Below are 283,825 nucleotides of genomic sequence, written 5' to 3' on the forward strand. Positions count from 1 at the left end.
TCGGGAAAAAGTGTGCTCCCATCAAATGAAAGGGACATGGAAGAGGTGGGGGGAAAAAAAGAATGAGGAGAATAGACTGTAAATACAACAGCAGTCGTGCACGGAATGACACTGCATTCCTATCCAGAAGGACGTACTCACATTCCACACAGCGAGAGGTGTACACACATACACAAGCATGCAGGCCTGTTTGCGCACCCGCACAACCTTGGTGTTGTAGAAGGAGGTGGCTGGCCTATGACAAGGGCCTAGATCAGGGGCAGGGAAAGGAAGCTTTTTTGAGTCAGGGGCCGCTGACCCACAGAAAAATCAATGGGGGGCCACACACAAGAGAAAAGCAAAGTGAGAGGTCCTTGATTAAGAAGGAACTAGACACTCCGCACATTCCCCTTGCATGCCAGAGACTGGGGGGGCCCAGGTTAGTCGATTTTGTGTGCTCCCACCCTGTGGGTGGTTGGAGGGGGGCTGGATCATCAGTTTGGGCTCCCCAATGTGCCCAAGGGGCCAGATCCAGGCCCTGGGCCTGCGATTCCCAACCCTTGGCCTAGATGCAAATAATAACTTGGCAAGTTCACAGACACACCTGATATTTGCAAGGCCTCATTGGCAAAGCCCCCAGAACTTGTGTTTCCGGAGGAACTGGGGCACAGAGGGAAGGAAAGACAACTTGCTTCCGTATCGGTCTTGACAGATAAAGCTGTGTGTTGCCCTTGAGAGAAAAAGTGAATGTTCACAATCAAGCAGTTGCAACTGGGGCTTGAGACGTAAATGCCTCAAGCAGTTGGGCTTTAAAGCTTCCTTTGCCAGACTCGCCCCCCAGCCGGTTGGATTTCACTGGCAGGAATTGCTCTGGCTGACACACAACTCAAAATTTTCCCCTTAGTCACTGTCATCCCCTAAAACATGTACCCCTTTGCCATGGTATGAAAAATGGAGTCGACTGAGGTTTGTTGCACCTTCACCACCTGGAGGAGCTGCTTTGCAAACCCAAGGCAGAATAAAGCAACGGGTTTCTTCTCTCCAGCAACATTTCCTATGAAAGGCAGAACGGCCCTACGGAGAAGAAACAGGGCTAGCACGTTCCTCAGATAAAAGCAGCCTCAGAGAGGCACCTCACACGTCTTCTTTGTCGTACCCTATTTCTAGAAACAGCCATCACTGAAGGACGAAACTGAGGCCAATGCAACTCACTGCACTAGTGGATCGATAATCAGGCCAAGAAAGATACCAGGAGTTTGGGGTAGGAGTTCTGAGTGCTCCCCATTGTATAGGATCAGGACTTTTCAGGCAAGCTACCCTGTAGTGGCACTCCCAGCAAGAGGGACCAATGCCTAATTAAGCTGCATAGCCAGCTTTCTACTAACAAACTCACACAGTCAAACAACACCACATTGTTATCAGGTGTCTGCACATTCCTTATAGCTGTTCATCATTCATAGTATTGTCTGTTCAGCATTTATTACCTGCACGGCCTATCACCTGTATTAAAGAACCAGCGTACCTGTATTTAGCAATCAGTGCAGAAAAATGAAGAATACGTTCTCAAGGTGCAACCAAACTGTGCAGCGGGAGAGAGGGGGAAATAAAAAGCTACAAAGAGCATTTGGGTTTTGGACCTTGAGCAAATAGAAAGACAGCATGAGAGGCAGGCGCCAAAGATGCCGCACCACCGTGATTTTCGAACCTTGGAGTTGATCAGATGAGCATCCCATCCCACGCACACCGCTACAACCCCCAGCACTCAGCCAGGCACTTAAAACGCTCCCCGCAGTCCCCTGCAAGTTCAGAGTCCTCCCATCTAGGATCATGCCCCGTGCTAAGAGCGTGACTCACTTGCTCCATTCACATACCTGGGACAGGCACCCAGAGCAAGAGGCAACGTGGGTGTTTTGAAGCACCTTTGCTTTTTGAGCCACATGATCTGGCCCTGCCCACCAGCATCACTGCCCCCCCCCCTACACACACACACACACACACACACACAAACCCCACCACGAGCAACCTCTAAACCCATGTGTCCTGGGAGGCAGAGAATTATACCACTCTCTGGCTTCCTGTCCATGCCGTCAATCAGGGGCGGGACGGGGAGCAGGGGAGGCGGGAATAGAACTAGCTCCACTATGCCAGCTGGGGAGGAGTCTCAAAGGCCCTTTCCACCTTGTGGCGGGGTCACCGGCCCCGGCTCCTCCAATCCCCAAGGCCTGGTCTTTTAAATGCAGGCCCAGTGGCCTAGTCCCTAGAACGCAGGCCCAGCGGCCTAGTCCTTTATGGGATCCCCTCTTCATCCGGGATCTGGGAGGAAGGGGTAGGGGGGCCTGGGCCCTCCCTCTCCACTGGGCCTCAACCCAGGGCCCTATCACTGGCTCAACAGGGAGTTCTCTCCGAAACTCACGGAGCCCGCTGGGTCCTTTCCTGGTCCCCGCCCTGGGTTGCTTCCTACCCCCTTGCCCTGGCCGACAGCGGTCCCACCTGTGGAGCGGGTCTGGCTACAGCAGCAATGTTGGCAGGCGTGGCCTTGGAGACAGCAGTGGCCGGGGCAGCGTCAGCTTCTAGAGGGGGCTGCACAGCGCAGCTGGCGTTGCGGTCTGGCTCGTCCCGGGGACAACAGCGGCCGGGGTATCTGGTCCAGCGCCTCTTGTTCCAGCTGCAACAGCTCTGCCTCCTGTGTGTGGACAGGAGCTCCTTCTCCTCCGGCAGCCAGCCCCAACTGAGCAGCCCTGCCGCCTTTTATACCTGGGCTGCACTGCGAGCATGCCCAGCAGGGCTGGGGGGGAGGGGCGTATTCTACCCAATAGGCAGGCTCTCCGCCCCCTTGTTCAGTGCAGGGCTGGCCAGCCCCATCACACACCTCTTTAAGGCCTTTGTGTGGCCAGAGACCAAAGAGGGGACCTTAGTGTACCTGACAATCAGCTCCTCGGGGAGCATAGTGGGTGAGGTAATACTTTCACAAGTTGGGCCAATAAAAGATATTACCTCACCCACCTCTCTCAGCCAATACATATCTCAATGCCCCTTTTAAACACTCCAAGCCATGGGGCTGCCCCCTCTTCCCTTGGGGAGATCATTCCACAGGCGTCCAGCACCCTAATATCACCCTAATGGGCAGCCTCCCAGGAACCTCCACACAGCTCACCATGCACAGGCTTTCCCAGATACTCCACTCAAGTTCCCCTCTGCCTCACTGCAGCTTATTCTTCCTCCATTTACTCGTTTGTTTCTTAGCATCCCAGTTAGAGAGGGGCAAGAAGCGACTGTCCCAACATTTTTTTTTCTCTTTCCCGAATGAGGACAAACATCAAAAACATGTGAACTGACCACTCAACCACAAAACTGGATTGGGTCAAGCCAAACACATTTTGATCATTTCAAAAGGGCTGGGTTCTGTTTTGAACCTTTATTTACTTCTAAAAAAATAATACAGAACTAAAATCTCAGACCCCTAAAATCATTTGAAATGGAAATATTAAGCTTTTCTTTTTCAAACTGTCGAAAGTGGACGTTTCAAAGTGGTTTAGAGTCAGAACATTTGTCTAAGCTGACCTATTCTTGCTAATTGTTTCAGTTTTGACAAACCCACATTTTCTGGTGGAAAAAGTGTCCCCTTGGAACAGTGTTTCTTAAACTTTTTAAGACCGAGGAAAACCAAATGATATTTTTTTTTTATGGGGAACACCGAGGAGTTTTTTGTTGAGCAAAACAAAACAAAAGGAGGCTTCCCCCTTTAAGGGTGGCCATTCCCTAGAGAAAAGTTGTTGACCAAAAAATAAAGCCCGCAGTTGTTGAGCGGCCATTTTGAATTCTGTTCTCTCCGCGGCACACCTCTGACTGCCTCGTGGCAAAACAGTGTGCTGTGGAACACACTTTAAGAAACGCTGCCTCAGAAAGTTCCCAACCAGGTCTCTCCTGGTATTCAGCGACGGTACAGGGCAGGGCAAGTGGGGCAGCTGCCCCGGGCCCTGCGCTTCAATAGGCCCCGTGCCAGCACCAGGGGCGGACTGGCCCGGCGGGATACCGGGAATTTCCCGGTGGGCCGTCCACCGAAGGGCTGGCCGGCAGCTGCTGGAGGAGGAAGGGGGGGGATTGTGACCACAGCCCCACACTTGAAATTCCCTGGCGCCGGTCAGTACGGGCCACGTGGGGCCGAGGGAGCGCATGCGCGGCGTGCTGAAATGCCACGCAACAGCTGAGAGGGGAGACGCCCGGGCGTGGCATGGCGTGGGGTGACGCCATGGCCTGGGACTTTAAAACCGCGTGGCCCAGCGTTGCACCACACGGTTTGGCATGTGCCTGGAGCCTGGGCCGGGGTCGCAGCCGCCCTGCACACTGGAAGGCAGAAGCTGGATAGCAGAGGAAGGGGCTTGTGCTGAGGTGAGGGGGGCAGGTCAGGAGAAGAAAGGGGAAGGCACCAAGGGACAGCGTGGAGGAGAGACAAATGCCAGGGGGCCAAGTGGAGACAATGAGGAAAAGGGCAGGAGGGGAGGTGTAAGTGGGAGGGGGGACAGGGTGATGCTGGAAAGGAGAGGGTAAAGGTATTGGGGCTAGAGGAGGGATGGGGAGATGCTGGGAGAAGGCTTGAAAGAAGGGGTGGGCGTGAGGAAGTCAGGGATGGAGCAAGGCATGTGTGAGGGCACAGGGGCATGAGGGGAATGTGGGCAGAGGCTGGTGAGGGGATGGACATCAGGGAAAAAAGGGCAAAGGGTGCAGGGGCAGTGAGGGAAGGGGAGGCACCAGGAGGGTGCAGGAGTAAGAGAAGGTGCAGGTGCCAGGGGATTCTGGGGGTGAAGCAGAAGGGCAGACACCTGCAGGGGAGGGACCAGCACCAGAGGAGAGAGGCAGGGCAGGTGAGTAGAGGGAGGTGTTAGGAGAGGGGATGAGGAGGGGTAGCTCACATGATCAGTGTAGGGCTACTGGAGGAGTGGGCACGGGGGGGGACCCCTTTTTTCTGTTTTTTCTTCAAAGGGGGGGCCCCACGATATTGTGCTGCCCTGGGCCCCGCAAAACTCTCATCCGCCCCTGCTGGTATTACTTGGGCTCTTGGCTCTTTGGTGGCAGGGCCATCCTTTATTCTGTGTCCATACAGCTCCTGGGTCCATGACTCTGTCTCCTGGCCACTGTTGCAAATAATCAAGAATATCTAAGCACATTATATCACCTCTGTTATCTGCACTGAGTAGGCCTCAACTGGAGTATTGAGTCCAGTTCTGGGCACCACATTTCAGGAAAGATATGGACAAATTGGAGAAGATGCAAAGAGCAACAAAATGATTAAAGGGCTAGAAAACATGGCCTCTGAGGGAAGACTGAAAGAACTGAGTTTGTTTAATTTGGAAAAGAGAAGACTGAGAGGGGACATGATAGCAGCTTTCAAGGACCTATAAGGGTGTTACAAGCAGGAGGGAGAAAAAATGTTCCCCTTGGCTTCTGAGGATAGGACAAGAAGCAATGGAGTTAAACTGCAGCAAGGGAGGTTTAGGTTGGCCATTAGGAAAAACTCCCTGTCAGGATGGTTAAGCGCTGGAATAAAGGGGGGTGGGGTGGTTGATTTTCTGTTTTGTTTTGTTTCTCAACTAAAGAGAACAGACAGGTCTCGGGGCAGATCTCAGAAGGTTCTGGAATCTCCTCATTGGAGATATTCAAGAGCACATGAGACAAACCTCTGCCCGGGATGGCCTATAGGGCGCTAGATCCTGCCTTAAGGGCAGGGGACTGGACCGGATGACCTCTTGAGGTCCCTTCCAATTCTGTGATTCTATGTTTGAAAGTCTCTTCCTCCCCATTAACATTTTAAGCTACTAGGCTTAAAAGCCAATTTGTGTGACAAATTTAGTGGTTTAAAGGGCCTTTTTTCCCCTCAGGAGGGAAGATGCTTACATGGTTCAAAACCAGTGACATGGTTTGAAAGAAAGAGGCTATTTTGGGTAAGCGATTACTCCAGCTTTTTGGTCTAAACAATAAAGAAACAAGAAAAGCGGAGACACAGTGTTAAGTCTGAAACACCTCCCATTGTGCACTCTTAGCACATTTTTTGATAGTTCTCAGGAGAATGTGTGGCCTAGTTCTGAAATTAGACCCCAAAGACTGAGACTTCATCGTACCCATTCTATTAAAACACCCAGTTCTGCCCATGGTACATATCCGGGAAGCCATTGTCAATCCCAGATAAGCTGTATATTTAGGGGTCCAAGAGGGGTGCTTAATAATAGTGGGGGGGCAACCTCCCCCAGCTGATTCACACCTGCTGAGGATCCGCTCTGAGTCTTTTCTGGTCTCTTCAGTAAAAAAAAAAAAAAAAAAAAAAAAAAACACACCTTCACCCCTTAGCACCAAGCTGGGGAACCTCTTCTGGGCCAGGGGCCACTGACCCACATAAAAAAATTAGTTGGAGGCTACACACAAGTGAAAAGCTAAAAAAAAAAAAAACACCCAAAAAAAACCCCTCCTGACTGAGGAGAAAGATACTCCCCATGTTCCCCTCACACACCAGAGCCTATGGGGGCCCAGTGTATTAGATTTTGTGTGCTCCAGCCCCATGGGCAGATGTAGGGCGGCAGGCTGGAGAGCCAGTGCAGGCTCCTCAAAGCCTCAGGGGCCAGACCCAGACAAGCCAGGGGCCGCATCTGTCCCCCGGGCCTTAGGTTCCCCTCCCTGCCTTGGCCAGTAAAGGGGCCACCGAGCCATCTGCTTAATGCCCTTCTGGACGGCCACCCAGCAATGGGTGCAGAATAACGACTTGCGTATGGCCCGGTCCTGCAAGGTGCCGAGGACTCTGCCCCAATCCAGCTTTCACCTAAGCACCCGGGTGGGTGCGTTCTTGCAAGATGAAGCCCTCACATCAGTAGGACTGTGCAGGCCACGGAGACTCATCCAAAGAGTTTGCATGGGCTGAAGCAGATCAGCAGGAAACTGTGCAGGGCAGAGCCCCCTGCTAGCCCCAAGCAGCCCCGGTTCTGTGAGCATCGAGCCTCCAGGGCTGTCAGCCCAGCGCCTTCCCCCAGCACTAAGTGCACCCCAAGCCCCAGAGCTATGAAGTGCTTCAGCAGCCAGCAGGGGGTGCACAGCCAAGGGTGCAGGTAACCATCTGCAGACCAGCTCCATCCTTAGCTCACAGGCGCCCTTGAGGGTACTGGGGACCGCCCTGCCTCTGAGCTGCTGGGCTTGTCCGGCAGCCCCCCTCCATGCCCAGCACAGTCCTAGAGCTGCAGGATTTTGCTGGGAAATCTTGACATCTTCACCAAAGCCTCAGGCAGTCGCTATGTTGAGAGAACTGCTGAAGATGCCAGGGAGTGCCAGGTCGGCTCTCTGGGAATCAGCCTGGGATGAACGCGGGGTGCAGCCTGGATGAGAGGAAAAAGGGTCCCGTGTGGATATTTGTTCCCACCCAACGCAGTCTCTGGGCATAACCTTTCCCCTGCCCTTTGCAAATGGGCAGAGACAAGTCAAGTCTCTGACCGAAGGACAAGCAAACACCAAAGCTTTAGGCAGACGGAGCAATCCACATGTTAGCAGGCAAAACCCTGCAGTAGATTGAGGAACTCGGAGGGTGAAATTCACCTGCAGCAAAAGGGCACCAACCAGCAGCATCTGGCCTTCAGATCACAAGCTCCTTCAGGGTACAGAGGCTTCACAGCCCAAGCGAATATACAGCACAATAAGGCCCAGATCCCTGATTAAAGCCCTGCAGAAACCCGTGCACTGCTTAAAACAGGACTTGAGTGACTTTCAGCCACAGCATGCACCATGAATAAGGCTCTCTTTGTGGGATGCCTGAACTGGTGAAACCCACTGGCCCATCTCTCACCCTCCCAACACTATGTACGCCCTAGAGGAGAGGATTCGTTCATGACAAACAAAATAATTTAAAACAAACAAAAGGAAGTTTTTTTTCCACTCAGTGCACAGTCAACCTGTGGAACTCCTTGCCAGGGGATGTGGTGAAGGCTAGGACTTTAACAGGGTTCAAAAAAGAACTAGATAGCTTTGTCCATCAATGGCTAGTATCCAGGATGGGTAGGAATGGTGTATTTAGCCTCTGTTTGTCCGGAAATGGGTGACAGGGGAGGGATCACATGAGGATTACCTGTTGTGTTCCCTCCCTCTGGGGCATCTGGCACTGGCCACTGCCAGCAGACAGGATACTGGCCTGGATGGACTGTTGGTCTGATCCAGTCTGGCCGTTCTTATGATTTCCAAACGACACTACACAGGGAAGAGTAGATCACTCTGCGTTTGCGCGTACACCCCTCAACGAGCAAACATGGAGGAGGAGGGAGCCTCATAAGGAATTTGCGGGAAAGGGGGATTCTATTAGCTCTTGTCGTTGTCTCTCTCCAACACTAATGAACAGAGGCCGTGGGATCGGAGGAGATTATGTTAAAACTTACACTAATTAACCTTCACAGCGACAGAGCGCTGGAGGAGGGGGAGCGTGTCTCTACAGCACTGCGCTCAGCTGGAAAGCACACTCAGCAATTAGAACAATTCCCAACTTTGCTGCTGATTACTCAGCCACGTTCCAACGAGGGCAGACGAGTCTCAGCCCAGAGTCACGCGGGCGGCTTTGCAAATATTTTAGGAAGGGTCATGTGTGCCCTTTACATGGGCTGGCATGGGGGGGGGAATCGGATCACCCCCTTGTTCACCAAGGCTTCTGTGCTGGCATCAGGTGTGTGAGCGACAGCCCTGGGGAGTGCAGCTGTCTGTGCTTCCCCATGTTTCCCTGCCAACATGCCTGAGCCCCGACACAGCAGGACTCTGTCAGACACAGGGCTTCAGACTCTATGCTCCATTGAGTCTCTGACTGTGGGAGCCAAGTCACTGGGACCAGAATACAATGGGGCCCCTCACCTCCAAGCCCTGGGATGACACATGCACACTCCAGGAACAGCCTTTAGTCACTCCTGAGCTGGGATCTGAACCACTGACCTAGAAATGAAAGGCTCAGCAGACTGCGACAGAACCCTGGGGCTAAGCAGACCCGTCTGCTAGCCGCTTAAGATGGGAGCATTCACCCTACGCCTCCTCACATCAGCATTCACAGCAGGGACCCAGTGACGTCTTCCCCCATCGCAGACCCCGGCAGGAGACACACACCTCGCCGGAGGCGCAAGTGTGGGGGTGAAAGGTTACCGGAGGATGCATGGAAGCCAGCAGTCCCTTGCAAATCAGCAGCTAACTGGAGACCAGGACCCCAGTGTGCTAGGCGCTGCACACGGCAAGCAACTGGAAGTGCCTGTGATGCGGACAGACCCACCAGACTAGGAAGCCTTCTCCGAGTAACAGATGGGAGCGGATTCTCCGGGAAAACTAAATGGCTCGCCCAAGGTCGCACAGGAAACGGAATTATTTTAAAAATGAAATAATCAGATGCTGAGTTCGGGAACGACTCTGTTCTCTCCTTTTGGCTGGGAGCTGGAGCAGCAGCCATGCTGTTACAGTAATAATGGGAAGCCAATGAGTATTACGCCCTGGAGGGTTTCCTTCCAGTGCCCAAGTTACGGAGCTGACTAATAAGCACAGAACGCCGGCCATGCTAATATCATTAGAGCTGCCATTTGTTTTAGGCTAAATATTGCGCAAAGCAAAACCCATTTTCATCTCAATTTTAAAGCACAATGACCAGGGGGCTTTTATTCCCCGCTTGGGTTTTTTTAAGTCCTCTGCTGGGCATGACGGCTGCAGACGCCCCAGATGGAGCTCACAACTCAAGCCTTATGATTTCAAGGGGCTGCCACGCGCCAGGCACCGCCCAGCCCAGGACATGCAGAACTACGGGAGGCTCGACAAATGCACAAGAGTGGCAGCTCCGTGTTCAGGGGTGAAATTCACTCACGCCCCTGGAATTGCACCAGAGATCAGACTGGCCTGTAAGAGTGTAATCTACCTTCCCGGCCTGATAGAACTGGGTACAATTCCACTGATTTCAAGGGAGCTTGGCTTCCCTGCACCAAGCCTGAGTTTAGCCCAGTCACTGTGTCCGTTCCTGGCCTTGCAGATTGCTTCTATGCACAGCTTTCTTGGTAATCTGTATTACAGCCCAAATGCCGGCCTCGCTGTCTCAGACGTAGAGCGCCGAGAAGACCACCGGGGACCCCGTGTCAAGAAGCAATGTGTCACGAGCCGTTACAGTAGCAGTAAAGCTCTCCTGGTTGTGAGCATGACTCAGGGCTAGCTCCTTCCGCACCCAAAGGGTCCGTCTCCACCAGAGCTGCTGAAAACTCCGTTAGCTATTGAAAAAAAGGAATGGGCTTTTGTAGCCCCAGGGGACAGCCACTGGGGGATGACCTGATTACACATGACAGGCAATGGCAGTGCACTAGGAGCACATCTCAGGCATCCCCTCCACAGTTGCCACTGGAAATTTTGTTTCCAGCTCATCAGGCCCAATAGAAATCATGTTACGTTTTCCCCTCAGCTGTAGGAGGGAGCGTGGCCACAATCAAAGACAGATGGACTTTCTTTTCTTCACTCAGCATACTGTCAACCTGTGGAACTCCTTGCCAAAGGATGTGGTGAAGACTAGGAATTTAAAAGGGTTCAAAAAAGAGCTAGTTAGATTTATGTAGGTTAGGTGCGTCAATGGTTAGTAGAAAGGATGAGTAGGAATGGTGTCCCTAGCCTCTCTTTATCTGGAAATGGGTGACAGGGGAGGGATCACATGAGGATTACCTGTTGTGTTCACTCCCTCTGGGGCACCTGGCATTGTCCACTGTCAGCAGACAGGATACTGGGCTAGATGGATCTTTGGTCTGACCCAGTATGGCCATTTGTATGTAAAACAGGGAGTGAGACTCAGGGAACTGAATTCCACTCCTGGGTGTGCCATAGATTGACCATGATGAAGCCACAGCATCACAGCGTGCCTCAGTTTCCCCATCTGTAAAATGGAGCTAATGATTATCCTTTTGTTCAGACTGTAATCTTTTCAGGGTGTGGATTCATGTGCCTGAATAGATGTGAGCAAATATAGGAGCCCCAGGCACATAATACGGTCATACATCATAAAACAATTGGCAAGGGAATGGATTCTCTTGGGTGGGTTGGAAGCGGGAGGCATGGAAGACCCACAAGAAGAAAGCTCCCTCTTTAAATGGATGTCTCCTGTGGGTACTGTCCTGCTGCCCAGGGCCAGCTCAAGCCATTCCTACACACCGGGCAGTGGGCGCACAATGCATGCGCGGCTCTGCCCCCAGGCGCATGGCGCATGCATGGCCCCACCCCCCGGCACACTGCGCACCTTACAGCTGCGATCGGGTGTGTGGCACCTGATGGCAGCTCTAAGGGGTGCCGCACAGCCGGGCACGTGGCGCCCCTTACAGCTGCCATCAGGCGCTCCCCGTAGGTTGGTGCCCTGGGCAGCTGCCTGGCTAGCCCGCCCCTTAATCCCCTTAATCTGCACTGAGTTGGGTCTCTCTTTTAAAGCAAACAGGCTTCCCCTACTCCAGCTGATGTGCAACCCTCCATAAACACGTGCGTGTCCTCGAACTCCATCCCGGAAGGTTTGCAGAGAGAGAACAGACGTCGTTAGGGTTTCCATTCGGGGGGGGAGAGGCTGTTTCCATCCTCAGCAATCATTTGGAAGCCACAAAGAAAAACGAAACGCAGCAGCCGCTGCCGCCGCAGTGTTTGGTAGTAAAATTAACTGAGACGGCCAGACAGCACACACTCCCTCTGCTCCCGACAGGATGATTAGAGGAAAATCTTTACACATTAGCAAAAGCAAAAGGTGTGGGGCGAGGAGGGGGGGCTGTTAATCACTAAAACTGCTGCACCTGGCCAGTCTAGCTTACAGAGGAAGTAGGTATAGGGGTGGGCTACTAGCCTTCCAACTGCAAAAGCATAGGTGCAATTCCTTGCCCTATCAGACTGCCTACATGCCCTCAGGCAAGTCACTTAGTCCTGTCTTTCACAGGGAAAAGACTGTGTGTTTTAACCAGAGTTCTCTGTAAGCTGTGCACTTGTGCGACCACTCCGGAGAGATTCAAATGCCACCCAGCTGATTAGCAGAGTGCCCACAGCTAGGTTTTATATTTCTAATGGTGGTGCACATTCGCACATGCCTCAGTGCACTTCAAAAATTTATTCCGCACGTGGATGGAAAAGACTAGAGGGAACATTGTTTTTAAACTCTCTCATTAAAACATGGACGCCACCCTGAGGTAAACATTCTAGCAATATCCAGGCATCATGTCTCCCCAGGCATTAGGGCTAAGTGTGGGATTTCATCTCCATCTTGTTCTTTAACGGGGCCTGCTAACTTGTCCCCACTGACTCAGCTCCCCAGCCTGCCTTGTCTTCACCGGGCTCATGCCTCGTGTGCCAACCCCGAGTCAGAACCCAGCCTTTTCCCTAGTGAAGATCACTCAGTCAATGGGAATAACAGCCCTACTCGGCATCCCAGTGTGTTGTGAGAATAAATAAAGGTGCTCAGATATTCTTGTGGTGAGGCCCACAAGAAGCCATGGCTTTACTCTGCAGCCAGGGTGATTTAGGTTAGATAGCCGGGGGTGGGTGAAGCCCGGGAGCTAGCCAGAATCCGTGATACCCAAAGTTTTGAAAATAGGTTGGACAAACACCTCTCAGGGGTGATCTCAGTGCATTAAGTCCTACCTCAGCACCGGAGGCTGAATGTGATGCCCTTTTGAGGTCCCTTCTAGACCTACATGTCTATGGCGGATTTTATATTCAACAGGTTAGGACACTATGGACTCATTACCAAAGCCGTGCTTTGGAGTCAGAGCCGCCTGATAATCTACTGTATATTTGAGAGAGAGTTTGAGTCTGGCTGCAGGTCCGTCCATCTGTGAGTGAGTCTGTTCAAGAACTCCTCCTCCTAAAGGACCACCAAATTTGCCATGCAGCTTCCTCTCCTCATAAGATAACACAAGGGCAGGGTTTGGTTGTGCCAGGACAATGGGATGTACCTGGAATGGGATTGTTTCTCAGCAAACAGAAATGAAGGGGTGTGACAGGCATTGTTACAGGCTGGGGACCGAATGGCTCAGTAGCAGTTCAGCAGAAAAGGACCTGGGGGTTACAGTGGATGAGAAGCTGGATATGAGTCAACAGTGTGTCCTTGTAGCCAAGAAGGCTAATGGCATATTAGGGTGCATTAGGAGGAGCATTGCCAGCAGATCCAGAGATGTGATGATTCCCCTTTATTTGGCTCTGATGAGGCCACATCTGGAGTATTGTGTCCAGTTCTGGGGCCCCCTCTATAGAAAGGATGTGGACGCATTGGAGAGGGTCCAGCGGAGGGCGACTGAAATGATTAGGAGGCTGGAGTGCATGACCTATGAGGAGTGACTGAGGGATTTGGGTTTATTTAGTCTGCAGAAGAGAAGAGTGAGGGGGGATTTGGTAGCAGCCTTCAACTTCCTGAAGGGAGGTTCCAGAGAGGATGGAGAGAGGCTGTTCACAGTAGTGACAGACGGCAGAACAAGGAGCAATGGGCTCAAGTTACAGTGGGGGAGGTCTAGGTTGGACATTAGGAAAAACTATTTCCCTAGGCGGGTGGGAAGCACTGGGATGGGTTCCCTAGGGAGGTGGTGGAATCTCCATCCCTAGAGGTGTTTGTCTCGGCTTGACAATTTAGTTGGGGGTTGGTCCTACCTTGGGTAGGGGGCTGGACTTGATGACTCCTGAGGTCTCTTCCAGCTCTAGGATTCTATGATAGCAGGGACAGCAGTGTGGTCCCCACCCCCCACCCCGGGGAGAAGCTGGTGGGGTGCTAGGCAGGGCAGAAGTTGGCAGTGGGCCACACATGCTGCCCTCCACCCCAGGCCAGTCCCAGGGAGAAGCCCCCTCCATCCTGGGCCAGCCCTGGAAAGAAGCCAGCAGGTGGGCCGCACGGGCCTTTCCAGCCTGGGGAGAAACCGGAGGCAGCATCTCCTCCCCAGGCCAGCCCCGGGGAGAAGCCGGTGGGCAGGCTGCCCCCCACCTCGCAACGCTATAGCTAAGCCAACCTAACCCTGGCTATAGACACAGGTAGGTCCACAGCACAAAGCTTCCAGTGATGTAGCTGCCGGTGCTCAGGGAAGGGAGTTCTTTCAGTGACAGGAGAAAACCCCTCAGTCACTGCAGACTGCGTCTATGCCAGGTACTGTCTAGAGCGTAGGCAAGCTTGGAATGAATCATTCCACATCACTTACAGAGAGCCAGGAAACAAACCCAGGTCTCTCCAGTTCCAAGTCCAGTGCAATAAGCCGCCCTCGGATCCCCACCAGCGCTCCTGAAAGGCACCAGTGATGAGAGAGAGGAGACAGCCCTGGCAGAAATAATGGCTTGTGTTCTTTTTGGAGTTTTTTCATAATTCATACAATCATCTCCCAAAAGAAAAAAAATCCTCTTGGGCATAAAATATTCATGTCCTAATACTTTGTAATAAAGCATGGTTCTCCGCCGGACACGCCCTTCCCCTCAAGGCCAGCATGGAGTTTCCTGTGTTGGAGTAATTACGGTTCTTATTGATTCGGGGTTACGATGGAACAGCCGCACTTTGGGAAGTAAAAACAGCCCAGCCCCTCTCTCACACCTTCCTGAGCACTCCAGGGCCGCTTGCCCAAAATCTGTCTCATTCTTCCGTCTACTAACTTTACTACTGGGGCTCCACTGTGTTGTCAACCCCAAACATTAAAAGAAAAAGAAAAAAAATACTCTTGATCTCACAAGCCATGAGATTAGCTTAAAAGCTATACAATATTTTTAAATATTCTGCTTTTTTCCCCCCTTGGTCTTCTGGTTTCTGAGTGATCAGGGAACACATGAGTCATGTCTCCAAGCATCTTTCTGCAACCACAAGGGCTAGAAACTCCCAGCTTTAGTAAATGAAGGCTGAGAGTCTCATAACCTCACGGGACTCCTGAAGCTGGGGCTTTAACACACGCAAGATCTGTTAACACCATGCAGGAGAGGCCCGAGGTGGGCTGCAGCAGCTGGCGCCCCAGGCGGAACGCGCGATTGGCGCCCCCGCCTGCACAGCCGTCAATGGAGTGACGTCATTGACGTCATCACCGTTGAAGGCGGCGCCCTAGGCGACAGCCGAGTCGGCCTATAGTCACGGGCCACCCCGACACCATGTTAACGAACAGAACCCCACATGGCCACCTCGTGTTGATTATTTTCTTGCCTTCCACGTTCACGCTGGAGCAGCCGTGGGCAGCCCATCGTGGTGCTGTGCGTGGTCCACGAGACATTTTGTTTGCTATTGCCCATGGGCAGGGTTGCCAGATCCTGCTAGTTTCCATCTGGGTTTTTTTCCTCCTGGGGCTGCTAAAGTGACATGCCTGGGCGGTGCGGGCAGATGGCACACAGCACTGACGGGGAGAGCCAGGCGCTGCCTCTGCAGCCAATCACGGCTGGGGAAGGGTGGCCCCACTCCTGGGGCCCCATAACCAGGAGCAGCCCGAGGCCGGCTGCGGCAGCTGGCGCCCCAGGCGGACAGTGCGATCAGCGCCCCCATCTGCACAGCCATCAATGGCCATGATGTCATCATCGGGCGCCTGGGCCGGCGGCACCCTAGGCGACTGCCTAGCCTCACGGGCCACCCCTGCCCATAACCCGCTCAGACCTACCTCAAGCAGCCTCAGTCCTGCACTACTGGCCCTTGGCAGGGTTGTGGCTCCAGTCTCTCAGCCTGGCAAAGTTGTGCTGTGGTGGTTGTTTCTGCTCTGCTCCCCCCCTTCCTGCCCAGAGGGCATCCTTTCAACCGGCTCCATGGCAGCCTCAAGAGAGATCAGCTGGCTCTGCTTAATTTGCAGCGGCCGATCTCCTTTGCCCCTAATTGCTCAGGGCTGTTGCTGACTTTCTCTCGCTCTGCTGTAGTCCTCCAGCCTGACTGTCACACCACGCTGCTACGGTTCAATCAGCACCCCTCCCCCTTCCCTTACTTCCCCTTCCAACCCCCCACCCCGCAAATTTTAAGTACACAAGCCCAGTGAGCAAAACTGCCCTATTCCAGGAGAGCATCCTGTGGCCCACTGAGATGAAGGAGGCCGCTCCTGCGCCCACTCGCTAGCCTAGTTGCCCATCGCTGCCCTGGAGAGAGACACTCTCATTCCCACTTTGGATCCAGCCAGGGGGGATCCCTCTTCTTCCCAGGAATGGAGGCAAAGACAGGGGCCATTCACTAGTAAATAAGGGGAATCCCCCCCTACCCCCCCCCCTCAGTCATTCCCCTGCCCGCTGCTAAGGACAGAATCTCTTTTCCAGCCTGAGACTGTCCTTCCCCCAATCATCCAGCCAAGCCCATTTCGCTCAGGACAGACCAGTGCTTGGCTCTCCATTCCAGTCCCCCCACCCCGCCCAAATGCTGAGATCCTAAAGGGTCTCCTGTTAACATGCACCTCCCTTCCCCCTCCATCTGCTCGCATGGAGCGTCCCGGCCCCAGAAGGGTTAACACAACCTCGGCAAGAAGAGCTAATGCCTAGGAGGCTAAGAAGCTGCTGGCTTTTGTGCTTTGTACTTGGCACAATGTCGGGCCATCAATTTCTCTCCCATAAGCAGCTCCACCACGGCTAGGCCAGTGTGGGCTCTGCCCCGCACCTCTTACCCCCCACACCGGGTCCCCGAGATGCAGGGCCACACTGACACCAGCCAGCCAGGGAAGTGGCTAAGGTGCTGGCAGAGGGGAAGGGGGACAGCTCCTGCCTCGGAGTCTGAGACCACCGCGGAAAGGGGTCCAGCCACACCTCACGCCCTTTCGGTATTTGGCCGATTCCCTCATGGGGGAAGAAAAGTAGCAGCTGAAAGCTCCCTGAGGCCACCTCATCTTCAAAGGAGTTAAAGAGGTAAAGGGGGCACGAGACAGCCCCTCCCACAAAGATGCCTCCCCACCCCCACAGTTCGCCTTCCCTACCCCTCTTCAGACCACCCCATCTGCACCCCTCTACCAATCAGCAGCCATGACTCAACTGAGCTACCAGGCACTCGGGCGATGGGCATCTGCGCAAGATCTCCCCAAACTGCTCACCCAAATCCGAGAGATCACAGTACCCTCCTGCCCGGAGTCTGCCCCCCTCCCGTTAGCTGCACCCCTGCAATCAGCTCCATCTCCATCCCCTTGCCTCGCTCTCCGGCTCCCACAGCTGCCATCCGTCTTCCAAATGAGCCACTGGGCATTATTGATATGACTCTCAGGGACTGAAATGCTGCCAAGGCAACATTCATCCCCTGCAAAGGCAAAACCTCCCTCCAACCGCTCCCAGCTCTGCAGCCGTGCTGTCCGCAAGGGCCCTGCCCCTTCCACACCCATCCCCACCCTCCTCGCCGTGGCATCTTGTTCCCAGCTGATCCCCTCCCTTGCCAGTTCCAGGCCCATCTCTCCTTCCCCCCATGCCACCTTGGGTCAGAGTTTTCCAAAAGGCTCAGCTCCCCAAGCAAAGGCCGGGTTTCAGAACTGGGCACAGCTCTGGCTGCTGAGCCTGGCTGATTATTTGGCCGTGGCAGGGGGTCTGAGCACACACCAGTCCAGCCTTTAACCTCACACATGAGTGGAGACCAGAGCTCCTGTCTGCTCCATGTCCCAGGTAGAAGGTATTTGGTTAGGGAATGGGGAAAGCAGGCAGACGGGAGGATTCAGGGGGGTAGCTGCACCCCAGCCCCTCCTCGCCAACAGCCCTAGAGTCAGTCCCGCACAAGCAGAGCCATGAAAAGAGCACAACGATTGCAAAGACAAATGCTCCGAAGTCAGGCAATGCTCCCATTCTGGTGGGCTGGCGACGGAGGAGATCTATTAAGGCAGGTGTGGACGGTCTACCCATGTAGGGTGTTTCCTTAAGGAGCCTCACCTTCCTTTCCTTGCCTGGAGAGAAGCCAGCGCTCCGGACGCCGAATGCTCCCCCAGAGCGGCAGTGCAGCAGCTGCTGAAGGAGCCAGGAAGGTTTTCGTCGCTTCCCCAGCCCTGGGAAGAAAGAAGCAGCAAGGTTGTTGGGCTAGGGCTAGGACCATGCCCGGGAAAGCGGGGCCTACAGTGTAGCCTAGACTGCCTGCGTGAGGCCTTGGGGAGGCGGATGTCCATTTGTGCAGGTCAAGGGAGAGGAGAATAGACTTAATGCAACAATGAGGGTGCCGTGCCTTTAAGGCCTGCCGGGGGGGGCAGCCTGCCTCCTCCTTCCCAGCCCACCAGTTCTCCAACGGGCTGGACCACCACCCCACTCCCCGCATCTCCTCCCAAAGGGCTAGTGCCAAGAGCCCATATGGAACTTGCATTCGGGGAGCACAGTGACCATGATGGCCGACTACCTCAGCACCAGGGTGAGGGGAAGGGTCCTCTGACCTCTTCTTCACACAGGGCCACCGTTTCCACTCTCCCACCGCCCTCATTTGGAATTAAAAGCCAATTCACTGCAAGCCACTGGCTTGGAACAGGCTGCAGGTTTGGGGTATATAAAGCTGCAGAGGGACCTGTGAAGATTTGTGCCGTTGACTAGCTGGCTGCCTGGGAGGACAGGCGGGGAAGGCTCCAGGGAGAGGCTCCAGCCGCTGTCCTTCGGCTCCCTCGTCACCGCCCCACGGAGGAAGGGAGATTGTTTGCGCTCCCCACGGCTGTGCCGAACTGCCACAGACAGCTTTCCCAAGGGGGTAAGTGAGAAGTAACACCGCCATGCAGTTACACCACAGTGAAAAGCTGGATTCTGCCCGAGATGACAACACAGCAGTTTACAGTCAGTTCATGTTTTCAAATTGAGCTTTGTGAGGAGGACTAGAAACAGACACACGCCCCCCCTGGGTTTGTCTAAGGAGTTTTTACTGCTTCAACCGTATCAATTTAAGACCAATCTAGCTGAAGTGACAACCCCCAAGTGTGGATGCAATAATATTGCTGTAACGCTGCTTTGCACGGCGATAGCTTATTCCAGTAGTGTCAGGAAACAATCCCAGCGTAAGACACCTTGATAGCAATAAAACAGCATCTGCACGGGGGTTGTACTCATTTAGCTATTTTGCTTGAAGCCACTTTGCTAAGGAACACAGTGAAAGGAGCACCTAGATCAGGCCGAAATGAAATGGATTCGGAAGCCCTGCAGCACAATCCACTGCTCCTAGCTCACTCAGATGGATTAAATCCCCATTGTTTCCCACGCTGCAGTTCCATCCCGGGTCCAGGCAAAGCACAGAGATGCCAGCAAAGAGAGGAAAGGGATATCCCTGACTTTGCTGTATTGCTACAGCTTAAGAGTAAGCCCTCTTTGAACAGAGCAGAGTGAAAATGACAGCATTTAGTTTAATTACTCTCATCGTGTTCCGCGTGATATGAACCTTAATAAAACATGGCCCAGATTTCACGGTTTTTCACACTATAAGCCAATTAAAAACTGCCTCTGACAACAGGTCTGCTTTAATTAATCAAAGCCGTGCATTCGGAGAATCAGAGAAATAGAGAGAGAGAGAGAGAGAGAGTGTGTGTGCGTACACGCACCCCTACAGATACACCCGGTCTGCTTTAATTAATCAAAACTGTGCATTTGGAGAATCTGTGTGTGTGTGTGTGTGTGTGTGTGTGTGTGTGTGCGCGCGCGCGCGCGCGCCCCTACAAATACACCCTGCCAGTCAACACTTTCCCCCATGATAGAAGTCCTTTGGATTCCATGCTGAAGGACAGAAATGTCTTCCAGTGGGCTGATTTCTAGCACCAGCAACTTTAACAAGCCCAGGTAAAGAGACCTCCTGTGCACAAGAAACAGAAAGAATAAGTCGGGTACATCGCATGGTGAAAAGACTCCTTCCCGAGGCCCAGCAGTCAAGCAATAGAAGAGGGAGAGATCTCTGCACGATCACACGAGACAGCAGCATAAAACCAGACAAAGAGCCGCAGGAGACAGGTTATGAAGAAGCCAGCTTGATGGATTAGTTTGCCCCGAACGATGAAAGACGATCTGGAGAACTGATACGCAATGTGATCCAGGATAAAGAGTCAGCTTTTGACAGTGCTTAAAATGGGTTCACATGGCTTCTGCTCTAGTTCTGCCAGGCTCTGGGTTGTCCAGACTCACTGTGCAGGGAAAGAGAAGCCAAAGTAGAGCCCAAGGCAAGCACATGCTAGAAATGTCAAAGCTCCAGGATGCTTGGTTCCAGGATTCTGGTGCAGCCTATTTAAAAGGGAGGGACCAATTACAAATTGCAGAGCCACACCCTAGGGGGAGAAGGATAACCCCTACATTAGGGCACAGGGCTGGGAGGCAGGAGAATTGAATTCTGGCTCTGCTACTGAGTCCCTGTTTGCCCTTGGTCAGTCACTTCACCACTATGTCTCAACTCCCCTATCCTTACTCCTATCAGCCTGGTCTATTGAAACTGGAAATGTCACACTGTTCCCCTATATTTTTATGGAAATATGTTGTTGAATATGAATACTCATACTACAAATATGCATTATGCAAAATGGGGTAAGTAACTGGTCATTCAAGAGCTTGTAATCCCCTGAATGTGTGTATTCTATTTATGAGCATGTATCTTTCTTATATGTGACATTAGAAATGTGAAGTGTAAATCTGTTTATTAATCTAGGTCTTCTAGTGAAAGCCATTAGTAGTACTTACGGAACGTAATGGCCCAGTGCTCAAGACAATGATCTGTGAATGGTTTTTCCTGAAAGCCTGGATTATGATTTGTCCTCTAAAGACAGGCAACTGTGCCACCTAGTACTGGAATCCATCTTGAATTTTATACTTTTCCATCAGGAGGGGATAGGTGGGGGGAAGGGAACTGAACAAAGTTCCTGCCTTGGGGAAATTCTATTTAAGGGATAAGAAGCAAACAATGATGGTTTTCAGCTGGCTTCACAGACTGCTCCCCACCACAAAAGGACATAGGCAGAGACCTGGAAACAAAACTAACAAACAGGGATGAGGAAAGCAGTTGGGCCCAGATCGGAAGCGATCAACTCTGGCCTGAAGAACTTTACCTGAAACAAAGACAAGTGTAAGAAACGATGACTTGCAACAATTTCTTAGTGTATTAAGCTGAGCTGGCGTGTGTTGTGCATTTTTGCTTAGTAACTTACTTTGATCTGTCACTACCTGAAACTACTTAAATCCCACTTTTCATGTGTAATGAAATCACTTCTATTTATTATTAATTACGAGTGTAAATAATTGTTACCTGAGGGGGAACACAGCTGTGCACCTCTCTTTCATGAATAAAGGGAGCAAACTTGTGCACTTTCTGTGTAAAACTCACAGAGTAAGATGGATTTAGTTGAGGTTTTGGTCCTTATTTGGGGCTGGACTCTTGGGTGCTGTAAAGTCCTTGTAAGTGAACCCTCCCAGAGCTGAGCTGTTATCAGCATCTGTGTTGCTCTGCTGGGGGGTTATTACCCCAACTGTGCCATTGCTGGGGAAAACCCCTCTACAGGACACCCCAGAGGGCAGGTAGGTGGGCTCAGTGGTATGATCAGGTGACAGTCTAAAGGGGATCTCTGTGACCCAACCCATCACAGGAAGCTTGAGGTCAGCCACTGTCTTTCTCTACCTACAGCATCCCAGGGCTTGGATGTTGGTTAGGACTTACACTGCAACACAGCCTAGGGTTCCAAATCAATGTGAAATTCCCCAGGGTTTGGATCTGGGGTTCTATCTAGAACAGGTGGCTTCTAGAAAGACATTCTCTCGCCCCTCCCTCCCTCCCTCCCCCCCCCCCACACACACTGCATGAAACATCTGGAGGAGAGAGATCCCTTTGTTTTAAAGAGGAAAATTCAGCACTGCCGTAGAGAGTTGGCGCCAGAGCGATGTTACTTTTCACAGCATCAGGGAAGGGAGAACACCATCGGCTTTGAAGGCTGCATTTGGTTAAACATCAAGAAGCACAGTGGGTGCAAGATAGCTTATGCAAACTCTCCATGCCTTGGGGATCAGACCAGGAATCTCACATGGCTTTTGGGAGGTTTCCGATTCTTCCTAGTTCCTGTCAAGCCAGAATTAACTCAAGAGGAGCTTGGCACATCTGGATGGAGGCTCAGGATCCTCCCCCTGCCAGGTTCTGCCCACAGTACGACAGTCCCTGCCGCAAAGAGCTTCCAACTCCCATCTGGGACCTGAGCTGGAAATACCTCACTGAGCCTCCTTGCAAATCCAGCTCGTTTGCAAAGCGTAGAAGTCAAAACAATGACATTGCTGGCGGGCTAGGTGTGAAGCTATGCCCAGCCTCTCTGCAGCTATCACATCCATTGGTAGCCTTTTGATCTTTAGGCAAGGCTTACATACAAATCAAGACAATTTAGAAAAAAAGAAAAAAAAAGGAGGATTTTTCTGACAGAACTGGCAGATGCAGCTGGGTCTCTCTGCTTCTCAATTCATCCCCAAATACGGGTGCTGGCCTTGGAACAGGGCTGCCAATGAGGCAGCAGAACAGACACGCCTGTTGGCTCTCCTGTAGCAGGTTCTCATGCAAGCCAAGCCTTGTTTGTGTCAGTCAAGTCAGTCAATCAGAAATGATTAAGGGCATGGAACAGCCGCCATATGAGGAGAGATTAATAAAACTGGAACTTTTCAGCTTGAAAAGAGATGACTAAGGGAGGATAGGAGAGAGGTGTATAAAATCATGACCAGTGTGGAGAAACTGAAGAAAGAATTATCTACTCCCTCCCATAACACAAGAACTAGGCTTCAGATGAAATAAGGAGCAGGTTTAAAACAAACAACATTTCTCCACAAACACTGCACAGTCTACCTGTGGAACTCCTTGCTGGAGGATTTATGAAGTCCAAGACTATAACAAGGTTCAAAAAAGAGCCAGATAAATTAATGGAAGAAAAAAATCATAGACTCCTAGGGCTGGAAGAGACCTTAACAGGTCATTGAGTCCAGCCCCTGCCCAAAGCAGGACCAACCCCAACTAAATCATCCCAGCCAGGACTTTGTCAAGCCAGGACTGAAAAACCTCTAGGGATAGAGATTCCACCCCCTCCCTAAGGAACCCATTCCAGTGCTTCCCCACCCTCCTAGGGAAATAGTTTTTCCTAATATCGAACCTAGGCCTTCTCTAGTGCAACTTGAGACCATTGCTCCTTGTTCTGCCATCTGTCACTACTAAGAACAGCCTCTCTCCATCTTCTCTGGAACCTCCCTTCAGGAAGTTTAAGGCTGCTACCAAATCTCTCCCTCACTCTTCTCTTTTGCAGACTAAACAAACCCAAATCCCTCAGTCTCACCTCATAGGTCATGTGCTCCAGCCCCCTCATCATTTTGGTTGCCCTCCGTTGGACCCTCTCCAATGCGTCCACATCCTTTTCTATATGAGGGGGGCTCAGAACTGGATGCAATACTCCAGATGTGGCCTCACCAGTGCTGAATAAAGGGGAATAATCACTTCTCTAGATCTGTTGGCAATGCTCCTCCTAATGCAACCTAATATGCCATTAGCCTTCTTGGCTATAAGGGCCGTTCTTATGTAGTTGGGGCCTGGTACAGAAAGAAGCAAAGTATCTGGAATCGTATAGGAAGCATGCGTCCTGCAAGCCGCATTCTTGTGTCATGCCACAAGCCAGAACAGACCACACTATATTGCCGGGGGATATAACATCTGGCCCCACCAACCCGTATGTCAATGTGTCCATTCACCTGGAACGCAGACAGGGGCTAGACAGGCATTTTTCACTCCTGGGTCTGATCCCGATTCTGGCACGAAGGGGCTAATCCGAAGCCCAGTGCGGCCAATGGAGAGACTGTGCTTAGAATCAGGCTCAGTTAGAGGCAGGCTCATGAGTTTTAACAGAACTACTGCAGGCTAGGCTCAATGCAGGGCCAGATTAAGGGAGGCAGGGCTAGCTGGGCAGCTGCATGGGGCACCAGCCTATGAGGGGTGCCTGATGGCAGCTGTAAGGGGTGCCGCGTGCCCGATTGCAGCTGTAAGGTGCGTAGCGCGCTGGGGGCGAGGCCACACATGTGCCCTGTGCCCAGGGGTAGAGCTGCACGTGCATCGTACGCCCGCTGCCCAGGGTGCAGGAATGGCTCGAACCGTCCCTGGATCATTGTACAACGGGCCAACACCTCCAAAATTAAAGCCAACAGGAGGGGACGCTGGTAGTCCAGCAACCCCTCCTGCCCCCCATAGTCGCTACCTGCTGCCCCTTTGGGGGTACCGCATGCAGGAGGAAGGGGTGCCACACTCCAGGCAGAAAGGGGAAGTGATGCACAGGGACCAGAGCAGAGTACAAGCAGGGAGAAGGGAACTGACATGTACACATAACAAAGACACAACTCAGCTAGCAGCAGGCAGGGATCGCACAGGGGGAGGCCTCAGGCAGGATGAGAGCAGAGGAGTCAGGCATTAGAGTCGCTCCAGGAACTTAGCGAGGGTGGGCGGGGGAAGGAAGCTCATTTGGGTTTGAAAATTAAGAAAAGCTGCAGGCACGGCTCCCATTCAGATACTCCTCACCCGGCCCCTGCACACCGTCACCCACCGCGCAGTGTAATTGGAGGCAGCGCTGGTCGGTGCACAGCCCCCCGGCCGCACGCATGACTCAGCCTGCAATCACTGGCGCAGGACGGCGCGTGCCGGGGGTGCGCTGCGCTTCGTTAGTTTCATTGTATTTGCTTGGCAGGTGAGCGGGCATGGAATGAGCAGGACTCGAGTCCCCCCCCTGCAGGCCACGCCGCCGGGGCCGCGGTGCAGGGACAGGCACGGAAGGGAAGGCCGGCTCGGACTGGAGATGAGATCTGCGTTCAGCCCCCAGCGCTGCAGCCGTTTCTCTGTGCCTGGCTCCTCTGCTGCTCTCTCGTTTGCAATGGCAGCGGGGCAGGGCGGGTGAGTTGGGGGCCTTTGTGTCTGTGCTGGGCACTCTACAGAGGGGTGCTGATTTTGGGGAGGCACCTCTTGGCTCTTCTTCAGCTGGGTGGGCGTGGGCTGCAGCACAAGCTCCCCTGCGGTCTGAGCCCCATGAGCCTGTAGCAGGTAATCCGGGCCAGGCGTGGCGGTGCCGCAGGTCCCATTGCCCTGTAGAGGTCCCTGCTGTGGCCAGCCTGTTGGCTGCCTCCCCCAGGCAGGAGGCTCCGAAGGTAGAAAGAGAACGAGTGAGCCATTCGCTTCCCGGTTCGGTAGGGACTGAAAATCTTCCATGTTTGTGGCCCATATAGGTGCCATGGTCAGGCCTCCGTCTCAGTTCTAGCACGCAGGAGCCCCCATCTCTAAGCTACTGGCAGCGGTTCAGTGGCCTAGTTGCAGGGGTGGGGAACCTAAGGCCTGGCGGCCATATGTGGCCCCCAGCTTGCCTGGATCCAGGTCTCCCCAGCATTGGGGAGCCCACACTGGCACTCCAAACCCCCTTCCCCCACACACACACCCTTCTGTGGGGCTGGAGCGCACAAAATCTACTAGGCTGGGTCCCCTTAGGCTCTAGTGTGTGCGGGAATGTGGGGAGTGTCTCTCCTCAGCTGGGGGCCACTTTGTTATTTTAGGGGTTGGGTTTGGGGTTTTTTTTTTTGCACTTCTCACCTGTGTGCGGCTCCCCCTCCTTTGTCGACTGATTTTTCTGTGGGGCAGCGGCCCCCGACCCCAAAAAGGTTCCCCAGCCCTGTTAGAGGCTCCATGTTAGGGCGGTGTGGAGGAGAGTGCAGAGGGTGCTGGGTTGCTTGTAGTGAGTACAAGGAGCTCTCCCCTCTCCACCACCTAATGCCTTTGCATTCGCTCCCTCTGCCAACCGTTTCCTCTGCAAATAGCAACGTTGAAAACAAGATGTAGGTTCCACTGGGAGCAGATTCCACTTAAGAGCAAATGCAAAGAGAAATGGCTCCGGCCGCTCCTTTCACTGGAGCCTAGGTGAGGTGGGGAATTCAAGGAGAACTAGGGGAAGGAGCCCAGCGCAGTAACGTGTCCAGCCCGGCTGAGCTCAGGGGCTGTGGGAACAAGGCCCTGCCTAGGACAACAGCCCCCACAGCCAGAGAGGCTAGGAGCTGCCAAGACAGGTCAGACAGGTTTTGCGGTGGGAGGAGGCTGCAGGAAAGCCGAGGCTGCATTGGTGATGCCAGAGAATGGAGAGGCCAACCTAGCAAGAATTCCTCTGGGGTGGGCCACTGAGGAACAGGGCAGGGCCTGCTGCTTCCTAGTACTATGCCGCGATACGGTCAGATGAGGGACCAGTCGTTGCAGGACCCCAGTAGGGTTGCCAGATGGTTGAAACAAAAATACCGAACACTCCCTCCCCAAAAAACCAAAACCACCGGGAAAAAATTCTGTTGAAGAAAAAAAGGGGGGGAGACCAAAGTTGTTGAGAAAAAAAAAAAAAAAAAAAGGACTCCAAGACTTAAGCAAAACAAAAAAAATTAAAATAAAACAGCATTAAAACAGCATGTCCCCTTTAAGAGTGAGTGCAAGGATAGGAACAAGGGCGTGGTTCAGCACTAAGACCCAGAGGAGTCATTGCTTTCCCTTGGTCTTTTTGCAGGCAGCCATTGTGTGCCAGCAGCCTTGCGGAACCAGGGTCGGGGGGGGGCTGGGGATTTTAGGGGCCAGGGGGAATTTGCAGGGGGGGGGGGGAGACCAGGCACTGAGTGTTTGTAGGGTTGCCAGGTGCCCGGCATTTTTGCCTCCTGGCTGGGGAAAAAAAAAAAAAAATCAGAAAATACCGGACTTCTTAGGTGTCCATTATTTTCTGAATTTTTTTCCCAGACAGGAGGTGAAAATACCAGACTGTCCGGGTGAATACCAGACACCTGGCAACCCTAAACTCCAGTGGGGAGTCGGCATCTGTCCCTGGTGATATGGCCCAAGCCGTGCCATGGGGACTGAGAGGGAAGTTAGATGGGGGATGTAGCAGTAGCTGGGGGTAAGCAAACTCTGGAATTGCTCCAGTTCACTCCATAGGAGCCAGCGACGCTTTTAGAAGGAGACCTGAGAGTGCAATAAGATACGTGGGGGCAGGGGGGAACCAGGCTGTGAGCAAATCTGAGGGCAGAGGCAGGTGCCAGAGAGGATGGGGGCCAGAGAGGCCAGCTGGAAACCAATGGGTGAGAGAACAGGACAGGCACGTGTACCAGGAGGGATGGGGCAGAGCTCTGAGGCTGCTCCTCTCCCAGGCTCTCGCCATGGTGCTGGGGTGTCAGCTACACGGCACTCCAGGGACTCTGCTCTGTGGGGACCCTGCGCTCCCAAGGCTAGCTGATGAATAGGGAGCCCCTGACAGCCCAGCTCCAGGCCTGCTGAACAGGGACAGGCCAGATTTATCACCGGGCTGGGAGCCCCACAAGAAACATTCAAGAGGCTGCGACAAGCGGTGGTGCAGGCTCTGAGCAAGTGGCTCTCCCCGCTGGAGTCACAACAGGCTCCATGCCCCAGCCTGGCAAGGGATCAGAGCAGCCTTTCCCAAAACGCAAGATCCCAAATGCTTGATTCCTTATGGACCCCTTGGTGCGCATGGCCACAATTAAGGGTATTAACCCTGCTCCTGGCCAAATTCCAACTTGGGCACTTGGGTCCATTGGAAACCACCAGGGGAATGGAGCCAATTGCGCCTCACTTGTCATCTGCAGCTGTAGCATGGCCTTGCTGTGAGCTGTTTTATAGCGGCTGCGCTCCACCCCAGAGGTGGCTGCCCTTCAGCAGCATCGCCTACCCTTTACCTAATCCGTGATGCATTTGTGAGTCACTGAAAGGCACTTGGTAAATGTAAACTATTACTACAGCATGGATTGGTCTAAAACCGTACACACGAGCTCAGGATGAGGCACAACCCTGAGCCTCGGTCAAAAGGGAGGCTGGTCTGATGGTGGTGAACTGGCAGGGTTAGGAAACCAGGCTTCAATTCCCAGCTGACTGCCTGTGCGACCTTGGGGAAGGCACTCGGTCTCTCTGACCCTCCGAGAACGTGCGTTTGTTCTGCATCACCTACTTAGAGCAAGCTCTGGAGGCAGCGACTGTCTCTCCAAGTGCAGGGACAGCTCCCAGAACTGCAATGCCAAGGTTTACACCTGGGGCGTTTGACGCCTGGACTTTGGTTTAGCCCGTTGTCAAGACAGGACAGCTCCAGCCTGCAGCAAACTGGGGCAGGCGGCGTTTGGATCCGGAGTGGCGGGAAGGCTCATGCAGGGGAGGTGGCGCCAAAGATTCACAGAGCTCGCCTTTGAAGCGGCACACAAGGCTGGTCCTTGAGGCCTGGGCTCAGATCTATTTTAAGGACAATCGGACACCAAGCAGCCTCAGGCTGCCCTGGGTCCGTGCCTGCGGCTCTCGCTCCCGCACTTGGAGAGGCTCTAGCCTTCCTCTGCCCGCTGGGCTGTGTGCAGAGGTGAACGGCACACGGAGCTTTGTGCTTCGTGCCGCGCACGGGAGCTGCAATCCTGGCTCGTGAGACGGGTCCATGTGGCTGGGCCAATAACCAGCAAAGACACAGGGCAGTAGAAATGGGAGACCCAGACGGGCCTGAGACTCAGAGCTGCTGGATCTGCAACTTTACCTTCTCTCCAGATTGCAGGGATTATCTCAGTCTGAGAAGGGCTTCGGTGATGGATTCCTAAGAACAGAGACCTCAGTGGCCATGTTTGGCTCCAGACTTCAAACACCCCCAAAATTCAGAGATGCTCAGACCCAGGGCTCTGCTCTGCTCCATCCTAGTGACTAGGGGACAGCAGCAGAACTCCAGCCCAGGTGCTGCCTGCAAACACGCAGTCCGAGGCTGCTTTGGGATGCCAATTCAGGGCCACTGCTCCTTGCTAGAGGATTGATCTTCCTCCACTGACATCAGTGGAAGCAGGAAGGCTGGGCCAGCGGTTAGGACACTGCCCTGGGAGTAGGGACACCATGCGCCATTCCCAGCTCTGCCACAGACTTCGAGTGATCTTTGGCATGTCCCTTTGCCTCGGCACCCCAGTTGGCCAGACACACAATGGGACTCACAGCACTGCCCTGCCTCCCAGGGGCGTCAAGAGGTGCCCAGATAGTACAGCGAGGGAGCCTGGCAATAGGTAGAACTCACTGAACCCTTTGGATTTTATTGTGCCTCATTTCTAGTGGTTCATTCCAATCCTCGTCTCAGCCCCAATGGACCCACTATACTCCCGGCAGTCCCCTCTCTCTTCACGGGAAGGGCTGTGCAGATCAGGCATCTTTGAAACAGAACCAGAGTCACTTTGGACTCTTTAAATCCCCACCCGCCCTGGACTGCAGCCTTCCATCTCCTTGCAGCCCAAAGCCGACGGCAATGGGGAACCTCTGTGGAGAGACCCACTTACACATCCGCGATGCCTCAGAAAGATCAGCCACCCCCCACCCATTGCTGCACTAGCTGCTCCCACCCGGCCTATTCCAGCACTGGCCGCAGCTCCCAGGCTGCGTTGACAGCCCAGGCCTAATCCAGAGAGGCGGCTACGACAACAGCTGATGAGCTTGCACATAAAACTAACCAGCGTCTGAATACTACCCCATCAGAGCCTCTGCAGAGAGAAACAGGGCTTGCCTGCCCATGCACCCTGAAAGGAAGGACCGCCCTGGTGGAAAGGCCTGGACTAGAATTCCCACATCTGCTACAGACTCCCAACTTGGCCTTTGGCACATCACTTCCTCGTTTAGCTCCCCACCCTGCAGTTGTGGGGCTGCCTGTGCCGTGCCTAACCCAATGGGACCCCTTTGGGCTACCACAGCACAGATGATCAATCCAAAATAAGCCAAATAAAAGAAATCAATACCCTCCCCTCATGCCGCATGGCACGGCCGAGTTGAGGCTTAACTGCTCATCTCACCCATGGATGACTGCACTTGAAAAAAGCTGGATGTGAGTCAGTGAGCCCTTGCCAAGCGGGCTAACGGCATATTGGGCTGCACTAGTAAGAGCATCGCCAGCAGATCAAGGGACGTGATTATTCCATTTTATTCAGCTCGGGTGAGGCCACATCCTGAGTTTTGCATCCAGCTTTGGGGCCTTCCACTACAGAAACGATGTGGACCCATTGGAGAGAATCCAGCGGAGGGGAATCAAAATGATGAGGGGGCTGGAGCACATGATCTGTGAGGAGAGGCTGAGGGATTTGGGCTTGTTTACTCTGCAGAAGAGAAGAGTGAAGGGGATTTGGTAGCAGCCTTCAACTTCCTAGAGGGAGGTTCCAAAGAGGATGGAGAGAGGCTGTTCTCAGTAGTGACGGATGACAGAACAAGGAGCAATGGTCTCAAGTTACAGTGGTGGAGGTCCAGGTTGGATATTAGGAAAAACTATTTCCCTAGGAGAGTGATGAAGCACTGGGATGGGTTCACTGGGGAGGGGGTGGAATTTCCATCCCTGGAGGTTTAAGGCCAAGCTTGACAAAGCCCTGGCTGGGATGATTTAGTTGGGGTTGGTCCTGCTTTGGGCAGGGGACTGGATTAGATACCTCCTGAGGTCTCTTCCAGCCCTAGGATCTTATGAAATCCAATGGTGTCATTTAAGGCCGGTCTACATCCAGGAGCGGCCTGAGGCCAGCTGCGGCAGCTGACGCCCTAGGCGGAAGGCGCGATTGGCACCCTCGCCTGCATGGCCATCAATGGCCGTGACGTAATCACAGGGCATCCCGTGATGTCATCATCAGGCGCCCAGGTCTGCGGCTCCCTAGGCAACTGCCTAGTTTGCCTAGGTCCACGGGCCGCCCCTGTCTACATCCACGGAGGTGTAACCCTTCCCTTCCGAAGGAGAACGCACTCTTGGATTCTCAGCCTTATTCATCAGCAAGCAAGGCCCAGGCTTGTTTTTAAAACCTCTCCTCTACGCCTCCTGCCCTCGCTCGGACGGGCGGAAAGAGCGAGCGTCCCGTGCGAAGCCAGCCGCGCACATTCCCCTTCTGCTCCTCTTCTGGCTCCCCCCGCAACATACAAATGAGCAGTTGCTAAGCAAGTAATTAATCAGTCCGAGAGCCATTCACGAAGGGAAATTACAGCCTTGTAAACTCCCACTGAGCTGCTTGCGTGATGGATGGTGGGAGCCTGGAGTAGGCCAATACACTTTCGCTTACGCAACCAGCCTGAGAGCACAGAGACAGAGCGGCCCGTTGGCTGGCAGAGTCTACGTGGGCATCTGTTCTTCCCAGGGTCCCGTGCCACATGTCTGCACCAGACCCCACTGCGACAGATCTGCATCTGACATGGTTATTAGCTACCTCACCCAAAGCCACCTGCCCTGACCAGACGAGAATCTGGCCCTTCCTTTCCGACACAAGCCCCGGTCTGGAGATCTCCTTAGTGAACCCTCATACCCGTGAAGCACACACGTCCCCATCTCCGGCTTCACCCTATCCCTGCAGCAGCTTTATCCCAGCAGATGGTGCATTCCTTGGCTGCCCCCCATAAGGACACCACTCTGGGTTCCCCTTCCTGCTCTTATAACGAATCGCTAGAGGATAGCCAGGTTCCAACTGGGACAGAGATGCTCTCCCCATCCCAATGGGCTGGACTGCAAATGAGCAAGGTGATGGCGAGGCAGGGAGGAGAGTATGCAGAGGGACCACGCTCATTGACAGGATGGGGAGGGAGGAGAGCCTTCACCTGAGACCCTGACCCTGAGACATGACTTCACCTAAGATCCTGAGAAAGCCCTAGCCCAGGGCAGGTTCCATGTGGCCAAGACTTCAGTATGCACCAGAGCATCAAATCGAGCATGGTGCTCACTAGAGTATCAGAGCGCCATTAATTCAAGGCACTGCACATGCCCTGGCAAGCCACAGGAATGGTTTCCATCGAGACAAAAGGAATCCCAGTCCGGCATAAACAGCAGGGGCTAGTTATCCCAAACAGCCTCGACTCCTGACAAACAGGCTGGTCTTCCATACAGCGTGAGCTCTGGCTTTGCAGTGTTTCTTTTCTTTTTTTAAAAATCAAGCTGTCTGGACATTTATGCAGACCAGAGAGACATCTAGCGGCTGAATCATACAACTATGTATCAATACACTTTCCCTGCTCAAATCCCATGGAAACCCATCCTGGGCTAAAATTTGGCCTCCACCAATCTCTTTTATCAATGAAGCATCTTGCCCAAGCCACTAGTCATTTGCATTTTGCTCCTTTTTACAGGGTTTTGTATTTAAGTATCAACTGGACTTCAGCACCACCCCGCCCCTCAAAGACGGAGGTAAAGATTACCTGGTGCATCCCTGATCCTCAAGAGAGACCCAGGTAACTAACCCTGGCTCAGAATGCATTCTCCGAGTCATAGAATCATAGAAGATTGGGGTTGGAAAAAACTCTCCAGTCCAAACCCCTTTCCTCTCCCCCCCCCCAAAAGCACAATCAACCCCAACTCAATCATCCCAGCCAGAGCTTTGTCAAGCCGGGACATAAAAACCTCCAGGGATGGAGATTCCACCCCAATCCTCCTTCCCCTTTCTGAAGACAGGCACCACATTTGCCTTTTTTCCAATCCTCTGGGACCTCCCCTGCTCAGAGTTTTCAATCATGGCCAAGAGCTCTGCAGTCACAGCCAACTCTCCCAGCACTGTTGGATGCATTCAATCCGCCCCCTGGACGTGGCATGTCCAGCTTCCTAAACAGTCCTTAACCTGTTTTCTCACCACGGGCTGCTCACCTGCTCCACATACTGGGCTGCCTATTGCGGCAATCTGAGAGCTGAAGACCCAAGCAAAACAAACACAGAGTACTTCAGCATTTTCCATATCGGCCCTAGGTTCCCTCTCTTATTCAGTAAGGGTGTGTCTCAACTACATGGCTCCATCGATGGAGCCATGTAGATTAGGCTGATCAGCAGAGGAAATGAAGCCGCGATTTAAATAATCGCGGCTTCATTTAAATTTAAATGGCTGCCACGCTGAGCCGACAAACAGCTGATCAGCTGTTTGTCGGCTCAGCACGCTAGTCTGGACGCTCCCACGCCGACCTGAAAGCCCTTTATCGACCTCCCCGTTATGCCCTGTAGGATGAGGTTTACTGGGGAGGTTGATAAAGGGCTTTCATGTTGACAGGGGAGCATCCAGACTGCCCCGATCTGCTGACAAACAGCTGATCGGCAGAGCGGGGCAGCCATTTATATTTAAATGAAGCCACGATTATTTAAATCGCGGCTTCATTTCCCTTTGCCGAACAAACAAATCTACATGGCTCCATCGACAGAGCCATGTAGTCTAGACGTACCATTGGGGTCCCACATTTCCCCTGACCACTTTCTTGTTGCTAACATACCTGTACAAACCTTTCTTCTTACCCTTCACATCCATCACTATCTGCATCTCCAACTGCACTTTGGCCTTCCTGACAACACCCCTGCAGGCTTAAGCAATGTATTTAGACGCTTCCCTAAAGTCCAAGTTTCCACTTCTTGTGAGCTTCTTTTTTGTGTTTAAGCTCACCCAAGATTTCACTGCAAAGCCAAGCTGGTCATCTGCCATATTTGCTTTTCTTTCTGCACATTGGTATGGCTTGTTCCTGTGTCCTCAATAAGGCTTCTTTAAAACACAGCCAGCTCTCCTGGGGTATGGCTAGACTACATGGCTCTGTCGACGGAGCCATGTAGATGAGTTTACTAGACACAGGAAAATGAAGCGGCGATTTAAATAATCGCCGCTTCGTTTACATCAAAATGGCCACCGCACTGTGCCGATCAGCTGTTTGGCGGCACAGCGGGGCAGTCTGGACGCTCCGCAGTCGACAACGGAAGCCTTTGTCGACCGCTCCATTATACCTCGTGAAATGAGGTTTACCGGGGAGGTCGACAAAGGCTTCCGTTGTCAACCACGGAGTGGGCTTCCGTTGTCAACCACGGAGTGGCCTCACTGCCCCATTGTGCAGCCAAACAGCTGATTGGCACAGTGCGGTGGCCATTTTGATGTAAATGAAGCGGCGATTATTTAAATCCCCACTTCATTTTCCTATGTCTAGTAAATTCATCTACATGGTTCCGTCGACGGAGCCATGTAGTCTAGACATACCCCTGGACTCCTTCCCCCCATCCTCCTTGCCACAAGGTCCCCACTCCAGCTTAATAATTTCTTTCCTTTGGCATCATCACATGACACCTTGAATGCTACTTCACTGTTTCCTTGTGTTCACCATTTGTCTGCCCTTGTTTTACACACAGGCTATGTCTACACTTCCAAGTAAAAAAACTTCACTTACGTCCACACTGCAATTGCGTTCTTTCAAAAAAAAAAAAAAAAAAAAAAAAATAACAAAAACAAAGGGGTTTTGCCAACATTGGTAAACCTCTTTCTAGGAGGAGGAAGCCTTTTTGCGAAAGCGCTCTTTCAGAAAAAGGTGTGTGCGGACGGGGAAGAGGGCGTTCTTTTGAAAGAAGAGGAAAGAGGAAAAAGCACAGGTACCCTGGTGGCCACTCCATCCATAGCAATCACAGCTGAAATGCGAGATAGCGTCCATTCAGTGTGGACGCTATCTTCCAAAAAAGCAGATCGCGTTTTCAATGCACTTTGGCAGTGTGGACGCTCTCTTTCGGAAGAAGGTTTTTCAGAAGATCTCTTCCGGAAAAGCTTCTTCTGAAAGAAGCCTGAAGTCTAGACATAGCCTTAGATTGTAAGAGCTTTAGAGGTGGTCTTTGGTCAGTGTTTGCCCCGCACTTAGCACAATGGGACCCTGATCCACCGACAGAGGCATGTAGTCTAGACATACCCTGGGAGTAGGATATGAAGCACTTCCATGGGTCCGGCTAGGTTGCTACAAACATGAAGGACTATTCAGGAACCCATCTCTTATGGGACTTTGGGCTTAACTGTGTAAGCAGAATCTCAGACCCAAAACTGCTTACACTGCAGGAAGGGAAAACCTCTCTGCTCATCTCTTGCTGGCCCTCAGAGAGCAGACAAGCCCGTACGCAGTACAAAAGCAAGCCCTGCAAATGGGGGTCTGTATAACTGTCTCTCTCAGGAAACGAAGCCCACTGGGCAAAGAGAGTCAGCTCTCAGGCCAGCTGTGGCTGGAACTCTTCATTTGGGCGTGAGCTAGCCACTGACTAGTGTTAACACAAGGGCCTAAGCGCAAGTTTTGTTTTAGCACGGCTGGTTTGGTTAGGAATGTGATTTCCTACAGAGTTATTCATTCAATACCTTGTGCAGTGATGGGCAACTGCCCGTCTGGGTTCTCTGAGTGGCTTGCAAGACATTTAGGGTTGCCAGATCACGCTGCTTTCCATACGGTTCGGTTTTTTCCTACCAGTATTAATCAAGTGACACTCCCATAAAGCCAGGGCATATGAGGTGCTTTCTGATCACACACAACACTGACTGCGAGAGCCATGCGCTCCCTCTGCGTCCAATCGGCACCCCGCACAAATTCTAGCTACGCCAGCACAGTGAGCAACACGGCCCTGTCCCGGGAAATCGTCTTGGTCACGACAATCTGCAGTCCACTGAGATACGGGAGGCCACTCACTAGCCTTGGTTGCCCATGGCTGACTGTTTATGCCATTAAACTGACATAGCTGCCTTTCTGTACATAGCTGAGCAAGTGAAACAGGTGAGCGTCCAGTGGTTAGCACACTAGCCTAGGCCATAGGAAATTCTGGGTTCAATTTTTACTCTGCCACAAACATCCTGGATGACCTTAGGCAAGTCACTTAGGCCCAGAACCTGAAAGCTATTTAAGTTCCTAATGTCCACTGAAATCAATGCCCCTTAGGAGCCTAAATACCATTGAGGAGCTGAGTCTCTCTGTGCCTCAGTTTATAATATAATATCATAGAATCATAGAACCATAGAGCTGGAAGAGACCTTAGAAGGTCATCAAGTTCAGCCCCCTGCTCTAGGCAGGACCAATCCCAACTCAATCAACCCGGCCAAGGCCTTGTTGCAGCTGGCCTGCCTCACAAAGGTGTTGTAAGGATAAATACATTAAAGATTGTGGAGGGCTCTAATATTACAGTGACAAGGGCTCTATAAAGAGTAAGATGTCTAGACAGGTATGGATATTAACTGCCCCCTCTCTATAGGTATGTCTACACTGCATGGCTATTTCGAAATAAGATATTCCGGACTAGTTATTCTGAAACAGCTTATTTCGAAATGGCACGTCTACACTGCAGGGAAACCCCAAAATTAGCCCGAGGCAGGCTTCCCTAATGCAGACGGGCTATCTCGATTTAGAGCCCTAGGAGGGGAGGAATAACCAAGCAGGAGTGGGAAGCGCACTGCCAGATCAGAATTCACTCTGTGTTCACTGTGCACGGGTGGGAATGATTCCACCAGGGGCCAGGCCGGGGGGAAACAGCCCAGCGGGGCCAGCTCCTGCTTCGAGTGAATGTTGCAAAGTTTAAGGAGCACATAAAACGGATGGGCAAGAGCCAGGGGCAGCCTGTGCCCAGAAGAGCAGCTGAGACCCAGCTGACTCCTATGAGCTGAAGCAGAGCTCTTCCCAAGGGAACAGAGAGCACTGATCCAGCAGGGGAATGTAACCTTATCCGCCTGCATTCATGGCATTCCACAAGCCAACCCCCTGCATCCTCCCAGACAGCTAGAGTTGCTGTGCCCCGTTTGCGCATTAGATGGCAGCAGGAAACCACAGTCAGGTGGCTGAACCCATATGGCTCATATTTTGTGAATGTGATTGTGTTAGAGGAACCCCTAACAGATCGCTGTGTCCCATTGTGCTAGGACCTGTAATAGACACGCGGTGAGCGACAGCCCCTATCCCAAGGTGCTTACCGACAAAATAGACAAGACAAAGAGTGGAAGGAGGAACAGAGTCAGAAAGCGGGGATGTAGGGCCCCAAGTAATGCAGCAAGTCACACTTAGAACAGACCCCAATCCATTGGACTATGTTTAAAAAAAGACTTAAGAACATAAGAAAGGCCATAATGGGTCAGACCAAGGCTGTGTCTAGACTACATGGCTCCGTCGACAGAGCCATGTAGATTAGGGTTGTAGGCATAGGGAAAGGAAGCGGCGATTTAAATAATCGCCGCTTCATTGAAATTTAAATGGCTGCCACGCAGAGCCGACAAACAGCTGATCAGCGCGCTAGTCTGGACGCTCCGCGGTCAACATCAAAGCCCTTTGTTGACCTCCCCGTTATTCCTCGTGGGATGAGGTTTACCGGGGCGGTCGATAAAGGGCTTTGATGTCGACCGCGGAGCATCCAGGCTAGCACACTGAGCCGACAAACAGCTGATCGTCGGCTCAGCGCGGCAGCCATTTAAATTTAAATGAAGCGGCGATTATTTAAATTGCCGCTTCATTTACCTATGCCCAGTAAACAAATTTACATGGCTCCGTCGAGGGAGCCATGTAGTGTAGACATACCCCATCTAGCCCAGCATCCTGTCTGCAGACAGTGGCCAGTACCAGAGGCTCCAGAGGGAGGGCTTACAACAGATAATCCCCATATGATACCTTCCCAGTCACCCACTTCCAGACAAACAGAGGCTAGGGACACCATTCCTACCTGTCCTGGCTAATAGCCATTGATGGACCTAACCTTCATAACTATCTAGCTCTTTTTAGAACCCTGTTAAAGTTCTAGTCTTCACTGCATCCTCTGGCAAGGAGTTCCACAGGTTGACTGTGCTGAGTGAAGAAAAACTTCCTTTTGTTTGTTTTAAACCTGCTGCCTATTAATTTCATTTGGGGACACCTAGTTCTTATATTGTGGGAATAAGTAAATAACTTTTCTTTATTCACTTTTTCCATACCAGCCGTGATTTTATAGACCTCTATCATATCCCTTCCCCCTAATTTTGCCTTTTAATAGAGCATATGTCAATGGAGGCTCACATTAACAAGTTAAGCTTCACAGCTCCTCTGGATGCAGTGTGGTGTCATTACCCACATTTTGCAGGTAGGGAAACTGAGGCATGGAGCAGGGCAATAACTTTCTGAAGGTCTCATCCTGCCGCAAGTCCATGGCACAACTGGATCAGGTAAAGTTAAAACCACAAAGTTCAGAACCCTCTGAATCTAAACTCAACTTGGTCATTATTGGTGATTCGCTGCATGCTGAGAGCATGCATAGCACCCTACAGAACATAGAAACACCGAGATTGCAGAACTTAGAAACACCTGGAGCAGTCCAGGGGTCCTTCTGGAGCAGTATCCCATCTCCAACAGGAGCCAGCAGCAGCCGCTTTAATGGAAGGAGTATGAAGCCTGATCCAGAGGACGTTACCTCTTCACTCCCAACAGTTGGAGATTGGTTTGTGATCTGGGTAGTCTTGTTGCCCATATGAAAATATCCAAACCCCTTCTGAACTCTGCTAATCTCTTGCCATCAATGATCTCATGCAGCAATGAGTTCCACAGGCTAACTGTGCTGCATGAAAAAAGTAGAGAGAGGCAGGGCCAGAGGAAGAATGAGCAACATAGAAAACGAGAATCAGCTCTTTGCAAGCCTGTGTGTGCCCTAGTCCTGTGGTTTTGGTGCCAGAGCCTGCACTGCCAAAGGCCTCCATTACTGCCCAGCGGGGCTAGGTTCTGTGGAGACATTGCTCCAAAAAAGAACTTTCAATGTGGATTTAGTGCAGGGGGGGAGTGGAGTCTGCATGTGAGTTAGGGCAATGTTGGTATTCCCCTTTTGCTGAGTGGAAGGAGGGAAAGATACCGAGGGGACAAGGTAACAGAGTGAGTCAGTCACAGATCTGGCATGGAACTTGAGGGTTCTTCCGATTCACATTCCTCCAGACCACACTGCCCTTAACCTTCTGTGCAAAGGCTTTTGACAAATTCATACTCACTCTCTCTGGCTACATCTAGACTGCAGGCTTCTGTCAGAAGAAGCTTTCTTTGGACAAGAGCTTCCAAAAAAAAAACTTCTTCTGAAAGAGAGTGCCCACACTGCAAAAGCACATCGAAAAAGAGATCTGCTTTTTCGAAAGAGAGAGTCCAGACTGAATGGACACTCTCTCGCATGTAAGCTGTGATCGCTATGGACAGAATGGCCACCAGGGCACCTGTGCGTTTTCCTCTTTCCTCTTCTTCCGAAAGAACGCCCTCTTCCCCATCCACATGCTTTTTTGCAAGAGAGCTCTTTCGCAGAAAGGCTTCTTCCTAGTAAAATGAGGGTTACCAATGCCAGGAAAACCCCTCTGTTCTTTTGATTTTCTTGCGGAAGAATGCAATTGCAGTGAGGATGTTCCTCAAGTTTTGTCGGAAAAAAACATCGTTATTCTGATAAAACTCTGTAGTGTAGACATACCCTCTGTGTCTACACCGAGATATAAAGTCACATTTATGAAGACTGATTTTCTAGCATATGATTTTGTAAAGGCGAAGGTGCATGTTCCCACTCTGCAAGAGCCTGACGCAGGGCGACCCCAGTAAGGTGGCTACTTTCGACTTCGACAGCAATGCAGTATGGGCAGCTATCCCACACTTCCTGCCGCCCAGTGCCTGATCGGAGCAAAACAGTGCAGCAGGTGGTTCTGGGTACATGTCGTCAGTGTCCCATAATGCACTCATCTCCTCCAACCCCCATACCTCCCACCCCCGCTTGAAAGAAATGGCAAACAATCTTTTCACCCCTTTTCCCCTGGTGATGCTGTAGACCCCATAGCAGGGTAAGCATGGAACCCAGCATGGAACTCGCTCAGCAACAAAGCGCAATGGCAATCATATTAACCCTCTTGCGCCTTACGCTGCAGAGCCTCTCCCCAGCCCAGCGTCACGAGGAAGGATCTCGGGAGGCTGTGAAGGTCCGCTTCCATGAAGCGCTTGAGACGAGTGATTGGCAGACGATGGCGGCAGCCGATCCTATTAACATAGTGAAACACTGGTTCTGGTGCAACACTGGAGACAAGCACAGACTAGGGGTGCAGCTATGGGGCGATCAGCAGTGCTTGCAAGACTTACACAGGTGCAAGGCCACTTGCATGGAAGCTTGCAGATCGCTATCCCCCGCCCTGGAGCGCAGCGATATCAGAATGAGACCTGCTCTGACAGCTGAGAAGCGAGTGGCAATTGTCCTGTGGAGCAGTCAGCCGAGAAACAATTCGGAGCAGGTAAATCTACATTTCCCCAGTCTAGGCAAGCCCTAAACTCAGTTAGTTCAGTGCTTATTGTAACTTCCTGGTTCTCTCAGCCCCTGCATCCCCCAGTCTTTCCGCCTGTCTCACTTTCCCTTTTGTTCCCACTTCTCTCTCCCTCCCAGGTCTCTCCTCCCCACCAGCCCTTCCTGGCTCCCGGGTGTTAGTCAGTGGTGCCCTGTGGGATGGGGTCTAGCTCCTTTTCTTTGTTCTTCAGGGGGTAGCGAGGAGGAATGCTCTGTGCGTGTAAATGGGCCTAGCCACTCCACTGACATGGGTGGAGTTTATCCATTTACGCCGGCGGAGAATTCGGCTCCTTCGGGCTCTTTTAATCCGCTTTGCTCATGCTCTTGCCCTGGCATTATTTATTGCCATCTTCTTTCTGCCTGCTGCCTGGCCTCTATAATACTCTCCCCTCGCATTCCCCTGCCACCTCCCTTCTCCCCTCTCCTCACCCTCCTCCCCGCTTTCCTGCAGGAGTCCCCACTCCCCGCACAGCACAGCACAGCACACAACGGCTGCCCAAGTGCTGAGTCACCAGGCATGACCAGCGGGTGACTCACGGAAGGGAAGTCCCTCCAACTCCCTGCTTTTCAAACCGGAGCTGAGTAAAAGGGAAAGTGTTAAGGAATTTGGCCTGGACCAATGTTTTCTTGGAGCTGGGACAAGCTCTCTGTTTGCCTGAGTTATTCCCCTTTGCCATAGTGAACTTGTGTGACTAGCGGAGTCCAGAAGCCCAGAGAGGGGGACTGAAGGGGATTGACCCCAAAATAGAGCAGCTGCAGGAATCTAGCTAGAAGCTGAAAATGCTTCACCGAAACACAAGCAGCTGTGCAAATATGTCACAAGCCTTTGCTAGTGCTATGGCCAATCTGATCCCACACTGCTTTGCACCCTGGCAAAATTTACGCCTGGGCAAAGGAGTACAAACCAGTCCCACCAGCTTGGGCGGAGAATGCTCTTTACACCTAGGTATAAACGCATAGGTATAAACCACTCCCCGACACATAGCAGGGGGGAATCAGACCAGGAAGTGCCATCATCTGATCTTTTGATTGCAAGCTCTTTCTAGAAGAGACTTTGTTTATTGGTTTCTCAGAAGCACTAACTCATGTTGCACAGCTCGCTGAAAACAGCAAAATCGAATTGCATACTTTAAAGTGATGACTGATCGTACAATCATAGAATCATAGAGCTGGAAGAGATCTCAGGAGGTCGAGTCCAGCCCCTGCCCAAGGCAGGACCAATCCCAACTAAATCAACCCAGCCAGGGCTTTGTCAAGCCGAGACTTAAACACCTCTAGGGATGGAGACTCCACTACTTCCCTAGGTAACCCATTCCAGTGCTTCACTACCCTCCTAGTCAGGAGCAGCCTGAGGTCAGCTGCAGCAGCCCCCTGCACAGTGCAGGCCACAGAATCTCACCCACACCCTCCTAGAATAATCCTCTCACCTATATCTCAGATATTGAAGCCTTCAAAGAGTTTGAAGACCCCAAGATGCAGAGAATCCTCCAGCTGTGATCTGTGCCCCATGCTACAGAGGAAGGCAAAAAACCTCCAGGGCCTCTGCCAATCTACCCCGGAGGAAAATTGTCTAAGTCACTCTGGACTCTATCCCTGACCTCCAGCTTAGTCTACCACTCCCCTTAGCTTAGTGTTATCCGCAAACTTGCTGAGGGTGCAATCCATCCCCTCATCCAGGTCATTAATAAAGACGTTGAACAAAACCAGTCCCAGACCCGAACCTTGGGGCACTCCGCTGATAATGAGCTGGCTAGCATGTGCTTGCATGACTGTCTGTCTGTGTGTACACATGTCTTGTCCTCTACTAGATAGAGTCAGAGCTTTCTCAGCTATGTATCATAGTCCCTATACTACTAATCCCTAAGGGAGATTCTCTGCCAGCATAACGGGTTTGGGCCTGCATTCTGAGCAGGACCATCTGTGCAGTCTCCCTGCTGCTGCTGAAACAAAGTTCCCTGCAGCGTGGCAGCGGCACAGTGAGAGCCACGATGTAGGCGGGCATGGAATTGCCACAAAATTTTTTCTGCAGCTTAGTTTTGGTGCTCCGTTTGCAAGAGGAGACTTACGGGCCCGGAATGAAACCTCCATTAATTGTCCCTTTGCAGTCCTCCCGCCGTTCCCCTACTTAATCATTTACAGCATTTCCTCTCTGGCCTTTCCACAGCTCTTTGTAAGTCTCAATTCTGCCAGCTGGAGGGGGCTGGGGAAGGATTTGTTGCGTAGGAGGAAGCTGGCAGGTACACTCCTGTGTACAAGCTCCAAGGTCTGCCCTCCTCCTAGGGATGTGAATGTTCAACCAGCAAGCCTCAGCCTCACTAAGGTTAACCTGCCGGGCCTGCTGAGGGTGGGGGTGCTCCAGCCTGGCCAGAGCAGCCCATCTGTGAGGGGAAGGTGCTCCTACACAGCCGTGGGGAACAGGGGGCCACTCCAGCCCAGTCGGTCTGGAGCACCCCTCCTTCGCCCCATTTCATTGGTTAACCAGTTAACCAATTTGACATCCCAACCTCCCACCCCATCCCCCTGCGGAAGCACTTTGCTCCCCAGAGCAGATTCCACGTCCCCCAGGCTGCCTGCGTGACTTGCGCTCCCGCTGTTATTACCCGCAGTAGGGGCAAAGGGCTCAGGCTGGCAGACCCATCTCACTAGCAGGCCTGGGTTCCAAGCTCCTGGGATAGGAGGCCACATAACAGCTTCTCAGCTCCTTAGCCTCCTAGTGTAACACCTGCAGAACTAAACCTGGGACCACTGGGGCTCAGTGCGTGAGCCTCTAGCCTGAGCTAAAAGCCAGCTGGCTCCCAGCTAAGGCTGTAGAGCAACCTCATCATTGCTGGGAGTGGTCTCAGTGCCACGAGATGGGACAGCACAGCACGCCCAGGAGGTGTGCGGGTTACACTACCACATGACAGCAGCACTGTTCCCTCTAACCTTTTCCATCCATGTGCAGAATCATTTTTATGTGCAGCACGGTATATGTGAACGTGTCCCTCCGATAGAAACACAAAACCTAGCGGTGCGCGCTCGGCTAAGCAGCCGGGTGGCGCTGGAATTTCTCCTGAACATCCGCACAAGCGCACAGCTCACTCGGCAGCAGTCTCACATACAGACACCAAAGGGAACACCCCTACAGGCATGCATCTGCCCCCCACATCCATGGGCACACACATCGTGCCTCCACGTACACCAGGGGACATTTCAGCCTTTGGGGAAGTTCAGAATCTGCTCCGGCTCCATCGTTTGCATTGACAACGCGGAGCGGCAGGTTCATCTCTCCCAAGGCCCTGTGCTTTGTGCTCAAGCAGGCTGCCCAAGAAAGGGTTCCCGTTAGCAGGAGACCAGGGGGAGTGCGTCGTAGGGCAGGCAGAGCAGGGTTGGGAATATAAAGGTCATTCCATTCGAGGGCGGAGCTTACTATTTCAAAACTGGGTTTCATTCCAATTTGGAAGAAACCCCCCAAAATGCCAAATGTCTCCACAAGTGGGGATGGGGGTCCGGCTCTTGGGCAGTGCCTTCAGCAGGCTACGCAGAGCCATGGATTTGGAAGGCCTGGTGCCCCTTGCCCCCGGGCACTCTGAATGCCATGGCTGACCAAGAGGTCTACCTCTGGAAGCCCTGGCATCTTTAGCAGGCAGGCTGCCCTGGAGATGTGCAGGAGCCCCAGGGTGGTGTTTCAAAAGAGCAGGGGGACGGCAGCTGTGCACACCGGGACGCGGTTTGCTCTTCTTCCTGGTCCCCTGACCTGGGGCAGATATAGGGAAGGGCGAGCGGGGCAGCCGCTCTGGGCCCCGCGCTTCAAGAAGCCCCACACATGCACCGTGTCAAAGGGGGGGCCCCGCAAAATTGTGCTGCCCTGGGCCCCACAAAATCATCATCTGCCCCTGCCCCTGCCGATAAGGGAGTGAGGGGAAAGTACTTGGATTCCGTGATTTACACCTCTGCCCCAACCCAGCCAGGAGTGAGAGGCACATGTGGAATCCAAGTACTTTCCCCTCGCTCCCTTATTGTCAGGAGAACGGGAAGAAAAGCGAGCCGTGTCCTGGTGCACATGGCTACTGCCCCGCCCCCCCCCGCCCCCCCACTCTCTCGAAACTCTGCCCTTGGCAAGCAGGCAGGTTTCCGTCAGAAAGTCGTCAAATTGAACTGTCTCTGCAAACGGTTTCCATTCGAACAAACTGGCAAATTCCAGTGGAACACGGTTTGTACACATTTTTCCAGTCAGCTAAAGTTCTTGTGCTTTCTCCACCTGCCCCGTTCCCGATTGTGTAACATAATAGAATAATGTAGTTCTGCCAGCCCGAGGCATTCAAAGACCACAACTCAAGTGGTCACGAAGCCACCAAACAGGCATTTGCCAAGCTCAGGTATATACTGTCGGTTTCTCAATTTATGGTGTTAGTCAACAGTTTAAAATTTTGCATTAGTGTGTTACTGAAGATTATAACATTATTATCCCACCTGGAGCTGCCATTGGGCATAGAGGCGCCAGTGTAATAGTACTGCGTAGGACCTCATAAGGACATCCCTGGTCAAAGGTCACCTTTCTTTCTTTCTTTTCTACAACTGCATGAAGGGTATGTCTAGACTGCATCCCTCTGTCGGGAGAGGGATGCAGATTAGGCAGGTCGACATTGCAAATGAAGCAGGGTTTTAAATATCCCATGCTTAATTTCCATTAAAATGGCAGTCTAGAGGGGGATCTGTTGAGAAAGGAAGCCTTTTTTGACAGATCCTATAACCCTCCTTGTAGAAAAGAAAAAAGAAAAAGAAAAGGAGTTTTTTTTCAAGTAATCCAATGACTCCGTGAGTTTGAATTTTACAAAAACACCAGCTGTTGCGAGCACGGGTAACACTGGAATACCAGATGAGCAGCTGTTTTTAATGGAATTTTGCAGCTGGAAGCAAAGGGGAAGGGCCAGCGCCTAGTGACCAGTCATCTCTCTGCAGACCACCATGGATCATGGTTTGAGAAATACTGGCGCCAAGGAGCAAGGGGACAGCACCCTGAGGTAGCATTTCTGCAGCTCAGCTATTATGAGATTCCCCTCTTTCTCTTATTACCAAAGCTAACAACAGGCTGGATGGAAACTACTTCTTAAAACAATATGTAAAAATCAGACTTTTTTTAATTTCAATGAAATTTCTTTTTAAAAACACACCTTTTTGAAATTAAGTATGAAATTATGACAACTAATAGGAAGACCCACATATATGGCATTCGGTTTACAATCATTTCCATAAATAAAAAACATGCTGCCTCAATGAACTCACTTCAATGTGTAACACATTTTTTAAATTATATACAGAATTGGAAGGGAAGCATCCTTAAATGTGGGGTCAACTTGAACTTTATGAATGCTCTAGTGTCATGGGGTGTTTGGGGTGCTCAGGGAGGGGTAGCACCTCTGGTGTGAGGACTTGTCGTGTCTCTTCAGGGGCAGTTCGTGCATCTTTGGTCCCCACCTGGCACTCAGCTCTCACCTGCGACTCCAAGTAGCCGTAGCATGCGCAGCAGCCACACCCTGATAAACCGCTTCAACAGGTGGGCTAAACCAAGTGAGCGTAGCTGACAAGTCTGAAACCTTCGGGGAGATAGGGACTTGCCTACCCCAGCATGCGAAGTCAGTTCCGGCAGACTGTGCGGAGGAAATCAACAGTGAGATCCAACGACCAGGAAGGCGGTTCTGCCACACTCTGTGGAGAGCGAAGGACAGGACAATGCATCGAAGATGCCATGGCCATCCACTGCAGCCTAGGAAGTCTCCAGCCGTGACGACTTTTCGTACCACTGGAACCAGGCTTCTTAGGCCAAGAGACTGGAACTGCCCCCGTGCAATGGCTTTTTCTCTTTGAACTCTTTCCCGCACAGGTTCTTTGCACGTTCTCATCTCTTTCAGTTTACAAAAAATTACTTCAAGACCTGCGGCGATGGGGGAGGGTCGACGCGACAGGTGGAGGTGACCACCGGGAGTCGTAGTCCCAAACCTGCACATAGGCAGCCTGTGGACTTTGGTCATAGAATCATATAATCATAGAGCTGGAAAAGACCTCAGAAGGTCATCAAGTCCAGCCCCCTGCTCTAGGCAGGACCAACCCCAACTCTGGTCACTCGACTCTGATCCCGGGACAACAGAGGAGTTTGGCAACACCCCAGGCAACAGAGCAGGCCTTTCTAGGAGTAGCACTGCTCGCCCTCAAATGAGGGAGGGGACTAGAAAAGGTGTCCCAAAAATTGCTTGTCCCAAACAAACTGGCCAGCATGCCGCAGCTGGCAGTTTTACCCTCACAGTGGTCAAAAAACAGTGAAAAGAAAGACGCTATTTGGAGCATGGAACATTCGCACCCTCTTGGACAGGAAGAATACTATGAAGTCTGAATGGCCCTCATAGCAAGAGAACTGGCACGCTATAATATTGACATAGCTGCCTTGAGCGAGACCAGACTTGCAGAGGAAGGATCCATCTGTGAACCGAAAGGAGGTTACACCTTCTTCTGGAAAGGCAGGCCAGAAAAGGGAGACAGAATCCACGGAGTGAGACTTGCCATTAAGACATCACTTCTGTGCCAGCTTCCTGACCTACCAACTTGCATCAGTGAGCGTCTGATCAAGTTCTGCTTCCCCCTCAACCCCTTTCATCACATCACAGTCATCAGCGCTTACGCCCCCACTCTGACCAGCAGCGATGAAGCAAAAGAGAGTTTCTATGAGGACCTTGATCGTCTTGCGAAAGCTGCTTCCTACAGACAAGCTTCTCCTGTTGGGTGCCTTCAACACCAGTGTTGGCAAGGACTGTAGGAACTGGAAAGGAGTGCTGAGGCATCATGGCGTTGGTAACATGAATGCCAATGGCCTTCTTCTGCTGAGCTTGTGTGCAGAAAATGACCTGACAACTATCAACACTCTCTTCAGGCAGGCGGATAAATACAAGACCACATGGATGCACCCGAGATCAAAACAATGGCACCTGATTGACGATGTCATCAGTTGCAGGCAGGACGTGCATGATGTTAAGATCACTAGGGCCATGCGGGGAGCTGAGTGCTGGACTGATCACAGACTGGTCAGATCTGTCCTTATGCTGCACATCACACCACTGTACCGCAAGAAGCCCAAGGTTGTCAGACCTTCCTTCAACATCGGGAAGCTGCAGCATATTGGTCATCATGAGCAATTCGCAGCCTGCCTTGACGATGTGCTGACGTCCCATGGACCCTTGACAGGAGACCTAACACAAAAGTGGGGCCAGTTCAAAACCCTGGTGACGGAGTCAGCTAAGTCGACACTAGGACTAAAAAAGAGAGTTCACCAAGACTGGTCTGATGAAAATGACGAGACCATCATGAAGATTTTAGAGGAAAAACAGAACGCATTTTTGGTAGGGCAAAACGACCAGTCCTCAATCTCCAAACTTGACCGTTTCAAGCACCCTCAGAGTCTGGCGCAGACTGCACTTTGCAAAATGCAGGATGAGTGGCGGGAGAGAAAAGCGGATGAAGTCCAACATTACGCCGATACCAAGAACTCCAAGATGTTCTTCAGTGCTATCAAAGCTTTATATGGACCTTCAAAGCCAAGTACTGCACCTCTCCTGCCTGCAGATGGCATGACCCTCCGGAGGGAGAAGAGCAGCATCAATGACAGGTGGAGAGAGCACTTCAACATCCTTCTCAATAGGCCATCCATTGCTGACCCTGCGGCCCTAGATCAGATCCCCCAGAAACCCACCATAGACAGTCTTGACCTGCTCCCTACAATGGATGAGGTCAAAAAGGCAATCAGCCAGACTAGCTCTGGCAAAGCCTCTGGGATGGATGGTAGACTGCTGAAACTTTCAAGGCAGCAGGACCAGTGTCACTCAGAGCCTTTCACAGCATTTTGACCAGCATCTGGGAAGAAGAAGACGACATGCCCAAAGACTTTAGGGATGCCACAGGGCAATAACGCTGTGGAAATTACCGGGGCATCTCTCTTCTCTCTACTGTAAGATTTTGGCTCGAGTCATCCTTAACCATCTGGTCACCAGCATCTCGGAGGAGAACCTACCAGAGGCACAGTGTGGTTTCTGTTCAGGCCACAGCACCATTGTTATGATCTTTGCTGTTCGTCAGGTCCAGGAAAAGTGCATAGAGCAGAACTTGGATCTATACGCTGTCTTTATAGCCCTGACCAAGGCGTCTGACACCATCAACAGAGAAGCCCTGTGGATTATCCTGTTAAAATTCAGCTGCCCAAGAAGATTTATCAACCTCATGCTCCTGTTCCATGATGACATAACTGGCTTCATTCTTTCAAATGGCAAGTTTTCAGATCCATTTGAGATATTCAATGGTGTGAAGCAAGGGTGCATGCTGGCCCCAGTGCTATTCAACCTCTTTTTTACGTGCGTCCTCAGCCACGCAGTCAGGGACCTGGACCATGGAGTCTATATAAAGTACAGGTTTGATGGGTCACTTTTCAACCTTCGTCATTTGAATGCTAGAACCAAGATGCTTGAGAGGCTCCTTCTTGAAGTCCTTTTTGCTGACGACTGTGCACTTACGGCACACGAGGAATCTGATCTCCAGCTGATTGTCAACAAGTTTGAGGAAGCCACTCGCCTCTTTGGTTTGACCATCAGCCTAGGAAAGTCCGAGGTACTGTTTCAGCCTGCTCCACGATCTGCTGCTCTCCCCACTTCCATCTCTATTGAAGGAACAGTTAAAAACAGTGGACGAGTTTAAGTACCTCAGCAGTGTGATAGCCAATGATGGCTCCCTTGACAAAGAAATCAATGCCAGGATCTGCAAAGCCAATCAGGCATTAGGAAGCCTAGAGCACGAGTGTTGAATCAGCACAATATTCAACAGTCCACTAAACTGATTACAAGGCTGTAATCTTGGCCAACCTCCTGTATGGATGTGAAGCCTGGACCTAGTACAGAAAGCATGTGAAACTACTGGAGCGCTTCCACACACGCAGCCTGAGGTCATTACTGCACATTCGGAACCACAGGCATTGAAGCCATGATTCTGAAAGTCCAGTTTTGTTGGACAGGCCACGTCATTCGAATGGAGGAATCAAGAATTCCTAAGCAACTCCTCTATGGTGAGGAGCACCAGGGCAAAAGGAAACAAGGTAGGTATAAAGAGGTATAAAGACTGCATAAAGGCCAACATTGCTCATTGTGGCAGCTCAGTTTGGTCTGGAGCCCCTACCCATGAGTTCGGGCAGGGTCCCGTGTGACCGGCTGCCTTAAAGTCACCCCAAACTCCCGTGAGTTCGCCGTTCCCCGTAGGGCTGAATTTCAATAGTCTGATATGGTAGGTTGGTTGTTGCCTGAACACGTAGGGCAAGTGCACTCCCTCCACTTGGAAGGGGTAAGCGGGACCCAGGCCCTCCCTCTCCACCAAGTCCCAGCCTGGGGCCCTAAGGCGTAGGGACAGATAGCTCCCTACCCAGCTGACAGGATGCTCCCCCGAAACTCATCAGCCCACAGGCGCCAATGTTGCCCTGCCCCAGGCTGCTTCCTTCCCCCTTCACTGTCTTTCTCTTTCCACTCCCCGATCACAGTTCCTACCAGAGTCTCTGAGGCTTCCTCCCTCTCGTTGCTGCTGCGGTCCTCTCGGGGTGTCTCCTTGTCGACTCCCTCTGGGAGGTCCGCGGTTCTACCGCCTCCCCCTCGCTCCCCTGGCCCTTTTGAATGGGCCCACTGTTTGCTGTACCAGACACGTTGCCCTCTCCCCGGGTCAGCCTGCCTCCTCCCGTAGCCCGCGTATACAGGCATTGGGGCCTCTGTTGGCGGTGCGGTGTCTCCTCCCCAGCGCGGTCTCCCCTGCCCTCCGGAAAAGCGGTGGAGGCTTTGCTGGCTCTAGTGTGGGGCCTGGCGGATCCGTCACACTCGTGCTGGATTAAAGCCAAAGCAGCTAGAGCAGCATGCAGGAGACGGAACAGGATGGCATGCTCTCGTACGACACATGTATGACAACTTCGAAGAGCAGCGACGCATACGCCTGATTGATGTTCGTGAGAGGAGAAAAGCAACAGTAGCAGCCACACCAACAGAGACAAGACAATTCCTTTGCCCCTTCTGTGAACGCCCATGCCGTTCAAAGCTTGGAATCCTCAACCACATGCGAGTCCACAACCGATGAGCCTCTGCAAGCTCAAGACGTCATCTTCGGACACGACGGACTACCAAGGAAGGAGTGTCATGTACTGTGTTAACTATCTCTATGATGTTTAGTCTTCTCAATGGAAACAATGCCGGCATTTCCCTTTATCCAAATATAGGTACTTTCAGTTTCTGGTGGGCTGAACAGCTTTTGCCTTAATTATTCTAGCTTGCAGTTTAACTAGTGGATACAGAAAGAAAAGCTTTTTTCATTTTGACTAGTTGAATGGAAAAAGCAGGAAAGCTTGTTTTCCTTTTCCAGACAATGAATAAAACACAGGTGGGAGAAGATGAGATCTTTTCAAAGGACTTTAAGCATCTAAAACTATGGAGACACTCCTAAAGCAATTTTCAGAAGCACATAAGTTAGATTTCAATAGAGTTAGGTACCTAACCTGGTTAGCCACTTCTGAAAATTGCACTGGGCATCTATCTGCATCTTTAAGCATCTAAATACCTTTGATATTCTAGCCCATAGTGGCCAGACACAATCCAGCTCTCCCTGCAGTTAATACTTCCTTTGTTTAATAAATGAGTTTTAAATGTAAAACATAATTTCTTATTTTTTCCCCTCACATATCCAGTACATGAGGTAGTTTTATCTACTTAATTAAAAACGATATTACACAGAATTCTCATTTCCATCCAAATACTGCTTGACATAAATCCCAAGTAAAAAATCATCATAAAAAATGCATCATTCACCATTTTCTAACATCATAAAAGATCTGTACACACACGTGTTAAACTACATACATGTTTAAATAAATGTGCATAGAATGTTTGCTCCTGCTTAGCAAAAAGAATGACAGAATTTAGCGTAGAGATGATAGCTCATTGCAAATCAACATATATCTAGGTGTAGTTGGTTCTGACCCAGTACACGGGATTGGACTAGATCAGTGTTTCCAGGGCCGGCCCGAGGTATTCTGGTGCCCCGGGCACAGGCGCATGGCACCGCCCCCGGGCACACGGTGCATGTGCAGGCCCACCCGTGGGGAGCAGGCCCGCCCCCCTAGGGTGCACAGGCCCGCCCCCGGAGCACACGGTGCATGCGCAGCCCAGCTACAGCCACGGGCGTGCAGCCCAGGCTCACCCCCGGGGCACACGGTGCATGCGCAGCCCAGTTCAACCCAGCTGTTGCTGCTGGCGCACATGCCGGGCCGTGTAGGGCCCCGCGACCGTGGGGGAAAGGGTGTTGCTGGCCAGCGCCACAAGGATGCAGGCGGGCCGGCGCTGCGGGAGTCAGGCGAGTGGCGCCTGATGGCAACTGTAAGGGACGCCACGCACCCCTTATAATTGCCATCAGGCGCCCCTATCAGTTGGCGCTCTGGGCAGCTGCCTGTCTCGCCCATGCTTCCATCCGGCCCTGAGTGTTTCTCAACCTTTTTTTATAAAGTACCCCTTTAAAAAAAAATTATAAGTACCCCCAGTACCTATAGTTTTCAGACACATAACATTTTTTTCTACCATTGCAACACATTTGTTTAAACAACTTAATCATAGCTGAGTGGGCGATTAAGTTTTTGGGTATAAAAAGTACAACAATAATAAAATGCTGTAAAACTTAAAACAAAATTTCAGTTTTCTCCAAATTTCAGTTGTGTTGACGTATCCCCCAGACTTCTCTTGAGTACCCCTAAGGGTACACGTACCACTGGTTGAGAAACACTGGACTAGATGACCTTGCAAGTTTCTTTTCAGGCATACATTCCTATGATTCTTTGTTTTAGTGATCATATCGATCAATCAGAATGAATATTTCTCGAGGAAAATAAAAGGTATAATGTAAAATGAGACTGAAATCAATTATTTAAATCAAGAGTTTCTGCTCGCTGAGTTAAATCATGATTTAAATCAATCCACCCTGACTAACAATGAGATTTAGGGAGCATTTTCATCTGATTCTCATAATGCTTCATGCATTAGACATGCAGAAATCACTTAATATCTGAAATGCAGCCACCTCTTGGATGGGAAATAAAGCCTAGAAGCAACTAAGTGGGAGATTGGGCAGTAGGGTGTGTGTGTGTGTGTGTGTGTGTGTGTGTGTGTGTGTGTGTGTGTGTGTGTGTGTGTGTGTGTGTGTGTGTGTGTGTGTGTGTGTGTGTGTGTGTGTGTGTGTGTGTGTGTGTGTGTGTGTGTGTGTGTGTGTGTGTGTGTGTGAGATAACTGAAGGTTCCCAAATTCCACAGTTTTCGCCGTTGTCCTCACAAGCTACCTAAATACAACTTCCTCTGGAGCGACACACAGCAGCTCTCTAAGGGTGCATCAACACTGCACCTTAGGTTGAAATAAGATGTACGCAATTTGAGCTATGCAAATTGTGCATCTTATTTTGATGTTATTTCGAAATAGTGTCTACACAGCACTTGTTTCAAAATAAATCACTATTCCGAAACGTCCCTTACTCCCCGTGGAACGAGGTTTACAGGGATACTGGGTTAGCAAGCCTGTTACATTTTGAAATAACGGGAGCACTCAAAAGACGTGGAATAACTATTTCAGGATACCTCCGTTAACCCAAAATAGCACTGCAGTGTAGACCTAGCCTAACAGCAAAAAGCCACAGTCTACAACAATTCAGTGTAGAGAGGGAATGAAGGAGAATACTGGATCCAGAAACTGCAGAGGAGAATTACCCAGGTTATCACACCTAACTCCTGCAGAACATGCCAAAGGGTCTGTACTGGCCAGAGTTGGATAGAAAATTTCACCCCACGTTTGGACGAGAAACAAAGGGAATTTTGTGAAAATGTTTCGGAATTTTGTTTCCCAGCCAGTTCCGCGTTTTAACAGCTACAGCCAAGAAGCAACAGAGCAGAACTATGGCCAAGAAGCAATGCAGCAGTCCCTCGCTCCTTCGCAGGGCACTGACTCAGAGGGAATATCCAAGAAGGGAACTAGCCAAACCTTGCGGAGTTTGGAAGACTTACCAGGACTGCAGCCTGAGCTAGTACGGCTCTGTCTGCCCGATTCAGCTCGACTCTCCGATTATTGCTTCATTGGCTTGGTTCTCCTTTTCCAGATAGTGACTGATCAAACATCTCTCGGTCACCTCCAAACCAAGCAGAAATGGAATTCTACAGAATTGGCCTGAAACAACAGTTCCATGCAGGCTTCCATCCCTTGTGGGGGGAGGACTTCCCTCCAGCTCGTTAGCTCTTCACTGAATGCATCCAGTTTGGGGATCTTCATTCTCCACACCAAACTGCGAGGCAAGAGTCTTAGCTCTTCGCTGTCCAACAGCATCAGCTTTTCTTGTCGGTTTCTTTCATTTTTAATCAGCAATTAATTCCTCCTGATAGCAAAGCTCAAAGCATTTCCTTAGCCGCGTTAAGCATGGTCTGACGTGCCTGTTGGCTCCTCATGGGATGACAGCAGGGCCGGCCAAAGAGGTCTGGGGAAATAAATAATATAACTCAGCTTCAAACATGGCAATGCTGCCCTGTTTGACAAGTACAATATTTGGTACTTTCATCTATAAGAGATGATATATTAATATTTTTTTAATTGAGAAAAAAATCACTTCTGTCTAATTTGGCACCCCTCAAAACCCAGCACCATAAGCGACCGCCTAGTTCACCTATATGGTCAGGCTGGCTCTAGGCGGCAGCAGTGGGATAGCTACACTGTATTAAGTGTTATTCTTCAGGTGCTTCCTATTTGATCCACCCCATCATTTTATGCAATTCCCTAGACACCGTCTCATGACCATCCCCTCTCACATAGCCTGGTGTAAACAAGCCACAAATCTTCCAAAGAAACCTACAAATGTCTTCCTTTGTAGATATTCAGGAATTATTCCATAGCTAGGGGACAAGTGTGTCTAACAGTTAGCACAGTGAAAAATTAGTCCTGAGGTTGGGTTCTTGGTTCTGTCAGTGACATGTAGTTAAGGCCATGCATCACGAGTCAAGAAATTTGTCTTCAGTTATGCACCCCTCCCCATCACCACTCCCTTGACATGGGCAAGTCACCGAGGCTTTGTCTACACTGCAGGGTTTTTGCGAAAGAAGGTTTTTGAAGAAGAGATCTCCCGCAAAAACTTCTTTCCTCCCAGCTCAGACATTTAATCGTTCTAACCAGTCCTCTACGTGTAAAAGCCAATTGGGTCTCAAAGCCAGTGCAATAGGGGCAGAGTTTTAGCATGGACGAGTTTAGTCTCTGGCAAACTACAGTGGATGTTGCCTTGAGACATACAGCCGCTCCTTGAGTTGCGAATGGTCGAGTTATGACCGTTCGCACTTACGACCAAAGCGCCCATGGAGCGGTTGTAAAGGCGGCCTCCGAGTTATGAATGCGACCCGCACTTACGAACAGCGCAGTCGTGTATAACTCAATGGATTCAGAGTTACGAACAGTTCGAGTTACGGACCAAGTGTTGGTCCGTAACTTGTTCGTAACTCGGAGAGCGGCTGTACTAGGCAAAGCTGATGTGGCACCTGGCCTTTTAATCTGCGCTAGAAGGAAGGGCAAATGTCGCTCATTATTCTGTATTCACTCCAGAATAGTCCTCTTCTCTCAGCCAGAAACTGGGCTTTTTGCTCGGCTTTCAGAAAAAGGCTCTGGGCTGGTGCTCTAGAAATACAGATTCAGATTGTAGCTCTGTCAGAGATTCCTTGCATGACCTCTGGCTCATCTATTGTTCTAGTACCAAGGATCGGGGCCCCGTTGTGCTAGGTACTATACACACACATAATGAAAAGAGGTTCTCGGCCTGCAAGAGCTCAGTCCAGTCTCTCTATACCCCAGGGCTGCGTCTAGACTGGCATGATTTTGAGGAAATGCTTTGAACTGAAAAGTTTTTCCGTTAAAAGTATTTCCGCAAAAGCGCGTCTAGATTGGCACGGGTGCCTTGGAGCAAAAAGTGCTTTTGCACAAAAGCATCCGTGGCCAGTCTAGACACGATTTTGCGCAAAAAAGCTCCGATCGCCATTTTCGCCATCGGGGCTTTTTTGCACAAAACAGTTCTTCCCTGTCTACACTGGCCTTCCTGTGCAAAAACATTTGCGCAAGAGGGCTTTTTCCTGAGCGGGAGCATCAGTGTATTTGCGTAAGAACACTGACAATCTTACATTAGATTGTCAGTGTTCTTGCGCAAATTCAAGCAGCCAATGTAGACAGCTGGCAAGTTTTTGTGCAAAATTTTGCCAGTCTAGATGCACCCCAGCTGTTAAATGAGGCTACTGCCACTGCCACTGATTGCCTGGGTGACCAGTGGGAAAAAACTCCTAGCTTCTGAAAGCCAAATTCTGTTCAGTCACCCCAAAGCATTCCCATGGCAGCCATATGAATGACTCCAGATTCAAGAACAGAATTTCCCCTTGTATATTTTTAAATCCTCAATTCCAATGCCAAAAAAAGGCAGAAACAAAAACCAAAACCCAGCTGCTATTTTGTAGGACCCACTGAAAAACAAAATTCTGTGCTTGCTCCCCCCACTTTCATTGGCTGTGCAGCAGAAATGTCTTCACAGGCGAGCTGAGCCAATTATTTAGTCTGTTTTCCACCTCATTCTGCAGCCATAAAGTGAGAATTCTAACCCTTCCTACATCAATCTTGCCTATCGTCATTATAAGCTCTGTAGAGCAGCGACCCTCTTTTCCCATGGCCGTGCACATTGCTCAGCACAACGGGGCCCGGATCTCAGTTAGTGCCTCTGGATGCTGCAATACAAATAATCAATTAATCATAACGTCTGTAAGAGCTCCCTCCACATTTGTGGTGACTGATGAGGCACATGAACCAGAGTGCTTTGGCATGATGAGTCACAGAGTCGTCTTAAGTTATTTCTAAAAGAATCCCATTCGAATGTCACCTCCCTGATATCATCAGTGACTCAATCGGGTTAAAAATATTACTTAAAAGTCCATTCCTTACCTGCACTAGTAGGAGTACCTAGAAATTATTAAAATGAGGGAGGATTTTTTTTAAAAAATGCCTTTAATAATGTATGCTCTTCAGTTACTTTCTGTATTTCACTCAGCCAGGACTGTGGGAAAGTGGGTCACTTTCATTTTTGTTTCTAGGCAGCCTCACTGTCTGGTTTTGCACTTGTCCAGGGCTGCTATTTAAGGGCTAGAACAGGCCTGGGCAAAATAGGGCCAGCCATCCGGATCTGGCCTGCTAAGCCACCAGATCTAACCCACAAACGTAGGTGAGAGCCTCAGGCAGGCTCCCTGCTTACCCCACCCCCACGTCGCTCAGAAAAATTATTGTTGCGCATCATTTGTCTTGGAACAGCTGTTAGGGGGTAAAGGCTTAAAATCAGGAATAAGGGATCTTTCGGAAAAGGCTTTATTTTCCGAAAGATCCCCGTCTAGACTGGCACTTTTTGCCGGCAAAGCCCCGAGCCGAAAAAAAGCGGCAGCCATGTTCATGCAAATGAAGCGGGGAAGATTTAAATCCCCGCTTCATTTGCAATTGCACTTTGTCTAATCTGCATCCCTTTTCCGCAAAAGGGGTGCAGTCTAGACACAGCCGAAAGGTTTCTACAGGCATGTTAGCAATAAGAGGGTGATCGGAGAGAGTGTGGGGCCCTTATTGGATGAGGGAGGTAATCTAGTGACCAATGATATGGGAAAAGCTGAAGTACTCAATGCTTTCTTTGCCTCTGTCTTCACAGACAAGGTCAGCTCCCAGACTACTGAATTAGGCAACACAGTATAGGAAGGTGGGCAGTCCTCGGTGGAGAAAAAACAGGTTAAGAACCCTTTAAAAAAAGTTAGACGCGCACAAATTCACAGGGCCGGATTTAATGCATCCGAGGGTACTGAGGGAGTTGGCAAATATCATTGCAGAGTCTTTGGTCGCTATCTTTGAAAATGCATGGAGATCAGGAGAGATCCCGGAAGTTTGGAAAAAAGCAAATGTAGTGCCCATCTTTAAAAAAAAGGAAGAAGGACAATCCAGGGAACTACAGATCAGTCAGCCTCACCTCAGTACCTGGAAAAATCACGGAGGGAATCCTCAAGGAACCTATTTTGAAGCACCTGGAAGAGGGGAAGTGATTAGGAATAGTCAACTTGGATTCACCAAGGGCAAGTTGTGTCTGACCAACCTGATTAGCTTCTATGATGAGGTAGCTGGCTCCAGGGACATGAGGAAGACAGTGGATGTGATATGCCTTGACTTTAGCAAAGCTTTTGATACAGTCTCCCACAATATACTTGCCAGCAAATTAAGGAAGTATGGATTGGATAAATGGACTGTAAGGTGGATAAAAAGCTGGTTAGCTTGTCGGGCCCAATGGGTAGCGATCAACAGCTTGATGTCTGGTTGGTGGTTGATTTCAAGTGGAATGCCCCAAGGATCGATTCTAGGGCCAGTTTTGTTCAACATCTTTCTTAATGACCTGGATGAGGGGATGGATTGCACCCTCAGCAAGTTTACGGATGACACTAAGTTAGGGGGAGAGATAGTTGGAGGGCAGGGATAGGGTCTAGAGTGACCTAGACCAATTGGAAGATTGGGCCACAAGAAATCTAATGAGGTTCAACAAGGCCAAGTGCAGAGTCCTCCACTTGGGTTGGAAGAATCCCAAGCATTGTTACAGGCTGGGGACCGACAAGCAGCAGGAAAGGACCTGGGGATTACAGTGGATGAGAAGCTGGATATGCGTCAACAGTGTGCCCTTGTAGCCAAGAAGGCTAATGGCATATTAGGGTGCATTAGGAGGAGCATTGCCAGCAGATCTAGAGAAGTGATTATTCCCCTTTATTCAGCACTGGTGAAGCCACATCTGGAGTATTGCGTCTAGTATAGATAGGCCCCCCCAATATAGAAAGGATGTGGACGCATTGGAGAGGGTCCAGTGGGGGGTGACCAAAATGATTAGGGGGCTGGAGCATATGACCCATGAAGAGAGGCTGAGGGCTTATTTAGTCTGCAGAAGAGAAGAGTGAAGAGGGATTTGATAGCAGCCTTCAGCTACCTGAAAGGAGGTTCCAAAGAGAACGGAAAGAGGCTGTTCTCAGTAGTGACGGATGACAGAACAAGGAGCAATGGTCTCACGTTGCAGTGGGGGAGGTCTAGGTTGGATATTAGGAAAACCTATTTCCCTATTAGGGTGGGGAAGCACTGGAATGGGTTCCCTAGGGAGGGGGTGGAATCTCCATCCTTAGAGGTTTTTAAGACCCGGCTTGTCAAAGCCCTGGCTGGGATGATTGAGTTGGGGTTGGTCCTGCTTTGGGCAGGAGAAGGGGCTGGACTCGACCTCCTGAGGTCTCTTCCAACCCTGGGATTCTATGATTCTAATAAGGAACCAAATTTTGAAGGCAGCCTTGAAATATAGGGCAAAATCTCTCAGCAAAGGAACTAGACATATGAAAGGAAAACTCCATGAAATGTGACAGAGTTTATTCTCCATTGTCTTACACCTTGCTGGGGTCATTTTGTTTAGGCAATGTGGGTGTCAATCACTGTCCAGCCAAAATGCCAGCATTTTAAAATCACTTAGAATCATAGAGCTGGAAGAGGCCTAAGGAGGTCACCAAGTTGGCACAGGTGGAAATAACACAAGGCAATGAAGATTTAGACCTGTGATTTTATTATTTACTGTTAACTTTTATTTAAAACAAAAAAATAATATGCATCTACCTGTGTTACTAAAACTTTATATTGTAAAAAAGTAGGTTTAAAACAAAAACACATCAGCATGGTTGGTTTGCATCTCACCTCACTTGCACTGCTGTCAACTGAGATGAATCAAGCCCCGATCATGGTGTTTTTCTCTCACACCAGCGTTAATGAGGAATTACTTCACTGAATTCAGTGGCATTACCCACTATAAAACTAGTCTAAGAATTTTTACTTTTTTTTCCATTTATGCCATTTGTGTATTTTTCTATACATTAAAAACAGACTGGTCAGTTTCCCTTTCATTTTTAGTCTGTTTCAAACTTTGCAGCTGCCAGGAATAACAATGTGTGCTTAAATTAAGAACTCACAGGAGAATTTGCAACCACTTTTTCAAAAAGGGACTAATGAAAAAGAAACTTTACTGACTGGGATTTGTGATGGGAATTGTCAAACAAGTCAGAAAGTTAGGCACTCAACTCCCACTGAATAATGAGAGTTCAGTACCTAACTCCTTTAGGTTTCTTCTCAGTGTTCTATGTTCCTAAAGGGTTTATGTACTTTTCAAAATACTATTATATTTTGTATTGCATTCATTCGTAGGAGCTGAAGATATGGACCAATGTTCCACTGTGCTAAGCACTGGGCAAAAATCTTATCCCTCCTATAAAATGGCCTGATTTTCAAAGATACTGAAAATCTCAGCCCTCATCTAGAGCCATAGCTTTGATCCTGCATAAAATTGGCATTGGTGAATCTTTGTGGCCATGCTGAGCTTACTGCAGACCAAGAGCTTGCAAAAGCTGCAGCTACTCCGCAGGTCTGAAAAACCAGCTACTTTGATTTAGGTTCCTAAATCTTAAGTTAGGAATCTAACTTTAGGCACCCAGATTTTAAAACTTTGGCTCCCTGGATGAGTCTTCAGTTTCAGAAGAAAATGACAATGAAACTACTTTTAACTGCAGAGTTTGAAGCCCAAAGTCAGAGGAAGAACTTGGATGGGAAAATGATCCTCAGCAAAAGAGAAACGTTCATTTCCTCATCCAGGTGGGGAGAAATGTAAAACATACACAAAAGGCCATAATGGGGGACAAGTGAATTGGAGTTTAAAAATCCTTTCACTTTTAATAGACTTTGATCTTAGAATAACTTAGGTTAAAAAAAATGGGGGCTGGTGGTTTGTAGCTGACCATGTGGGGCTCGTTTTTCCTGATTACCAGCAGCTAAATCATGTTAAAATAATCTAAAGATACATTAAATAATACATTCCTAATGTCACTTTTCCATGTAAGCAATTACCATAGCTACTACACAGATACTATGCAATGGAGAACATGGGTCAGAGGTGGGCTAGAACAATCACAAATAGGAGGGGAGGTGACAAGACAATCTATTGATATTCAGCCCAGGCTGTGGAAAAGTTCCCTACATTACAGTACAGTGTCCTGATCTTTCATTCACCCACCACTGGTGTAAACCAGGACTTACATAGTCATAGAACAGCACAAGCAGGTCCCAAAAACAGGTCCCACCCTTGCTCACAATCAAAATGACTTCATGCATGTAAAAAGGGGGATTTTTGTAAAAAATTGAGGGTCTAAAGCTGCCTGCAAGCATCGCTCTCAAAAATAATAAATAGCTTCATATCTCAGCCCTTTGCCTGCTACCTATCCCACAGGAACCATACAGAAATCATTTCTCCTTTAAACCAAAGAACAATTGAGGGGCTTTCTTTTACCCTCTTTAAATATTTATGTGTCTAAATGACAACTCTGAAAAACAATTCTCTTCCCCTCTCCTTCATCTTACCAGATTTGTTTTGTTAAAAGGGGGAAGGAGACAGTGGTCCTGGCTGCTCCTGCTGGTTTTTGCTAGTGATGGTTCTTTCTTAGCCATTTTCCACCCACCTTCCAACATTGGCTTTAACCAAGCAGCACTTTTAAATCACCCTTCCCCTCCCCTTCTTTGCATGTTCCCCACCCACTGGTGATGACGTAGCGTCTGCTGAGCTCCACCCTTCCTCAACTAGAAGGGCTTAACACTCCCCTAAGCTTAGCCAGCCTGCCCTTATTTAATTTAGAGTGTGATTTTGCTATTTTTAGTAGCTGGATAGTCCCTCCTGTAAGGCTTGGAGGTTTTTTTTGTTTTTGGTCCCCTTCCTATTTCCCCCTCCCCCCCTCCCCCGTGCAAATGATTTTGACCCAGCTTCCTTCCTCTTGGAACAATTTTTTTTATTTATATAAATAAGAGAGCCCTGGCTGGTCTGTATATGTATGTGAGTGAGTCCCTGCCTTCTTGTTTCAGATCCGCATTTGCAATCAGCAGCAACCAGAAGGGGGGTTGGGGTTTAATTTGATCACAACACAGACTCACAAGGAAAAAAAAACACAACACCACACAGAGCCGAGACCGAGAGCAATTGTGAGTGTCTGGCCTTTTTTTTTTTTTTTTTTTTTTTCGTTTTGATTTGGGTGGAGGAGGTGTGGGGGGGGGGAGTTGATGTTTCTTTTCGTTTTTTTTACCATTTTTTAGTCGAATGTGCAGCTTGGGGGGGGGGCTAAAAAATCATTTTCCAATTGCAAAAAAAAAAAAGTAATTCTGAAGCCTGCTTGTTTGTTTTTAAGAATTTGCAGAGGAAAACAAGCCAGGCATGCGGAATCGATGTGCCCTTTTGCTTTGCTTCGCATCGTGCATTGCAGTATGCCAGGTGGGGGGGGGGGGCTTGCACGGGGCTGGAGGGGGGGGCAGAAACTGCAATGCTGCCTCTCCACCCTGCTTTATTTTTATCCTTAAAGCACCTGCTTTGGGAGCGGGGGGCCTTTCCTCAGCAGGTCTCCGAGCTGATGGATGGAAGCCCCTCCGGAGACCACCCCACCTGGGCGCTGGGGTGGAGCAGCAGTGGCTGGGGGGGGGGACACTAGCTTGCAATCGGCTCCGGGCGGCTGGCGGAGTGTGGCCGCTGCAGGGCTCGGGGGAGGGTGGGTGGCTTTGGCTGAGCTCTCGGTGCTCCTGATCCCCCCCCCCCCCTTCCAGCATTTGCGAGCTTTGCAAATACGCACACTCCGAGCCGGTTTCATTTTCAAATCGCGCGACAGCGCTTTCCTGCCCCTTCGCCGTGTCTTGTGCGCTGCGGCTCTGCCAATAGCGGCCGGAGCCGGCGGGCTGCCTTGTGCCTTGTGCAGCGGGCAGGTAGCGCGCTGGGACGCCCCCTCTCCTGCCCCTTTAAAGGGGCCGGGCCCGAGGCCATGTCTCTTTCCAGCCGCGACCAGACGGGGGTAAAGCCGCTGCGGGGGGGCGTGCGCGGGGGGAGGGCTCCATTTGCCCCTCCGGCTTGTTCCCATTGGGGACCAGAGAGGTGGATGCTAAGGTCGGTGTGTGCCCATGGAGATGGGGTGGTTTTTAGGGGGGGGTGCATGGCTCTCCCCCCCCCCCCCCCGGGAGGAGGGGGCTGGCACACTCTGCAGCGCCGGGGTGCTGAGAGCGATCGAGCTGCGCTGCCAATCTTGTGTGTGGTGGGAAGTACCAGCACCTGGGATCTCCCACGCTTGCCTCCCAGCTGGGGGCCAGGCCGGGTTTCCTGGGGGCTCCAGATAGCCCCCCAGGAAGAGCTCCGCTTCCGCCCCCTCTGGAGGCTGGGGCTGGCCTCAGTGGCAGTCCAAAAGTGGGGAGGGGGGGAACAGACCGTGGCCTGCCCCCGCTGTAAACTTTACCAGGTTTCTTTCCACTCCCGCTCCTTCCTCTTGAGGAGGGGGCCAGCCCTTTCTCCTGGAATCAAGCCCTTCTCCAAATGGGTGGCTTTTATTCTACCCTCCAGGGCTTCTGGTGGTGTCTCTTCCTGTGACCTCTCTCTCCCTCCCCCTTCTCACTTCCTTTTATTGTGCTCATTTAAAAGGATTGGGCTGCTCTCGTACAGCATTGGAATGTTCCTAAAGTTAATAGGGATGGAGTTGCATGCACATCCTGTCCGGTCCTTCCCCCTCCAGCCCTCCTCTATTCCTCAATCAAACAGGTTTTTATTTATGCTATTCCCTTGCTGCTGGCACCACCCTGCTTTGATGGTGTCCCTGCGCGGCTGCTCTGCCTTCTTGCACACGATGAGACTGAGATGTACGCAGGAGATGGGTCTCCACTGGGTCTCCCTTTTTGTGTGTGTGGTTCATCTGGGAGGTGGTGACTGGGCCTTGGATCGGCAGGGCTGGTTGCTTGGAATGGTGCTGTGAAACTGGGCTAGGGTGTGGAGACACGCCGGAGGCTTGTGCGTCCGAAAGAACAGCCGGAGTATCAGGTCCCTTCCTCAGGTGTCAGCCAGCCAGCTGCGTGTGTCTGCTGTGCTTTCGCTTCCTGCCCGCGGGGTTCAGGGCACAGCAAGACAGCCATGTGACCTGACTAGCTCCTCCTGCACCACTGACTGCTTCTCTTCGTAAGCCAGAGGCCTGGTCTACACCTAAAGCTTAGGTCGACCTGTGTCCCTGGGGGGCTGTGAAAAACTTCATGCCCTGAGCACTGTGTGTGGTTAGGTGAACCTAACCCCGGGTGTGGAGGTGGACAATGACAGAAGGACTCATCCCTCCACCTAGCTATTGTGGATTAATTAAGATGATGCCACAAAAATCTTCCATCTACGCCACGGCACTACAGTGGCATGGCTATTGTGTAGACCTGGCCTAGACAGGGAAGAGACCTATGACATCCCTGCACAGATATCCGCAGTTTCCCAGTGCCCCATAATGCTGCACTGAGGTTGCCTATCAGAGCTGCTGCAAAAACTGGAAGGGGTTTAGCCCAGAGAAGCTGCAAATCTATTCATGCAGCTTCCTGGATGCTGGGTAGGACCATCTACAAAAGGATTTGTGTTTCTAGCCTACTTCCTGGCTCTCTTTTCCTGCAGGGTAACACAGCTCTGCCAAAAACCTCGCTACTGGCTCAAAATGGGGAGATGGGACCCTGAATTAGCACAGTGGGGTGAGTCCTGCCCCATGCAGCTGCTGGAGAGGGGTTTCTCTGTGGGGCAGAGGGAAGTATGTTGTGAGTCCAAAGCTCTGCATGGCCAGATTTTCAGAGACAGATGCTCAAAGGATGTATCACCTCTGAGAAGCATCCTGGCTTGGAAGGTACCCAAGTGACCATGAATTTAACTTTTAAAAACAAACCAAAACATTAGGGCTGAGCGAGAGAATCCTTGAATAGCTTTTGGCTGTAGTGAGTAATGCATAGGGGTGTTTACATGAGGCTGCGGCTTCTGAGGTTTACTAACTCGTGAGTCACTTCCACAACTGAACATGAGCCCATATGCACTTTTTTTAAAAAACCTAGAAGGCCTGTGCATTCAGGATGCGTGTGTGGTTTCCTTGGGCTTTGATCCCACTATGCAACTTGTTTAGGAATCTGAACTTCCCATTTTGGGCTGTAGCAGTGAAGCCCTGGCGAGGAAGGCTGCATGGATGTCACGACGGGGTGAATTGTGCTGGTGTGAATTGGAGCAAAACTACCCATTGCTGAGGGTAGCCCTCTGTAAAGGGGACCCTGTGTGGTTGCTACAGCTGAGAGAGTAAATGGAACTGAAGCATCTTCAAAACCATTGTGTCTTGTTAGCGCTGCAAAGGCATTGCTAGAGATTTAATCTCTCTGCACAACCGCTTTCAGTGCTAATTAAATGGGCTCCCTGTTTTCCTGGGGGGTTGCGATCAGGTTCCAGGGGGAGGTTGCAAACCTCCTCTTTCTTTATAGCTAGGAGGAAGGTCCTGAAACACTTCTACTGCTGTAAGTTGATGGAATGGGGTCAGATCAGTTTGGAGAAGGTAGAAAACCACTGCCCAAGTACAATGGTCCAGAAGACACACACATGTGATACTTACAGTATATCTGTGCTGCAATTCCAGGACACGACTGCAGCTTATGTTGATGTACCAGAGCTACTTTTAATCTGCTTTTAGCACGTGGATTTGGCGCCGTGAAGTCGCAGTACCACAGGCTGACCACCTCAAGTAATTGATCTGGGTTCTAGGCAGCCTCATATAGCCCATGCCCCTGCTGCTTGGATTAAAGCTAGCTGAAGTATGTATAGGTGAGCTGCATTAGCACCCTGGGACTCACTGAACTACAGGAGGCCTTGCAGAACTGGGACCAAACCAAGAAACGTTGCACCCAAATCTTTAGGAGAAAAAATTGGGAGCAAATTGTGAAGACCTCTATTAAAAAATGCCAGGGTGGTGGTGCCCATTTGGTCAGATCTCAGCTAAGGATGGAAGCGACTAGTCGACTACCCGATAAGCAAATGCTTAGCGGGTAGTCGAGTAGGAACACAACTAGTTGGTTCCCCTCCTCTCCACCTTGCTGCCTCTATCAGAGAGAGGCAGCAAGGGGGGAGCACAGGCTGGTGCTGGGGGGAGTCAGCTTAAAAGCCAGTTTCCCCGCCTCCCCAGCACCATCTCCGCGGGGGGCAGTGAAGGCAGCGGGGAAATGGTGCGAGCGGGGATTGAAATGCCCCACTTGTGCTGGTCCCACTGCTGCTCGTCTCCCTTTGGAATGTACAAGACTCTTGTACATTTCAAAGGAAGAGGCACAGCGGGGAACCCTAGCCAGCTGCTTTGTTCCCCACTGGTGTGGGTTTCTGCTGCCTCTCTCCCTTTGAAATGTACAGGAGCTGCCCCGGCTCTTGTGCATTTCAGAGGGAGAGAGGCAGAGGGTGCCTCTTGTACATTTCAGAGGGAGAGGCTCAGTGGGATAGTGAGCATCCCCCTTATCAACTAGGCAATGGAATTTCCATCGACTACTCGATTAGCTGATTAATTGAAATTTAACATCCCTAATCTCAGCCCGCTCCCTCCTCCAGCAAGGAGAGCATAGGCATGGTGTATACCTAGAGGTTCCATCTACACTGGAGACTTCTTGCGCAAGAACTCTTTTGCGGAAGAGTTCTTGTGCAAAAAATCTTCCACAAGAGAGCGTCTACACTGCCATGTCCTTTTGCACAAGAGCTGTGCTTTTGCGCAAGAGCGTCTATGGCAGGTGTGGACGCTCTCTTGCACAAGAAAGCTCTGATGGCCATTTTAGCCATAGGGGTTTCTTGCACAAGAAATTCATGTTGCCTGTCTACACTGCCCTCTTGTGGAAGAGCTCTTGTGCAAGAGGGCTTATTCCTCATGGGGAGAGGAATAACTCTTCTGGAAGAAGCCCTGTTTTACAACGCTGTACAGTAAATTTACTTGCGCAAGAACATGCAGTGTAGACAGACGGCAAGTTTTTGCGCAAGAACAGCTGTTGTTGCGCAAGAAGCTGCCAGTGTAGACATAGCCAGAGAGAATGAAATTGCCATAAGGCCACTACTATTGTCTTTAAATATGCAGGGGACCGAACAGACAGACAGACAGACTGCTCTGAATTTGGTTGTTCCAAGACTGGTCCTGTAGCTGTTACCACAAAGGGGCGTGGCTGTATATCCCGATTAACCAAGGTTTTAAAAAAAACATTAAAAACCATGAATAGTCCTGCAGCACCTTAGAGTTGAACAAAAAATGTGGATGGTATCATGAGCTTTTGAGGGCACAACCCACTTCTTCATATGAATGGAGTTAAGGTTGTGCCCACAAAAGTTCATGGTACCAACTACATTTGTTGTTCATCTCTAAGATGCTGCAGGACTGGCTGGTGGTGGTTGGTTTTGTGACTTTTTTTTTTTTTTTTTTTTTTTTAAATCAGTTAGACTCTCACACCTCTGAAACTTTACCAAGGTGCTGGATGGAAATCCATTAGCCCTAGGTGGTCTAGGCACCATAAGGGCTTCCCTTGTGACCGGCTGAGGGGGAATTTGCTGACTGCTCTGGGGCAGATTTAGATGCTGGCGTTGCTTGTTTTCGTGAGCTCAGGGGTTTGTTTCCTGACTGCTGATGCTCCTTTTGGAATTGGACCCCTTCTAGTTGCTGCTGACGAGGAGGTGGCATTGTTCTGAGCACTGGTGGCTAGCGGCTTAGCCACTGGGAAACGGACTGACTTTGTTGAGCAGGGATGGAGGCACACAGAGAATTCGGAGGGAGGAGAGGGGTTGCCGGGGGTCTCCAGGTGCCTGCAGTAAATGCAGGGGGCACTGCACAGACGGGGGAAGGGATAACGGGAGCAGCAGCTGTGGAGGACAGGGTGCAGGAGAACCCCACCCCCACCAGTGATAGCAGCAGCTGGAGACAAGAAGCATGACAACTGAGGCGCCTAGGCCTCCACGGGGAGTCGGGGGGGAGAGGCTGCCTTCTGCCAGGTTTGAACAACTGCCCCAAGGTGACCTTTGCATCAGCCCCCTCCTGCAGAGGAGACAGTTTTGGCTCCAGTGCTGCAGAGGGGTTACTCAGACTAGATATTTGGGAGCAGGCGCTGTCTCTGGCACTGCGTCTGTACAGCACCTAGCAACCTGTCAGGCTAGAACTTCTGCCACTCGTCCGGTTCCTGATTCCTGGCTGGATGTGAGAGTGGCTAGTGCAGGATGCTCTGTCGGTTTCAAGGAGCAGCCTGTGACTTTTCGAGGGACAGTACGGAGATGTGGGAGAGCATCAGGCTGTCTGGACCAGAGGAGTCAGGCACTCTGACTAGGTCAAGGAGCAGGTCCTGTGTCTGTCTAGAGGTGGGGTATTATTGGGATCATCGTGAGACCCAGCAGAGTTAAAGGAGGGCCTGCCGGACAAGGCGCTGGTCTGGGATTTAGAAGATGTGAGCTCCATTTGTGACAGCCACAGACTGAGTGTGTAACCCAGGGCAGGTTTCTTCATCTCTCCACGCCTCCATTGTCCATCTGCACAGCAGGGTTAAATAACCCGTCCTCTGTTGGAGGCTGAAGCAATTAGCCCGGGGGCTGTCTTGCTTTTGCGCATGTAACAGCACCTCCGGCTCTGCAGTACAAACAGAAGCATCAATGCTCTCTGGAGTATTCTCCCCTGAAGCCTTAGGGAAGCGTTGCCGCCACGTTGCACAGGAGGAGGATCGCTGGAATGATAGAATTGGGAGCTACCGAGACCATCTCCCTACCCAGGCAGGATTATTCCCTGGGGTCCTATCTCTGCAGCGTACTTTTCCGTGCTGTAAGTCATAGGGCTCCCCCCACTTTGAGTGGGGAGTAGGGATGCAAAATCCCATTTAAAATGTGAACCAGTTAACTGACCTGTGGCATGCCAGGGTGGTTAGCTGGTTACCCGGTAAGCATGCTGGTAAGGCAGAGCTTACCAGATAACTGGTTACCCCTCCATATCCTGAGGGTGGAGTCTCCCATTAGTCTTCCTGCCTCTTGCTCTCGAGGCTATTTACGATAGTACTGTCTGTGCGTGTTGACGCTCCTCTAAGTAACTAGCGAGTGCATGCAGGGAAGGTTTGCAGGTCGGCACGGGGCGCAGCAGGGGGAGACGATATGTCATTCGCTCCCTCCTTCGCTGACACAGCAGGGCGGCGTGTGGACAACCAGCTGCAATGGACAGGGCTCAGACTTCCCCACGGGGGCTCTGATTTGGGGTGCTTGCAGAGGGGTGGGCAAACGGCGAGGCCCAGACAGCTTTGTGTTCGGAAGGAAACCCCACCTCTTCTCGCGCTGCCGTTCCCCGAGAAAGGTATTGCCGACGGATCCCTCGCCGCTTGTTGGTCTGCCGTCATCGTGGGGGGAGAACCGGCAAGGGGGAGACAAGGGTCTCACGGGACACGGCAGAGGACCAGTGGACTCCAGTTTGTGATTCCGACTGCATGGCTTTCCCATGGGCCGTGCCTGGGACCTTTCCCATGGGCCGTGCCTGGGACCCTTCCCCCCCTCTGTGCCCCCATCACTATGGTGGGGATGCTCATGTCACCAACGTAGAGACCAGCATTGCGCACTTACCCTCTCTCCTTCTCTTGTCCTTTCAAAGAAAGACGATGAGTGAATCTAGTGCAAAATCCAGCCAGCCCTTGGCTTCCAAACAGGAGGAGGACGTGTCTGAGAAGAGAGGACGGGGGCGACCCAGGAAGAAGCCTCAGGTATGGAGAACTGCTTTCTTCCTTGTTCCCAGAGAGGAGATCCATGGGGAAGAAAGGGAAGAACAAGGCCCCTTCCTTACAGACTTTGCAGCCTGGGAGGCCCCGCCTGCCAAGCTCAGTCTGGTTAGTGAAGGACTGGGATCCTGGGTTCTCTCCTCAGCTCTGCCGCTGCCTTGCAGCCACCTTGGGCAAGTTACTTAACAATATGGAGCTGCTTCCAACATCAGCGAGGACGGCTGGATCAATTCTTACTGAGCTTTCATCCCCAGACCGAGCACGGGGCAAAAAAAATAGCCTCTATTGCTGGGTAAGATTAAAGTCTGGCTTCTGAGCGAGGGCCATTTGGCCCTCTCCAGCAGGACCTGAGGCCAAGGCAAGGAGAAGAGGCAGCAATAAAGCACAGACAGAAGGGACTTTAAGGGAAAAGTAACATTCACCCTAGGGATGAACAGAACAAAATAACCGGGGTTCCACAGAATATATTCACTGGCATTGGGAATCATGCCATGGGAGCTAACACATGCACACCTTGTCTTCCTGCTACAAACGTAGAAACCCTGGCTCTCTTTATTACATGTGGCTAGCAGGGACCTCCAGGAACTTCTTACAGAGTAAGGGGACGGAAAGATACCTCCTTTCCCAATGCCTTCCCTCTCTCAGCTTCTCTTCTCTGCTGCAGTTGTGGCTGCATTTCTGTAGGCGTATGGTTTTTGAGTGACTTGGAATTGTGTAAACATAACATTCTGCTCCTGGCTGTGCCCACGGTCCTCGGGAAACTCCAACTAAGCACCAGCTGTCCGAACAAAATGACCACAAAGGTTTTAGGTCCAATAGGGAAACCTGCTGGGATTCCTTTGCAGTTCTACCTCTAGTTCAGCTGAATTGATGGGAGCCACCCTATAGATAAGACTTGTGCAGCTGGCCCCATTTTTATGATCCTGACAACAAAACTTGCTTTTCAGCACGTTTCGTTCCCTAACACTGACTAAAAACACAAACGCTGTCTCCTCTGCACTAGGGCTCCCGTGAGTCCGGTTGAACCACTGGGAATTTCATTGTATAAGTTTCTCTTGTGTCCGGCCCAGCTGCTAACTCTCTGATTTCTCTGCCGTGCCGCCAACTCTCTGATTTCTCTGCCGTGCCGCCAACACAATTAGTTCGCAAACCATGTATAACTTCTTACGGCAGAACCTGAAACAGGATTGGCTAAACCTGCACAGAAGGGAAAAGTCCCCTATTCACCACCTGGAACTGCAGCCACTAACTAGCAACCAGTAGTCTGCTCAAACTGGGGAACTTTAGGACCAGCTGGGTTCAGCTGACGATGGTGTAGTGCCTATGTAGATGAGGCCCTCAAAGCATTGTGCTAAGCAGACATGTTACAGGTGCACCGAAAGAGCACGCAGCAAGTTGGTGGCAAAACAAGGAAGGGAACTCAGGTGTTGCAAATTTCCCTCTTCTTTTGGGTTTCTTGGGGTCAAAGTGCAGCGTCTGCAGGATTCCCATGTAGCATTCTAATTTCTGGAGCATATCATTCCTTTGGCCCTTTTATTGCTGCAATATTAGCTCCAGCATAGACCCAGGGAGCTGGGGAAGCACAGGAAATCTCGAGCACGTCTCCTTCAAAAGCGCAGCACTTACATCTGAGCTCAGCCAGGGCCGTTTCTCCACATGGACACCAGCCTAACTAAGAGCAGCAACTGCCCTGAGCCAGCTGCTCCTTCCTCTTCCGGCTGGTGGAATATCTGCCGAGCCGGGCCGGGATTCGGGAGGTGGGGGCAGGGCGGCCGGTGTTGGATTACTGGCTTGCTAATAGCTGCAGCTATAAACAGAAAGCGCTTGGGTATTAGACACTGTGGCTGTGACATCAGTATCTCCTGGTGGAATGCATAATTCACAAGATTGGGATTTTTATCAGTCTCTCGGCATTGAAATGTCAGGGGGCTCCTCCCTGGGCGATGGACTCTTGGGTTAAGTTTTTTAAAGGGAGATACCCTGGTACCTGCTCCAGAAATCAGTCCTGTGCTGTTCTCTCTTCGGTCTCCAAATTGGGGAGGAAAAGCAGCCTCTTCTGGGAAGGGTCAGGCCTCCTCCCTCACCCCTCCAGCCACCAATGGGCCGTTCCGCCAGAAGTCCAGTCGGCTTTGTCCCACGTCCCTCCTGTTTGCGGCGCGACAGGTGCATTCTCTCCGCAGCAGCATCCCTTGAAAGCAGAGCTGGTCTAAGTGCAGGCCTGCTGTGGCCATCCATTCCTTTGGAAACTACAGGTCCCAGCATGCATTGCTCCCTCTTGAGCTGCCTCTGCCGCCGTGAAAATCCTACCCAGGTGTATTGGTTGGTAGCTGCGCCCCTCCTCTCCCCCCACGTCCCCACACACCCTCTTGTGTTGTATCCCACCCCCCCGCCAAATATTAAGATCGAAGGGGACTGGTGGAGTGCCAGGCTGTGAGCGTTTCCGTAACCGAGGCTCCTATGTCTCCTCCTGCGCCGGGACTCAGATCCCCTTTGTTTTGCTGGGATTCCTTCCTTTCCACGGCTCCTGGCCTTGTTGCAGTGGGATTCCCCATGGCTGGGCACGTGGGTTTGGTCCAGCCCTGCCTCTTCAGATCTGGGTGTCTGCTAACAGCCCTGTCCTTTGTCTCCAGCAGGAACCCAGCGAGGCGCCAACCCCCAAGAGACCACGTGGCAGACCAAAGGGGAGCAAAAACAAGGCCAGTTCTAAAGGCAGGGTAGGTACAGGAGAGAAACCCTCCCCAGCCGCGGCGAAGGACCAGTTGGGTTCAGCCGATGATGGTCCAGTGCCGGTGTAGATGAGCCTTTCCAAGCACCGTGCTAAGCTGGCATGTTACAAGGGCATGCAGCAAAGCTAGGAAGGGAACGCGGACGTCACAAGGTGTCCCTGTCCCTTGGCTTTTTGGGGGGGCCAGACTTCTGCAGGGAGGAACCGCCTGCCCCTTTGGAGAGCCCCTACGTGACTTTCCGCCCCTTCTCCGCCATCACTAAGAGCCTGGGAACGCCTCGTTCCAGGAGGTCACTGGTGCTTGTGTGGGGAGCTGGCAGGCGGAAGAACACGAGGGTCCCTCGGTCTCGTCACGTGAAGCCATTTGCTTCCAAATGGGAAAGCAGATGGGATTGGTTTGTCGGTGGGAGCATGGGCTCCGTGTGCAGCATTTGGGCCACTGGGGCTTGCATGGCCACAGCGGGGCAGGGAAGAAAGGGGGCCCCATAAAGCAGGGAAACCCGGCCCTTCTGCAGGGACGTCGGAGGTGAGACAAGAGGAAATTCTTACCCCAGACTCTGGGCTGCAATACGATGGACAAGGGGAGAGCTCACATCCGATCTTCAGTTTAACTGCAGCCTTGAGCATCTCACCAAACCCAGTTTCCGCAGCCTCCACTAGTCGCAGGTTTGCTCCCAGCTACTGCTAGGCACGCACTCCCTGGGTCTCTTCCCCAGGCCTGTGAAAGGCATTCAAGAAGGGAGCAGCTCTGGAGGGATATTTGTCTCCTGATAAATGGGAAGGTTACATTGGAAGGGGGAGGCAAGCATTAGAACACCTGTGTTCCATTCCTGCTGCAGGGGTCCTTGGACAAGTCACTTTCTCCTGTGCCTCGGTTTGCCCACCTGTGAGATGGGAATAATGATACCCAGCACTGAGAAATGTGCTTTCAGATCCTCACTTCGTAGAAGGACAAAGTGTGATCGTGCGGGGGGGGGGTGCCTAGGGAGGAATCGGTGGCAGCAGTGACCCAGGCATGTCGTGCTGCTTTGCCCGAGGTCGTGTGTGTGTGAGGAAGGAGGATGAGGTTACCAGCTCCCTTTCCCCCCTCCCGCAGGAAGTCTGTGAGGACAGGCTATATAAACGACTGGGAGGATGAGACATCATTGTGCTTATACGTGGGGGAAGGCAGGGGAGAGACACGGAAGGTTCGGGGAATGTGGTTTGTGTATGTGTTTGTCTTACAAGCTGTTTTGAAAACATGCGACTCATATCCTGCAAAGTTCTCTGAGTCATGGGGCCGGGACCCGGCCCTCAAATGCTGGAAAATAACTTGAAGGATGGGGGGAAGTAGGTGGGGCAGCAGCTGCAGGGCAGCCTGGGAACTGCCACATGTGTGATGAGTTTGGCAAGTCGTTGTGGCAGGGAGGGGGGGGAGAGAAAGGATCGACCATTGTGCCACCTGAACTAGAAAAGGACCGAAATCAGCATCACGAAGATTTCCAAGGGTGGCGGTGAGGGGGAGTTTCTTCCATCCCCTCTCGGAACTTAAACATTCTTTTTGTGTTTAGAAAGCTGCAGTAACACCTGGGAGGAAACCTCGAGGCCGGCCCAAAAAATCAGTAAGTGGCTCTTCCTTTCCTCCTTGTTCCCCTCCGAGGCCGGATTCTGCAAGGTGCTAAGCCCCGCTCTGCTCCCGGTGAATTGAGAGGGTGCGCTGCCCCACAGAATCAGGCCTTTGCTCAGATGCAAGATGGGAAAAGAGGGCTGCTTCTTGCACAGAGGAAGCCGGTCTGGAGGGGAGAGCGCGCATCCCTGCGCAGAATAAATTTTATTATGTGCACTGAGGCATGTGCAGATGTGCACCACCAATAGAAACACACTGCTGGCTGTGGGCGCTCTGCTAATCAACGGGGCGGCCTTTGACTGTCTCCTGGGTGGCCAGTGGAGCTCACTGCTTGCAGGGAACACTGCTGCCTGGTGTCTCATGCTGCAGGTGGATGGCTTTGCCTCTCTGCTGCACTGAGAGCTGGCCTTTGTCCTTGAGGATTTGCAGGTGGCTAACACACATCCTGATGCTGGCTACTTTGTATGGGCACCAGTGCTGGCAATTTGCTGCGTTTCGTGTCATAGCCCCTGTATTGCTGATGGCAATTCTCCTTGGGCACCAGAAGTTGCAGGAGGATCTGAGGTCTGCCATTGTGAATTGCGGTGAGAACCACGCAGTTCTCGGCAGCCCCGCACTCCACTACTTCGCAGCCCTGGCAGCACAACAGAGTAGAAGGGGCAGGGGTGCAAGGCCCTGCGTCTCTGGGCTGGACATCAGCCACCAGGGCTGTGCCCTCACTACGCAGAAGGCATACAGTTGTGTCCTGGTGCTAGCAGCTCCTGGGGACCTGTGTGGTCCTGTACCGGGGAGATGCAATGAAATCTCTGGGCGGGAAGTTCTTTGGCTGCAGCACAGAACTAGCAGCAAGCTAGCATGGGTGCCAGATGTCCTTGGAGGCAGGCTAGGGTATACCTTAGGGTGTGGTGCAATGTACTGTGGCGAGGACAGTCACATCCTGGTGCCGGATGATGCTCAACAGAACACAGCATGCGGGGGAGGGACGGTGTTGTCTCTGGGCCAGAGGGCTCCTGGGGGCTAAACTGGAATAGCCTAGGTACTAATCCACCTCTCTGTGGTCCAGCAGAACCCGACCCGGCTGCAATTAGCTCCGTGTTCTTCCCCTGTTCCCGGCGTGACTAACAGGAAGTGGCTTGTTCCCTTCAGCTAGCTGGCACAGGCCTGCCCGAAGCTTAGTGGTGTGTTACCAGGGTGACATTCCTGCTGCGTGAGTGTGCAGCAAATTCCCCTCTGCCCCCCTCCACCGCTCCTCTTTCCCTTTCCCAGCCGCTGTGACGCTCCGGCTGTAACGCAGACCCTCCCGCCGGGCCCTGGCAGGCCCCGCTTCCCCCAGCCGCGATAAGCTACTGCAGCAGCCCCACCCTTCCCCTCCCGCAGGCTATCTGCTGCCCTCAGGAGCACTCTGCTGGCTCTGCTAGCGCTGCAGGAGGCTGGTTTTCTCGCTTCTCTCCGGGTTATGGCAGCCAGATCGCCTTGCACAGCCAGCTCTGATAGCCTGGCCATGGGGGGCACCCCGCCAGCAGTACTTGGATCTCTCCCACCTGCCCCTCGTTGCCTCATGGCTTCCTCTGCATCCTGCCAGCCCCCTGGGGGTTCCACTACGGGCTGTCTCCTGCCACCACCTCCAGTTGGTCCTTTCTTCGTACGCCCTGCAAATTCCTCTGGCCAAACTAAGCGTGGCTCCGCTGTGGGGGCCATACTGCACAGCAGACCCGTCACACTCGCCCCTCCCTCAGCCCCGGCTCAGCATGTTGCAACGTCACCCCAGGCAGGAGCATCCTTGCAGAATGGGCCGTGCTTACCTGCTGCTGGCTGGCTGGAGTGTCCTCCCAGCCCGTGAGCAGCGAGGAGGGGAAGGAGCCGGTGCTGTTGCTTACCCCTAGATTGGGAAGGCTCACCGGAACGCAGCTGTGAAGGGAGTTTGTCTGGAAGCTCAGAGCAGGGATAACAGCAAAGCTGGTGCGCGTGGTCGCTCGCTCTTCCAGACGTAGGTTCAGATCCCAGCCTGGAAAGCAGGGGGGGGGGGGTTTGTTCGAGGCTGGTCAATGAGGAAAATGCCTACCTTGCCAAATGCTGGGCCCTTCCCATGCTCAGTCAGGCCTGAGGGTGCGCTTAAGACAGTCGTAGGCAGCCAGCAGTCCATCGGGGTTCTGTGTGCGGCCCGTGAGAGATTTTGTTTACCGTTGCCCACGTGCAGGGTTGCCAGATTCTGCTGGGTTCTGTCCATGCATTTTTTCCTACCCGTGTTACTAAAGTGATACGTGCAAAGCCAGAGCGTGCAAAGTGAGGGGCGTGCTGATTGCACCCAACACTGAGGCTATGTCTACACTGCAGGCTGCTTGCACAAGAGTTCTTGTGCAAAAGGTCTTCCACAAGAGCGTGTCCACACTGCCATGTGCTTTTGCACAAGAGATGTGCTTTTGCGCAAGAGCGTCCATGGCAGTGTGGACTCTCTTGTGCAAGAAAGTTCTGATGGCCATTTTAGCCATAGGGCTTTCTTGTGCAAGAAATTCATGTTGCCTGTCTACACTGCCTTCTTGCGGAAGAGCTCTTGCACAAGAGGGCTTATTCCTCGTAGGGAGAGGAATAACTCTTCCGGAAGAAGCCCTCTTTTCCGACACTGCACTGTAAATTTACTTGCGCAAGAACACGCATGCAGTTTAGACGCTCTGCAAGTTTTTGTGCAAGAACTGTTCTTGCGCAAAAAGCCTGCGGAGTATAGGTAGCCAATCTGTAAAAGGCCTGCGCTCCCTCTGCGTCTAATCAAAGTGCTGCTACAGTCCAGTATAGGGATGTAAGTGACTAGTTGACTATCCAATAAGCAAAAGCTTATTGGATAGTCGACTTAAAAGCCGTTTCTCCCCAGCGCGGTCTTCTGCTGGCTCTTTAAAAATTAGAAGCAGTGGGGGGACCCAGCTGATTCCTGGCTCGGGCCGGGTCTCCCCGCTGTGCTTCAGCCTTTTAAATGTATTAAGAACCTGCCATTTAAAAGGCAGAGCTGCAGTGGGGTTAGCTCCCAGGCCCAGAAGCTCACCCAGCTTGTAGCTCCTCCAATTATCGACTAATTGACCAGATGATGGAAAATTCATCAGCAAGTTGATTAAACTAAATTTAAGTTCCCTAGTGCAGTCAGCACCCCCTGCAAATTCTAGGCGCAGTTAGAAAACCTACCCTATCGTGGGAGGGGGTCTTGGTTACAGTCTAGTGGCCCGCTCCCTAGCCTAGGTTGCCCATTGCTGGCTTTAGATCTAGTAGCGAGATAAAGCCACAAGGGACTGTTATGCAGGAGGCCGGACTAGGTCATAACACGGGCTGTCCAGCTGTCCCTAGCATTCCGGTGTGGTAAAGGGTAGGGGTGTTCAGAAGCAGTTAACCAGGTAATGGTGTAACCCGCTGAACTCTTAGCAATGCCACGCAGCCAGCTCTGCAGTAGGAAGACTGGGCTGCAGGGCTGGCAGCCTGCGTGCGCCAGGAGCTGGCTCGCACCTGCTGACCTCGTTCCTAAGGCGCTGCGGCCTCTGCAGTGTAAGCTTTATTCTGCAGAGCCCACAGGGCAGCAGCCAGCTTCCAATGCCCACGGGCTCCCACCTGCAGCCCCGCACTGTGGGCCTGGGAGCGGGGCCAGGAGCTGGCGTGTAACCGATAAGCCTGTGCGTATTGCTTTACCGTTTAAACGGTTCTACTGTTACGTCCCTAGTAAAGGGACAGAGCCGAGGGGGGCTGCCGTAGCAATAGCAGCAGTGGGGCTGGACTGGAACGGCATCAGGTCTAACACAAAGTTCACTGCCTCCCTGAAACTTGGACAATCCCTAGCCGGACTGGTCCCCCTAGCCTGGCAACTGGTCTTCGGACAGCGGCCAGTACCGGGTGCTTGAGAGGGAATGAACTGAGCAGGCCCTCGTCCCCTGAATGCCATATTATTTCAGCAGAGTCTTTGGCTTGGAAACCTGCAAATTCCCTTGCAGGCTCCCCGGGGGGGCTGTTTCCTACCCCCCAGAAACTCTCCAACCGAAACCGCTGTCTGAATGGCCAACGATTCGGCCTGCAAGCAGGGCCTTGGCTTTGTCCAGCCGCAGGATCTTCTAGTCAGTTTCCTCGCTCTCCAGGTGGGGCTGCCAGCCCCCTTTTCCATTCTGGGTTGCCCTGGTTTTGCTGGTTAACCACAGTGGGCTGCCCAGGGGCACAGAAGGGTTAATCCTGGGCCCATCAGTCACTTCCTTCCTTCCTTCGCTAAGTGAGATGCTCTGTGTCACTGGAACACTCTGTATGGAATTGGCAGCTGCTTTCCATACCGGCTTCCGCGGGCCGGAGTGTTTGTTTTATGAATGAAACGCGAGGAAGTGGAGGCTGCTGACTCACTCTCACACTCAGCCCTGACTCAGACTGTTTTGAGTGTTGCTTTAAAGAGAGCCGGGCGGAGGAGTGTGTTTCAAGGAATGCTGCTGCTCCGCCTCACGCCATGATTGTGGCACTGGGCCCAGGGCTCCTCCAGCAGTGCCGGCGAGGGCTCCTTGCCCGTTGGCAGGAGGGGGTGGGCCAGGGACAGCGTGCGCCCTCTGAGCGGGCGAACAGAGGTGCTTGCGAAAGGGGAGGAAGAGCACAAAGGGGTTGTAAAAGGGCCAGTAGCTTTCCAGCTGCTGCTGGGGCCCCTCTTGTGGCCTCCGGGCAGCATTACATCTAGCAGCTGGAGATGGTTTTTTGTTGGACTGTTCCATGTCCGTGCCAGTTACTAGTATTTCGTGGTTTTGCTATAGCAGAGGCCAGACAACTACTTGGGAGCAGGGCCCTGCGGTGCACTGCACCACATGAATACCTGAGACTGGCCCTGCCCACCTCTCCCGGCACAGCTCTCCTCCCCTGCCCCCGCCTTCCGTCCCCAGGCTGTACCAGGAATCCATTCCCGGGGCTGTTGGAAGCACAGAAACTGGGGGGGTTTCTTGGCAGAGGCGCTATTGCTGAATACACCAAGGCTACGTCTACACCGCAGGCTTTTTGCGCAAGAACGGCTGTCCTTGCACAAACTTGCAGAGCGTCTACACTGGACACATGTTCTTGCGCAAGTAAATTTACAGTACAGTGTCAGAAAAGAGGGCTCCTTGCGCAAGAGTTATTCCTCTCCCCATAAGGAATAAGCCCTCTTGCGCAAGAGCTCTTCCACAAGAAGACAGTGTAGACAGGCAACATGAATTTCTTGTGCAAGAAACCCCTATGGCTAAAATGGCCATCAGAGCTTTCTTGTGCAAGAGAGTGTCCACACTACCATGGGCGCTCTTGCGCAAAAGCACTAGGCAGTGTGGATGCGCTCTTGTGGAAGACCATTTGCACAAGAACTCTTGTGCCAAAACAGTTTGTGCGCAAGAAGCCTGCAGTGTAGACATAGCCCAAGAGTCATGTTCTGTTGCAGTCACCAGTGAGAATGATTTGGGGGCTGGAGCGTGTGACCCACAAGGAGAGGCTGAGGGATTTGGGCTTATTAGTCTACAGAAGAGAAGAGCAAGGGGGGATTTGATAGCAGCCTTCCACTGAAGGGGGGAGAAGTGTCTAAAGTAGGGTTGTTTAAAAACTAGTTGACTATCCAATAAACATTTGCTTTGACCAGTCGGTTTAACTAGTTGATTTCCCCCATCATCTTGCTGCCTCTGAGATAGAGGCAGCAAAGGGTGGAATGGGGTACTTCAAAGTGGCAGTGCCGCACAGCTGTTGGCGCTGCCACTTTGAAACCCCAAGGCAGCATTTAAAAGGGGCAGTTGCTACACAGCTGATCTGTGGATCAGTTGTGCGGCGGCTGCCCCTTTAAAACTCCACTTCTGATGTTTCAAAGGGGCAGCTGCTGTGGAGCCTGGGGTCAGCTGGGAATCCCCAGCTGATCCCAGTCTCTGTGTAGCACTTCCCTAGAACCTGGGGAACACGGCACTTCCTCAGCTCACGCCAGGCTCCTAGCACCAGGCAATGTAGCATGGAGCCCAGGGTCGGCGGGGAACTCTGAGTCCCCTGCTGACCCCGGGCTCCATGGCTTTGAAATGCACAGGAGCCCCTGCTGGAAACACTTGTGCATTTCAAAGCAGGCACCCGCGTGCATCCTGGAGTCAAAGGGACTTCCTGCTGGCCTCTGGCTGTACGCGGAGTTCCACGTTCCTCCTTTGAAATGTATAGGAGCCCCAGCGGGGGCTCTTGTACAAAGGAGGAATGTGGAAGTGTCTATCGACTACTCAATGGAAATTCCAACTAGTAGACTAGTCAATTAACCGCATTTTAACATCCTTAGTCCAAAGAGGATGGAGAAAGGCTGGTCTCAGTGGGGGCAGATGGCAGAGCAAGGAGCAATGGTCTCAAGTTGAGGCGGCAGAGGTCTAGGTTGGATATTAGGAACAGCTATGTCCCTAGGAGGGTGGGGAAGCACTGGGATGGGTTCCCTAGGGATGGGGTGGAATCTCCATCCCTAGAGGTTTTTAAGTCCCAGCTTGACAAAGCCCTGGCTGGGTTGATTTAGTTGGGGTTGGTCCTGCTTTGGGCAGGGGGTTGGACTCGATGCTTCCTGAGGTTTCTTCCCACCCTAGGATTCTATGATGCTGATTAGGGCGTGACCTTGGTCCAATGAGTCTGTCTCTAGCTCATTGATAGCTATCGAAGCGCTTTCCAAAGACAGGTGGGGAAACCTGGGCAAAGAGGCGGAATGACTCCCCCAAAGCCAATGGCATCGCGAGGATGAGAACCCAGGCTTCCTAGCTCACATCTGTGCCCTGGAGGGGCTTGGGAGCTTGAGTTGACATTGAGGCTCTTTAGGCTTCACGTGGCGACCTTGGAGTGTGAGCATCTGAAACATTCAGAGGTGGCAAAGGGCATGTCTAAAAAGGGCTGTGTGTAAGCTGATACAGCAGTAGATACGACATCCTAAGGAATGCTCCTAGGCCAGCCATGGGCAAGCGAATGGGCTATATGAGGAGCCCTCCATTTCAGTGGGCTGCAAGATTTTTGTAACCAAGATGGCCTCGTGGGATAGGGCAGTGTTACGAACTGTGCTCGTGTACCTGAAATTTGCGGGGGGTGGTGCCGACAGAACCATAGGAAACCAGCAGAATCTGGCAAAGGCCCACGTGGGCAAGGGTAACAGAATGTCTCGTGGGCCATTCACAGAACCCCGATGGGCCACGTGCAGCCTGCCGGCCACAGGTTGCCCACCGCTGCCCTACGCTGACCTGGAGACAGACGGCTCAGGGGCTTCCTCACTCCTCCTTCTCTTTCAGCAAAAGGACGAGGAGGAGGTGAACGTATCCCAGGAGTCGTCCGAAGAGGAGCAGTGAAAACGCTTGAGCCCGGCACTACCTCATCAATCAACTTACCAATTTCTCGTCACGTACTTGGACTGAGGAAGGAACAAAACAAAACAAAAATCCTAGGTGGGATTTTTTGTTTTTTTTTTCCCTCCGCAACTTTCTCACACTCAAAACAGCAGCAGCACTGGAGTACAGATCAAACCGACGGAGCAGCCGTCGCGCCGGCCGCCGTTAACGTGAAGGGAGAGAACGGTCTGTTTCACTTCCTTATTGGACAGGGTTAAACTTTAGCCGACTGATTTTACGTAGTTTCTTTTGCTCCTGGTGAAATTCACTGAGGGAAGGTTCCTTTAGCCCTTGTGACTTTGTCCCAACACGCTTCTTGGCAGGGAAAGGAGAGCAGGGGACCGGTTAGAGTTGGCTGTATAGTTTAGTTTTCTTTTTCTGTTTTAAACTAGTTGGAGACAGGTCTGTCGCACATGCCCCCAGTCTTCTTTCTGCACCCCTTGTCTCTGTTGCAGAGGTGGTCGACTTCCCAACCCAATGCTGCTGGTTCAGGAGTGGGAGGATGGTACGGTAGGTTTGGTATAAATGGCCTTCTCTCGGATGAATGCATGTGAATTCCTCCCCTCCCGCCAGTAGAGGCCAGGGGAGCAGTACGCTTTTGCCCTCTGCAGCTCATTTGAAGCGGTGCCCCACCTTTCAAGCTTCAGCCAACCCCCCTTGTAGAGGGGAGACCCTAAAGCTGCTGCTAGCATGCAGTAGAGATGAGCAGCAAATGCAGGGAGGAAGATGGGCTGGCTGAGAACAGCTCCCCCCTGAGTATTTCAAACTCCCTTGTTGCTCACGGCCGCAGAAGTGGCTGGCGTTTCCCTGGCTTGCCTCTATTTCCCTCCACTGCAATGGGCCGGCCCGCCCTCCTCCACAGCTGGCCCAGAGGGGAAGATTTGAAGGCGGAGAGTTGAGAGAGCTTGAAGGAATCCCCCTCTCCTGAGTCCAACTCCAGCTGTGCTCCCCAAAGCCCTGTGCTAGCCTAGAATTCAGCAGAACCTTCATGCTGGTAGGTTTCCCCTTTGGGAAGCAGGGCTGAGCGTTCAGATCACGGTGGGGGGAAGCGAACGATAGTGACTCCCTGGCAGGGTGCAGGAGAGGCTCTGAGCCATGGCTGCGTGCTAATTGTTTCGGGTCAGCCAAGGCATGTTCTCTTAGGATGGGCATGTGACTGTGCCCAGCTCTGGGTCTAGGACAGAAGATAATGGCTGTAGAGCAATGGCCAGGGATTCAGAACTGGGGCCTCCTCTGCCTCTGGCTGACCTGCACCAAGTCACTGTGCCTGTGTGCCTCAGTTTCCCCATCTGTAAGATGAGGATAATGATCCCAATTGCCTTTGTAAAGTGCTGGGAGAGCTGCAGCTGAACAGCTCCAGGCAGGAGCTAGCAGGTACAGTGTTACCGTCGCTTGCCTACGGAGCAGCCCGGGGCTGATAGAACTATCTCCTCTGTGCAGTCCGGAGAGTACCGCTGTGGCTTGATGCTGGAGCACGGAGCAGACCTGGTGCAGGTCCCAGCTGGCCATGGAACCTACCCAAGACACAATCGCAAGCCTGGAAGCAGGGCGCTGCCAGCTTTGTTTGCATTACTCTCGGGCAGAGCTTAAAACTGCCCTGTTGCCATCTTGGGAAAACCTTCAAGGCTCAGTGCTCGAAACAAAAGGGTAATTGTTCTTCAGTTCCAGAGCCCACCCATCCCTGGTGGTCCTGGTAGCGGAGCACTAATGCTGTTCATATCCCTCCTTCCTGCTTACAGAAGCAGGCTTCCCTCTCAACAAAAGACAGGGGGCCTGGCCGCGCACCGTAGAGTTAACATTGCTGCCTTTTCGCTTCAAATTTCCCCCATCCCCTGCCTACAGGCAGTCTGCACCAGGACCAGCCTCGGAGTTTCTGCCACATAGAGGGGAACGCCTGCCAGGGGCGTTTTAGTTACACTTGTACTCTCTGTCCAGGTTTCAGTGGATTTCTTTTTTAAAGGTTTTTTTGTTTATTTGTTTTTTCCTCTCCTTCATTCACAACTACCTCTGGATAATTTAAGTTCCATTCTCTTAACCATAGATATGCTGCTGCTGTTACTGCTGCTCTACTGGTTACAACAGTGATATTAGTCCAACATGGTCTTTCTGGTTTATATTCCCTACACACGCACACACACACTTCCCTTCTCTGGCAACCATTTGGTTACAGGAGGGAGCCAAAGTCAGCTGGACAGGGTCTTTTTTTTTAATTATTTTAAAGCGCTAGGCTGCTCTAGTATGAAAAGGGACACAGCCTTTCATGAGGCGGGGTGAAGGGTTCCTGGCAGCCTTCTCCCCAGGCTTTCCCGCCAACGCTAGCGAAACATGGCAAAGCAGCAGGACTTCACCTGTTCCCCACCAGCCGTTAGTGCTTGCAGGTGGGGAAACTGCCTCCCTCCCCCCATCTCTCTGCCCCCGTGGGATTATCTCTCCACAGCCATGGCCTGAAAACTTTCCCCGGCTGCTCCACAACACTGAATGGGCGATGTTGCTGTTGAGAGAGAGGAGCAACCCAGGTCAGGTGTCCCACTGGGCCTGACGAGCAGAGGAGCCAGTCCCTGCCTCCTTTTCCCCACCTGCCACTGGCCAATGGGGGGGGGGGGGGAGCATACAGTGTTTGAGGGGTGCGTCAGCAAGGCGAGCACCATAGCCGGAGGGAAGGGCGTCAGCACAACAGTGCTGCTTTCAGCAGGCGAAGGATGGGCAGGGGTGCTGTTCTTTGCTCATTAAGTCATACCAGGACGTTTACACTTCTCATGCGCCAGGCCTCACGGCTGGGGGATTAGACTAAGCCGGGAAGCACTTGAGTGTCTGCCTGCAATGCTCTCGGGCGGCCTCTGAGATCCCTTCGCTACACTCCATCCCTTTAGACACGACCAACTGCAACAGAGCTGGAGGTTATTGCTAGGAGGAAGCCCCGAGGAGTGAAACCAGTGAAAAGCACCTGTTCAGCGGGTGGGGGTTGGGGCACCCATCCATGTGGACGCAGCGGCTGGAGAAAGCAGGCAGGCAGTAGGAAGTGGGGGTTTTTTGGTCCATTGTTAAAGACCTTTTGGTTTCCTATTTGCAGTTACTTGAATAAAACATTTTATGGATGTTTCCAGCCTCCCTGTCTGTCCTAGTTGGTGGGTTGGTTTAAGAGCAGCACCGAGCCCCTGCCACAGATCAGCCGGCTTTCTACCTGGTAGGGAGGCCCTGCTTTTCCATTTACATACAGAGACGCTACCTCTACACTGGCACCCTTTTCCGGAAATGCTTAAAATGGAACAGTTTTCCGTTATAAGTATTTCCGGAAAAAGCGCATCTACATTGGCAGGATGCTTTTCCGCAAAAGCACTTTTTCCGGAAAAGCATCCGTGTCAATGTAGACACTTTTTGCGGAAAAGAAATCTGGGCTGTCTACACTGGCCCTTTTCCGGAACAGTTTTCTGGAAAAGGACTTTTGCCCGAACAGGAGCAGCATAGTTTTTCTGGAAAAGCACTGATGATTTTACAGTAGATCGTCAGTGCTTTTCCAGAAATTCAAGGGGCCAGTGTAGACAGCTGGCAAGTTATTCTGGAAAAGCGGCTGATTTTCTGGAATAAGTGGCCAGTGTAGAGACAGCCACACAGCGCAGAGCAAATGGCTGCTAGCCACTCACCTTCCCACGGCTTCAGGCAACTAGGTGAGTGCAACAGCACTGGACACATGGCCCTTCGAGCAAAGAGCCACAAGGAGGGCAGGAGCATGAACGTGGGCGGCAGCTGGTAGCAGCAGGACTCTAGGCAACAAGTCACTTCTGAGCACTCTTGGCCATATCCCCAGCAGCAAGGGATGTTCCTTCTGCATCTGACTCCCAGGTCTGTCAGCTGAGGCAACAGTGGTGCAAGCAGACTGGGATTTCTGGCAGCAAAAGGCTTCTCTTTCTCAGGCTGCAGAACATGTACAGTTCCACACAAGGCCCACTCTGTGCACTCTCCTTGGGAGTCCACAAACGCAGCAGCTGGGACCAGTGGGAACTTCGAGTCCCAGTCACTTGGAAGCTAGTAGATATACTCGACAGGTATCGCTGACACAAAGTTGCAAGGCCCACTTTGTACGATACCTATTGTCAAACAAAAGAAAATGGCGAGGAGACAGCTAAACGGTCAGCATTAAGGTGGGCCACGCACCCTAATTGAGGAGTGTGACCCTAACATTGCATTTCCTGGGTTTCTAACATTTGGGGGGTTCGCTAATGTTAATGTGCATTTGAATTACTAATGTAGGTCTGCAATTTGAGCAGGACTGTATCCCAAGATTGGTTTGAGTGGCTAAGGGCTGTGCAGTGTTGATCTCTATATATTTTTCAAGCTCCCTGCCACCCCGTTTGAAGGACAAACAGAAAGGGCCTTTTTACTCCAGGATCACCCAGCTGGGGAGGGGAGAGATCTGGCACTGAGTCTCAGCCACATGCAACCGGCAGGCATGAAGCACTCAGTATCAGCACCCCTCTCCATGGCAGTAAGGGCAGGGGCAGTGGAGTGCGAGGAGCATACTGGGCATAAGGGATTCAGCAGACAGGGCCAAGCCCAGGACTAGCCCCTCACCAGTGGCCCTGACTTTGAGGCAGATGGTGGCAGAGGGTTCTGCTCGGAGGACACAGTCCCTTTCCAGTCAGGACCTCCCAGTCCAGCTCTGCAGCTGACAAAGGGTTAACATCACACAAGCTGCCCTCCTTGCTTTAAGTGGCAAGACAAGCACTGCCCACGGAGTTCTTGCCAGACACACACACGCTCACAGTGCCTTTTTATTTACAAAACAAAGAGAGGCGCTACCGGTGAATACAAAACTCCACAGCATAGAAAGAGCCCCCTTGCTGAACCCCTACGGAGTTGGGTTCTTTTACGATCCAATAGCTTTCGTGCTAGGATGAGGTCTCCTCCTTGGTCAATACATAAGGCCTCTTGGCTGAATGCAAAGACAGTTTTGCCCTGTTAAACACACCCTGTTTTCACTGCATAGCCAAACTGGACCCTCCCTGCCCTTAGGTGACTGCTTCGAAGGCACCCATGTGAACGGCCACTTGCAGGGCTGCAGGGAACATCCTCACTGTCAGCTAGTTCAAGATCACAGCAAAGACGCCATTAAATTAAGTATTCGAGTCCCCAGCTGCACAATTCAACAGCAGTCCCCAAACAGACGCACAATAATCAGGTTAGTGCCTGGGACTGACCCACCCCCCCACTGTAGCAAGCTAACACCCCCAGTACGTGCATAGATATACAGGCAGCATGGAGGTTTAGTCTCTGTGCAGTCTGCAGATATGCAACACCAGAGCCAGGTTAGTTTTAAATGGCTTATACTGAAGGGGAGGCTGAGAAACTGGGTTTATTGGGGTTGAGTCTTTAGCCACCCAGCAATGAAGTTTCACCAACACACACTCAGGATCTACAGTCTCTTCGGTGCCTGTGTGGAAAGGCTCAGAGGGTTTTATATCCAGAACCAGGAGGAAGAAAGACCCTGTTCCTGGTCAAAGCGCGCAAACCCCAAACTTGGCCTATACCTTCAGTGCTTCGCCAGCAGGAACACTCAGGGGCTGCAGCGCGGGTCTGGCAGTGCTGAGGCGGCAGGGTTAACGCCCACCTGCCATGCCTGGTAATGGAAAAGGAGCAGAAAACGGGGAGAGCGACGAGGAGGGCGGAGCTTTACCAGTGAACCCCACGTGAGAGGATGCGAGGTTAACACAAACGGATGAAGGGTGGAGCTGGTGAGTACATCGCCCGGCCTCTGGTCTCCACGTGGCGTTACGCTTTCATGTCCATGAGCAGAGTCCGTTGGGGCTGGTATCCACCCCAGCCCTGCATCACCTGCAACAAACAGCACGCTGTTTATGTGCCTTCAGAGTACCCGCTCCTGCCAACCAGACACAAAAGCACGGTGGGGTTAACCTGTCGATCAGGCAACCAAGGCAGAGATTAAGCAGCCTGCCAGAGCTGTGGAAGGCACTGCCATCACAGCTGGGGGTGGGACTCAGGAATTCCCAACGTCCCTCCGCTGAGGCAGTGAAAAAACCCACATTGCCTGTATTACTGGGTGGGGGCTGATTCTCCTTCCCCACACCATGTGCCATGACCTGAAAACGAGCTGATGCACTGGCCATCGGTCCACAGCCGGAGGAGACACTCTGGATGCTGTCTGGCTAGCAAGGAGATAGTGGCAATCGGCATATCCCAATTGCAGGGAACAAGAGAGGCCAGATCAGCTGGAGTGGTCAGTTTCTCTCACGGAACATGCCTTAAAGTTCAGCAGAAGCCCAGGATCACAGGCCACGTTTCCTGCCCAAACAAGTTATTTTCAATGAATTTTTTTCCCCCACCCTGTAAAACCAGCACAGCCCAGCAGACCCAAGCCGTCTGTCTGTGCACAGAACAGGCAGATTGTGGGCCACTGCTGGGAAAACGTCACCAGCTTCTTCCGCTGGTCAAGGGATTCAGTCTCTCTGACCCAGTCCAATTACAGCCTCTGCTGAGTTTGCCAACAGAAGGTGCTCCAAATTAGCTTTGTGCAGCAGGTACATTTGCCTGCATGGAACAGGACTGATTCTACACCTCTATTTCACCAGGCGGGATCTGAACAAAAGCAATGCTACACAAAAGTAGCTTTTGCTACACAAAAGTAGCTTAGCAGTGCTACACAAAAGCAATGTAACTCAGAAAGGTGCTGTGGGCCGGTTTACAAGTTAGGTCAATCTAGTTACATCCCTCAGGAGTATGAACATAGTTAAGCTGACAGAATCGCCAACGTAGAATGCTGGGAGATAGATTGATTTAACCACGTCACCCCAGGCGTGGATTTGTCAACAACTTTTTGGGATAGTCCTGAACTTACTAAGACAACAGAGTAGGAAGAGGCAAGACTCGAACCCTTTTGATCTAAATTTCCCTCTAGTTTTGATCCGGTGCATCAGACTCGTGCCTAGGACAGCTGGCCTGAACAAGATCACGCAGCTTTGCTGGTGATCACTTCAGCGCTAACACGTCCCCAGCAATCAGCCACTCCACAAACATTCACTCTGAGTCACTGACCTAATTTCCAAAGGGCTGATGTTGTTTATCTACAACACTTGGCCTCTTCTCAACTCTCATCCATCGCCCCCTTTAAACTGGAGCTTGAGGCCTCACATTAGGTTTTGTGAAAACCGGGTGGTTTTGTTTTGTTTTTTTAAATCAACATAATTAAGTGAAAATTTCCCCTGCTGAATTTGCAACCCTAGCACTGCAGCCTTGGGCTACCACGTGAAAAACAACAGTGGGAAATTGACCTGTTTTTGTCATCCAAGTAGAGTGAAATGCAAGCAACATAAATGGTGGAAAGTCAGATCTGATCTCTATTTGTAATCTACAGGAGTATTAATTAATTTCTTTTACGATGCCATTTTTAACAGTTTAGGGCCAGGTTACATTGAATAGTTACGGATTCAAAATGTTCTACGCATTTCAAGTGCAGAACAACAACAATACAGTAAACTTCCGATAATCCGGCACCTTTGGGACCCAAGGGGTGCCGGATTATTGGATATGCCGGAGTACCAGAAGGGGGGCTATGAGGGGTCGGGGGGGTCAGCGAGGAACGGTGCAGCGTGGGCAGCACACCAGCTGCTCTGCCCCCAGCTTCCCCAAGTCCGCTGCTGCTTGAAACTGACCAGCAGCGGACTTGGGAAAGCGGGGGGCAGAGCAGCTCCAATTGTCCAGCTGGCCAGAGCACTTCCGGGTTCCAGCTGGTGCCGGACTATCGGGAGTGCCAGACCACTGGATGACGAACAACTGGAGTTTTACTGTAAATGCTAAATTATTACACAGGGCTTTTAAACCGTAGCTCTCAAAGCTCATTACAAAAGCCAGATGATATCCCCATTTCACAGATGGGGAAAACAGAGACTACCCAGGCAGGTCAGTTACAGAGCTAAGCACAGAACTCCACTTTTCTGACCCACAATTAAGTGCCTTATTCCCTGAGCTGTGCAGCCTCCTTTCACCCAGTGGTTACTTTCCCTACAGGAGTACTTTAAAACACAAGATGATCAATATGAGGAAGGGGGAAATCTTGAACAGTCACTGAAGTATTATGGATCAAAGCTCTAGTTACAGCAGACCGAGTTTTCCAAGCCCCATTTCTGAGAAACAAGTGGGCATTTCTTAGTATTGTTTTCCTGAAGCCAGATTAAAAAAAAAAAAGCAGCTTCATTTCTAGTCAATGACTTGTGTTGTGCATCAGCAGTGATATGTAAAGAAACATGGTCAAACTGGTTTGGTTTGGTTTTTTGTTTTTTTTAAATGGACCAAGTGCAAAAAAGTTCCTGTTTCTGACAGAGCCCCTTAAAGAGAATCTCTTGTTAAAATACTTTAAAAAGCAAATGGCCAAGTTTTTCTGCTCCCTTGTTAAACGTTTAGGGCTCTTTTCAGCAGAGGAAAGACCAATGCTGCAAACATAAAGGTAATTTGATAAACCCAACGAGTTACATGATAAAATGTTTGCAAGATTGGGGCCTAATTGACTATACAGAGGAAAACCTCCTTGGAAGTGACCATACATAAAAAGCTGACAGAGAAAAGGCAATTTGTTTCAAATAGCCATAGGTTCTGATGCATGAAGAGACCCCTGTGTTTATCACGTCCATATGACTTCCTCCAAATAATTCCTAGAGGAGACCTTCTAGAAAGACATCCAGTCTTCACTGAAGAAAAGTTATCCGTGCTGGAGAATGCCCCACAACCCTTGGTAAACTGTTCCGATGGTTAATTACTCGCACTGTTAAAAATGTACATCTTCTTTCCAGCCTGGATTTGTTTCGCTTCAATTTCCAGTCCTTGGATCCTGCTAGATGGAAGAGCGCCTGTCGATACCTTATGGACTGTCCTTAAGCCAGTCATTCCTTAACCTTCTCTTTGTCAAGCAAAGTAGATTGAGCTTCAGGAGTCTATGACTATACGACCCTTGGAGCTCTCTCATGTCTGGACCCTTTCTAATGTATCAACATCCTTCTTGAATTATGGGCACCAGAGCAGCACCTAGCATTGCAGCAGAATGCAACACTGCAGCAGGTGTTTAAGTCTCAGCTTGACAAAGCCCTGGCTGGGTTGATTTAGTTGGGATTGGTCCTGCCTTGGGCAGGGGGCTGGACTTGACCTTCTGAGGTCTCTTCCAGCTCTAGGATTCAGAAGTCGCACTGGTGTCAAAAGCAAAGGTAACAGAACCTCTCTGCTCCTCCTGGGAATGCCCTGGTGTCTGCATCCCAGGATCACATTAATAGAGCCCTGCAAATCTGCAGATATCTGCTTTATATCCACAGATGCAGACACCTGCAGATGTCAATGCAGGTATCCACAGCTCGTTTTGGCAGGTCTGGATACGGATACAATTTTTTTGTATCTAGAACCCTGCACGTTTGCAGCTATCCGCTTTATATCCACAGGCATCTACAACCGTGGGGGTCAATGAGAGTATCTGGGGTTCATTTTTGCAGATGTGAATGCAAATTTTGTATCCATGCAGGACTCTTCCTATTAGCCCTTTTGGCCACCGCAGGTCACACCGGGAACTCATATCAAGCAGATTCTGGACCGCAATCCCCAACTTTGCTGCTAACATTTTAGTGATAGTGATCTCCGGTGTTAGCTGTAATAATACCAGATACTAAGTTTCAGGCAAAAAAATATGGTTTGCCAAGTTGAGGGTGACCCTTTTAAACTTCTCATTTGCAAACAGCCCTCTAGGACTTATCCACTAGCAGCAAGCAGCATGATTAATCCTGTGTTTACAGACCAACTCTGGCACTGAAAGGTTGTTACTCATCCACATAAGTCACTCAAGCATTCACCCTGCCCTGTGCTCAGACCCCAGCCATCACGTCTCTTGCACCAGACAGCAGAATGCACAGAGCTCTCTTGGGCAGATTGTTTCAGCGGGTGATTTAGGGTGAGGAACATCAGCAGGAGCAACCGGGGTGGTCCGTAAAGTGCCTCCCCACATCTCTCCGTCAACCCACCTGCCTCAAAGCGCGTTACCGACGACGGAGACTGGCTGCAAGTGGCATTGCGCCCACTCACACCACCTACCCACAGCCTCCCCCGTGCGGGGCCCTGGACCCACGTGGCTCACCTTGGTGTCATCTGGATCCCCCAGCAGTTCTTGTTCAACCTCATGCAGGTCCTCCGCGGGGTCATAGCTGTACATCGGTAGCAGGTGGTGACGTAGCCTGTCAAACCTGATACGCGCAGAGACAGGAGACTGTGAGGCTGGTCTGGGAACCCGCAGCCCCGCACCGGACCAAAGGGTGACACTGACCATAGACCCACATGGTCAGCAGAGGGGAGGGCTGAAATTCCCAGAACCACCTAAGAGATCTAGACATTTGTTTGAAAATCTCATCACAGGTCTAATCCCAGGGGCAAAGCTAGCGCTCCTTCCTCATTCAAAGCTACCATCTGGCTGTTGCCTTGTGCTTTCCCCCACGTCTGTGTTCGATTCACCCCGTCTACTCTTACACAGGGTCGAAAGCTCCTTGGGCAACTGGAGCACCTAGGACAGCGGGACAGAGCACGAGGATAAATGGAAGGGCTAACTATTGTTATAGTGAAGTCAATGGGAGTTTGGCTAGGGAAATAGTGCAACATTTAAGTCCGTCTCTACTCCCACCAGAGGTCCCAGCCACACTCAAAGGATCGGGCATCACAGAGCCCAGGATCCAAGTTAGGTGAAAGATATTCATTAGGACAAGATGCAATGGGCTTAAACTGCAGCAAGGGAGGTTTAGGTTGGACATTGGGAAAAACTTCCTAACTAGCAGGGTGGTTAAACACTGGAATAAATTGCCTAGGAAGGTTGTGGAATCTCCATCACTGGAGATATTTAAGAGCAGATTAGAGACATCTGTCAGGGATGGTCCAGATGGTGCTTGGTCCTGCCGTGAGGGCAGGGGACTGGACTCAATGACCTCTCGAGGTTCCTTCCAGTTCTAGTGTGCTATGAGTCTATGATTGCCCCAGAAGGTGGACAGAGAACATGTGTGGGGGGGGGGGGGAGGAGACAGACACACAAGGTCCCTTTTGTTTCCCTGTGGAAAGGGCCGATGAGGGGCAATGAGTGCAGGTGAATCAGGAAAACCAAGGGGACGGAGGTTCAATCTCACTGCACCCCCGGGCATGTCCACACCAACGCTCAGCTTGTGGCAAGCTGGGGAGTAAACGGAGCCTGGCAGGTTTGGAATCGGGGCAATGCCGGACTTTCAGCGGACGGCAGCAAGGCCAAGAGGCCCTCGCTCTGCTAGAGCTGGGGAAAGAGGCAAGTTTCCGAATGCTTGCGCAAGCAGAGGCCGACCTAGCTATGCCAGCCCGATGCCTCGGGCAGCTGCTGGGGAAGGAGGCTCTGCCATGAGGCATAGGGGAAGAGAGAGGCAGAGCGGCCAGCTGGGATCAGCATCGCAGCGTCTGGACAGAGGGCATGGCTGCAGGCAGCCAGTGGCCCTCAGAGGCACCAGGAGGCAGAGGCAGAAGCGGGCGACAATGGCCTGATTTCGCCCTCCCCACATCTGAGCTTTGCATCAGTCTGGCCCTGCTGACATTGCGCATGAGAAAGACACTCACGGCTGCACCAGGCCTGGTTTAAATCCCTTCTAAGCACACACCCCCCTTCCTTTCGCCCGCACAACCACCAGTCCGGATGAGGGGAAAGGCCCAGAACATAAAGGGACTGCAGCCAGTGAGTTCTTCCCTGGCCACTCAAAGGCCTGTGCATGCCTGTCTCTGCTTTGCGACCGTCAGCACTGCAGACGCTGAAGGACCAGTGCTTTTTTTGTAAGAAAAAAGGTGCCGGTACTCTGGGGCAAACTTGTTGAGGAGAAAAAAAAAAACAACACCCCACACAAACTGTGCTGGGGGCCAAAAAGTGGTCATAGCCCCTGTAACAGCCACAGCGCCACTCTGGAAGCCAGAAAACAACAACAAAAACACACATTCTGTGCGTCCCAAGCAGGCTTCTGTCAGTAGCTGAGCTGCCCCAGGAAAACAGGTGCCGGTACGTGCAGGGGGCAATCCCATTCCTTTTCTGTGGGCTGGTGAAATAGGTGACGGTACGCAGTTCCGGGCAGTACCATCACAAAAAAGCACAGTGTAGGACCATCGCCCTGTTCTCCAGTTAAAGCAAACCCAGACGTCCCCGCCCCCTCTTACCTCCTCTTCTTCTGAATGTACATCATCTGCAAAGGGGGAAAAAGCACTCCGTGAGCAGGAACACAGCCCAGTCACATGTAAAGTGAGACGCGTGCTAAGGAGAGGGGCTGGCCCCCATTCACAGAGCCGGATGGTGGCAGCGCTGGCTTTCCCACACAACACAACATCCCCTGTCAATGGGCCACAGCCTCTGGCCTGAGGTCGCCAGGCACCTGCAGCCAGATTTTCAGGACATGCTGGAGGCAGAGCTCTTAGGAGACGCTGGCACCAGATGTTAGCAGGGAGCTGGCCACCTGGGAAAAGCCTGTTGCAATGAAGCTCAGCCCATTCCTGCCATCAATGTCCTGGCAGGGCAGGGCGAGGCTTCGCGCTGCTCGCAAAGTGGTGGCATAGCGGAGAAGGCTTCACGCACTCCCCCGCCCGCAGGCCCTAATCGGCCTGGGGACAGCAGAGCAGCAGGGCCTCCACGGGCCGGATCCGGCTCTTGGGGGCCCTTTGGCCCACTCCGCTCGAGCCACAGCATAGGCAGCAGCAACTCAAGCTCACCACACACTAGTGTAGGTCAGCCCCAACCTGGAGAGGCCACATCCAAGGGCAAGAGGGGCCTATGGTCATTACTGGAGCCCCCAACAAGAGGCCATCACTTCCGTAGTGTGAGCCACACTGGGACAGCGGCCACAGAGGCAGGCCTCCATTTTGATCAATGCCCAGACTTGAACGAGCAACCTAGAAGCGAGAAAAGGCTTGATCCCCACACACAGAACCGAGCTGTCCAATCCCCACTCCTCTCCGGGATGGCATCTATACACTCTAGGGGCCGGCTGAACTCCCCAAACAAAAGCAACTCTCTTACCACGGCCACGACGATGCCGACGACGGTGATGAGGAAGAAGGGCACCAGGACATACCCGACCAAGGAGTCGCTGGAGGTCCTGGCGGAGCTGGGAGTGGTCGTGTTACTCATTGCATAGGAAGCAACTGGTCGAGGGGAGACAGGCGGGCGGCTCGGATCTTCATCGAGAAGAGAACCTCTCGGCCGACCCTCTCAGCTGTAAACAGAACAAGAGCTTGGATTTTAAGCTCCCCGTTCCAGATGCAAATCGGTTTCTCCCATTCAGTTGCCAAATTCCAGGCAGGAGGGGAAGGGACGCCCCACACCGGCACCACAGGGTGTGATGTGAGTCCGTCACAGACTGACCACGACATCGGGTTCCACAGCAGGCCAGCAAAGGACACAAATTCAGGGCTTTGGTATGTAGCCTAGCAGGTTGCGTGGGCCCCACCCAATGCCCATTAGGGACAAGGGGAGGAGTAACAGGTGATGGCTCCTTCCTGTTTAAACCTACAAATGGGCAAGGGGGCTACTTACAAATGCTCCCTAGGCTACACAGGGAAACAGCCCATTGAAAAACAGGCCTGCGCCATCTATTAGGCCAGGGTTTCCCAACCGACGGGTCACGACCCCTCTATGGGTCGCCATTACATTTCAAAAGGGTCGCCAAGGGTCTCCCCAGGTGGCTCTGTCCTCCCTCCTCCCCCCATTTTTGAATTGCCTTGGGTCACCAAGTCTTCCTGGATTGTCAGAGTCGGTCCCCATCTGGGAAAGGTTGGGAACCGCTGTATTAGGCAATTGCTGCGCTCCGAGAGCACGGCCCAGCCACAGACCTCACTAACTGCTGGTAAACAGGGAAAACCAGAGGCAGAAAAACCAAGGGGGAGGAAGTAATCTGCCCACATCTGAGTGATAGCCTGGGGCAAATTTGGGCCAATCACCTCTCCGTTTCCCTCCCAGTTAAAATGGGGGTGATGTGCCTCCCTTCACGCCAGACATCCTGGAAACACCTGCGAGGCGCTGAGACAAAAGGAGCTAGAGAAGGACACAGCATCCTGCAGGGCTAGGTAGGGATGTGAAAGGTTAACCGGTGAGCATCACCCTTACTCTGGAGCTGCTCCAGCGGGGACCGGCAACTGGGAGCCAGCAGCAGCCCCAGCCCTCACATGGGGGCTTGGAGCCAGCAGCCAGCCCCAGTGCGAGGCTGGGAGCGGGAGCCCTGCAGGCTGCTCCAGCCGGGCTGAAGCGGCCCCCCACCCAGATCCTGCTCAATGGGTTAGGTTAACCTATCATTTAACCCGTTAACTCAGTGGTTCCCAACCACCAAGCGAACCCCTGTCTGCTGGGCCGTGGCACATTGCCAGGCTGCGCCCCCATCTTTTATTTAGCTCCGCCCACTGGGGTTCCCAGGAAATTCCCTTCCATCCACTTCCCCATGCAGCAGCAGGGTGAGTGCGGCAGCTGGCAGTGCTGTGGCAGGAGCCGGGACTGCAGTGAGGCTCCTGCCACATTATCAAGATAGCTTTCCCAATTATCACCTCTAATACCATTAACTCACAAACATCCCACTCTCCCCACCTCTAATATCGTCAATTCACAGACACTTACCTTCCTTCCTCCCCCCCCCCCCCCCCGCATCCCCCTCCTGTTCTGAAATGTGATTTGTCCTTTTCATGTGTGTTCATTTTTTTTAATTGTATCCTTTGGTATATATGGTTGTGACTATTTTCTTCCACTATTTGATCTGAGGAAGTGGGTCTGGCCCACGAAAGCTCATCATCTAATAAACCATCTTGTTAGTCTTTAAAGTGCTACATTGTCCTGCATTTTGCTTCAGCTACCCCAGACGAACACGGCTACATTTCTATCACTATTGAGTTCCCTATACTGCTACTGACTCCTGCATGACCTTGGGCAAGTCACCTTCTTAGTGCCTCAGTTTCTCACCTGTAAGATGGGGATGATAATGCTTTGTTTCTCCTCCCTTCATCTGTCTCCTCCATTTACACTGTAAGCACCATTCCTCACTATGTGCATGTACAGCTCCTAGCGCACCAGCGCCCTGATCTCAACTGGAACTCTAGGCATTAGCCTGACACCAATAACTATGCAAGGCTCAAGAAAATGCCAATGCATCTTCATGGCCTCACTGCTCTCACAGAAACACCCACAAGGGGGCACCATTGCAGAGAGGGCTTACAGCCCCTAGCACTGTGAACCCTAGATGCAGTAGCCATACAAATAATTCATACTAATAATGCATCAGTTGGGGGGGATGTAAAAAACTGCAGCTTTGTCTCAAATCCCTCTTCTGTGACGCTGGTGCAGAGACCTCCCCAGACTACTTAATCCACGAAAGAAACTCTGCCATCTCCGAGCACGAGTTTGCAATATGCAGCACATACAAAGACGCCCTTGAGATGAATAAAGACACACACTGGAATTGACAGCAGAGGCCAGATCTTGGCTCGGGAGCAGATCCCTGAGCCCTCTGCAGTCAGGAAATGCCTGGAGGCCCTTAAGCACCGGACAGCCATGCGGATACATCTCAGAAGAGCACAATGGGCCTTTATCCACTACAGGGAATTACCCAATGGCCAGCAGGAGCAGGCCTCATTCCAGGCCCCATCACTGTTTATCATTTGTATTACTGCAGCACCTCGTGATGGCCATGCTCCCCTCTATGTAAGGTGCCATACAAAAAACATGGTGCCTGACCCAAAGAGCTTCCAATCCACCATCTGATCTCTCCACCCTTGAAGGGATGCCGACAGTCAGTCGAGAGCCAGATTCGGGGGAAGGGAGCAGAACAGTCCTAAAAAATATTGTTGTGCTTGGATGCAAACATTCCTCTCCAGCAGCTCAAACCCTACAGTGCTAATCTAGGGCAGTAGCGCGCAACCTTTTTTCATTCGCGACCCCTGCACTGCGGGGGTCACCAACGGCTGGGCCCAGCTCCTAGCTAGCCAGATCAAAGTGCCACATGCAGCCGGGCCCAGCCCCTGGCCAGCTGGATCAAAGTGCCACGACCCGCCAGGAAAACAGCTGCAACCCCCTCGGGGGTCATGACCCACGGGTTGGGCACCACTGATCTACGGCATGGTATCCTGGTATACACGATTTATTTATCCCTGCTCATAGACTCATAGACTTTAAGGTCAGAAGGGACCATTATGATCATCTAGTCTGACCCCCTGCACAGTGCAGGCCACAGAATCTCGCCCACCCCTCTTAGAATAATCCTCTCACCTAGGTCTCAGATATTGAAGCCTTCAAATACTTTGAAGGCCCCAACATGCAGAGAGTCCTTCAGCTGTGATCTGTGCCCAATGCTACAGAGGAAGGCAAAAAACCTCCAGGGCCTCTGCCAATCAACCCTGGAGGAAAATTCCTTCCTGACCCCAAATATGGCAATCAGCTAAACCCTGAGCATGTGGGCAAGACTCACCAGCCAGACACCCAGAAAGTTCCCAATAGCAACTCCTATCATCCCTCCATTGACCTATTTCCAACTGATAATGAATGGTCAATTAGTTACCAAGATCATGTTATTTCATCCAACCATCCCCTTATCATAGAATCATAGAACTGGAAGAGACCTCAGAAGGTCGTCAAGTCCAGCCCCCCGCTCTAAGCAGGACCAATCCCATCTAAATCAACCCGGCCAGGGCTTTGTCAAGCCGAGACTTAAACACCTCTAGGGATGGAGACTCCACTACTTCCCTAGGTAACCCATTCCAATGCTTCACTACCCTCCTAGTAAAATAGTTTTTCCTAATATCCAATCTGGACCTCTCCCACCACAACTTGAGACCATTGCTCCTTGTTCTGCCATCTGTCACTACTGAGAACAGCCTCTCTCCATCCTCTTTGGAACCTCCCTTCAGGAAGTTGAAGGCTGCTATCAAATCTCCCCTCACTCTTCTCTTCTGCAGACTAAACAGACCCAAGTCCCTCAGCCTCTCCTCATAGGTCATATGCTCCAGACCCCTAATCATTTTGGTTGCCCTCCGCTGGACCCTCTCCAATGCTTCCGCATCCTTTTTGTAGTGGGGGGCCCAGAACTGGACACAATACTCCAGATGTGGCCTCACCAAAGCCGAATAAAGGGGAATAATGACATCTCTGGATCTGCTGGCAATGCTCCTCTTAATGCACCCCAATATGCCATTAGCCTTCTTGGCTACAAGGGCACACTGTTGACTCATATCCAGCTTCTCATCCACTGCAGTCCCCAGGTCCTTTTCTGCAGAACTACTACTTAACCGGTTGGTCCCCAGTCTGTAACTATGCTTGGGATTCTTCCGTCCCAAGTGCAGGACTCTACACTTGTCTTTGTTGAATCTCATGAGATTTCTAGTGGCCCAATCCTCCAATTTGTCTAAGTCACTCTGGACCCTATCTCTGCCCTGAAGCGTATCTACCTCTCCCCCTAGCTTAGTGTCATCTGCAAACTTGCTGAGGGTGCAATCTATCCCCTCATCCAGGTCATTAATAAAGATATTGAACAAAACCGGTCCTAGAACCGAACCTTGGGGCACTCTACTAGAAACCGACCGCCATCCTGACATCGAACCCTATGCTGCAGCATAGGGGGATGGAACACGTTCTTCCATCCCTACAGTTCTGTGGTTCTGTATTACCCACACAGAGCACAAATGGCTTACAAACCTGGAAGGCTTATTTCAGATTTGGGGGAGAGGGGGAGGAGAAGCCCATCAAAGAAAGAACAAATATAAAGTCTGCATGAGGGGCAGCATTCAGTCTAGGGATGTTAAAGAGCTATTCATTAGGCAACCATGTAACCACTGAAAATCTTAGTGGTTACACTAAGCTACAAACTCTACGGTATAAAGCTTATACTGCAGTATAAAGTCAGTTCCCCAGAAGTAAGGCTGGCAGCCAGTATGCACCAGGAGCCAGCTCCCACCTGCCACCCCACTCTTAGGGAGCCAGCTGCTGCCTCTGATACAATAGGCCAACGGAAACAAGCACTATAGTGGATAGGCATGGAGTCTCCCTGTATTCAAAGGCAACAAAAAGGTAAAACGGTAACATAGGAGGTGGCCTGCATTATCCAAGCATAAAACAATGCAATGAATAACGCTCTAAAAGCATTGCAACAAGCTCAGCACAGGAGTGGGCCTATTGACCCCCAATAGCAGAGATCTGCTGGCATGGTGGTGTGGATTGCAGGATCAGGGCCTGCACACACAGTGAGGAATCAATTAGATGTTTAGCACAGTAGTTACCTGTGGAGTTACTGGGGACTTTATAATGTAACCAGCAGTGGCTCCCCCAGTTTACCAGTAGTGCTCTCCACCCCTGTACACATCACACAGCACCCCCTCCCAGGTCCCCGCATTGGTAGCGCATGGCTCACCACCACAAATTCCACAGTGCTTGGGCAGTGGGTGTAACAGTGGCTGCTGACAAGGAGTCACTCCCGAGATGCTTTCATCACCTCGTGGGAAGCCCTAGAGCTAGGTCCTGAGGAAGGAAAGGCACCGGTTCAAACTCAAGCCCTGCAAGAACACTCTGCCAGCTCACGTGCAATTCCTGCCCTTTGCTGCGCTTCACTTGCTATGCTTTCCCTAGCCCACCCCCCTGCAGTACTGCTACCGGCCCCAGAGGGAATCTGGGGTTCCCCAGGTCTGACCACCCTCTCCACTTCTTACCCCCTGCACCGCCCTGCCCCCTCTCCCTGCCACAGTCCCCCTGACCCTCCCTCCACCCTGCTCCCTCTCCCTTTGCAACCACCCCAGACCCCTCCCTTTGCCCTGCCGGCTCCCACCCTGCTCCCTCTCCCTTTGCAACCACCACAGACCCCTCCCTTTGCCCTGCCGGCTCCCACCCTGCTCCCTCTCCCTTTGCAACCACCCCAGACCCTCCCTTTGCCCTGCCGGCTCCCACCCTGCTCCCTCTCCCTTTGCAACCACCCCAGACCTTCCCTTTGCCCTGCCGGCTCCCACCCTGCTCCCTCTCCCTTTGCAACCACCCCAGACCCTCCCTTTGCCCTGCCGGCTCCCACCCTGCTCCCTCTCCCTTTGCAACCACCCCAGACCCTCCCTTTGCCCTGCCGGCTCCCACCCTGCTCCCTCTCCCTTTGCAACCACCCCAGACCCCTCCCTTTGCCCTGCCGGCTCCCACCCTGCTCCCTCTCCCTTTGCAACCACCCCAGACCCTCCCTTTGCCCTGCCGGCTCCCACCCTGCTCCCTCTCCCTTTGCAACCACCCCAGGCCCCTCCCTTTGCCCTGCCGGCTCCCACCCTGCTCCCTCTCCCTTTGCAACCACCCCAGACCCCTCCCCTTGCCCTGCCGGCTCCCACCCTGCTCCCTCTCCCTTTGCAACCACCCCAGACCCCTCCCTTTGCCCTGCCGGCTCCCACCCTGCTCCCTCTCCCTTTGCAACCACCCCAGACCCCTCCCTTTGCCCTGCCGGCTCCCACCCTGCTCCCTCTCCCTTTGCAACCACCCCAGACCCCTCCCTTTGCCCTGCCGGCTCCCACCCTGCTCCCTCTCCCTTTGCAACCACCCCAGACCCCTCCCTTTGCCCTGCCGGCTCCCACCCTGCTCCCTCTCCCTTTGCAACCACCCCAGACCCTCCCTTTGCCCTGCCGGCTCCCACCCTGCTCCCTCTCCCTTTGCAACCACCCCAGACCCTCTCCCTTGGCAGCCACCCCCAGCCCGCTTCATATGCCCTGCCAAATCCTTCCCGCCCCGCCGTGCTGCATCCCCCCGGCCCGGCTTTGCTGCTGGCTGCATCCCCGGCCGCGCGCCCCCACCTCTGTGCGCCACGCGCCCCGGGCAGCGCCGGCCCCTTACCTGCCGCACGACCCCGCGCGCCCCTCCCATCCGGAAGGCCCAAAGGCGCGTGACTGACAGCCGGCCGCGGCGGGGCGGGGCGGGGCCTCAGCCCATGCCGGGCAGGGGGAGGAGCCGCGCCCGGCAGGCGGGGAGGCTGCAGGGACGCCAGGGAGCCGGCAGGGGGCAGCAGCGTCTCGCGGCCCCGACTAGCCAGCTGGTGGAGGGAGAGCGGAGCTAGGCAGGGATGGGGGCCAGGGCAGGGAGGAGGAGGACGGGATGAAGGCCGGGGGAGAGGGGGGCTGGTTGGCTCTGTTGCCCCAGTAGCCTGCTATGGGGGGGTTCCAATGGGGAGGTGCCATCAGGTTCATGCCATCTGCCAGGGCGCTGCCCTCCCCCCCCAACCGGCCACATCTTTGGGGGTGCCAGGGGAGGAGCGGGCAGCCTGTGCCGATAGCGGGGAACAGGTTTGTCCAGGGCCCGGGCAGCAGCCAGCTGGCTCCAGCCAGGCAGGGGGCACTAGGAGGGGTGCTTGCTCCCAGGCACCGTGCCATGCGTTTCTCAGAGGCACGGCCGCTTGTTACACCAGGGCTGGGGGTGCCAAGCCCAGGCAGTCCCATCCACCACATGATGAACTTGGCACCATGAGGGGTATGATCCCCCCAGCAGGCTCTGAGGCCCCGTCCTGTGTCCTAACAACCGATCTCCAAGGCCCAGTGCCACATAAGGCCCAATAGTCCATAAGGCTCCATATCATGTCTCCTAAGCTCCGGAGCACATATCACCTCACTGCTCTGTGCCACACCCCTGAGCCTCCTTGCACAGAAACTCATAGCGCATCCTCAGGTCCAGCTGCAACGCCGCTGCATCCAGCACACTTAACCCAGCAGCAGCCACAGTCCCAAAATGGTGAACTTTGCTAATACCTTGTTCCATCCTTTCTGCACCCTGCTTTAACCACAACAGCCGACTATCGTGTTATCACCAGATCCAGTAACATGGGAGATGTTCACAGGACAGCCAGAAGCCTGCAATGGCCCAGAGCTAAGTCTGCCTGGGGGGCAAAGCTGTCCAAGGCTGATTTGGGCCCATTTTCCAAGAAGCTGCATGCCCCTGACTCTCGCTGAAGTTAATGCAGGTAGAGGGCTCCACACCCCTTTCCAAATCAGGCCAGTGCAGAGTTCGTGACAGCAAAGCCCTGGGGGGGGGTGTCTCACACTAGTCTGTATGATACTTCATTGCTGTGCCTCAGTTTCCCTGTGGTAAACAGGGATAATACCCCCCCATCCAAGGTTGTGTTATAGTTTGAGAGCCTGTCTCAGTTGTATTTATGCTGCAGAGCAACCAAGATGAATCGAAGATGAAGTCTTCAAATTTGGGTGTTTAAAATTGTGCACCTAAAGCCTTCTCTGTACAGAAGTGAGCTGATTTCCAGAGGGGCTAATCACCACCGAGCCCCATGACTGCCATCAAGTGCGGAGTGTTGGAAATCAGGCCACTTGTTTGTGTGCCCTGGTAGGGATCTGGGGACCTCACTTCAGACTCCTGCTTCTCCTGCCACCATGTTGTTATGCTTCTCTTTGGCTCCCACACTGAATGCAATTCTCGCTCTGACGTCAGACCAGAGCGGGTTACAGCTCCCGTGGGAGATGGAAGTCTCTCTGGATGATAACAGCATTCCCAGATCCAGGCTGCGGGGGGAAGGAGGCCACCTACCTCCAGCAGCCACCTGGGCTTGCCAAGTTTGTCCAGTTGAAATCCCAGGATGTGCCAGTCTATCATTCCCTATGTGAGCGAGCCCTGCAACCGCCGAGGAAAGGGGAGCTCCTCCAGTGCCCCCCAGCACATTACCAGCTTTACCCCCCAGAGAGATGTCTCCACCCTTTTGCTATAGCACTCATTGGCTCATGGTCAGATACTTCCAAACCTACAAGTGCATAAGGCAGAGCGCCAGCCACAAGGAGCCTGTATTCAAGGCATTAGCACTGGCAAGCGTAGGCAGGACAGGAAAAGCAACTGGAGAAAGGGCAGCAGCATAGTCTCAAGGTTAATGAACAGGAGAAGTGGGTTAGCTAACCACAGCTCCAGCTCTGCCAGTGTGATACCTCACTGCTGTGCCTCAGTTTCCCTGTGGTAAACAGGGATAATACCCCCCTGTCCACGGTCATGTCATGGTTTGAGAGCCTGTCTCAATTCTACCTATTCTTCAGAGCAACCAAGTTTATCCACCTGGAAGGACTATTGTGTTATAGATGCTAGAGATTACAGTGTAGACAGGACTGTGCCACTTGGTTATTCTGACCTTAATGTGCATGTCAAGAAGGCAAACACAGCACTAGCAGGTGAGAATGGAAATGCCATGTGTCTTCTTGAGCAGGTATGTGAGCTTATTACACACACACACACACACACACACACACACACACACACACACACACACACACACACACACACACACAGAGTGGATGGGACAATAACTGATATTTCAAGCTATGCCTGATCCCAAATTTAGTGTCAAATTTAAGATGGGAAAGTGGAAAATACTGACAGAGGAGGAAGTCTTAAGATTAAAAGCAGGGAATTACTGTTATACATGAAAACAGCAGCAGCTCAGAACCCCATCCTAGGTGGCTTGGCAGAATTCAATTTTTGTTTTCTCATGATTTTGACAGATACGATGGATGTTTATTTTTAAGCATTTACTTATCGATTTACATTTTCACAGTTGCATGAAATTCTGGCCATGAGACAGTAATTATTTAATCACAGGAGGCACTGCGATTCAAGGTTAAAATCCATTAAAGCACAAATTATCAACCTCTCATGATAAAATATACCAAATACTTATCCTCAAATCAATCCCTAGTAAGTTTCCAAGCAGCATCTTCCTTACTTAGCCAAGCTTTGTGATGATGATAGCTGGAAATACTGTTTTGGCAGTGTGCGGCTGGACAGCAACATCGACCTTTACCAACATTTATCCATAAAAATCTAATCTTTCCAAGTTTATGTGTAACTATTTCAGACCCCACATCATTAGCCTGGGGAACTCACTGCTGCAGGGTATGAGAGGGGCAAATGATTTAAGAGAATGCAAAAAAAAAAAAAAAGAGGGAGCCTGATTCTCTGTCTTCTCCATAGCCCTGCCACTTATGTAACTTGTTACCGGTCAGATGCCTTTCGGTCCCTTCTCACTAGCGTGAATGAAGAGCATCAGAATAGCAACAGCATCTGCAGGCACCATGGCCAAGATGACCAGACTTTCCATTCTCATGCTTCAAGGCAAAAGCTGCTCTCCAGCTGGAGTCAGGGTTCTCTTTGGGAATTCATGGTATATTGGGCCACTGGTCTGGTACCTTGTGTTTATTCCCTCCCGCCCACTGTCCTTTGAAATACCTGCAATATGCTGCTGCTAGAGACACAAGAGCAGCCTGGCTGAACCATTGGGCTGCTCTGAACATTGGCCTCTACTGGAAACTGAGCCAGCAACAGTCTGATGCACACAATTCACCCTGCCTCTCTCCAGCTGTATGTTGCAGGGGCTGGTTGCTTCCACTAGCGGTGGCCAAGTTTGCATGGTTCTTGCAAACTGTTACTTCCCTTATCACGTGCACATCTCTGCAACCTCCCCCCAGCTTCTGCAGGGTCACAGGAATGAAAGAGAAAGTTGACCAGACTATCTGGGAAGATCTCAGCTAGTTCTACCAAGTTCGAACTGCTGGGCCAGGGCTGCTGATGCCCTCCGGGTGCTGCATGAGGTGCTGCTGGCAATTCGACAAGTTGCACAATTCATCCCATCAGCATCTGACAGCAAGTAATTCACAATGAATGATTTAATCAAGAACTTTGGCAGGCTGCGCTGCCCCATTGTCCATGAAATTCTCAAATTCATTAGCTAACCTTCCTGATTTGCAAACGGCTGCAGGGAATCAGACTTGGCCTATGGCTCGCGGCTGCTTTGCTAGCGGTGATCATTTGCACGGCCCTGGCGAGTGATCGTAATGACATGGGGTATTGTTCCCATTCCTTGGTTGGACAATTTATGTAACTAGCCAAACATCACATAAATGGCAAATGTTACCAGTGCCTTTGGCAAATATTCAAGCTTCGTAGCTCTCTTTTGTGAGCAATTTACAATTATTCACTGTGTATTACTATAATCCGGCTGAGATTGTGCTGTACAAATACATGCTAAGAGAGAATCTCTGCCCCCAAAGCAACCTAAATGACCAAGGGGGAAGAAAGAAAGTATTGCCCCTATTAGACATGGAGACATCAAGTGACTTGCCCAAGGTCACCCAGGAAGCCTGTGGCGGTATCAAGAATCAAACCCAGATCTCCTGACTTTAGTGCCTTAAACATGCATCCAGATGTGTCTTCTCCTTGTACACATGTGAGTGAAACATGTGCCCTGAAGTGACAGAGGAACGGACACGAAAAAAATGTCAAAGGCAGATAAATGACAGTGGAATTCAAAGAGAAATGTGCTGAGAATATTTTCCCCCAATTCATGCTGCTTTAGCACATCTCCTGGGTCTCACAGTGCATCATTAGGAAGCACCACGCCACATTTTCACGTGAGACATAAATCCAAATTCCTGCTCTTCTGGAACCACTAACCATGCAGTCGCACTGTTTGCAAGAGCCGAAGCAAGCTGACCAAACACCTCTTCTGCCTTCTTGAAGTCACTGGCTCTGCCACACCCCACTTCCTGTCCTGTCCTGTTCTGTTGCTATGCCCTGACGAACAGCCACTGCCTTCCACACTAGTGGCTGTGTGTAAGTAGTGAATAAAGCTATCTGTTGGGAGGAAATGTTGTCTAGTGGGGGAGGGTGACGGGACTGGCTTGTTTTCCAGGCTCAGCCACTCATTCCATTACCTGGGGCAGGGCACTGAAAACAAATCCACCTCTCCGTGCCTCAGTTTCCCCCATAACACAGAGCTAATGGGCATCTCCTCTCTCCCTGGGAGGAAGGAGCAAGCTTAGATAATGAACAGAGAGCAACGTGCACAGGGTTGTTCCTGTAGCAGCCTGGAGTAGCCTGGTCAGCCCTCTGCACTGCATGGAGAGATACACTAACATGCCAGCAGTTATCTTCCATGCCTCACATGGAGCTGGGGAGTCCATGCCTGGAGCCTCCCCACAGCACCCAGCCCCCACCTCGGCTTAGCCAGGAGAGGAAGGCAAGCCCCTCTGCACCAGTTCCCTTCCCCCGCTGGCTGCTGCGTAATCCTCTTTGCGTACATGGAGGGAGGCACCAGATGGCACCACTAACTGGGTCAAACGAGAAATGGATCCATAAAACAAAAGGCGAGTGGGCGGCGGCGGCTGTTGCAGCCGGTGGGAGGCGGGGGGAGGAGGAGAACTGGCAAGTCTCTAAGCATCCTAAGCCACCAGGCATGCTGGGAGCTGTACAGGCTGCTTTCGAGGGACAAAATGATGGGGACTAATTTAGCTATATCCACTCAAGAGAGGGATCTTGGAGTCCTTGTGGACAGTTCTCTGAAAACACCTACGCAGTGTGCAGCGACAGTCAAAAAAGCAAACAATGTTAGGAATCATTAAAAAAGGGATAGAGAATAAGACAGAGAACATCTTATTGCCTCTGTATAAAACCATGCTATGCCCACATCTCGAATACTGCGTACAGATGTGGTAGTCTCATCTCAAAAAAGACATATTGGCATTAGAAAAGGTTCAGAAAAGGGTAACAAAAATGATTAGGGGTTTAGAACGGGTCCCATATGAAGAGAGATTAAAAAGACGGGGACTTTTCATCTTAGAAAATGAACAGAGACTAAGGGGAGATATGAGAGAGGTCTATAAAATCATGACGGGTGTGGAGAAAGTGAATAAGAAAAAGTTATTTACTTGTTCCCATAACATAAGAACTAGGGGGTCACCAAATGAAATGAATAGGTAGCAGGTTTAAAATGAACAAAAGGGAGTTTTTCTTCACACAGCGCACAGTCAACCTGTGGAACTCCTTGCCAGAGGAAGTTGTGAAGACGAGGACTTTAAAAGAGTTAAAAAAAGAACTAGATAAATTCATGGAGGTTAGGTTCATCAATACTTTAGTAGCCAGAATGGCTAAGCCAAGGTGGGGGCTGGGTGCAGCAGGGAGGCTCCAGGAACGGTGTCCCTGACCTCTGTTTGTCAGGGGCTTGAAATGGATAACAGGAGAGAGATATTTGATGATTACCTAGTCTATTCACTCCTTCTGGGGCATCTGGCACTGGACATTGCAGGATGACAGGATAGTGGGCTTTGATCTGACCTAGTATGGCCGTTCTTGCATTCTTATGAGAACAGGAGGCAGAGAGAACCCAGCCCTCCTAAGAGCACCACCACGTGTCAAATAGGCAGGCACTAGCGAGACCAGACAAGTGCCCCAGCCATGCAGTGAGGAATAACTGAGCTGGATTGGTGGAGAATTGCTAGCACCCTGTGATGAGGTGTTCCAGGCCAGCAAGCTCATGGTTGCAGGTGGCAGGGGGTATGGTTGGATGCGGGGGCGGGAGCAATTAATGAGCAATGACAGTCCAGGAATTTAACTACTAAAATGCATCTCAACAGAAGACCATTCTATTGACTCGCGGTTGTGGAGCGTGTTCCCAGTGGAGGCCATGGTCAAAGGATCCTACCCATGGGCCGCATGTTGAGCCTGCGTAAACCCAAACCGCACCACGGGCCACAGGCCGTGGGCCACGTGTTGAGTAGCCCTGGGTTAAGGTATACCTGAAAATATTACTATATACCAGAGGTCAGCATCCTTTTCAAACCCAAGAGCCGAACTACATCAAAATTCAGAACCTGTGGTCAACAAAGAGCCGTCTAAAATGCCCATTTGCAAGACTGAAAATATACAACTTAATAACATTGATAATTGACATGATGATTAATAACAGCATCAATGCAACATTGTACTCCCAGACTTTATTTAATGGGACTTCTGCTGCTGCCGGGGGGGCAGTTTGTGGATGTGAGGGGGAAGGAATCAGGGTTGGGGTGTTTGAGAAGCTCAGGGCAGGGATGTATGGGAGGTGCAGGAGGCAGGGCAGGGCGCTGGGGGTGGGAAATACGGAATGTGGAGGGGGACCCCGGGGCCGGATTACCTTACCTCACTGGGGATGGGCTGCTGTACCCGGGCAGCTGTGACCGGACGAGGCGCTGGGCTGGGATCGCCACAGCCTCATATCCTTCCCCTCCTACCTGTGCCACAGCAGGAGAGGGGCTGTCCCCACCAGCCCTTTCTGTGACCATATGGGGCTGGGCTGCAGGGCCCGCCCTAGGGATGTTAAATAGTGGTTAATTGAATAGTCGATTAATCTCATGAATTTTCATTGGTTAGTCGACTATTCTGAAGTCCCCGGGGACGAGGCCGGCAGCCGGCTTTTAGCTCAAGCTCTTAGCTGCTCATGCACTAAGCTCCAGAGGCCCTGGGTTTGGTTCCAGCTGTCGATAGCCTGAGGCCTTAGGGACCAGCTCTGCCCCACCTGGGCCCCTCCCATGCTGCACAGCAGCCTGAACTCCTGGCTCCAAGTTGACGGGGTCGCCTTTTATTGGAAACCGTCCCCAGCTTGGCGATTGCACAGTTAAAAGCAGACACGCTGGCAGCAAATTAACCGCAGAGCCGGCCCCTCTCCCCCAGCTGCCAGCTCACCCCCAACTTGGGTTTCTGGCTGGAAACCTGTGGGGTGAGCCTGGGGATCATGCCAGGTTCAGCCCGTTTCTCTGCCTGTGTCACACAGGGAGCCCTGGCTGGGGGTTTCTATGCAGCCCCACCGAGGACACTAGACACAACCTCCCCTCCCCTTCTTCTGTCCTGGGGAGAAACTGGCTGGAACTCAGTCCCTGCATGAAAGCGGAGGGGAGAGCTGTTGTGGCAGAGCTGGAAACGGAGCCCAATTCTTGGGGCTCCAGCCCCTGCCCTACCCCACACTACCTAGCGCACAGGCTTGGTGGATAATGTTTCCTCGGAATTTCCATGGTTATTTATACCACGTTTGCACCTAGAAGTTCCGGTCACAGATCAGAATCCCATTGCACTAGGTGCTGTACAAACAGACCCAAGCGACCATCCCCTGCCCCACAGCTGCTGTGGCACTGACATAAGACAAAGAATAAACCACCTGCCTCTCTCCCCGACAGCATGGTGGCCACAGGGCAGCCCCTCCTTCAAGTCTTTCGGCTGCTCCACAGGAGCCAAACCCAGAATCTTTTGAGCTCCAAGATAATCAATACAGAAGACCCCCAGGCAGAGCCGGCTGCTCCGGAAATGCAGGGATTGCAAACCTGTAGCAGGTAGTTCCAAAAGGCATCGCATCCTCCCTCTGCAGGTGGAGCTGAGACGCAGCAGCTTCCAAGAAATGTGCTGGGCTCCTGTATTTGCTCTCCCCTTCCCTCGCAGGCGGAATGGTAAGATGGGCATGTTAGCCTGCTTCCCTAGAAAGGCCGGAGAGAGGCTCTCACCCTCCTGCGGAGGCAGCAAGTTTGCAAGGGGCTGGCTATTAAAAGCCATGTGGGCTATGCTGGAATACACACACACACACACACACACACACACACAGGATGTTAAAATACAGTTAACTAAGTAACGGTGTAACCATTAAAAATTCTTAGTGGCTACACACTGCTGCCCCTGATACATACGGAGAGGCTACGTCTACACGACGAGTTTTCTCAGCAAAAAATATGCTAACGAGGGACTCATTTGCGTGAGTTGCAATCTCATTTGCATATTTTCTGCTGCTCCATTTTTTTCGCTGGGGTTTTTGCGCAAAAACAAGCGGTGTGAATGTTTTCTTTTGTGCCAAAAACCCTTTTTCCGCAAGATCCTTATGCCCCAAAAAAGGAGGTTTACCGATCTTGTGGGAAAGGGAGGTTTTGTGCAAAAAGAAAACATCTACACTGCTTGTTTTTGTGCAAAAACCCCAGCACAAAACAGATCAGCAGAAAATATGCCAATGAGATAAATCATGCAAATGAGTCCCTCATTAGCATATGTTTTGCTGAGAAAACTCATCGTGTAGACGTAGCCAGAGAGTATACTTGAGGGTTTACAGTAGGCAGCAGCGCGAGGTGGCAGCTGGCTCCCCAGGAACCGGTGCGCACTGGGAATTGGCTTTTAAGCTAGCTCCCGGCATGTACCGGCTCCCAAGCCTGCTCCCTTGTTCCCACACCCTGCTCCCCAGGAGTGGGGCCGGGAGCTGGTGTGTAACCATTATGGTAACCAACAAGCTCATGTTTATCAGTTAACTGGTTACACTATTACATCCCTAACGCACACACCTCCCCCCCCCAGGCTGTGAATCCATGTTAAAGTTTAAGGGGAAACAGGAGAATGTCTGTTGTTTTATGGACACTTGTTCCTAGCCCTAGTTGGGGGACGCAGCAGGGGCTGAGTTAGGGAGAGACGCACTAGAACTACACAGATGCCAAAATGCATGGTGAGTGAAGGAATTACACCCTCACGTCTGGGCCTAGAGGCTAACCTGGAAGTCCAACCCCAGGCAGCGTGCGCATGGGCACATGCCGGGAGCACGTAAGCCTTCGTGCTGGCAGAATTTCATCTGCCTTCGTACCAGGGGAGTAATGCATTGCCCACCCTGCCAGTCCCACGTAAACAGGAATCCGGCCTCCGTTGTGTTCCTAAACAGGGCTGCAAAACTGCCAGGGCTTGTGCAGCCCAGCAGGGGCTGATGGGGTCTGTGGAACGGGGTGACCCCATCCTCCCCCCTCCCAGGGATGTTGCACCATGTGCAGGGAGAAGCAATCGCTGGGGAATATAGAGCATCGCAGAGCTGAGCTTCGGTGTGTTTTAGCCCCCGGCTGCTTCCACCATAGAGATGCCTGGAGATCTAGTCCTCCCTGTGGAAACCCAGGTCAGGATTTCCCCGCAGTGATTCTGGGGGCCTGGCTGGGGATGCTGATTTCTAGGCAGTGGCGAGCATCCACCCTCTGACTATCAAGCCCCTTTATGGACTCAGTTTGGGCGTTGAAAAATCATCTGCCACTTCTGGAAAAGAAATCTCAGCCCTCGCCGTGCACCAGGCCATATTCAACCATCCAACCCTACCAAAACAGCCCGCCTCTCCCCCTGACAGCCAGGAGGGAAGCCCTGGCCAAGCAGAAGCCGGCGCCAGACTAGCAATGGGAGAAGAACCAACAATAGGACGGTTCATTTTTATTAGCAGCCGTGGTTGGGGACTGCAGGCCCCGAGAGTGGGAAAACACCGTCTGCCCCCCGAGCCCCAGGGATCCCTGCCTTTCGCTCCGCCTCTCGCACTTGCATCCGCCCCGCTGCCGTGTGCTGCAGCACCCCAGCTGAACGGCACCAGGGGCCTTCGGAGTCCACCAACGATGGTGCCCGAGCAGGGGGAGCTGCTGGGAGAGCCCCACGTGTTGCACGGGGAGGTGAGGCGAGCAAGGGGGGGGGCGTGTCTCAGAGCACGTAGGGGTACCTCAGCAGATAGTCCTTGAGCCTCAGAGGCAAAGGCAGGGCCGCCACCTGCGGGGCGCGCCGGTTGATAGCGAGCCGGCACAGGTGCTGCAGGGCCGGCACGGACACATACAGGGGCTTGATCAGTTTCAGGTGGATGGCCGGATCCTCGGACGCGACATCCTCCCCCGCCGGCTCCAGCCGCTCAGCTCGCTTCCGCGAGGCCTGGGAATAGAACTGGACCAAGTCCATAGCGTCCCGGAAGCTCTGGAGCTTGGGCTTGGCCAGGAGGGACGCGTCGAGGCCGAAGCGGCCGGCGCAGTAGCAGATCCGGATGTGGGTGGGCCCGGCAGAGGTTTGGACGGACAGGGTGAGCAGGTTGTCCGGGCTGGAACTGTCACGCATCAAGAAGGAGCCTTCCAAAGCTGGGCAGAGCACGCGCCTGGCCTCTGCTGCCGAGAGGGCACCCCAGTACCAACCTGCCCAAGGAAGAAAGCACCATCACAGGCCGGTCAGCCCGAGCGCGTCGCCCGACAAGGCTGAAACAGGGAGGGGAAGGGGCCTGCTGGCTGCCCCATGTAAGAGACTCCCAAGAGAGCTCTGGGCCACAGGAATAGAAGGGGCAGAGGAATAAGGCCAGTGGGCGGGCAGCTGGTGGGCTGTGACCAATCTTTTCCTGCTGACCAGTATAAGTCACCCCACTGGTTCCCCATGTTCCCCCCAGCTGTTTGCGTTCTCCACCAATTGTCTTTGAGCTCTTCAGGGCAGGGACTGCCTGGCCTGAATGCAACAGGGACCGGGCCTCTAGGGCCAGAGCTACCCCAGTTCAAATAGTCCTCGGGTGCAGATTACTCAAGGGGTCTGTCAATTCACACTGGCAGGGACCAATCGGGATTAAGGACAATAGTGAGATGCCAGATTGACCGTGGGCCTGTTTGAGGGTGAGGCCATGCTGCCCCGCCCACGTTTTGACCCGTTGAAAAGCGACTAAGGGTGTGAGGAGAATTCAGGTCTCTGTGACCCAGCCAGTCAGTGGCCTGTCTGCTGAGGCTACTGACAAGCCAGGCGGGCACAGTTCTCGGAGCACGACTAAGTTACAGAACTCCTGAACTGCTATGGCTGGGAACTGGGTACATCTCCCGTCCCTGAGCGCTGTTTGGCTGGAAAGCAAATGGACAGAAATAAGGGAAGCTGCTGCCGGGGACGTCTAAGACTTGGACTAGACAGAGGCCTGGAGAACAGTCTCTAGGGAACAGCCTTGGGCGGGGGAAGGACGAGGCTAGATGACCTAGCAGCTTTGTGCTGGTCCAGTATCTATGGCTACAGCTAGACTACATGGCTCCGTCGACGGAGCCATGTAAAATAGTTTATTCGGCATAGTCAAAGAAGTGGGGATTTAAATCCCCGCTTCATTAAAATGAAAATGGCCGCCACGCTGTGCCGACGATCAGCTGATCCGGCACAGCGCGGCAGTCTAGACGCGGTGCAGTCGACAAGGGAAGCCTTTGTCGACCACTCCGGTAAACCTCGTTTCACGTTGTCAACTGTGCCACGTCTAGACTGCCGCGCTGTGCCGGATCAGCTGATCGTCGGCACAGCGTGGCGGCCATTTTTATTTTAATGAAGCGGGGATTTAAATCCCCACTTCTTTGACTATGCCGAATAAACTATTTTACATGGCTCTGTCGACAGAGCCAAGTAGTCTAGACGTAGCCTGTGAGAACAGGTTTCAGCATCTAGGACCAACATCCATTGCCCCTTACCAGCTTGCTCCAGGTGGCTTATGGTGCAGCTGATCTGGGCTGAGTTCATGTCCCCATCCCTGGCATCTTCCCAGCCATCCCTTTCAGACCCATAAGGGTAAACGGACAGAGGAGGCTTCTCCCTGCAGATCACAGCACTGGGGGACTTCATGGTCCAGTGTTCCCTTGGCCAGAGGGTCTCTCAGAATGTGATCAAGGGGAGGTCGGTGCTGCCACCATCACTAGGGGCATCTCATTTGGCTCGTCAACACCTAGAAGGCAACACAGAAGGGCAGAGAAAGGAGAAAACCACGCAAGGACGTCCAACTGCTGCAAAGCCATTCGCCCAGGAGCATGGCCAGAGACCATCATTGCCAGCTGCTGCCGGGATTCCTTATGAGACTGCTGCGCTGGAGGCACCAAATCCAACAGCAGCAAAGAGCAAGAGGCAGGAGCAGACACGCTGACGGCTGCAGCTTTGTAAGAGAACAGGGCAAAGCTGCTCCAAAGGAGCCAACTTCCAACCAAGGGTTTTTTGGGTCAACATTACAATTTTCTACCCAAACTAAACTGTGGATTTTTTTCTTCCAGGGCTCTGACCAGCTCTAGATTAGGGAGCAGAGGGGGAGAGAATTTTGACTTTGGGAGAGGAAAAAAGAAAGGGATGGGCATGTGGTCTAGTGGTTAGAGCAGTGGGCTGGGAGCCAGGGCTCTGGAGTTTTCTCCCCAGCTCTGGGATGGGAAAGTGTCTCGGGGAAGGAAAGCTCAGTGGTTTGAGCATGACCTGCTGAAACTCAGGATTATGAGTTCAATCCTCTAGGGTCCCATTTAGGGATCTGGGGTAAATCTGTCAGGGATGGTACTTGGTCCTGCCATGAGGGCAGGGGACCAGACTCAATGACCTCTCAAGGTCCCCTCCAGCTCTACAAGATAGGTATATCTCCATATATTTCAAGACCATGATTTTTTTTCTGTCCCATTCTATACCTTTGAGTTATACAGAGAAGAATCCATAACATGGAGCCATCTCTTCAGGGGAACATTATGGCACGGACGGAGCCCTGGAAAACAGATCACAGCCATGGAAACTGGCAGGTCTTTGTCTCCTGGCAGTACAGATGAGAGCAGCTTAAGAATTAGATGGACAGGATGAAAGTCCCCCATGCGCTTTGCCCTGTTTGAATGGAAGGTGATGACGAGACGTACCAAAACCTGCCACCCTCCCTGAGCTGTTAGGTAACAAACCACATTTCCCTAGGGGCCAGCAGATGCAGCAACCTCTGCCGTTAGTATTTTGGTGCTGAAAGTTGCAGTGAGTTAAGCACCTGCCTTGGGAGGTTCACAGGGCTGTTTTGTTAACAGCATTTAGAGATCCCTTGAGCGTGGGAGGAGGGAAGCTCCGATGAGGGGCTTGAATGAGAGAAGCCCCCTGGGGTGGTATCCCATCTAGTCGTCAGGGGAGCAAGGTGCCCTGATATCTCCCCACCTTTCCACAGACAGAGTGAGTTGCCCAAGGTCACGCGGCAAGTCTCTGTGGAAGGCGGGTTTAGAATCCAAGAGCCCTGCTCTAACCTCTAGGCCATACTATCTGAAGTGCCAACCAAAGCCACATGGGCAAACAGCAGAGGCTGACAGATGGCCCCACGCTGGCGAACAGCAGGCCGAGGAGAGAGGGGCTCGGTTTGAAGGCACAGCAAACGCCACAGTCTGCACCTGCGAAACGCTCAGCCAGCCCCGCCAGCAGTCGAAGGGGCAAGTCTTGGTGTTTCAAACCGGACGACCTTTCGGGGCCTGAATTCAAGCCCTACAAGTACCCCTGCAATGGCCCTCTCCTGGCGGAGGGGACTGAGTGCAATCCAGCACCCAGTGCTTGGTAAGAGCGTGATCAAGCACGTCCCACCAGCTCCTGGTCTCTCTAGGGGAGACTTTTTCAGAAGGCCCAAAGGGCAGCTCAGAGAATGTGAGACGGAGGGGGGCAGCACTCATTGGCCAGGGCATGGGAGAAAGCTCCCACCGGTGGCAGAATCTCAGTCCTTGCCTTCAGGGAAGAGTTTATTTCTCGGAACAAAAACAATCCCATACACGTTATTAGGCAGATCATCAGCTCCTGCTGCCTGGCCGCTTTCCAGATGAGCTGCAGGCTCTCACCTGACTCCTCCCAGCCCCTGGCCCATCACCAAAGAGGCAGATAATTACTCACCTCCCTTCCCAGGTATTCCCCCGCCCCTCACAACAGAGCCCAACTCCCATGGGAAACCAGTAGGAATTTAGTGCTTAACTCCCAGCTGTGCACGCCTGCAAAAGTCGTCCCCTGCTCAGAGAGAACTGGGAAGCACCGACAAGGAGGAAAGATGCAGAACAAGGGCACAGGGGACCCGGGCATGGGTGCAGGGGAAGGGCTTGTATACAAGAGGAGGTGAACAAGACAGATGATGCTGGTGGATTTAGGCAGCCCGGCCCCAGAGCAACCTGCAACAGTTCTCTCCACGTCTCAAGCTGCTGCAGGGACTCTACCGTGCACAGGTCACACAGGGCAGCCGGTTTCAGTGCTGGAGCATACGACACACACACAGTCTGGCTAGTTCAATCCGCTTGCCCCCGCTCCTTGGCATCAGCCTCCATCCAACTGCTGCATTCCACTCTTACCTAGGATAACCCTCCAACAAGGCAGGCTTCCGGGACGCTCCTGGCCACGCTGATTAAAGCCTTCGCTTCCCCTCTGTCTGCCAGTGAACTAATTCCCGTCTAACCCGGGGATGGGTCGGGCTCAAGCGTGAGGCGAGGCAAGCGCATTTCAGGGGCAGACGGCTGCAAGGAGGGAGCGCTGCTCTGGCATCCTAATGAGGTGGATTTATACCCACCCACATGGAGAGGGATTTGCTGTCTGGGGAACGAACTGAGATGACCGGGTCGGAGATCTGGCCCTGGGAAGGCAGGCAGGAGGGCGGGGGGCAGACCGGAGACTCATGCTGAGATCCAGGGTCAGTTCTGGCTCTCTTCTCCACAGTGGGGTTTGGACTGAAACTTTCAAACCTGGAGTGTCAGAAATGAGCTTCCTAAATTCACGCGCAGGCACCTCGCTCCTTGTGGCCTGGTGAGCAGAAGTGCCTGAGCACCTCCGAATTCCACTGACGGCAATCGGGGCTGCGGGGACTCCGCACCTCGGCAGCCCAGTGCACTTCCTCTCTCCTAGGCGGCTTTGCCTATTTGGACATGAAGCCCTCTGGAGCAGAGACTGTCTCTTGTTTGTACAGCACCTAGCGCCGCAGGGCCCGTGGGTACGACTGGAATCCAAACATTGGTCGTTTCTATTTAGGAGCCTCATGAGGTGTTGAACAGCTTTGCTTTAGGACCAAAATCTTCACCTCTCTTCTTATCCAGGTTATTTCCAACATCTGAACGCAGAGGTCTCTTCAGAGGGCAAACATCTACAAATATCGCATGAGTAAACATTTAGCCCAGCTCTAACACTCCCCTACCGCACACACCCCGTCTTCAACGACCTGTCCCCACGTCCATTCTTGTGTCTACACAACGTCGCCAAGGAGAAACTGAGGCACAGAACAGGTCACGGTCACACGGAGTTGGTCAGAAAGCTGGAGGGAAGAGAAGAGTCAAGAACTCCGTGGCTGTGAGGTTTCTGTCCCTCCTCCCCAGCCCCAGCATAGGCAGAACATTAGCGATAATAAGGTTAGAAGGCTTTTATGTCACAGCATGCTCCCTCTCGGATGGGCTTTTTGAGCATGGCTCTTTCAGGCTCTGGGTAAAGAATGGAATGGTGGTGCCCACCATGGACAAGTAGGTGCTGACCAAGAGGGTTTTCCCCCCGGGCTTCGCTAAAATACCACTCCCACACTGCTGCACGAACGCTCTGATCCTGCTGGTAAAAGCATCGTCCTTTAGCTTGCCATTGACTTCACTCCTAATCGTCTGGACACCGGGCTGGAAAAATAACCCCGGCACTGGATCCAGAGGCTTGGGCACTTCTCTCCAAATGCCACCCAAATTTGGAACAGCCCAGATCTAAACTCTGTGCCTTGAGCTCATCTCTGGGTTTTAGCCCCCGTGGCTGAGATCTGACCTTCAGACTGACATGGTCCTGAAGTGATTATTTCTTAACTGCACCATTCCCGTTCTGATCCCCACCCGGGTCTTCGGTCTCTCTTATGCAGGAGCCATTTTTGGCTTGAACTACTCTTTAAAACACCAGTGTTTCAGCCCCTGACTATAGTTTAAAGAGCAGTTTAAAAATAAAACGAGACACTGCTAAATAGAACAGGAGAGTGTACATAACAGCTGTCTAACTAGCCCATTGCATGTCTTAGACTCCATACTGTTAACAGTCAGCGAGATTCCCCAATAGCTCATGGACCTCATGCCTCTGAGCACAAAGACCTGCGGTCCATCCCTGCTGGTCCCACGATTTTGTATCACCGTGGGCATAGTGACAGCTGTGTGAAGTCCTTGGAGGCCCAGAGTTACACTGTTTTCAAAGACAACAAGCAGGATGCAAGGCAACACATACTGTATTGTTCTGCAGCCTTTACTAGCTAGAGTGGAAAACAACATCTGCTTGGAGAACGGCAGCTCATCCCACATGCCAGGGCTTGAAGGAATGGAATGTAAACACTGAAAATTCACCTTCTCTGGAGTCTCTCCAAAGGCTGCAAAAACCACCAAGTCATCCAGGGAAAAAGAAAGACAAAAAGAGTAGGAAGGCAGAAGAATGTGTTGGAAAGTCAGATTCTTCCCTCTCTAGCTGGCAGAAGCAATCTCTTCTGGACAATGGTATCATGGAACAATAACAGAGCCCATTGCTTCGTGACACTGACATGCCTGCCTCCTAAAGGGAGCACCGGCTGTCCCTGAAAACCTGCCAGGAAAATACATTGCAACATACTCGACAATCATCGTCAAACATTAACAGAGCGCTACCAGCCCCATCCCCAGCCAAATCCGGCCCCTTTCCCTGCGTTTGCAAATGGCAACGATATTCCACGCCCTGCAGAGGGAAGAGTGCTCCAGCGACCATGCCTTCTGGGCTGATTTCTTTCTTCGCAATCACATCCACTGGTTTTCATCACCCCCGCATCAGAGAAGTCGCTGTGTTTGGTCCACACTGGGATTAGCCCTCAGGAGGTCACACACAACTTAGCACAAGCCAAAGGGCATCATGCTTGACAGAGTCCACGGGCCATGGTGAACCGGGACCACACGTCCTCTTTCATGCTGAGCAGTTACCCCCATATGTCCTGACACTCTTAGTGGGGCCCAGCTCGTAAGTGGGTGAAAGCAGGATTGACGTCCGCAGAGCTTCACAGGCTGGCACCGAGTCTGAATGGGTCCTTGTGACTCAGTTTCCTGCCTCACTAGTCATGTGGGCACAGAATGGGCAGTGGCCCACAAGCAGAGACATGAGAGGGCTTTGGAAGGAGATTCCTCTTGGTTTTGATGTAACTCTTGGGGCAGGCTTGGTACATTTCCCCCAATATTTGTCTCCCTCCTTGGTTAGAGTCCGTTTTAAGGAGCTCCTGGTCATTTCTGCCTATGAACCCTCATCCCTAGCTTATGGTTTAAAGCTCTCCACCTCTGCAGCCTCCTCAACTCTAAGCCCCCTCTATTTCCAGGTTCCCTGTTACCAGTTCTCCATTGCTCCCCAAACCTAAGCCTTTCTGCCAGGCAGTTTTACAACCATTGGTAAGACCTGTGATTATTTCCAGTAGGAGTATTGGAGTATTGTGTCCAGTTCTGGGCACCGCATTTCAAGAAAGATGTGGAGAAATTGGAGAAGGTTCAGAGAAGAGCAACAAGAATGATGAAAGGTCTAGAGAACATGACCTATGAAGGAAGACTGAAAGAATTGGGCTTATTTAGTTTGGAAAATAGAAGATTGAAAGGGGACATGAGAGCAGTTTTCAGGTATCTAAAAGGGTGTCACAAGGAGGGAGAAAACTTGTTCTTCCTGGCTTCTGAGGATAGAACAAGAAGCAATGAGCTTAAACTGCAGCAAGGGAGGTTTAGATTGGCCATTAGGAAAAAGTTCATAACTGTCAGGGTGGTTAAAAACTTGGGGTATGTCTAGACTACATGGCTCCATCGACAAAGCCATGTAAACTAGTTTACCTGGCACAGGAAAAGAAGCAGGGATTTAAATAATCCCCGCTTCATTGAAATAAACATGGCCGCCACGCTGTGCTGACGATCAGCTGATCCGGCACAGCGCGGCAATCTAGACACGGATCTGTCGGCTGGGGAAGCCTTTGCCGACCGATCCCCTTATGCCTCGTGAAACTTATCCCTTTGTCTATGCCAGGTAAACTAATTGACATAGCTCCATTGACGGAGCCATGTAGTCTAGACATACTCTTGAATAAATTGCTCAGGGAAGTTGTGGAATCTCCATCTCTGGAGATATTTCAGAGTAGGTTAGATAAATGTCTATCAGGGATGGTCTAGACAGTGCTGGGTCCTGCTATGGGGGCAGGGGACTGGACTCAACCTCTCGAGGTCCCTTCCAGTCCTAGTATTCTATGATTCTATAAAGGGGATAAGCCGATTGCTTGAGGGAGGTCAGGAACGCTTCTGACACTTACACTGCATGGAGCAACTGGCTATGCCCATCTTTTGCCTTCATGTGAAGCATCAAACACGGGATTGACAGTCCGGACCCGGCATGGCAGGCCAGCGGCCAAGGAGCATGGGGAAAGGGGAGAGCACGATGCCTGTCAATCAACCAGATTGGAGATATCTGCAGTTAGATGTGTCACATTTCCCTATTGGCGAGCATCAGAGAGATCCGGCACAGGAAGGAACAGAGATGGGGAAGGTTACTGACCACAGCCCAGGCACCACTGCACCCGGGCGGGTTTCTTTTGTCTCGCTGGAGAAAACAACTTGCAAGGGAGAGGTATAGGAGAAAAGACTCTTGTATGTGATGGACCCTCCACTGGACTCAGGACCTTTGCCTCATCTTCTATGATCTTGCTGGTGGAAGAGAACATACAGGCCAACAGAACCAGCCAACATGCCCGGACTCAGCAGTAGGCAAAGGAACCAACACCTCCCTCCCCCATGCCACCTCTCAGCTTTCCCACAGGTGCTTTGTGCTCAGGTCAAAGGAAGGCCCATGCACCCCCCACTGCACGCGGCCCGAAACAGCCTGTTCTTGAGGACCGACTCACTCCCTTAGTTTGCAGAGCACCCGTGGGTAGGGCATTGGAGCCAGTGACGCACACGCTAATCCCACCGCTTCCAGGCTGGGGGTGCGGCAGCCCCCCTCGCTCCTGCCCCTCTGCCCAGCATCCAGGGGGAAATGGAATAACAGCTGCACTTTCCGAGGCAGCTGCAGTCCGCTAGGCTCACAGCAGCCTTGGAAAGACTCTCTGCTGCTGACAGCCACTCCTCTGATGGGCTAATCCAGCTCCATGCTCTCCAGTCCAGCCCCCCACGTCTCCCCACACACAGTGCTGCTGATAGGTATTTGTTAAGGGAAGGGGGCAGCTAAGCGGCTGGCTGTGGGGGAAGGGGGGTTGGTAATAAATGATCAATAATTCAGTGCCCCTTCTCTGGGCAAGGCAGGACTGTGGATTAAAGGGGGGGCGGCTCTGGCCGCAGCACAAAAGAAGCGTTGCAAAAGGGGGGGTCTTCCCGGAGGGCCCAACTGCTACTCTTTGCTGATCACAGATACAACCTCCCCCCCCTCCGCCCCCGCCTAGTCTCTGCAAAAAATCATCCCAAGGGAGACAAGACCCATTGGGGGAGGGGGGCTCCCCCTGCTGCTCCCCCCCCCCGCAGTGTCCTTTGTGCAAACCCTGACCCGTCCGCCCCCCCCGCCCCCCCACGCCGGGCTCAGCGCACCTGGGCAGGGCTCGGAGCAGCGGTACCTGTCTCAAGGTCGCCGGCAGGTCAGCGCGCCCAGGTGGGCCGATCCCATGCGGGGCCGCTGGGGGAGACAGGGGGGATCTGCCGGCGCCGCTCCGGACACGGCCTGGCAGCGAAGGGGGCTCCTCCCTGGGGAGCGGGGGCGGAGTTTCGTGCAGCCGCAGCCCGCCCGGGTGGGGATGGGAGCCGGGGGGGGGGGGGGGGGGGTCGTGCGGCAGAATGGCCCGCGGCAGCCAGATCGCTGCAGCTCCGCTGGGGGCGCCGCGCGCCAAAGGGGGTGGGGGTCAAACCCCACCTAGGTACGGGGGGGTACATGGCTAGGGACAAGGGGGGGTCAAACCCCACCCAGGTACAGGGGGGTACATGGCTAGGGACAAGGGGGGGTCAAACCCCACCCAGGTACGGGGGGTACATGGCTAGGGACAAGGGGGGGTCAAACCCCACCCAGGTACGGGGGGTACATGGCTGGGGACAAGGGGGGGTGTCAAACCCCACCCAGGTACGAGGGGTACATGGCTAGGGACAAGGTGGGTCAAACCCCACCCAGGTACGGGGGGTACATGGCTAGGGACAAGGGGGGTCAAACCCCACCCAGGTACAGGGGGGTACATGGCTAGGGACAAGGGGGGGTCAAACCCCACCCAGGTACGGGGGGGTACATGGCTAGGGACAAGGGGGGGGTCAAACCCCACCCAGGTACGGGGGGGTACATGGCTAGGGACAAGGGGAGGATCAAACCCCACCCAGGTACAGGGGGGTACATGGCTGGGGACAAGGGGGGGTGTCAAACCCCACCCAGGTACAGGGGGTACATGGCTGGGGACAAGGGGGGGTGTCAAACCCCACCCAGGTACAGGGGGTACATGGCTAGGGACAAGGGGGGGGTGTCAAATCCCACCCAGGTAGGGGGTTTCATGGCTGGGGACAAGGGGGGGCACGAGATCACAAATGAGTAAGGCTGCCTGATAAGCACTTGGAGGGAGGGATGGGCAGAGAGAGCGTGACCTGGACCTACCCTAGGGTTCCCTGGTGTTGATTAGAGCCAAGAGCCCGCCAGCACCTCCCACTGCACCTAGCTGGGTACCCTGCAGCAAGGCCTATTTTAAGGGTGTCTGAAAGCCGCCCTTAGCTCATTCTCTAAAGCAGAGTCTGGGCTCTCACCTCCTGCCTCTCTCCCCATCTCATCCTTCCATCCAAGTGAATGAAGAGTTCACACGGCCGCAGTCCTGCCAAGGGGAGCCGGCCGGTGAGAGGAGCTGGGCTTGGAGCTGAAAACAAGTGCTGCACAGATGGCAAGTCCTTTGCCTTGCTTCTTCCCCCGCAGCCCTGGCCCAGACACACTTTGGTGAGAAGAACATGAGAATGGCCACACTGGGTCAGACCAAAGGTCCATCCAGCCCAGTGTCCCGTCTGCCGACAGTGGCCAGTGCCAGGTGCCCCAGAGGGAGTGAATCCAACAGGCAATGATCAAGCGATCTCTCTCCTGCCAGCCATCTCCACCCTCTGACAAACAGAGCTAGGGCCACCATTCCTTACCCATCCTGGCTAATCGATGCTTTGGCCCTCCCCAGCCCCTGGCATGGGAGGCTCTCACAGCTGGTTACACACATTCATTTACCTAAGGGGGCTAAGGAACAGGTATTTTCCTACTCGTGTCGTCGATACAATTTGTATCGACGACACAATTAGTCGATAAGGGGAGGCTCACCCCGGGACCACTGCGCCTTGCACTTTAAATGGAGTAAGAGCCCAGCAGTCCCAGCCCGGTTCGCAGCTCACACCGGAGCTGTAGCTACGCAGCCTAATTTCCTTGTTTTGCCATTTGGGCCTCACTGAGGAGGAGAACTCCCCCGGAGTTCTGGCCTGAGAAGAGAGGAGACCTGTCAGGTTCCACTGTCCCATTGCAGATGATGGGGCAGAGAGGAGCGCCTGCCCCCCCCCCTCCAGAAATAAAGCAATGGACCAGGTTTCAGGCTGGGTGTTGTCTGACCTAGGATCTGTATTTCACCACCAGTACAAGCAATGCTGTAGAAAGGGGTTGGCTGTTTTTACTGCCTTACTGCCACACCCTACAGAAACTGCTCCTATCCCCCTGCCAGTCTCTGGAAGTCAGGCACTTCACTCCATTACAGCTTGGAAAATCCCAGGCTAAATCCAGCCCAGCCTGGCTCGGGCATTAGCTGAACACTGCGGAGATGGAATATAGATACACAAAATGACCTTTCGTGGTGCAGGCCACTGCTTCTGCTTGAGACAGGCTGGGGAGAAGAGAGGAGGAGGAGGTAGGTAGCTCCTCTCCTCCCCCCTTCACACATCTCCCTGTCGCAGTTAAAAATAAACCATGAATTTCTAGGAAATTTCCTTGGAGAGAAACATGCAGAGTGGGCGCCCTCTGGAGGTGAAGAGGCGTCTTACACTCACCTAAAAGAAATTAGGTCATGCTGGCTTGTTATACCCCATGAAAGAAACCTTTGAGCTTTCCCAGGAAGCTGTTACTATAAAGCAGCAGTGTTCAAGGCAGATTGAAAGCTGGGTTGAAACAAGTTTCAGGTTGGGTGTTGTCTGACCTAGGATCTGTATTTCACCACCAGTACAAGCAATGCTGTAGAAAGGGCTTGGCTGTTTTTACTGCCTTACTGCCACACCTTACAGAAACTTCTGCCTTAGGGTCTATTGCTATTATTTTCAACAAAGTAATAGAACTAACTGCCCTTTGCCTGGCACGAGAATAAAAGTCCCCTCACAAGCCCCACATGCATCAAGGTGGCTTCGTCTGGGGTGGAGGGCAGCCCCATTCAAGCACATGATGAGGGCAGAAACCACTTCCTTTTAAAGTGCTCACAGAAGCCTTATGGTCTGCACAGTTAAGGGCGCCTTTCCCCAGGTGTTAACTCAATGCAACTCAGTTTATCCATCACAGAAGGATGAAGGGCTGAGGAAGCCCTGCTGGGGTTGAAAGTTGGGGGACCAGGAGGACTGAGCTTTGCCAGCCCTGAGCCGTCGTACCGCTGGGATCAATAGATCGGGTAGTTTTGCATGGGAAGATATGTTCTTTCACTGTCCCTGCATTTGGGAGTGAAAACTGAGCTCTGACCTTTGGAACAGTCTACTCCTGTAGCCCTTTGTAGCCAATTGCAACAGGCCAAACCCCATGGATAGCTAATATAACTGAGCGCTCAGGTGCTTAACCCCTCACGAGAGTTGGGGCCCATTCAAGAGTCACTTACTTTCACCAGCACCCACATTCAGCAGCTTACTCACTCCAGCAAGCTGCAGCAGCTGCCCTAGGGGTTAGGGCACTGATCTGGGGAACCTTGGGGTAGTGGATTTAAGCCTTGCCCACCCAGGGACCATCAGCTCCCAGTAAACAACCAGGGCTTGCAGTATGTCCTGAAACATGCCAGACCCTGACATTGGTGACCCCACAGGGTTGACCTCCTTCGGATATCACAGGGCTCTAGACTCACCCCAGTTTGATTTTCTATAGCTAAGGCTCAGCAGCCCAAGAGAGGTGGTGGGAGATTACACCCTCCCTCCAGTTGATTCTGTGGGTGCACACACACCCTAACTGGGGCGAGCAGCACACAAGGATCCAAGGGAGTCACAGGTTTCTCCTCTCCTCCAGCAGCAGCCCAACTCAATGCTTCCAGATGAGTCTGTAACAATCGCTCTGAAGCAATGGTTCAGCACCAGGCCCTCCTTTCCCCCTCGGGAGCCCAGACTGGCTGTGGTTGCAGGAGCAGCTCTCAACTTCCAGAAGGATTTCTGCAGGAGCAGAGATCCATTCCCCTCCTGGGTCTGCCAACATCTCAGCTACACTTCTCCCTCTTTCAGAACCCTTCTCCCCACAGGGCAAAGGTGGTTGGGTGGGGCCGGGCTCCCTGAGCCCAGAGCAGCTCTTTGGACCTTGCCTGGCTGGCAAGGGGATTGGACACCCATCACAGTGTGCAAGTTCCATAGTAAGAGGGGGTTAGCTTCACCCAAGGAAGCCTCGTCTCTGGCCATCCACTCCCAGGCAACTGCAGAAAGGTAAGAGAATTCAAAAAAGAATAGAGGATGTATACAGAGGGCAGGACTCAATGGCTAGTAGCTAAGGTGGTCAGTGGTGCAACTCCATAATCTGGGTACCCCTAAACCACCGACTGATAGAAGCTGGGATGAGGCAACAGGGATAGATCCCTTGAAATTGTCACTTTCTGTTCATTCCCTCTGATGTATCAGGCACTGGCCATTGTCAGAGACAAGGTACTGAGTGATATGGACTTTTGGTCTGACTCCGTATGGCTGATCTTATGCTTGGAGCGGTCTCAATTCTTGCCTGCAGGGGAACCCTCTGGAAAGCAAAAATGAAGCAGCTAAAGACGTGAAGTTCTCGTGTAAGTTAAGCACATTAACCAAACTTTCATTCCAAAGCGAAAGGGCCTTAGTTATTAGCTAGTGGGCTTTACTCCTGAATAAGAGCACTTCAACGTCACTGCTTTGTCGGAACTTCCCTAAGCCTCCTGTAAACGTGCCCTCAGATAACCAGCTTCCAGCCATTCAGGTGCTGAAATGTTACAGAAAAGTGGGGCTGTGTAAGAGCCTACTCGGGAATTTTGAGGCTATTTAAAATTAAGTGTGCCCAGCCTAGCATTCCCTGAAAAGATGTGAAGAACTAGTCCATCCACTGCACTCTCCTAGAAGGGTGCTAGTGTATCTGTAGTAGCCCAGCGGATGCAGACGGCCACGTAAGACCAGCTACTAACTTTACAGAAGGGCAAGAGATTGCATTCCCCACCGCTCCTGGCTACCACCTGCAAGAGAGATTACTGTAAATGCTCCTGTGAACTTCATCAGCACCTCCTCCCCTAGGCTGTAGCCAAGCATCAAAGATAGGAAGTTTATTTTGGCTACGGGGGTGAAATGTAAGTATTAATTCCTGTTCTAACACAGGGCACACAGGCCTGGAAGACAGACAAGCTCAACCACACAAACCCTGGGGCCTGAACCTTGTATCAGTAAATGATAAGAGTACAGTGGCATTCCAGGTGAGATAAGTTGGGGACCCACAGATGGTAGCAGTGATGATGAAAAGAGAGAATGAGTATCACTCCAGTGTGCACCAGGCACAGCTATGCACAATGCCCGTCATGGGGCTCACCACTTTGCACTGTCGGCTATTGTAGCTCAATGTTCATGGGGTTGTTTGTGCACTTAGTGGGTGTGCTAAACAAAGGCACGTGATAAATCACATTTTTTTTCTCATGGGCTTCGGGAGTCTTATTCTAACGCTACCGATAATATTCATCATACTGTAGCCCACAGTAGATCAAACCTTTATTGCCCACAACAGGCTAAGAGATTAATCAGTATGAATTAATCACCAATTCATTAATAAAGCTATACAATCCCTGTTTTCATGGGAGGCAGATCCACCCTCCTACAAAACCTCCCCCATTAGAACCCTTCTACATTAATTGTACTATTCCGGGCACTTTTCCCAGAAGTCTAAAATCTCCTTGACAGAAGTGGATAGTGTAACATGCCTGCAGATGATACTCAAGTTTCTGTCAACTTACATCACAGAGATCAGGTCAGTAGCCACAGCCTGCCCCTGGAGCCAAAAATGCGACTGAGAAAATGGGCTGCCAGCAGATCCTTGTTTCAACAGAGCTCATATCTCATTGCACATGCACATTTCAGACACTTGCTACTTTCCTAGACTAGTTTTTAATAATAATATGTCCCATATAATTCCCCGTTGTTGGTTAGGGAAGATCAGAACCAATGTTCCCACTACGCTTTTCCATCCATATGCAGCATACATTTTGTGTGTGCAACAAGACACGTGCCCATGTGCACCACCCGTAGAAACAAAACCTCGCTGTGGGCACTCTGCTCATCAGCTGAGCAGCATTTGAATCTCTCCTGAGTGGCTGCACAAGCACACAGCTTACAGGGAACAACTGATCAGAACCATAGTTTGGGCCCCAGGCGTGGGCAAAGAATCCTAAAAGAGTTTGAAAAATCCTGGTTTTGTAGAGGGCTCTCTAGAGAAGACTCTGCTTGAATGACCCACATTTTGGACCCCCGACACTAACTTGCACCCCATGGAGTCACAGCAAATGTCAAGACCTGAGCACACATGCAGATTTAAGAGCACAAAGAAGAGTCCATCTTTAAACAAAGCACCGACCAAGCATTGCTATATATAATGTATTTTACACACACACACACACACACACACACACACACACACACACACGTGCATAATCCCTTGGTTACTGATAGCTGGTATCTGGAAGGCATGGTGAGAGATACTGCAACTCTAAGCAGTATCTTTGAGAGCCACATTGTTGAGCCTATATGAGTGATTACTGTATCTCTGTGGGCCAAGAACTGCATGTAGCACCAGGGGCACAGATACCACAACTGAGCTAGCAGCACAGTGGAAAGTGACTCTCAGGCTGTAACCCCCTCCAGACAGGTACTGCCCCTGGAGGCAGCTTCCACATACGGCTTGAAATTGGCTGGTCCAGAGACTAAGACAAAGAAAAGGCTTAAGACCTGACTGACCACTCCAAGGGGCCTGAAGTGGGGACACAGGCACAATTACCTAAAATTGTGACAACTTGTGGAGAGCCTCCCTGGAAAGGCCTTATATAACTACATAAGTGCAGTGCTAGATTCCAACTTTGTACTGTCGTGCCATCCTGCTGTTAGTGGCTGGACTGTTAGGTCAGCAGGTAGAACGGGGCTTCTTTTAATTGCTCCCCTGGGACAGCTACAATCTGAGAGGGGGAACCCAGCACTAAATGTGGAAAGCAGGGCTACTCAGAGGCAGCTGTCGTACTCCTCTCAACCTCCCATGCCTAGCATTAAAAGGATTCAGTTACAGGGGAAGCATTCAGTCACATTTACACTCGTGATCGTCTTTACGCTAATTCTCCTTCAAGCCTTGCCTTTCATTCCCCCCCCCCCCCCCCACACACACACTTTCTACTCAGGATCATTTCCATAAAGCTTTTTGCTAGCCTCTTGCTTGTTGCAGCAGCAAATGGGACAGAGATTAAAACAATCAATGCAATAGCTCAGGATAAATGTAACCAGCTTTGCCAGGCATGAAATACTACTAGAAGTGATGCAATGGTTATTTTTACCAAGCCACATACAGTACTCAGTACAAGTCAGTGAAATAGATCTCTGCTGTAACATGTACAACCCACCAGTAAGGCTGTTTTGTCTGTTCAGATAGGGTTCCTTTCCCCTCCCTTCTCCTGCCCCTGTAAGATTGCTTTGAAATCAGCCCTGAACTTTTGGATTGAGCTCTAAGTTCTATTAACTCCTAGCTTTGGTGAAGTCTCTGGGTAAGATGCTGTAACATCACTAGTGAGAGAAGGCAAAGGATTAGCCACACTCCCAACACTGCATTAGTGTGAGAGTAGAAAAATGTCTGGTAACACTGACATCTCTAATATGGAGTATTTAAGCCAGATTTCTATTTTAGAGGAAGATGGCACCGGGGATTTGGCTCAAGCATGCAGCTTCTTTTCTGTAAGAGGCGATTTGTTTCTTTACAGAGGGGCATGAAGCAAGGTGGTCTCAGGCTTCAGTACAGACAATAGAAGGAGAAATCTTCAGTGATAGCACAGGAGAGTGCAAAGATCTGCACAAATAATTCAGACCCCCAATGGCACAGCATGGTTTTGTTAGTAGGCTTTGGTTTGCTGAGTTCCTATATTTCAGAGGAGATCTAAATAAAATTGAGGTCTTAGGCACTGGAGATGGTCCTCAATCAAATATTACCACACCAACCTTGTCACTATTCTAGATTGTGGCATTGTTAAAAACAACAGGGGGGTGGGAAGTTTGGCCCCAATGTCCCAAGTCTGTTTCAATTTGAGTAATGTATTCCGTGTAACTAAGTCTTAGCAGCTCGGATTGCTTATTCTTCACTTCCTGACACACTGTAGGGTTGCTTTTCCTATTGAACAGCCACATGCACAATGAGAGGAGACTGCAATTCTGCAGTAGGTGAAGTCAAACCACAACTGGAGAGCACTGACTGCTTCTTTTCACAGGACTCCTTCACCTCAGCCTGATTTGGTGATGCTTGGAAGAAAAGGTCCAGGTAGAAGAAAAAAGAGGTGAGTGTAAAGAGTCTTGCAGGCATTACAATGTAGTTTTGCTTTATAAAATGGAGTGGACAGACATGTGACTTGTCACACTAACAGACATCACCATCAACTTAAACCACACCTTCCTCTGACCATTCTGTTACTTGACAAAAAACACAACAGCAGAAAAAAAAGAGATGAAACAGTTTTCAAGTTTACTTTATGCATTGATTAGCAAGTTACTTGTCTATTTTGCTGATGGTTGATGGCATCTCATGTGCCAATCTAGAAGCTTGTTTCTATACTCTTCCCACCCAGTCACAAAAATAGTTGCAAGAGGAGGTTTTGCACCATGCTTTGCGCAGTGGGATTCTGGTCCATGCCGGGGATTGGAGGGTCGGGAGAGTTAGGGGCTGCTGCAATGCAAACAGACCATAACCAGCAAATCTGAACCCAAAGAGACAAGAGTGAAAGCATCTGTACGAAAGGAAGAGGGTAGTGCTGCGCTCTTGATCCTAAACATAAGCAGACGAGGAGGAGGACACTTCAATTTTAGGATATACCATTCAGAAAAGGACTTAGTTAAGAGCTTGTCTACACAGGGAAGCTAACTGCAACAGCTTCTTCCATTATAGCAGTGCCTTTTCCAGTTTAGCATACTCCAATTCCAATGTCTGGGTTAAACTACATCACAAAAAACCCTACAGTGCTACTGGAATAAGAGCCATTCTGCAATAGATATCGCGCTTTAAATTCATACCATACCTTGTTGTTCCAGAATATTTTCTCCATGTAGACAAGTCTTTAGTTAACATGAGGGTTTCAGGATTGTATTGTCCCTTAAACTTGGCATCCTCCTGACCGTCAACTTACCTGGCAGATTCACAGCAGGAACTTGCTCCTTCAAGAACATTTTTCTTGTTCCTCTTCTTGTAGCCCGTTTAAAAGTCAGAATTGGGGAGCAAGGTTAGGAAGAAGAAATACCACAATAAGCATAGCTGTGTGTGAAATATCGATGCGTTTATTGGGTGGCACTAGATTACAACCTACACTCATCAAAACCCTCCCCCTCGCACACAACTCAAAATGAGAGAGATCTTTTAAAGAGAAAGGAACTGCACTCTCCAGCGCAAGAGGCCAGATCATCAGCGTTTCTCCCTGTATTTCAGTGAAGTTGTACGGCTTTACATCAGTTGAGGATACGGCTCATCCCATACATGGATTTCAGTTTAGCACAACTGACCATAGAACAAACCCCAGTTGTGCCTCGTCTCTGGAAACTGAAGGATGAAAGCTCAAAATTATCTAGCTGTCTACTGAACCTGCCCAGCCCAGAGCAAACAAAAAAGTGTGCGTCTGAATTATTCACAGACTTAAAGATCTGCCCTCAAAGAAAAACATGGTTTTCTATTCAATGAATTATACCTACAACAAGAACAAGAAGTCACAAATGAGAGACTCCAACACAAGCAGCGACAAACATGGACCTCTGCTGAAATGCTACACTTCTGAAGTGTCCTCACAATTCTTATTCTTAAGAACTATTTTAAGATCAAAGAAGATTACAAGAAAGTGTCAGGGTTACCCAAAGATCAAACACAAAGGAGGTTAGGAGCACACTGTGTAGGAAAAAAGCTTAAGGGAGTTAGTTCCCAGATCTCATTGAAATTCACTCAACTGGGTGTTTTAACTCCCTTCAGCGCCCTTGAAAATGCCAGCCTTAATTTTAATTCTGACTTGTTTGGAGTAGGAAAAACTGATGAAACAATCTAATCCAGAGGTGGGCAATAATTTTTAAGGGGGGGGGGGGGGGAAGAGGACACTCCAAGATTTTGGTAAGTCATCAAGGGCCACATTCTATGCAGGGGGCATGGAGTCCTGGGACAGTGGGTGGGGTGTGGAAGGGAGCCTGGGATAGAGGACTGGGGAGCAGAAGGAGGTGTGGGGTCCGAGAGGGAGTTTGGGTGGAGAGGGTTATAATCGGGGCAAGGGTTGAAGTTCAGGGTCCAGGAGGGGGTGTGGGTGCAGGAGAGGATTCTGGCCTGGGAGAGGGATTATAGGAGGAAGTGCAAGGTCTGGGAGGGAGTTGTGACCTGGACGAGGTGTGGAGAGGGGATACACAGGGTTTGGGTGGTGGTCTGGGTCAGGAGGGAGTGGTGGCCTTGGTCAGGAAGTTGAAGGGAGGGAGGGGTTAGGGTGCCAGAGGCAGGTTCTTGCTGGGAGGCGCTTACCTAGGCAGTTCCCAGCCAGCAGTGCTGCAGGAGCCTGAGACACACTCCATGCCTGTCTGCTGGGCTGGCTGCTCCATGCGGCACTGTTGTAGCACAGAGGGGAAAGTGAGGAAGCTTTGCTTGCTGACTCTGCCTCCAGGAAAATTTCTCAGCTCCTATTGGCTGGAAACTGGTCAATGGGAGCTGAAAGATTTTCCTAGGGGACAGGGACAGCACAAAAGGCTTCTCCATCCCTCTCCAGTGTGCAGAGAAATTAGCAGCCACTGCTATGTAGTAAGGATGCTGGCGAAGTGGCCATGGGCTAGATACGGCACACTAGCCGCCTTTTGTCTACTCCTGATCTAATCTGACAATGCCACTTGAAAACTGAATTACTGGTCAGCAGTAGCACCACAGCCAACACTTTTTCCAGTCAAGAACATCCACTGCCAGCATTAGCAGGAAAACATGGGGGCTTACATAGGGCATTGCCAATCTCACAAATAATTACAAGTTCTTCCCAGTTCTCTAGTCAGGATGGGTAGGAATGGTGTCCCTAATCTCTGTTTCTCTGGAAGTGGGTGACAGAGGAGGGATAACGTGAGGATTACCTGTTCTGATCCCTCCCCTCTGGGGCATCTGGTATTGGCAACTGTCGGCAGACAGGATACTGGGGTAGATGGACTCGGGTAGGTCTGACCCAGTATGGCCGTTCTTATTTCAGGTGACTATGTTCAGCTTCTCTCTGTGGTTTCCATTTGTTTTGCCAATTGCAGAAATAACCAGAAGAAGAGGTGAAGTGTCAAATCAGTACCTGGATTGACCTCACCACATCCTATCCTTGGTCAGAAAGATCAGTTCAAATGTACCATCTCAAGTAGGGCCCCACGCACAAAAAATGAATAAATACAACTAATGTTTGTAGAGTCAGAGTGAGCCAAAGGGGTTTGGTCTTGGAGATATATGGATAAGGTAAGGAATGACAGCAAAGTGCTCAGACTTACTCAAATCACTTGTGCTCAGACTTACTCAAACCAGACTTGTGCTGTTTTACTATAATAGATCCCTAGCTATTGTGTTTTATACCTATTCAGAGAGAATTTTGATCAGGTCTGGGATTCAGTCCTCCATGCTAATGTCCACATTTTAGATTTTGCTGATACTATGGGTTTTGTGACAAGATCAGACAAAAAATTCAAAGCTTACAGCTTTTTGACTTTTTACCAGAGTGAATATACTGTGCCATATAGGAAGCTTAGTAAATGCAGGTGGAATTCGAGAGCAGAGGAAATGCCACCACATTTAAAGCACACATCCAAATTTCTTTCCCAGGACACTATCAGCTAGTCACAAAAAGGTCTTTACAGACATGTGAAAAAGAAGCTAATAAATGCCATTTAAATCCAGTTGGTGCTCCCTCCCAGCCCATCTGCTCCTCTTCCTTGATTACATAAAGGCATTCCACAATAGCCAACACAGCAGGGTACACCTTCTATCAGAGGATCTGGAAGCTCTCTATAAACACAGATGAGTTTTAAAGCCCATTGTGCAGGTAGGGAAATGGGGACACATGGAGGCAAAATGAGTTGTGTCAAGTCAGCCTTTGGCAAACAATAGAAGCGAGGTCTCTGGAATCTCAAATCCTCTGTTGTAACTACTAGTTGAGCTGGGAGGGGAAAAACTTTTATTTCTATTATCTGCAGTAGCAGCCAGAGGATTAGAGAAAATTGTTAATGAGCCTCACAGCTTGGTCAACTGATTGAGACTTGGGTTAAGGGGCTGTACATCTCAGTGTCGACATTCCAGCTCAGATGTAGCTTGGGCTTTGACAAGCAGTGAGCAGGTAAGATCACAGAGCCAGAGCTCCAGCCCCAGCTGAAACATCAACACTGCAATTTTTAGCCCCACCGCCCAAGCCAGCAAAGCCAAGTCAACTAATCCATGCTCAGACTCGGGGGGCTGTGTGGGGTTTTCTTTGCAGTTCAAACATCTGATGACAAAAGACAGTACATAAGAACTAGAGGAACAGGTTGGCAATAATGTGACAAAGAAAGGACTCTATTCTAACTTCCTCTTTAATTGACACAAATTGTGTGCAAGGGGCTGCAACTTGCTCAGCACTTCAGTTCTAAAATAGCTCTCCAGCTCCTGAAATGCAACATTTACTTCCTCTTCTAATCCAGATAAAGATGCCCTGCAGAAAGGCGCATTTCCATCTTCTTCAAAGTACATGCTCGGTATGAACACTTGGTTTGGGATTTCAAAGTCACTGATGACAGCAATCACTGAGGTTCATCTCACCTGTATGGAAAGTAAACCTAAACAGATCCATCTCACGCAAATAACTACCATTCCTTAAGCCCTATTTGTATGAGGAAATTGATTCGGGGATCTCATTAAATCCATGCTGAAAACATTTACCTACTATTGTTCCTTTCAGCAGTAACAGACAACTTAACTGAGACAAGGGAAAAGGGGCCAATCATGCTTTTCCTAATGACCACAGAAACAGGTAAACCCTGTGCGCATTAGTTTATGTATGTGGTTTTCAGCACCAGTTCAGGACAACAAGCTGCTATCAGTTTTAAGCAACAGGTCAGTTTCGTGGCCTAGACGGGCCAGAGAGACCAGACCCAACCAATCATCTCTTCTGCTACAGCACTGTTTTAATTACAAAACATGACTTCCGCTCAAGTAAAACATACCAAAAATAGCAATTTCAAAACTAAAGATCATCCACTTCCTTCTGAGCCAGAGATGGTTGTTGCAGACATAAGACCAAAGCATTTAGAACTGCTGTTTTAAAAGAAGAACTATGAACAAATGTGTATGTTAGTGCAAGAGATGGGATACGGTCATGTTCTTTGATAATTAAGGACGCTAAAAGCATTGCTGTTTAAGCTTTGTCCAGCACGTATCAAAACCTATCTGGCGCTGCACTTCTATAGCAAACTCAAAGCATTTTGCAACAAGTGAGTCAATAGCCTTGTATTTTTCAAAAGGGGAAACGCATGCAGAGAGTGGTTAAATGAATTGCCCAAAGTCACAATGAGCCAGTAATAGAGAGGTAGCTGTGTTAGTTTTTCCTTTAGCAAGATCAGACTATGTAGCACTTTAAAGACTAAAAAGATGATTTAATAGGTGATGAGCTTTCGTGGGCCAGACCCACTTCCTCAGATCATATTCTGGAAGAGAATTGGCATGACCATATATACCAAAGGAATACAATGAAAAATGTGAATACCTTATCCATTGTCAGTTTAATAATTTATTCACTTTTTTCACTGTATTCCTTTGGCAACCACATGCCAATTCTCTTCCAGAATACGATCTGAGGAAGTGGGTCTGGCCCACGAAAGCTCATCACTTATTAAACCATCTTGTTAGTTTTTAAGAGCCACTGGCAGAGACAGGAATAGAGCCAGGCCTCCTGGCACGCCTGGCCCACCTTTAATGACCAATCACTACCTTGCACACAGCACAATTTAAAAGATGACACTGTGATAAATGGGAATTCCAACAGCTTTGGCTCCCTCTTAGGTGAAGTTTAGTTTATAGTATAAGTGTCTGCCTAGGAGAAATTGTAGTAAGATAACTTATCATTCCTCCATCAGCAACTGAAGCTGACAAGTTCTCACTAATATTTCTTTCCCTAGCCCAGTGATCCCATCGCAACAGTTCTCCTCACTGAAGGCTGGTCACAATGGAGCAGATTCCCACACGAACCTCTGCTGACCTGGTAGCAAAATATCTTGAACTTCAATCCCACCACGGCAGTGGATTGTACTACTCCAGCATTAGCCGAGCATAGCAGTTTCATCTTGCGTCACAGCAGGAACAGGTATACGCAAACTCAGCATCTGCCTTTCCAGCACCCATGTTGCAATTACAGTCACAATCCGCTTTCAGAGGAACCAATTCCTCCTTGTAAAAAGGAAAGCAAATCCCAAAGTACTCATTTTGACTAAAGTGAAAGAGTGCAGTGGATGCAAACACAAAGTTTCCATCTGGCTATGACATGTACCACCTTCATACTGCAAAGAGAATTATATGGACCTCATTCAGGACTTTCCTCAAATACAAAAAACACAGATCCATTTATACAATAATTTCACATACTTAAAACATTCCCAGACCAAACTCTCTAGACAAGTAGCATATTAGCAATATTTTCAATCAAGAACTTATGTATGGCCTCCCAACGTTTTGTTTCTCAGATCTTCATCTAAGTTAGAGATACAAAAAAAAGTAAACTCCCAAACTCCCACAATTGAGGTTTTACTTTTTCATTCACTCCAAACAGTGCTAAACGAGTGTGTTGAGTCACCAATATCTCCTCACAAGATCAAACATTTCTATCTCCTCTCATTAGATTTAAATTAATTGGTTAAAAATTTACCACTAAGATGAACCCGTTACTTCATTGCTGTCTAGTGGTATAGATCTTCAACAGCTCCAGATATACCTTCCTTTTACAGGAGATAATCACAAACTCATGCCAACCAAAAGGTCTAATTTAAAGAAAAACATCTTCTATAGTTTCATGCAGGATTTCAGTTGTGAAGTTGTGTTGAGGTTGAGTATTTTAGCTAAATTAAGAATCCAGTCTAATGTATGGGAGCATAGTCCCATTACTGCAGCTCATGAATAAGACTTGGCAGAAGGCGTGGGGGAGGACAGAACAGGCTCTCAGCAGTCAGATTCCTCTCTAATGTGCATGGCACAAATATGTTTCAGGATCCCAACCCCTACACATACATGAATTGTCACTATCAGTCCCAGTCTTAATTTAATCCAATTAAGGTGTTTTTGAAACTACTCTTTCAAGTTTTACACTCCAGTTTTGACTTTACAAAGTAGATTTTAATAAAATCAATGTTTTGTCACACATTATACTTAGAAATGCACCTCCTATACACAATTCATTTCCTAAGCAGGTCTTGCAACACTGAAGAAAACAAGGGCACTGTGGTCTCGGAGGCAGTATTTTGGGCATTAGTTGAGAGATACTATGTAACGTGATCAGTACAGGAATAAAACAGTTTTTCCAGTGATGACAGGAAGTTGTTCCTTTGTATATAGCTGCCATAGAGCAAGATGAAAAAAGCATCAACTCAGTCCCCTCCCCCTCACACATCTGCCTGCTATGTACAATACTAGTTTTTGCATATCTCCAATAAGTCATGGTCCAAAACCAAAAATACATCTTTATTCTCGGCAACACCGTGGCTCCCAGTTTGTAGGATCCTCCTCAGATCTACAGTGAATTCAAGAAAAATTTACTACTTGCTAGGGCTTAAGAATGTTAAGATTTCCAGTTTCATTGTAACTGGTCTTCCAAGGGTACTTAGAAAACCATTAATCTACACTACAGGCCCCAGTGAGTACACGTTTAGTCTGACAAGTAGATGACCTTTCCCCTCCATGTTTTAATCTTTAGAAGAGCTAATGTGTTGGGTAACTGATTTGCCAGCAGCACAACCATTTTTATTCTATTATCCTGATGCACAAAAACCTGCTGGATTCAAGCAAGCAATCACAGCAGCCAAATCTAACTGAAGCTTGCACCTGGGAAAAAACTGCCATAAGGAAAGCATCAGTATTCTGCCTCCTGGAATGTGAACGTAAACGGCTTTCAGCTAAAACTTCAGTTCTGAGCATTGCCTTTCCAGCATGACTTTCTTGGCCTGGTGGGGATGCAGAAGTCCCCATGCCTGTGAGAGGTTTCAGATGGACAGAGAGCTTCTTAGGGGTAAGATGTTCAAATGTCAGAGTATGACTATCTATATCCTTCCCTCAAAGATATTTTCCACGCCCCTCCCCCTGTCACACAGGAGACCCACATATGGACATGCTTGCACCTCAAGTGAGTGACATTGCATGGACAGTGCCCAAACTATGAAGCTCTCACAGGCCATCTGAAACCTTTCACCAGCATGGGGACTTCAGCATCCCCATCAAGCCAAGAAAGTCATGCTGGAAAGGCAAGACGCCGAACTGAAGTCTTAGCTGAAAACCCTTTACGGTCAGATTCCAGGAGGCAAGACATCCTAATAAAGTCTGCCCTGATGAGATGAAGGAAATCATTCACAAAGATATTTTATTTCAGAAAGGTCTGAGCAGAGTACTACTCCTCCCGTGGAGAGCTGGTCTATAGCTTACTACATGCTTTTCCTCTGACTGAAGAACAGCATGGCTTAGGGACAGTTAAGTCAGACAGATGGCCAAAACCAAGTGAGCAGTGAAAGTGCAGCTGAATGTTTCTTTCTAAAAGCAGTTACCCACAGTAAAACATCAGCAGTAGCTCCGTTGTCATTGCCACACATTTCCTTGAGTTTTGACTGATGTAGGAACGCTAACATTTCATGTGATTCAGTGGCAGATTGTCAAGCGGTTTTTAAAATAAGCTAAGTGACAGATGTGGGATCCATTTACTTTTAACTCTGATTAAGAAAACAAAAAGCACATAAGTAATTATTTTCTCTAGAGATCACATTCTAAATCTGCTGCGTGTCAGGTTTGAAATAACTAGGAGCACTATTGAGATGACATACTGCGTGGTACTCATCATAATGGGTGACAAATTTCAGAAATAAACTTGGCCAAGGGCAATTCACTTTGAGCAATGGTGATGAGGGAAGACAATATGAGAAACAGCTAGCCATAGTGGCAAATAAATTAATGGGTGAAAAAATTATGGCTAAGAGTGTAAGCAGCTTAAATATATGGAGAGTATATGGGGAGAACAACAAGACTGCCCTGTCTTTAAAACAAAAAATGAAGAGGGGCAGAAAATCAGGGATGATGCAGTTCAGTTGACTTTTTAAAAAGAAAGTCTTTTAAAAGCCCTAATGTGAGTTAATTAACTCAAGGTTAAAGCCAAAAAAGACTTACAGTAACTAGTTCCAAAGACTCCAATGTATTTATTTTACTCACGTAGACTTTCGGAATGGTGATATTAAAGCACAAAAATAATGCCACAGAAATCACTGTTCCAATGTACCAAAACAGAGTTTGAGAAATAATTCCAAGAACTTGATGCATACTTCCTCCTTTAAAAGGGTCTATTCTTTACTGAAGCCTCTTCTACACTATTTCTAACACTACTTCAGCTCTGACAGGGTTACCTGTGTTTGGCACCATGATGCAGAGGACTCTCTGGCTGCCACTAAATTTTAATCATCCTGTCAGCTGTAACTGCTCTAAGCCATGTTAAGTGGCATGGAGCCAGATTTTCAAAAGGCATTTAGGTGCCTCAAGATGGAGACAGGCACACAGTATGATTTTTGACAATGTGGCCTATATTCTTAAAATGTAGGTGGGCGGCCTACAACCCATTTGACGCAAGGTTTCAACTCTGCTAACTTTGGTGGAGCTGAATCAGCATGTGTGACAGTGGGAAACGTTTGACAAGTTTCCCTAATATAGACAAGCCCATCATCATGCCTATTTGCCCTCATGTTAATCTCTAACCCTAAGCCCTACAGTAGGGTGCACAATACAAATCATTTCAGAATCTCCAATACCCAGCAATTTCTCCTACTCCTCTCCTGTAAGCAGTCCTGTCTCTCAATGACTATCCTCCTGCCTCTCGTATATGCAGGGAATGAAGGTGCAGCTAGCAAGATACTGGGGGAAATAATCAGGTGTGTGAATTTACTCTATCACCAAGCTCAGCACTGAATTTCAGGACTCCAATTCTCTTAAAACCCTGTGTTAAGAGATGATGAAGAAAACCTAATATTAATAACTCACAGCTGGGCTCTATACACAATCATGAACCTCTGGTGTTAATGAGAAGTGGCAAGTTCTGCTCCAAAGCACCAACACAAATATAACAAAACCTTCACAGTTGTGGCTAGAGGGTGTAGCTATATATTTCCCAGACTGCTACAACCTCAAGAGATTTCTTAAACCAAATCTAGAAATCTCTCTCCTATTCTAGTTGAAGGGCAGCCAAGATTGTATTGGCTAATATCCAGGGCCAATCAAGGAGGAATTACACTGCAGTACCTGTCTGCCCATGACAGTTAAATCAGTACCTGCACTGGCTAAGTGAAGATCTGAGACATATCCTAGCTCTAAATTTAGGGTGAGTCAATACCCAATACTTTTTGGGAAGTAATGATTTCCACCTTTGTTAATATATTCAGAAGCACCTAACCTAGCAATGCTGGAAATACTAACCTAGTTCAAAAGTCATTTTCTGCACTGGGTCAGCCAGACTTGCTACAGAGAGATTGAAGTTATTTCATGCTGACAACAGCTGAGAGAAATCTTGATGTGTTTACATATAAAAGTGAGCTCAACTATCAGTCTCAAATCAATTTAGTGTCATTTTGGATAATATGACTCACATCAACATACCACATAGCTACATCCAGAAGAGCTTCGCACACTGAGATGATGTGAACTCTAAGTGGTGGAAAGGGGGAAACGATTTATGTAGTCAGGAACAAGGTTTGTTTTAAATATACAGCTACTGAATAAAGGCTACTTCCACCAGAGGACTTCAATCTTCTATTTCCAGTTATTAAGGCAAAGCACCAACCACTCAATATAACTGCATTAACAGCATCAATTCATGCCACATTAAAATACTTTCTTGGCACAATTTATTTTTCTGACCCAAACAAAGCCACTAGCAAGTCATTAACAATATGCTACCCTAAAGTGTCAGTTTAACAGCCCTCTAAAAACATTTTTAGACTTAAGGAAACAAAAAAGTGTGCATGCTATTGATATTAAAACTGCAGTTACTCTTTTACAAGTACCAGCTGCTTTCTTGCAAAGCATTTGTAATGTATTAATCTATACAATGAAGAAAAAGCACTCAACTGAAGGCAGCAAAAAGCTGTGTTGGTAGGCACTGCTTACAGGTTGGAAAGAGTGGATTCCTTTACTTTCTTGTCCATTTCTGGATAGACTATTCAAGCCCTTTTTAGAGTTATGCTCAGGCTAATCAACAAAGACTAAGAAGGGCCTGTATATTTGCTTTTAAGTTGAAGGGAACAGAACTGGTGAAATTTAGGCTCAATTCCAGATACTCATTTTCAAACTACTACTTGAATAATGCCTCTCAGCCTTTTCTTGTGTGTCTTTTCATCTCAGTGATCACTGGCATCGCTTTGGCCTTGTTGCCACATACTGATGAAAGTAGGGAGAACAAGTAAAGAAATAGAAAGGGATCTCAAATTAAACAGCTACTTGCCAAAATAACGAAGATACCAACTCCCATTATCCCAGCTCCATGGATACTTCTATCAGATTTGTATATGGTAAGTGCTCACTGGGAAGAAAGAATGCTCGTGAAAGGTATGATTATTTATTAGAATAATTTCCATTAAATATAAGGAAAAAGAGTACTGCAGATTTAATTTCACATCTTGGCTATGTGCTGACAAAGGAGAAGTTACCAATTGCAGCAACTAGCTCCTGTCCCAAGCCAGGGATTAACTAATGCCCCTCCCAAACCTTTCCCTACCCTCCGACCCCCAACCCCAACCCTTTTTCCATTTTATTTTCCAACTAGACAACACTGTTGGCAAATCAAGACAGCATGAAACTTACATCAGTAAAAAATAAACAAAAAAAATCATGAAGTGTGCCAATGCATCAGGTTAACTATCCTATTAGATGCATACTTCTCCACACTAGCATTTCTGCATGGAAGCCAGCTGTACCTTTGTCTCAGAAGATGAGAGTTTAAACATTTTGGGCATGCTCTGTGGTGCAATGGTAAGTGCTGCAGAGCCACATACAAGAGATTTCAAACCTGAACTCCCCTCCCAAAAAAGACTTATTTTCAGGGATATGCCAGGGACATCCCCACAAGTTTGTGCAATGACACTCAATAAGTACAATCTGATCCTGTAGCACAAATTACAATACTCAGTTCAGCATATTGTAAGGCATGTGGACAAGAAGAGACATTAACAATATGCAGCAAGATGGGAAATAATTCCAAAACAGCAGGACAGCTCGGCTAGATTTTAACCTCATTTTGAATCCCCTGATGTCTACCATTGAGGCCAAAATCCAGTTTCTATCAGTGGTTTTCTGAGACTGTTTGCTTTTGGCTGGGTGGTAAAAACCAATTCCTTGTGTTTCATTTTAATATAAAAGCAGAAACATTGGCTGAAACTGTAGGAGAAAATACTAAGCATCAGAGATGCTTGCAGCGATCAAAATTCTGCTGACTTTAAAATGTCATCGGCGCTAAGTTTGAAGGGGGCTTATGGAAGAGTAAACTGGCCCAACCACTAGCATGGTCACAAACAGTTTTGTATTTAAAAAAACAAGGCAAACCGATTATGAAACCCTCTTTTCACAAGTAGTCCAGGTTTTAAAAAAATCCTGCAAAATTAAAAAGTTAGATTCCTCCATTAAAAAAAAAGTTTATACATATGGGCTGAAAGTGACCACCACAGGTCTGAACAGCACCTTACAGTACAGACTAAGACTTAAAGAATTGATCTCACATTTGCAGTCTTTAATTTAAAAAAGAAAAATATCTGGCTATGGCCGGGATGACACATACGGGAACACTTCAGAACACAAGGCAGAGGCAAAACAAGCAGCGTCACTCTCCAGGCCATGGTAGCGGTGTAAAAGGAAAGGGGCACCTCATGCACAAAATGTATTTTACAAAATACATATCCAGAAAAAGCAAAAAACCCCACCTTGCACTAAACTGCAACATTCTTAACACTTGCTTTGCCACAGGCTGCTGCCCATGCCTTGTTCAGAGGAGGCATGTGAAAGGGGGTAGGAGAAAGAAGAGGGAAATCCACATTTCAGTCTATATTCCAAAAATCTCTCTTTTATAGGGACGTCTTCAGTCATCTGATGTCAGACACAGAGCTCTCATTAGAGTCAGAGTATGAAGCGGTCATGACAGGAGTGCCGTTATTTGCCAAACAGCCTTGTCTCAAGGTTTGAAAGTATGAGGCCTGCACTGGTTTGTGGTACTGCAGAACTTTTACAGCGTCTTCTATCTTAAACCATTCCCTTTTCCTTCCTGTGGGTAGAGGAATAAATTAATAAATGCAGTATAAGAACTATAGATAGGCATTTATCCCTTCTGTGAAGTTTTTGCAGTTGACTAGCATTCTGTCCACATCAACTGTGATTAACATTCAACAATGAAGTGATCTTGCAGCCCAATGCCAATTCAAAAATCCCAAGAGATTTCTCTCACTAGTCTTCTGTTCTCATAGCCACAGAAGGGTCACCCTACCCAAGTGTATGACAGATGCCTTCAAGCTTCCACAAAAGATGCATCATTAGGGTATTAAATTCACAATCCAATTGATGGTGGTTTGGGACTCCTGAGTTTTGGTGGGGTTTTTAAAAATGTTATTTCCATGAGTTCTGAGTAGGATAGAAAAAACAATATAAATTTAGAACTCAACCTATGATCTAAATATTTTCTTTTTTGAATGACTTGCTCCTGAGGAGGAAATTATGTCACTCTCTGGAACCTGGTTTAGAATGAGGAAGTGCTTTTCCCCCCATATCATCTCAATCTTCACATACAGCATTTGCCTCTTTGTACTGAGACCTCTTCTGGGGAAAGCCAACAAGATGAGCCCAATTATATGTGGGGTTTTAAGAGTGCTGGCAAACATCCTGCAGGAATTATTCTGAAACTCAGTTCATTTAGGGATTTGATAATTCAAATGCACAGCTTTCAGGACTAGGCCAAACACAAGTCCTCAAACACTCAGAGCCAACTCAAGGATCAGAGAGGAAAGAAGGAATCCAAAACACGATCACATTTTTGCGTTGAAAAGAAGAAGCCAATAGAGTTCAATTATTTTAACAATCACTTATTGTAGGGGTGGGGGAGTTGGCATGTTTCTGCATGGAAGGAAGTATTACCAAGCATGAAGGTCTTACCAATATTGACAGAGTCCTCCCAGTCTTCTAACACTTCTGTGACGATGAGTACATAAACATACGTTCTGTGTTTCCTGTCCTGATTCTGAAAGGCAAAATGGACAGGCTTGCCATAATCCTGTTAAGAACATAGCACTTAAATAAAATCCTAAACCCTTCTTTTTGGTGGGAGGGGGAAATCTTAAAGCAGCTTTCAGAAGATGGGATAGTGCAAGTCTTCATTTAAATACTGGCTATTTAGTATACAGTCGTTTTCCATTTCAAGATCAAGACATTTGTTCAGAAAGGATTAGTGTGTATAAACTAAGGATGAAGTACCATACAATGGTCCACACACAGTAAGCCCAACACCATTCCATGAATCTTGCTATTGGTGAATGGCATTATTTAATAAAAGATGTGATTTTGATTGCTGCTGATCACCAGTCTTCCTAACTGAAACTGAGCACTCAGAACCTTTGAAAAAAAAGTCAGGGCACACTTTTAAAAAAGTGCTCTCTCCAAACCTGGTTGTCTAGTTTGGCCAACACACATACAGCTGCAAGCTTAGACAGAAGTTTCACTAAAATGACATTTTTGCAGCAAGATCTTACAACCTAAATAGAGATATTAATAAACTTACCTCAAAAATTCCTACTAATCTTCCTAACGTCCCTTTCACTCCAGCCTACAGAAGGTACAAACAGAAGAATAAGGTTTAATGTTTTAACTACAGCTCAGCTCATTTTCTATTTCCAGTTTGACTGCAATATTTGTAAAAGCAGGAAGCAAATGTTGCAAGCAGTCAATTCACATACAATAGCGTAATCATGAGAGGGATGGTGAAACTGCAGCACAAGCCCCAAAAACTTTGAATCCATCTTAGAGGAAAATCAATTTGATACCTGCATACTGAGATACCCTCAATGATCCAATAGCTTCTATACAGGACCCTAAATACAACAAGCAGCATATCAAGTCTGAACTTAGATAAAACTTGCTTAGTGGCTTAGCAACTGTTTTGTTGAGAACACTATTAAAAAAAAATCAACATCTCAAAAAAAAAATAGGCACAGCTCTTACTCCTGGACATACAGTTGCTGAGGTAAAAAACATTGGATACTTCTGAAACAGTCTCAGCCACCTGTAAACTTGTTTGTAAGCAGTAAAATAAAATTTTAAAGCGCATAACACAAGTTTTTATCAGTTCCCTGATACATCCTGTTCTTGAGGTTTTCATAAACAATCATATCATTAGGTATCTTCCACTCAACTGTATGTTATTAGTCATGGCGAATCAAGTGATAGGACCCAATGCACACAATGCTTTATTTTAAAATAGCAGTGTTTTCAGAACTTCCATTACATTGCGCCAAATAGTTTCTTGTTCAGTCCAAACGTTAAAAGTATTAACTTTGCATGATTTTGGAAAACTTTAGGCATTTTGCATTACTTGACAACAATTTTTTAACTTCTATAAAGTTATCTGCAGTGGCAGGACAGGCATTCAGGACAAAATGAGTCTTGGTTAATACTGTATTTCAAGACTCCTGGGGGAAGAAAAGGGGGCTGTTAATTGTTTACAACTCACCTTTCAAGAGACCATGATCCTGGAAGTTCCTTTCCTGTTACAGCCAGTCTAGTTTGAGAGTAGACCAGTGCTCTAGCATTTCCATACAACAGCATTTCTAATGCATTTAATTGCTCCACCTTCTCCTCTCTGCTATTTCTACAGTCTGGAGTTACAGTTTTATGCAGTTATATAAAGTCAATTTCCTCAACTTAAGTGGACTTGCTTCTCTCATTACTGATGTTTCCAATTTAAAGAATCTGCTCCGATCTAGAAATGTTGCAGTCTTTCCCATTAGCTGCTTTATTCTGCCTGAGACAGAAACAGTAAATGCTTACTCCGTCCTTTCAGCAGGAAGAGAGAAGACTGCACAAATGACTGCTCAGAATATTTCTTAAATAACCAATTACAAGTTTGAAAACAGCTTTCTGATTTAACAAAACGAGCTGTGAATACAGTAGTGGATTTGGGAACAGTTACACCTGCTCTCTTTGCCATTTTATCTACGTGCGATGGCGTAATTCCAGAGAACACAGTAACAGCTCACTCCATATTTCACAAGTGCAGAAGATCTGTGTCTATAAGTTAGAGCATAAATACATAAATATGCTGCAAAGAATGTTATTCAATCACTTTGATCTCTAAGGTAAGGAAATACCTGCTGCTCTGAAATGAAGCTTTCCCTTTTCATTCACCTCCTTATTACACCATGTGGGGACTGTTTCTAGTGGACTGTGGCCACAAATAACTGTTATTGTTCTAAGGTCACTCTTAGCCAAATATCAGTAACTCATCACACATGTAGCAAAAATTTTCTATGTGATCAATATTGATTAGCTTTTTTTAATAAAAGGAAAATCTGTAGCAACACCACCTGTTCTGCAAACAGCTTCTATTCTCTTGCATCTTAGCTGAAGAAAGCGTGAGTTGGAATTTCAGTTTTACTTTGTTCTACTTGGGTTTAAAGGCTGAGTCTACATTAGTAAACTTTAAGTTGAGAAACCTCAAGTAAAATCAATTTAATCCTATTTACAATATAACTTCCATCACAAACACCGGTGGTGAATTATAAAACAAGATGTTTGTTACTTTAGACAAGGGCAAAATGATTTACTGTTTCCTTTACCCACACTTTTGGCGATGTAAGTCTGTAGACTTAATTCTCTGCTGTCTTATAACTAGCAGAGTGATGTGGATAATCAAATTTTTAAATAAAAAAAGTCAGACCTGTATTTAAATTGGAATTTTTAATTTAAATTATGTAAATTTTTAAGTACATTTAAAATGTCAGCCTACCACCTAATTTTACCATAGTCCATTACACTAAATTTAAATTTAAGTCAATTAAAAATAATTGTAATTAATCATGAGATTAAAATAGTTGTGATTAATCACCATTTTAATTGTATTGTTGAATAGAATACCCATTTCAATTTACTATAAATATTTTTGAATGTTTTTCTACAGTTTCAAATGTAAATAAGTACTGTAGTACAATCCCATCATGGAAGTGCAACTTCATGTAGAATTCTTATTTATGTTTTATTTTTCAACACAGTTACAAGAAAAAAAAAAGTAAAACCTTTAGAGCCCATAAGTCAAACCATAAAGACGCATATGAAAGTTTATGCGCCAGATGTGCTAAATACCTTGCAACCCCAGCTTTAATACATACTGGATTAGTTAGGGTAGTTTAAAATTTAGGGTTCCCCATTACTGTTTCTAGTCTTCCTACACTAAGCTTGATTAGCAATTAATTTTGCTAGCAAATGGAAGGTTACAGCAGATGAAAAAGTATATCTTAAATTACCATTCATGTTTGTAACCTGAAGATGAATAAGGCATTTAGATAGCACAATGCCAACTGTGCTAATTATAATTCAAAGTTAATTGTACTACAATGGAACTGGAGACATGCGAAATTTCAAGGAATCTGTACAGACAGCAGATTATTTTCTAATTCTCCTTATTTATTATTCTTACAAATAAAATTGGTAGTAGAAGTCACAAATATTTTATTAACTGATAGGCTGTTTTATCATGTATCACAAACCAATCAATTCATATTTCTGAAAAAGTTTTCATTTTGGAAATGAACAATAAGTCTGAAAAGCGGATTTTCCTATGCAATGGAAAAAACAAATTTAATTTCAGGATACCTGAAATGGAACTTTTCCAACTTTTCTAGCCAATTCTCTTTTACCCTAAGACAGAGGTTCCCAAGCTGCTGCTGCCTTTTTTTTTTTTTTTTAAAAAAACACCGGGGACTGGTAAACCCAGTCGCAAACTTTTGGCGGACCAGTAACTTTCTATTTGCATATCTGCATATTCATGATTTTGTATATTCATTATATATAATAGAATGTTACCAGTCCACCAAATGTCCTGGCCCCCAGAATCCCCCAGTGCCAGCCCTAACTTCTAGAGTCCCCCACCCCTCCACTACCCCCCAGCACCAGCTAATGATCTGAGTGTCCTGCACCCAAACCCCAGTGCCAGCCCCCATCCCAAACATCTCAGTGCCAGCCCCCCGCTCCTTAGAGCCCCCCACCACCAGAACCCTCAGTGACAGCCTGCTATTTCCAGAGACCCACTGCACCCAACCCCACCCCGAGTCCTCCGCACAGCCAGCCCAGTTCCCAATATTATCCCCGTCCTCAGTATCACCCAATGTCAGCTCCCCACCTCTTAAGAGCCCCCCACTACTTAGACCTCCCTCTGCCCCCAGAACCTCCAGAGCCTGCTCCACACCCCCTCACCTAGCCCTGCACTATCTCCCTGCCGCTAGCTGAGCGTAGCTACCTGGGTCGCGGTTGCTCTAAGGTTGACATGCCAGGCTCTGTGCGGCCCTCCCACCGCAGTGTGAACCACTCCTCCATGTAGAGGAAGAGACTCTACCCCTGCCCTGGTTGGCTGAGAGGCGGGGCAGGACATGTTTCTCCCAAAAGCTGTCTCAGGAGCAATGTATTCCCTAGAGCCGCCGTGGCCTGGCAGCAGGCCACAGCCCAGCAGTTGGGAACCACTGCCCTAAGGAGTCAGCCCATCAGGTGGGCAGCACAGAGAGCTGGATAACCAGCCACTGGGGAAGACTGAAAGCCAGGAAAGCAGCCCAAGGAACTAGCTGGAGAGAGAGTCAGCAGCAGCCCTGGAATCCTGGGGAACCTGTTAGGCAAGTTCCAAATTCCCTGGAGGTCCAAGGAGCCATGAATTTGCTATAGCCCATGATGCAGGCTACAAGAGAGCCAGCAAGGTCTAGGTGTCCAACATGCTAGTCACTAGCCACATGTGACTATTTGGCTGCTTGAGTGTGGCTAGTTCACTAGGACGACAAGGAGCTCTGTGGCACCTTACAGACTAACAGATGTATTGGAGCATAAGCTTTCGTGGGCAAAGACCCACTTCATCAGATGCACGTGGTGGAAATTTCCAGAGACAGCTATAAATATGCAGGCCAGAATAAAGCTAGAAATAATTAGGTTAATTCAGTCAGGGAGGGTGAGGCCCACTTCTAGCAGCTGATCTGGAGGTGTGAACACCAAGAGAGGAGAAACTGCTTTTGTAGTTGGCTAGCCATTCACAGTCTTTGTTTAATCCTAAACTGATGGTGTCAAACTTGCAGATGAACTGTAGTTCAGTAGCTTCTCTTTGAAGTCTGGTCTTGAAGGTTTTTTTGCTGTAGGATGGCTACCCTTAAATCTGCTACTGTGTGTCCAGGGAGTCGGAAGTGCTCTCCTACAGGTTTCAGTATACAGCAATTCCTCATTTAACACGTGCCCGCTTAACACGTTTTTGTGATAGCACAATTTTTTTTTTTTTTTAGGGAACTTTTTTTAATTACACGACCGTCCTTGGAATAACATGATTTTCCTAGCCAGCCCATTGCCAGTGGCTGCGCGGGGCTTCCCCAGTCTCCCTGCAAAGAGGCGGAGGGTTCACCGCTCGCCACACCATTCCTCGCTGACACCCCCTTGCCAGACGCCATGCCCCCTCTCCTCTACCCCTTCTTGCAGGCCAGCAGCTGGGTTTCCCAGTAGATCCATCACAGGGGCATACTCCCAATCCAATGCCCCTCCCTTCACCTCCCCTTCCCTTTCCCAGAGCCAAACATCTCCCCCTCCCTGCTATAACCCAGTACCCTTTCAAATCGTTCTTCTGACGTTCATTTCGAGAGGAGTCTTCATCGTGACAGCATCTGATAGATTGAGGGCAGAACTGGAATCTGAAATCCCTGGAGATATGTTTGTGTGCTGCAGCGATCAGCTGTTTCTGTAACCCTGCTTCTCCTGGCATTTTTAATGTTTATTGTTTGTTGAACAGCATTCAAGCAGGCAGGTACTTTACTCAAAGCAACTCAACCCTGCTAGGCTGCCACAGTTTGAAATACAGTCTCATTATGCAGTAATACATGTGAGCAAGCAAACACCAGCTGAGCAACAGGGGATTATCTCAGCCAGCCCAAACCAGTTTCTTCACTGCAAATGTAGTCCATGCCAAGGCTTCCTTTCCATGACAGCTCAGTGGTTGAAAGAGCAGCTTTTCCAAGGCTCTCAGCTGCCAGAGAAAGGAAGGGTCAATGCAGATTTATTTTTGGATTTGAAAGGTGAAGCCACCGCTCTGCTCAATGAACCTTTGACTTCGATATCAAATAGCTTAATTATTATTAATAGTGATTTTGTTTGTAAAGCAGGGCTGTGTCCATAAGTAGAACATTTTTCACTAGTGTGATTAAACTTAATATCATTTGTCCTTTGACGCTTGCCAGCACAATATTTTGCTATATTCTTAGATTATTAGAAGCTCAAGTTCAGTGTACCATGTTACAGCTTGGAAACAAGAAAATTGAGCAGTTTCTCCTCACTTTCAAAGAGATGAGCTATTGGAAAACGTGACCTTCGTAGGAACACCCCCCACTCCCACCAAAAATAGCCTTCAGAAGAACTTTGGGAAGAGGGGCTCTTTTTCAATCTTCGCCATTTTATTTTATCCAGGGTATACAAGAAAATGAATAGCTGGGAGAGAGAGATGGGTGCTGCCAAGTATTTTCACAAGCACAATTAACCCCACCTGCATTTGAAACTGAATGACATGGTTTAATTATACAACGGAGGTGAACCAAGTACAAAGTTCAATAACCTGCTCCACAATCCTCCTAACACAACTGGGGGAAGAAGACAATCTCAGCTCTGACCTTATTTGATTTTCAGCACAAAGCATAATATGTGGGGAAACAAAAGTGGAACATTTTGAACACACACTAAAGCATGCAATGTTTTAGTTGGTTTCTAAATATGATTTTTAAATTTTAAGATGTGCATGAACCTATTTCTTTTATAGCAATAAAATACAGTACCAATTGTGCTGTAAATAAAAAATGGCAGTTTCATGAAAATCTGTTATTAGACGTGGGTTAAATAGGAAAGATATTTTGCTATTAAGAGGCTGCCTTGGAATGTATACAGAAGGCAGTATAGATAAGGATTTTGAAATCTGATATGAAGATTGAGGACATCTGAATATATACACAGAATACAGGAATTGTTGTATTAGACCAGACCTAGAGACCATCTAGTCCAGTACTGTGTGTGTCAGCAGTCATTTCCAGATCAGTGTCTCCTAGAGCTGGAGGGAACTAGGGATGTCAATGTGTTGTCAACTAGATGGTTAACTGATAAGGACTACTACTTATTAACTACACACACTCCCCATCACCGCTTGGGTTGGGGGGGGGAGAAGGAGGAAGGAGCTGCCTCCCCCCAGTCTTCCACAAAGGCAGCAGTGGGGGGAGTGGGAGCCCCCTACGCCCTCCATGATGTGGTTGGAAAAGCACAGAATTGCCCTGGCCCTGGCTCTGACCCTTCAAGGGCGGCCCAGGGCCACTTTAGAAATTTCTGAAGGGGCTCCCCATCAAAAAGTTATTGCCCACAGGAGTTCTATACCAACTGTTGGACCATTCTGTAAGGACATGTCTTGTATGAAGCTATTTTTTAAGAAACTGAATTTTACAGACAATACAATGTAAAATTCATCCCAATACAGGGCTCAAAAATTATTCTAGCTTCATTTTAACTTTTCAACAAAAGGTCTCAGACAAAAGCCTGTTGAACATGAGTTCATTTCCTCCCATCTCGATTACTACAAGTTTTCCCGGTTCCTTACCACTGCCAACTATAAACACATACAAAATGCTTCTGTCTTCTCACAACTCCACTGAACCCCTATTGATTTTAATATCAAATTCAAAACTGTCCTCAGTTTAAAAAACCTTGGAAACTTGCTCAACCAAGCACATGAACATCACTCTCCAATTCCTGAACACTGTCTGCTCTCTTCCAATAATCTTGGTACTAATACAAGAACCTTCACTTCTCCAGCTACTGTCATTTTAACAGTCTTCATGTAGTTTCCAATCTTCTATGCATTTTTATTCCCGAATGTATAGTCTTTTCTTTTAAAATCATAACTATTTAACTTGAAAATTCATTTTGGAATTTGGAAGTAGGAAACAGTAAGAAAAATACTCTGAAGTGCTGAAAAATGGTGACTCACCATACATACTCTTCTCATTCTATATCAGTTTTGTAGGTTATAAAATAATTTTTCACCCCTACATTAGTCAATGTACCTTTCCAAAAGAGTAGATAGATCCTGAATTCGAGAAAAACTGACTGTGTTGACTGATAATCCTGATCTTTTAATGTTTTTGTGGGGATTTTGCACAAGACTGTTGGTATCAAGCGTTCCATGTTATTAGCACTAACAAAACTTTAGTTTCTTTCCTTAAAAAACAGGATACCTATATTATATTTGTACAGAAGAAGCATCACCAGCCATTCAAAAACACATTTTAAATTCTAGTAACAGCAGTCAGGAGCTTGTATCCATCTATTAGATACAAATCAAACAGGACCCAAAAGACTACTTAAAGTAAAAGCTGTACAGAGAATGGAAAAGGCTGCCTCTTCACAGCAAGACATTGAATGGGACAGCCAAACTTAAATCACTGTATAGCTATGTTGGGACCTTTAAGACATAAAATGCACATATTACTGAAAAGAATTTATGTAATGTCACAGTTAAAGGAAGGGAAAAGAATACTATTAGGTATATATTTATAAGTTTCTTAAATAGATACAAAATCTCTTGTAAGAATGAAAGTATTCTGTTTTATGCTCCACATAAATCCTGTTCAATTTAGAAGTTACACACAGAGCCCTGCGTGGATACAAAATGGTGCATCTGCATCCATGTCAGTATCTGCAAAAAATGAGCCACAGATACCTGCAAATCTGCAGTGTTTTAGATACAAAATTTGTATTTTTGTCCACATGCATATCCACAAAAGAGCACCGCGCATATCCATGTTCACAGATACCCACAGATATCATCAGATTTGCAGGGTTCTCGTTATGCACTTATGGAACCTGTAGTCAGTCCTCTATTACACATGAACTTTGCAGTTGACTTTAAATAATTTTTACTAGGGCTGTCAGTTGACCTGCATTAACGTCTGCGATTAACGCAGTAATGCTGCACTGCCCCTTTGAAGTGCCATTTTGGTGCTTCAAAGGGGCTTCAGCAGAGCCAGGGATCAGCTGGAGTCCCCAGCTGGTACCAAGCTTCTAATGCGCTGCAGCACTTCCAAGGGACAACACTTGCATGGAGCCCGGGCTCAGCCACAGCACTTCAGAGGGGAGGCACATGCAATTAATCGCAATTATATTTTTTAATCGCTTGACAGCCCTAATTTTTACCCTTAAGGATATGCAGATAGAGACATAAGTATAGTAACAGACATTGTCACTGATAATGCAAGCACTATTTAGTACCTGTAATAAATTGCGGGAATACTGAAAAATGAACCAACACAGAAAAGATTTCTCACAACACGCAAATATTTTGGCAGCAGGGGAACGGAAGGAACAGAGATGAATAAGGAAACAGCCAACTACCGACCATAGAGTGTTGCTAAGTGTTTTGTTCTTGTAGGGTACTTACCTCTTCACAGACTTCCCGCACAGCAGCCACACTGGGTTCCTCCTCAGGTTCCATACCCCCGCCTGGGACAATCCATCTATCTGGATGGCGACTACTGCTCACCAATAGCACCTGCCAATGAAAAGGGTTACATTTCAAAGCAAAACAGAGTACTACTGATATATGTACTCATAGTAGCATGCTTTTGCAGGACTTGGTTTAAAAACACAAGTTCTCATGTAAAGACCCCCTCAGACTGGTCAAACTGGGGTCTGAAAAATATTCTGTATCTTCCTTCTGAGGCTCAGCCTTCCCTAACCCTAACAACTGCATATACTCTATTCAGTAAGCTACTCAAAGTTTTCCCAAACTATTCTAACCACTACTACTCTGGAAACAGAGGTACTCAATCTTGAAAAGAGAACAAATGGAGGATGGTCACCACAAAATTAGGGTTAGCAATCTGACATGACATCCCAAAGTCGCATTAAAGTCAATGTCATCACCTACTGTTTAAACTTCAAGACATCACAATACAATATCAGACAGTCAAGACACTATACCACTACTTTGCACCTAACCACACCTACATTACAAGGAACGGGAGGGAGGGGGTTTAAGTTGTTTAGACACAGAAGTAAGGTAACTTGCCCTTATAAATTGCTACTTTTGGTAGTATAATGGAAAGATTTTCAAGTTGGGTGCCTAACTTCCTTTTTCCCTTTGAAGAGTTCGACCCCCCCCCCCCCCAACTAGGGATGTTATAACGTAGTTGTTCACATGGTTAACAGATAAGCCTGGGTTTAATCAGTTAATCCTAACTACATTCACCCTCCCCCATGCTGCCTCTTTATGAGAGGCAGCAAGGGATTGGGGGGGCGGGGGGGGAGGAAGGAAGCAGTGCCTGCCGTGAGCCAGTATTTAAGACAGCTCCTGTGAAGCCACCTGCTGCCGCCTCCAGGTGCAGAGGCACAGAGAGGCAGGTAGAAGCCAGTTCTTGTTGGGTGCTGGCTTAAAAGCTGGCTCCCCATGGAGCCACCCCCCCACTACTCCTCTGATAGAGAAGCAGCCATGTGGAGGATGAGGGGGGCAGGAGAGAGCCGGTACACACGGGGAGGTAGCTTGAGAGCTGGCTCCCTGCACATACTGGCTCCCATAGAGCTCCTCCCCTGATAGAGGCAGCAGCATGGTGGGAGGAAACAGGGGAGGCAGATGGAAGCCGACACACGTGGGAAGCTGGCTCTTCAAGTGTGCCAGCTCCCATAGAGTCACCTGCCTTCCCACCATGCTGCCTCTCAGGGGGCAGGGAAGGGGGAGGTCACCTGCCCCACGCTGCTGCCTCTGATAGACAGGCAGCAATGCAGAGGGCTGAGGAGGAAGTGGTATACACGGAAACCCAGCTTTCAAACCAGCTCCCTGCGCATGCCAGCTCCGTACAACCCACTCCTTCCCCCGGCAGCTGCTGCCTCTGTATCAGAGGTGACAGAGGGGAGGCAGGAGCTGGTGCTTGCGAGGAGCTGGCTTAAACGGTGGCTCGCCATGAGCCCCAACTCCCGCCTGCCCCCCACCCACATGTAAACATATAACATTTACATGTTGACAAAAATAAAGAATTGCTATCATTCCTACCCAAAACCTACATTCTATTCAGTAGCACACTAAGAGAATAAACATGTGATGCAAATAATTATACACCTTTCATTTGTATCCCAACTGTTGTACCCCTTTCTGGCTGTTGAAAAGAAAAATATATTTCTCATCCATCACACTTCTTCTGACCCTTGGAACTGACAGCAAGGGATCCTAGCTAATCCTATTCATTCACTCTGCATTCTCTCCCCTGCCTTGTCTCTCAGGCACCATGGAAAACAGCCCTGTGACCAGCGCTCAATTTTCTCTGCCTCTGATAAGGTGGAAAGCAGAATCTCAATGCATGTCTGAGTTCCATCAGCCTAGAAAGAATAAAAAGAAATACATATTCTCATTTCAATAGAACTCAGTTTGTGAACCAACAAAACAGGTTTGAACTAAGAATGTAGAGACTAGTTGAGTAGTTTACTACCCGATAAGGCTAGGCTAGTGGAGTCACTACTTGACTACTCGCTTCTCCCACTTGCTGCCTCTGTATCAGAGGCAGCAAGGGGAAGGAGCAGGAGCCTGTGCTGGGGGGGAGCCAGCTTTGGTTCTCCGCAGGGAGGGGCAGAGGAGGTAGAAGCGCACTGGGAGATCCAAACACTGAGGATCTGCCTTGTAAAGGTAATAAGAGCTGCCTGATTCTTAGTACATTCTTAGCAAGCCAGATCCCTGCCCACTGTGCCTCTGCCTTTAAATGTTGTAAAAGCCGCCCGGGGGATATGCAGAGATACCAAGCAGCTCTTACTATATTCAAAAGCCAGAGGGGCAGCGACTGGGGACCCGGCATGAGCTGGGACTGCTCAGTATCTGCTCGCACTGCCCTTGGGAGCTAACGCCACTGCTGCTCTGCAGTTTAAATGTAGTAGGAGCCAGGCTGCCTGTACACCCAGCTCTTACTACACGTAAACTACAGAGCCTCAGCCAGAGTAGCGAGTGCCCTCCCTTAACTAATTGAGTAGTCAATGGAAATTCCATCGACTACTCAATTACCTAGTTAAATGGTACTTAACATTCACAGTTTGAATGTATCTGAATTGGAGCAATTCAAGATTTCCCCATAGTATACATATTTTTGGAGCACCTTTTATTCTAGCATTCAGCTGTACAATATTATGTGATTGTATTTGTTTGCTTAACCTCTCCCATAAACAAATGGCAACTGTTAATCCCAGCTGGATGAAAGTTTCCCCAAAGAATACCTGGACATTGTGTTTACTGTATCTGGCTGTGACTCATCCACAAGGAGAAACGCAAGCAAAATCAAATCCAGTGGTATTTTGTCAAGTTTCTAAATGATGTTTATTCATTCACTCCATACACAGCTGTGATGTCACATCTATTTCATCTCTCTATTTTCACATCTCTCTATTTTAAGAGCCAAGCAATGCCTGGTAAATCTTCTAGTCAAAAATATAAAGTGAGCAGTATACACTTGGTATTCTGTTTTGTAATTGAAATTAACATTCAAAACTGTAGAGAACATGCAAATATTTAAATAAATGGTATTATATTATTGTTTAAAAGCATAATTGCATTATCACAATTTTGAAATCACAATGATTTTTAATCACTTGACAGCTTTAGTTTCTAGTCATTATAGTATGAGGATAAGTTTCAAAACATGTACTGCATTTATTTAATTTACTAGAGTAAACAGGGCCAAAATGTGAAGATGAGAAGTTTTTCACATGAAAGATTTGTGTGCCGCAATGGAGATTCTATCCTTTCCCTCCCTTCGTATGATTTTAAAATATACAAACTTGTGCAAAGCTCTAAAGGGAATATTCATACTTTAAAACTGCTGTCTCAAAACAAAGGCTTCACAAATGTATTAGTACACATCTCTTCCCCATCCTAAACTGCAGCACTGAAAAGCCTCTGACACAGGCCTACGCAAAATACGGCCCGCGGGCCAGATCTGGCCCACCAAGCCATTGGATCCAGCCCACGGAGACAGTGGGGAGCCCCAGGCAGGCCTCCCTGCTTGCCCCACAGCTCTGCACACTGCTCAGAAACACAGATGTCAGGCCCTGTTTCTATTTCAAAACTGGAGAAGAGGGGGAAAAAGCTTCACAAGCTGCCCCTGCTCCAAGCATAATCCCACTGGCCCATTTCTGGCCAGAAACTGGCCAAATGGGAGCTGCCTGTTTGAATAACAGGCTGCCAAGAAGAACCCCCCCCCCCCCTTGGCTCAGTTATTCACACAAGCACATGGCCAGGCAGGCAGGAAAACATTTTAAGTCTTGGTTCTGAAGGCAGGCAGGCTGGTTTGGCTGCTGGCTGGTGAGTCTCCTGTCCAGAGCCTGCCTCTGGCACCCCAGCCCCTCCCTTCCCCAACCTTCTGCCCCCCCAATCAACATCCCCCAAACCCTGTGCAGCCCTCTTGCACCCATACCCCCTCCCAGATCTGGCAACCCAATCTCCTGCCCCAGATCACAACCTCCTCCTACCCTAGGTCACATCCCAAACCCCTGCACTCCAGTTCCCTGCCCTAGGTCACAACCGCCTCTTTGACCCAAACTCCCTCCCAGATTCCATTCTCCCTCCTGCACCCCAATCCCTTACCCCAAGCTCTCTTCTGCACTCAATCTCCATTCCAGACCCCACATCTCCATTAACATCATGGAAGAGTGCAGTCCTCAACTACTTTCCAAAATTTTGCAGTGGTCCTCTGTCAAAAATTATTGCCCACCCCGCTCTAACACCACCCCAGAACTCAATATTGTATTTTCATGTTAACTCTCTTTTACTATTGCTTTCTCTACAAACCAAGAAACTTCTCAACATTATATCTGTACTACAGAAGTTTCTGCAATTTTCCATCTACCATCCTATACTCATTTTTGGTTTGGTGTGGCCTTCATTCTTTACCTCTAAGGCCAAAGTTAAGAAATTTAACTCCTGGTCTTTCTGCCACTGGTCAAAAATGCAACTCAAGTCCAATGAATATTTCAAGTAACAAGAGTTTTACAGCATTTCTTCATCCCCAAAAACAAAAACAAATAAATGTTCCTCATAGTTCATTGCACTGCCAAGAGGTCAACAATCATCATCCATGTCTTTCACAACACACTTATGCTTGTGATTGTAAAAGTTATAACCACAGTTTTACAGTGAAGTTAACAAGGGGGTAAGTAGGCTTATAGATTAGAACCACAGAACAGCTAGCTAGCACTTCTTTTCTATTGCCCAGACAACACTGCAGGGAAGGGGGCCTCACGTGGCTGTACCAATAGCCTGGCTGGCTTTCCATTCACTGTTAAAAAGCAGTTGCAATTAAAACAAAATCCCTTCTGTCTCCCCTCCCCATTCTCTAAAAGTCCTTTAAAAACATTTCAAGTGGAGTTACTAAATATCAAGATTTGCCATCAAACATCTATATTACAAGAAACAAATGCAGAATTCTATACAGAACTAAGGCTACTCTCAGCCTGATTTATCAAAACCAATAGGGAATTACAAAGAAAATGCCTGGCACTTCTATCCCAACAATCCTTCCTCCCCCAACCCGCACCCTCACTTCCTGGCAGTTATTTCTTTTCTGCAGTGAGATCATGGGGGTGGGGAACAGTACTTCTTGCAAGCAATCTGGCTAAACAGTAGGGTTGCTGAAGAAAGGTCTTTCCACTATATAGCACAAGACCCATATATAGCACAAGACTTACAAACCAAAATTAAGATCTTTATCCTTATAGAACCAGAGAAAAGAAAACCACAGCAGAATTAACCGAGTAGCAATGGCAACATGGTATGGAAGATGTAACTTTGCTGGCAACAAAGGAGTGAAAAAAAGAAATCATCAAGCTTAACTGATCTCATGACAAGTCAAAATGGCTCCATTAGTAGATGTGTATGCACTTGCACTACCTTAAATACTGCTTAAAATTCTGAAATTTGTATTGCTCAGAAAAACAGCACAAGTGTTATTTTTAATTTTCCCCTCTTCCCAAAAATTTGAAATTAAGAGTTCTATCCCTACCAATTTTTACTTTCTAATTTTACCACAGTTTCTAGTGCATTCAAAATTAATTTTGAAACAAACTGTTACATTAACACAGTTCTGGGAATAAGACTGGTTAGTACAGCGGTTCCCAGCTGTCTGGCCGTGGAGCTCTGGCTCCCAAGCCGCAGCAGCTCTGGGGGCCGGGGTTGGGGTACACCACCCAGCGCCACCCTTCCCGCCATGGCTGTTGGGAGAGGCATGTCCTTCCCCACCTCTCAGCCAACCAACACTGGGCAGGGGCAGCATCTCCTCCCAGCCACAGAAAAGTGCTTCCCTGAATGGCTCCACATGGCCCTCCCACCATGCAGGAAAGCGCTCTTCCACGGCCAGGAGACCCTGCCCCTGCCCGGCGCTTGGCTGAGAGGCAGGGCAGGACATAACTTTCCCAACAGCTGCAGGGGAAGGGAAGGCACTGGGCAGTGTACCCCAGCCCTTGCCCCCAGAGCCACCACAACACAGGCAGCAGTGCAGGGCTAGCTAGGTAAGGAGGGATGGGGCAGGCACTGGGGGCTCCAGGGGCAGAGCTAGTGCTGGGGGGTTCTGGAGGATGAGCTAGTAGTGGGCGGGAGGGGAGGTTCTGGGGACAGGGCTAATATCGGGGGCTGGCACTGGGGGGGTTTGGGTGCAGTGGGGCTCTGGAAACAGGAGGCTGGTACTGGGGAGTTCTATTCAGGGGCTGGCACAAGCATTTGGGATGGGGGGCCTGGCACTAAAGGGGGTTGGGTACAGGGGGCTCTGGGGTCAGTGGCTGGTGGGGCAGTGGAGGGTGGGGGGCTCTAGGAGTTAGGGCTGGCACTGGGGACTAGGCTTTTGACAGACTGGTAATGTTTTATTTGCATATTCATCATTTGCATAATGAATATGCAAATAGAATATTACCAGCCCACTAAAGGTTTGGGAATGGGTTTGCCAATCCCCGGAATAAAAAAAAGGTTTGGAACTACTGGGTTAAGAACTGCTGCTCCAGAGGCAAGAAAGAATGCAGGAACACAAACATATTATCAAATTGCACTCAAAAAATAAAAAATAAATCCACCCCAATGGCTACATTTTTTTCCTTTAATTTTTCATGAAACAGGCAGATATGGAGATTCATACAAGAATCAACAGGTGAGTAAGGAAATGGTTAAATAGGAGGCTACAACTGGTCATACTAAAAGGAAGTTATTACAGGATGAACCTCTCTAGTCCAGCTCTCTGGTCCAGCATGATTTTAGTTAGCTGGAGCTCCATTTATCATGGGTGTAGCCAGTGCTTTTTTTGTTAAAAAAAGGTGCCAGTACTCCAGGGGAAAAGTTGTTGAGCTCCAACTGGAGGTGCTGGTACTGAGTCTGGAGGTGCCAGTACTGTGTACCAGGCAGTACCATCACAAAAAAAGCACAGGGTGTAGCCAAGTTTCCTGCAGTTCAATAAAGTTTGTTTAAAGCTATCAATCCTGGCTCTCAATGTCCTGTGCTGTTATTTAGCTCCAATTTACCCCTAAATGTCTTCTAAGAGCCCAGTAAGCGGTGGAAGTAATGTTGGTAATGCTGTTAGACAAAGTTGATCTCCCATGGTTCATCAAATTCTCTGGTTTAGCATCAGTCAGGTCACAAGGATGGCGGACCAGAGAGGTTCAACCTCTAGTGGAGTTCCTCGGGAACCAGTCTAGGGATCAATCTTAGTCAAACATTTTCATTAACTACTTTGGCACAAAAAGTGGAAGGGCACTAACAAAATTTGCAGATGTCAAAAAGTTGAGAAGTACTGCCAATATCATGGAGGACTGGAATATTATACAAGAAGATTTGGATGACAACTAGACTACCAAAAATGGGATGAAATGTAATAGTTCCAAGTACAAGGTCATGCATTTATGAACTGACAAAAAGCATTTTTGCTATGAGCTGGGGATGGATCAGTTAGAAGCAATAGAAAAGGAGAAAGGGCATGAAGCTTCAGCCAAGCACAGCATAACTATGAGCCACTGACAAGATATAGCCTTCAAAAAGGCTAATGCAATCCTAGGATGCATCAAGCAAGATACAGTAAAACTCCAATTGTCCAGCATCCAGTGGTCTGGTACTCCTGATAGCCCGGCACCAAATGGAACCTGGAAATACTCCGGCCAGCCAGACAATTGGAGCTGCTCCGCGCCGCTTCCCCAAGTCCACTGCTGCTGAAACTGACCAGTGGCGGACTTGGGGAAGAGGCACAGAGCAGAGCAGCCGGGGTGCTGCCCTGTTGGTCCAGCAGCGCTGCCCCTCACCTCCCTGCTCGGCACGGGGCAGCACCCCAGCTGCTCTGCTCCACACTGCTGCTGAAACTGACGAGCAGCAGACTTGGGGAAGCTGCGGAGCAGAGCAGCTGGCGTGCTGCTGGGCACCGAGCAGGGGGGCTGAAGGGTGGCGCTGCAGGACCAACCGGGCAGCACCCCAGCTGCTCTGCCCCATGGCTTCCCTAAGTCGGCCGTTGCTGAAACTGACGAGCAGCGGACTTGGGGAAATGGTGGGCAGAGAAGCTGGGGTGCTGCCAGGTTGGTCCCGCAGCACCGCTCAGGGGCAGCACTGTGGGACCAACCCGGCAGCACCCCAGCTGTTCTGCCCCACCCCTTCCCCAAGTCGCCACTGCCACTTGCAGCCCCAGCTGGCCTATCGCCAGCAGCTGCACGGGGCTTCCCTCACCTCCCTGCATAACGGCTGAGGGTTCACCCCATGCCACAGCGTTCCCCGCCTACTCCCCCCTAGACACCTCACAACCCCCTTCCGGAGTACCTCCTGATACTCTGGCATATCCGATAATTCAGCACCCCCTGGGTCTCAAAGGTGCCGGATTATCAGAAGTTTATTGTATTTCCAGTAGAGATGGAGAAACTACCTTATGAGAGAAACCCAGCTTGTTTAGCCTAACAAAACGAAGGCTGAGGGGAGATAGGATTGCTCTCTATAAATATATAAGAGTGATAAACACCAGGGAAGGAGAAGAGTTATTTAAGTTAAGGTCAAGGTTGGCACAAGAACAAATGGATATAAACTGGCCCTCCACATGTTTAAGCTTGAAATTAAATAAAGGTCTCTAATCATCAAAGAAGTGAAGTTCTGGATCAGCTTTCCAAGGGAAATAGTGGGGGCAAAAACCCGGCTGCAAGACTGAACTCGATAAACGTATGGACAAAATGGTATGAGATTACTTACAAACATAACTGCTATTAGCCAATCTTTCAAATGGCCTACAGATAGGTCTTTCCCAGGTGGCCAACAGGTGGGTCTTTCCACATGCTTGGGATCTAAATAATTGCCGTATTTGGGGTGAAAAGGAATCCCTGCCCCGGTCAGACTGCTAGAGTCCGGGGAGGAGGGAACTGACATTTCTCAGAAGCATGGGGTACAAGTCACTTTCTGTTTTGAACTAGGGATGTAAAGAGTAATTTTAAAACGTAACCATGTAGCAGTTACACAGTTACCCTATTACATGATTTTTAACATCCATTTTGAACTAGGGTAAAGGGTGAATTCTTTATAACTTGAAAACTTTAAATCACCATTTTAGAATTTCAGCATTTTAACCAGAGGTTATGGGGCTATTACAGGAATGGGCAAATAAAGTTCAGTGGCCTGAAGCGTGCAAGAGGTTAGACTATATGATCATGATGGTCCTTACAGATGGTCTACAGATTATAACATCTCTCAAAACAAAAGGAATCCTCTCTTTCCAACACCAAAAAAGGCAGGCCAAATGTTTGATCTAAATTACTTGACAAATTCTTAATAGACTTAATCATTACTTTCCTTGTTTCTAATTTTCTGAACAGTTTAAATTTAAAGTCCCCTTTTCTTTATATTTTCAACCTACATTAGAAAAAAATCAGACCTTCACAAGAATTCTTCTATTCTGCTCATGAGAATTATCATGTCTGCTATGTATCTAGAATGTTCCTAAAGTGCTTTACAAAACGTAACGTTAACATCATATAATACACACATGAACAGTCATTTTGCCCATCGGACAAGCATAGCCATCTCTGGTCAAATGGTTAACCCAGTGCACAATAACGTAGTACAAGTCAACATAACATCCATTTGCAACTATAGTATAGTACACGAAAACAGGAAGAATTATCAAAGTTTGCATTTAGTCAGGCTACTGCAGCTAATGCCTTCACCTGCCAAGCTTGGAACTCAGTAATATTCTATCACTAAATGCCTTATTCTACTCTTATTACACTGATAGTTTCAATCATTCAGAAAAAAAAAATCCCGTGAGAAAGTATTATATTTATGTTACATAAGAAAACAGAGGCATAGTGGTGAAGTGAGCTCCGTAATACAGAGCAACCCAATGGCAGATATGGAAGCAGAACCTAGGAGTCCCAACTTCCCAGATTCTTACTCTAGTCACAGCAAATTGTAAAAGCAGCGATCATGAAATACTAGCATCAGACAAAAGTACCTTTTGGAAACATATTAAAATTCATCAAGCTAACTTCTAGCAGTGTGAGCAAAATGTATTCCCATTGTTGCATTATATTTAAAAAACAAATCTATTTGAAATTTACAAAATGAAGAAAGTTTATTTCAAAAAAGTATTTAATATCTATGAAGGCATCTTACAGTTCATTAGTGTTTCTGCAAGAGACTAGGTGAGATTTTCAGCAACTTCAGCTAAAAATAGAATGCTTAAAAAACAAACAAACAAACAAAAAAACCACTGAGCCTCTGAAATACGCCTGAAAGCAGTGACCAAGCCCGGACACTGTTTCTCAGAAATACAGCGAAAATTCAAGAGAAGATGAATTGTTCATTTCTTTCAATTGCAGTATTGTCTCTATGTATGTGTCTGTATAGGGACTTATGCAATGTGCCTTCTATGTTGCCTAGAGGCCTCCAGGGCTGAAACAAGAGCAATCTAAAATAATTTCTTTCCTCCATGAACCCCAGCATTTCTTCCTGTTGCTCTATCTCTCTCACCTATTTCAATGACCCCGGGGTTCCCTCACTGGTAAAACATTTCAATGGTTACTTACAGGGTGCCTTTAAAAGAGAACCCCTTCCGCAGCCAAGCATTTTGTGTTAGGCTTAAGCACTGAGGAAGGATTAATATCCACACTACTCTTGCCAGCAAGGCATTTGTAAGGAGATGGCCATCTACTAACAGCTTCTTGGGGGGCATGTTCTGGAGACAGTCCTTATGGCTCCTTTTGGAGAAGACTTTGTCATGACTGTGATGAGTGCAAACTGCCCTTCTCTGAAGCATAAAAAGGTACTTACCATATATAAATCAAAAGAAAGGAAAGTAGCAAGGCAATCATCTTAGGCAAGGTCCATGGCAACTTAAAGCCAGTAAAAATTCAACCAAACAAATGAAATCTACAACATTAAACTAAAATTAAAGCACATACCATACTCAAGATACAATTATTTAAGTATAAGGCTACATTTTAGGCACAGATATTTTTAGTAGAAGTCATGGACAGGTCACAGGGCAGTAAACAAAAATTCACAGTCTGTGACCTGTCCATGACTTGTCCTATACCCCTAACAAACTTAGTCTAAGGACCCCTACTAGAGCTGGGAGGGGGGGGTAAAAGAGGGAGTTGGCAGGCCCCCTACCCAGCTCCCCAGAAGAATTCGGCATAGGACAATTTGTATGGGGGAGGTGGCTCAGGGTTGGGATGCAGGGCAGAGCTTACCGCAGTAGGGCTACCCAGAAGTCAACAGCGTGTCCCTGCAAACTCCTAGGGGAAGAAAAGGTTAGGGAGGCTACTCCACGCACTGCCCCAGCCACAAGCTTTGGCTCCGCATCTTCCAGTGGCCAGGAAACATTGCAGAAGTCCCAAAGGTCATGAGATCTGTGACTTCTGTGATCTACATGACAAACATGGCCTTATGTACTACTTACAATATTCCTATGCAAATCTAACACGTTTGGAAAGGAGAGACTGGTTCCTTGACTACTTTGGCAGCCAAAAAACAGGAATTGAGAGATGTTCGAAAAGTGAAGGATCAATCCTCAGTTTATACACGGCAGCTATCAAGGAAATGCCAGGCTCCTCAACTACAGAAGGGAAAAAAAAAACCACACATCACACACACCACTGTTCACTGCTTAGTCACAGCTAAGCATATGACTTCTACTGTGTGGCTTCATGGATGCAATTTTACGAAGGATTACAGAATTATAAGAATGGATATAAAGCTAGATGATTATCTACTCACACAAAATATTTTAGCAATGCACTTTCCGGACATTCAAGAAAAGCCCTGAGTAATTCACAGTCTTAAGGACAGTCAAGTAAACATACTTGATGAGACATGACAGAGGGAAGGCTGACAAGATATCAAGTAGCAGTATTTATCATCATAACCAAACTCATAAAACTGCATGCAAAACTAATCCAGGTCCACTCCACATTGGCTACCTCAGATATATCTATTAGAACTTGCCACAAGATGGAAAGTGTCAAGATCAGTTCAGCGTTTCTTAATGATCAGTCCCTGAGATCTCCCTTACACAGTTTAGGAAGGAAGGCCCACAGACCCTGAAATTAAAAAATCTGAGAAACAGTGAGTTCTATGAATAGTTGTCAACTGAACTCAACCATTTCAGTGATAAAATCTAAAATGATCTATTTATCAATACATAGATTTAAGGAACAACTATGCTTTCTATAGTCACAGGATGGATCTATTCAAATCAAAATGATTTGCCAATTTCAACTGATTTAAATTGGCATGTAGGAGCTTTTCTTTTAAATTACCAACTTTAATCTTGTTTTATGTTTGTACTTTTTAATTTCTTAAAGGAAATTCTCGTTTGATAACCATTGAAACATGTTAATTTGTAACTAAACAATGCTTTTACCAAAAATAAACACCAAATTTAGTGTAACAGAAGAATACACCATACCTACACATTTAAACAATTACATAATTTAATTTACATTTATTCATAATCTTAATTTGTACATATTGGATTATGTTATAAAATGGTGAATGTGTTTCCTAGATAACAAATATTTTACATGTGATTTTTGTTACTTTCTAGCCAGATGGAAATTCAAATTCAATTAAAAACAGACGTTTTGTGTTTTAAAATTAGTTAAATAAAGGTGTCTTACATGTGCTAAATACATAAGAACATTTATCAAAACATTCTGTATTTAAAACTGTTGCACGAAGAAAATATAGTATCTGTAGTCAGTGAATTGAACTGTTTCTGGTCACTATATCCTTCAAGATTTTAGAACTAGTAGATCTCATCCTCTCAAAGCTAGTTTTTATTTACAGATAGGAAGTAGGGATGTAAAAAAATAATTTAAAATGGTAACCAGGTAACTGATACAATTCCTATCAGTTATACGGTTAAGCATTTCTTTTACCCGGGGATGGGATAGCTGCTGCGAGCTCTGCATTAGGAGCCAGCAGGCTCCATCCTGCCACACGCCAGGTCCCAGCAGCTGGCTGGGAGTTCTAATGCAGAGCCTGCAGCAGAGGTAGTCAGTTCCCTGGGAAGGCGGCCAGCAGCCAGGACTCGGCATGTGCTGGGATGGAGCATGCCAGCTCCTACTACAGAGCCCACAGCAGGGGCAGCCAGTTTTCTGGGAGTGGAACCAGTGCCCCAGAGTGGGGCTGCAAGAACCCTAGGGCATGTGGGGGGCAGCTGGCTCCCCTGGATCAAGGCTAGCTGGTGGGAACCAGCCCACATCAGGATCCTGCTGGCTTCCAAGTTAACTACAGAGTCTGCAGCCAACTCCCCAGGTGGGAAGAGTTTACCCAATAAGCAACAACTTACTGGTTATACTCCCTAATTGGAAGAGGAAACTAGCTTCTGTTTTTCCAGTGCCCACTAGTTTAACTCATAATATACTCATATTTGAAAAAAAAAATTTGTCAAATCCACACTGAACAAAGATATGTGCCTATATGTTCAAAAAGAAACATGAGTCAAGTCATTAGGAATCAGAAAATACACCAAGGGCCTGTAATTTCCCCATCCCCCGAACTATACCCATGTAGGAGTCTCTTATTTCACGGAGTTCTGCAACTTCACATAATATTTTCAAAACAGGTTCATAGTGCATTATTCTCTATAATTCAGAAATTTAAAAGGGCCAAACAATATTATACATACAGAATTTTAAAAGTTCACCAGACACTAGGGATGTCAATGGTTAACAGGTGGCTCAGCTGGGCTGGAGCAGCCCCCCACCCGCAGCAGGGATGTAATAGTTGATTAAAAGATAAGCCAGAGCTTATTGGTTAATGCTATCTGCTACACACAACTCTCTCCTCCACCCCCCCACTGTGCCTTTGCAAGTAAATTTTTTAGAAGGCTGACCAAACACTTGGCTCAGTCCCAGCTCGTGCCAGGTCCTGGCAACAACCCTTGCTGCAGCTCTGCATTAGAAACAATTTAAGAGCCAGCACATGGGCAGGCAAGTGGCTCAGTCCCTGCTCGAGCCAAGTCCCAGCAACTAACCCGCTGTGGCTTCGCATTATTAGGGGACTGAGCCAGCCTGCCTGTGTGCTGGCTTCCCAGAACGCTAACAACGCGGAACCACAGCAGGAGTAGTAGCCGGGACCTAGCACAAGGCAGGACTAAGTCCTTACAGTGCTAATCCTGGTCAACTACAGTACATGATTAATTGATAACATTTTTGTTGACTACATGATTAGCAAATTACATGCTTCTTAACATTCTTAGTAGAGTTGCTAGGTGTCAGGTATTGAACCAGACAGTTTGATATTTTCACCTCCTGTCCGGTAAAAAAAAATTCAGAAAATACCGGACACCTAAAATGTCCGGTACGTTCTCATTTTTTCCCAGCCAGGAGGTGAAAATCTCATCCTGTCCAGCTCAATATGGAGGCAGCCTGGCAACCCTAGTGCTTACCTGGTTCCACAGGGGAACTGTCCGGCCCCACGCAGGGAGGCAAGATGGTGGGCGGCTGCTGGCAGCCTGTCAGGGCCAAAAAGCCTCAACACACGTTTTTTAAAGGGGTCACGCTGTTGGGGTTTTTTTTTTGCTTAACTCTCAGGGTCCTTTTTTTTTTGGTATTTTTTCTGAAGCCATCTGGCACCTAGCCTACAGTGGGCACCCAGTCGAGCCAGAGCAGCCCCTTGGCAGAAGCAGTTCTCTACCTGTAGCAGGCCCCGTCTGGCTGGAGCAGTCCGCCCCACTGTGGGCAGGGAACACCCAGCCCAGCTGGGCTGGAGAGGGGCCCTTCACCCATCCTGTTTAAACGGTTAACCAATTACACATAACATTTAGCCATAAACCTTAGAGCAATGATTTTCAGACTTTGGTCTGTGGAAAGCTGGCTGATCACATGATGCAGTACTTCCTTATTTCCAGCTACTGAATCACATTAAAAATAGCTAAATATACATTAAATACTGTATAATATCATCTTTTCATGTCAACAACCAATCTAAGGATACAACAGGGATGTTACCTGATTATCAGTGAGCAGTCAGATGGTCGTAACTATCTCTTAAAACACAGCACACATGAAACAAGTTAGAGATCCTCTCAGAGTGCTTATCTGGCACACTTCAGGAAAGCTCTGTAGACTCGGCATATTTTCATAGCTTTCCCTCATTCACTTTTATTCCTCACTTTATAGTAGACTGGAGAGCAGTAATGCCCTGCTACTCTTTGTGAAACAATTATTTCCTCAAAAATTCCTTCAAGGTATTAAGTTGTTAATAAGCAACCTATCTATTAGATAAGTCAAGCATGTCTATAGCTGTAGCCACTCCAACACCCAGGCTTTAAAAAACACAGTAGAACTGAACATTTATACTGTGTATCTTATTAAAATATAGCACAAAGTTCCAGTAAGTGGATTTCCATTCTGTCTGTACCTGTAAGTGAATCTGTGAAATTTTTTGGACCCCTGCCTCAAATACTTATTGGAAAAAATCAGTATACAAAACTGTTTTGTTTTGTCAATACAACCTGCAGTAAAATTTTAAAAACTTACATGACATCACAGGTGCTAAAAAGCTGTACTTCAAAGTTCTAGATTGGATTACACACAAAATTCAGGATTATGCTGCTTCCTATAAACAGTTATTTAAATTTCTAAACTATTCCCTTCTCTCACACACAGGCAGCAATTAGCACAAGAATTTACTGCCCCTAGTTTTTTCATCCTTTTCATCCTTTGTTTAAGCTAACTATTGCAAGGCTCTCTGAAAGCCGTTCAAAATCTCTTCGAAATAGCCATGTTGCTTTTTTTTTTTTTTTTTGCAGACATTTCCTTTTAAGGGGAATTTATTGTTTCACAAAGAACTGGAGTACAATAAAAGGTTTTCTAGCAGAGCCAATTTAAATTTATTCTTCACTTGTATTTTAAGTTTTATTATGTTAATTATTTCTTCACCAATTTTAGAGGAATCTTTGCAGCATTAAATTGGTTTTTATGTAAACTTTGGGTATGAAAATCTCTGGAGAAAGAATGTATTCAATTTCTAGGACAACCTCATTTAAATATTGTGTCCTAACACTGACTTTTCAATCATAGATCTTTTTAAAAAAAATACCCAGTCTGTAGACGATATATTGAAAAATGGTTTGTTTCAAAATTGACCACTTAAAGTAGTATATCATCTATCCATTAGGCCTGGGTTCTCCACCTTTATAAAAAACCTTAGGGGGTGTTTTTCTACTATTGCACACCTCCCATAAACACTTGGAGCCTGTTTCCACCCCTTACAATAGCAAGGATCCTGCCTTGAGCATGGAATTACAAAGCCACTCAAATTTGGACCATCTGTCCCTCCATCACAACTGGGATGTAAACAGTTACCTGGGAGTCAGCAGCCATGTGGGGGGGAGGAAAGGATAAGGGGCGGAAGCTGCAGCAGGCAGAGGGAGGAGCAGCCCATGCTCCCAGCACCAATGGCTTCAATACAGAGGATTGGAACGGCCCCCCTTTCACCCAGCCCCATTTAATCAGTTAACTGGTTAAACTTAATGTTTAACCAGATAACTAATTAAATGGGATTTTACATCCTAATCATAGCAGACGAGTATGTAGAGATACAAACACATTGCTTCGAGTGTAATTGAATAGATGTCAAGTTGGCAGCAAACTGATGGCAGCCCCTTCAAAGGGGGCTGAATAGCCAATTCCACTCCTCCAAACCCCAGGGAGGCGTGCAAAGGGGCAAGCCCTAGAAATATCCTCAGCTCAGAGATTCCTCTAGGCCATATGGAGGGCTGGCACTGCCAGGGCTCCTCTGGCCCATCCGACAACTCCAAATCATGCAGCAAGGCAGCCAACGAAAGCAAAGTCCTCAGGTAGTGCAGAAGCTATTCCACGGGCTTGATCTGCACTTTCTAGAGGTGCAACTGCATCCGGGCAGAGTGCAAGACCAGCACCAGCAGGACTAAGTACATGCAGCGCCAGCTGGCATGGAGCCAGTGCAGTGAATTGGATGAAACCACCTCCCCAAAAGTCCTGCCCTGACCCAGATAGTTCCTCAGTAGGCATGTTAAATTTACATTATTTCAGAAATTGAGTAGTCAAAAATTCTATCAACTACCCAATAGGAGAAAGTAGCCCCACTCAGTCCCAGTTCATGCCAGGACCAAACCCCACTGTTTCACAGCTCCTACTGCATTTTAAATTGCAGAGCTACAGTGGAGTTTGGTCCCTGATCCAGCGCGAGCATGGACTGGGCGGGGCTGCCTGCCCGCCTGGCTCCTAAATTTAGTAGAAGCCGGGCAGGCAGTCCAGCTCATTCCCTGCTCATGCCAGATCGGGGACCAAAACTGCAGATCTGCAATTTAGAACACAGTAGGAGCCGCCCCGGGGGGAGGAAAGAGGGAGGGGCAGGATAGAAGAGGGGAGAAGGGGGAAGAAGGAAGAGAGGAGGGCAAGCTGCCCAGATCCTACTGCCTTTTAAATTGCAGAGCCGCAGTGGGGTTTGGCCCCAGCACAAGCCAGGACAGAGCTGGGCTACCTGCTCAGCTAGACAGGAACTGTTACCACAGAGTCCCAGTGGGAAGTTGGGACCCCCGTGGCCAGGAGCTGCTGCCAGAGCAGCCTCCCCTGCCCCCTTCCCCCTGCTGCCTCTAACAGAGGTGGGGCGGGGGAGCAGAGACAGTGCTGGGGGTGGGGGGACCGGCTTTTAAGACAGCTCCTGCTCCCTGCACCCAGCTGCCTCCGATATAAAGGCGGGGGGAGGAGGGGAAGAGAATGTGAGCAGTCTAGACTACTCTCTTACATCCCTAGTCCTCAGCCCTGTTGTCCACCTCATCCATTTCCACCATCACTCCCTCCCACCCTTAGAAGCCTGGCAGGTATGGCTATCAGATATCGTGTAATAATAGTTGTGTAACTAATAATATTTGATGCATGTACATGACTATTTGATAGTCTTTGGGGTAGGGCCGGCAGCCAATGTGCTCCCAGCCTGCTACCCCGCGCTGCTGACATTCTATCAGAGTTTAAAAACCAGCTCCCCGTGCAGACCAGCTCCGCCTGCCACTTCGCAGCAGCCTCCCGTCTCCCTTCCACCCTCCCACCAAGCCAGCTCCCCCACACTGCCTCTGTAGGAGGCAGTGGGCAGGTCCACAGAGCCTGGACGCACGGAGACTCACTTAAAAGCTGGCTCCTCGCATGTATCAGCTCCCGCCTGCCCCGTCATCCTCCATGCTTCTGTCTTTCTATCAGAGGCAGCAGTGCGGGGTGGGAGTGGTGCAGGTGGATCTGGTGCTTGTGAAGAGCCAGTTTAAATCTGGCCCTTCACAGGCACCAGTTCCCGCCTCCCCCTACCCTTACTGCCTCCAATACAGAGGCGGGGAGGGGGGGGGGGGGGAGAGAATGTGTGTAATCAACAAGATTAACCAATAAGCCCAGGGCTACTGATTAATTGTATAGCTTCTACATTTTGACATCCCTACAGGCAGGGAGCCAACCACTTTACATTTGAATGGTGTTACAACTCCACATGCCTGGTTGCAATTCCATTTGTTCAGATTTGCCCTGGTTGTCCCACTGTTGGTGATGAGGTGGAAGGGACGGGCCAAATGTCAGTGAATGGCATTACTGAAATTTTGTTGTGTCTCCCCTCACAGCCTCAGTTCAGAAATTTCAAGCATATTTAGTTATATTACAATCCAGACACGACAATGAAAATGTACCTAAATACACCTTTCTAGAAATGTGTATAAGAAGTTACCATATATATCTAATCAACTGTATAAAGCTACTTCAGTAAGTGTAATTTTCTTAATTAGGCCCAGCATCATTGCCCCACAAAGCAACCTCTGAAACCACAAGGCTATATTTTTTCCTTATACTTATTTAAAATTGCAAAATAGTTTCATAGAAATTGGTAAGAAAGGCAGTTCTTTTTGTCTAGGCAAGTTTTTACAAGCATTCAGACCATTTTTAACTGAAATGCTGACATTCTTCACCATGAGAGTACAACTATAAAAAAGGCTTCTTCACCATATTAAATAATAACCAAATGGTATGCTAATTAACTTTCCAGTGATTCCCTTCAGATCTCCTGTATCTACAACTATGATAATGAGGAGAACAAAGACTTTGATACAGCCACCCAGAAACTAGTAAATCAGATCAAGTCAAGAGGATTCCATTACATTCATGTAAGAGTATCTCTTGATTTGTTTTAAATATTGTATCACAAATAAGAAGCTTTTCTCTTTAAAAAGGGTTAGAAAAATCATATTTCTAAGTGCAAATTCCATCCCTTTAGCATTACAGACATAAGTATCCTCTATGATATAATTGTTTTCAGGCCAACCAGTTTACATTTAATTCCCACTTCCTCTCAAGCCTTTCTGGCCATTAGTTTCTGGCAATGCATGAGTCCCTTTTATCCCAGTTTCTTTTTATAAATCCAGAGTCATGTTTCCTTTCCCATCTCATGTGATGTGGTAGAGTGAAGCTCTGCCACTGTGGTTAAAGTGCAATCCACTGCCAAATCCCATGCCACGCCATACGAGAGCACTTCACCCTTCAGTGTTTTAAACCTTCAGTTCAGTAATTTTCATCTGCAATCATGTTCACACCATCACTCAACACTGTATCTTACATTTCCTTAAATATGTTTTACAAAAAGTGTTACATTCAATTCACCAAATGTAATATAAACACCTTCAGAAGTCTAGGTTTTGTACGAGGAAAAAAATAACGATTTGCAATGGTTTTATCTTTTTCAGTTGCCCTTAGACTCAGACTCCTGCATCTACTTTATCTACCAAAATCTGTTGTACCTTCCCACACCTCCGGTATGTAAGATAGCAGAAGAGAGAGCTGTCTAGCTCATTAGCAAAATTAAAGCCCCATACACTTCTTGAGCTATAGAACCAAGCGTTTACTCTCTCGAGTCAACCATGGCAAGGACCTTAAATATCTTAGCTCCTGTGAGCCTTCACTCTCTGGGAACACCAGGTTCTTACCTTCCAAGCCTCCCCCCAAAGGTCTCACTCACAATTCCTGCCAGCCCACCCTCCTGAGCGCCTGTCACTTCTAAAAGTGTCTCCGCCTCTACGTTTCCCCAGGCTTAACATTCAGCATTCCCTGCTCATCCTGGTAACAGCACCCCACCAGCTTCCCCCCCCCCACTGCCTTTTCTTCCCCCTGCTGAGCCACTCAGAAGGCATCGTCCTTTTAGCTCCCTCATTCTCTTGCCAGGCCTCCCACCCACTCTACTCCCAAGCGCCCACACCCGGCCCCAGTCCACTACGGCCCCCTCCTTCCAATCCCCCTAGGCTGCCCCCAGGCCAACCCCTCCCCGATTCTACTGTCTCCCCCTCCCCCACCGAGCCCCCCATTCTACTGTCTCCCCCTCCCCCACCGAGCCCCCCATTCTACTGTCTCCCCCTCCCCCCCGAGCCCCCCATTCTACTGTCTCCCCCTCCCCCCCGAGCCCCCCATTCTACTGTCTCCCCCTCCCCCCCGAGCCCCCCATTCTACTGTCTCCCCCTCCCCCACCGAGCCCCCAGCCCCTCCCCCATTCTACTGTCTCCCCCCTCCCCACCGAGCCCCCAGCCCCGCTCACCTCCTCCTCGCTCTCGCTGCGGAAGCAGAGACAGGCCGCCCGCTTCTTGTACCCGTCCCCGTCGTAGGTGCGAGTCTGGTTGGACTTGAGCTTCATCATCCTCCGCCGTGAGGAAGGGCGGGCGGGGCGGGGGGGCAGAAGCGGGGCTCGGCTCCGGGGCGCTGAGAGGAGGAAGGGGCTCGGCGCCGGGGGGAGCGCACCGAGGCTGGGGCCTGGGCTCCGGGCGGGGAAGGGGGCCTGAGGGGGTGGGACCCGCCGGTCTCCGGCAGCGGGGAGTGAGGGGACCCGCCTCCCAGGGGAGCCTCTCTCACGCCGGGAGCCTCCGCTACACGCTACGGACGCTGCCGCCTTTCGCCCGCCTCGTCCCCCGCGTCAGCTCCGCGAGCTCGGCCGCCGCCAGCTCTCCGGCCGCCGCCAACGACGACCGCGACGCCATCTTGGGGCACGCTACGCCAACAGCGTAAAGGCACCGGGGCGGCCGCAACGCCCCGCGCGTGAAGCCTCACTCCCCTTCCGGGCCCAGCACGCGCTCTACGCTAGGCACGAGGGTAGACCGGCGCCAGGAATAGGGAGGGCCTTACGCCGTTTGCGGCCCGCGGCGCGGGAGGGGGTGGGGTCGGAAGGCGGACGTTTACGCAAATGGCGCAGGAAGGAACGGCAGACAAACGGTGGCTTTACGCAATGCACCTGGCTTACCCAGCCAGCGTACCTGTCTGGTGGCGAGAGTGCTACGCTACTAGCGCAGCACTGGAGCGCTGCGATTGTTCCATTGTAACAGTACCCGGGAAGGGGGAGACGCGTGAGCTGATGGGGGGGGGGGCGATAAAAGTGACTCGAGCCAGCTCAGCACGGGGGGGGGGAGGTGATTCTTCTGGGGAACCCCCTCCAGCCTGCTAGACAGCTACAATGCTAGCCCCCTGGATCCCTAATTAGGAATATTCCTGCCCCCCTCCCCGCCTCCCACCGCACAGACTAAAAAAAGACAGAACTATGTTTCAGCTACACCAGACTAACACGGCTGCATCTTTGTCTCTAGACTAAAAAAGAGGCTCCCTTTGAGTCAGGATTGCTTAGTCTGCTCCTGCCTAGCACTGGCTCCGAGGCTAAGTGTCTCCTGTTTGCTTGGGAAATTAAAAGGAAGGAGTCGTCTGCTGACAAGCCGCTGGAGTTCGTGGGAATAAGGGGAGAAAGAACCTGATGTCCGGGAGGGGGGAAGAACTGGCCCTGACTGGTAGAAGAAAGGTGCCTAAAGCCAGAACTCAAGAGCCGCCGTATTCTTCGCACACCCATTGCTGCTTTCCACCGGAGGAGCTCGAAGCACTGCACCCAGACCGTAATGAATTACACCCGAAGCACAGGCGAGCCACTAGGCTGTGGGGCTAGTTGCATATGTAGTTAGGTATTTATAGCACACCAATCACCACTGAAACACGTGCCTCCTACCTGCAGCTCCCACACAGGCTTGGCAGGCAAATGTAATTTAAAAAAAGGGAGTGGTTTTCACTTATTACAAGTTAAGTCATATGTGCTGTGGCTAATTTATAGTGGAAAAATGCCTCCTCTTCATCAGAAGCCCAATTCTGATTCTGCTATCCTCTGGGACCAAACAGATCATAAAGCCCAGGATAAAGCTGGGGGGAGACAAAGTATTCCAACTGAAAGAGAGCTCCAGCACCAACAGAACAAACTTCTGGCTGTTAGGAGAATCCAATGTCTAGTCACTTTCTTCCAAAACTGAAAAACAGCCCGGGGGTTTCCATTATGAACATGACACTCAGTAATAGGTTGGTGAGGCAATATCTTCACTCACTTTGTCTCTCCAGTCATGGGACATAAAGCCTACCATTATGCTGCTTAACTGAGAGCAGTGATAGAAATGCAGCCGTGTTAGTCTGGGGTAGCTGAAGCAAAATGCAGGACAATGTAGCACTTTAAAGATTAACAAGATGGTTTATTAGATGATGAGCTTTCGTGGGCCAGACCTGAGGAAGTGGGTCTGGCCCACGAAAGCTCATCATCTAATAAACCATCTTGTTAGTCGTTAAAGTGCTACATTGTCCTGCATTTTGCTTTAACTGAGAGCACTGATAGCAAATTAACCCCCATTTGCTAAACCAGTGAGGGAGGGGGGAAGAAAGGAAGAAATTAATGACATCTGAAAAGCTCTAGTCTAGAGACTCCATGAAGTCAACTAAGGATCTTGATTTTACTTGGAAAACAGCTAGCTACTGTGGTGATGGGTGGCAGCATAAATCCCTAAAATACACCATGGACAGAGGATGCATCTAAATATGGTTAAAACAAGGACAAACACATTTCAGTAACATTGGTTAAAACTCAAGAGGCAATTTTCCTCCCATAAAGAACATTTCTGACACTGGTTTAGTAATATCTGTTCTTAACTGAAAGAAAAGGGGCTTAAGCTAGCAGGGCCCCCCATTTTACACAAGTGGGTTCTAATAGCAAGATAATTTCAGCAAAAAGTCCTCTTTGGTATGGGATGCTTTTGCTCTACCCCCCACAGCAGAGCAGGAGATTGACGACTTTCAGGACAGACTACAAGACTCATCTATTCATGGAAAGACGGGAGGGAGTAGGAGAACAGCAATAGTAGAACTAGCTCTTTTAAGGAAGAATTATTAACATTACTAAAATATTTCGGTATGTAGTTTTGTAATATTTTTTTCCAAGGCCAAAAGCACAAGCTAGGTTTAATAGAAAACAGAAAGAGTGCTTTATGCTTGAATAGATGATCTCCCATCTACTTTATTTGTAGGTCCTTTGACTATAAAACTAATTGGTGCCATTTACTGGTGTCTTTGTGCCTGGTGTGTCTTGTCACTATTCTGGCATTTGTTTTACAAACATAAGTCAAAAGTACAAAGGTGTTAATTTTTATAACAGGATGGTGTTCTCATTAGCTTTTTTACTGAGGCAACAGAATGCTAGAGCAAAGTTAGAATTTCCTACTGTTTATACACCCTCATGTATTGCATTCCTGTAGTCTAGACAGAAAGCAACAAACGTGTGCATAAGTGAGGGCAGGTCATGGTCTGCAAGGAGATAATTAAGTCTCACAGCTAACTGGAAATGATAGGAAGTGTTACTTGTGCCACTTGAGAGATTAGGGACACTGAGAAACCTAGACACCTTGTACAATCCCAACGATTTAATTGACTGATTGTAGGTATTTGCCTGCAACTGCAGGTTTGTCATAATCTAGGAAAAAGTCAGATATACTAATTTCCACATTGGTCTGAGATTTCCTGAGGAAAGTTCTTGGTGGATTGCTAGTGCAGGGGAGATTTGGGGAATAGGGTGGAGAACAAACTACAGTAACTCATTTCTGCATGCGTGGCCACTGGAAACTGCTGCATAGGAACACAAATCAAAACACACACACCCACGCCTAGAGTGGAGGCGGCTGGCAGAGGGCTGTAACAATTCCAAGAGCCACCCACTCATCTCCCCGCTCTTGCTCAGATGCAGCTCCAGCCAGTTTGTAGCTCTCGTAAACCTCATCCAAACACGAGCTAGATATCTTAATTCCCAAGATCAAAGTTTATGACCACCACTAGCAGGAGGAAGACTGGATTACTGACTACAAGAGGTGACAGCACTGTACCAGGAAGTTCATTTTTAATGGTCAGCATTTCATTACTTTTTTCTAATACTGTACTTCAAGGTGAGCCATCTTTGGTGCATTGTGCTACTTACTGGTATTTAGCATCGAGACATTCACTCACTGGGATTTGTAAATAAGGAAGCAGCAAAGTGACACTGCTTACATTAAAACAATGCTTCTCACACTGTGGGTCATAAGTCTGACCCTGTTATAACAGGGTTGCTAGGGCCAGCATCAGACATTCTAGTACCTGAGACTGAAGCTAGGGCCTGAGCTTTGCCCTGCTGAGCTGAAGACCTCAGGCTCCGGCTTCAGCCCCACTCAAGGTCACGTAGCAATTTTTCTTGTGTTAGGAGGGAGCTGCAATGAAATTTGAGAACCACTGGATTAGAATTCCTCCAAATGAGTTCACATGCAATTAAGTGTCACAGGCAGCTAATGAAACAGACAAAAAGCTAGTGCTGAAAAGACCAAAGATGCATCTCTGATGGAGTATTTATCTAGAAAGTACTTATTCCATATATCAGCATCTCCTGTTAGTGCAAGTAGTATGTGTGTAGATGAAGCAAAACATTATGTTAACAGGCAAAAAATATGGAAATTGACAAGTCAGTTAAATAAGCACATGCACCTATCCAGCAAGTCTACAGATAATGAGATTATGATGCCTCCGTCTATGTAGAGCATAGCAGAAAGTTGATAAGAGCCAGCAGCAAGTGAATGTATCTATTGCTATGTGTTACCCTGGGAAGTGGAGTCTTGCATGACAAAAAAAGGTAGACAATAACTATGCCTGTTACCTACTTAGAGGGAAAAAAAAACAGGAATCACAGCAGTTACATAGCATCAAGTAAACAGTCCAGAAATACTAACCCACATAATTCATTGTGCAACAGTGATTAGCTAGAAACAAGGAAAGATCAAATGCAACTATAATGACTGGAAATGTTTGCTTGCGTGGCAGGTATCTAGGCTATAAAGTGTACCATTAGATCCAGTGGTTAGGAAATCCATACTTAAACTGTAATTTAATTGTGGTAATTCGGCTACATTATAATCTACAGACTTCAGTTAAACTGGAATTCTTGATGTAAAAAAGATGAAAATTAGAGATGGCTGCATTAGAATTAAACTTCCCCAAGTAAAGATGACCACCTAACACACCAATACTCTGTAGTTTTAAAAAAAAAAACAAAAAAAAAAAACCTTCCTTTCATTTTACTCTCCCATCTCTAAAAATAATGAATTACCTTCATCACTGGGGTGTTTATTGGGATTAATGTGTGTCTACTTTTGCAGTGTAACCATTCAGGTTAGCTGAAACAAAAGACAGAACTTTAAAGACTAACAAGATGGTTTATTAGGTGATGAGCTTTCGTGGGCCAGACCCACTTCCTCAGATCCTTTTGTTTCAGCTACACCAGACTAACATCGCTGCATCTCTGTCACCATTCAGGTTAGCATTCTCGTAAGTATCATATAATTTGCATTAGGATGACATCTACTGGTGTGATCACATATTGCAAACAGGCCCATCCAAGCCAACAATGGAGAGTCAAACCACCAGATCCATCAAATCTAAAAGAGCAAATGAGAGTTTCCTTTGAAAAGGCTTTCAAGTGTTCTTGGGCTGAGACAGGTAAGCACCGCTTTTAAAAAAAAACAACACACCTACAAAACCAAAACATACACACAGGAAGTCAGCTTTCTTCCCCGCTCCCCACTGTTCAGGCAGCTTCACTTCTTTACAAGTGTTTGATTCACCTGCAAGTAGGAGTTCATGACTGTTGATGGCTCCAGTTGGTTGATCATAAGTTCCCCCCCCAAAAAAAACTTGCCTTTCATAATGGTTGTTTGCAACACAAAGTTATACAGCATGCTGCAAGTTCATTTTTTTACTGTTCCAATATTCTGAACACAAGAAATAATGTAGTGATTGTGGGTCATGCATATGTTTTAATAAAAGCCTCTATCTAAGGAATTTTTCAGTTTGCAGCACAGGACTGTCACAGAACCCACACCTTTTGCTACAGAATCTGATTATACTCGACAGAGTACACATCTATAGCAAGGCAGCCAATTCAGATTGCTTAATTACTTCATGTCCGTTTTTAGTTACAAACAGATCATGTGTGCATAAACAACACTACATTGGAGAAATGGTTGTTTGTCATCCTGCCCCCATATCAAAAGGAAGACAGCTCTATTTTCCCCTATGTTTTGCTAAACATCAGAGACCATAGACTATACTGTTTTACAGTAAATGATTACCTACAGACAGTAAAGAATACATTGATCTTATGAGAACTTTGTACTTTAAGATATGGAAGATCAATAGCTGCTCCCTATTGTCTTGCAGGAGAATTTCCTGAAAGATTTGGCTTGCAATACAAGCTGATGCAGAGTTCTTGCCACAGAAGCAAAAGATGTGTCAGTTGTTATGAAGGGCTGGGTCCTCTAACCCAGCGGTTCTCCAATATTTTGGGCTCTGGAGCCCTTTACATGCATAAAAATTTATGCGGCGCCCTAGCAGTCCACTGATTGTGTGTTGTACCTATCGACGTTTCCAGTTTGTCAACCTCACGGAGCCCCTTGTGACGTCTCAGGCTCCGTGGAGCAGTTTGAGAAACACTGCTCTAACCTTTGTAAGGCGATGGGGTGTGGTCAAATTACTTCAGTGTCACACCACAGGAATCTTTCAGGACTCAGTATACTTCAGCTGCTTCAACTTCACATTACCCATAATCAGGGCTCAACAAATCCACTTATCTACTTGCCTGTGGCAAGTAGATTTCAGCTGGTCGCCCCATTCACTGGCAGTTCGCGCATGCACAGTACGGGACTGGCGAGTGGTTTTTGCCACGATCGAGCCCTGCCCATAATACAAGATTAAGCTCTAAAGAGGACTCAAACCTCCATACTGCCTTATTATAAGAGAGGCCCCATAATATTTACCAGAAATCTACTGTGGACACCCTCTTACTGGAAGCACAGAGGGTACCAGCAGTCCTTACAAGCCACCAGAGAACCCAAAACCCCATGTTCTCCTCCGAAAAGATCCATCAACCTCACTACCAAAATCCTGCAGCAGTAATCTCCTCTCCTATCACTGCTGCGAAGTCAGACTGATTTCCTAGGATTTTGTTTACTCTCCAGAACCCACTTTGTAATCTGGATTATTTTCAACCCTGTCATACCAGAAGGCTTAATAGTATGAGAGGCTGCTCTGCCTTTCTCCAATATTAGCTTCCACACATTGAAATGATACACAGAAGATTTTCACCTATTTTATTATACACAAAAACATGACCAGAGAATTCTACTGAGGAGGCTGACCACGTCCACGACCAAATCCACCTCTCTGTTAAAAAAAAAAAAAAAGAAAAAAAAAAAAGACAGCATTAGAAGTTTGGTCATATCAGCAATTGAAAGTAGCACATCACTTTCAAACCAAATATTAAGTACATTCCAAATACACTGCATCATTTCTTCCCATGATGTGGAATTGTATGCTTTAATCATAAGGAGATCCATTCATTTTGCATGCTACTACTGATCAAGTTCAGCAAACAAAGACTTAAAGATTCATTTCTGAAGTTAATTACCGTATGCACTGAGAGCAAGGTGGAACTCGCACTTGTCAAAAGCACAGCTCTTGGCCTCACCATACTGATCCAAAACATGACTAAGCTAGGAATTCAATCCTGCCCTCCCCTCCTCCCCCCGCCCTTTTCCCCCTCTTCTTTCACACCTATTTATTTTGGGTCTGCACATTCTAAACTCAAAACTCCTGTCATCTGAAGAAGTGGGCTATGCCCACGAAAGCTCATGATGCCATCTATATGCTTTGTTAGTCTATACAGTGCTACCAGACCAGTTTTTGTTTTTTAAATTTATCACTTCTCCACTGTTAGCCTAATGCAGTGGTTCTCAATCTGCGGCCCACTAGAAACCCAATTAGCACATAGCTGCAGTCCATATGAAATCCTCAGGGCCATACAGTGTATATATGGTGTGGGTGCAGCCCACAATGGTAAATAGTTGAGGATCACACTGATGTATCACCTCCAAGCTAGTCTACTCAAAACTAATACTCTATAGACGTGTGAAGCAACCCTTTCATCAGAAATCCCACATACCTTAACAAATATTAAGCCTCCATCTCTCTTTTGACATGAGGTAAGGGATATAGAGACATTGATTTGCTTAAGAAATTTAACACCTCAAATGAGAGGCATTAAGCGTTACATACAGTAACACATTTAAGACAGATGGGAAAGATAACATATCAAGTTGAAAACAGAAAGAAAATTTAGCTTGACAGAACCCAATTGCAACTTGAATTATGTGACCACATCACTGAGGTTACGATTTTTCCAAAAGGCTGCCAAAGAATTAAATTACAGATGATCATGGTTTTTGTAGTTTGCTTTCACTTGAAAGATTAGGTACACTGGGGGCTCCCTACCCAGTACCAATCCAAAAATTAGTATCACCTCAGAAGGTCTTCTAAGAACACACAAGCGCTGGTCAGTCAATTATCTCAACCAATGCTATTTAACACGTGAAGTTTTATATGACAGTAGGCCAGGTGGTGTAACTACAGGCTCAAAAGGAACTCCATCTACAGGGAGCACCTTATACTGTTCCAACAGGTGGTGAATGAATGATGTGAAAAAAATACCATCTCTTCCAGGAACTGCTTGAGTAAAAGCTTTCCTAAAGCATTAACATAAGGAACTAAAAAACACAAACAAACCACCCCACTACACATTGCTCAAATACAGACACTTACAAATTGGAATTCAGTAGCTGCTCCAGCCCCAGCCTCAGCTTTTTTGTCAGAACCAGCTGGAAAGAAGAAAAGGCTTTTTTAGAAAATCAGAAAGCAGAGAGAATCCACTGCCTGGTGTGGATGACAAATTCTTATTCAGGACATACCATCTTTAGCAGTGTCAAATGTTTAATACCTTGTGATGTGCACACCATAGGCACTTTTGCAGTGACCTTTTTTTTTTTAAACCCAGACAATTGCAAACATTATGCCACGTGGGAGCGTGACATGTAAGCGTAACTGCAGTGTAGCAGGAACGACTTGATCAACAGACCCTAGAATCGCCAGGGAAATGGAGGCTTGAGGCCACAGACATTCATCACAAAAGTCACCACGTTACACATCTAAACACTGAAGAAATGTCTCGAAAAGAGATTTAAACGGCACAAATGACAAGTTCAGCCTGGTTAACTCATTCTTGCACTAGACAGGATACTTACGTGGAGCGGTACTGCGCCTGTAGGTATCTCTGTCAGCCTCTCCCCGAGTAAGACGAGCAGGGCGTTCACCTTCCAGACCTGCAAGTTAGAACAACATTTTCAATCCAAGGAATCGGATCTAAAGAAGCCTCAATTATGCTACACGTCACAGTACAATTATGCTTCAATACAGGATTAAAGAGACATGTTATTTGCCTGAACAAATCTGTGACCTCTTTGGGCCACAAATGCAGGCAGCTAAGTTATAAATACAGTTCTCTATCAGATACACTACTAGACATTCTTACAGACCAGCATGACTCCCCTTTCTTGACTACCATATTATTTTCTAGGGATGTAAAAGATGTTAAGGGTGAGGCTTACCAGTTCACCAGTAGGGGCTGAAGCAGGTTACATGCTGGCTGCTGACCCCACTCCCAGCTTTGCTGGGACTCTGCAGTATAAAGCTTATTTAAGCTTTATATTGTAGAGCCCACAGCATGTGTAATCTCTATAATTCTTAGTGGTCACTTGGTTGCATTTTTAATCCTGTCTTTACATCCCTAAGCCTTTCAGACCCTGATCTGTCTTGAATAACCCAAGTTTCACCTCAAATGCTTACCAAAAAAAACCACAAAAACAAAAAAAATCCACCAACCTTCAGATAAACACTCTCATTGTTACCATAACTAGAAGTCAACGAAAATATAATTTTTTTGCTTACATTTCAGTTTATCATAGAGGGAGCAGTATGAACAAGTAATTGTCTGTATGAATTGGGGATGTTAATGGGTCCTGTGTTAAGCAGTTACCAGTAAGCACCACCCTTAATGGGTGATGTTTACCAGGTACAGTGACTCACTACTTGGGAGCAGCCCACACCTACCCACAATTTGCGTAGCTTATTTCAAGCTACGCGAGACTGTGCAGAGGTACCCTTGATAAGCTGGTTTACCCCTTGAAAGACCTTTGCATACCCCTACTTGAGAGCCACTGTTAAAGACCACATCAATAGTGTTTGAACTAGGACTGCCAACCAAGTAGCTGCTAGCTAGTTAGCAGTTGCTTATCGGTACTGGTTAACTTTAACAACCCTCCTCCCCATGGCTCTGCATTTAAAACTTAGATCAGCAGGCTGGCTCAGCTCCAGTCTGAGTTTAATGAAAAGCACGTAGGGGAGCTGCCTGCCACACCACACTGCTGCCTCTGTATCTGATACAGAGGCAGCAGCATGAGGCGGCAGGCGGGATCAGGTCCATGTGGGCAACTGATTTAAAATTCTGGCTCTTGCCTGCTGCCCTGCTGTCTGATGAGGCAGCAGCATGGAGTTCCAGGGGGCTCCCCTGGAGTAGGGCTGGGAGCACACTGGATGTCGGCTCACACCAGTGGGAGAACAGGGGCACCGAGTAATTGTATAACCCAGAGGTGGAGAACCTAAGGCCCAAGGGCCAGACGCAGCCACCGGCTTGCCTGGATCTGGCTCCCAAAGCTCTTGGCTTCCTTCCCAGCATTGAGGAACCTGTGCTGGTGATCCAGGCCCCTGCCCTTTTCGTGGGGCCAGAGCACACAAAATCTACTAGTCTGAGTCCCACTTCTCACTTGTGTGTGGGCCCCAAATGATTTTTTTCTGTGGATCAGCAACCCCTACCCCATGTGTAACCACTAACAATTTTAGTGGTTATGCAATTATTGAAATAAACTATTTCTAACATCCCTAGTTTGAACAATACAAATCTAAACAGAAATCTGATCTAACAGATCCCTTCTACAATTACAAAAGTCATAACTATTTGCCTGCCAAGTCAGACCAATGCAAATACAGCTAAGTTATGTTACCAATTCTGAATTTACAACATACTTTCAACCACACTGGGCTGGACTAAAGTTGAAGGTTAAGATATAAATAACACATCAATATTGTGATTATAATGCCAGACAAATGCACATTTTTACCCAAAATCCCAGATGTACAGAATTCTCTCAGCCCCAAATATTTACCTTTGAGCAAAAAAAACCATCTTATATCTTTAAAACTGCATACATTAGTAAGCCTAAGAAAAGATGGTCTATTAACATTACAAGAAATTAAGCTCAATTCAAATTAAAGGTGAGCAGATGCTTCCAGGGAAGAGGCAGAGCTCAAATTGAAGCCTGGTTAACTTGCTAGTAGGAATGTAAAAGGTTCCCATTATGGTTACAAACCATCTCTCCGCTTCTGGGGAGCAGGCTATCACCCTGTGCTCTGGGCTCGGCGCTATAAGAGTGATAGTGCAGAGCCTGCAGCATGTGTAAGCACTAGGATTTTTAGGGGTTACACAATTTTTTTACATCCCTATTTGCCAGTCTTTGAAACTCTGGGAAAACCCTACTGTCAGTCCTGAAAGATGAATATCTATGCCAGTGACACACAATCCTTCCACACTGTTGTACCCCTTTCTAAAACAATTTGTCTTCTGTACCCGCAAATGTCATCTCACTTCAAAATTTCTTACTTGCTCATTTTTAGCCATATAAATCTATTGGAACATAAGAACGGCCGTACTGGGTCAGACCAAAGGTTCATCTAGCCCAGTATCCTGTCTACCGACAGTGGCTAGCACCAGGTGTCCCAGAGAGGGTGGACCGAAGACAATGATCACGCGATTTGTCTCCTGCCATCCCTCTCCAGCCTCTGACAAACAGAGGCCAAGGACACCATTTTATCCCCTGGCGAATGGCCTTTTATGGACCTAACCTCCATGAATTTATCCAGCTTCTCTTTAAACTCTATTATAGTCCTAGCCTTCACTGCCTCCTCTGGCAAGGAGTTCCACAGGTGGACAACACGCTGTGTGAAGAAGAACTTCCTTTTATTAGTTTTAAACCTTCTACCCATTAATTTCATTTGGTGTCCTCTAGTTCTTCTATTATGGGAACTAATAAATAACTTTATCAGCCCTCTCCACACCACTCATGATTTTATAGACCTCTATATCCCCCCCTCAGTCTCCTCTTTTCTAAACTGAAAAGTCCCAGTCTCTTTAGCCTCTCCTCATACGGGACCCGTTCCAAACCCCTAATCATTTTAGTTGCCCTTTTCTGAACCCTTTCCAAGGCCAAAATATCTTTTTTGAGGTGAGGAGACCACATCTGTACACAGTATTCAAGATGTGGGCGTACCATAGTTTTATACAGGGGCAGTAACATGTTCTGCGTCTTATTTTCTATCCCTTTCCTAATAATTCCTAGCATCCTATTTGCCTTTTTGACCGCCGCTGCACTCTGTGTGGAAGTTTTCAGAGAACTGTCCACAGTAATTCCAAGATCTCTTTCCTGATTTGTCATAGCCAAATTAGCCATTTTGTTGCCCAATCACTCAGTTTGGTGAGATCTTCTTGGAGTCCCTCACAGTCTGCTTCTGTCTTGACTATCCTAAACAGTTTGGTATCATCTGCAAACTTTACTACCTCACTGCTTACCCCTTTCTCCAGATCATTTATGAATAAGTTGAAAAGGATTGGTCCCAGGACTGACCCTTGGGGTACACCACTAGTTACCCCTCTCCAATCTGAAAATTTACCATTTATTCCTACCCTTTGTTTCCTGTCTTTTAACCAGTTCTCAATCCAAGAAAGGACCTTCCCTCTTATCCCATGGCCATGTAATTTACACAAGAGCCTTTGGTGAGGGACCTTGTCAAAGGCTTTCTGAAAATCCAAGTATACTATATCTACTGGATCCCCCTTGTCGGCATGTTTGTTAACCCCTTCAAAGAACTCTAATAGATTAGTAAGACAGGATTTCCCTTTACAGAAACCATGTTGACTTTTGTCCAACAAATTAATATTGTGAAGCATGTAGAAGAACATATTCTTTACTATTGTTTCGACTAATTTGCCCGGAATATGAATACTGCATTTAAATTTCAGTGTATAGTATATAGAGCAGTATAAACAAGCCACTGTATAAAACTTTAGTTTGTACTGATTTCACAGGTGTTTTTTTATGTAGCTTGTTGTAAAACTAGACATATCTAGATGGGTTGATGTACTCCCTAGAACAGTGGTCTCCAACCTTTACACCCAAGATCACTTTTTAAATGACAGAACAAGCCAAGATCTACCGCCCCGCCCCTTCTTTGAAGACCTGCCCTCTCTGTTCTCCTTCTCGCCATGCTGCTTCCCCCCCCCCCCAATTCTTCTGTAGGAAGAAGTTTTTCCAACATTTGGCCTGTCTAGTCTTGACCAAATGTCAGAAAAAACCCTTCTTTTGGAAGCCCCCTTATTCCTCGTGGAAAGAGGAATATAGGGGTGACCAAAAGATCATGCTTGCTCTTCCACTAAAAGAAGTGGAAGAACAAATGCATCCCTGGATGCAGAAGCGTTTTTCTGGGGTATCTCCGGAATCCTGAAAAACTCCTGCAGTCTAGATGTACCCTCGCTGGGTTGAGACAGGATGTGTAGGCTCCGGGGTAGGAATGAGGGATTTGGGTGTGGGAAGGGATGCAAGGTGCAAGCTCCGGGAGGAAATCTGGATGCAGGAGGAAGTGGATAAGGGAACGCTGGCTTGGGGAGGGAGTTCCAGGCCGGGCAGTGTTGGGGTCAGATGTAGAGTTAGGGTACTAAGTAAGCCACAGACTTCTGGATGTGAGGGTTTAGGAATTTGGGTTGGGGTATGTGCGGAGCTCAGGGCAGGGGGGTTCCAGTGTATGATAGGCTGAGATCTAGGGTCTGGGGAAAGGGGAGTGCAGGAGTGTCATGATGCTGTGGCCAGATGGGGGCGTGGCCCCCATTGGGGGTTTGTTGGCCAGGCTTCCTTTTCAAATAAAATACTACGTCAAACAAAAAATTTCTGCATTATCTTTATTTCTGAGAAGGGCAGGGAACCTGTTTGGACAGGGTGCCAGTGGGGACAGGTTTCTGAGGCCGGGGAGTGGGGAGATGGAACAGGAGGCTGGGGAGAGGGGACAGATGCGAGTGGGGGCAGAGAGTCCCCTGCTAGTGCCTCCTCCCAGGATTCTCCACCCCCCCCCCCGAGGGATGTCGGCACATGCCTCCCACAGCGCAGCCAAACCTCCGCAGGCGCCTGCCCTGGGGCCAAACCCCCTTTCCCATGGCAGGGCCAAACCCCCACGGGCCCCTCTCCTGTGGCGGGGCCAAAGCCCCTCTCCCGCGGACCCCTACCCCAGGGCCAAATCCCCCCTCGCGTAGCGCAGCGAAACCCCCATGGATGCCTGACCTGGGCCAAACCCCGGGGCTGACCCCCGCTCCCGCGACACAGGGAAACCCCTGCGCTCAGCTCACCCCTCTGGCGCCGGCGGCGCAGGGACCTCCTCTAGGGCTGACGCCCCCTCCCTCAGCACGCAACAGAGCTGTGGGAAAGGAGCAGCTCACGCACTTCCAAAACCCCCGGAAGTGACGCGGGCTTCAGACAGGACTTCTGTCCACCCTGCAGGAAGCCGGCACTACACTGGAGGTAGATAGTGGGGCTTCTCGGGGGTGGGGGAAAAAAATGGGAGGATGGGGGTGCCCAAACACCTCGTGATCGACCAGTTGATCACAATTGACGGGTGGGTGACCACGACCCTAGAAGGACTGTTTATTCCCCAGGGTACATGTACCACTGGTTGAGGGTCACTGTCCTACACCTAGGGATGTTAAATTTAGCGTAATCAACTAGTCAATGGAATTTCCATTTACTCTTAATATATTTAAAAGGCTGAAGTGCAGTGGGGGTACCCAGTGCGAGCCGGGACAGTTGATTCCCAGCTTGCGCCTGGTCCCTGCTACCTCCTACAGAGATGGTGCTGGGGAGAAAACCAGCTTTTAAGCCAGTTCCCCCCAGCACTAGCTCCTGCTCACTCCATTTGCTGTGGGGTGAGAGGTCAGAGTTTTCAAAATGCTTTTGCCATAGGATACTTTCCTATGATTTTATTTTTATATGGAGATATACCTCTCATATAGAACTGGAAGGGACCTTGAGAGGTCATCAAGTCCAGTCCCCTGCCCTCATGGCAGGACTAAGTACCATCCCTGACAGATTTGCCCCAGATTCCTAAATGACCCCTCTCAAGGACTGAACTCACAACCCTGGGTTTAGCAGGCCAATGTGCAAACCACTGAGCTACCCCTCCCCCCAAATGATAAATCTATGGGACACAGTTGTTGAACCAGAGTTCAGCTACACCCACTTCCTCTCATTCCCCTGAGCAAAGAGAGCTGTCTGTTGGGTAGTTCTGGTCTTGACAAAGCTCTGGGCACTAAGAAATGCAGTGCCGGTCTACCCTGAAGCTTGCAGTCAAACATTATTACATGCCTAATAAGCTTACAAAAACTTGAAATGCCATAATATACACAACAGTACTAGGGATGTAAAATCCTGTTTCATTGGTTAAACAGGTAAACACACTGCTAATACTACATTTATCCAATTATATGGGTTCCTCCAGCCTAGTTGTTCCTCCCCACACCCCTGCCAGGCTATGGGCAGGGGAAGGCATTGTCTTCCCAAGCCACTAACCTGGCACCATCCACACTCCACCCCCAGAATGCTTAATGTAGATAGGTCCAGGGAGGCTGGGGCTGCACCCATGCACTCTCCTCCCCTCAGTTAGGGTGGCGGTCGGGGGTCACATGCGCACATGGCTTGCTTCCCTGCAAGGGTGGGTGTAGGGAAGTAGCTTGGCTATGGTGGGGACGGGGTGGGGCCGTTGCAGAAGGGACGGGTTCACCCCTTCACTAACCAACCATGGACAGGGGGGCTGCTTCTGGTTACTGGGTAACCATTTAACTGACTACCCGTAAACAGTACTTGAGAATATAATTCACACACTTTAAAATATCATTTGCCTTGAACAAAAAAAAAGTCAATCACATTAGTTATTGCAACTGGACAATAGGTCTAGCTCTATCAGTGTCTTAGTTAACATCATTTAAGCTAAACTTAAAAAAATATATAGTCTGGTAGCACTTTAAAGACTAACAAAACATTTAGATGGTGGTATAAGCTTTTTTGGGCACAGCCCACTTCTTCAGATGACCATCTACATGTTTTGTTAGTCTTTAAAGTGCTACCAGACTGTGTCATTTTTTTAAGTTTATCCTGTACAAACTTAACTCTGCTACCCCCTGAAGCATCATTGGAGCTGTACAGTGGATAGGGTTTAAGACTTCTGTGCTATACACACTGAGATAAATAAGGCAATAGCTATCAGCAGAGAAGCTTCAAAGAAAATTTTAGCCTGCTAATTTCTCACACTTACAAGCTCTTCTGTATAGTCCGGCACCTCACAGGAAGGACAAAGACAAACTGGGGACCTTACAGACCCAGCATCAAGTGGCATTAAATACATTCAAACCTCGCAATACTGGTGAAGGTATTTTCCTGGAAATGGAAATTAAACCATTTGCTCAAAGTAGGGGTGTGAAAGGTTAACCGGTAAGCATCTCCCGTTGAGGTGATGCTTACCGGTTCTGGTTAACTGCTGGAGCAGCTCTCTGCCTGGTGCAAACAGGGGCTGCTTTGTCCTTCCTGAGCAGCCCATGTCCATAGTAGAAATAGGCTTGTTAAAGGGCAGGGGCTGCTCCAGCTGGGCTGGAGTGCCCCACTCCTCTTTAATCTGTTACCCAATTACAAGATTTTACAACCCTAGCTCAAAAGGTGCTACTGTCTCTCTGGATAACATAGAAAGGTTACAGGTACAAACCCTCACACATTTTGTGTTGAGCACAAGGTTAGGAAGCAAATAAGCAACAATAAAACAACTTATTCACCTTCAGTTTTCATAGTCTTTAGTGTTACAAACAAAACCTAAAAGCTATTTTCGGGAGCATAAACTTTTTCTACAGAGACACAATAGCATCTGTTCACACCCAAATAAATTTGCAAGACATTCATACTGTTCCAATTAAACACTAATACCTAAGAAAATGAGGTGGCAGGCCATCAGCTAGCATACAGCACAGTACATAATAGGGATGTGAAAGTAACCCATGAGCCTTGGCTCATCAGTTAATGTTCACAGTTACACACAGGCTCCCAGTACACAAGGGAAGCCGTCTTAACAGCCGGCTCCTGGGGAGTTTGCCCCCCCTGCGCCCACACTGCTGCCTCTGTAGCTTTAAAGCTATATCTTTATTTCCTTGATACTTTCATTAGTTCTCATTCTCATGGTGACTCTCAAATTTTTCAACTTCCTTTTTGATCTGCAGACACCTGAAACGGAGAACCTTCCTACTCACCAAAGATCGCATTTGCCCTTTTGGTCAACACATGGCACTAGGAGCTCATGTTAAGCTGATTATCCACCATAACTGTGCAATCCAGCAACCTCAACTTTAATTTACACCATTCTTCCCTCCTTCCCATATCACCCATCCAAGAGTCCCCTGGAAGTTACTTCTATTAACCAGTGCTTACCTTTGGGCCGCGGTCTGCCAGTCTCAGGGCGGCTACGGCGCAGTGTGGCAGGCACAATCTCAGGGGGTAGATGAAGATAATCGCGCAAATATTGGATACCCTCATTAGTCAGATACCAATAAAAGTGCCTCCAAGCAAACTGTTCCTTAACGTAGCCACGGGATTTCAGTGACTATGGAGAGAAATTGTGGTTAACCTTTTTGCAGTTCCTTAAAGTGGATTATTTCTTCAAACATGATCACTCAGATCTCTGTAGTAGTTTATTGGGGGCGGGGGGGGGGGGGCGGGGGATAGGGTGAAGCACTGACAACTACACATTCATACTCCATGAGACCAATTCAAGAGTCACTATGCAAAACTGAACTATAATGATGCTAAAATCATAGTTCAGAGAGGACTGTGACTCTTGTGCAACACAATATAAAAACTTTCTACAGTTTGTGTAGGATTTATGAAATTAATATGCAAAAACAATTATTCTGCAAGAAAAAGCGAAGTCCACTGGAGTTGCTGTTTTCTCTCTCCTTAAAGAGAAGTACATGATGAACCTATATAATCCAGGATTCTCTGGTCCAGCAATATCCATGGTTATTGCTGGACCAGAGAGCCCCAGCTGGCCAGGTTAAGGGGTTCAAATGGTGGTGGAAAGCGCAGCCCTAGCAGGAGCAAGGTTGGTGCAATGGGAGAACACAGCTCTGCCTGGGCTAGAGGCAGCTGGGCTGGCACCTGGGAGCACAGCCCTGGCTGGTGGGGATTGACACAGTGGGGAGCAAAGGCATGGACAGCATAGCAGAAGGCACAGCTGGGGACTAACACAGTGGGAAGCGCAGCACTGGCACAGTGGGGAGCACGGACTGGAGCGTGGTCCCGGCCCCAGGAGGGGAGTACAGCCTCAGCAGGGCCAAGGGCAGCAAGGCTAACAGCCAGGAGCGAGCCTTGACATCCCTTGGTCTGGCAAACCCTGTGGTTTGGGACAGCTCAGGTCCCGGACCAGGAAGGAACCATCTGTAAGGCCATCATTACTTAGATGATGCTCAAACCAATAAGGCCCCAAAACAGAAATTAAAGCTGCTTTTACAGCTCCATGTACACCCACAAATTAATACTTCACACCTGCATGGCTTTCATTACATGGAGGTTGGGTACATTCTTGTCTGCCAGCTCTGGGTGTTTAGGCATGTGAACATCTTTCTTGGCCACCATCACTCCCTCCTTAAAAAGGAGTTCGTAGATGGCAATTCGGTTCTTCTTGGGCATCAACATCTAGAATGAGAAACAAGTAGTAAACTTGTAGTATACATTAGCGTGTTACTAGATCTAATAACTGGATGTATTTTATTTTACATCACTTGAGTCCACTGGACCTTCAGTAATTCACTGAGCAAAGCACTATCTTTAACCAAGCCGGAAATTATGAACATCCTTGCTGCATATGAACTGGCAAGATGTATGGAAGTTTGCTACAAGATGTAAGATTACATAGATTAGTTGCTCAGAAGCCTGTGTTATGCTGCACTAGGAAGAGCAAGCAAAGTAGCCTTTTTGATGACAGATATATTTGTAAACAGAATCTAAAAGAGAATAATTGCAAACATGCATTCAGTTGTCTCCAGACTTACTTTCTACTGATTTTAATTCACTCTCCCTGCCAATAAAAGCTACATGTACTTAATGAGTGCTTTAAGCAAAGTCCCTGATACTTAAGTGCTTCAAATGTACAAAACTAGTGCAGCATAATGAACAGCATCAACAAGCTATTAGAGGGTCTACTGAAATAAAAAGCTACTTAGAAAATTGTAAATGTATATTCATATGGTAGTCTCACAGTTAAGAGGGTCCATAAAAACAATAACTGCCCATCACTACAGTGACAAAAAGGATGTTTTGGCTTTGGGTCACTTCTTTCTAATTAACATTTGTACAGCACCTAACTGCAAAAATCATGTTCACGGGCCATCCAGAGAAAAAAAAAGAACATGACCAACATGCATGGGAGCCATGGAGAACCCATCACTAAGCAACAGGAAAATAACTTTTCAGCACTTTGGTGCAGTTCATGCACAACTTGCCACCCAGTCTCAATGACTCTGGGCTGGGCAGGATGGACTTGATGAGCACCTGAGGTCTCTCCCAGCTCTGATTCTATGAAGACTTTTCCATCACACCTGCCCGCAGTACAGGGAAAGCCGGACCCTCTTCCATACCAGCAGGGCTGGAGATTTACAAGGGCTGCAGGTTTACACTGCCTCAGTTTACAAGGTAGACAGCAGAAATCGGATTTCCCAGTTTAGCCTACCCAACCCATCCCCTCGACCCTATCAAGAGCACTGCGTGGCTTCTCCCACCCACCCAATACACAAGCAGCTTTCCAGGCACTAATTTCTCCCCCATACCCCGGTGGCCCAGCATAACATCCAGCCCTAGGCCGCAAGCGCCCCCGCCCCACTTGGGGCCTAGCTCCCTCTAGTCCCCGAGGGCCCTCCCGGGAAATATCCCCATAGACATGTGGCGCAGGGTGCCCACCCACCGCCGAGAGCCAAGCCGGGGTCCCAGGCCGCAGGATGGCGGCGATGGGAGAGAGATGAAGCGGCTGGAGCGCGGACGTACCGTGGCGGTAAGAGTAAGCCCAAGAGCTGGAAAGGAAAGAGCATGCGCAGGGCGGTCTCTTCCGGCCTGCCGCGAAGGACCCCACGCAACAGCGGCGCAAGCGACTAATCGAGTGCCGGGGGGAAATCGCGTTAGGACCCCTCTCCTTGAGCAGAACACATGGGTAGCTGTACCATTGCCTGAATGGGAAATGCCACCTGCATTTAATTGCAGGTTGGGAGGGAAGTGGAAATGGAAGTTAAGTGGCTTCTGATGTTGGGTGCTTCATTTTTTTTAACGTGTCTAATTTAAAATAACAAGGTCCTGATTTCTAGAGCTCCATTGAGTCTAGTGATATCAACCTCTCTGACAATTTAGCCAAGTCTGTTATCTAAAGCTGGGCACCCAAACCCAGAGAGACCTGTTCTGTTCAGGCCATATTGAATGAATAGTGACATTGGCTCCCCCTGCAACATGACCCGCCAGGCTACTTTCAAATCCCTGCAGATTACTGTCATCTGGTGCACTGGAGCCAGAGAAGTCATCTCCTGTCCCCAGTCCTGCACCCACAAAGCCCCATTTGAAATCTGTGGGACTCCACGCAGACACAGGGTGATGCGGCTTATCCATTTGCAGGATCATGGTCAGTGTTAATACACTGTGTTGTCAGTTCTCTTCATAACCAGCCTAAGTAAAACTCGTCTTTGATCCTCTGGTCTAGTCAACAGAAATTCCTCAGATTTTAGGGTACAGTAGCATATCTGTGTTGCTGTAGCTATGCTGGCACAATACAGTAGATGCAGCCTATGCCAAAGGAAAGGGCTTTTCTAGTTTATGAATGCCATCTCCCCAAGCATCAGTAGCTAGGTCAATGAAAGCAGTCTTCTGCTGACCTAGCTGCATCTACACTTAAATTGACACTATTTTGGACAGAGGTGTGGATTGACAGATATTGCTATGTTGACTTAAATTTTAAGCATAGACCAGGTCACAGAATTCTAGTGAAATTCTAGTCTACTACAGCAGCATAGCTACTGCACTGCAGTTGTACTGCTCTCTGCTCTAGCACCATAGCATAGATGCTGCCTACATTGACAAAAGGGTTTTTTCCACCTGTCTAAGAGATGATAGCTAGATTGCTGGCAGAATTCTTTCATTGGGCCAGCTGCATCTGCGCACTAGGGATGCAAAATCCTATATAATTATTTAACTGGTTAAACTTATTTAACTGGTCAGCCAATTAGACGGGGAATGCATGGGGGCATTTCTGAATATGAACCTTGTAAAGTAGCCCATGGTGATAGGTGCTCTATGAATGCTCATAAACAAGTTCTGCAATTATACAGATTAAACTCATAGTGACCATGTGCCATATTTTAAAGGAGACCTCTTAGCTGAGAAGTGCTGAATGTCACCTCAGAAGTACTGAACAGTTGACAATCAGAACCACAGCAGATCTTGCTTTTGGCACTCAAAACATCCCACCTACTCTAACATACTTTGCCTTGTATTTTACTGGAACTTCATACTCTTTGTACAAATGTATGGTTTTGTGCCATGGATAGAACAATAGAGGTACTGACCCTTAAAAAGAAATGCTGTCCTGTATTCTTCTTACTGATGTCCTTTCGTTCCTTGGAATGTAGATGGATGCCCTAATTTAAATTCAGATTAGACAGGCATTTGCAAAAATCTAAGCAAATTCAACAATCAGTCAAATATTAAATAAAGTATATGGGTCTTGTATCATGGCCTCCACTGGCTGCTAGACCCTGGATCATATGAGCTGCTAAGGGAAATTAATTCTAATGAACACACAAACAACTATTGAAGCATTCCACTGTAAAAGCCCTAAACAACATTGCTAATGGAGTGATTACTGTATAGCAAATCACTATTGTACTTTGGAGCCTTTGGTCCTTAGCTATCCAATATTGCAGTTTGTATCTATATCTATATATTTTAAAAATGTGCATCTCTGTGCTTGTCCATCTGTGAGTCTGTTTGTGAGTCTTCCCTGGGAGAAAGCTCCCCCTGCCCTGGGAAGGGTCGGGGGGAGGGAGAGAGCCCCTGGGCCCTCACCCCCACCCCAAGAGGGGCCAAAGGGTAAGAAGAAAGCCCCTGGCAGCCCCTCCTGAAAGAAGTCTGGGGGGAAGGAGGAAGCCCCTGGTGCACGCGTGCGCGCGCACACACACACCAGAAGGGGCCAGAGGAGAGGGAGAGATCCCCCAGTTGCCCCTCCTGCAATCCCACACCCTGGCCTTCTCCCCAAAAACCCCCAAATTCCCCAGGCCTTGCCCTGACTCTGGCACCCCCTACACACCACCAGCCCCTTGCCTTGAAGTCTTCTAGTACATTTATATATGAGAAAAACAGGGACCCACCATCATTGAGAAAGCGGGACAAATTAAATACCTATGGAACAAGGAGAGGCAGGACATCTTTTTATTATATTATTTTTGCATTTGTATGTAATAACATGGCTATATTAATTTAATTATTCTGCTCCCACCAGAGGGCAGGAGGTTCCTCATCCAGTTTGCATTACCACACAGAAATCTTAAAGAGCTTCCATCAAAGAACATATTTATTTAGCAGTCCACAGGTCTGTGCAAAGAGAATGTTGTCTTTGTTGTGGTAATAAACAATATAAGGCCCACACCACATACAAACATTTTGGTCCTCTCTGGTGACTGAATCTGTGATTTGGAATCAAAACCTGAGGATTAATCCAAAATGCCATTTCCTCCCATTTACAGAGAGCCATTCCTATGCATTATTGTCCTGCATTAAAGTCTGTTTGCAGAGTACAGTCTCTGATCTTGATCCTGCAGTGAGCTCTATGTGGGTTGCTTGTTTGGAGCTCCTGGCAAGCCTGCGTGGTGAATGGTTATACAATGCTCAGGATGTAAAAATTTTCACAGCCTGGAGGGATGGAGCAATGTTGATCTAAATAACTTGGTGCAAAAATACATAAATGTACAGCCGCCTCCTACTAAATTAATGTTGAGGTTTCACAGGTACACTGGTTTCAAGATGGAGCCTTGCACAGCAGGGCTTGTAGATAGAGGCCAGCATGGATACAAAATTGGTATCCACATCTGCATCTGCAAAAATGCTCCATGGATATTGGTGGTTTTGCAGGGCTGTACTTATAGTCTCCATAGGCTGCATCACCACATGGACAGATGCGATCAGAGTCTTTTCTGGCTTCTTAAGTCTGTCAGTTTGTCTCTCGTGGGCTCCCGCCCTGTTACTTCACTGCAGTCCCTCGCTTGGCAGAAATTGGGAGCTGCTACTGAAATGGAATCATGAGATGGACGGGAAAAAATATATATATAAAGCCATCAAACTGACCTTGCATTTCCTCAGCACATCAAAGCAGCTGCTGCCTCCCAAAGAGGCTGCCCTTTCCAGCTGACTGGCCATGCTGAGAGAGACTTTGCTCTCTGCAACACAATAAAGGTCACATAGTCTTTAATACAGCAAGGCTGGGGTGAATGTAGCTCATGTTCCCATGTGAAAGAGAATGCAGCACATTATCTGAGACATGGAGCCCCGGGGAACTTATCCTTCTCTTTACAGCCTCAAAATCACCTCAGGCACAGCGAGAATCGGCCTTGTGGTGGGAGAAGGCGTAGGCAGCTATCACATAGGAGCAGTGGAAGAGCCAGCTGCAGCCATGATATGGATTGACTGATTCCACCAGCAATCCCAAAGTGACTGTGAATATTATACCAGACCATTTTCTCCCTAAAATCCTCCCCTCACATGGTGTGTGTGTGTCAGGTATTTATGTAACTGTTAATACTTGGCCAAATTCACCTTGCAACGATCATAGGATCCTCCCTGCAGACATTGAAATAGTGACAGAGTTGGCTTGGCCTGCCATTCCCATTTAAATTATCAACCTTTGGGATACTTTTCTTTATATACCATCCACTGCTCCGCAGCACTCAGGGTTTTACACCGGAAATACAGCAATTCCAATTATGCATAATTAGCCCATGTCCAAATAGGATTGCCAGGTGTCTGTTTTTTGCCAGGACAGTCCGTTATTTCTGGCCCCTGTCCGGTAAAAAAAACAGAAAATAACGGACATGTAAAATGTCTGGTATTGTCTGTTTCTCTCGGACGGAAGGCCGGTGGGGACATTCTTCCCCAGCTGCATCTGGCGAGGGCGGGGGGAGCGAGAAGCGTGGGGATTTTTTTTGCTCAACTGATTTTTTTTCCTGCCATGTTTGGGATTTTTTTGTATCTGGCAACCCTATATCCAAGGTGTTGTCTAGGCAGATACATTAAACGTGGTCTCTACCCTGAAGAGCTCGCAACCCACGGCACTGGCCTTGAGGGCTGTTCTACAAAAGCAAACCCATAGCCCAAAGGGAAGCCCTTGCTAAAATCAACGTGGCTCCGTGGGGATGCAGGGACCTGTGCACATGGAGCAGCTGGGCTATTCCTGAATGTAATGTAACAAGAGGGAGATGAAGGGAGAGATGTCACGCGCATACACACACACCCTTTTCTCCCCCCCCCCCCCACACACATTTTTCCCCCATTCCATGTGGACTTCTAATAATGATCCTGTTTTAAACCCACTATTACTTGTTTGGGTACGCTGCGTTTAATCCACCCTTCCCACCTCTAACTGGAACCCGCCCAGCCCAATGGCATAGCCAGAAGTGCCTACTTGGGTGGGCCCCAACTTTGGATAAGTGGGCAGGAATGTAGGGCAGAGCGGGACAGGAGGGATGGGCGGTAAACCCTGACCCCGCTCCCTGGACAGGGTGTCAGGGCAGAATGGGGTAAGCCCCGACCCCGCTTCCCGGAAAGCGAGATAAGCCCTGGCCCCCACACCCTGGCTGGAGCAGAGTGAGTGGGATACGCCCAGCTCCTTTCCCCCACTGGCTCGCTGGAGTGGGGTGAACAGGGTAAACCCCAGCGCCCGGGCCCCTTTCCCCGGGTGGCTTGTCCCTGTGCTCAGATCCCACTCCCCGGCTGGTAAGCTGGGTGGGCTGGCACTGGCAGGAGATGGGCCTAGAATAGATGCAAAGTGGGTGGGCCACGGCCCACTCAGGCCTATCCGTGGCTACACCCCTGCCACAGCCTCTCTTCCACTCCCTTCCCTCTGCACGCATGCCATCCATTAATAGCTAGCAATCTGTGCAGACGTGCAGTGTCCCCCTTCTGAAAGCTTTCTCCAGCAAAGGTTCTGCCCAGGCCATCGCGCTAGAGGGCACTGCAGTTATCAGCATGAAGGGCTGTGCTCATCACATGCTTCTGAATAAGGAGGATTCTTCACAAGCACAGAGATCATTCATTCCGCTCCCCACAATTTGCAAAAACAGTTGCTTTCAGTCGGCTCAGCCCAGCAGTCAGCCGCCTTCCCTAACCAGATGATCCCTCCTGGGTTTTTTTTTTGCATCCATGCTATTTTACAGACCCTCCTGGATGAGCAAGAAGAAGGGCAGGACCGTGTTGTTTACCTGTGGTGCCTCCGCATCTCAAGCACAAGCATGACAAATGCAAACTTGCATGTTTCCGGTCCCCCACCCCCACCCTGGCACTCTAGTCTCAGTAATGCAAAGACAGGCAGTTTTCACGGGTCCAGGCAGATCCCAATGCCATCCTTACATGCGGAATCTCCTGTTCCTTCCCCTCTAGCACATTGGTGCATCTTCACGGAGGTAGAGAACTACCTCTTGAATATAATGGAAGGGAGGACTAGCTCCCATTGGCTGCTCTTTGCACAACAGGGATGCTACAAAGAGTGGATGTTCATTTGCTTGTAATGAGCTTTTCCCTGGGAACCAGGACTTCAGATTTCCCCTCTTAGCATTCCCTGACATACATTCAGGCCTCACTTAACTTAGTTACAGCACAACATGGATCAGCCTTAGCATTTATCAATTATTAACTGCTGTTATCGTCATCCTCTCTAATGGACTGCCATCCAGCTCTGATGTCTCTGTTATCATGCATCCCAGTGGTTTCTGTTCTGTCGTGCCCCTTGGGACAGCAGCTGGGTTCAATTCTGCATCCCTGCTCACCAGAGAAGAAGCAGTGCATGTTCCATGCTGTTTTGGGGCAGGAGGCCATAAGAACATAGGAACATAAGAAGGGCCGTACTGGGTCAGACCAAAGGTCCATCTAGCCCAGTAGCCTGTCTGCCGACAGTGGCCAGCACCAGGTGCCCCAGAGGGAGTGGACCGAAGACAACGATCAAGCAATTTTTCTCCTGCCATCTTTCTCCAGCCTCTGACAAACAGAGGCCAGGGACACCATTTCTATCCCCTGGCTAATAGCCTTTTATGGACCTAACCTCCATGAAATTATCTAGCTTCTCTTTAAACTCTGTTATAGTCCTAGCCTTCACAGCCTCCTCTGGCAAGGAGTTCCACAGGTTGACTACGCGCTATGTGAAGAAGAAGTTTCTTTTATTAGTTTTAAACCTGCTACCCATTAACTTCATTTGGTGTCCTCTAGTTCTTCTATTATGGGAATTAATAAATAACTTTTCTTTATCCGCCCTCTCCACACCACTCATGATTTTATAGACCTCTATCATATCCCTCCTCAGTCTCCTCTTTTCTAAACTGAAAAGTCCCAGTCACTTTAACCTCTCTTCATATGGGACCCATTCCAAACCCCTAATCATTTTAGTTGCCCTTTTCTGAACCCTTTCTAAGGGCAAAATATCTTTTTTGAGGTGAGAAGACCACATCTGTACACAGTATTCAAGGACCTTTCATGATTCAACATCTTCAGTATGGCAGAGATTGCTGGAGTACCAAGGGATGGATCCAAAGTCTAGTGAAGGCAGAGACTTTTCCTATTGACTTTGGTGGGTTGGATCAGGCTGTACATTGGATTTTAATCTATCCTTGGTTGGCAGGATTGTATCTATGGTTCAGGGCCTTTAGTTGACAAGCATGGCCAATAGTATTTTTTAAAATGATTTACATTTTTGTTGTGCCTCACCAAAAGGCAATTCCGTATGCCCCACTGTGCTGGAATAGTGAGAGTAAAGATAGCTAATCCTGCTGGGATCAGGCAACATAACAATTTACAAAAGAAGGTCCTACATAGAAGTCAGACACTGAGGTTTTTGTTCATTAATTCCATTAAATGTGTAATGAACTGTGCATATGACTGCCCTCTAAAGTTTGGAATGAGAACTGCTCAACTGTGTGTCATAGGACCAATACTGTTCGCTACTAGGGGAGAGTCTCCTCTAGCATAAGCGGCAGGAGCCTGTGCTGTTGTGTTGTTTTTTGAGCAAGAGGATCAGATTTATGTCTGTGTGACGTTCTGAGTGGCCATGAAGCATATCCTAGGGATGAACGATATTCCCACTGTAGATGGCTATGTCGCACACACCATAGGGTCGATCATGTATTCCTTATCCTTCATTTTACTTTGCCATTGTGTCTGATTCCATCCTGTTAATGAAACAGATGGAGCCAGTATAGTTCTATAAATTATACATAGATCATGGGCCCACTTTACAATAGATTAAATGTGCTAATTCTGGGAGAGAGGCTGGCATGTGGTTATGCTGGCTGAATACAAGAAAAGCTGGGGTCTGTTCCCAGCTCTATGATAGACTTGGTGGCAATCTTGGTTGCTTAGATCACAGTCCTGACCAGTGTTCCTTCTAATTGTTCTCATCCATGTGTGGAATACATTTTGTTATGTGCACCAGGGCATGTGAGGATGTGCACAACCAGTGGAAATACAGGCTGCCGGCTGTGGGCACTCTGCTAATCCACTGGAAGGCACTTGAATCTCTCCTGGGTGGCTGCCCAAGCACTCAGCTCACAGGGAACACTGGTCCTGACTTTTTTGAGTAAATACTCTGCAAACTTTTCCTCGTTTCATAGAGACATTTTTTCAAAGCTGGGCTGGCTAGTGGCTAGAGCCCTAGACTCGCTTTCTAGAATCCAGAATTTTACTCCCAGTCTGCTACTAAGCTTGGGCAAGTCACTTTCCTGCTCCTTGACTCACTTTTCCCATCTGTTAAATGGGGTTAATGACAAGGCCCTCCTTTGTGAAGCACTTTGAGCTCTACAGATGATAAGAGTTAGGTTTTATTCTTATTATCCTGCCGGGCATGCAGACAAGTGAAAGAGGAGCAGGGATTTAGCCCACATTCTTCCTCACAGCCCTGATGCCCCAAATGAAACCTGAATCTGAAATAGACCAATTCAGGCTACGTCTAGACTGCAAGCCTCTTTCGAAAGAGACTTTTTCAAAAGATACTTTCGAAAAAGCCTCTTTCGAAAAAGAGTGTCTAGACTGCAAGCAGTACTTTCGAAAAAGCAAGCCGCTTTTTCGAAAGAGAGCATCCAGGCAGTCTGGATGCTCTCTTTCAAAAAAGCCCTGTTTGCATTCAAGAACGCCTTTTTTCGAAAGAGCACTTTCGAAAAAAGGCGTTCTTCCTCGTGAAATGAGGAGTACCACCATCGAAAGAAAAGCCACGTTCTTTCGATTTAATTTCGAAAGAACGCAGCTGTAGTCTAGATGCAGGTGAAGTTTTTTCGAAAAAACCCTGCAATCTAGACACAGCCTCAGAGACAAAAGCTATGCTGGATGCAGCAAATGTGAAATGTTAAGATGCCTCTTTACCCAATATCCCAGGGACAGTGATCAGTGCAGAGAGAACAACCCTGCCTGCTTGTCCACTCCCTCCCTCCACCCAGCAAAATGAAATGGGACTTCATCTGATGGAGCTTTTAAATATTTCATAACGAGAGTAAGGAAATCCAGGCAGTCCCATGGGGCTTCTTCTAGGTCCTCTTGCCAGACAACTACTTTTTAACTGGATAGTTAATGTGTTCACACAGGTAGCCAACTGACAGACATTTAGATAGGTAGCATTTTCCGCCCAGCAAGATTGAAGTACTTGATAAATTATGAGCCAAATCCCTGACATTTTTCTTCTCATGAGAGCAGTCTGTCTACAACAACAGACAGTGTTACTGCACAGGGGCTGCATCCTGCAAAAGGGCAAACCCTTTGGTCTCGAGCCAGCAAAGCGCTTCACTTCAAACACATGAATAGCCCTACTCACATGCTTGCTGCACCCAGGCCCTTGCAGGATTGAAAGTTAAATCTCTCAAAAGTGGAGGCCTACGGGCAATGTTCCCACTAATCTTTCCTATCCATGTGTGGATTTTTTTCACCAATGTGCAGAATAAATAGTTATGAGCACTGAGGCAAGCGCCAATGTGCACCACCAGTGACACAAAACCTAGCTGTAGGCGCTCTGCTAATCATGGAATCATAGAATACTAAAACTGGAAGGGACATCGAGAGATCATCAAGTCCAGTCCCCTGCCCTCATGGCAGGACCAAGCACCATCTAGATCATCCCTAATAGCTGTCTATCTAACCTGCTCTTAACTATCCCCAGAGATGGAGATTCCACAACCCCCGTAGGCAATTTATTCCAGCGTTTAACCACCCTGACTGTTAGGAAGTTTTTCCTACTGTCCTCCCTTGCTGCAGTTTAAGCCCATTGCTTCTTGTCCTATCATCAGAGGCCAAGGAGAACAATTTTCCCCCCTCTTTCCTGTGACACCTTTTTAGATACCTGAAAACTATCATGTCCCTTCTCAGTCTTCTTTTTCCAAACTAAACAAGCCCAATTCCTTCAGCCTTGCCTCATAGCTCATGTTCTCTAGACCTTTAATCATTTTTGTTGCTCTTCTCCGGACCGTCTCCAATTTCTCAACATCTTTCTTGAAATGTGGTACCCAGAACTGGACACGATACTACAACTAAGGCCTTACCAGTGCGGAGTAGAGCAGAAGAATGACTTCTCCCGTCTTGCTCACAACACTCCTATTAATGCATCTCAGAATCATGGGTTTTTTTCTTGCAACAGTGTCACACCGCTGACTCATATTTAGCTTGTGGTCCACTATAACCCCTAGATCCCTTTCTGCCGTACTCCTTCCTAGACAGTCGCTTCCCATTTGGTATGTGTGAAACTGATTGTTTCTTCCAAAGTGGAGCACTTTGCATTTGTCCATATTAAAGTTCATCCTATTTACCTCAGACCATTTCTCCAGTTTGTTGTCCAGATCATTTTGGATTTTGACCCTATCCTCCAAAGCACTTGCAACCCCTCCCAGCTTGGTATCATCTGCAAACTTAACAAGCTTCCTCTCTATGCCAACATCTAAATGGTTGATGAAGATATTGAACAGAACCCATCCCAAAACAGACCCTTGTGCAACCCTATTTGTTATGCCCTTCCAGCATGACTGTGAACCATTAGTAACTACTCTCTGAGAATGGTTATCCAGACAGTTATGCACCCACCTTATAGTAGCCCCATCTAAGTTGTATTTGCCTAGTTTATTGATAAGAAGGTCATGCAAGACCATATCAAATGCCTCACTAAAGTCTAGGTATACCACATCCACCGCTTCTCCCTTATCCATATGATTTGTTATCCTATCAAAGAAAGCTATCAGATTGGCTTGACATGATTTGTTCTTTACAAATTCATTTCTGGCTGTTACCTATCACCTTATTTTCTTCCATATGAATTCCTTAATTCAGTGTTTCCCAAATTCCGGGGAACCCTGGGGTTCTGCGAAGTGAAAATAAGGGTTCCGCAAGAAAATTCCATTACAATAACATGTTGTTATTAAAATAATAAAATAAAATAAAATAATAATAAATATTAAGCATTTATGAATTTTATTTAAACCAGTTTTCATTTGTGTTGATCTCATGACCTTGATTAGCATTTGTTTATTATTATCCTTACTTATTTGTGGTCTACTTTTTCAGTGCCATATATAAGACTGCTATTAGGGGTTCCACAAAATTCTTTTGAGTTTAAAAGGATTCTGTGGCCAAATACAATTGGGAAATACTGCCTTCATTACTTGCTCCATTATCTTCCCTGGCACAAAAGTTAAACTGACTGTTTCCTGGGTTGCTCTTATTTCTCTTTTTATAGATGGGCACCAGATTTGCCCTTTTCCAGTCTTCTGGAATCTCTCCCAACTTCCATGACTTGTCAAAGGTGATCGCTAAAGGCTCAGATACCTCCTCTATTAGCTCCTTGAGCAGCACTGGAATATGAGAGGCAGGGTGTCCTTCCCACACCATGTGAGGTGCCCATAGCAGAGGAAGGTTTGTGCCTCAGTCAGCTGGGCAGCGTTGGAATGTCTCCTGCACAGCTGCACAAGCACACAGCTTACGGGGAACACTGCCCATGGGCTAAAACCCACCTAGCTTACCTCTATTGGTTATTGTCACAAGCTAGATTTCCCTAATGTAGGCCTTGATCTACAATCACACAGTTCTCTGAGCCTACATGGAGCTGCATTGACTTCATGTGGGTAAGTCCTTAGGCTATTCTAGTCAGAGAGACTCCACACAGGCCCAGGGTGTCTATTTGCATGGATAAAATTACAGGATTGGGGGGCTTAAATTGTAAATCCTTCTGAGCAGGGACTGGACTTATTTTAATCTCTAGAGAGAGTGAGCCACACATAGCGATGGCGCTAGGATCATGAGCAACTACCATTAATGAACAAGATATTAAATACCGTAAAAATCTATAGCTGTCGTGGCATACTGGGGATTTGAACCTGTTGTCCAAGGGAGGCACTTGCCCTCCAAACCCAGGATAAAGCTAACCACTGGAAGTGAGATAAGAGTAGGTGATGGCTTGCCCCCAAACACGATAGATTCAGTCAAAAGCAGACCCAGATTTCGGTGCTATGATAAAAACGGAATGCAGTGTAGACTCAGCAGGGGATTAGATTAAAATGGTTTGTCAAAACCCTCCAAACGACTTTTTAAATCAGGTCAGTGTCAAATGAGGGGCCTCGAAGGATTTATTGTTTGGAGCTGCATGTTTATAGGCTTTCTGGGCAGGCGATCTCCTTGGATCCCCATTCTGTTGGCTAAAAAAAAAAGGGTTTTGCAGCTGTGCAAGCTACACCCGTGTTTATGCCTGCAGTTCTTTGCCCGTCTCAGCGGCAGCAGCACACATTACAGGCACACAAGCCCTCCTCTGCTAGGGGCGCCTCGCATGGTGTGGGCTAGACACCCTGCCTCTCACATGCTGTCTCTGTGTGTATGTGTACAACTCAAATGCTTTTCTCACTGTGGCGGGCAGATTTTCTGGGTACCCTCATAGGGTATGTCTACACTGCATCCCTCTGTCGGCAGAGGGATGCAAATTAGGCAGGCTGACATTGCAAATGAGGCAGGGATTTAAATATCGCATGCCTAATTTGAATAAAAATGGCTACCACATTTTAAAAATCAGGAATAAGGGATCTTTCGGAAAAGGCTTTATTTTCTGAAAGATCCCTGTCTAGACTGGCGCTTTTTTCCGGCAAAGCTCCGAGCCGGAAGAAAGCGGCTGCCATGTTTATGCAAATGAAACGAGGGGGATTTAAATCCCCGCTTCATTTGCAATTGCGATGTGTCTAATTTGCATCCCTTTTACGGAAAAGGGATGCAGTCTCGACACAGCCAATTAGGGTACATATGAAACAGGTGCTCAGTTTTTTTTTACTGGGCATGATTGAATTTTCTTTTTCCTCCTGCATATTAACACAGCTCAACGCAAAGTCAGACACCCGGGAACAAGGAATGGAGGGTGCACGTACACAAGGGGTGACTGAAGGGGACCTTGGAACGCAGCACCTCTGAAAAGAAACTAGGGGTCACAGTGGACAAGTAACTGAACGTGCACTCCCCATGCAGTGCTGGGGCAGAACGGGCTAAGACGATCCTGACATGTATACAGAGGGGAATAAGCACGTAGGAGAAGGGAGTTGGTTTTATCTCTGCATACAGCAGTGGCAAGACCAGTACTGGATACTGGGTCCAGTCCTGGTGCCCATCTTTCTCAAAGGATGTTGAATAGTAGGAGAGGGAGCAGAACAAGAGCCAGAAACATGATGTAAAGGTCTGACAACGAGCGATTTAAACAGCTCGGTCTGTTTAGCTTGTCAAACAGAAGATTGAGAGGTGACTTGATTACAGTGTCTAAGTACCTCCCTGCAGAGAAAATAGCAGGCACCGAAGGGCTCTCTAATCTAGCGGAGGAAGGTAGAACAAGAACCGATGGCTGGAAGCGGAAGCCAGGCACATGGAAATAAGGCATGCATTTTGAACAGTGCAGGTGATGAACAAAGTGCCAAGGGAAGAGGTGGATGCGTTCGTGTTGACACCAGAGACCTTTCTGGAAGAGATGCCGTAGCCAAGTGCAAGATACTGGTCTGAATTAGGGATGTTAAATCTCGGTTAATTGAATAGTCGAGTAACCTCATGACATTGTACCGGGGACTATTCTACAGTCCCCAGGGGTGGGGCCCAGCAGCTACTGTACCAGAGGCAGCAGTGCAGAATGCCAGGTGGGAGCTGGTCTGTGAAGGGAGCCAGTTTAAAAACCAGCACCTCCCGCGGACCAGCTGCCTGTCGCCCTGTGCTGCTGCTTCTGAGAAAGAGGCAGTAGTGCAGGCTGGCAGCAGTCCCTGTCTAGGGAAGGTCTGAGCTCCCAGACCCAGCGTGAGCCAGGACTGAGCCAGGCTGCTGGCCAGCCTGCTAAAAAATTTACTGGCAGGGAGAGGGGGAGAGGGAAATGAATGTAGTCTATAGCATTAACCTATAATCTTTTGCTTGTCGGTTAATCGACTATACTATTATATCCCTATTCTCAATACGGGGCAAGTGAATGAAATTGAATGGCCTATCCTACATAGCAGGTCAGACTAGATCAGGGGTGGCCAACCAGTTAGTCACGAAGAGCCAAAAGAGCTTTGGATAGTAGTGCAAAGAGCCACACATCCCTCCCCCAGACCCAGGCCTCCCCAGGCCCCCCTCAACCCAATGCCCTCCCTCTCCCTCAGAGCCAGGCTCCCCCAGGTCTCCTCAACCCAATGCTCTCCCCCTCCCCCAGAGCCAGGCTGTGGAACGAGGTGTACCGGTAGTTCGAATTAGAGAGCCTAATTCGAACTACCTACTCCGTGCTGCGTGTAGCCGCGGGCACGGAGTCTGCACTAATGGGGATTTAAAAATGGCGGCGCCCGGCAAGATGCAAATGAAGCCCGGGATATTTAAATCCCGGGCTTCATTTGCAACTTCGGTTGCCTGCATTAGCCACCCTAGTTCGAACTAGGGTGGCAGTGTAGACATACCCTATCTCAGAGAATTTCTCTGTTTGTGTGTCTGTCTGTCACCCAGCCAGGAGACATGCACCCTTCCCCTGGGTGTGCTCAGCTGCAGCTGCGGCAGCCATAGACAGGTGCTTCTCATCTGGCCCCAAGCTGCTGCAATGATAGAGGGCTGGGGTTGTCCTCTCTCCCCAGCCTGCATCCTAGACCCCGGAGCAGACAGAGACGGGGCCCCCAGCAGAACAAAAGGAACTGGAAGGGGAGGTCACTTCCTGCCCAGTCCCCCCCTGCATGCACAGAGGGGACTGGAGGGAGGCCCATGGCACAGTATTTCCCATACTGTGCATTGCGAGGGCTTCCTCAGGCATAGCTGGGAGCAAAGGCTGTGACTATGAAGGGAAGGGAGCGCGAGGCCGGAGGCTGGAGAGGGAACAGGTGGGGGGATGGGGTTAGAGCCGGGAAGGGAGGCACAGTGACAGGGAAAGAGAGTGAAGGAGGAAATGAAGGGAGGGTGATGGGGAAAAGAAGGAAAGTAAAAGTAAGTGCAGGTGAAGAGAGAAAGAGAGGAGGAAGAGGGAGCAGCAAGGAGGGAGAAAGTGAGAGAATTGGGGTTGGTCCTGCCTCGGGCAGGGGGCTGGACTCAGTGACTCCTGAGGTCTCTGCCAGCTGCAGGATTCTAGGATTGTCGAGCGAGTGAAGGGAACTGCCTGGGAGAGGGAGCAAAGGGAGAGAAGAGCGGGGCGGGGGAAGGGTCCCATCCGGGCGCGCGGCTCAGAGCGTATTGCCTGCCTTTTCTGCAGTCCTGTGTTCACCTTGTGCTGTCGGGCGAGTCATCGCGCTGGGCCCAGGCGGGGATTGGCTGGCTAAAAATGCCTCTCTAATCTCCGTGCTGATCTTTACCCCCCTCCTCCCCATCTGCTGTGACCTTCCTGCCAATGTGCAGAGCGAGAGAAGGACCCAGTAGGCGTCCCTGGCAGCCGACTCCCGTACAGCAGAGGAGGCAGCCAGCCTGCAGGGCCTTCTGCCTGATAGGTGCCGGGACTTCGCCTTTCCACCCGCCTCCCATGGTCTCCGCTGCCACTTCTCAAAGGTACGTCGCAAGCTGCGCTCTGATCCTTGTGGGCACCGGCATCGGGGCTGCATGTCGGACTTTGTAACTTGTGGCGGCACCATCATGCCACACGCACCTTGGCTGGGGTGAGGGGCCAGGTGTTCGTGTGTGTGGCTCAGGCTCCCCTCCTCCCCCGAAACCTGCTCTGTGGCTTGCCCTAGAAAATGCCTGAGAAGGGAGAAAGGAGGCTAAGGGAGTCCTGTAACTTTCCTCCGGGATGGGCTGGTGTCGGGTGGCTATGGAGCACCGTTACACCAGATCGGGTCCTGCTCCTAATCATGGCCAGCTGACACTTCATTTCCGTCCACACAAGCGAGTGCTGGCGTGAGACATGAGTGTCTCAGAGATGGGGGCAGCTTTCACCTGTTACATTTCCACTACACACGCTGGTCTATCGGGATCCTGCTCTCTTGGCTCAGATTGCTTGGTGCTGCATAGCTCCTAGGCCATTTACCTTGCCCCATTTTTGGCCTCCCAGGTCTGAAAATAATCTAAAGCCCCAAAGTTCAGATATATGTGGAGCACTGTCACACTTCAGTAAGGGGCCAAAGAAAATGACAAAGAGGGGCGTGTTATCATAGGGGCTGCATCTATAAGATAAGAGGACCTCAGCAGGAGCTGTGTGTGATCAGCACATGGCAGCATCAGGCCTATAATGACTGTAGAAGAGTATGTATGCAGTATGTAATATCTACCACGGACAGCACTGAGTGTGTATTATATAGCATATGGTAAGAACGCTGGCCTGTATATTATGCACTATGAATCACAGATGGAACCTGCCAGATGTTACCTAGTGTCAAATTCTGGAAGGTGCTGGTTAGAAAACCTCCAAACCAACTGTGGGGACTAAATGATGTGATGGAACTGTCTCGATTATGGATTTCCCAGCAGAGATTCCTTTGCACACCCCCACAGTGACAAGAGCAGAAGGAAAGGATCTTGGGAGCACAGGGAAGAATCGGCATACACCTCTGATCCATCCACAGCCCACACACACAGTCCTTGCTCAGACTGTTCCCAGGGGAAGGGGCTGTTGGTGGCTGGGACACAGGCGCATGCAAATGCTGATCTTGCAGCAGACATGTCCTGGTTATAGGACCGCTTTGCATAAGACCAGAGTTTGGTCCATAGTACTGCACAGGTGGCATCCAAAACTTCCTCTTTGGATGGCTGGGGGGGGATTATGGTTTGCTCTCTCCCGTCTTCTGAGATCAGCTGTTCTGCCGTTAGGAAGTGGTGGCCCAGAAGAATTTCAGAATCTGGCTCTCTCAGGTGGCTACCTACTTCCATGCCTGGCCACTTGTGATGAGCTCCCATAGGAAATAGGAAACTGTCTAGAACAGGGGTCTCCAACCTTTTTAAGCCCAAGATCACTTTTTGAATTAAAGTGCAATCCAGGATCTACCCCAAACCCAAATACCCTTGCCCCGCCTCCTTCTTCTCCGAGGCCCCACCCCTGCTCACTCTGTCCTCCCTCCCTTTCACCGGGGAGGGGCAGAGGGCTGGGGCACAGCTTCTGGTCTTGGGCTAAGGGATTTGGAGTGTGAGAGGGGCTCTGAGCTGAGCCTGGAGCAGCAGAGGGTTCATAGACTCATAGACTCATAGACTTTAAGGTCAGAAGGGACCATTATGATCATCTAGTCTGACCCCCTGCACAGTGCAGGCCACAGAATCTCGCCCACCCCTCTTAGAATAATCCTCTCACCTATGTCTCAGATATTGAAGCCTTCCAATACTTTGAAGGCCCCAACATGCAGAGAGTCCTTCAGCTGTGATCTGTGCCCAATGCTACAGAGGAAGGCGAAAAACCTCCAGGGCCTCTGCCAATCTACCCTGGAGGAAAATTCCTTCCTGACCCCAGATATGGCGATCAGCTAAACCCTGAGCATGTGGGCAAGACTCACCAGCCAGACACCCAGAAAGTTCCCTATAGCAACTCCTATCATCCCTCCATTGACCTATTTCCAACTGGAAATGAATGGTCAATTAGTTACCAAGATCATGTTATTTCATCCAACCATCCCCTTATCATAGAATCAGAACTGGAAGAGACCTCAGAAGGTCGTCAAGTCCAGCCCTCCGCTCTAGGCAGGACCAATCCCATCTAAATCAACCCGGCCAGGGCTTTGTCAAGCCGAGACTTAAACACCTCTAGGGATGGAGACTCCACTACTTCCCTAGGTAACCCATTCCAATGCTTCACTACCCTCCTAGTAAAATAGTTTTTCCTAATATCCAATCTGGACCTCTCCCACCACAACTTGAGACCCTTGCTCCTTGTTCTGCCATCTGTCACTACTGAGAACAGCCTCTCTCCATCCTCTTTGGAACCTCCCTTCAGGAAGTTGAAGGCTGCTATCAAGTCCCCCCTCACTCTTCGGGGATAGGCTCTGTAAATTTAGGTCCAGGGGGCTCAGGGCTGGGCAGAGGCTTGGGGTACAGGAGGGGGTTTATGACTGGGGCAGAGGTTTGGGATGCTAACTCCCTCTGGACACTGTTGACCTCAGGTGGCTCCGGGGGGGTGGTGCAGAGGGGCTAAGGCAGGCTCACCCCTGCCCTGGCCCAGCACCACTCTCCAAAGCAGCCAGCAAACTCCCTCCAAGTTCTGTTGTCCCGTCTCCATTCTGTGGAGCTAGAATACGGGCTGTGAGGGGGGCACCCTGACATCAGCGCTCCCTCCTCTCCCTTCCCTGCTCTGCACAGCAAGCAGGAGGCTCCTGGGGGGTGTGGAGGGAGTAGCTCCAAAGCTAAGGGCAGGAGAGGCACAGCTGTGGGCGGTGGGGCAGCTGAAGTGTTGCAGTTGATAGCTACTTGGCCAAGACAGTCAGGATCACCTGTCAGAGGCTCCAAGATCTACCGGTAGATCCCGATTGACTGGTTGGTGACCACTGGCCTAGAAACAAAAATGTGAAACTGCTCAGGCCGGGGTCCCTGTCCCAGCTGAGTGAGGCACACAGAAAACAATCAGCGCTGACGGTGACAGGAGTAGGTTCGATTTTTAAAGTTCTTTCAGTTTTCATGGGGCCTTCCTGGCATCTGTTCTGCACTTGTTTTGTGTGTCTGCTTCATGCCAGATCGGTACCAGCTGCATTTTTCCTCACTTATACCCTGGTGTAAATTACACATCCAGGGCTTAATCCTCAATTACACCACCTCCCTGCCTCTCAGGATTCTGGGGCTAAATAAAGACGACTCCAGCTCCTACCATACATTAGTGCAGGGCTTCACTAATCCTGCCCCTCTCAAAATCTGGATTTGGATTGGTATTTGGAAGCCAGATTTGAGACTCTAAATGCAGGATTTAGGCACTACTGTCGGCCACGTTGGAGCCCGGGGCCCAGTGGGTTGAACTGTGCTCTCTCTTTCACTAGTGCAACCCAAGAGGAACTCTGCTAGAGTCACTGAGGTAGCTCAGGCAGGAGATGGAAGTCAGGCCCGGTGTATCTGACTCCAGGCAGTACAGCAGGGCTTAATTTGTGCCCGGGCTGAGCCCTGCCACCTCTAGGATGGGCCGTTCATAGCCCAGCGCCTTTGGGATTGATACATCAGTTATCGATGTAAACAAACTATGTGAGTCCTGGCACCTCTTTCATGGCCAATAAATACTGCAGTTAAGAGAGCAGACTTGGGCAAAACAGCTCTGTTGAGGCAAACAGCCAGAAGACATTAAACAGCACAATACACTAGGAAATTCCCCAGCTGTGCTAGGGGTGGAGGAGGACGACACAAAAGAGATCAGCAGAAAATCCCCATCCTCATCCTGGGCAGCTGCAGGAGGCATGATCCTCCCAGACTCTCATGTCAGACTATCTTTGGCTGGCTGGTCTCCCTAGGCTGGCTTTGGTTTCCTGTGTCAGACACCCCCAACCCCTCACCACTGCCGATTAGAGACTCTCCTGGGCCTACTTACCTCAGCTGAAGGCTGGTGCAGGCTCTGGCTGTAATCTGAACCGGCTGCTCCAGTGACACATTAGGCTCTGTCTTCAGGCTGCAGCCTGGATCAGTGACTCCAGGATGCATTACTACCTGCTGCTTAGCGTCCACGGGCTCTTGCTGGGCCTGGATCGCACATCCCAGCTCTGTGCCACTGGCTGACGCTCAACTCACACTGGCTGCAAGTGCCGGTAGCATTAGCAGCTGTCCTCTGTGGCTGGCGTAATCAAGGGAGGCCATTATCACAGGCTCCCCTTTCGCACCAATGGACCTGTGGAGCAGGAGCTGGTAGAGGAGTCATCAGCGTCTTTCTGCGCACACACACAAGCTGTGTGGAGAGCTCGCTGTGGGTTGAAAACACTGCTTCCTCACTGCCCAATGGCAGTAGTGCTAGGCCTTCACGTTCTCCAAGTCCCAGGCCACACAGGGTGCTACCCAGCCTCTCTCTGCCCTGTTTGTAGCAGGCCGGCAGTGACTGAAGAGAGGGTGGTGGGGTAGGTTATGGAGGGGCCTAGAGACTACAGCATTCACCTAGGGAGCACAAGGTGGTAAGGCCCTGCCCTGCCCCCCTCTGCCCACCTGGGCAACTGGTAGGGGGCCAACACCAGCTCCTCAGGGATAGAGCAGGCTCTGGCATTAGGAAGTAAAATAAATAAATAGAGATTGCCTATCTCCTAGAACTGGAAGGGACCAAAGGTCATTGAGCCCAGTCCCCTGCCTTCACAGCAGAACCAAGTACCACCCCTGACAAATTTTGCTCCAAATGGCCTCCACAAGGTTTGAACCCACGGTTTACCAAGCTAATGCTCCAAACCACTGAGCGCTCTCCCTCCAATCACAGAGCTATCCCTCCCCCTACCTCCCAGATGACATGCCTTCTGGGAAAGGACTAAGCAGTTTCTACTGACCCACTATTGAGGACAGTTACCTCAGTGCATGCGAGGGAGGTGGGTGTGGCTTTCTCAGTTGAGAGCAGGATCTAGGGTGTGGGCTGAGCCATTATGATGGAGGAGCCCCAGAAGCAGACAGACCCAAAGAGAAGAACTGATCCTGATAGTTTGAATTTTAGTGCAGTTGTGTGGCCTGCACCTCCTGTAATCTCCTAGCCCAGCACTCAGACACACACAGCAGGCAGCTGCCCCAAACCAGCAGACAGAGCAGAGCTCACCATGCAGTGACTGGTCTCACCCAGGGAGCCGGAGAGCCAACTCAGCTCTGCAGCACAGAGACTAAGTGACTTGCCCAAGGTCACACAGAGCAAAGCAGCAAATTGAAGCTGGGTATCCCAAACCTAGACCATTGCTCTAACTGCTGGGCCACACCTGGTCCTCTTCAACTGCATTTTCCTTGGCCCTGTTTCCTGGAGACCGGGTGATTAATAGGTGGCCAGTGCTTATAGAGCTGTCCAAGGAGGCAGGAGAAACATAATAGTAAAAGCACTGCAAAAGGCAGGCTGAGGGTGCTTCCTGTGCATTGTGGGATCAGTTACCTACTGTGAGAGAGAAAAACAATGCGTGAGTAACCAAAGATGAGAGAAGGTGTGGGGAGGGGGTGGAAACAGAGAGATCAAGAGAATGAGAAAGACACAGATGTGTTTACACTAAGCCAGGAATTGCACCAGCTCTGAATTCAGCCCTAACTGGAAACTGCTGCTACGACATTAATGGCCCCAAAGGGCTGGTTCCTGAACTACTTTAGCTCATCCCATCACAGAATCATTCTGGCACATCAGTGCCCCTTGCATCTACCAGCCCTGGCCGCACTTGGCATTTTCAGACTCCTCAGGAACCTCTCCCACAGCTCCTGGCGTTGGTGTTTAGAGCAGTGTTTCTCAATGGCCAGTCCACGCACCGGTACCACTCCCTGAGATCTCCCTGACCCCATTTAGGAAGGCAGCAGTCTGGTCCCTAGAACCAAAAGATTGAGAAACTGTGGCTTAGAGCAAGGGATTTGATGTAGCTTCTGGTTGGAAGGCAAAGTACTGTCGGAGGGAGCTGGAGGACTGGCTGAGCCAGGGCAGCCGGCATGCTCTTAGCTCCTTGTGCACACTAGGAAGAAACCTTTGCTGACTGCACCGTCTACGCCAGATCTAATCTAAAGACTTTGTCCCAGGGGTTGCAACCAGCAAATACAATCAACATTTGTGAAATGCCTCTGATAGCTGTTGTGTGCCAATACAAGGGTCAGGCACTGAGATCAAGGTGTTCCTGCAGTGCCTTTTTTCAGTCACATAGGCAGGCCCAGAAAAAGAAGGAAAGGCAGAGTTTTTACTCCAGGAAGCAGGCTGCATGCTTAGCATCTTGGAGCAGAGTTTTCAGCTCAGCAGGGCCTCTCCAAAAAGCCCTACGGGCATCTGGGTGTGAGAGGAATCATTAACCAACTTTCCCACGGTTACATCTACCTTTATATTTCTCCTCTGTGTGGAAAGGCGGCTCCTGAGTCATGCTGACTAGGAAGGGCATGATGCCTGCAGCACAGTGTAGGGCCATATCATGGAGACAGATCTGGAAGCAACCAAGCAAGGTTCTCTGCTCCACAGGAAGGTTGAGAGGTGCAGCATACCCTGTATGGCTCAGTGAAGAGACCCTTATTTCAGCAGCATCACTGGTTGCTGAGTGTTTTTTGCCTGCATAGAAAGGGCACAGTATAAGAACAGGTGCAAGTGTAACCACCACCAGGTGGATTTGAACCTGGGAACTCCGTGTAAAAGCCTCTACCCTCTGAGCTAAAAGCCAGCTGGCTTTCAGCCCCTGCTGTAGAGATCTCTTGTTCTTAGCTGTTGCTGTGGTCTAGGTGCCACTGCATGGGACAAAGAACCACACTAGGGCTGTGTCTAGACTGGCCAGTTTTTCCAGAAAATCAGCCGCTTTTCTGGAAAACTTGCCAGCTGTCTACACTGGCCGCTTGAATTTCTGCAAAAACACTGACTTCCTACTGTAAGAAATCAGGGCTTCTTGCGGAAATACTATGCTGCTCCCGTTCGGGCAAAAGTCCTTTTGCGCAAAAGGGTCAGTGTAGACGGCTCAGATTTGTTTTCCGCAAAAATGGCGATTGGGGCTTTTTTGTGCAAAAGCGCGTCTAGATTTGCATGGACGCTTTTTGCGGAAAAGCGTCCGTGCCAATCTAGATGCTCTTTTCCGCAAATGCTTTTAGCAGAAAAGTTTTCCGTTAAAAGCATTTGCGGAAAATCATGCCAGTCTAGACGTAGCCCAGGTGTGTAGGTTAGACAAGGGTATTGCTGACAGCCAGAACCAAACCTGGGACCTCTAGAAGTTAGCACATGAGCCTAAAGCCAGCTGGCTATTCACTGAGGCCAGGGCTGGCCTTACCATGAGGCAAACTGAGGCAGCCGCCTCAGGTGCCAGACTGGAAGGGTGCACCACTAGGACCCAGAGTGTAGAAAATTGTGTCTGCTGCTGATGCATATGTATACTCTCTGCTCTTGCTGAACAGAGATGGTGGGGTGCAGTGCTGGAGGAAGGAGGGCACAAACAACATAAGCAGGCAGGAGAAAAGGTGACATGGGGGGTGTCATTTGAGCTCCCCGCCTCAGGTGCCAAAATGTCGCAGAATCTTTATTCTCTCAGTAAGAGGTCTCCGTGCCACGAGCCGGGCCAGTGCACCCCACGCAGAAGGTGGGCGTGTTACACAAGCAATGCAGGGAGGCAGAGCTGGGATTAGTTTGACCCCAGGACTGGCTCATCCCTCCCTGGAAAGGAAAGCTTTCCAGACCAAGCTGGGAACCTGCCTCACATGGCAGACAACCAGGGCTCGGCGTGTGTGAATTTAAGGCCTACTCCTTGCCCCATTCAAGTCAATGGGAGCTTTGCTGAGAGCAGGAAGAAGCACTTAGTGTCGCTGAAGGCAGCCAGACCAGCAGCACTGGAGACAGGGGCGGATATAGGGACAGGGCGAGCGGGGCAGCCGCTCCAGGCCCCGCGCTTCAAGAAGCCCCGCACATGTGCCGTGGCAAAGGGGGGCCCCGTGAAATTGGGCTGCCCTGGGCCCTGCAAAATGATCATCTGCCCCTGCCTGGAGATCAGAGCCTCCTGCTCCCGGAGCTGACAGAGCACAGACCAGGGGGCTAGATGCCGACGCCACCTGTCATCACGCCGCACTGGTATTGACTGCGCCTCGCGCTTCACTAGCAATAGACACTCTGCTGAGAGGAGCCGAGCAGCTTGGCGGCCAGCGTGCTGCTGACGCTGCAAAAATCATGCATAATAAATAGCAACCTGCCCCACACGCCGGGGGGAGTGGTGGGAGCTGGAGGGGTCTCGTGGCTACAGTTGCTGAGGAACCACCTCCTCCGCTCACTTGATATCCAGAGCCCAGCAGGGACACACGTGGGAGAGAGGGTGGAGAGGAAGGAGCTGAACACCAGACCTGCCATTCCCATGCTAATGGGGGGATTGCTTCTAACTGGAATGTGCTGCACCTGTGTGTGTGTCCTTCTCTGCACAGCCTCTCTGCTTTGTGAAAATAAATTGCACCTCGGGATCAGCTGGGACAGTCTAGCATCTGATTGGGAAATACGTTTAGTGGGTCTCTGTCCAGCTTTTAGCAAAGCAAAAATTCCCGTGGCAAATAACCTCTCTGCCTTTGGGACTGACTGGCCTCTTTGCCTCCCACACAGTCCACGTATCCTCAGCTAGGCATGCCCGGCTCTAGGCCTTTGTACCCTTGGTCATCTGACTCCCCTGGGCATCAAAGGGAGCTGTGGGTGCTCAGTGCTGCCACTGAACTTCGTGCCCAAAGTGCCTCACTGTAAAACTCAGCATCCAAACCCCAAGGCCGCTAACAGCAATGCTCAGCCCTAGTCCTCTGGGGAAAGCCTGTGCTAACACACGAGGAAGTGGAACAAATCTTGTGTTCTAACCTCACTGGCATGAGAGACCTGGATTCTGGCGCAGGCTTTTGGCCAGGAGTCCCTTAGGAAGAAAGGAAATGCCGTACGCGGCGGTAATGCCTTGGATAGGCATAGCCCATTGTCTCCCTGATGGGTGCTGTGAGGATCCGGGTTGCATGGACTCTGCACTTTGCACGTACAAACATGGCTGGACCACGACGGAATTCATTTCAGTCCTGCCAGCCACTATGAGGCACAGGCTGTGGGATGCCAGGGCAGGTTGATTTGTGGTAGGGGAGAGAGCATGTTTACAATCTTGGTCCAGAATGAGACGGCCACCCTCGTTGCACCTGTGAGCTAACTCAGGCTTGGATAGCTGAACAGCTAGTACTGTGACTCAGCGCCTCTTTCGGCCCAACACTTAACCACACAGAGATATTTGCTTTTCTTGAGCCTTCTCCTACCTCGCTCCTAGCAATGGCTGCCGGGCCTTACTTCACAGGAAACATCAGGCTGACGGCGGCCCTGTTAGTAGCATTTTGTGCCAGGGCTCCGTCAGCTGCCACAAGCAAAGCAGGGCGGGAACCTGCCGCTTTATGGGAGGGCTACACTGTGTGGCTGTATGACAAGCTCTGGTCAATCTGCCAGCCCCTTTCCCCCTTTGGATCGGCACTGAACTAGGTCAGCCTGTGGCTAGGAGCTGTTTTTGGGTGACACACAAAACCATGGCATGACTGCTTGTGATCCTTAACCATCCTGTGGCACTTTCTGCCAGAGCAGGAGTGCTAATTAGGGATGTAATAGTGTAGTTGCTTAACTGATAAGCCAAAGCTTATAGACTATGCCAGCATTTCCAGAGTGGAGCCAGAGCGCACTGGCTGCTGGCCCTGCTCCCGGGGACTATAGACTAGCCAACTAACCAATAAGAATTCATGAGGTTACTCGACTATTCAATTAACCGATATTTAACATCCCTAGTGCTAATGCCAGCGTGCTACTCCACTTCCAGTTCAAGCCGTCCTGCTCTGCTTCCCTTAAGGGACAGCACGCTCCCCCTGCATGTCCTCCACCGGTGATCTGCATTGTGATTAAAAAGCCTCGGCACCCTACCCCAGAGGTGACTGTGCTGCAGTGGGGAATGAAGTGACTTCTGTATCCCTTACCAGTTTCAAAAGAGGGGGCGTTATGAGACTGAACTGCTAAGTGCTTTGAGATCCTTGGAAAAGAGATGCTATAAAATGTGCTAAACACTTCAGTTATAATCACAACTCCTCAGCTTCCTCACACACAGGACAGACATCCCAGCCCACCCCCACCCTGCGTGCCTGCTGCCCAACCACAACATATGGGCCAGGAGAGGAGGTGGACGTCATTATTAATGATGATTTATTTGTATTGTGGTAATGCCTAGGAGTCCCAGCCATGGATCTGGACCCCATCATACAAAGAATCAGTCCCTGGCCCCATGAACTTCCCATCTACATAATACTGAGTATCATAGAATCATAGAGCTGGAAGAGACCTCAGGAGTCATCAAGTCCAGCCCCCTGCTCTCGGTAGGACCAAACCCATCTAAATCAACACAGCCAGGGCTTTGTCAAGCCGAGACTTAAAAACCTCTAGGGATGGAGATTCCACCCCTCCCTAGGGAACCCATCCCAGTGCTTCACTAGGCTTCTAGGGAAATAGTTTTTCCTAATATCCAACCTAGACCTCCTGCACTGTAACTAGAGACCACTGCTCCTTGTTCTGCCATCTGTCACTACTGAGAACAGCCTCTCTCCATCCTCTCTGGAACCTCCCTTCAGGAAGTTGAAGGCTGCTATTTTTATTACACACATGGGTGAGGAGACAGAGTTAGTGCTGGGGCAGCAAGGCAGTCTACTGGATAGGGCACAAACCCAGCACTCAGAAAACCCAGTACTTGCCCTGCTACACTGCATGGTACTGGGTGAGGTATGTTGCTCCTGTGCCTATATTTCTCCTTCTGTGTAAGAGGGATACTTATATTTACCAACCCTTTTAAAGAGCCGATCTACGGCTAGAAAGCACATGTAGAAGTCCTAAGTATTATTTGATATGGCAAGAATGGCAGCCTGTTATAGAAAGCAGAGAGGAGATGGAGGCGAGAGGACAGAGTTAAGGGTAACTGAGAATGCCCAGCTGCTTCTGTGATTAATTTCTCTTTGCTAGCTTTGCCTTCAAAGGAATTTTTAAAAAAGAGACTTTTCCTGGAAATAAACACACACAAGTTTCAAATGGGAGGCAAGGTCGTAACCTGCTCTGAGACTTTTGGGAATCCCACGAGGCATTTTTTACATGTTGTCAACCTGGACCCTTAAGAAACAAGCAGTTTGCAAATCCAGGGCTGATTTTATAAGAACCGTCAGACTGGGTCAGACTGAAGATCCATCTGGGCCAGTGTCTTGTCTGCCCACAGTGGCCAATGCCAGATGCCCCAGAGGAAATGAACAGAACAGGAAATCATCACGTGATCCCTCGAGGCCTGCCGATGGGAAAGAGGGAGGCGGGCCAGGGGGCAATTTCCCCAAGTCCTGGCAATTCAAAGGGGCCCAGGACACCAGCTGCTGCCTCATAGCAGCCGTGACAGCAGGAGCCCAGTATTCAGTGCCATACCAGAACACTGGGTCATGTGCTCCAGGCAGCGCCGAGGGCTGAGGCGTGCCGTGTTCCGGGCAGCACTGAGGGCCAGCTGCTCTCGGCCCCACCCTTCCACTCTTGGCCCTGCCCCTCCTGGGAGCACAGAGCTGCTGTCCCTCTCACACCTTGCCATGGAGGCTCTCAGTTCCACTGGATCCATTTCCCGGCTTCTGGCAAATAGACTCATTGCCCTGCATTTGAAGCAGCCATTTTCACCATTGCAAAGTGCATGCAAAATGCAGCCATTTGGGTGGACATCATAGCACAAGGACAACAGAACCGGAGCCTAGGAGGCACCCCCCCACCACACCCCCGCCCCAGGCAGGAATCAGTAGCAGAGCTGAGTTCCTGGGATATAAGCAAGTTTCTTTCCCAGCTTCACAAACACAGAACATTCCACAGAGCATTGTACAGCCAGCCAGTTTGCCAGAAAAATGGAGTCCTTTATGTCCCAGGCCCGGCCCCTTCCCCGGAAGGAGCTCGGGAGGATGCCTGTAGGGCCGGTTATTAGCAAACAAAAGGCAGATTGTTTTGGTGGGAGCCAGGCTTCTGCCAGCACCTGCACTGCGCTGGAGACCTTCACAATGGCTCGCTTTCTGAGTAATCACTGCAGCGGGCCCAATTATCTGCTCTTCCTAATTAGAGATGCAAATAGCCCTGCATTTGCATTTTTGCTGCAAGAGGGAGAGGGCTCTTGGGATTGGCAGCTGACTGTGAACTTCCTGGGCTGAAAGACGGAACCTCCCTCTCCCCCTCCGGAGAAGGACAGCAATGTCCTAGAATAACCCAAGGGACCCTGGAGTCACCTGCTGCAAGATCTAAGCATGGTCTAGATGGTACTGGGTCCTGCAATGAGGGCAGGGGACTGGACTCGATGACCTCGCAAGGTCCCTTCCAGTTCTAGTGTGCTATGATTCTATCTCCGCCCCGACCTGGGTGCAGTGTGGATCTTCACCCCTGGTTTTATGGGAAGCCGTGGGGTGTGTTCGCATGTCCTTTGCCTGCTGGATCAAATGGGAGCCGGAGAAGAGACGGGAAAAGAATCAGCCCGGATGATCAGCCGCTGATGCTGGGATCTAACATGGCATGTTTGAGGAACAAACCAGACAGGTCAGAGGAGACCACAACAAGGTTCCCTTCCCTTCCCGCCTCCCTGATTCATGCACCCAGAGGGCAGCAGAGACGGAACACCCATGAGAAACTGGGAACTTCCTTACCAATCATGGCCTGCCCCTGAGCTGGCTTTCCCTTTGCACCCTACGGAGGAGAAGCTGGAGTATGAACCTCCCCCTCTCCTCTCATGCCCTCTCAGGAAGCCGACCCAGTAACTGGGCTAACGAGGAAGTTACCCATGAGTCACTGTTGGCAAACAAACCAAGCCCGTCCGCACCCCTCTGATGCCTGAATTTCACCTTTATTAGGCAGGCTTCCTTGAGCGGTAGCCCCTGCCGCGGGCAGCCATATGGCGGTAACCTAGGGAACAGCTAATTTTGCCTGAGCTTTTGCAAAGCGTGATGCTAGTTGCTGAAGCTCTGGCACAAAAGCAGTGCTGGACCCGTGCCGGGGTGGACGCTAGCATTTACGTCTCCAGTTCAACAGGCTTCCCATACCATTCTGCAATGTCGCTCTTTCTTGTCCTCCCCAAGAGATCTGACAGCGCACCTCAGTCAAGCCCGGCAGCGCCTCCTCCTATGCCAGTCTTGGGCCCTACCGTGAGCATGTGCCGAGGCTGTAGACTGGGAAGGCTTCCTCTGAGAGAAGGGAACTTGGCCCCAGCGGGACCCGGGAGATGAAAGCCTCCCATGAAGCAGCTCAACACCCAATCTTAAGTTCTCCTCCTGCTTTCTGGAGAGGTGACAGACTTCTGCCCCCATCCCTCCTCACTGCAGAAAATTAAATCCATGAAGCTGGAGTCACCAACAGCAAGGTGCAGTCTCCCAAGCCAGAGGCTGTTGAGTGGAGCGACTGTATGGCCAAATGTATCTTCATCTCAGACCTGCTGACTCTGTGGATCTAACCAAGCCTTTGCTGGCCTTAGCAACTCCGCTGTGGGAGAGGGAACTCAATTCTGCTCTTCCTCCTGGGTCGAACTGGCCGATCACATCTCGTTTCAGAATCTCCGTGGCGTGTGACACGCGCTGGGAGAGGCAAATAGAACCCAGTTCCGTAATTGACCAGCGAAGCCACACGCTGTCAAGTTTGCAACATTATCTCACGCCCACTGGGGACTTCACTACTGCTGTAGTGGACTTTACGGGGAAGGTGCCCAAATACTATGGTGATGGGCAGCAGTATAAAACCCTGAGATAAATAGATTCCTTGTAATAACAGTATTTTACATTTCTAAAGCATCTATCATCTGGAAAGATCTCCAAACACTTGATATACACTATGGCTATGTGTAGACTGCACCCTCTTGTGCAAGAGAATATGCAAATGAGGCAAAGAGGTGACTATTGATGCACCTCATTTGCATATTTAATGAGCTACCATTTTGCGCAAAATCCCCCTCTTGCGCAAGAGCCATACTTCCTGAAAAAAAGCGGCAGAATGGCTCTTGCGCAAGAGGAGGGGTTTTGTGGAAAATGGTGGCTCATTAAGTATGCAAATGAGGCACCGCGATATTCACCGCTTCACCTCATTTGCATATTCTCTTGCGCAAGAGGGGGCAGTCTAGACGTAGCCTATAGGTATAGTGCTGCTGAAATGCAGCTGCTTCTGGGGAGGAGCTTAGCAGTGAGAGGAAAAAGGAAAATGCAGCTCAAGGACACACATTTGTATTTATTTAGTGTTGTATGTGTGTATTGAGTGAATGTCTCATCTGAAATGAGGAGGCTAAGAAACAGGAGGGCAGCTGAAAGGTGCAGAAGATGGAGAGGCCCACTGCGCTTTAGGAAGTCAAATGTGCTCTTTAGAAGAAAGATGAGACTGCGCTGAGAAAGGAGCCACATGGTTTATGTTCTCAGGGCAACTCGATCCTGAAGCTCCTGAACAACAAAGTAATCCTCACCAGCTCAATAGCTTCTTTATCACAACTGTGTCCCAGGGGAGTTCTAAGACTGCCTAAGACCCCAGCCTCTTACTAGTTTTAGTTACCTCTGTGCCTTCCGTTAGCCAGGCTGGAACACAAGAAAGAGGCATTAAAGCAGCTTTAGAGCAGAAGGGAAATTTTCCCAGCTCCTGTCTCCTGCAGAACATCTTACCTCCATGCATCTCAGCCCCCACTGCTTGGATTCACCCTGCCATTAGAGCTACCCCATATGGAAGATGGATTCTGGTATTTAAAGTAGAGTCTACTCTTGCTTTGTTCTCTTTTCCACCTCTCAGTTCCTCCTCTGGCTGCAGAAGTGGGCTGGCTTGTCATCCCCATATGACTCAGAACGGCCACCAAGCCGGTTCAGCATGGGCAGTGGGGCGAGCTTCCCCAGCCGCACCCCTGGCCCATGTGCTGGCCAGAAGGAACCATCTCTAGCATGTATCAGCATCATCTCAGAGACTGGGTAGGGGACCATTTGTGATAATGGGGGCACCCGTGCTTTGGGATCGAGACTAAGAGCCATCAGGCGCTGACTTCACAACAGGCTACGCCATCAGATGGTCATAAAATGCCCTCGATACCAGCTTGAGCTGGATTCACCCTTGCAATTTTAGGAGACAACAGTCTCTCTAGTCTATTACCCATCCCCTAAGCTACACAGGCCCCTTTTCACCAGGCTGGTGGCTAGGGGAGAGGAACTGGCATCTCCTACTCTGGCCCATGTATCAGGTTATTCACAGGAGGGGCTGTTGCTTCCTGTATATATTAGCATACATTAACACAGATCGGTGACATCAGTGACGAGGCTGCATTAGATTCTCCCAACAGATGGGTCCAGTTTGCGTCTCTCTCAGCAGAGCTTTAAAGGCATTTGATGGGTCCTCATATCTGCAGCAGCAGACACAAGGCTGCCCACTGAATAAGGCTGCACCTGCAGCCTGGCTGCTGAGTCCAACACTGTCAGTGGTCCAACGCTGTCAGTGCTTACAGGCTACATGATAACAGGAGCCGCGGTGCGTCTGCTTGGAGAAAACAAGAGAGTGAGTGTGCACGGTAGGGAGTGGAGGGTGCTGAGGGAATGCTGCCCAGAGATGCTGGCTCTCCTAAAAACAGAATGTGTGATAATTGGTCCATGCTGCTGTTCTGATGGGCTGTCATGCCGGGTGAGATCTAATAGACTCTGCTAGACCCAAACCCCAGTGACACAGAACCCATTCCTGTCCTTCCTAGGTGCTTTGGAGAGAGGGCACCATGGGGACTGAGAGTAAACAGGAGAGGAATAATTGATAATCCTCAGTTCCTCGGACATAGGGCTCTCTAGGGCTCCTGGAGGCTGTACATTAAGCTTCTCTAGGCTGGGAGGGAAATCTCCCAGGTAGCATAATTCAGGGAAGAAAGAAACATGGTTTTCTCTGGCATCCATTCTAGTAACATAAAGAAACACAGCCCTGATGCACTCAGCAACCAGTCTCCAGGCAAGATTGGATTAGGGATGTAATAGTATAGTCGATTAACCGATAAGCAAAAGCTTATAGATGAATGCTATAGGCTACACACATTTTTCCCACGCCTTGCCAGCCAATTTTTTTGCAGGCTGGTCAGCTGCGCAGCTCAGTCCCGGCTTGCACTGGGTCCTGGACCTACCCTCTGCATTTAAAGTGTGTAAGGAGCCAGGTGGGCAGGCAGCCCAGCTCAGTTCTGGCTCATGCCAGGTCCAAGAGCTCAGATCCCTCCACCCCAAACAGGGACTGTCCGGGGACTATAGAATAGTTGACTAACGGATAAGAATTCATGAGGTTAATCGACTATTCAATTAACTGGTATGTAACATCCCTAGATTGGATCCAGACCCCTAAAACAGACCCCCCCCCCCCTGCACTTTGGAGAAGCTTGGATTCCAGGCCCAACTCTGTTTAGAGCTGGTTTTACTTATGGAGGGAGGCCAGAGCCTCAGTAGATAAAACCAGCTCTAAACAGTGTTAGGCCTGGAATCCAAGCTCCTCCAGGGCGTCTCTCGCAAAATATTGTCACTGCCCTTCAACTCCAATCTGGGTAGCCCCACAGGAAGGAACAGGCGGAGGGGATGTCTCCTACTGGCAATGAGGATGCAGCTCTATTTCCACTCACCTGCCTTCCCCCATGGAAGGCTTTAAGATGGAATCCCTACCCCTGGAGAGTATTTGTCCCCCTCTGCTCCCTTTCTGGCAAGATCCAATGAGGACTGCAAGCCAGATTGTCACTGAGCGCGCTCCCCGGGGAGCAGGGAGTTCTGGCCCACCAGCACTAAACAAGGAGTCCAGATGGCTGTTCACGTTGCCTAGTGCCTAGCACGTGTGCACTTGGGAGTCACGGCACCCATTGTAAATAGGGCACAAGCAGTGCCTGCGCTCTCACTGGAGAACGTGCGTCTGGGACCAAAGTGACCTGTTATTGCAGTGTCTGCAAACAACTGAAGCTGTGACTGTAGGTCTTAAAACGGATCACCATGTTCAAGCAGAGCTGAGGTGCTAGGAGTCACAAATCTCCCAAAAGGCTGGGAACCCAGCTGGGTTTCCAAATTGTCTCAGTGGTGTGAGGTCTGCGCTCCCCTCCCCCCTTTTTAAGGCTGATCACCAGGCATATTTAGCAAAGCTGATGAACCATGAGGATCATGAAATACCAGCTCTGGGGATCAGATGGGGCACTGGCTTTTCATTGTGCTTTGTCCATGGAGATATTCATTAAAATGCCTTAGGTCACAGGGAAAAAGGCATTTGGTGGGTCTTAGCCTAGCCCTCCACAAGCTTTTGGGGCTAGGTCACAAGAACTTCCATGCCTTCTGGATAACTGGGCAAAGCCAGCAGTCTGGACAGGATAGGACCAGCGCTGGAATAGCAGAGCATGCTGAGAGTCAGAATTCAGGTGCATTTGTAGAGCTGTGTGGTCAGTAGATCAGGACAGAAGTTGAGTAGGGAGGCCAGGACTAGAACAGCAGGGGGGGAGCACGGTTTATGAATGATATACATAGACAGAGCTCCCTGTCTGTGCAGATGGTCAAGGAGGTGCATGGATAGAGCTACATAAAAGGAAATATGCAGGTTGCATAACGCTGGGCCATGCCCAATGACCCCTTCCTTAGCAGGGCTGGAGAATTCATCTGATTAGTGCAACTCATAAAACCAAAACAGGTCAGAACTCATCATGCCAGTGGTAGCTCTGATGTCCTGCGTGCACACATGCAATCTAGCATGCAGGTGAGCATGGTCATACAGAGGCACACCGGTTCCAGCATGAAGGCTGTGCATTTACTTCCCACATGCAGGGGCTGCCCTGGGAGGGGGGGGATGTCACGCGTGTGCACACCTGCCCGTGCAAACACCCTCCGGGGTGAGCGCGTGGGTCCTGTGTGTGTGCACTCATCAGAGTGAGTCTCTCAGCAGCACTTGTGACTTGGGCATGTGCTGAGGGTGCAGGGGCTGAGGACACGGATGCACAAGGCGGGCGGCGGGAGCCCGCGCGTGGCCGGGGCTCGCGGGGAGCCTGGAGGGACGGAGCATTACCCAGTTGCCATGGAAACCAGCAGAAGGCGGTGGGCGGCTGCTGGAGGAAGGAGGGAGGGAGGGAGGGAGGCAGGGAGCGCGCGCCTCGCCTGCAGTCCTGGCGCGGCTGCTTCATTGCGAGCTCCGCTGGCGGACGCAGGAGCCGCGCGTCCCGCACCCTCCCTGCTCGGTCCCGCGCCCGCCTTGCACCCTCCCGCAGGGGGGCTGCTCTATGCACGGTCGGGGGCGCGCCAGGTAAGCGCCTCGCCTCCGGCAGGGAAATGCAAAAGGGAGGAGGAGGGGGGGGTCTTTGGCGGCAGGCCAGGGGTTGCAAAGGTCCCTGTGGCGCGCTGCGGGGGAGCAGCTGCCCCGGCAGCTTGCAGGCAGGACCAGCTGCACCTTTCCCTCCCCCTCCCCCACTCACCGGAGAGATGGGGGGGGGGGGGAGCTGGGCTGTCTCCTGCAGTGACCTCCCTGCTTGGATTTTGGCAAACCAGGGAGCAGGCTGGAGGCTGCATCTCCCCCCTTCCCCCGGCTCTGGGGCTGGTTTCTACCTGCATCCCAGGAGCGGGGGCCAGGCTGCGGTTTATGCAGCGCGAGGGAAGTGGGGTGGAGGGGGAGGGAATCGGCTAAAGCCCGGCTCCCCCCCCGCCCCCAGCTTCCCAAAAGCGGGGAAGGGGACGGGCGAGATCAAATCCGAGGGGGAAATGGAGCCAGGGCTGGGGGCGCAGCTTGCAGCCCTGGGGAGGGGGGCTGGCGTGGCGCCTGGCAGGCAGGTTGCAGGAGGCTGCTGCCAGCTGGGAGAAGGGCCCCTGGTCCCTGAGGGCGGGCGGTGCAGAGCTATTCCTATGGCCAGTGCTCAGGAGTTTGCTCTAAGGCTGATCTTTTTGCTCAGGCTGCATTCCCTTCCGTGGAGGGCACGTCCCGTCCCTTCCCCACTCCCACCCAGCCCCCTCCCCCTGCACCCTGCTCTCTTTGTCACCCTGCCCCTCAATCTTCCTGGGGCCTGACCCCAGCACCCCTGCCAAGGAGGGCGGGGTAGGAGCCCTTTCAGAGCTTGTTGCCCTCCCCCCGCAAGCAGCCAGCAGGGGTTGCCAGTGAGTAGTGAGGGCAGAGGCTGCTAGCTCTGCGGACAGCTGTTCCCAGCCCTTGCCCGGCTGGCCCAGGGAGCCAAAGGCCACATCTGGGAAGTGAAGCTGCTCTGAAGCCCAGAGAGCTGGAGGGAATGTTACCCAGAAGGTCCTGGGAGGACCGTGTGCCCCCCTGAGCCACCTGGGGAAGGGAAAGCCATAGGGTGGAATAGTCACAACAGGAGCCGCTCCCAACAGCTGCCTCCCACAGAGAAGGAAACAGGCCAGGGTGCTTGCAGAGAGGGTCACTGGGCTCTGATTCACCAGTCTGGGAGGTGGTGAGAACAAGCTGGGATCCTCAGAATTTGCTTCTCCCGCTGCTACTGACTCACTGTGTGACCATGGGCCTATCATGTCACTGCTCAGTGCCTCAGTTTCCCTATCTATAAAACAGATACTTCCCTCTGTCGCAGGGTTTGTGAGGATTAACTGAACCCTAGCCCCTAAGCTTGCCCCTCCATCCCCATCTCTTCTGGCAAAGTGACCAGCCTTCAGCCTCATAGCACCCTTCTTCTTTCACGCCTTCTACATTCTGACACAAAATCCCTGCCTGTCCAGGCTCTGTCAAAGCAAAAGCCTCTTGCAAGCTCTGATTGTCTTTCACCTCCACTAATGCAGCCTCCTCCCTGCCTTGGCCTTCCCAACCCCAGCCTGCTTGGAAGACTGTTTGCACAACTTCCAGCCCTATCTCAAATCTGTGCACTGCCCTCCTATCACTGAGATCCTTGTCCTCACCTATAGAATGCATCCCCCCTTCTCTCACCCTGTCCTTGTCTCTTATGACTCCCCATTCGCTCTTTGCACTCCACAGAAAAGCAGATACATTAACCGCTCCTCTGCATTTTCCTCTCACTCACCTCATCGCCACCTTCCATCAGTCCTGCCGCTCCTGGGCATCCCTCTTCCCTTCCTGACCAGATCTGCGGTGCCAGTCTCTTCTTGAAACAGCGAGCTTGATTCTTCTCACCCTTATGTTGGGGTAAACAAGCAGGAAGTCCACAGAGCTCCCCTGGAGGCAGTGTCAGCGGAGTCAGGCCTGCTTTTCCCACGAGGACACCAAACCCTCGGAGTCCCTGTGTCTGTGTGCATGAAGGAAGATAAAAAGAGACTCTTTGTGATGTGGCAGTGTTGCCTAGTGGCTAGTGTATTGGACGGGGCTTCAGAAGAGCTAGGCTTTATTTCTAACTCTGCCACTGGCCTGTTGGGTGACCCTTCCTCATGCTTCAGATTTCCCTGTCTGTAAAATGTGGAAACAGATACTTTGTAAAGTGCTTTGAAATTTATTAATGAAAAAAAGCTCCGTATAAGAGCTGGGTATTATTATGCGTCTGTAGCCACCATAGTGTTGCCAGCTCTCAATTTTATCACAAGGCTCATGGTATTTGGGGATTGATTTAAAACCCTGAGTTCCCAGAGTCGTGATTTATTGAGACTCTTAGCTTATTTTAAAATGAAAAGTAAGATTTTAGCCAAGAAAAGCTTGAAAACATGACCCTTCCGTTCTCAGAAACCAGAGGAAAAATAACCAGAACCCATGTATTTGTTTTAATCTTGCAACTTTTAAGCAAGATTTGGGGGTACCTGACACATGTTTGAGTTTGACAATACTACCTCATTTCTCTACTGCCCTCATCCCTGGTGTCTAGGCACATGTCCAGTGTTTGTCATCATTATGGAGAATGTAAACTCCTCTGGACAGAGACCTTGTCTTTGATCTGAGAAGTGCCATGTCACATTAATGGAAAGATTGCAGAGAGCTTGGAGATCCCTGAAAGAAAGTACTGCATGGTCTCCTTTGTTCTGAAAAAGAATGCTTAGCCCTGGGGAGAGCAAGGAGAAGATGGATCTTCTCTTAGAGTGTGCAAAAAGTAAAACTGTTTTGTGGCCAGGAATTTAAGGAAAAAGCTTGTGGTTGTTACCATGCTGAGTTTGTGGCATTGCTTCAAGTGGTGGGGAGGGTGTATCTTCACGTACGTGCACCATATCTAATGTCACAATATTCCCACCTGGCACTGAGGAACGTGGATCTCTAAAAAGGGTTCATGGAAACAGTTGGAAATCTCTTTAGAAGGTGTTCTGTCTGACCTTTGTGCCTCACAAACCCTGCCATCATGACCTGGGACAGGGACACTGAAATTCCCATGGTGAAGACATGGTCTTTGGTACAAGTGGGTCCTGTCAGCCCTCCGTGGGTCCACTTAACTGAGACACCTGGATTGGGCATGTTTATTTTCATGATAGACCGGATGTCGTTGTCCCAACTCCATGGCTACGTCTAGACTGGCATGATTTTGAGGAAATACTTTTCACGGAAAAGTTTTTCCGTGAAAAGTATTTCTGCAAAAGAGCGTCTAGATTGGCACGGATGCTTTTGCACAAAAAGTGCTTTTGAGCAAAAGCATCCGTGCCAATCTAGACGCGCTTTTGCGCAAGAAAGCTCTGATGGCCATTTTAGCCATCGGGCTTTCTTGCGCAAAAAATGAAGGTGCCTGTCTACACTGGCCCTCTTGCGCAAGAGGGCTTATCCCTGAGCGGGAGCGTGAAAGGATTTGCGCAAGAAGCACTGATTTTGTACATTACAAAGTCAGTGCTCTTGCGCAAATTCAAGCGGCCAGCGTAGACAGCTGGCAAGTTTTTGTGCAAAAGCGACTGCTTTTGCGCAAAATCTTGCCAGTCTAGATGCACCCCGTTGATATTAGTTATTCATCTTCTCGGGAATTACAGCAGATTGCCCCCTGCTGGCCCTAGAGTGGATCTCTTTCAAATCAAAGTGTGCTGGCAAGGCCATGTTCGGAAGCTTGTCCTGAAGCTGCCTATGCTGTACTTGGTTCTGGGATGGGGGAACTCCATCCTATAGGCTTTCACTCTCCCGAAGTCTATTTAAAAAGGAAAGCCAGGCCAAAGAAACCGGCTGTGATCTGGCTGCTGAAATTCACAGAAGGTGATGGGGAAGCAGGGATGCCCTGCGGATGCCGGTGATTTAATCCCATGGACTGAAAAGCTGCATCTAACGCCACTTCCCTGTCCAGGTTGATCACTCCGATGGTTATAACTCTGCCCCCCTTCCTGTAGGTTTTTTATTTAGCTAGTTAAACTGAGAGCCCTTGCCTGCAGAACAAAGCCCACCCCTGCCTTTGCCGAGGCTCTCACGCGCAGAGCCACGTATATCAGGCATGTTTTCAGTGGGCTTTGCTGACGTCTGCATAGCTTCCGTGGGACAGATCCTCAGCTGGTGTAAGTCAGCCTAACTCCATTGATTTCTGTGGGGAGATGGGGATTTGCACCTCCCCAGGATCTGGCCCTGTGTATTTCACTATGTGGACTCTCTTCAGAGACATGCCTTGCGTTTCAGTGGATTTCCTCACCCTCCCTCCCTCTCCAGCCATTCCCATTTAACTGGCTAACCAGTTTAACATATTGTTTAACCGGTTAAACAATTAAAGGGGGAGTGAGCAGGGGGAGGGGCGCTCCAGCTAGGGTGGAGCAGCCCCCTCCCTTCCAGTTCTAGAGGAGCAGCTTCTGTCCTCCACCGGTTAACCAGTTAAACCGTCACATCCCTAGTTTTCATTGGTGTGCACACCTAGTAATGACTGGGCCAAATCCGGCTCTTACTGAAGTCAAGGGAAGTTTTGCCATTAACTCCAAAAGGAGCCGGTTGGGTCCCAGGGATACAACCCTGAACAGGCCCTTTCCCCAACCTGCTCCAAAGCAAAGCCAACGTGGTAAGTAGACTCCAAGCTCAGCTCCTTTCTAGGCTTTGGCTTAATTAGCAGCTAGAGGAAAAAGCTCAGCTCAAACCTTCCCCCAGGGTTGGTCATGTCCTCTCGACATTACTCAGCCCACCTCCTAGGTCCCATCTTTTAAAGATCCTCTTCTACCTGCCTTAGATACAAGTGGCATATAGAGCCTCTGTGTCAGCCGTGCCCACCAAATCTTTTCCCTGCACGATCAATGCCTGCTGAAAAGCTGGGATGACTCAGCAAGCCTGTTATACATCCCTATATATTTATACAGCATCCTTCTCCAATAGGGACTTGGGGAACCGTAATCCTAAGCCTGAAATTGTATGCACAGAACTCCCCAAGACTCAGCTCAGAGGCAGAAGTGACCGTACACGTTAGGAACAAAAAATCCCATTTCATCAGTTGAACCAGTTAAACGTTATGTTTAACTGGTTAATCGCTTAAATGGGGGGCAGGTGAGGGGCCACTCCAGAGTGGGCCCCACCCCGGTGAGGCCCATCGGGCCCAGTGGGCTGCTGTGGCCAGGCTGAGCCGCTGGCTAACCATAATCAGTAAGCATCAGCCTTTTAACCATTCACATCCCTAGTATATGTAGGAATCTGTCACCCACCTCTGGGATAGGACACATCAGCTGTTTAACAGCAACACCACATAACAATGCCTAAAAGGTGCCAAGAATCATTTGACTATTTGACGCTGAAGGGAGAATGTAGATCATTAAATATGTTGCAGGTGGCCAGCGTGCCAGGTTTGACACCCCTGCTTTTGAAAATGGCAGAGACACGAGGGGCTAGGGCAGCGGTGGACAACCTAGGCTAGTGAGTGGGCCACATGAGGGGTCTCCATCTCAGTGGGTTGCATGATTGCTGTAACCAAGACAGTCTCCCGGGGCAGGGCGGTTTTGCTCACTGCGCTTGCGTACTGAAAACGTGCGGGGTTGTGCCGATTGAACGGCAGCAGCGCTGGGGTTGGATGCGGGGGAGCACGTGGCTATGACAGGCAATGCGGTGTGCAATCAGCATGTCCCTCGCTTTACGTGCCTGTCACTTTAGAAATACCAGTAAGCTGGGGCAATAAGCTCACTATTGACTCAATGCACAGCTGTGCCGGGCTGTTTATACTCCACATGGAAGCCAATGGTTCTTCCCTCAGCTTGGCAGGTTCAGCGCAGGCTCTGAGCAATAGAAGCAGAAGCAGATGGTCAGAGGTGGGGGAAGGAGAATGGGACACAGGGGTTGACTTATCCTTTAACTCCCAGCTTCCATTATCCTCTCTCCCTCTTTTATTCTCCTCACTTCCCTCTGCCCTCTTGGGCTCACCCCTCTCCATTTCCTGTAGCCTTTCCCTCCCTCCCTCCCGTTGCGTGTGCCCTTTAGCTGCTCCGATTTATTGTTTCTTCCTCTGGAAGTCAATTTATGTTTCTTCTTGTGGTAGTCACAACACATAGAGCCATTTAGCTCATTTGCCAGCTGTCTGCCAACGTGACACAAGCACTGACACAGCTCGATCCTGGCTCCGGGAGCCTGGGCGTGGAGTTCTGAGCAAGGCAGGGATGCTGGCATAGGCAGCATCCCCCAGGAGAGAACTGGGCCATTGTCTTCAGTCTTTGGGGAGACCAGAATGGGCAAAGCATCTCCTTGCTCCTCAAGAACCTGCCTCACAGCCCCTGGATTGCATTAGGCTTTGGATCATGCTTTTAGACTGAGGAGTCCCACATTGAAATGTGGAAATAGAGGGCCAAAGGCAGGACTGAGCAAACCTTGTGTGGGTTTAGATGAGCGCCTAAATGTTCCTAGACCTGATCCGGAGTCAACTGACCTCAGTGGACTCTGGCTCCAGGCTACCTGATATTACCAGCAGGTAGTCAAACAGACAGGCTGGCCACAGTAATAGGGGAGGGAACAGGGCTGTAACTCCACCCATCTGTTTTACCAAGCAGGTCATTCAGAGCAGGAAACAGTAAACAGCTGTGAACCAGAGACACACTCCTCCCAAAGGGAAAGCACAAGAGCTGAAGCTAGAGGGTTCCAGACTGCCCCTGGGTGGTCATGGAAGAGACCAGCAAGAATGCCAGAATCCAGAGATCAGCTGTGCTCCTGGCCCTGCTGTACACCCAATGTCTAGGAATGCTCGACAGCTGACTTTGGCATGACTCAGTGCTCCCTAGGGCTGATGGTTACAAGCCCTGCTCCCAACAGATGCCTCAGCACTAGTTGCCAGCGTGCGTGTCCCCTTCGCAGGGCTGGCATTGCCTCTCCATGCCACGGTCATGGCAGACTTTACCCCAGGCCTCTGCATTTGTGCCTTTCCTCCCCCCCTAACTTAACAGGATGATTGGACCCAGGCACTCCATGTGAATCTCCAGGGTCTGCAGTACTGGGTCAAGAAATCCTGTGAGAATCAGGCCGTGCAGGAGCAGGGAGCTAGGACAGAGGTAGGGAAAGGCTAAGGACTGGCCTGAACTTTCCCAACATTAGGTGAGTCGGTTTGAATTTTAGATGGAGTTTGGAGCTGCTGCTGCTTCAGTCTGAATCGGCCCTTCCCTAGCCAAATCCTTCGCTGTCACGCACCTTCTCGCCGCCTGCAAACCCTGCCGCCGTGGTTCGAGCAATTACCTCGCCCACCGGTGCCTTTCAATCTGTTTACACAGAGCAACAAGAAAGGCGGGAGTGAGCACCCACACAATGAGATTAACCCATAATGTATATGCACAACATGAGTTGGAAGTGGGTTCTAGTCATGAATAGGCCTGCTAATTTCTTTCTGAGCCATCCTGTATTTAAACAGGATAAAAATCATGTTTAGAGCTACAGGGTACAGTTTTCCAGAGTACCTTAGCAACTTTTACCCTTCTCTGTGTTAGCATGTTGGAGTATAAGAATTATAGAACAATTGCCTTAACGAATCATATAGGCAGGTGCTGATGATGATACTGATGGAGAAATTGAGATCACAGATAGAAGAACATCTAGTGGATGAGCAAGCGGGTTTCAGGAAAGATAGAAGTACCATACAGCAGATATTGGCACTAAGATTGATAGCAGAGAAAGCTCAGCGAAAGAACAAGCATATGTACATTTGATTTATTGATTTTCAGAAGGCATTTGACAGTATAGATCAGAAAGTGACTTGGGCGGTGTTGGAGTCGTACAGAGCGGATAACAGACTGATACGGTTGTTGAAGGATATCAACGATAATGTGGAGGCAGCGGTGAGAACGTACAGAGAGTTGAGAAGTTGGTTTAGAACAAGTAGAGGTATGAGACAAGGAGATCTGATATCGCCGAGTATCTTCATCACACACCTAGAGAGAGTGGTGGACAAGATCAAGGAAGAGATAGAAGGGATATCGGTGCACAGGATGAGAATTAACAACTTGAGGTTCGCGGATGATATAGTTATCATAGAGGAAGATGAAGAGAAATTAGCGAGAATGGTGCAGGTGCTAGATGAGGAAGAGAAACGGTATGGACTGATTATGAATATCGATAAAACAAAGAATGGTATTTGGAGATAAGGAAATAGGAAGGAAGATCAGTGTAGATGGGATCGAACTAGAGAACATAGAGAAGTTCACGTATTTGGGTAGCAACATGACGTATGAACTAGACTGTAAGAGGGAACTAGCGACTAGAAAAGCAAGAGCGAGTTTGAAGGTGACGGATAAGATCTGAAAAAGTAAAGCGATTAGCTTAGGAACCAAGCTGAGTGTCTTGAAAACATGTATTTAGCAGCATTTTGTATGGGTGTGAGACATAGGTGATAACGAAAGATTTGAAGAGAAGGATATTAGCGTTCGAGAGGAGTTGTTATAAAAAGATGCTGAGAATAGGATGGATGCAGAAGGTTACCAATGAGAAAGTATATAGGAAGATACAGCCAAAAGAGAACCTACTGCAAAAGGTTATACAACGGAAGTTACAGCTATTTGGGCATATCTGCAGAATGAACGACGAGCCAAAAGTTAAGACCCAGGTATTCGGCATAATGGATGGTCCGAATAGGAGAGGCAGACCCCACAGAGAATGGGGAGATGATATACAGGCAGTCCCCGAGTTACGCGGATCCGACTTACGTCGGATCCGCAGTTACGAACGGGGCACTTCCTCTCCCTGGTCTCGAGCAGACCAGGGAGAGGAAGCAAAGCGGCGGCGGAATGCGGGGCCAGCTGACAGCCCAGAAGCGTCTGGGCTGTCAGCTGGCCGCGCGCTCCGCTCTGCTCCCCCCCACCCCCCCTGCAGACCAGGGGGAGGGGGAGCAGAGCAGAGCAGAGCGGCGGAACGCGCAGCCAGCTGTCAGCTGGCCGCGCGTTCTGCCGCTCTGCTCCGCTCCGCTCTGCTCCCCCTCCCCCTGGTCTGCAGACCAGGGGGAGGGGGAGCAGAGCGGAGCACGCGGCCAGCTGACAGCCCAGACGCGTCTGGGCTGTCAGCTGGCCGCGCGTTCTGCCGCTCTGCTCTGCTCCGCTCTGCTCCCCCTCCCCCTGGTCTGCAAACCATGGGGGGGGGGGAAGCAGAGCGGAGCACGCGGCCAGCTGACAGCCCAGACGCGTCTGGGCTGTCAGCTGGCCGCGCGTTCTGCCGCTCTGCTCTGCTCTGCTCCGCTCCGCTCCCCCTCCCCCTGGTCTGCAGACCAGGGGGAGGGGGAGCAGAGCGGAGCACGCGGCCAGCTGACAGCCCAGACGCGTCTGGGCTGTCAGCTGGCCGCGCGTTCCGCCCCTCTGCTCTACTCTGCTCCCCCCCCCCCTGGTCTGCAGACCTGGGGGACGGGGAGCAGAGCAGAGCAAAGCCGCGGAGCCCGGGGGCAGCAGGATAGCCACGGCGCGTCTGAGCTGTCCCGCTGCCCCCGTGCTCCACGGCTTTGCTCCTGACGCCTGTGGTACAGCAGCTGGGGCGCTGCCGGTTGGTCCCGTAGCGCCGCTCTGGGTGCCACTGGACCAACCCAGCAGCACCCCAGCTGCTCTGCCCCAGGTGTCCCCTAGTCAGCAGCTGCTGAAAATGACCAGTGGCTGACTACAGGAAGCCCCTGCCCCGGGCTTCCTGGAATCAGCCGCTGATCAGTTTCAGCAGCAGCTGACTTGGGGATGCCTGGGGTTCTTAAGTTGAATCTGTATGTAAGTCAGAACTGGCGTCCAGATTCAGCCACTGTTGAAACTGATCAGTTTCAGCAGCGGCTGAATCTGGACGCCAGTTCCGACTTACATACAGATTCAACTTAAGAACAAACCTACAGTCCCTATCTTGTACGTAACCCGGGGACTGCCTGTAGTGGATTGGTGCGGAGCTAGTCTACAGAAACTAAGCCACTCCGCACTGGATAGGGAAAAATGGAAGGAAATAGGGAGACATTGGACACCAATGGGCGCTGAGCTCATGGTTGATGATGATGATGATGATGTTAGAAAGAGCCCCCCATTAGGGCCAAAGGACTTGCTCTCTGCATCTCACTCAGTTTGAACTATTAAACTCAGCTTATCAATTTCTCCTTTGTTTCTAGTCAATTTCACTTTCTTTCAGTGTTATTTGTATTAAGGTAGCACCTAAAAGCCAAAACTCAAATCAGGACCTCATTGTACTAGGTTCCCTACATACACATAGCGAGACAGTCCTTGATTGAAGAGCTTCCAATCTAAGTAGACAAAACAGAGAGGGAGAAAGGAAATATTATCCCCATTTCAAAGATGAGGAACTGAGGCACAAGGAGATTTAGGATGATTTCTGCTTGCTTACATACAGCAGTCCAGCCACAATGGATCTCCTAGGGGAATCAATGGCAGATCTAGGAATTGAATCTAGATCTCTCAAGTCCCAGGCCAGTGCCTTAACTGTAAAGGACGCCCTTCCTCTCTGCTTCTGATTGGCTATCCCAGTATCCTAGTGTGCATGCTTATATGCACACATATGATTTTCAATTAAAGTAATTCAGATACTTCAATTTCATATTACAGCCCAGCGAAATACTATCATTTTACAAAACCTAAATCTAAGACATAAAGTAGGCCATTTTCTCCTTGTTCCTTAACACAATTGTTTGTTTCTAATTCCAAAGCTCTTAATGATGATCCTGCTGGGAACCAACAAGTAACTAAAAGGCAACAGCATGGAACAAATTAGCATTTCTTCTTGAGGTCATATATTTACCTAATAAGTGAAGTTTCTGGATCCCATGTAGCCATGTCTCAGGCACTGGGATCCTCACCACATTTTGTCTAAGGGATGTTTCGAGATGAACTATTGGGTAAAATTAAAGGGTTTATTTAAATTTTCAACAAGGAAGCCTTGTTAGCAGAGGTTCTCGGTGGTCTGTGTATATGCATATATATATTGCAGCCACTGGATGTCATCATGTTCTGGTGAGAGCTCTGCATAGATCCTAGTAACCAGCACAGGCTTCAAGATGTGTTGAAGCCTTTTTGGGTCTGTTGCAATTTTCTCAAATAAACACTTGTTTAAGGAGATCTGTTATTCCAGATCACACTCGATGGAGGTTAAACTAGTGATCCGCAAGATTAAATATTGTGGGGATCAAGCAGCATGGGCCTGGAGTGCTGGGAATTGGGTTGTAAAATTTTATTAATTGGCTAATCGAACAGACAATGCAATTTGCTTAGTCAATTTGCTTAGACTATTTGATTAGTCAATAAAAGCGCCTCTGCCTTTGAAGTGCAGCAACAGCCCCAGGGCTGCAGGGGAGCACAGAGCCAGCAGGGGACTCAAGCAAGGGGGGGAAGCGACTAGTTTGTCGACTATCCGATAAGCATTTGCTTATCGAATAGTCGACTAGTCGTTCACATCCCTAGTTGGGAAGGGAAAATAGGGGACTGGTACAGGGGACTGTAATGCACTAGTTTTGTATAAGAATGTGTGATATTAGTATCTACTGGATAGGTGGACCACATGCTACCATGTAAAAGATCTCAGGTGGTACAGGCTTGTGTTTTTGGAGCAGAAGGGCCAAGTTCTACTCCCATGTCCCTATGCAGTTGTGGTTTATATAGCAGTTTGGTACAATGGGTGTTAGTTAGTGGGACACGTGCAGTTATGCCTCAGGTTTAGAGTAAGAAACAGAGCCAAGGGTCTTAGCCAGAGTCAGATGTCAGAGCCAAAGTCAGGACTCAGAGTCAAGGGTCAGGACTACATTCCCTGGAATAGGGATATAAGCGTTTAAGCAGTTAAGAACGTAAGAACGGCCATACGGGGTTAGACCAATGGTCCATTCAGCCCAGTGTCGTGTCTGCTGACAGTGGCCAATACCAGATGCTCCAGAGGGAGGGAACACAACAGGTAAGCCTCACGTGATCCCTCCCCTGTCACCCACCTCCAGAGGCTAGGGACACCATTCCTAGCTATCCTGGCTAATCACAGTGATGGACCTAGCCTCCGTGAATAGATTGGTTAACCAATAAGCATCAGGGTCCGGTTGCAGTTAAACTCCCCTTGTGTGCTGGCTCCCAGCGTGCACCAACTCCTGGCTGCTGGCCCTTGTCCCAGGGAGCTGGCTACACTTCAGGATCTGCAGTATAAACCTCACATGCTTACCTTTTTAAAACCTTTTTTACACCCCTAACCACGTGCAGCAGCGATGGGCAACCAAGCCTAGTGAGTGGGCCTCATCAGTGACCCTCCTTCATCCCAATGGGCCGCATGGCAGACAACCTGCAGCCCTCTGGGGTTCTACCTGCAGCCTATGCATCCCCTTTCTGCCCCCTTCCCTCACACCTTTAGCACACTGGGGCACTGGAGCCCCACTCATGGCTGTTCAAGCTCTGGGAGGCATGGAGGAAGAGGAGCGGGAACAAAGCGCGAATCAGCGGATTCATGGCGCTCCGAAAGTGCTGGGAGGGAGGGGGAGAATTAGGACGTGCAGGGCTCCGTGCCCCAGTGTACGAGAGGCACGTGGAGGGGAGGGGCAGGCAGGGGGTGCGTGGGCTGCAGGTGGAGCCCCAGCGAGCTGCACTCTTCCCCCTGCCCTGCATGCATTCCCGCAGGGCCGGCTTTAGGAAGCGAGGGGCCCAATTCGAACCATTTCGACGGGGCCCCGGCAGCCGGGCACAGAAGCCGCCACGCTCTTCCTCCGGGGCCGACACCCCCTCCCGCAACGCACCCGGAATACCAGCACACTTCCGGGTTTAGGGCGCGGGGCCCAATTCGGGGGAATCAGGCAAATCGGCCTAAAGCCGGCCCTGCATTCCCGCTCCATCTGGGTGGGGGGAGGTAGGCAAGCCTTGTGGTACAGTCCCTTATGCACGGTTCTGGCTGGCAGAGCGCTGAGCAGGAGGAGGGTCTGTGCTTTGCCCTTGGAAGGCTCTGCAGCCCCTTCAGACTAACGTGTGCCAGAAGGTTAATAGCGGTTTAATTTCACTGATTTGGGAGTGGAAGTCTCAGCAGAATTGGTTGGCGGTTTCTGCCGATCTCAGCTGTGGCTGCAGTTAGAGTGTCGGAAGCAAAAATCTGATTGTTCCTTCAGACATCCTCTTGGGGACTCGGGATTATCCCCCCGTGCCCTGATCGAGTCACTGATGCCTCCTTCCTGCCTTAGATGTTTCCAGCAGGCAGTGGTAAGGGAGGGGATTGCCTGGCGTCTGACCACTGCTCGATTGTTTGGTTTCCCTTCTTCTATCCCTTTTGCCAAAGGCGGAAATTCTTTGTGCTCAATTCAGACTTTTCTCACTTGAGTGGAAAAGAACCAGATCCAAAATGGGTTTCAGCATCAGCTGGCCTGGCCCTGTGTCTTTCTAGGGCCAACCATAGTTTGGGCTCACAGGACAAACAAGGCTATTCACAGGTCGCTGACTTGAGCACCGAGCCACAGGTCCCGAGGCATCAATAATGGCCTTCATTAGCACTTTTAGAATGATAAGCAGATCCACACTTCGTATTTCTATCTTCACATACAAGAAGGATACATGCACATATTCATAACTTCAACTTCCTGAAGGGAGGTTCCAAAGAGGATGGAGAGAGGCTGTTCTCAGTAGTGACAGATGGCAGAACAAGGAGCAATGGTCTCAAGTTGCAGTGGGGGAGGTCTAGGTTGGACATTAGGAAAAACTATTTCCCTAGGAGGGTGGTGAAGCACTGGGATGGGTTCCCTAGGGAGCGGGTGGAATCTCCATCCTTAGAGGTGTTTATGCCCCGGCTTGGCTGGGTTGATTCAATTGGGATTGGTCCTGCTTTGGGCTGGGGGTTGGACTCTGTGACTCCTGAGGTCTCTTCCAGCCCTGGGATTCTATAAGCCAGTTTTCATTAAGCATAGGGAGGGGCCATGGCAGGGAGAGTGGGGCATTGTCCCAGACTCTGCCACAGAGCAGGAAGAGCACACGCCCTTCCTGCCCTCCGTGCCTTGCGACAGCTTCAATAGTGGTCTGCAGTGTTCAGCTGGGGATCAGTGTGGGGGCTGTTACTCCCCTGAACACCTCCTTGTGCCATTCCCTTTCCTCACTAGCTCTGGGGACTTCATCCCTCACTTGCCTACCCCCACAGTCACCATAGATTGCTGGGGACCATTCACACCAGGCGCTTCCTCCACCAGAAACGTGGAGGACCAGAATACCCACGTCCTTCACAGCTGCCATCGGAACCACAAGCAGGCACCTCCTTAGCCAGCACACCCAGGAGCAGGCAGGGCATCCCCCTTCTTCCAACCCAAGGGATGAGTCATTCTGGGTGTGATACAGACACCACCAGGGCTCTACAGGCAGGGCACATCTCCCCACTCCCTGGGTGGTGCCCGGTCACAGGACGCAGCCCAAGGATCCTGCCCACTAACCCGCGCTTGCTCTGCTCAGCGATGGGGCTGGCAAGCTGTCATTTGCACACACACGCAGTCCCCACGCCTGTAGCACCGCCACATCTCCGTAGCGACATGGGATCATCACGGCGCTGGGAAACCCATTAACGAAGGCAGCACAGGCTCAGTACTGACCCAGCAGCGAATGCTAAATCACAGGCCCCACGGTGAATGCACAGTGGTCACAGCCCCTGATGGCAAACCAATAGTGAATAGGCTGTGATCACAAACCCAACAGCGAATGCGCTTCACTCACTAACCCGCCAGCAAACAAGCTAACCTCAGACCTGGCTGGGAACACACTATGATCTCAGACCCAGTGGGTGCATTTAACTAGTGATCAAGCAGGTGATTAAAAGGTTTGACGAGCTTAAAAACCTGCCAAAACCTTAAGCAACATCTCTGCCCTGCCCCCCTCCCCAAGGCATAAAAAGTTACACACCCTCTTCGGCACTGGGTCTACGTTCCTGCTTCCAACGCAAGTAATAACCCTGTGAAATGCTGGCAGCAGCTGTGACGTGTGGATGCACAGTGTTGTGCGGGCGATGTGTGACATGAGGATGCACAATGTTGTGCAGATGATGTGTGGATGCACAGTGTTGTGCGGGCGATGTGCGACGTGCGGATGCACAGTGTTGTGCGGGCGATGAGCGACGTGCGGATGCACAGTGTTGTGCGGGCGATGAGCGACGTGCGGATGCACAGTGTTGCGCGGGCGACGTGCGACGTGCGGATGCACAGTGTTGCGCGGGCGACGTGCGGATGCACAGTGTTGCGCGGGCAACGTGCGGATGCACAGTGTTGCGTGGGCGACGTGCGATGTGCGGATGCACAGTGTTGCGCGGGCGACGTGCGGATGCACAGTGTTGTGCGGGCGACGTGCGGATGCACAGTGTTGTGCGGGCGATGGGCGACGTGCGGATGCACAGTGTTGTGCGGGCGATGGGCGACGTGCGGATGCACAGTGTTGTGCGGGCGATGTGTGGATGCACAGTGTTGTGTGGGTGATGCAAGCTTAGAGCCACAAAGCAGCCACACACTCCAGCAAAGAGCCTCCAATTTCAGGGACCATTCTAGGCCAGGGGGAGGGAGGCTACCCATGCTGGAAGGGATATATCCAGTGGGAACTGCACGCCCTGCTGTGCCCTGCTTGCTGCAGAGTCCTGGGGCAGTTGAATGCAATTGCACAAGGAGGGGAAGCATTTGTGCACACTACACAGCCATGTACACGTGAGGTCAGGGCTCAAGCAGGCCCTGGCAGCTGCAGGATTGGGGGGGTGGGGTGAGTGCAATCCATCTTTTCCCTCCCTCCACGCCCACCCCCATTTTGCACCAACAAAGGGAAGCATTGCACCCTGAGCATCGCAGCGACACGTCTGCATGAAGCTGCCCTCTGGCGAGCGGAGTGTGCCAGGCCTACCCCCCAGCTTCCTCCTGTTGGGGAGCTGCCCCTTGAGTTCTGTAAGGCGTGGGGTGGGGGGCTGCGTCTGAGCACGTGAGCTGTGTTACCCATGCACCGCCCATGGTGCGCCGGGTGCTGCAATACCTGGCTAAGTGTGGGGCTCAGAGCGCATGTGCCAATACCCCCCCCCCCCAAAAAAACCCCACACGAACAAGGAGCCCCACAAACAGCCAGTGGGGCTCCCTCTTGTCCTGGGCAGGCTCCCTTCTCCATGCGTCTCCCCCACCCCCCAGCAGCAAGCACTGCTGTGGTAGAAATGCCAGCACCCCTCAAGCGATGTCTGCCCCGCCGTGACTTGACAGTGTTTGGGCCGTGTTCCCCTCAAGGCTGCACTGGCGCAGAACGCAGCCTGCGTCCGCCTCTGACACACAGGCCGTCGCGTTGAATAAAGGCAGCTCAGCTTGATCTTCTGCGTCGCCTGCCGATGAATAATTCAAAGGGATCAGAAACGGAGACGCCAGAAAGAGCTGCGGTCTCTCCCGGCCACCCGGAGACAAGGGTTGCTCCCTCTGCTTAGAGAGCTCTCTTCTGTGGGGCCACGCTCCTCAGGGCTGGACTTCCCATGAGGCAAACTGAGGCGGCCGTCACTAAGACCCAGAGAATTGAGACCTTTCAAAGTTTTGGCCCAAGCAAGGGGACATGGGGGTGTCATTCGAGCTCCCCTCCTCAGGTGCCAAAATGTTGTGAGCCGGCCCCGATGCTCCTTATAAAGTCCCTCTTTAATAGGCAGCCCTCTTACTAACACTAAACCCTCCTGCAGATCCCAGGTCTGCTACAGTATCCCACGGTGGCTTTGGGCAAACTCTCCGAGCCTCAACTGTAAAATAGGGGTAGCAACTCTTCTTCTCTCTTAAGCTCTCACTGTGGGCACGTACAGCACCTAACACAATCTCAGCTGGGCCCTCTAGATGCTCTTGTAGTAGGCCAAATAGCAATAGCAACAGCAACTGCAGCATTGGGTCCTGGGAGAAGATGTGCACCAACGAGGACAGGATATAGAGCTGAGAAATAGAGGCAGGAAATATGGGGACTCTCAGTTCACGGAAAATGCAAGAACTATTCCATGTGGGGTGGTGCACAGAAGCAATAGCACCCAAAGGCCTACGGTCAAGATCTGGCCCCGTTGTGCCGGGCGCTGTACAAACGCAGAAAGGAGATGAAGGAGAAGGGAGAAGCCGGCTCGCAGAGGCTGAAGGAGACATGGGGTGATAGTGGACAGCGTATTAGACATGAGCTTGTAATACAACATGGCTCTTGTGGGCTGCATATGTAGAGGCATCATACTAGGGGGCAGAAGGTACCCCAGTAGCTCCTCGATATGTGTCTCTAATTAGGCTGCCCCGTAACATTGTGTTCAGCTACCAAGCTCTAGAACCAGCCACGAGGAGAGCGAATTCAGTGAAGAGCAACCTGCAAGTGGGGGGTGGGGAATCATCTGATGAGCAGAGATTAAAGACCAGGTCTTCAACTGATGTCAATCGGTGTAGAGCTTTGACAAGTCACATGTGCTAAGTATCTGTCCCTATGGAGCTAAATGGGCCAAATTCATCCCTGGTGAAGCTCTACTGGGCTTGTGGCAGGCATGGATTTGACTCTTTGTATACAGCTTGGCTAACAGGGAAACATAGTCATGTACAGGGAAAGGAGCAGTAGTGAGCGGGCAGGGGAGAAGATTAGGATTAAAGGGAGGAAACTAGGGGTGTGTTTACATAGCAAAGTTATTTCAGAATAAAGGCTGTTATTCCAAAATAACTGCGCGAGCGTCTACACAGCAAGTGCGTTATTTCGAAATAATTTTGAAATAACAGACAGCTTATTCCGACTTCTGTAAACCTCATTCCACGAAAAATAACACCTACCAGGGCCGGTTTTAGGCCGATTCACCCGATTCCCCCCAAAAGGGCCCCACGCCTAAAAGGGCCCTGCGCCCTAAAGCCAGAGGGCCCTGCGCTCTAAACCCGGAAGTGTGCTGGCATGCTGCGGTGGTTTCTGTGCGCCGTGGGAGGGGAGTTCAGCGCCTGGGTTTGCCCGGAAGGCAGGACTCTGCCCTGTAGCTAGGGATTTAAGGGGGCTGTGACTTTTTTCTGTGTGTGCTGGTTTGTTTTTTTTTATTTGGTCAACAAAAAATATCCTGGCTGCCAAGGCCCCATCGAAACGGTTCGAATTGGGCCCCACACTTCCGAAAGCCGGCCCTGACACCTACTTCAAAATAGCTTTTTCAAAATAAGGCGTGTGTAGACACCCCACTACTGCTATTTCGAAATAGCCCTTTACCAGGGCCATTCCAAGTTATTCCTCCTTGGGGATCGAAATCAAGATAGCGCGTCTGCATTAGGGGAGCCTGCCTCGGACTAATTTTGAGACTTCCCTGCAGTGTAGACGTGCTATTTCGAAATAAACTATTTCAGAGTAACTATTCCGGAACAGCTTATTCCAAAATAACTGTGCAGTGTAGATATAGCCTAGGAGTCAGAGGGTGGAATGAAGAGAAGGGGAAAATAAGGCTAGATCTTAGAAGAGAAAGACAAGGAACATCTATGAGGTTGTGGCCTGGGCTGCTGCGGGGAGACCCCATTGCTAGGGAAGCGCATGTGGATGGGCCAGAGAACTCAGAAGGGGTTTGTTCTGTGTTTGTACAGGTCCTCCTGCCATGGGCTCATGGACCATGATTAGAGCTCTTAAGTTCTTTCCCCTTTATTCGGCTCTGGTGAGGCCACATCTGGAGTATTGTGTCCAGTTCTGGGCCACCCACTACAAAAAGGATGTGGACGCATTGGAGAGGGTCCAGCAGAGGGCAACCAAAATGATTAGGGGGCTGGAGCCTATGACCTACAAGGAGAGGCTGAGGGATTTGGGCTTATTTAGTCTGCAGAAGCGAAGAGTGAGGGGGGATTTGACAGCAGCCTTCAACTTCCTGAAGGAAGGTTCCAAAGAGGCTGGAGAAAGGCTGTTCTCAGTAGTGACAGATGGCAGAACAAGGAGCAAATTTTTGAAGTGGCCCCCTGGCAGAAATAATTGCCCACCCCCGCCCTACACCTTACCACCACCAATAGGCGGTGATTGTCTGTCTGTCTCCTGGTTCTTTCCCATCACTCCTGGTACATTTCCCTCCTTGTCCGGTTTTCCTCACTCTTATTGTTTCTTCACTCTTTCCTTCTGGCAAATGGGATAATTTTGAGTCCAGCAGGCAGGTACTTAGTCACATGACTCACCTGACCTCCCTCCCTTCCTCCTCTTCCTCTCCTGTGCTTCTTCTCCTCTCTCCCCCCTCCCCAGCCCTTCTCACTTGCAGATGAATCACATTGCCATAAAGATTGCACCCGGCAGTCAGCACATAGCAAATTGGTGCTGAGCAGGGCATTTTGCCGCAGCAGAGAAACTCGTGCACCTAATGTGCAGATGTTAAGGAGGACAGGGTATAAAATTAACAGTTCCTCACGCTTTCCTTCCCAGAGACAATAACACCGAGAGAGGGGAACAGAGGGAACTGGGAGAGAATGAACCATGACTGTATTCAGCCTACTGCATGACAATGCTAAAATCTATATTAACTTCAAAGGGAGCATGCCTGGCCTTAGTTCCAATGTGGGGCAAAGTTTATACTAGCTCAGGACTTAAGCCTGTGACACAGAAACAAAAAGAATGGTAGCATTACCCAGTGGTTAGTTAGTGCACTAGCTGGGGGCTTGTAGCTAGACAGGAACCCTCATCTATAACATTCATCTTTGCTTACCTAGAAGCATACAGGGCACACAGAGCAGTAAAATCAGCATAGTCTTTGAAGACTTGACAGGAGGCCCGGATATGCTGGCTGCTGTGACCCTGGATGGCTGTAAACAGAGATACGCCAATCGCTGACCAAGAGGCTGCCGAGGAGTGCCCTTGACTGAAACCCATATTGATACGATCACACACACTTGTCTGGGGGGGAGGAATCTCCCGCCCAGTAAAGAATGTCCAGTACTCACAATTTAGTTCTCTCTCTTACAAGTGTAAATTAAGTTGAAACTCCCGTGTGAGAACTGGCATCACAAAGACGGACCAGTACAATTTGGCATCTAAGATAAGAAAGAGGATACGGGCCCCTATGGGTATAAAGATGGGTCAAGCAGCACACTTACTCCGAGCGTCAATCTACCATCTATCTGCTGGTCGGGTTAGGCGATTGGCCTTCCGAGGTTCAACGGGGACGCCCACCTCGTGTTTGTCTTTCCTAGGAATTGAGGGACCGGCCCTGGCCTGATACGCTGGAGTCGAGAGGCACAGAAGGGGGTAAAATTGTACCTGGATGTGTCCTTTGTCTTAAGTGTACACATAGATTTAGAGCTCTTTAAAGATTAAGCTGTCACTTGGTACCATTATTTCTATTTTCTATCTTTATTTTCTTTGTAACCATTTTTAAGATCTATATTTGCTAGCAGTTAAGAAATAGAGCAATAGCCATTGTAACCATATGATTTATAAGCTTCTTTAACAAACCTGTAACTGGTTAAGTTTTAACCTGACTCCTTCAGTTGCTGTAACAGAACCAAGCACAATTTAAAAGAACTCCAGCCGGTCATAAGGGACAGATACAGGCAGAGCTGGACATTTCGATCGTGTCGCTTCCAGAGGACAGATCCGTAGGGGCATCTCTCAGTCTTGCCTAGGCTGCCTTCCCTAGCCTTCCCTAGGCTGCCTGCTGCGAAGGGATCATGTATCCTAGCAGTCAAAGTCTGAGGTGTAATAAGCTCTCTCTGTAAACTCTGGGGCGTCTGTCAGCCTGTTGTCTGCCCACTGCGAAGGGACCTGGTCCTAGCAGTCAAAAACACGGACGTTAAACTTCTCGGGGTGCCCGTCAGCCTCCCTTGGCTGCCCGCTGCGATGGGACCTTGTGTCCCAGCAGTTGAAGACTCGGGTGTAACATACACACACACACTACCCTGACCATCGGCTGACAGGGCTAAGTCTGCCTTGCTCCAGCCCAGTTTTCCTGTGTGATCTTGGTCATGTTTGCAAAAGTGCCTAAAGATGCAGGCAGGCGCCTTGTGAGATTTTCAAAGAGCTCTGCGCAGCTACACAACTGGTAGTCACATCTGCAAAGGTAATCTGAGAATATGAAGTGGATATCCGCAGATTTGCATGGTTCCAGATCCAAAATCTGTATCTGCGTCTGTGTCCGTATCTGCAAAAATGAGCCGCGGATACCCATGGATTTGCAGGGCACTACCTACGGAGATTAGGCATCTAACTCCCATTGATTTCAAGGTGCTTTTGAAACCCCTGCTAGGGCCCGCCCTACATCTTTAGGTGCCTAAATATAATCAAAACTCCGGTTCTTAGTTTCTCTGGGCCTGAGTTGCCCACCTGTAAAATGGGGTTATGAATTCTGCTTTGTCTGGGCAATAAGCACATAGGAGCAGGAGCTGTCTCTTCCTAGGTTTTGTACAGTACCCAACATAGTGGGGCATGGTCTTGGTTGGAATAATAACTTCCATAGCTCATGCCCATTTGGAAGTAGGGGCTTGTTGCCCAGCTGCCTGTGGTGTTTCTGTAATGACCAGGTGCTGCATTGACAGTGCTAGTGTCTAACACTCCCTCTGCAGAGCAGGTGCCGGTTGGGCAGCAGCAGGATAAGCTTCACCTACAAGGTGCTTCCATTGCACTGAGAAGACGGCCGTGAGGTGTGATGGGAGGCCAGGCTCTGCCTGTGGCCTCTCAGCTGAGACAGGCCCAGATTCTTCCGTGCCCTGTCCTGGTGGCCCCAGTGCAAAGGGAGTGCTGCCGCAGCGGAGTGGCAGCGCCGAACCCCCAGCACTGGTGTAGATGATGGCGTGTAGCACAGGGTGATGGAAGGTGAGGCCCGTGGGATGCAACCGTTGTGATTTCCTCCGGTATCTCATCAGCACCCAAGTTGCTATGGCTGGGGCTGCCGCAGCTTCCCAGGGACCGCCAACTTGGCAGAGGGCAAGAGGGAATGGGGGGAGACAAAGCAGGCTGCAGAGAAGTAGCAGCGGAAGTTCTCAGCATTCGACTCAGCACCAGAGAAGCTCAGTGCTGGACGCACAAGGAAGCAAGCTGCTCTCTGTAACGAGGGCTGAGGATGCTGGGTGAAGCCGGAGATATATGGCTGGACTGGCCTTTCCATCTCCCCTCCGAAGAGGGACAGTCGCTGTAGATCAGGGAGTGCCCAGGCTCAGGGCTAGAGCGAGAGGAACAAGCCGCTTTTAGGACAGCGTGGCACTGCAATGCATTTCACAGGAAAATAAGGATGCTTTATTGCATGTGTGTGCGCGTGCATGGGTGCACATGCATTCACATACAAGGGACTGGATGGCCCTGTTAGAATTCAGAGAGAAATTCCCTGGACCCACCATGCAACACAAGATGAGAGAGAAAGCGAGAGGTGCAACTGGGAACTAGTTATTACATCAGGCCTCTGCGCCTGACTCTCAGAGCCTTTTGCCTGCTCTGGGTCTCCTTGCAGAGAGCAATTGCTAACAAAGCCAACCCACTCAGGGGGTTTCCTAAAACGACACCCTCTCCTGCCTGTTTGCTGGCTCAGCACCACAGCATGGGCCGGGCAGAGAGAGCTAACCGCTTCATGGATCTCCCACTCCTGTGGATCACGCTTGGCTGGGAACATTACATTTCCTTGCATGCTGCCTTTGGGAGGCTGGGCTGGAGTAGCCCTGCTGGTCAGGATGGAGGCACATTGGCAGAGCTGCATGAAGCCCAAGGATATGTTTCTAGACCAAAAGGCTTGCACAATCCCATGGGTCTTCTAACATGCAGCTGCGTCGGCTTGGCCCGCGCAGGTTCTGAGGCACTGCAGATACCTGGCAGCTAAAGGAAGTGCACCACAGGCAGTTGTTAAAATGCAGGCTGCAGAGGAACCGTGGGCCTGCCAGTGAGCCAATGCAGTCATCTCTGGCAACTTGCACTGTGTGCTGTAGTGAGGCGTGACTGGCAGCTGCTAGAGGAGAGGCCCTGAACTGGACAGAAGGGGGTTGCTGAAGGTCAGGATTGGGGTGCATTGGCAGAGGGGTGTAGGGAGCCAGGACGGGGATAGCCAGGGGTGCTCCAATTTGGGACTGACTTGGACGTGCAAAGGCTCAAGACTGGGAGAGCAGGCATTATAGGTCAGGAATGAGCAGCTGGGAATCTTGCAGTTAGTGGTCACAAGAGCGAAGAGCCGTGGTTGCTACAGGCTTGTGTAGTAGTAGCGACGGGTAAAGGCCAAGGATCAAAACAGCAGAGGCTGCACCACGGCACAGGCATGGTGCATGGGCAGAGCGGCCTGAGCTGGAATAGAGGGGCTGCCCGGCAGGATGGAGGGGCCGCACAGAACTGCATGTGCAGAGCCCAGGACTGGAATGAGGGGGCTGCAGGCCAGGGTTGGTTGCAGCCACGTAGCTGGGTTTAAAAAGCCCTGCATGTGGTGGAAGCCTGTTTAACAAATACCCTCATTACACGCGACGTGTGTCTGCACATTAGAGGTCAGCCGCGGCCTTCACAGGGGGCTGACTTGTTCTGCAAACAATAGCCAGGGCTGCAAGGTGCTGCAAACCCCGAGCTTCTCTGGGACAAGTCACTTCCCATTTCAGTGGCTTTGATCTCAGTTCTTCAAAAGAGAAACCACGTAGCATAAGTCCAGTTACTCCGTTATGGTCCTTTCCTTCTGCCTGATCTCAGGGCTTCTGCAGAGGGCTGGTGGTTCCCTGCTGGGTTAATTGCCACAGGCTAGCTGCCTGGCAGTAGCATAGGAACTGGTGTCTTCTCTCTGCTCCAGGAGTCCCTGCATACCACCCCCCACTCTCTCAGTCCTTGGCTTCTCTGGAGCTCTTGGGGAACAGTGAAGAGCAGAAAGCTGGTTTTGCAGGTTCCTCTGCTTCCTGTTCTCTGGCACGGGCTGATGAGATGGGCCATTGGCTTACAGGCACCGTGGTGACTATGGTGCTTTCATTAGCCAACAGCTGGCATGACTGCATCACATTACAGTGCCATGACACCCACATGCGCCTGGGTTGGGTTTGCCCTGCGATCCTTCTCCGTGCTCTAGCACTGGCATGCAATATGTCCGGGACTCAGCCATGGGGATCCCACCATTCTCCCCTCCATGATGCTGCTAGCCACCCCGCGTGGCAAAGGGAGAATTTCACAAGGTCCTCAGCGTTTCTACATTCTCCCCTTTGACTCCTGCCCGCTCTCTGCGGCTGGTGGAGAGAAACTTGACTCCCAGGCAGAGTTGTCACTAAAGCTGTTTCCTTTTCTCCCCTTGATGTTTCTTAACCCCGGTGAAATAAGCATAAAATTGACTTGATAACGCTCAACTGTTTTTCCTTTCAGCTGCTCATCTTGTTGCCTTGCTGATCTCTTAGGAGCTGGGGAACTTGATGAGGGAGGGAGTGTTCTGCAGGGGGCAAGGAGTGCAGGGTGGGTGGGGGGTGAGTGAGTGGGTGGGTGTATGTGTAGGGGGGCGGGTGAGCACCAAAACAACAACTGACAGCTGGGAATGTGTGTGTGCATAGCACCACAACAGAACTGACAGCAAGTGGCAACAATATATGCAGCAGCAGACAGCAATGTGTGTGTGTGTGTGTGTAGCCACACAACAAAATAACAGAGCAATAATGTGTGTGCGCGCGCATACAAATGTGTGTATATAGCACCTCAAAACAACGCAGACAGTAATATACACAATGAAGCATATGTGTATATATCTGGCTATATAGCCCTGAAACAAAACAGCTGACAGTAGTGGACTGTAACACACGTGGCAAGAGATGACATGGACTGCCTCAGTTTACCCTACAGTGTGTAAACATCAATGTTAGTTTGAGTGCATGCACCTGTGGGTAGAATGTAGGGATGTAAGTGACTAGTCGACTAGCCGATAGTAGTGACTCGACTAGTCCCTTCCCTCCCTCTCTCTGCTGCCTCTATCAGAGAGGGGCAGCAAGGGGGGGGGAGCAGGAGCTGGTGCTGGGAGGAGTCGGCTTAAAAGCTGGTTCCCCCCAATACTGTCTCCACAGGGAGGCTGAGGAGTAGGGGTGGGGACTGGGCATGAGCCCAAAATCAGCTGATTCCCGGCTCATGCCAGGCTGCCCCACTATGCCTCTGCTTTTTAAATACATTAAGAGCTTCCAGGCTCTAATTTAAAAGGCAAAGTTGCAGCAAGGTTAGCTCCCAGGGCTGGGAACTTACCCTGCTGCAGCTCTGTAGTTTCCCCCCTTACTGACTAAACGAGTAGTCAATAAAAATTCCACCGACTACTTAATTAGCTGATTAAACATAATTTAACATCCCTAGTAGAAAGTACATTTGTGTGAATATGTAATTCAATTTATACATGGGAATGTGAGCATGCAGTTTGTGTTTGTGTGTGTATGTATGTTTGTATATGGTAGCGACCTGATGCTTGGATTTGTGGGTGTGTATTTGCACAGTTGCGAGTGTGGGGCTCTAAGTTAGGGAGATGTTGCTCTGTCTACCTGTTGTCCGTGTGCATGTGTCTCTCTGCATTGCTGTAGGTCTTGTGCATGTGTGCACTGCTCTATGTGCTGTTTGTTACTGGGTCTATCTGTACGTGGTGTGACTTGTATGTTGCTCTTTGTGTGAGGGTGCGTTGCTGGGTGCGTACAGGCGAGGGGCATTGCTGTGTGCTTTGCGTTACTTTGAGCATGTGCATGCATATGTACGTCCCTTGGACTGCATGCGACAGAGTCATACATTTATTTATAGCCAGCCTAAACCACAGGGCAGGATTGGTAGTTCCTTGGTTATATCACTAAATCCCCTCTAGGCTCTGTTAGTTCCACTGCAGCGAGCCCTGGAACTCAGCCTCTTAACAACAAGAAGCTTAGGAGCACCAGTGTCCCTTTCGGCACAGAGGGCGGCAGCTTGCCATGGTCCCCACTGCTGCACCGGCCAACGGAAAAGCCCCCTCGACTCTTGTTCCCAAGCTGTGCATGTGTGTGAGCAGGTGATAGCACTGAGTCATAGCCCGCCTTGGTACAGAGGGAGCCTGGCCCAGCCTCGCTGCTGGCTACCTCCCCTCCCAGCTGCTGGGATCCTGCACAGCGCGCAAGGCCCTGGTCACCGTGTGGCTGGATTGCTGCAGTGCCTACATGGGGACGCACCTTGCAAGGAGCCAATGCAGCAGCCTGGGCATCAAGGCATAGGAAGCCACACTGGCTATCCGTTCCCTTCCAGTTGTTCATTTACACTCTGTGCTCAAAAAGGCATGGCCATGGGTTCCCCAGGATTCCCTTTCTCTGCTGGGCTTTCAGGGTAAGGCCGCACCACAGGAGTGGTCGTATTTGGGGAGGGCTCCTTGGTTGGAGAGTTTACTTGAGGCTTCAGGCTGCCAGCATCTAAGTTTGCTGGACTCCAGGTCAAAGTTACAAGGCCATTTGTTCCCCCGGGGGATGTGGGAAAGGGAGCTGCTGGGAGTTGCCAGGGAGATTTGTTTTTTGGACTCACACTCTTGGTCTGAAATGTGGCTTTCATGTTTTTGGTGTTTGTCCGTCGGGCTAGAGGGCACACATAAAATAGCCCAGAGTGTAGCTCTTTTCCTCCCATCGCTCACCAAGTGCTGTACAGCAGAGAACCCAGCTCCCTGTCCTTGTTTGACAGGCAGGGGAACCAAAAGCACAGAACGGGGGAGCCATTTGCCCAAGGTCAGCCATGATAAAAGTAGAATACAGCTCACCCTACCAGCACCCAGAATCTCCTGCTCTCCCCACTAGCACCCCTCCTTCCCATCCCTGGGAGCAGAACCCTTGGATCTTAAGTAACAATGCAATACCCAGCCATTCTGTCCCCCAACTCAGCCTTAGCCAGCATCAAGCTAAAGGCTGGAGACATTGGTTTGATGAATTCTAGTGCATATCCTGTTACCTGTGGCTGAGTTTCCAGCGTCTTCGCAGTGCTTCCCGTGCCAAAGTGCTGCAGACTTGCTGTTAATAATTAACTCAGCTGGGACAGCTTGTGCTCCCTGAGGCTGGCTTCAGGAGGGGAGGGGTTACAGTCACCTGAGATAATCTCTCAGCTAGTTAGGAAGGTCAGCATACTAAGAACAAGCCAACAGGAGTTGCTGGTGTGCTCTCAAACACTCGAGCTTCAGGGTTAGGGTAGGCCAGGTATGAGAAGTCCATGAGCTCCCTCACTACTTTGGAGAGAAACAAAAAACAGGACTATGTAGCACTTTAAAGACTAACAAGATGGTTTATTAGGTGATGAGCTTTCGTGGGCCAGACCCACTTCCTCAGATCAAATAGTGGAAGAAAATTGGCATGACCATATATACCAAAGGATACAATTAAAAAAATGAACACGTATGAAAAGGACAAATCACATTTCAGAACTGAAGGGGGATGGGGAGGGGGAAAGGTAAATGTCTGTGAGCTAATGATATTAGAGGTGATAATTGGGGAGGCTATCTTTGTAATGGGTAAGGTAATTAGAGTCTTTGTTCAAACCTAAGCGTAAAGTGTCAAATTTGAGCATGAATGACGTTGGAGAGAGTGCAGGCAAACAACTGCCAAGCAGCAAAATTTACTACTCCACCCCCAGTTTCCTGCAGCAGGGTGGACCAGGTACAGGAGAGCTGACTGTGGGCAGGTTCACAGCCTTTCCAGTTCTGCCTTCCCCAGTGCAGATCTGTGTTCTGCAGGGCACCTGCTGGGCATTTCCCTACCAGCCCCCTAGCCAGGACTGCCTGTCTGCTTTGTTCTGGCACCAGCTTTTCCCTCCTTTAGCCAAGCAGCAAAGGGTTAAGTGGCTGGCCGGCTCATGTGACTCTCCAGAGATGCTGGTTTTCTGAAGATCAGAAGGGATTAAATAGAAATATCAGGACCAGAATTTCCTATTGCTCAGCTCCCCCTTTCTCCCATCCTCCCTAAACACAACCCAGCCTCCTATTCCCTCCCCTCCCACCCCCAAAGTGCCACTCAGTCCAGCAGGGATATGCAGCTGGGCAGGAAGAAATCTGAGTAGGGGATGATTCTGCCGAGCAGTCCAGGGGTTAGCTCCTCCTCCTTGCCCAGAGCCTCGCCTGGGCTGTGCATGGCTCATTCGGGCTCTGCACCGGGGAAGTTGGCTAGTAAACACCATTGGAATGGAGCCGGGTACCTCTTGGGATCAAGGGTGCTGAGGGTGGCATGGGTGCAGGTTATAATGGATGCAAGGGATGAACATACCTGAGAGCTGCCAGTGGCTGAATGTACTGGAGGACAGCAGGCACCCTTTTAGGGAACGGGCATTATTTGGTGCCTGCTGAGCTATGAAGAACTGTCCTGCCACTTCCAAAACCTCTTGCTGGATTTAATGCAGTTGGGATCTGAATGCAGAAGGGAGCGGGAGGGTAGCTGCCACCAGGGGAGGTCACACTGCTAAGATGCCTCCTCCCATCCCATCCCTCTGCAGCGGTTCCTAGTACAGATGCCTCCCACTGTAGAATACACTGACTTTAATAACATCGCTGAACTGCTCACGTGACCTAAGACCGTGACAGCAGCAGCGAGATGCCAAGCTAGCCAGCTCTTGCTCTCTGCATGTGACAGACTTATACACAGGGCTGCAAGGAGGCTGAGCTAGCTCTGAATTGGTGTCAAGGTCAGGGCAGAATCCTGCTTCAGGGGCTAGTGTCAGAGAAGCAAAAGAATGGATGAACGTATAGATTCCTCTCCCATGCCAAGAAAGAAGCCCCTTAGTACAGGAGTGTGGTCTAAGGGCCTGTCTGTATGACGATGCTGTACACCAGTATAATATGGAATTTGTACCAGTCCAATTTACTTCTTTTAGTTCTGTATGTAAAAGGTTATTTACTTCACAATATACACACATGCGCTATGCTAGGCTCTCGAGGAGCCTAGTGGGTATAGCACTGGACTAGGAAAACCTGGATTTTATTCCTGGCTCAGCCACTGATTGTCTGGGTGACCTTGGGCAAGTCACTTTACCATTCTGTGCCTCAGTTTCTCCATCTGTAAAATGGGGTAATGATACCGACCTTCTTAGTAAAGTGTTTTGAGATCCACTGATGAAAAATGTCATATAGGAGTTGAGTATTATTACAAGAGAAATACAACCACAATGGGATATCTGTGGGTTACTGTAATCTAATTATTACATGATGATAATTTCACTGCAGGGGGAGCAAAATGATTCCTAGAGCGGTGTGGTTTGGAAAAGCAGAGTTGGCCTTTTCCCTCTAAATTTGTGTTTTCTGGGGAAATGGCCTTTTAAGCCAACATTTTTCCTGTGGAAAAGTTGAGTTTCACTAGAAATTTTCAGGAAAAAAAACGAACTTTTTTACTCACAACCAAATATTTTACACCATTGGATTTGTTTAGTTTGTTTTTAAAAATTGGTGGTCAGTTTTCTTTGTTTTTTTAACTGGAAAATGTTCATGGGAATTTAAATTTTATTCCATGGGAAAGCTTGGAAGGGAAAATGTAAAATGGGCTTGACAAGCATTTGTGCAGAAAACAATATGCAGCTTTCAGACAGCGCGACTGAAATGCCTTTTGGGATTATTCGTTCTCAGTGAGTGGTGGCCGAGAAGGCATCGTGCAATGTGGCCTTTGCTAAGGAAAGAGAGCAAATGAAAAGCAGGGGACCTATGGTCAGGGTAGCCGGGAGTCAGTGTTTCCTGTAACCAGAGCACCCACAGCTAAGTTTTTGTTTCTCCTGGTGGTGCACATTAAGCACATGCCTCAGTGCACATAAAATTTATTCTTCACATGGATAGAAAAATTCCACACATGGATGGAAAAGATTAGAGGGAATAATTCTGGGGGTGCTGTTGATCAGGGTGAAGGGATTGGCAAAGCGGGATGGGGCAGGACTGGCACAGAAGGATTCTGCAGCTTGGAGTCAAAGTGCTTTGGTAGAGCACGGAGCAGTGCAGAGAAGGGAGCACGTGGAACATTGGGCCTTTCAGCGGTGGCATCTGATAACAGGCCTGGCAGTAGCTGTGCAGAGCTGGGCTCTGAATGATGCCCTCTCCCCTGCTGACTCCTGTCCTTCCTCTGACCAGTGCATGAGGTCTGGTGCTTCCCGGAGAGTGGCTGAGCCTGTGCATTAAACCCTAAGGAAACATGTCGGGCTCCTACGACGAGTCTGCGGCGGCTGCGGAGGAAATAACCGACAGCTTCTGGGAGGTGAGTTCTTCCCAGGGCCACCTGAGGGATATCGAGCAAGCAGGGAGGAGCAACGAATTGTAGCAGATGCCTCCCCTGGTGCCTGGATGAGCACTGCTGATGGAATAGTCAGGAAAAGAACCAGAGCAATCTCTACTCACTAGGGTTCGCTCTGCACTCTTTGCTGAGCAAACTGTTGCCACTAGAGGGCGCCATTAGCCACCTCAAGCAGCCGTCTTTGCAAACCGAGATGGCAAAACTAGTATAAACGGGAAGCGCCCCCTGCTGGCTGGTCCAGCAGAGACCCTCACCTGCAGTTCCTGACCACCCCTGCAAGGGGGTGAACTCCCCATGACCCTCAGAGCCAGGCACAACATCTGGAGGGGGGGTGACATCTCGTTGGAACCCGGTCTCGTGCCCAAGGGGACGTGAGCTGTCACTGAGCATTCAGTGTCCGCTGTGTGCGTGGCTGCAGTCGCTGCGCCCTGAGGGCCCGAGCTGAAGCACTGTGTGTTCCCAGCCCCGCTGTCGTAGGTGCTCAGCAGTTCAGCATCCAGCGTCGGGCTTGGCACAGGCTGCAGGGCGGCGGGAGGGCTCCGTGACCTTGCGCGGGGGAATGAGTGATTGAGAGAATGCGGCGTTCTCGCTTTCTTTTGAACGTGACCCTCTACAAGGCAACCTTGCAGCACACGGGCCGCTCCTCTCCGCAGAGCGGCGTTTCAGTCCTCCCCCAAGTCACCCAGGCAAAGAAATCACCTGGCTTGCCCTTAATCCCACCTAGCCACTGCGTGTGGCAGCGGCCGAGGGGGGTTGCCACGTGAATTCACATCCACCAGCTTCAGCCTCTCACTCACTAATTGTAAATGACAACCTGCCCCACCCCCAGGCCTGCCAGTGAGGGCAGGGGGCGTGAAGGGGGTAACAGCGCCTGGAGCCCCAGCCCTTTCAAGTGCCCCTGGAGCACGGCACAGTGCGCTCCAGTCAACTCTAAGGGCTGGGGAGGGCATGCACCAGGCTCCAGGTGGTGCTGAGGGCTGTGCAGGAGGGTTGGCATGGCAAGCTCACTGCCCCGCCCCTTCCACCCAAGGCTACCCGGTGTGGGAATGCAGAGCTAGGACTCCCCCCAACCTGCCCAGGGGCCCAGCCTGGCTATTGGCCCCCATGCCTTCTCCACACTCCTCTCCTGAACTAGTCACTGTAGAAATGGCTGATCTCGCCCCAAGCCCTCTTCCTTCCCGGAGAGGTTTGGCCTGGCACCGTTCCCTCCTGCCTCCAGAGCGGGCATGCCTGGGCCAGAGCCAGCTGTAGTCCCCAGCCAGCTGTCTCTCTTGCACGCAGGTGGGGAACTACAAACGGACAGTGAAGCGGATCGACGACGGGCACCGGCTCTGCAATGACCTGATGAACTGTGTCCATGAGCGGGCCAAGATCGAGAAGGCCTACGCCCAGCAGCTGACCGACTGGTCCAAGAGGTGGAGGCAGCTGATAGAGAAAGGTATTGCAGCCCTGTCTCCGTCCCCAGCCTTCCACAATGTGTGTGTGTGCAGGGGAGGGGGGGCGGAAGGGGCTGCAACATTCATCTCACCAGGGAAAAAAACCCAGAATGGCCCCCTAAGGACAGGGTTTGTGCACTTCCCCTGGGAATTGTTTACTTCTATATTTGTAGGTCCTCTAATAATTAGAAAGAGTTGGCTGGTGGTTCATGCTCCACTGCTCTCCTCTGGGTGGAATCAGAATTGATTGTGTGGCATAGGCCCTGTACTGCTAGTGGAGATTCCCCTGTAGCTCATGTGTCAGGGGACTATGTTTTTGGAGCTGGAAGATCTCTATTCAGTCCCCACCTTACCCCCATTTCTGTGAAGTCCCACTGAGTAATGGCTGTGGGCTTCCTGCCTGGCCCCAAATTAGCATCCTATTGAGCAGGCTGTCCAGATTCATAGTATTGGTTTGTTTGGTTTTAATCCTGCCAGTCTCCCAGTCAGCACTCGGGAATAGGCCACACGGGGCATTTCACCGTTCATAAGGGGAAGCAGCATTGTCCTATGGGCTAGATCCAGGCACAGGAAAACACGACTTCTAGGGTGACTTGGCCCCTGACTTAGTGCACTTCCTTGAGTAAGTCGCCCTTGCCACATGCTGTGCCTCAGTTTCCCCAGCCATTGACAGGCGTTTTGTGGGACTCCAAGTGTTGCTATGACCGCGATTGCTTACCCCAGCCCTGTCCCACAGGCCCCCAGTATGGCAGCTTGGAGAGGGCGTGGGGAGCCGTGATGACAGAGGCGGATAAGGTGAGCGAGCTGCATCAGGACGTGAAGAGCAGCCTGCTGAACGAGGACTTTGAGAAGGTGAAGAACTGGCAGAAGGACGCCTACCACAAGCAGATCATAGGGGGCTTCAAGGAGGCCAAGGAGGCAGATGACGGCTTCCGGAAAGCGCAGAAACCCTGGGCCAAGAAAATAAAGGAGGTAGGAGATGGGACCGGGTGGAGCGGGCCTGCTCACGGAGCAGTGAACCACGGAGAGCTCAAGGAGCAAAGAGTCCACTTACTGCACCACAGGGCGGCTAGGAAAAAAAGCAGAAGAGCAAACACATGCCCTGGACATGGCAGAGTTTTTCCGGGATACCTTTGGAATCCCGGAAAACCCCCGCAGTCTAAACATACCCCAAGGGTTAACAAGCCCAATTCTTTCAGTCTTCCCTCATAGGTCATGTTTTCTAGACCTTTCATCATTCTCGTTGCTTTTCTCCGGACTTTCTCCAGTTTGTCCACATCTTTCCTGAAATGTGGGGCCCAGAACTGGACACAGTACCACAGTATTCATTGGGCAGGGCAGGGGATAATGTGCCACTTTATGGCCAGAGGTACTGGTTGTACCTTGGACAGGGCCGGCCCGAGCCCTTTTGGCGCCCTGGGCCCGGGCGTGCAGTGCTGCCACAGGGCGCAGGGCACATGCACAGGCCCGCCCGTGGGGCATTGCCCCCCCCCCCAGGATGTGCCCCCGGGGCGCACGGTGCATGCGCTGCCCAGCCTGGCCTGGCCAGCGCTGCTAGTGCACGCACGCGCCAGGCCGTGCAGGACCCCCGCAGCCATAGGGGCAAGGGCACTGCTGTCTGGTGCCATAGGGCCGGCGCTGTGGGAGCCAGGCGTGCAGCTCCTGATGGCAGCTGTCAGGGACGCCGCACACCCCTTACAGCCGCCATCAGGCGTCCCCCATGGGTTGGCGCCCTGGGCAGCTGCCCGGCTCGCCCATGCCTCCGTCCGGCCCTGACCTTGCAAGCAGTGAGGAGAAAGATGCCTATCACAGAGGCACCAGTCACAGCTTGCAGGGCGGGCGGTCCCCCCTCTCCAGTGGGGTCCCAGGGCTGGTGCCTGAGAGAACCAGTCATTCCTCTAGGAGCAGCAGACAGATGCCCATTTTGCCTACAGAGCTTCCCATTCAACGTCTTGTATGGCACCTGAGAGAAGGGCTGAACGTGGGAGAACGTAGTGTGGATGTTTTCTTCCACAGTAGGAAGCAGAAGCAGGATCAGGGACCGTCTCTTTGTTTGGTGTCTGTACAGGGCCTAGCACAAGCATATTCTGGCCCAGGACTCAGGCTTGGTAGGTACACCCACTACTGAGCATCTGCCCGTTCTTCTGCCACCGACCCCATAGGAACTCTGGTCCGAACACCCGTTGCACTTGGACGCAGGTGGAATGAGGCAAAATCTCCATGTGCAGGGGCAGGGAGACCCTGACACAGGCAGGATGGAAGCCCAGTTGCAGCACAGAGATGATGCGTAGGGGAAGGGATACGGGTTATGGGTAGAACATCTGTGAACATCTGTCCTGGGTGACTTCCCTCCCCGACCCTGCCCTCCGGCCACAGGTGGAGACGGCGAAGAAAGCCTACCACCTGGCGTGCAAAGAGGAGAAGCTGGCAGTGACCCGGGAAGCCAACAGCAAGACAGAGCAGTCCATTACCGCAGACCAGCAGAAGAAGCTCCAGGACAAGGTGGAAAAGTGCAAGCAAGATGTGCAAAAGGTGCGAGCTGCTGCCCCAAAGGGCAGGGGGAGGGGAATCAGAGACACACGCTGAGCTCCCTCCAGGGCCATGCTGAGGCACACGGGCAGAGCAGCGTGTGGGAAGCTTGTCCAGCTGCCAGGGCTGGGTGGATACCTGGCTCCTGAGCAACCAAACACACTACGCTGGGTGTGGGGACCGTCAGGACCGACTTATCCATTAGGCACAGTAGGCACAGTGCCTAGGGCCCACGATACTTTTAGGGGCCCACGAAAATGTTCTAAATTCTTTTAAAATCAAAAGGAAAAAAATGAATTTTTAGGGCCCACGAAAATCTATTACATTTTGCCTCAAACAGAAAAAAAATGAAATGTTGACGTATTTAAAGTGATATCAAAACTAATTTTTAATATTGATATTATTAGGGTGGGAGGGGCCCACGAAGGCAAAAGTGCCTAGGGCCCTGGGGACCGTCTGGAACCCTGCTCTCTGTCTCCTCCGGGAAGCAGCCTTCCAGGTGCTACAGGCCTCTGTTGTCCTTGAAAGAGGAGCATTGGTGAAATATCCGTGTCTCCCATCTTCCCTTCCACCAAGGATCTCATCCCCTGGGCCAGCCCCACACAACTGTAGCCTGGTGCAGCAGGGCAGGGGGTGGAGCTGCAGGTGCATGCTAGGGGAGAGACGGCCAGCTCCCCTGCTGGCATAAACCTGCCTCACTCCAGTGGAGTCAGCCCCCCAGCTGGTGTCAATCCATTGATGCCAGGGCGTGCTGATTTGTCCCTGCTGGAGGTCCAGGCTCTCTGCCCTCACGAAGATGAAGATGGGTTCATCAGAAGCTGCACAGGGGAGGGCAGGGCCCAGGCCAGGTGATCTGGGAGGGCCCCGGGCTTTAACCTCCACCCTGGGTTGCCCCCGCAGGCCCAGGAGAAGTACGAGAAGGTGCTGGAGGAGCTGAACAAGTGCACCCCGCAGTACATGGAGAGCATGGAGCAGGTGTTCGAGCAGTGCCAGCAGTTCGAGGAGAAGCGGCTCATCTTCCTGAAGGAGGTGCTGTTGGACATCAAGCGGCACCTGAACCTGGCGGAGAGCAGCAGGTAACCACGCGCACGGGGGGTGCTGGGGAGGGAGGAGACCAGCCGCGTAGAGGAGTCATGGGGGTCTCCGGTGACTCCAGTAGCTGGGCTGCTCCTTTAGCCATGAGCCAGGCCCCATGGATGTGTTCAGGTACCTAGGAGAGGCTCTCAGAGGCCCCCTCAGACCCAGTCACTGTAGGAGGCCGATGGAGGGCTCAGGGTTGGATCAGTTGCTCCAGCCATGGGACCTCCTGGCAAGGCACTAGCGCATTCAGGGGGATGGCTGGATCAGTGGCCACGCCAGGTGGATGTGTGCCGGTGCCTGGCTCCCTCCTGTGGCCAGCAGGAGACGTTCCAGTTCTGAGTTCTCTCAGGAGTGGGTCCCGAGTGCGGCATAGTTCCCATGCATAGCTGCGCCCACCGCCCCTTCTCCGCCAGTCAGTGCCTGCAGGGAGCGCAGGGAGCCCCTGGGGTTCCTCACTCCCGCTTTGCTTGTGACCTACCTCAGCTACGCCAACGTCTACCGTGAGCTGGAGCAAACCATCCGCATGGCGGACGCGCAGGAGGACCTCCGGTGGTTCCGCAGCACCAGCGGCCCGGGCATGCCTATGAACTGGCCTCAGTTTGAGGTGAGGAGCCTGCGCGCCCCCTCCGGAGGTGGTTGCTGTAAATGGGGAGGAAATAGAAGGGGGGTGGGGAAGGGATATGCAGGGAGGGAGGAGGGTGAAGAGAGCCCAACAGAAGCACAGGGGCATGTTGCTTTGTGTCTCCAGGAGTGGAACTCAGACCTCACGCACACGATAACGAGGAGAGAGAAAAGTAAGAAGAACGAAGGTGTGACCCTGACCAATGCCTCTGGAGTGGGCGAGTCAGCAGCACTGGCCGGAGACCGCGGCAGGTGACAGCACCCAGGCTGCTCGAGGGGAGAGGGGAGGCCTCCGATTACTGATCCACTGGGAGGGCTGCAGAGACAGGGTGGAACTTCGGAGAGAGGCAGACAGCAACAGCTGCTGTGCTTTGCTTAGAACCTCCTCGTGCAGCCTTGTTCCACCGTGGGCAGCTCCTGGTAGGGATGTAAGAAGTCGTTTAAAAATGCAACTGCTAAAAATCCGAGCGGTTCCACGCGCTGCAGGCTCTGCAGTATGATTAACCGATAAGCGGGAGCTTATCGTTTAACGTTATTGGCTACATGCACACACACGCCCCCGTGGCTCTATGACCCGTTAGGCTGGCTCAACCTTGGGTTTCCCACTGCAGCTCTGCATTATTAGTGGACTGGGGAGCCGGCGTGCAGGCAGGCTGGCAGTCCCGGCGCATGGCTGGTCCCAGCATCACCCCCCAGCTCGCGCCAGCTCCCCCGTCCACTAACAGTGCAGAGCTGCTGCCGGGGGGTGATGCTGGGACCCAGAGCGAGCCAGGCTTGAGCCAGCCTGCCTGCGTCCCAGCTCCCCCATCCACTAACCGGGCAGAGCCGCAGCGGGGTTGGTTCCAGACGCGGCGCAAGCTGGGACTAAGTGTTTTCACTGCTCACCCTTATCGATGGATTGTGGAGTCGACAACATTTTTGTTGACTCCACGATTGACAAATGATACGCTTCTTAACATCCCTAGAGCACAGCAAAAGGTCCCCAGGAGTGGGGCCGGCAAAGGCTACCAGCCCCACTCCCACGGAGGCTTCACCGTGGGCTCTGCAGTCGGCAGCCCCTGCCGGCTCTGCTCCCGGGGAGCCAGCGTGTAACCTACCACGGGGGGCCAGGCAGGCCCACCACAGACAGGGGCCAGAGCAGCCTCTGCCTGTGGGAAGCTCCAGAAGGCTGGAGCAGTCCCCTGTCTGGGGTGGGAGGCCCAGCCCCTAGTGGTTAACGAGAACTGGTAAGCCTCACTCGTTAAGGGTGAGGCTTGGGGTTAAATGGTTGGCCATTTACATCCCTGGTTCCTGTAGGTTGTGTTGTGACACACCAGAGGGGACACGGTCGTGTCTCAATGCAGGAGGTTCCTTGGGAAGATGCTAGGATAGATAAACATATTTATACACTTGGGCTGGGACCAAACTCTCCTGCCTCCTGCGTCTGTGCCTCTCTTCACGGCACTTTCTACCCCCTTTGTGTTCCCAGCGTGAGCAGCTACGAACGCAGCCAGCCCTACACTGCGGAGTGGTCGGATGACGAGGGCGGCAACTCCCTCAGCGCCAGCGAGGCCAATGGCGGTGCCAACCCCTTTGAGGAGGAGACGGCAGGGAAGGGAGCACGCGTGCGGGCTCTCTATGACTATGATGGGCAGGAGCAGGATGAGCTGAGTTTCAAAGCAGGTATGGCACAGGACATGCCAGGAGTTGGCACTAGCAGTCTGCCATGGGGGCCATGAGGGGAGCTGGCACTTTGAGAGGCGGGGGCTTGCTGAGAGGTTTGTTTGAGTTTTTTTGAAAGTTTGAGTAAACTCAGTCCTCCCTCTCTGAATTATCCAAGCCCACAAATATTTACCTTGAAGATAAGGGAAGGAGAGGAAGTTTTTTGCCCCTCTTACTCAACATTTACTATGCGTGACCGGTTTTGCTCCAACTTTCTAAACACCCCTCACACATGGCCTGAGCCTGATCCTGGAACATGTCAATGGGAATCACTTTGGGAAAGTTACGCGCTAACTAGGGTGTATAGAATGGAAGTTGGGACATAACACATATCCACAGAATCTACTTTTTCAGTCTGTTACATGTCCCCTTCCTGTAGCTAGATAAATACCTTCGACTGCTATCAGCCTATGGAATTACTCCTTCACCTCAAGCGGTAGAGTACCGTACTGGAAATGCAAGGTTTAGTCCCCTCTAACCACCCATGATGTATGCACTGAAGCTAAGGAGCACACAGATGGATTGGCAGTGAATTCTTTATTTCTGCTTTTTGCCTCAGGCGATGAATTAACCAAATTAGGTGAAGAAGATGAACAAGGATGGTGCAAAGGGCGTCTAGACAATGGGCAACTTGGCCTTTACCCAGCCAACTACGTGGAGTCTATCTAACCTCGTGGTGTTCTCGTCATTGCGGTCAGAAAATAAACCCTCCGCCATCTTCATTTCTGTACACCAGCCAACCAGCCATCTTGCTGTCTGGTCACTCACGCTGCACCATTAGAGAGTCAAACATATTTTCCAACCAAGCTTTTATTTTTTTAAGAGCTGTCTCTAAAGAGTATTTTGCATACTGGCTTTTCTTCCTCTTCTTCTTTTAAGATAATGTGAAGCAAAAGGTCGACATTGTCTGTCCTTTTTTTTTTTTTTTTTTTCTTTTTGAAGCAAAAAGCCAATACCTCAAGATCTTAAAGCCCAACCAATGAGAGCATTTCTGGAGCTTTTGATTGGTTGGTTTTTAAGGATATTGTAACCATGAGCCGCCTTCCAATTGGCTGGAACTGTTTCGAAATGCACAGCGCGTCAACTGCTGGGACTGGTCAAATTTGTCCCATTTGAACATAACCAAATTAAAATGGGAGGAAATGGAGTTCAACCCCTTTTATGGATAGATTTTTATACTCACTTCCCCCCACTTCCTCCTTGTTCATTGTCTCTCCTTCCTTGGGGGAAAGTAAAGGAAAAATATCTCCTTATGTGTTCCTTGCCTTCTCCCATTCATTCCAAACCACATCCATGTACACCTCCCCTCCCTCTGGATACCCCGGAGTCTTAAGTTGGGCCAGGATAAAGGCTTAGTGATGTCTTGCAAGCAGGAATGGCTGCCCGTAAATTGAAGGGGAAATTTCCTCACACCAGTGAGAGCTTTGAGGACCTTCCACTTTTGGTCTTCCTCCTCCAATCAGACATCACCATGGTCTGGTCTCCCACTGTCGTTCTGGACTCTGCGAAGGCTTCGTTCCACTGCTCTTCTGTGACGTGACATCACTTCCTCAATCCCGGTTCCCAGCAAGGCTGTACAAGTTCTCCATTCTGAGACAGGAATGCCTCTGTGTGTGACAGTACCTGGGCTTGCTGGGGCACAGGCAGGCATGGGCCTGGAACAATAACGTGGACTCCTGCTCTCTCTTTGTGGATGTTTGCTACACTGTAGGTCTGTGAAAGCTAATGGAGGCCTGCACTCTGGGTAGGAGTGAACCAGGCTTGAAATGCATCACCCCTTGTATTTGAGTCTTTGGAGTTTTTGTCTCACTTCTTCACCGCTGTTGGAAACCTCTTCGTAGCAGCAACAGGAGCTGGGACTATTCAGAGATGAATCTTGGGGCCTGGATGAGGACTTCCTTCCTGGGAAAGAAGTCTCACCAGGGACCATCATGGGAACTATTTTTCTGCCACCAAACTAAGCCAGGAGCAGACTTTACTGTCCAGTTCTTTGCCCTGGAGACCAGATTTATGTTTAATCCAACCCGAAGTGAATGGATGTAGGAGATTCCTTTTACACGTGCAGGTTCTTACCCCCAGCCACCTGCTGGGTGGTGCAGGAGGCATGGAGAGGAGGGTCCTGCCATGCTGACTGGGTGCATAATGAGGAAGGTGCTCTGCACCACTGCCCTGCCTAGGACCCCGGGGGAAGAATCCCAGGCGAGACGGGTTCAATAGACGATGCCTGCACTGGCGTTGGACAGGAGAAGACCCCTCCCTTAGGTGGGGGTAACAAGGCTAAGAAGAACTTAGCTGGACAGCTTTGCACACCTGGCATGGGCGTGTGGAGGGAGAACGTGGGACTGGATCGGTGCGCGTGGAATGGATTCTGAGCCTAAAGGCAGGGGTGTAGGAACCGAAGAACAAATACCACATGGAAGAGAACGGCAAAGCTAAAACACCAGGGTCTCCTCACTGACCATGAAAGCTGCTGGGGATTGGTTTTTACTCTGCTCCATGGAGGGAAGGGTCCAGTACAGCGCTGTAGCCCTTGCGGAAGGAGCTGACCCTGCTAAGCCCAGCACGCCTATCGGTAACTGTGCTCGGGGAAAGCCCTGTGGCTTCTTCCATCGGGGCAGTTCCACAAAGGCAGCATCCCACGACTATGAAGCAACAATCCCTTTGTCAAATGCTACATCTCAGCTCTTTAACCCTCCGCACGCCATGATAGCAAAGCATGGACCATGGAAGAAAGGGACACGTGCTTCCGCCTTACTCAAATGCAGCCTCGCATCCCATGGCAAACAGTCCTCCTTAGAGCATCTCCCTTTGAAGGTTTCATCAGAGACAAGCAGGTAGGAGCTGTTCAAAGGGTCAAGAGTCCCCTGAGAGAAAAGAATGGCCATTCCTCAGCGGCTTTGGCCTTCAGACTGAGATAACACCAACAACCCTCGTCCACGAGAGAGGAGACGAGAAGATTAAACCACACAGCTGCTCACGTTGTCATGACCGCCTGTTGCATTAGAGATGAACCTGAACCTAAAACCCTCTATCCAAACAGTGCAGACGTTTAGGTCTCGGCTCCATCTGTGTTTGCTATTTGATAGCCCTGGCATGGGCCTACCAGCAAATCCCCACAGGGAGGAACAGCTTCTCTGAGGAACAGCATTACCCCACCCAGGAGAGAAGCAAGCAAAAGCAAGCCTGGTTATCACAGCTGCTTCCTCCTGTCGGCGATGAAGTTGGGTCACCTGTTATCTCACCACATTTGTCCTTTCCCAATCCCTGGGCATGCCGTAGACAGGTTCCATCATCGCTGAATGCAAAGAAGAGCAATTCAGGAGATTCCGAGCCAGACGCATCGTCTCCCGCCTCTTCAGGACAAAACTATATGGGCTGGTAGAAGCCTCCCATGCCCCTACAGGCCTTTCATGCATCGCAGCTGAGTTTACCCTTTTCCAGCAGCCTCCTTTCAGCATCTAGCTACGTTCCTCCACAAAGAGCCTCCATCGAGACCGGCTTGGATCTTGGAGGTGCAGCGAAATGACAGAACATTATATATAGCAGATTCAAATGCCATATGGACCACTGGGGCATATGGAGAACAGGCTATCTGCCATTCCTCACCCCCACCCCTTGAGCAGTTCGTAAGAAAATACCCCCCCCACACACACACACCACCGATTTTTCCACAGGATGCCACCAATCATCCCTTTATTTATTTTCATGCCATACCCCCATCGTTTTCAAATTCATCATCCACCTCCCCTCCACCTCCTCCTCAATCTGTTTAGTTCATGAATTATTGACTCCAGTGACAAGTGTTCTTCCCGCCCAAATACATGTGCTGCATATGGGATAATATAGACAAGACCTCTCCAACCTTCAGCTCTGTTTCTTCCATTAGTAGAAAACGAAAAAGTAAAGGAAATGCTGTCGTCTCAGCACTGCCCCTGTTTTTTGTACATTGATTGTGTAATTTAAAAGAAATATATATATATATATCTTGTGATTGTATTACTGTGGATACAACAAAAAGAGTAACTGAGCTATGTAAATGTGATATGGATTTTAATCCTCCTTTGATTCTTGTGCTCAAATATCTCCCGGTGTAGATGTAGCTGTCACCGTTACAAGAGGAGCCTTAAGTTTGGGTTTGGTTAGTAGCAGGCAGTGGGCGTGGGGGAGTAAGAGAAGGGATATTTCTGAATCCCCAGCATGGCGGGGGTGGGGGAACTTGGTTCTCTGCTTGCTTCCAACATCCTGCACGGCAAGTTTGAGGCCTTCCTGTTGCCCACCATTGGCCTCTCACTCATTGCACGCTGAGCTATGGCTGCACCTGATGGAGGCGCGACCCAGGCTGAGCAGGCCCTGTTGTCAGGGGCGGCCCGTGAACCTAGGCAAACTAGGCAGTTGCCGCCGGCCCGGGCGCCCGATGATGACGTCACGGGGCACCCGGGTGCCCCGTGATTACATCATGACCATTGACGGCCGTGCAGGCGGGGGCGCCGATCGCACCTTCCAACTAGGGCGCCAGCTGCCGCAGCCGGTCTCAGGCCGCTCCTGCCTGTTGTGCTCATCCAGAGAAGGTTGGGGGCGGGGAGGCCTGGTTTTCAGCCCTCTTGAGCGTTTGCTGGCTTCATTTGGAGGTGCAGGTGCTCAGACGCTGTGGCCGCCAGGACTTGGGTGTTCTGAACACACATTCCTACCAGGCGAAGCCCATTGCAGGTGCAGGCTTGAGGTTAGATGGGAGACAGGAGGAACAGGCCCTTTGTAGCCAAGACCAGCTCTTCCCTTTCCTTGTGGGAGCTGGGCCACGATGTCCACGGTGGTTCCTTTATTGGTGGAGAGGAGGGATTGGATTCCAATCCCCAATGCTGCCTCTAGGGCTTCGCTCCAAAGTCCAATCCAAAGCCAGGAGTTGGAGGCGGGGAGCGAGGATTCTAAATTTTTGCTGTCAGGACAAAGCCAAGCTCCTCATAAGATTCAGATTCTCCTCTGATCGACCGGGCTTGCGAGTTTGCCTGCGGTCATGCAGGACCCAAGCCTCGTTCCAATTCACCCCAAGCCTGAACGGGCGGGGGACACCCACTCCCCATAACTGACCCTCTGGGCCCATCTTGCCTACTGCTGTTCAGTTCAGCAGGTCCTCTCCCGGGCTCCAGCACCAGGTCAGAGGAGCTTGGGCTGCCAGGAGAGGGCTTCTTAGGCTTTGTTTTGTTTTTGCTGAGCTCAGCACGTCTCTAGCGCAGTGACTCTGGGCACCAGTCCAGGTGGAACAGAGGAAATAACACGTAGGTCCAGGGGGTGAGAGTTTTCACTGCGGATAAAGCGACGTGAGCTGGCAGCGTCCTGCACGGAAGGCATGGGAACTGACCTCTGCTTTAGGGCGCTGGGGATGGGACACGCGGAACAGCGTAAGGTGCAAAGGGGAAATCGCTTCCCTAACTCCAGGGAAGCCAGCAGGGTCATATCCCAAGGGGAATTTGCTCCCATTCACTTTAAACAAACAAGTAACCCCGCCTCCCAAGTCAGCTATCCTTGGTGGGGATTAAGTGCAATGGGCAGCCACCAGAGGTGGCCACTTCTCTCAGTAAAGGGCCTTTGCAGGAGAGTTTCCCCCAGACGCCAAGACTCCCTAAGGAGCAAGCAAGACCCCAAGCAAACACCAGGCTGCAACTCAAAGTAAGAGCCTAGCCCTGTGAGATCCTGAGCAGGCTGCATTCAGACTGTGCTCAGCTGGAGTGTAAGGAGCCCTGTCCGATAGCTCCCTGAGCTGTTATCCAGAAGGGCTGAGCTGAGTCACTTGTCGGCCAGACTCTCAGGCCCCGTTTAAGACTATTTAACCTGGCAGATGGAGCAAGTCCGCTGCTCCCTCCCTTGACTGCTCCATGAGTGGTGTTAGCTCCTAAATCCGTTGCCTTCTCCGTGGCTGGCCTCATAACCACTGACCACAGGCTACCACTGAGGCTTGGCAGCAGCTGTGCAACAGGCATGCAAACACATCCCGACCTAGGAGAGTCATTCCACATGTTGTCCTGGGATGGGAAGAGCTGCAAGGCAGAGCTTTTAACCTGGCAAAAGAATGTCGCAAGCGCCGCTCCCCCTCCCCTCCCTCCTTTCCCCACCAGACCAAACCACCAGCAGAAAATAGCAGGGTTAAAAGAAGGCAAATCTCTCCTATCAGGCTTTACAATGGGAGGCTGCCCCTTTATGTCCAGGGGAACTTCAAGGGCTCAAATGGAAGGGACCAGAGGCTGAGATAATGCCATTAACTGTCTGTATGGCTCCGGATGCATCGCGAGGGAGACAACAGAAATGGGGGTGATATCTTTGCTTAACGTTTCCCATTAGTGCCGTGGCGGTTGGGGGAGGGGCACTCTTGAGGCTGTAATTAACAGTGTTACTGTGAGCAAAGCTACATCCTATGAGAAGGAGAGTGTATATCTGGCTGCTCTTCTTCCATAAAGGGAAAAAATAGACAATACTTAAAAATACAGTAATAAAGCAAAAGGATTATTTTATTCAGGCACAGCGTGTTTTGCATTGTTATTGGGGGTGCTTAGCATCACTGGGTCCTCTGGGGATGGTATCATAGTCCGCGGGGCAGGAGCTCTGAGTGTGCAAAGGGGGCACCTAGGCTTGAGTGCACGTTTTCACACCCAGCTTCGTACAATAAGGGGAAGGGGCGGGGGAAAGCATAGGAGGATCTAGGGGGCCAAGATTTTCCACAAGGGCATGTGGTTATGGAGAACTCGGGGGGACGAGGCAAGTCCAGGAGTAGTTCCTAGGGAAGGGACTAACGACAGCACAGTGGTTGCTGGGCTGGGGGTGGCAGAAAGGGAGGCTTTGTTCCTCCTTCATATGACATTGCTGTAGCAAAAATCAAGATGGACAGCCGCCACTGTTCCCTATGCTTAGCGTTTATTACCGCTACCCCACCGCGTTTGTGCACACACACTTGAGCACAAACACATGTGCATGTTCCCTGCACACTCCTAGGTGTGCAGACACTTTCTCCTCCACAGAGACAAGGACACACCTTTTCTACTGCAACCTGAAAGAAAAACCCAGAACAGAATAAACAGTTGTTCATTGTAATAGAGAGGAGGTTATTGGACAGATCCTTGGCTGAGGGGGGGGATCTATTAGCCACATGGTTCACATCAATTTTTCCCCTCTTCATTACACAAAATACATAATCAGGAAGCACAAATTTCACTGTTTTTTCAGAAGACACGAAGCTATTCCCATCCACCCTTCCGACAAGGCATCAGACCCCCAAGGCAATGAAACATCTGTGGGGAAGCTAAAAAGCATTTTAGCTCCTACTCTGACATGTAAACAATACAAAATAATGAGAAAGAAATACAAAGGCAGCAGCTGACACAGGCAGCTCTTTTAAATTAAAAACACATATATCTATATTTTTTCCATCTCTTCCAAAGGCTTTCACAGCTATCCTTATCCCTTGTCTCAACTCTTCATTTGAACCTGAATCACAGCTGCTCTTCAGCCAAAAGAAAACAACTAAAAACGTATAATATAAAAGATCAACATTACCAGGTTAGCTTGGCCTGTTATGAAACGTTCAGTTAAACAACCCTCTACCCTCTGTCCAAGTTCTATTTTATCATCATGTGAACGTCTGTTGATTTGTTTCCTGGGGGAGTAAACGACGGAGGTGTCAAGAATAAAATCCCTTTAAAAACAGGTACAATAGCAAGGCAGTCAAGGAAGCCCTACGCAGTAGCAGGTAGGCAGTGAATTGAGTGGGTTTCTGTCCATATGAACCACCATCCCCACTGGATCGCAGTTGGCAGTCTGAGCAGAAAGGTTAAAGAGATCCTGCCCCATCTGACCCTGTGCTGGCTATCTCGGGGGTGAAGGCTGGGGACTTTGAAATCTGAATCCAAGATCTGCAGCTTGAGCCCTGGTTGGCTGGAGAGTGAGTTCTTCTGTTAATGCTAGAAGAACTGCCAGGTCAGGACAGAAGCTGGAAAATGGGGGTAGGAAAATTTGCTTCCTTAGTACCTTGGCTATGGTGTCAGTCCTCCGGATTTCTGCTCCAGCCACTTCCAACGCTCTTAATCACCGGTAGAATTAAGGAGGCAGAATTCAGCCATACTGTAAACCAAGCTGAACATCTGGTCCCCGAGAGCCAACCCAGCTGTCGTGCGACCTTCTACCCACCTTAGAAACCACTGCTAGAGCACTCTGTGCTCCCAAAGCAGTCTGCCTCCGCCTCCCTACTTTGCTTGCCTAAGACAGGCAGCAGATTTCTCACCAACAGGATGGGGTGTCACTGTGAAATTAACCAGCACACCTGGGGCATCAACGCCACACATTGTGGGGAGGTAGGGAAACCTGCTTAGTGGCTTTTATTTTGCCCTCAGTGGCAAAGAGATAAGAGCCGCACAGAAGAGGTGCAAGAGACACTGGTCCCACTTGGTTTGCAACCTGCTCCTGCTTAGGAGATTGGCCAGTGCAGAGGAGCAAGGCACAGCCACTCCAGGCTTCCCAGAAGAGCTTTTCGGTGTTACCCTGCTGCTCAGCCAGATGGCTCTCTCATGCATCCAAGTACCAGGCTGTCCCAACGTTGGGTCAGCGTGAGCCCTGGCAGGAGATTGCTGTGTATGATCCTATTGTCTTTCCTTTCAAATGTACCTTGCTCACATCCTGCGCATGGGTGACTTTGTCCTTTCACACACAATGACCGAAAATGGTCACCACAGCCATCCAAGTGTGCCCCAGAAACTGGCTAGCTCAGTCACTTTGGAGCTGAGTCGCGTGTCAGGGGTTTGACCCCGTTAGGCAAGCCCCGAGTGAGAGCCCTCCCCCCGGGATCTGCCACGTTCCTCTACGGTTTACAACTGGTGCTGCTCTTGCCAGGGGCTACAGGAGATGAGCAGAGGTGGGGAGTAGCAGAATTTGACTCCAAAAAATACTTGTGCCTGACTCTGATCTCACACCAGGGCAAATCCAGAGTAAACCAGCAGAAGCTCAGAGAATTAATCCCAGTTCATACTCACACAATTAAGCTCTGAGGTGTTAAATTAAGGCTAAAGAATCAGGCACTCAGAAAAAGGAAAACTGCCCGCCGCATGCGTCAGAGGGTCAGTCGGACACGACGAGCGTAGCTAAGCGATCTTCCAGAGAGAGCAAGGCAGGCGCTTCAGAACGGCTGCTTGGTAAGGAAGAGACACAGGATGGTTAAGAGGTTCACCAGCTGCTACCCAACATCACACACTACTGGACAATTCCAGCCCTGCCTCGCGATGCCCCACCTCCAGTGAGCCAGCGAGGGAGGCAAATGCTTCCTCTGCAGCAGATCGCCTGCAGTTCTTCTCACTGTCCTTTACCCCCCGGCACTGCTGCTCTCGGCCCTTCCATGCGCCACCCTACAAGGCTGGGGAGTTGCTAAACTGACCACGTGCACCTAGGAAGCGTCGGCAGGTGGACAGGAGAAATTGCCTTAGTAACAGGCACTTTCTGGCTATCATTCTATGCTGAAAGATGTGCCACCACCAGTTAACAACTGGCCCACCCAGCTGGTAGTCTAGCTCAGAGAGGGAGGTACTTACACTAAAAGGTTACCACTTTAAGGTTAGGGGACAGGTGAGGGAGTTGTCCCTCAAAAGAAAGGCTCCAGACTGGCTGAGGAAGGGGATATTCCAGGACAACTGAAAAAGGATCGACAAAGAGAAGCTGAGTCTGATCTTCACTAGATGCTGTGTGGGGTTGGGGGCCGGGGAGTGTCTCTTATCAACCTCCAAGGCCCAAGCCAGCCTCTCACTGATGGGCGTCAGGAAGAAACTCCCTCTGGGAGCAAGTTGCCCATCCTGCAGGAGTATCTGCACCAGTCACTAAAACGGGTGTGGCCAGCCATTGTCAAACATAGGGACCAGCTCGGATACGGTACGGCAACTCCTGTGTTTCCACAGTAAGGGACTTGCGGGCAGGACTCCTGGGTTCTCCACTCAGCTGCTTTGCTATATATCCTCCCACAGGCCATAAACCTCCGCCGAGTGGCATCTGGCCCAGGGTGCCTCTCTTCAAGCCAAAGATTCAAAACTCTAGGGGGGTGGGGCAATTAACTCCATGCACAACAGCGAGATGCCACGGCTACAGGTTCAACGTTGCTTTCAGGCAGCGTCCCCTCCCCCCCTCCCCAATTTGCGTGCCTCCCAGAGTCTCCTCACAGCGCTGCTTTACCAGGAGAAGGGGGCTGTTGGCACAAATTCACTGACCCCCAGAATTAAATGCATACACTCCATTCCACAGGCAGTCCATTGCTAGGTGAGGGCTCTTCCCCCCTCACATGCACCTGCAGCCTGAGGGAGGCTGGAAGCTCTGAAGTTCACATCTGGCAAGTCTGATGCATTTCCAGCCTCTTGCACAACCCGAGGCTTCATCTTTATTATCAAAGGCGGATATATGTTTGGGAGAGGGTGGGAGGTGCTGTGGTTACAGGGAACCCCCCATCCCACCAGCAGGTCAGTCAGTTCGCCTGCTCCTGCCCCCTTCTCAGACGGGGTGTACAAACTGGTAGACCAGGCGCTGGGAGATGTCAGGCTTGCGGATGATCCCTTTCTTGTAATACTGCCGGATGGAGCGACTCAGCTTGTCATAGTTCATGGCCGGCCGGTTCTTCCGGATTCCCCATAAACGCGCCACCTGGGCAGAGTCCTCGATCTTAAATATGCCTGAGAGCAGAAGATGGGGAGAAAAAGGAGGCAATAATATAGGATGGGGGGTGAGGTGCTAGAGCAGTGTTTCTTAAACTTTTTAAGATGCAGCAACACCGAACAATATTATTTTTTTTTTAAATGAGGAACACCAAGGACTTTTTGTTGAGAAAAAAAAAAAAAAAAAAAAAAAAGAGAGAGAGAGAGAGTCAGGGGAAAGTTCTTGAGGGGGGGGGGGGGGAAGTCACCTGTCCCTTTAAGGGCAGCCATTTTGAACTCTGTTGTTCTCCGCAGCACATCTCTGGCTGCCTCGCGGCACGCCGGTGTACTACAGGACACTGTTTAAGAAACACTGCGCTAGAGCAGCGGAGAGGCAGCATAGTCTAGTGGGCAGAGTGCAGGACTAGGATTCCGGAGTCACTGCCCTGCTGGGGGGATGTGGACAAGCGACTCCCACTCTCTGTGTGGCTGTTTCCCTTTTCACCCGTCAGCAGCCTTGTAAAGTCTGGGGGCAGGGACCCTGTGGGTACGCCTACTCAGGTAGCAAGGTCCAAGCCCGGCTCAGCAAACTCAGGCTCATGCAGTTTGCTCTAAGAACATCAGTGAAGATGTTCAGCCTTGGCTCGGAAGCTAGGGGCGGGAGGGTGTCAGAGCCTAGACCACAAACTCTACACAGCTGCGTGTCTACTGGACCTTGAGCCTGTCAGGCACTGGGCAGATATGCCCAAGACGGGCAGAGTCGAGCACGCTCGGGCTTTGATCTGGGCACTACAGGAAGCAGGAGCCCACCGGAAGGTCCACCAGGAAGGGAGTTGAGCACATGGAGCTTTGGTTCCCACAAACTCACGAAGGGAGAGAGTTTGGGGAAAGAGAACAGGGAGACACCCAGGCGTAGGGCCTGATTCTGATCTCTCTGACAGCCACGGAACCCAGGAGCGACTGGGCTCAATTTTCTGGCTGCAAAGAGACGGTCAGAAAGTCCGGCCCTGTGTCTTGACGGCTAACGAAAGTGGAATCTGGCCCAGAGGGTGTTGCGAGGGAGTGTCTGCCTGGGTGACGACCTGCGGGGGCTCCCGGAAATTACTCCGTAGAGAGAAGAGCAGCTTTGAGTCTCCCAGGAGTCAGTGGCCCCCACCTTTCTCCTTATTGAGCCAGCGAATGAACCGTCCGTAATGGTGAGGCTTCAGCAAAAGCTCTTTGAGGAACTGCCACAGGTGGATGGGCTGGCCTGAGCAGGAGGAGTCCACCTCACTATCCGTCCAGCTCTCGTCACTGCCTGCAGCAGGAAGGAATCACACGCCAGAGGAGTGAATGACTCTGGTAACTGGGAACAGAGGGTCATGAGAGGCCAAAAGTAGCCTGCAACTTGGGGATCCCAGGTGCAGTTTCCTGCTCCGACACAGATTTCCCAAACTGATCTTGGGCAAGTCACTTAACTTCCCTCTGTCTTGGTTCCCCATCTGTAACCTAGGGAGAATAGCCCTGTCCTGCCTTCTAGGAGTGTTGTAAAGCCTGAGACTGTCAGCTCTTTGGGATAGGGACCATCTTGCTGTTCTTTCCTCTGTACAGCACCTAGCACATCAAGGTGCTGGTACACAGCTGGGACTCCTGAGTGCTACAGTATTAGTAAATTAACCATCATAAATACACTGACTCTCCTGCTGCACCCCCTAGTCCTCCTCACTTCTCCTTGGCAAAAGTGGGAACTCACCACAGTAGCGCACTTCTCCAGGCGCAGCCTTCTCCTTCATCCAGGCAGCTGGAAGAGAAACCCAAGTAGTGTCAGAGAGGGGCATCATGCCAGGGGAGCAGAATCCACCCGCTACAGGGTGCACCATTCACAAACAGGGGCCAGAGGTAACACAGAAGAGAGGCAATTGGCCGGGGAAGTGTCAATGGGTCATGGCTCATTTAGCATCAGCCCCCAAGCTTTTGAATGAAGGGAACTTTGCCACGCTCGCCCCACCTCCTCCAGCTCCGCACCTGATTTCCAGATGTCCAGGTGGGCATGCAGTACATCCCCGCACACCAGGGAGCGCTGACGGAACTGCTCCTCCGACATGGCGCACAGATCCTTCCCGGACAGGTCCTGGAAAGATTTCCCGATCTGGGGCAGCCGGTACTGGTGCTCGGTCCATAAGATCCACTTCTGGACGTTTCCTGGACTCCAGTCTGCCGGATCTGTGGACGAGAAATAGTGAATGACCACCAAGGTCATTTACCCTGTAGGCCCGCCATCCCTCGCCCATCACCGTCCGCTCCAAAGCAGAGCCAACGAGGTGCTGCCTGTAGGGTCCCTACCTCGCTGCTGGGTTTGGCTGGTCAGAGAGGACGCACGCAGGGCACGTTCTACCACTGCAGCAAGACGGCCACAGTTCGGCCCTGCTCTTGCTCCCTCCCTCCCCGAAGTCAGTGGGAAAATGCCCATTGACTCAGACAGGAGCCAGCTCCGGCTCCTCTAAGATCAGACTGCTCATTCTGGTTCACACTCCATCCCATCCCCACTGGGGCCAGCTGGCTGAAACCTTGCTGCAGGCGTTGGCAAGTCCAAAGCACTTCCACTGATCTCTCCGGCCACTGCTTTAAAGACACGTGCCGGATGATTTTCGAGAGGGATACAATTGAACCACATCCGGGGGTGGGGCCATCTCAGCACTATTCCCTGGCAGTCCCCCCATAGTACATGCTTTAAGGTTTCACTGTCACACCCCTGCAGCCCAATCCTGGCAGTTTTATCATTGACATCAACAAAAGCAGGCTCTGTACCCCCCCCCCTCGCCCCTGGACTCACCACAGAGGACAGCTGCTAGACACTCAACATTCCACCACCAGCTCTTCCCTGAGCGGGAAATTAGCCAGGAAGAAAAAACAACCCATCCGGCTGCTCCCTTTCCCACCTCCCATCCGCTTGCTTAGCACACAAGACTTCAGAGACTCTTTTCTCCCTTGGGGAAGAGATTCCCCCTGCAGCCTGGTGAAATATATTTCCCACGGTCATTGACAGGGGAGATGGGGAAAAGCTGTTAGTCCCTATAAATCCAGTTGCCCCTGTCTCTGGGGAGACCAGAATATTCGGCGTGTCTTAGGGGAAGGCTGGTGGAGTAGAAGACTGATTTAGGCAACGTTGCGCCATGTCTACACTGTAGCTACTACAGCGGCACAGCTGCAGCACTGCAGCATCGACACTTCTTACAGCGACAAAAGGGTTGTTTGTTGTTGATGTAGATCAGTGTTTCTCAACCTTTTTTTTTTATAAAGTACCCCCTTTTTCAAAAAAAATACGTAAGTACCCCCAGTACCTACAGTTTTCAGAAATACAAACTATTTTTCTACCATTACAACACATTTGTTTAAACAACTTCATTGTAGCCGGGCAGGCGATGAAATTTGTGGGTGTAAAAAGTATAAACACAAGAAAGCACTGTAGAATTTAAAACATTAATTCAGTTTTCTCCAAATGTCAGTTGTGTCCAGACTCCTCTCGAGTACCTCTAAGGGCACTCGCACCACTGGTCGAGAAACACTGATGTAGATAATCCACCTTTCTATTGGTCGACAGAAGAATGCTAGCACCCCTATACTGGGGGTTAAGTTGATCTACTGACAGTGCTCAGGGCATGACATTTCTCATAGCCTTGAGGGTTGTAGCTAGGCCAGGGGTGGGCGAGATATGATTGGCGGGTTGGATCTGGCCTGCCAAGCCATCTGATCTGGCCTGCAGCCCGGCCTGCCGCACCCCCATCCTCAGGCCAGTCGGGGGCTTGGAGGTGGGGGAGTGCGTGAAGTCCCCTCCCCTCACCAGAGTTGGTGGTTCCCTCTAGGCACGGTGCACCCCTGGCAGAATGGGGTGGGGGCGAGAGACTTTGCACACTCCCCCGCCCCCAGGCCAATCGGCACCTGGGAGTGGTGTGCACGCAAAGTCTCCTCTCCCCCTACCAGGGGCGCGTGCACCAGAGGTTCGAAACAGCCGGCGGGTCCCTCTGGGTGCTGCACGCCCCTGGCATGGTGAGGGCAGAGGCCGAGAGATTTTGTGCGCTCCCCCACACCTCAGGGAAGCTTGCAAAGTCTCCTCTCCCCAGCTGCACACGGTGCCTAGAAGGAACCGCCCCTTCTGCCTCATGCCCCGCCCCTTCTGGGGGCAGAACCACTACCAAAATTGGTGAAGTGCCCCCCCTACAAAAATTATTGCCCACCTCTGAGCTAGACCAAGCTACGTTTCAGGGGTTGCTCTGGCCTTAGACTCTTCCACCCCCAGCTCCCACCTCTTTGAAAACTCTAGGCACTGCTGGGATCCAGATGTGCCAGATGCCGCGCTGTGGGGGCCCCTCACGCACGCCCCCTCACGGTATCACCACCCCGCAGAACGCTTTCACTGTTTCCCTTTTCTCTCCCATACAAGGGCCTGCAAGGACAGAGCCAGTCTGCCCAGCTGGTTTTGTTTGAGCGAGCATCCTGACAGCGAAGCCCACAGAGGCCAGTGTGTGTGTGGGGGGGGGAGGTTTCCTTTGACATCTGCAGCCCCTGGAAATGGGACTCGGTCCTGCCCTGGAGGAATGCCCATGAGGGGCATGGCGTGGCCTCCATGGCCCAGTCAGTGTTTGGCCTCTCTGCTGAGAGAGCCGACCAGGGGACAATTAGGACCTGACTCAGAGCTCCCTGAAACAACAGGAAAACTGCCTCAGCCTTCCAGGGGCTCTGGTTCAGCTGTCAGTGCCCTGGGGCTACCTGCCTACACAGCCCGCCCTGGGGAGCCCTGGTAAGTGTGGAGGGCCAGGAATTCTGCAGCCACCCCATGGACATCCCAGAACAGAGCCCCCAGCCCCTTTCCCCTGCTGCTGAGGCAAACCCAAATCAGGCAGCGAGGGGTGACAAGCGCCCCCGCCCGGTCGGGAGCTCTCAGGGCCCCTGCTCTCCCCACGACAAGGCACTGAGCTCCCCCCCGCCCCGCCGAGCAAAGGGGAGAGAGAGAAGGAAGCACCCACCTGCCGCAATATTGAGGAGCTTGCACGCTGTCTCGATGTCCTTGAGCACCTCGCCCACCACCATGCTCTGCACCTGCTCCAGCGAGTGCTCCTCCAAGTGGAGGCCGTCCTGGTAGTCCATGTCGGGGCTGAGCCCCAGGCCCTGGCTGTCGATGATGGGGCACTGCTCCGGCTCCTTCTGCCCTTCACCCCTGCCAGCTTGGCCGCTGCCCTGAGGCACCTCCCCCAGGCCCTTGGGCACCCAGCTGGTGTCCTCCGAGTAGAACATGTCGACGTAGTGGAGGTAGAAAGCGGGCAGGGTCTGCTCGGGCGTGGCAGGGGGGCTGGGGCTGTCCAGGGAGCTCCAGCTCCGGGTATCGAGGTCTTGTGCAGCAGGGGGCTTCTCCAGGCTGGTCAGCAGCAGGGAGTCCTGTGGGACGATCCGGCCGAGAGGCAGAGCGCTCAGCCCCTGGCCTGCGCTGCCCATCACTCTGCCCGGGTGCGTCTCCAAGTCTGCCGAGGGTTGGAGAGAGAAACAAACCCACAAGCCCCCGTCAGAGCGGGCTGGGGGTTGAGCATCATTCCTGTCTTTCTGCCCAGTGGACAGGCACAATGGGGGAAAGCTAAGCCTGTTAGCGGGAAAGAAGCCTCCAAAGAGCCACTCGACGCCCGAAGAGACCCCCAGATGAAAACAGGTTAAATAGCTATTTGTGGGCCCGGGTGACTGCTTTGCTTCTGGGTCATTGGGCAGTCGGGGGGTTGAGAGGAGGGAAAAGCCGATCAGCCTGGAACGATCCGAGACCCAAACGTGAGGGAGTCACCCCTGAGCAGAGTGGTAGGAAGGAACAGGGTCTGGGAGAAATAAGCCCCCTCCTTGTCGAGCGCATGGGGGGGGGGGTTGCCGAAGCCAGTTGGGACGATGAAGCCATCAGCCTCAGGAGGAGGAGGGGGGGGGGGGACATACACAAAGCCAGAGACAGGGCGTGGGAGTCAGGTTTCTGCGCCCCCTTCCTTGGGCGGGGAGTGCCTCTCTGCCAGGCACCCAGCACTAGTGCTCACAGCCGAGCCCCATCACTGCGAGGGGAGGCGCTGCTCGGGGCAGGGGCCGACAGAGGCGGGCCTCTCTGGTTGGACTCCGCAGCATTCCCCCTCCATGCATCTCTGCCAAGCGGGGCCTCCGAGCACCGATCAGTTACGATCACAGAGAAAAAGTCCAACCGAGTGGGGCATGGACCGCCTGTTTGCTCGGCGTTTGTACAGCGCCTGGCGCGCTGGCGTCCCGGGCCAGGACTGGGAGTCAAGGGCACCACAATCATACAAACCAACAACAACCATGAATGAGCCGAGTGCCACCAAAGGAGCAGCCCTTTAAAAGGGCTTCACGTCAGCAGGGCACATCTGCATTGAGCCAGGAAGCCTTTCCAGCGGCGCTGGACTCCATATTGGTTCTCTCTCGACTTGGCGGTGCCTCAAACCCCATCGAGTCCCTAGCAGGGCTGCTGGGTAAATTCAAGGCACTGCGAGGGATTCAGAGTGCAGGCTTACTGGAAAGTCTTTTCGCACAGGGCCAGATTTACCAAGGGGTTTAGGTACCTAACCATGCAACTAGGCACCTTGGGAGATTCCTATAAAAGCTGGTGAGGCACAGAAATCTCATTGACGTCACTGGGAATTAGCCACGTCAGCTGCTTAGATGCTTTTCACTAGGGGCTTGTCTACACTGCAGAGAAGATCCAGCCTCTGGAAGTCCATCATCTAGCACTTGATTGAGCAGCTCAAGTGTAGACCCGGAAGTCGAACGCTGCAGGCAGCCCCCGCCGGCACCTGCTGCTCCTCATTCTGCGAGGAGTAAGGGAAGCCGGAGGGAGCGCGTGCTCCTATCGGCCTCCCCCGGCGTGGACGCTGCGGCGGCTCCGCTTAAGGGGAGCCTACCTCAGCTACACATTTTGCATAGCTGGATGGTGTACCTTAAGCCAGCCTGCCTCGGTGCCTTGCTGCTTCCTTCGGTGCCTAAACCTCTTTGCAAACCTGGTCCCTACTGTAGACCAGGACAGAGAGCCATGTCCTAAAGGACACTGTGGGGATTCTCTAACAAGATTTAGGCCCAGGCGTAGCTGCTACTCTTGCGTCCCAGGGCAGCTCACGCTATTACACCCCCACCTCCGTGAGCTCTCCAGTCATTAGCTCTCCAAAACCCACTGAGACCCATGCTAGTTCAGCTCCGATCTGGATGAGTCACTGGTATCTGTGACGTCCCAGACCCTACAGGGATGAGCCTGGTATAAAAACCCTAAAAAGAGTGGCTGGCGATTAGACTGAGCCCCAGCTCAGGGCACCTCGCGGCTGTGTCATTTCCATAGGGAACCCCCCTGGTTTTAGTATCCCTGTTTCCCAAGGATGGAAATGAAGCACTTAAAAGAAAAAAAACAAACAGGGAGAGTAATTAACAATTTGCCAAGGGTCAGGCTGGCTTCTCCATCGCCCCGACCACATTTAAATTAAGATGAGCTGTTTTACTATCAGATCTCTGGGAATTCGGCCCGGGCGATCTAGAAGATCAAACAAGATGATCACGTCGGTCCCCGCTGGCCGGCCTTGGAAACTATCAATCAATTGACAGGGCGCACGGCAGCGGATGGCTCCTAGCCACGAACCCCTCCAATCCCTATTGGCATGAACTCTTTCTCTGGTTCTTTTCTTCCCAGAGCACATGTTTAAAAGCCCATTTCCATCTGTCTCCTCGACACAGGGAGCCCTGGACTCTGCAGAGAAGAGGATGACCCTGCTGAATTTCCATGGCAACCTTGGGTAATGTCGCCATCGAAAGAAAAAGCCCGATAGCTCCCCGAGAGGACTCCTGAGGCTTTAAAGAAAAGAGCCCTCTGAAATGAGCGTGCCAGTAAAAGGGCAGCACCAGGGGCAATTGGGAAGCTGTTTGCATGGCCCGTGCCTTTCTTTGTATGGGGATTTTCCAGAAAACCAAACCCCACCAAATGATTCCATGCTCTTTTTCTCCCAATATAGCAACCCCGTGCTAGTGAAGGTTGCTGCAATAACAAAGCAGTGTACACAGCAAGGCATCTCCTACAAAACACAGTGCACACGGATCACAGACTGTAAGCTCTTTGGGGGCAGGGGCCATCTGTGTTTGTACAGCACCTAGCGCACAGGGGCCATTACTTTTGTTCCTGTAATACAAATAATGAGCAATGATAGCAGCACACACAAGTGACTCTACACAAAATAACCAGCATGTGTCAGCGTAGGCCGTGACTCAAAAGAAACATTACAAAACCAAATAGGTCCATGCAGCACACACAAGTGATCTTGCATTAAACAAACCAACATATGATGGAGGACGGGAAACATTGGTAGGTGACCGGATTTGAGTGGGATGTTTCCCAGTGGGTATGATAAAAAAAAGCAGCAGCAGCAGGAAAATAATAGGAATGAAGAGCCTTCATTGAGTTCTTGAAACCCAAGGGAGCGGATGATGAAACAGCAAATCCCTTGAGTTTATCAAGCCCTTCTCGCCACATAAAGTACCCTTTGTGTAGCAGAGATGTTATTTACCGAAGTGTTCTGTACTGTGCGTTACTATCTTTGTACTTTTTTTAATGTGCCAAGAAAATTTCATTTCCATTCTACTGAGTCTTGAAGGTTGGTTCCAGCAAATCGTCTGGTCCCATGTCCCATGTTTGCTCCTTGCAGCCAGGGGTGCTTGGTAAATAAGAGATAATGAAATGTCATTAACAGCCGCAAGCTAGGTTTCCATTAACCACAGATTTGCCAGTGGAAGGGATGGGGGTAAGGAAAGGAGGAGGCATCCGGAAGATTTACATTGTTACCGTTAAACTCAGCCTTCAAACAAAGCCAGGAACGAAGTCTACAATGATTTTAACAGCAGCAACGCTTAACATTCCCCCGGGGCGTTGCATCGCCACTGTGCTTCACAAAGGTTTCCCAATTATCCCTGGGAAAGAAGTTTTACCATCCTTGGGCCAGGGCCTGCATTACTGCAAATCATCATATCTCCACTGAAGTCAAGTCCTGGCCCTTTGCAGTGAATATAGGGAAACTGAGTCATGTGCAGGTTAAAAGACTTGCCAAAGGTCACGCAAACTCAGTGGCCGAGCTGGGGTTAGACGGACCTGGCTCCAATTCCTATGCACAGACCACTGTCTCATCCCACTGCTCCTGTTTGGCATCAGAATCCCAAAAGGCCAACATTTCACAAGGGCCTTTTGTGGCACAAATCTCAGGTTTTGAAAATGAACCACATTGCGAGCGAGGGAGGAATTCTACCGCTCTCGCTGGATTTTCCAAAGCCTCGGCACTCAAGGGGCCTGCAGGGCTCATCTGAAAAAAATCTAAATACTTCTGTGCTTTTATTCAAAGAAAAAAAAAGAGAGAGAACATATACGCAGGAAACCCTACAATAACAAGTCAGCGTGCGGATCCTACGGTATGCAACAAATCCCAGCTACTGTGCGCAACCCTAGCCCTCATGAACAACTGTACAACAACCAGCACAGTGCTCAAGGACGACTGCCAGAAAATCTCCTTGCCATTCTCTACCATAGTAACTACTTCTGCGCCCGCGACTGACTATACAAAGAAAGCTTCTCCTCCTGCACATACCGTGTATACACAAGCAGGTTTGTGGGGAGCTCAGGCATTACAGTCATAGAAGTCAGCAGTGTTCCCTGTAAGCTGAGCACGTGGGCGGCCACCCAGGAGAAATTCAAATGCCACCCAGCTGATTCGCAGAGTGCCCACTGTCAGCAGCAAGTGTGTCTACTGGTGGTGCACATCCACACATGCCTCGGTACACCT

General features: G+C 50.1%; 7 protein-coding genes and 2 long non-coding RNA genes across 32 annotated transcripts in view; 2 read left to right on the forward strand and 7 right to left on the reverse strand.

Moving 5' to 3' along the window:
- Nucleotides 1-17,464: 17,464 nt before the first annotated feature.
- Nucleotides 17,465-60,520, reverse strand: LOC142820863 (uncharacterized). Its single transcript, XR_012897807.1, has 3 exons — nucleotides 60,422-60,520; nucleotides 52,969-53,432; nucleotides 17,465-17,897 (listed from the first exon to the last, which is right to left on the reverse strand). It is a non-coding gene; the product is annotated as an uncharacterized LOC142820863 (long non-coding RNA).
- A 141-nt stretch (nucleotides 60,521-60,661) lies between these two features.
- HMGA1 (high mobility group AT-hook 1) lies at nucleotides 60,662-83,384 on the forward strand. Of its 9 annotated transcripts, none has more exons than XM_075909864.1 (6): nucleotides 60,662-61,033; nucleotides 63,501-63,574; nucleotides 68,485-68,593; nucleotides 71,242-71,322; nucleotides 72,884-72,934; nucleotides 80,184-83,384. In XM_075909864.1, exons 3-6 carry the CDS (start codon nucleotides 68,492-68,494, stop codon nucleotides 80,238-80,240), a joined length of 291 nt encoding a protein of 96 aa, XP_075765979.1. In that variant the 5' UTR covers nucleotides 60,662-61,033; nucleotides 63,501-63,574; nucleotides 68,485-68,491; the 3' UTR covers nucleotides 80,241-83,384. The 9 variants fall into 9 exon arrangements, with proteins under 9 accessions (XP_075765979.1, XP_006115694.2, XP_075765977.1 ...); XM_075909862.1 differs by having other exon boundaries at nucleotides 60,667-61,033; nucleotides 71,239-71,322; XM_006115632.3 differs by lacking the exon at nucleotides 63,501-63,574 and having other exon boundaries at nucleotides 60,664-61,033.
- A 1,646-nt stretch (nucleotides 83,385-85,030) lies between these two features.
- Nucleotides 85,031-120,283, reverse strand: SMIM29 (small integral membrane protein 29). Of its 6 annotated transcripts, XM_075909877.1 has the most exons (7): nucleotides 100,126-100,228; nucleotides 98,684-98,790; nucleotides 93,322-93,517; nucleotides 92,469-92,494; nucleotides 90,400-90,505; nucleotides 86,536-86,576; nucleotides 85,031-86,108 (listed from the first exon to the last, which is right to left on the reverse strand). In XM_075909877.1, exons 3-6 carry the CDS (start codon nucleotides 93,430-93,432, stop codon nucleotides 86,544-86,546), a joined length of 276 nt encoding a protein of 91 aa, XP_075765992.1. In that variant the 5' UTR covers nucleotides 93,433-93,517; nucleotides 98,684-98,790; nucleotides 100,126-100,228; the 3' UTR covers nucleotides 85,031-86,108; nucleotides 86,536-86,543. The 6 variants fall into 6 exon arrangements, with proteins under 6 accessions (XP_075765992.1, XP_075765987.1, XP_075765989.1 ...); XM_075909872.1 differs by lacking the exon at nucleotides 86,536-86,576 and having other exon boundaries at nucleotides 100,126-100,223; XM_075909874.1 differs by lacking the exon at nucleotides 86,536-86,576 and having other exon boundaries at nucleotides 98,765-98,790; nucleotides 100,126-100,194.
- On the reverse strand, nucleotides 110,273-120,310 carry LOC102447309 (suppressor of cytokine signaling 2-like). 6 transcript variants are annotated; one of them, XM_075909870.1, is made up of 5 exons: nucleotides 120,173-120,281; nucleotides 119,125-119,273; nucleotides 118,883-119,011; nucleotides 112,311-112,561; nucleotides 110,273-111,026 (listed from the first exon to the last, which is right to left on the reverse strand). In XM_075909870.1, the coding sequence occupies exons 4-5, from the start codon at nucleotides 112,459-112,461 to the stop codon at nucleotides 110,551-110,553; spliced, it is 627 nt and encodes a 208-aa protein (XP_075765985.1). In that variant the 5' UTR covers nucleotides 112,462-112,561; nucleotides 118,883-119,011; nucleotides 119,125-119,273; nucleotides 120,173-120,281; the 3' UTR covers nucleotides 110,273-110,550. The 6 variants fall into 6 exon arrangements, with proteins under 6 accessions (XP_075765985.1, XP_075765984.1, XP_075765983.1 ...); XM_075909869.1 differs by lacking the exons at nucleotides 118,883-119,011; nucleotides 119,125-119,273 and adding an exon at nucleotides 114,936-115,717 and having other exon boundaries at nucleotides 120,173-120,310; XM_075909868.1 differs by lacking the exons at nucleotides 118,883-119,011; nucleotides 119,125-119,273 and adding an exon at nucleotides 113,277-113,395 and having other exon boundaries at nucleotides 120,173-120,299.
- Nucleotides 120,311-135,583: 15,273 nt separating this feature from the next.
- On the reverse strand, nucleotides 135,584-173,079 carry NUDT3 (nudix hydrolase 3). The gene is made up of 5 exons (XM_075909878.1): nucleotides 172,562-173,079; nucleotides 151,922-152,032; nucleotides 143,000-143,044; nucleotides 142,378-142,462; nucleotides 135,584-141,496 (listed from the first exon to the last, which is right to left on the reverse strand). The coding sequence occupies exons 1-5, from the start codon at nucleotides 172,658-172,660 to the stop codon at nucleotides 141,318-141,320; spliced, it is 519 nt and encodes a 172-aa protein (XP_075765993.1). The 5' UTR covers nucleotides 172,661-173,079; the 3' UTR covers nucleotides 135,584-141,317.
- Nucleotides 173,080-179,460: 6,381 nt separating this feature from the next.
- RPS10 (ribosomal protein S10) lies at nucleotides 179,461-192,601 on the reverse strand. The gene is made up of 6 exons (XM_006115637.4): nucleotides 192,444-192,601; nucleotides 190,950-191,099; nucleotides 189,837-190,008; nucleotides 181,461-181,538; nucleotides 180,982-181,037; nucleotides 179,461-179,547 (listed from the first exon to the last, which is right to left on the reverse strand). The coding sequence occupies exons 2-6, from the start codon at nucleotides 191,097-191,099 to the stop codon at nucleotides 179,506-179,508; spliced, it is 498 nt and encodes a 165-aa protein (XP_006115699.1). The 5' UTR covers nucleotides 192,444-192,601; the 3' UTR covers nucleotides 179,461-179,505.
- Nucleotides 192,602-194,005: 1,404 nt separating this feature from the next.
- LOC142820869 (uncharacterized) lies at nucleotides 194,006-252,748 on the reverse strand. 4 transcript variants are annotated; one of them, XR_012897816.1, is made up of 6 exons: nucleotides 252,693-252,748; nucleotides 236,701-236,790; nucleotides 231,654-231,737; nucleotides 227,678-227,899; nucleotides 195,780-195,871; nucleotides 194,006-194,077 (listed from the first exon to the last, which is right to left on the reverse strand). It is a non-coding gene; the product is annotated as an uncharacterized LOC142820869 (long non-coding RNA). The 4 variants fall into 4 exon arrangements; XR_012897814.1 differs by lacking the exons at nucleotides 194,006-194,077; nucleotides 195,780-195,871 and adding an exon at nucleotides 222,867-223,191; XR_012897815.1 differs by lacking the exons at nucleotides 194,006-194,077; nucleotides 195,780-195,871 and adding an exon at nucleotides 222,867-223,191 and having other exon boundaries at nucleotides 231,647-231,737.
- Nucleotides 207,127-282,074, forward strand: PACSIN1 (protein kinase C and casein kinase substrate in neurons 1). 3 transcript variants are annotated; one of them, XM_075909910.1, is made up of 10 exons: nucleotides 207,127-207,668; nucleotides 255,835-255,958; nucleotides 257,276-257,432; nucleotides 258,167-258,402; nucleotides 259,807-259,962; nucleotides 260,860-261,035; nucleotides 261,523-261,643; nucleotides 261,788-261,912; nucleotides 263,129-263,322; nucleotides 281,739-282,074. In XM_075909910.1, exons 2-10 carry the CDS (start codon nucleotides 255,896-255,898, stop codon nucleotides 281,828-281,830), a joined length of 1,320 nt encoding a protein of 439 aa, XP_075766025.1. In that variant the 5' UTR covers nucleotides 207,127-207,668; nucleotides 255,835-255,895; the 3' UTR covers nucleotides 281,831-282,074. The 3 variants fall into 3 exon arrangements, with proteins under 3 accessions (XP_075766025.1, XP_025036794.2, XP_075766024.1); XM_025181009.2 differs by lacking the exon at nucleotides 281,739-282,074 and adding an exon at nucleotides 263,921-269,869 and having other exon boundaries at nucleotides 207,132-207,668; XM_075909909.1 differs by lacking the exons at nucleotides 207,127-207,668; nucleotides 281,739-282,074 and adding exons at nucleotides 224,190-225,945; nucleotides 263,921-269,869.
- The window catches only part of SPDEF (SAM pointed domain containing ETS transcription factor), a 28,923-nt gene continuing 16,949 nt past the window's right edge, over nucleotides 271,852-283,825 (reverse strand). The window contains exons 2-6 of the mRNA XM_006115640.4: nucleotides 279,011-279,502; nucleotides 276,012-276,209; nucleotides 275,740-275,787; nucleotides 275,164-275,304; nucleotides 271,852-274,046 (exon numbers count right to left, since the gene is read on the reverse strand). Of these exons, the coding sequence (XP_006115702.2) occupies nucleotides 273,868-274,046; nucleotides 275,164-275,304; nucleotides 275,740-275,787; nucleotides 276,012-276,209; nucleotides 279,011-279,476 (1,032 nt within the window). The 5' untranslated portion in view covers nucleotides 279,477-279,502 and the 3' untranslated portion in view covers nucleotides 271,852-273,867. The remainder of the gene's footprint in view (nucleotides 274,047-275,163; nucleotides 275,305-275,739; nucleotides 275,788-276,011; nucleotides 276,210-279,010; nucleotides 279,503-283,825) is intronic.

Source organism: Pelodiscus sinensis, chromosome 27 (assembly GCF_049634645.1).
Source record: "Pelodiscus sinensis isolate JC-2024 chromosome 27, ASM4963464v1, whole genome shotgun sequence".
In the NCBI taxonomy this organism is placed as follows: domain Eukaryota; kingdom Metazoa; phylum Chordata; order Testudines; family Trionychidae; genus Pelodiscus; species Pelodiscus sinensis.

Coding starts and splice junctions, on each gene's coding strand:
- RPS10 (XM_006115637.4), bottom strand. CDS start 191,099: ATGTTGATGCCCAAGAAGAACCGAATTGCCATCTACGAACTCCTTTTT. Junction 181,539..189,836: donor TGGCAGACCGCGGCCCAAAG/GTAAGCACTGGT, acceptor TCTAACTTGCAG/GTCTGGAAGGTGAACGCCCT. Junction 179,548..180,981: donor CAGCTACTGAATTCCAATTT/GTAAGTGTCTGT, acceptor TTTTTTTAACAG/AGAGGTGGATTTGGTCGTGG.
- NUDT3 (XM_075909878.1), bottom strand. CDS start 172,660: ATGATGAAGCTCAAGTCCAACCAGACTCGCACCTACGACGGGGACGGG. Junction 143,045..151,921: donor TGCGGGAAGTCTGTGAAGAG/GTAAGTACCCTA, acceptor TACCTTCTGTAG/GCTGGAGTGAAAGGGACGTT. Junction 141,497..142,377: donor GGAGGACTCTGTCAATATTG/GTAAGACCTTCA, acceptor CTCTACCCACAG/GAAGGAAAAGGGAATGGTTT.
- LOC102447309 (XM_075909869.1), bottom strand. CDS start 112,461: ATGAAGTCCCCCAGTGCTGTGATCTGCAGGGAGAAGCCTCCTCTGTCC. Junction 111,027..112,310: donor AAGCCACCTGGAGCAAGCTG/GTAAGGGGCAAT, acceptor TTCCTTGGGCAG/GTTGGTACTGGGGTGCCCTC.
- SMIM29 (XM_075909875.1), bottom strand. CDS start 93,432: ATGAGTAACACGACCACTCCCAGCTCCGCCAGGACCTCCAGCGACTCC. Junction 92,495..93,321: donor TCGGCATCGTCGTGGCCGTG/GTAAGAGAGTTG, acceptor CCCCCTTTGCAG/ATGATGTACATTCAGAAGAA. Junction 86,109..90,399: donor GGGATCCAGATGACACCAAG/GTGAGCCACGTG, acceptor TGTTTGTTGCAG/GTGATGCAGGGCTGGGGTGG.
- HMGA1 (XM_075909859.1), top strand. CDS start 61,858: ATGTCTCTTTCCAGCCGCGACCAGACGGGGGTAAAGCCGCTGCGGGGG. Junction 71,323..72,883: donor AGGCCAGTTCTAAAGGCAGG/GTAGGTACAGGA, acceptor TTTTGTGTTTAG/AAAGCTGCAGTAACACCTGG. Junction 72,935..80,183: donor GAGGCCGGCCCAAAAAATCA/GTAAGTGGCTCT, acceptor CTTCTCTTTCAG/CAAAAGGACGAGGAGGAGGT.
- PACSIN1 (XM_025181009.2), top strand. CDS start 255,896: ATGTCGGGCTCCTACGACGAGTCTGCGGCGGCTGCGGAGGAAATAACC. Junction 257,433..258,166: donor GAGGCAGCTGATAGAGAAAG/GTATTGCAGCCC, acceptor CCTGTCCCACAG/GCCCCCAGTATGGCAGCTTG. Junction 258,403..259,806: donor GGGCCAAGAAAATAAAGGAG/GTAGGAGATGGG, acceptor CTCCGGCCACAG/GTGGAGACGGCGAAGAAAGC.